Here is a 243793-nt window from a genome sequence, read left to right on the forward strand (position 1 = left end):
ATCCACCCTGGGACATGGGGAAGGCACGGAAAGAGGACGTATTCCAGGACTGCGGGGGCTGTGACCTAAAGAGTTCAAGCAGGGACACACTTAGAGGAGGTGCTTACACTGTGTTTTGGCTACTGAGTTCCAAATGGTTCCCTGTGGCCAGAAGACAGACGCGTTCCCGCTTTCCTGCACCCTGCGGGCACGACCCGCCCAAGTGAGCATCACCACCAAAGAACAGCAAGAGCCTCTGGGAGAGTGTGGACGGCCCAGCCCACAGGGTCACGAAGGTCAAGGGAGGACAGCATCGCCTGGTCCCCGTCAGCTTAAGAAGACAGCTCTGGGGGCCCGCCATCCAGATGGGCTGTCACAAGGCAAACATGTTCCAGGGAGTCCTGGCTCCTTGAGTCCTGACAGTGTTGCTACGTTTCCTCCAGGTCAAAGAGCTTAAATTCTTGCCTGGAACAGCACGGTTGGCGGCACGGAGCAGGGAGGGATGGACGGTTCCTGGACCTGCGCGGGAAGGGGTGGGCCCTCCACCCCCAGAGGCATCTCCACATGTTTCTCTACGCATCCCTCTCAACCACTCGCAGGCCTGGAAACGGCACATTGTCATCAAATCCCCGGTTTAGACAGAGGCCCCACAAAACACATTCTCCCAGCGCCCGGCTCACACTAAGTATAGCCCTGCTCTCCTCATCTGAAAAATGGGTGAGCAACACTCCTCCGAGTGTTGTGAGGATTGAGGAAGGAGGAATGCGATGCTGGTTAAAAAAAAAAAAAAAAGGCGTTCAATAAACTCTGTGATGGGGCATTCCTCCAGCTTCCCAAGACGGAGGCCCTGGGCGGGAGGGACACCCCCAGTACCAGTCAGAAAACTTCTGGGGAGTTCCCATCATGACTCAGTGGTTAACGAATCCGACTAGGAACCATGAGGTTGCGGGTTCGATCCCTGCCCTTGCTCAGGGGGTTAAGGATCTGGTGTTGCCGTGAGCTGTGGTGTAGGCTGCAGACTCGGCTCAGATCCCGCCTTGCTGTGGCTGTGGTGTAGGCTGGTGGCTACAGCTCTGATTAGACCCCTAGCCTGGGAATCTCCATATGCCGCAGGAGCGGCCCAAAGAAATAGCAAAAAAAGACAAAAAAGAAAAAAGAAAAGAAAACTTCTGGGAGTTCCCATCATGGCCCAGTGGAAATGAATCTGACTGGTAACCATGAGGACATGGGTTCGACCCCTGGCCTTGCACAGTGGGTTAAGGATCCAGCATTGCTATGAGCTAAGGTGTAGGATGCAGACACAGCTCAAATCTGGCTTTGTGGTGACTGTGGCGTGGGCCGGCAGCTACAGCTCCAGTTGGACCCCTAGCCTGGGAACCTCCATATTCCGCAGGTGCAGCCCTGAAAATAGAGAGAAAGAAAGAGAGAGAGAGAGGGAGGGAAGGAAAGAAGGAAGAAAGAGAATTTCCAAACATTGCGAATCAACTATACTTTAATAAAAATTAAAAAAAAAAAAAAAAAAAAACTTCTCACTCCCTCCGACCAATCAAGAGAACCTCATGCTCCCTCCAGTGAATCAGGAGACCTTCACACTCCCTTCAGCCAATCAGGAGAACCTCAACTTCCCTCCAGCCAATCAGGAAACTTTTCCCACCCTCCAGCCCATCCGGGGGACCTCACCCTCCCTCCCGCTGGTCAGGAGACTGCCCCACTTGCCACCTCCACACCTTTGCTCCTGCAGTTCCCCTTCCTAAGATGTCCTTGCTCATTCTTGGCCAAATTCTGCAGCTTTGTCAAGGCCTGGCTCAGCCATGCCCTCCTCTGGGAAGCTCTGTGTCACCCTGAAAGGAAGCGCACTAGCCATCTAGCACTCCCAAGGCCCAGTCAGGCCCCATCCCATGGTCCTTCAAGGTGCTGGCTTAGCCCCAACTGTGAGGCTGGACCTGGACTCAGAGCTCCTTGGCTGTGAGCTGGTGGGCCATCCCCTACCCCTTCTGGGCTCCAGCATCCTCGTGGACACAGAAAGATAAGACCTCTGCCCCCAGGGCTTTGAGAGCTTCAGAGATGAGGAAGTACAGTCTGTCCGCTTCTGAGGACAGGGCTCTTTTAGTGCTATTCTTTCTCTCAGCCCTGCTGTGTGCCAGGCCCAGGGCAGGCCTGAGAACAGCAATCAGACACAGCCCTCAGGTTACCCCTGGGATGAAAATCAACCAGACAATGACATGAAGCGTGAAAAACACGGGAGGCTTGGCAGAGGGCCTGTGGCAGCCAGGGAGGGCTTCCAGGAAGAAGTGACACCTGAGCTCTGTTTTCTTATAAATTAATATTTATCACCAGGACCAAGTGGGATTGATCCCAAGTTCACAAGGATGGTTCAACATATGCAAATCAATTCTTATAATACACAACGTAATAGTCAAAAAACACATGATCATCTCAAGAGATGCAGAAAATGCATTTGACAAAATTCAACATCCATTCATGACTTTAAAAACTCTTACCAAAGTGAGTATAGAAGAAGCATATCTCAACATAATAAAAGCCATTCATTACAAACCAACAGCCAATATAACACTCAGTGGAGAAAAGCTGAAAGCCCCCTGCTAAAATCTGGAAAAAGACAAGGATGCCCACTCTCACTACTTCTATTCAACATAGTATTAGAAGCCCTGGTCACAGCAATCAGACAAATTAAAAAAAGAAAAGAAAAAGAAATTAAAAGTATCCAAATTGGAAGAGAAGAGGTAAAATTGTCACTATATGAAAATGACATGATACTATATACAGAAAACTCTAAGGACGCCACACAGAAACTACATGATCTGATAAACAAATTCAGCAAAGTAGCAGGATACAAGATTAACATTCAGAAATCAGTTGCATTTCTGTATACTAATAATGAAATTTTAGAAAAGAAATATTTGGGGAATTCCCATCATGGCTCAGAGGAAACGAACTGACTAGTATCCATGAGGATGCAGGTTCAATCCCTGGCCTCACTCAGTGGGTTAAGGATCTGGCATTACCATGAGCTGTGGTATAGGTCGCAGACACAGTTCAGATCCATGTTGCTGTGGCTGTGGCGTAGGCCAGCAGCCGCAGCTCCAATTTGACCCCTAGCCTGGGAACTTCCATATGCTGCAGGAGCAGCCCTAAAAAGCATAAATAAGTCAATATAAATAAAATAAATCACACCCCAAACAAATAAGGTACCTAGGAATAGACCTGACCAAGGAGGTGAAAGATTTATATGCTGAGAACAATAAAACATTAACAAAGGGAATTAAAGAGGACTCAAAGAAGTGGAAGAATAGCACATGCTCCTGGGTTGGAAGAATTAATATTGTTAAAATGGCCACACGACCCAAAGCAATCTACAGATGTAATGCAGTCCCTATCAAATTACCCAGGACATTTTTCACAGAACTAGAATAATCCAAAAATTTATACACCACAGCTCACGGCAACGCCGGATCGTCAACCCACTGAGCAAGGGCAGGGACCGAACCCGCAACCTCATGGTTCCTAGTCGGATTCGTTAACCACTGAGCCACGACGGGAACTCCCAGGGTGTTTTCTTTGGAGAAATGTCTGGTTAGGTCTTCTGCCCGCTTTTAGATTGGATTTGTTTTTGAGCTGCATGTGTTGTTTGTATATTTTGGAGATTAAGTCCTTGTCAGTTGCAACATTTGCAACTATTTTCTCTCATTCCATAGGTTGTTTTTTTTGTTTTTGTTTTTTTGTTTGTTTTGTTTTTGGTTTTGATTTTGGTTTTAGGGCTACACCTGGGGCACATGGAAGTTCCCAGGCTAGGGGTCCAACTGGAGCCATAGCCGCTGGCCCACACCACAGCCACAGCAATGCTAGATTCAGGCTGCATATGCGAGCTACCCCACAGCTCCCGGGAATGCTGGATCCCTGACCCACTGAGTAAGGCCTCATGGATGCTAGTTGGGTTCTTAATCTTCTGGGCCACAATGGCAACTCCTTTTTTTTTTTGGTTTCTTTTGCTGTGAGAGCGTGTAAGTTTCAATAGGTCCTATTTGTTTATTTTGTTTTTATTTCTATTGCCTTGGGAGACAGACCTAAGAGAACATTTGGACAGTTGATGTCAGAGAGTGTTCGGCCTGTGTTCTCTTCTAGGAGTTTTGTGGTGCCACGTCTTATGCTTAAGTCTTCAAGTCATTTTGAGTTGACTTTTGTGCGTGGTGTGAGGATATGTTCCAGTTTCATTATTTACGTGCATCTGTCCAGTTTTCCCAGCACCACTTGCTGAAGAGACTGTCTCTTTCCCGTTTTATATTCCTGCTGCCTTTGTTGAAGATTAATTGACCGTAGGTGTCTGGGTTTATTTCTGGCTCTCTATTCTGTTCCATTGATCTGTATGTCTGTTTTTGTACCAGTAAGACAGTGTCTTAATTACTGTAGCTTTGTACTACTGTCTAAAGTCTGGGAGAGTTATGCAATCCCACCCCTGGGGTTATATCCAGACAAAACTATAATTCAAAAAGATACTCCATCAGAAATTGGCACAATGTTGTCAATCAACTATACTTGAATGGTTTTAATATTTTTTGGAAGATAGCATGCACCCCTATGTTCATTGTAGCACAATGTTTACAATAGCCGAGACATAGGAATAAGCTACATGTCCAGACAGATGAATGGATTAAGATGTGGTATATGTACAATGAAATACTACTCAGCCATAAAAAAGAGCAAAATAATGCCATTTGCAGCCACATGGACACAACTAGAGATTCTCATACTAAGTGAAGTAAGTCAGAAAGAGAGAGACAAGTACCATATGACAGCACTCATATATGGAATCTAAAACATGGCACAAATGAGCCTGTCTACAAAACAGAAACAGACTCACAGACGTGGAGAACAGACGTGGGGTTTCCAAGGGGGAGGGGGGAGGGAGGGGGATGGACGCGGAGTTTGGGGTTCGTAGATGCAAACTAGTACATTTAGAAAGAATACACATGAGGTCCTGCTGTACAGTACGGGGAACTGTATCTAGTCTCTCAGGATAGATCATGTTGGGGATAATACAAGAAAAAGAATGTGTGTGTGTGTGTGTGTGTGTGTGTGTGTGTTTATGTGTGTATGACTGGGTCACTTTGCTGTACAGCAGAAATTGGCACAACATTGTAAATTAACTATAACAACTTTTTTTTAAATTTTTAAATATTTATAAGGCACATGCGCCAGACACTGTATTACCCGAGCCGGGTGCATATGACCTCATTCATGCCTCCCCGCACCTGCGAGGCGGGTGCACTGATAATTACCCTCATGTTACAGGTGGGGAAGCTGGGGTTTGGGGAGGAGGAGTCCCTTGCTCCCATCACACAGACGGTGTGCTCTGAGCCAGGGAGCAGGTGGGAGGGAGTTCCAGGAGGAGGGAACAGCAGGTTGGAAGCAGGAAGAGGTTGCGTGTTTGTGGGGTGGGAGAGGAACTCCAGGAAATCTGGCCAGAGCATAAGTGGTTAAGGATCTGGCATTGCTGTGGCTGTGGTGTAGACTGGTAGCTACAGCTCTGATTCGACCCCTAGCCTGGGAACATCCATGTGCCGCAGGTGCGGCCCTAAAGAGACAAAAAAAAAAAAAAAAAGAAGAAGAAGATCACGGGCCCCCCAAGCCACAGCATCTGTCTCCGTCACAACACCGGATCCTTAACTCACTGAGCGAGGCCAGGGATAGAACCTGCATCCTCATGGATCCTAGTCAGGTTCGTTAACAACTGAGCCAGGAAAGGAACACCCCCAAGTATACTTTAATAAAAAATAATAAGTAAATAAAATCACTGCTCTGCTCAAAACCCACCAAGGATGTCCTGGTTACTCCAGCTTTGTCCACAGTCCTCACCCCATCGCTGAGCCAGATCCAGCCCCTGACCCTGCCCTGACCTCATCTCCTACCACTCTGCGCCCCGCCACTGGCCTCCTTGGTCTCCTCGGTGTTTCTCAAACTCCCTAAGCAGCACCTGCCCCGGGGCCTTTGCACTTGCTGTTCCTTGCCTGGAATGTCGTCTCCCGAGACAGCCATGGGACATGCCCGCTCTCCTTCTTCTGTTCAAATAGCGCCTCTGGGGCTCCTGTGGGACCTGCCTTCTCCTTATGCCCGGTCTTCCCAGGTATCAGGTGGTGATCTGTTTACCTGTCTGCCTCCCTCTTAGATTGTCAGCGCCCTGAGGTCATGCTCTGACCTTGTAATTCACTGCTGGAACCCCAGGGCCTAGAGCAGCCTGGCACCCAGGACAGCAGAACGTGTGCTGTCGAGTGAGTGAATGAAAATGATGATCGGAGTTGATGTTTCTGGTGCTTTTTTCCCATTCAGAGCTTTCTGTTTTTGTTTCCTTGGTTTTTTGTTTGTGTGTTTGTTTTTCCTTTTCAGGGCTGCACTCATGGCATATGGTTCCCAGGCTAGGGGTCACATCAGATCGGCAGCTGCCAGCCTACACCACAGTCACAGCAATGCCGGATCCAAGTCGCATCTGTGACCTACACCACAGCTCATGGCGACACTGGATTCTTAACCCACTGAGCGAGGCCAGGGATCGAACCCACAACCTCATGGGTGCTGGTCAGGCTCTTAGCCTGCTGAGCCACAGTGGGAACTCCCAGTTTTCTTTCGCCCCCACAGTTTCCCTGGATCACACTTAGGAACGGGAAGCTCGGAGGAGATGAGACACTTGTGCAAAGCCACCCAGCTCAGACTGTCCCTGAGTCTGTCTGGGTTTTCCAACCTCCCCTCATGGGCTCAGAGTATGTTTGGCAGATGCCAGTGCCTTTGGAGAAGCATCACCTCACACTGCAGGGAGGGAGGGAGGCCCCCACAGGCATGTTCAGACACGGGGCAGACACGGCTGGAAAAGGGCTAAGCTGGGGGGCCCACAGGCCTGAGTTAGTCACTGGGTCCCCAGGCAAGTGGTGCTTCTTCATCTGTAAAATGAACGTTCCAGCAATGAGAACGAGAGCACGCATGCATCACGTAGGGGCGAAAGCAGAGCTTCTGGTGTCAGGCTGCCTAGTTCAAGTTCCAGACCCCCAACTACTGGCTGTGTGACCCTGGGCAAGTTACATACTACTCTGTGGCTCAGTGGTCTCCTCTTTAAAGAGGGCACAGCAATTCCTACCCACCTGACAGGGCTGGTGGAGGGTTACCTGAATTGATACAGGACAGCATAATGCCTGGCCCATGCTTTTTAAAAATTCAGAAGGTATTCGTAGTAATGACAACAATAGCAACAATAACGGAGAGCTGGTGGCTCAGTGTGGACTGAACAAGCAGGAACCTGGCACCGACCCTGGTTAGTGCTCACTAACCCCTGGTTAGTTCTCACTAACCCTTCGAGACCCAAAAACAGCAAAAGCACACAAATGTCAGCCCAAGGGCTCGGCCTCCCATTCGCTCCCTGACCTGCCCCCTCATCCTCATTGTCCTGCTGGACTGACCTCCCAACCCACAGGTCAATTAGGGCCCGTCCCTCCATGGTTCAGAGTAGGAAGCAGAGTGAGGCACTAACCCAAGGGCACACAGAGAGTGCCAGGGTAGGGGCAGGATTCATCCTTCTCAGGAAGGGTCTCCTTGATCCCTGCCCAACTAGCTCTGGCTTCTCCAGCATCAGCAGCTACAACAGCCTGAGCCTCGCCTTACACATGAGTCACCACGTCTGTGGTCATTTCTTTAAGATCTGCCTTCCCTGCAAGAGTCAGAACTATTCATGCAAAATTCCCTGCACCTAGGCCTGAGTCAGACCCGGTTCTCAGCGAATATTTATTGGATGGATGGATGGATGGATGGATGAATGGATGGATGAGTGGATGGGTAGATGGATGAGTAGGCTAGTGGATAGATGGATGAATGGAAGGGTGGATAGGTGGGTTAGTGGGTGGGTGGGTGGATGGATGGATAGGTAAATGGATGGGTAGATGAATAGGTAGGCTAATGGATAGACGGCTGAGTAAGTGGGTGGATGGGTGGATAGATGGATGGATGGATGGATGGATGGATGGATGGATGGATGGATGGATGGATGGATAAGAGGATGGATAGGTGGATGGATAGATGGATGGGTGGGCTACTGCTTGCATGGATGGATGGATGGATAAGTGGACTGGTGGAGAGGTGAAGAGATGGACTTGAGAAAGTGCTCTCCCTGTCACGTCTCACAGAGTCTTTCTTCATCATCTGAAACACAAGGAGGCTTTAATGGCCGCTGAGATCTAAAAAGAGACTCTAAAATCTTATGAGCCAAATGCACTTGGCCTCCCTCCGTCTCTCCATATAGGAAATAGTGAGGACACGACCAGCCTGCCGGTGGATCCAGATCCCCAGGATCCGCCAGTGAAAGGACAAGTGTGGCAGCACCTTGAAAGTGATACGTGCTGGGAAGAGCTCGTCAGAAGATAATGTCAGCTTTGGCAAAGGTGCCAAGGGCGCGGCTGTGAAACGGGCCCTGCCAGGCCTGCCCGGGAGTGCGCATGGGTGTGCCCTGCTGGCAGGCACGCTGGCAGAGGGAGCCAGCAGCCTTCAAGACACCCGTGCTCTCTGACCCAGTAACTCCACTTCTAGGAATGGACCCTAAGGAGGTAATCAAGGGTTCCGACTGAGACTTGCGCACAAGGATGGCCACTCCAGCATCGGCGAAGGGCAAAGGGCCCCGCGATGATGGAATTCAGCCCACCAGCCTCCATGGCCGCATACTAGGCACTGGGCAAACGCAGACGTTTGGAGAACGACATCCACGGGGAGACGCTTGTAATAAACACTAGTGGGGAGTTCCTGCTGTGGCAGAGCAGTTAAGGATCGGCATTGTCTCTACGGCGGCACGGGTTCAAACCCCAGCTGGGCACAGCGGGTTAAGGATCCGGCACTTCCACGGCTGTGGCTTAGGTTGCAGCGGAAGTGCGGCTTTGATCCCCAGGCTGGGAGCTTCCATATGCTGCAGGTGCAGCAAAGAAAAGAAATGTTTGTGACAAAAATCAAGATGCGAAGGAACATGTGGAGCAAGACCTCAGGCCTGCAGGGGGAAGAGCATCTGTTTTCCAGCATTTGCACAGAAAAAAAACCCAGATGGATACACACCCAAACGCCTGGTGCTCTCTAGGTGGGGGGACTTCCAGATTAACCACACGGGCAGAGGGTGGGCCTCCATCTCTGACCTTCTTTTCCTGGAGGCCAAACAGGGAACCCCTGCCACCCTGCCCTCCCAGAAGCGGGTGGAGCCTAAGGTCAGGGGAGCAGGGGGAGAGGGGGCCCTCACTTCCCCCATTTAACTAGGCACCTGCCCTTTCAAACATCAGGGCACACACACCCCAGGCCCTACTGCGGCTTCTGGGGGGCGATTCCTGAGCCCGGCTTGCCCACTTTGCTGCGTTTGCTTTGCGCCAACCTTCCGCATTGTGCCACGAGCAAGAACAACTTTGCTGATTGGGGGAAAAGCAAAGCCCTCACGCAGCCAGCCAGGGGCGTTGGCTGGCTCTGGGTTTGTCCAGACCCCCACTGTCCTCACCCCCGCCTGCACAGGGCCTGCTCCAACCTGCGCCTCCTTCGGGGCAGAGGCAAGAACCAGTGCTGGAGCCAATAGAGGCGCGGAGCTGGCTCCCGGCTCAGTCTGGCAGCGGCTCCTCTCGCCAAGACTCGGCTCTCCGTGTGGGCCGTGAGGACTCTCCCAGCCCCAACTCTCAGCGGACAGTCCTGGAAGGAAGGGCCCAGCCAGGGGTGGGGAATGAACCAGGAAGAAGGGCCCAAAGCACCGGCGAGCAGGTGCTCAGCGGACAGATGCAGGCGAGAGGACAAAGGATCCCTACCTGCGGGATGCCAGGTAGCTAAGCAGCAACACCTCTGGGTCAGAGGCTTGGGGTCCCGGGGAGACCCACCCTGTACCCCCCTGAATGCCTGGGGTTGCAGAAGCCCCAAGAGCAGCTGGTTCACAGACAAAGGCGAGATCAGGACCCCGGATCAGAACATGGTCCGTGCGTGCGTCGCTGTAATTAACGCTCTGCTGTCTCAATTTATGAGAAAATGTATAAGACATGTAATTGCCTTTGTATTTTGGACCCTCATTAGGAGAATAATAAACGTTATTATTTATTAATATGGTAATGAATCTTTCAGTTTTTAAAATTAAACATTAAACCGCTCACAAATTAAATGTAAATTATTGGGCCCGGCGATGATGGAGAGGGCTCCCCGGGGAAGGGCCGCCCGGCGCGCTCTCCGCAGAAATGAGCCGCGTGGCCCTTTAATGAGGCGCGGGGGCTGGAGGCGGCGGGGTGACGCGAGGACACCGGCGGCTCGCGGGGACATCCTGCCCCCTGCCGGCCGCGCGAGGGGCTGCGGCGCGCCGCGGGAGCCTGCCCATCGGGGCGCCGGTCCTGTGGCTCTTTCCAGAAGCAGTTAATCCGCCCTGGGTGCCAGCCCCCTCGCCTGGCAGACGGCCCCCCGCGTCACGCATGAAGTCCGCGGCACAGATCTATCAGGAGCGGGATGCCTGGCCCTGGAACAGGCGGCGCCCCCAAGGGAAAAATCCAGCTCCCGCCTGAGTCAGGCTGGGGCAGGGCTCCTTGCTGGGCTCTCAGCACTAATCCCCGCTCTCAGCACCGCGGAGAGAAAGGCGCTTTTATCCCCACTTGACACCTGAGCAGAGTGAAACGCAGAGAAGAGATGCGAAGGGACTAGCCGAGGGGCTGAACTGCCAGCCAGCCTCTGTGCCTGCAGCCAAAGGCGGCTCGCATCTCCTCCTGCCGTGTGGCCTCAATGGCAGTTGGGTTCCCAGGTTGGCCCCCCGAGAGACTCTTCTGGGCACACAGACACCGACTAAGTAGGGAAGGGACATCCTTTCCTGAGGACTGACTCAGTGGCGGGCATCACGTCAGATACTGCCTCAGATGAAGCTGGCACAGTTTGCTGTGCTCATCCTGCAGATGAGAAAACCCAGGCACAGCTCAGCCACCAGGACGTGGGGGAAGGCGTTAGAAGCAAGTCTTGCCAAGTTCAGGGTCTGCACCCTTGACCACCCCCAGGCCAGCCCAGAAGAAGGAGGAAGGGCCCCATCCATGCCCAAAACCCAGGGCACAGGGTCAGTGGCTGCACCTTTGGCAGGCACCTGAGTTAAGGCAAGAAAGTGAATCATTGTTTGCTTAAGCAATGCGTGATGTGGGGTGGTGAGGCTGTTTCCAGCTCCCGCTGTGAGTAATGCTGCAGCGGGCATCTCTCTGGGTTTAGAACTCTTTCCCTAGGAGAGGTTCCCAGAAGTCAAGCCACTGAAACCAGAAGTTGGGACAGTTTTAGGTTTGGGATGATGTGGCTAAACTGCCCTCTAATAAGTGCGTCCCGACTTACACCTCCGCCCCCCCCGGCCCCAAACCATGCTGGGCAGCCCTGGAGAGAGAAGCTGAAGCCCCCACACACCCCCGGCCTGGAGAGCTGGGGGAACCCAGCTTGTCTGTGATTCACCTTCTCGGCCAGACGCCCCAGATCTGGGATCACAGGGCTCCCTGAACCAGCCCCGCCTTCCCCACTTCCTCAGAGCAGGAGGTGATCGGCGGCCGCCGGCAGTCCCGAGCCCCTGACTCTGTCTCGGCCTTGCTCCCCAGGTCATCCCGGCCCAATGCCAGGCGGCTCTCTGGTCTTTGAACACAGCCTCCCTCCCGGGGTCAGCTCTCCCCTGTGTTGGCCTCCCACGTGGCAAGGGCCCCCCCTCACCCATCAGACTCTGCCTCTCACTCAGATCATTGTCATAGCAACGGCCATCGAGGGCTCATTATTCCCCATCGAAGCCTTCATTCCCGTGATTATCCTAACACATTACAGGTGAGGAAGCTGCCAAGCTGCCGAGCTGTGATCTGCCCCCCGGGTCCCGGCTCTATCCACTTGGGTCCCCACTGTCCGCCCAGGCCCCAAACTCTGTCCACACAGCTCCCCAAACTCGCTCACAAGTATGTGTGTTGAAGAAGTGCATGCACACGTGAACACTGCGTTGTGAGTTATCGCCTTTCTCCCCCAACCCGCAGGGAGGCTCTTGAAGGCGTGAGGGGCTGGGTTCACGGCTGGATTCCCCCCTCCCCCGCAGAGGGTGGGAGCTGGGGCCAGGAGCTGCTGTGTGCCTGCAGGGGGTCTTCACTCTCTGGCCCAGCTGTGTCCAGACTCTGGGGCCTGTCCCAGCTTCTCCCCACATGGCTTTCTGCCCCCCGCCCGCCCCTGGGGGCCATCCCCAGTCCCCAGTCTTGTCTCAGGCCCCTTTTGCCCCAATATCTGGCTTGGGGAACACTTTTCCTCAGTCAGCTGTGACCCTGTTCGAGGCCCCACATCCCAGCCCTGCGACCGACTGACGGCCTGCCCGGGCCCCTGTCACAGGAGGGGGACAGACAGAATGTTCTGTGTTAGTGCCGTTATCTCCACACCACTCAGACACCAGCCAATTTGTTTCAATCTTGCCCCTCCCTTGCTGATCAATGCTTTAACCAGAGCATTGTGTTACTTGACTTGTTCCCATGACAACCATCAGATAAACGTGGGGATCTGATGTGTCTGTTTCCTGAGCCAGATTTCCTCCTAAGAGCTCGCAGGGAACAAATCTCCTTTCATATCCGCCGCTGTTTTCTAAAAGCTCGGGATATTGTTCAGAACAAGTCATTTTTTTAAAACAATATTAAAGAAAGAACTTAACTAGGTTTCCCAACAGATATGAAGTGGTTTCATAAGGTACATGATGCTTAAGAAACATAAACTCAGATTTCAAAAAAAAAAAACCTTTGACCAAGTGCATCTTTCTTCTGAGAGTCTCTCCTGAAATCCCCAAACAGCTCTCTGCATAAAGCTATCAGCCCCGTCACTTATAAAGAGAAAAACTGAAAAGAGTCTGAAAGTTCAACAACAGAAGAGTCCAATAAACTGTGGTTCACACTCTCGAGAGGATATTATTGAGACGTTTAAAATGTTACCTGGAAGAAAGACGCCTGTGTCAGATGAGTGAAGTGAAAGAAACAGGATAAAAACCGTATCTGCCCAGCAGATCATAATGAACATAAACAAACCTCAACTCTGTCAAACACTCAGAGAAAAACACATGCCAAAGCGCTGACAGAACTCCTCCTTGGTGGTGAACACATGCTCATCTTTCTCCTTATTCATTTGCTCAGCAGATTTTCATGGACCACCTGTTTGAGGCACTGGGAACACAGCCGTTATTGCCCCTTCCTATAGTTTCTTAAATGTGCTGAATGAGGATGCATTACTTTTTAATGGAAAAAAGTGTTTAAAAAAAAAAAAACAGGGGGTCTGCGTTTCATCTATCAGGTTGGCATCAAAATAAAGATGCTGTATTCCATCAGCGAGGAGAGGGTGGAAGGACACAGGCCCCCTGCTGGCCGAGGTGGAAACTACAGCTACCCAGTGGGAAAGCAATTAACCACCCCCACCCCAAAAGGCATCTCCCCTTGAAGGGTTCCATTCTCCACTGCCGGGAGCGTGGGGGTGAAGCGCCCCCGCCCCACGTTGACATCTACTCCTCCGCCAGCCGGAGCCCCAGTCAGTCCCGCTCTCTGCAGAGAAAACGCTGGAAACCAGGCACCTCCCATAAGGGATCCAGCACGGTCACCTCAAGGTGGGGCGGTGGGTTCTGGCAGGTTCCCATTCCAGTCCCGGGCACCTCGGTGGTGCTCCGGCGCTGGTCCCTGCGCCTTTCTGGCCTCAGCATCCTTATGTGCACAGCGAGGATGATGACACCTGCCTGGCAGGCTCCCTGGGAGGCTTCCAGAAGGTACCATCCCGTCACACAGGCACACCTTTTTTTTCTTTTCTTCTCTCTTTTCTTTTTCGTCTTCCTGGGATGGAACCAGCAATAAAAGTTGACACGAGATCACCAACAAACTCCTGCAAACCCCGAAGGCGTCTGTAAAAGGGCCCTTCCCGGAGGAGGACCCCGGCTCCAGATGAAGGGCTTTCCCTTCCAGGGGCTCCAGCTCCTGCCTACGACATACACAAAGCAGTTGTTGTCTGTGTGTGGTGTGGGGCTTTTGTGGGTTTTGTTGTTGTTGCTGCTGCTGCTGTTGTCTTTACAGCCAGCAAATACCCCTGCCTGGCAATTTTTTATTTTGATGTACAGAGGCTCAGGGAAAAAAATTTCCTTTTTAGGCCCAAGGCTGCTCCCCCCTTCCCCCCCCCCCAGTCTCAGATTCCCAGGCCCACCAGGTTCCACCCCAAGCCCCTGCCCCTCAAACCTGGCCAGCAGGGGCCACCCCAGGGCCCAGTGTCGTGCTAAGTTTGTTCAGCTGTTCCATAGTATTTGAAAACATATAAAATTTTTTCTTAAAAAAAAAAAAAGAAAAGAAGGACTCATCTTTAATGGAACTCCAATGTTTTCTTAATAGTTCTAACTCAGCAGCTGGAGGAATTTTCCAGATTTGGGAGAGAAAGAGAGAGAGGTTTTTTTTTTTTAAAAAAAAAAAAAAAAAAGATTACCTCTGGTTTCTGAAGGAACATGCATAATCCTGGCTGGATTCTAGATTTAGAGCGAGAGAGAAAGGGGGCAGGGAGAGAGATGCTGGCTCCTGTGCCAACGCTCCACCCTCGAATTTGGAGCCACCCTTGAATTTGGAGGAGAACTTGGCCCCTGGGGGTTCTGAGTCAGTGGGTGTGAGCCATAGGGGGGACCGGCGTGGGGGGCCCTGGGGGAAGGTGGGGGAGAGAGTGATTCTTTTCAAATTGTCCAGGTCTGGTCCTCGTCACCAAGGGCCCAGGACACACCCTGGGGCGGCTGGGAGATGCCAGGCGTGGACCTGACTCTGTGCTGGGGTGGAGAACTCCGGCGCCGCCCCCCGAAAGGCTTGAAACCTCGCACCCCCTTGCACTCAGCACCTCCACCTCAAGGAATTGACCTTGAGAAAGAAGTAGGACGGGCAGGCTGGCTTAGCGCCTCCGGGGCTCCTTGCTGCAAATGTAAACAGGTAAAGTAGATCCTACCGTTCACAGGAGGGGCTGAGTGGAGGAAACAGCAGCTCGCCCACATCCCAGGCTATGGAAAAAATCTTACTGTAGTTGAGACCTTGAAAGCGGTCTCGCCAACTGTCCAGTGAGAAAAACAAATGACCAAGTGTTACCGAAGGTCACCAACCGTGTTCCATAGGATAGCAGGGACATTTAGATGGGCATCTGTGGAGACGCCAAAATTCTCAACAAAATTTTAGCAAACCAAATCCAGCGACCCATGAAGAAGATCATACACCACGATAAATCCAAGTGGGATTTATCCCACGTTCACAAGGATGGTGCAACGTACACAAATTGATCAGTGTGCTACCCCAAATAAAGCAAAGAAATACTCCAAAATATTAATGGCAGTCATCTCTGAATGACTCCTCTTTATTTTTCTTTCTCTCTCTCTCTCTTTTTTTTTTTTTTTTTTTTTTTTTTAGGGCTGCACCTGCGGCCTATGGAGGTTCCCAAGCTAGGGAGATCTAATAGGAGCTACAGCCGCCAGCCACAGCCACAGCCACAGCAACACGGGATCCGAGCCGCGTCTGCAAGCTACACCACAGCTTACGGCAACGCTGGATCCTTAACCCACTGAGGGGGGCCAGGGGTCGAACCCACCACCTCATGGTTCCTAGTCGGATTCGTTTCCGCTACACCAGGACAGGAACTCCTGACTCGTCTTTTTTAATTCTCTGCATTTTCCCATATTTCCTACAATGGATAAATGCGTATTTTTTGTTTATTGCTCAGAATGGCCCTGAGAGACAGGCCGCCTGGTTCCAACCTTCCTGTGTGCCCTTGGGCAAGTTACTTAACCTCTCTGTGCTTCGGTTTGCCCTCCTCAACAGCCAGGACAGCATCTGCCTCCTGGGGTTGCTGAGGTTAACGCAAAATGCTTAGCTCACTGCCTAGATGATAATAAGTACCCCCAAATGTTGTTATTCGCTTGTTTTTCTGCATGTAAACATGTCACTGTGCTGGGTGCTGAGAAGTTAGCAGAGAGGGTCTGAACTCCAGTAGAGAACACACATTAAACCAACACACGCGATTAATTCCCTGCATTAGGAGCAATGATTAATTCATTACATCGAGGAGCAGTGCTGGAGCGGCACTTCCACGACTCGAGAGCACTTGCCAGGGGAACCTTCTTGAGGATTTTGATCATTATCTTAAGAGCAATGGGAAGCCTGAGAGCGAAAGGTTTCAGGCGAGGCTGCGAGATCAGAAGGGCATGGTTGAAAAAGCCCCTGTGTCTTGCCTTCTACCACAGGTGGCTCTGGGGGTGCGAACCAAGGAGAGGAAGCTTTGGGGATTCCGCTGGGGACCAGGGTAGAAGGGGCCCAGCCGACAGGCTCCGGTGCCCTTGAGGAGGTGGTGTCCAAAAAACCTGAACACAAGCCTTGAGTGATGCCTTGGGGGAAGGGGGTCCGGTGACCCCAGGCTTCTGGTCTGATGAACCTCGAGGATGGGTCCCAGATACAGGGGACACAGGGGGAGGGGCAGGTTTTGGGGCTGTGGCAAGTTGGGCTGGGGGTCCGCTGAGTTAAGAGGTGAGGGTGGCCAAGGAGAAAGGTCCTGGAGGCAGTTGCTTTGAACCTGGGACTCCCCAGGGGGCCAGGGGCAACCATCACGGCCAAAAGGAGAAACCCCGGGTTCTGGGGATTAACTCACCAGAAACTGGAGGACCGCGATCCCAGGCCAGATCACAGCCCTCCAGGGCAGGCGTGGTCGGGCGCAGGCACAGGGGGCGCCGCTCAGACGCGGCCAGGCTCCCGGGCGCGCAGATGCGGTGGCTCCCAGGGCTTCCCCAGCCCCTAAGCCCGGCAGATCACCAGGCAGCTCGACCCACGTGGGTCTCGGCAGGTCCGGCCCCATCAGAGGAGGAGGCTGCCTCCCTCTAAGGTGGGCATGTGGTCCTCATCCCACATGGCCCGCAAGGCTGTCTCCAAAGCCCCCATCCCCTGCGCCCCACCCACCCCCACGCACAGGGGCCGCTCGCTGCGCCCTCTCCACCCCCAGCCAGCTGCCTCCCACCGCCAAGCACATTCGCTCCTCAGGTCCTCTAGGCACGTCCTGCACAGGACGCTCTTCTCCCAGAGCTTCCTGTGGCTCCCTCCTGCCTTGTTCGGACCTCCCCAGAGGCTGCCTGTCCCTGTAGCCGGCTGCCCAGGAAGGCGGGGAGCCCAGGCTGCCCTGCGGAGGGGCGGTGCCGGGGTCGCAGCAGGTGCTCAGCAAATGCTGGGGAAACACACAGAACCTAGACGCCGGCGGAGGGAAACCGAGACCGAGAGAGAAGAAGCCGGAAAGAAGACAGACGCCCCCCCCCCCCCCCCCCCCCCCCCGCCACCCCGGGGTTCCGCTCTCCTTGCACCCGGCCGATGCGTGATTTCCTGTTCGAACCTACACGCTTCAGCACTTTCCAGATTTTCCACAGTAAACATTTCTGTGGGAGTGCAAAAAAAACCTTAATTTTTCTATCACGTTTTTTGAATGTGTGTTGAATACCACCTGGATACGGAGGGTGCGAGGGTGGGGGCAGCCCTAACTCCTGCGTGAGCGGGAACTGCCTGGGGGCCTTCCTTGGCTTAGGGTGTCTGCCGGCCCCTGGGGCTCCTGATCAGCCTCTGCCAAGGCACCCTCCCCACCTCTGGGAGGAATAAACAGGGCCCGGCAGGCACCTGATCCCAGGTGAGATGTGAGCACTTGTTTCGGCAACCTGGGCGCTCACTCCCTCTCTCCTCTTGACTTGATAGGTTTTGCTGTCCTTGTGGTGGATGTGCATGTCACACACACATACACACGGGAGGGACCGGCCTCGTGTCTCCTAGTTGCCCGTGGCAGGGCCTGATATCCCCTGGTGGGAAAGCAGCGTTGAGTGTAGCAAAAGGACCAGGGACTCTAAGTTTGCACTAAGGGCCAGTGACATCCAGCTTTGTCACAGAGACATCCAGGAAGACCCCTAACCTTCCAGGCCTTCTTTTCTTGAGACAGGACCCATCACCTACACCTCCCAGAGTGGTTATAAAACTTAAATATCAAGAGCCTAGCCCAGAGATCGCATCATGGCTCAGCAGGTTAAGGACCCAACATAGTGAAGATGCAGGTTTGAGCCCTGACCTTGTTCAGTGGGTTAAGGATCCAGCGTTGCTGCGAGCTGTGGCAGAGGTTGCAGATGCGGCTCGGATCCTGCATTCCTGTGGCTGTGGTGTAGGCCGGCAGCTGTGGCTCTGATTTGAGCCCTAGCCTGGGAACTTCCACATGCCACAGGTGCAGCCCTGAAAAGACCAAAAAAAAAAAAAAAAAGAGTCTGGCACGGTGCTGGAAGCCTGGCACAGGAAGCTCTCAGTGTGTGCTAGCTGGTTGCTCTGGGTAAAGGGCCAGGATAAAGTGAATGGAATTGCCGTAAGCGCTGGCCCCCTCTTCCACCAGATTCCTTGCTCTCGGGGCTTATGTGGCTTTGCATTTTGGCCTGGCCAGTTTGGAAGTCACTGAGGATCACATAGCTCCCGTGGAAGGACATGTGACAGGCTGAGACAGCTGTGACAAGTTAATGAATTCTGCCGTGGTTACCCAAGGCACACGGCGGGGCCACGTGGCCCGCCTGTCTGTGTGCTGACCTTTAAAGGTGAGCTTTTAATACCCTCCGATCATTCATGCGCTGATCGAATGTTCGGAAGATGAAACCTGTCTTGACAGAAGAGTGATCACTCATTCCCCTCCCGCCCCCACACCAAAACACTGCCACTCCTTTCTGAATCATAATAAAACTTTGCAGAACGGTTCCGTTCTCTCACCAGCTCTTGATGTGAAAATTGAGGCACCTTCTGACATTTCTGACTTCCTGACACTTTCTGCCACGTGACAGCCTGGCAGGGCTCCATCAGGCGCCAGGACCCACCCCAGCCACCCCACCCCACCCCATCCCACCCTACCCCGAGGGAGGGGGCTCCAGCCCTCACTCTGCACACACGGCCTGTACTTCAATCCCTTAAGCATCTTCTCCTCATTCAACGCCCCATCCATCTAGTGAACAAACACCCGCTGTGAGCACCTCCGCTGAGATGTCTTTGGCTGCAAGGAACAGAAAACACCCTGACTCAAGCTGAAACAATCATATAACCATCCAGGGGTTGAGTGGGTTTCAGGGTGGGTGATGCAGCAGCTCAGCCGCCCAGGTTCGGTCCCTTGCTCAGCTCTGTGTTCCCGTCTCTCCACCTCCGCGTTGGTTTTGTCTGCACACTGGATCCAAGGGGGCGGCGGCCACCCCGGTCATCATAGCAGCTTTCGGCTGCTCCTTCTCTTTAGGAGGAATCCAGGCTAGACTGAATCTAGCCTAACTTCCTCTTGGCTGCAGGTATTCTGGCACCCAAGATTGTACGCACAGCCCCTCCCCCAGAGGGCACCTTAGAGACACCCCCCCCCCCATGGCAAGATCCTGGTTTTCCCATCAGTCAGTCAGCAGGTCAGTTTGTGACTCTGGCCACCACTGTTTAGCAATGATTTTTTCTTTTTTTTTCTTTTTTTGCAAAGGTAGAAAAATATTTACTTTTCCTTCTGATTTCCTTTACATTTCCCAATTTTCTCTTCTGTCACTCGAGGTCTGTGTTATTTTTTTCTTGGTGATGAATCTGGGCACTAGAGATTTCCAAATTAAGTATAATTGGCTTTGCCGATTTTCCTGATTGCTACCTCATTTTTTTATTTTTTTAAAACAAACATTTATGATTAGCCAAAGTCTGAGTCTTAATGAAGTTTCATAATGAATTATTATTGGTTTTCGATATTAAGAAACAATGCTTACATGTTTAAAAAATGTAACTCCTACACTGAACACAAACCAACATTTTAATGCATCCCACTTTGTTCATCCCGTGCTTGAGTTTATTTTAATATTAATTTTTTTAAATGTTTACTAATACAGATAGCCTTTTAAAAAAAAAAAAAAAAAACCTTGGAAAATTGATTTTTAGAAGCTGCAAAGGCCTCAGGTCTGCTTAAGCATTTCGTATCTAAATGGATGTGCTTTTATATGTATTTCTATTCCCTCCATAATTGACAACTTTTTAATTAAAGCTGGAAAGTTATCACCGTCACAAGACAAAGTCGTTCCCCACCAAAAGTCCAAGTCATTAATTAGGTGACATAATGAGAGCCGCCGCACGCTGGGATCAGGGCGCCCCGACGGTTATCTCCCCCTCGGCCTGAACATCTTATTTGGCTGGAAGAATGAGCCAGCGAGGAAGAGAGCCAGGCAGACCTCGCCAGCCCCTTGCTGCACACCAGGCGTGTCGTGCAAAAAAAAAAAAGAAAGAAAGAAAGCTGTGACCTTTTCTCAGCATCCACAAGCCCGAATTAGGGAACAGAGTTCTCGGCCGAGATCGATTGCCCCAGGATCCGACGGAGCCCAAGGAGCTGGTTACAAGGTCGAGCAATTAAGAGCTAGAGCTGAAATGACTCACATAATTGCAGAATCGCTCATTTTAACAGCCTGATTGGAAATTGTCAACCCTGTGTCTGAGACTAATGAAGCAAAGGCAATGGAAAAGGTGACATTTTCGAATAATGTTATTAGTAAACGAATCGACGGCATGTCGGAAGACACAGACAACTCTGATCCAGGGTTTATTACGTCCGAAAACTTCTCACTGCCGACTGATGAACCCGTGTATTAATGCAACCCTAATTGGACTCCGTTCACGGTGTTAATTGAAATCCCTGAAGGAAAGAGACTAGAGCGACGGATTTGCTCTTTAAACAGTCCCCAAGCAAATTACTGGGAATGAAACAGCCAAACTGGTAAATTAACACTTGGAGGCGGAGAGCTCATTCTGGAGGCCCTGCTGGGCCGCTTGCAGATGTGCTGCACTCAGGGAAGGTGAAACAGCCCGGCACCAAGAGTTTGTTCTGGAAAAAGCCCTGAGATCCAAGCCATACGCGGCAGTCAAAAGTTTGCATGCAGCTCTGACTTCCCCCTCAAATGACATGATCACACGGGTGACTCATAAAATCCCAGCTGTGACAGAGCTGTCTGTTTCAGTGTTGTGTGGAGGGGGGGGAAATAGCATCAGAATACCAGGCTTGACTGTTCCATACCCAAGTGGCCGTCCAACGCATGAGATTTGTCAAGAGTTTCAGAGCTGAGAGAGGAGGTGGGGGCGGCAAAGTGTCAACGACGCGCTGAGCAGATCGCACTTGGCTTTGAAAAAACGGTGTACTTACCTTGACTTCATGGACACCTGAATGAACTTAATGGGAAATTGCTGAGATTATGGGGCCGCGCTGTCCTTCAGCCATCCAGGCGATGAAAAAGAGATTCAAATGGGCAAGAACCAGGGAATAGCACACCCCCGAGCCCTTCTCGGAGATTCTACTAGAACGCCGAGGGGCGGGCTGGGGGAGGCATTCAATAAGCTTAATTGCAGATCTGAGATGCACAGGAAGACAGAGACCAGAGAGGACAGATGACACACAAATGTGCGGACAAAGTACTAGGAATGCAACTGAAAGCAGGGACAGAAAGGGGGACCCACAATAATAGGGGGGACACAGGATGTCACTTGGCACCCACGAACCGAACAAGATTGCTTTGCACCGTCTGAAACGGCCAGTATCCGACCATTTCTGACCTACAGAAATGCCAGCTCTTTCTGACTCAAGCTAATTAAATATTAGAAAAGACACCAGAATACAGACAGCCAAGCAAACCAAAACACAGACTCCCCTAATACACAAAACGAGGTGCAAACCAGAAACATGCTGCCATGAGGCTAACCCTTGAGAAACACCCAGAGTGAAATAAGCAGACAGAAAAGCACATGTTCTGTATGATTCCACTTACGGGAGGCACCTGGAGTCGTCAGAGTCACAGAGACAGAAAACAGACGAGAGGTGACTGGGGACTGGAGGGGCAGGGAGGGGGGCAGCTGCTTAATGGACGGAATTTCTGTTTGGAGTCATGAAACATTTTGGACAAAGCTATTGGTGATGGCCGCTCAATATAGTAAGTGTCCTTCGTGCCACTGAATTGTACATTTCAAAATGGTTAAAATGGGGGTTCCCAGCGTGGCTCAGTGGAAACAAATCTGACTAGCATCCATGAGGATGCAGGTTCGATCCCTGGCCTTGCTCAGTGGGTTAAGGATCCAGCCATGAGCTGTGGTGTAGGTCGCAGACGTGGCTCGGATCTGACATTGCTGTGGCTGTGGCATAGGCCAGCGGTGACAGCTCCGATTCAACCCCTAGTCTGGGAACCTCTATATGCAGCAGGGGCGGCCCTGAAAAGCAAAAAATAAATAAATAATAAATTTCAAAAATAAATAAAATGGTTAAAATGAGAAGATGTATATCATATATTTACTCTAAGTTTTAAAAATTAATAATGTAATATACCAAAACCACTGAGCTGCACACCTTAAATGGATAAAGTATCTGTGAGATAGATCTTAATAAAGCTGTTTACAAGAGGGAAAACGCATGAGAATAAAGGATGTTGTGCTTTACAAAATGAGAACAAAGAAAACAGACCGCATAGAGAAAGAACTAGAATAAGCGTAATACCATAGACGCAGTAAATATTACACAGAATCACACGGCAGAGCGGAGACCAGCCCATCAGTCTTAGCAGTGAGTGTGAATAGGGTTAACCCGCCTATTATAAGAGAAAGATTTTCAAATCAGCTCACAGAGCTGCAAGCCATGATTCTAGACAGAGCGATTTCGAAAGACTGGAAATCACAGGATGGGCCCATAGGCACAATAAGTGGGGGGTTGATTCTGATGTTAGACCAGGGAGAATTCTGGCCAGAAAGCATTCACTGTGACAGAGGGGGTGTGTTATGACACCAGAGGGGACTGAGCAGGGATGCCTGTGCAGCACACGGCTCCACAGCCCCCGTTAAGAAAGAAAGCGACCGGAGAAGAAGGGGACAGAATCACAAGGCTGATAGGAAGCGGGATGTGTCGCCCTTGGTCAAGTGAACAAAACAACAGCAACGACAAAGAAAGGTTAGAAAAGTAACCGAGCACGAGTAAGATAGGGATGAGCTAAGTGTCTATGACGTCACGCCCACTAAGGGAGCCTACGCCTCCATCCCAAGCACACGTGCCCCAGTCACCACAACACACACCCGCCTTACCTCGCAATGCTTTGCACACGATAGAAATCATACAGTTGAACTTGGTTGCATGTCATGTCTTAAACGTGGAAAGTAAAAACAAATTTTAGGAATTCCCATTGTGGCTCAGTAGGTTAAGAACACAACATAGCGTCTGTGAAGTTGGGGGTTCCATCCCTGGCCTCGCTCCTTGGGTTACGGATCCAGAGCCCCCATGAGCGGTGGTGTTGGTCGCAGATGCAGCTCGGATCCGGTGCTACTGTGGCTGTGGTGTAGGCTGGAGGCTATAGCTCCGATTCGGCCCCTCGCCTGGGAACCTCCATATGCCACCGGCACAGTGGTAAAAAGGGAAAACAAACTTTTAAAAATGTCTGCCTGGGAGTTCCCGTCGTGGCCCAGTGGTTTGTGAATCCGACCAGGAACCATGAGGTTGTGGGTTCGATCCCTGGCCTCGCTCAGTGGGTTAAGGATCCGGCGTTGCCGTGAGCTGTGGTGTAGGTCGCAGATGTGGCTCAGATCTGGCATGGCTGTGGCTGTGCTGTAGGCTGGCAGTTACAGCTCCGATTCGACCCCTAGCCTGGGAACCTCCATATGCCGCAGGAAGCTGCCCTAGAAAAGGCAAAAAGACCAAAAAAAAAAAAAAAAGTCTGCCTGGAAATGTAACGTCTCTTTCACCTGACTTTCAGGTGAAATGCAAAACATAAACTGAAATTGCAGGGTTTCTTTAAAAATATATCATCATCTTCGGGGTAGTTTTAAGACCATTTTCCAAGGAAAAAATTCATAACTTCAAATACTTATATCAATAAAAATAATGAAAATAAGTGAACTAAACTCCCAACTCAAAAGAACTAGAAGATGAGCAACGAAGTAAAAAAAAAAAAAAACAATGTACAATCAGGAAATAATGGAGATAAACGTGCAGCAGTCTTGTAGGAATCAACAGTATTTCTTGCAATGAACAATCCAGAAGTGAAATTAAGAAAACAGTTCCCTTTGTTTTGTCCTTTCAGGGCCGCCCCTGCAGCATATGGAGGTTCCCAGGCTAGGGGTTGAATCGGAGCTGCAGCTGCTGGCCTACGCCAGAGCCACAGCAACGCAGGATCCAAGCTGCATCTGTGACCTACACCACAGCCACAGTAATGCGGGATCCTTAATCTGCTGAGCAGGGCCAGGGTTCGAACCTGCATCCTCACGGATGCTACTCAGATCGTTAACTGCTGAACCATGATGGGAACTCCACAACTGCTTTTACAATAGCATCCAAAATAATGAAATACTTGGAAGAAATCTGACCCCCAAAAGGACAAGATTTATACTCTGAGAGCTGGAAAACATTAAAGATGATCTAAATAAGTGTTGATGGATCAGAAGACTTAATGCTGTGAACATGGCAGTCATTCCCCAAACCCGTCTACAGACTCAGTGGAATCTCGTCCAGAATCTCAATGGGCTCCTTTGTAGAAATTAAGCTGATCCTAAATTTCACAGGAAATGCAAGGACCCCAGAATAGCCAGAACAATGGCTGTACATAGAATTATGAGTAAGCAGGTATTGCCTTTCAGCAATTTAAAGACGTCTTTCTATTACCTCTGGTTTCCATCGCTTTTGCAAAGAATTCACATGTCAGTGTGACTTTTGCCCTTCAGAGGTAGTCTGTCTTTTGTTCTCTGGCATCTCTTAATGTTTCTAACTTTATCCTCGGCTTTTGGAAGTCTTGCTACGATTGCCTAGGTAATTTTTTCCTCTTTAAGATCTGCAGAGCCTCTTCAATCTGTGAATTCTGTCTTTCCTCAGTTTTGGAAAAATTCTTAAGCAGTATCATTTCAAATATTGCTTCATTTCTGTTCTCTCTTCTGGGACTTCAGTTAAATTTAAACCTTTCATTCTCTCTCACGTGCCTCTCGTCCTCTTTCTGTATTTTCCTTTTTTTTTTTTTCCCCTCCCTCTGTGTGTTTCAATTTCAATGCATTCCATAGACCTGTTTTCTAATTCATCAATCGTGTCCTTTCCTTCACCTAATCCTTTGTTAAATCCTTCTAGTGAGTTCTTTTATTTCAAATACTGTATTGATTCTTTTTATGAACCCCCAGTTCTATCTGGAAACTCCCCCTTTTCATGGGTTTTTCTCCATCTTTTTTTCTGGTTTCCTGAGCAGATTGATAATGATTACTTTAAAGTCTGTACTGGCCAATTCCAGTTTCTAGATCAACTTCGATTCTTTTTTCTTCTTCTCTTTTTATGGCCACACCGGCAGCATATGGAGGTTCCCAGGCTAGAGGTCCAATCGGAGCTGCAGCCGCCCGCCACAGCCACAGCCATAGCCATAGCAACGCCAGATCCAAGCTGCATCCGCGACCTATACCCCGACTTGTGGCAACATCTGACCCTTAACCCACAGAGCAAGGCTAGGGATCGAACCCACATCCTCATGGACACTAAGTTGGGTTCTTAACCTGCCGAGCCACCACAGGAACTCCTCAGCTTTGATTCTTTTTTTACCCAGTTTTTGTCCTGGTTCCTATTTTAGAGCTGTTATAAATGTTTTCATCAATATATGTATAGAGGGGGTAATACGCTCTCCTCTTTCTGATTTAAGGTTGAAGCTAAGATCATTGACTCGAGACGTTCCTTCTTTTCTAATTTACATGTACCATCAGCTCCCCCCAAGCAGTGCTCTTACAGCACCCCACAAATCTATTATGTTTTCATATGCATTCAGTTCCCATTACTCTCTCTTTTCTGTTTTTGATTTCTTCTTTGATCTACGGATTATTTACAAGCTATTTAGTTTCTAATTATATGGGGATTTTCCAGGGATTTTTCTGTTACTGATTTCTAATTAAGTTCCATTCTCGTCAAAGAGCCTGTTTGATGACTTGAATCCTTTTAAACGTATTGGGATTTGTTTTATGGCTCACAATATGGTCCCCCTTGGTAAACATCCTGTGTGCATGTGAAAAAGATTTATATTCTCCTGTTGTTGGGTAGAGTATTCTATAAATGTCAATTAGGTCAAGTTAATTGATAGCCCTGTTCCAGTTTTCCATATCCACACTGATTTTGTCTAATTGCTTTCATAAATTATTGAGAAAGAGGTGTTGAAATCAGAGTTTCATTGTATCTATTTCTCTCTATCAGATTTTGCTGCACAGTATTTCAGAGCTCTGTTATTAGCTGGATAAATGCTTAGGCTTATGTCGTCTGGGTGAACTGAAACCTTTCTCATTATGAAATGAGCTTCTTTATCCGTGAAAGTATTCTTCCCTCTGAAATGCACTTTGTCTTCTGCTAATTTCGTGGCTCCAGCTTTTCTTTGATTAGCGTCAGGATCGCAGATTGCCTTCCATTCTTTTCCTTTTAGTCTACTTGTGCCATGATGTGTAAAGTGAGTTTTTTATGGACAGAGGATGGTCGTTCTCTTGCATTTTTACCCAACCTGACACCTCCGACCTTTCATTGGGTGTGTAGGTCACTAACTTCTACCGTGAACAGAGTTTTGACTCGGTCCCAGCTCATCTTGTGATTGGCTTTGTATGTATTCCCCCTGCCTTCGATTCTCCCTCCTCTCCTTTCCTGCCTTCGTTTGGATTACTTGAGTATTTTTTATAATTCCATCTTCCGCGGTTGCTTTAAATATCATAGAAACCCCTTTGACGCACCACAATCTGCCTTTAATGATAGACCATTTCATGTGCAAAATAAGAAACTTAGCCGTAGCATATTTCCATTGCTCTGCTCGTGACCTTTGCGCTCTTGGTGTCACATGTTTTTCCTTTTATGAAGGCAGAAAACCAACAACAGCTTGTTTTTTTAAGATTTAAATAATTTTTTTAATCTTACCTATTTCCCGACATCGTTATCGTTTCAGAGAGCGTGCATGCCTTCGGTAGGTTTGCATTTCTGTCTGGTACCATTTTACCTCTGGCATTTCCGTTAACATTTTCTGTAATACAAATGTGCACCTCATAAATGTTTTCAGCTTTTGTATTTCTGAAAAGGTCTTTATTTCACCCCCATTTTTGAGAGAGATTTCTCACTAGATATGGAATTCTAGGGCTTTTTTTTTTCTTCATACTTTAAAGATGTTACTCCACGGTCTTCTTGTTTGATTGCTTCTGATGAGAAATCTGCTCATGTTTGGCTTTGTTCCTCTGTACATAGCATGTCTTTTTTCTCTGGCTGATTTTCTCTTTACGACACTGGTTTTGAGCCATTTAATTATGATGTAGTTTAAGGAGGTTTTACTCAAGTTTCTTGTGCTTGGAGTTTGTCGAGTTTCTTGGGGGGGATGAGAGCTTATAGTTTTCATCAAATTTGAATACAATTTCTTCAACTATTTTTAATGTACCCCCCTCCTTCCAGAATTCCAACTAACCACATATTAGACCATCTGAAATTGTCCTACAGTTCACAAGAGCTTTTTCCATTTTTAAATCATCTTTTCTCAGAGTTCCCGGCATGGCCCAGCGGATAGGAATCTGACTAGTATCCATGAGGACGCAGGTTCAATCCCTGGCCTTGCTCCGTGGCTTAAAGACCCAGTGTTGCTGTGAGCTGTGGTGTGGGTCGCAGATGGTTGTGGTTTAGGCCGGCGGCTACAGCTCTGATTCCACCGCTAGCCTGGGAACCCCCACATGTTGCGGGTGCTGCCCTAAAAAGACAAAAAAAAAAAAATTCTCTTTTCTATGTCTTCAGGCTCCTCAATCTTTGCTTCTGCAGTGTCCAAACTTCTACGAATACCATTCAGTGTATTTTTCATCTCACAAATTGTTTCATCTATAGATGTTTGACTTGAGCCACTTAGGTCTTCTCTGTACTTAACTTTCGAGCAGACGGAATACAGTTATAATAGCTGCTTCAACGTCTCTGGTAATTCTAGCATCTGTGCCAGTTCTGGGTTGGTTTTAATTGACTTACTGTCTCTTCATTATGGGCTGTATTTTTCTGCTATTTTGCCTGCCTGATCATTTTTGCTCGAGTGACAGACATTGTGAATCTCAACTGGTTGAGTGTTGGATGTTCTTGGCGGGGGTGGGGGCGGGGGGGATTAGGGGACACGCCTCTGACATGAGGAGGTTCCTGGGCCAGGGATCAAACCTGCACTCCAGCAGTGACAGCACCAGATCCTTAACCACTAGGCCACCAGGGAACTCTGGGTGTTGGGTATTTTTATAGTCCTACAAACATCTGTTCTGGGATGCCGTTAAGGTTCTTAGAAATACTGTGGTCCTCTCGGGTCTTCCTTTAAAGACGTGTTAGGCTGACCAGGGCAGTGCTTGGTCTGCGGTTAACTCCGGTTCCGGAGGCGAAACCTGTCTATTTTCTTTACCCCACATGCGCCATGCGTCTCTGGGGTTTTCCAGGATGACTGCTTTGGGAAGCGTGACCTCTGTCCAGCGTGACCTCTGCCCAGCGTGATCCCTGTCCAGCGTGACCTCTGCCCAGCGTGATCCCTGTCCATCGTGATCCCTGTCCAGCGTGACCTCTGCCCAGCGTGACCTCTGCCCAGCGTGATCCCTGTCCAGCGTGACCTCTGCCCAGCGTGACCTCTGCCCAGCGTGATCTCTGTCCAGCGTGACCTCTGTCCAGCGTGATCCCTGTCCAGCGTGATCCCTGTCCAGCGTGACCTCTGCCCAGCGTGACCTCTGCCCAGCGTGATCTCTGTCCAGCGTGACCTCTGTCCAGCGTGATCCCTGTCCAGCGTGATCCCTGTCCAGCGTGATCCCTGTCCAGCGTGACCTCTGTCCAGCGTGATCCCTGTCCAGCGTGACCTCTGTCCAGCGTGACCTCTGCCCAGCGTGACCTCTGCCCAGCGTGACCTCTGTCCAGCGTGATCTCTGTCCAGCGTGATCCCTGTCCAGTGTGATCTCTGCCCAGCGTGACCTCTGCCCAGCGTGACCCCTGCCCAGCGTGATCCCTGTCCAGCGTGACCTCTGCCCAGCGTGATCCCTGTCCAGCGTGATCTCTGCCCAGCGTGATCCCTGCCCAGCGTGATCCCTGTCCTGCGTGATCTCTGCCCAGCGTGACCTCTGCCCAGCGTGATCTCTGCCCAGCGTGATCTCTGCCCAGCGTGACCTCTGCCCAGCGTGATCTCTGCCCAGCGTGACCTCTGCCCAGCGTGACCTCTGCCCAGCGTGATCCCTGTCCAGCGTGATCCCTGTCCAGCGTGATCTCTGTCCAGCGTGACCTCTGCCCAGCGTGATCCCTGTCCAGCGTGATCCCTGCCCAGCGTGATCTCTGCCCAGCGTGACCTCTGCCCAGCGTGACCTCTGCCCAGCGTGACCTCTGCCCAGCGTGATCTCTGTCCAGCGTGACCTCCGTCCAGCGTGACCTCCGTCCAGCGTGACCTCTGCCCAGCGTGATCTCTGCCCAGCGTGATCTCCGTCCAGCGTGACCTCTGTCCGAGGATGCTTTCCTCTGATCCCGGGGTGGTCCTTTGCCTGGACTCTGGTGCTTCGGCTGCACGCATGGATCACTGCGGAGCTGAACGCTCGGGGGGACCCTGCGCAGATCTCCAGGGTCCGTCTCTGGGCGGCTGGGTCCTCCCAGGTCTTCTGTCCTGCAAACCCTGGGGCCTCTCAGATCCTGCTCCTCCACCCAGGAGTCCACGAAGCCTGACCTCAGAAGCCCAGGAGAGCCTCGCCCACTGGTTTCTCATCTCTCGGGGATCGCTAAGCCTCCTGCCTGATTCTCTGTGTCTTGAAAACTCCCGTTTCAGATATTTTTGTCCCTTCTTTGGTTGATTCGGGTCACAGAGCCTATCTGATCCCTATTATCCTGTGTGGGTTAGAAGGAGAAATCTCTATTCATTCATACATAAGGTAATTATTGCTGTATCGGGGATTAAATATCCTAGTAATTACCGACACACTCAGGCTTCATCAGTTCTTTACACCTGATCTCTAGTCCTTTTTCTCTCTTTTACTATCTGCTTCAGGATGAATTATTTTTTATTATTCCATTTTTTTTTTTTTTTACTCTCTGAGCTTTGAAATTATGCCGTCTTTTATGTTCTTTCAGGAGCTACCCTGGAGAGTATAACGTGCTCCCTGAACTTATCAAAGTCTAATATTAAATGCTGTTTTTATGAACAATGCAAAAATCTTAGAATATTTAACTCCATCTGCCCTCTCACAAATTACAGGCCAATGTTGCCACACATTTTCATTCCATCCCTTTTCTTTTTTTTTTTTTTTTTTCTTCCCCCTCCGAGCCTGCAATGTTCTGAAGTTCCCGGGCCAAGAATCAAACCCACGCCACAGCCCTGACCCAAACCATAGCAATGATAACACCAGATCTTTAACCTGCTGAGCCACTGGGGAACTCCTGCACCCATATTTTTAACCCAAGATTTGACTGCTGTTTTGATCAACTCTCAGTTACAGTGCTTACATAGTTACTGTTTTGTTGCTTTTTGTACCTTCCTGTTGCCTGAAAAAATACCTTCGAGTATTTTCTTTATGCCAGACTCTTGTTTTTTTTGCCTGAAAATATCTTTATTTTTTTTTTACCTTCAATCTTTTTTTAATTGAACTATAATCAATATACAATATTGTGTTGGTTTCAGGTTACCTTTGGTCTTGAAGGATATTTTCTTTGCACAGAAAACTCTAGCTGAGCAGCTGTTTTTCTTACAGCATATTCAGCCTCTGACTTCCTATATTTCTGTTGAAAATTAGCCATAAGCTTAAGGGAAAGGGATGGGAGTCCAGAACCCACCAGAGGTAGAGTTCTGGGACATCGCCACCCCTGCCCTACCCGCCCCTCCTCCGTTTTTGGGAGGGGACATGCGGCTTGCAGTAAGGGTCACCCAGAAGCCTTCAGTCTTTTGGGTGGTGAGGAAATAAAATTCGCTTTTTCCGTCTCCCTCCCTAAAACTGTAGAGTTCTAGCGCCCCCTGGTGCCTAGAAGAGGCAAATCCCAATCATGCAGGAAGACTACCTCCTGTGCCTTCAAGTATTTCCATAATTGGGCAAATTCAAGGTCTGTCCCACAATAAACCAACAAAGACACAAGACAAAATGGGTGGGAAAACAAACCCCCTGGTACCCAGATACTGAAGTTATCATAAATTATCATACACAGATCTCGAAATAAATAGGCATTCTTTGTTGAAGGAGGTAAAAGACAAGACTGAGAATTTGGGTAGAGATGCGAAAATTATAAAAAGAAAAAGATAGGACTGGATTGCATGCCTCTCATGCCAGAGCAGACACTTGGCTTTACCTGTCCTGGAGCCACTGGCCACTCTTCGGCTTCAGCTGCTCTGGCCGGAACCAGTTCTAGGCGGGCCGTACCTGGCTCTGTGCAGGTGCAGCCGACAGCGCCGCACCTCAGGCCGCGCTGGAGCCGCGTGGCTCCTGCCCAGGTCTTCCTGGCACCTGCTGGGCACGGAAAGCCTGCCTCAGCACCCCCGTGTGGTGGCCACAAGAGCGTGGGGAATTGATGTGCCGAGGGGCGAACTACTGATGAACAGGATTTGGGAGCTGGCTGGTGAGCCGGTCCCGGAGCCTCTGCCGGAAAGATCTTGCTGACAGTCCCACCCTGGACAGCCTCCGGGAGACGCCGCCACCTCGAGAGCCGGGCACCGTGGCTCTCACCTCCAGCCCCACCTCTGCCCTGCCCTGTGTCACTCCACTTTTTCTCACTGCCGATGGCCTGGTTTCACTCCGCAACAAGACTGCACAGAGGCCCTGCTTTCCAGATGTGCTACTTTCCCGTGGCCACCATGACAAAGTACCACTTCAAACTGGGGGCCTTAAAACAACAGAAACCTATTGTCTCATCGTCTGGAGACCAAAAGACTGAGCTCGAGGTGTCAGCCAGGCTGTGCTCTCTCCAGAGCCTCTAGGGGAGAAAACTGCCTGGTGCCTTCCAGCATCTGGTCGCCTGATACAATCCTGGAGTCCCCTGGTGGCTCAGCAGGGTAAGGATCTGGCATTGTCACTGCTATGGCGCAGGTTTGATCCCTAACTGGGAACTTCTGCGTGCCCTGTGTGTGTGTGGGCGGGGGCGGGGTGCGGGGGGAGATTTTTTAAGGCTGCACCCACACCTGCAGCATAGGGAAGTTCCCAGGCCAGGAACTGAATCTGAGCCACTGCTTCAACCTGCGCCACTGCTGCGGCAACACCAGATCTTTCAACTCACTCTGCTGGGTCAGGAATCAAGCTCGTGCCTTAGGAGGGATCCAAGCCACTGGAGTCAGGTTCTTAACCCATTGCACCACAGTGGGAACTCTGAGATATGATCTTATAGAGAGTCAATCCTAAAGACTCTAACAAAAAATGTTAGAGCTGATAAAAGAATTCCGTAGATTTTCAGGTTAACAAAATCAGCATACAGAAATCAGTTGCGTTTCTCTGTCCTAACAATAAATATCCGAAATATAAAGAAAGCAATTCCATTTACAATGAACAATGCATCAAAAACAATACAACACTGAGAAATAAATTTAACCAGGGCAGTGAAAGGCCTGCGCAATAAAGAGCATAAAATTTTGATGAAAGAAATGGAAGAATAGTCTGTGTTCGTGGATGGAAAGGACCACTGGTGTTAAAAATGTCCATTTTACCCCAAGCAATACACACATTCGAGGCCGTTCTTACCAAAATTCGAACATTTCTTCACAGAAACAAAACAAACAATATTGAGATTTGTGTGGAATCCCAAAGGACCCTGAAAGGTGGAGGGGACCCTGAGAGAAGGAGAACAGGCTGGGAGTATCCTGCCCCTTGATGCCCAGCAGTATCATGAAGCGGCAGTAACCCAAACTGTGAAATGTGCACCGGAAGACAGGCACGCAGATCAGAGGAACACAACAGAGAGCCCAGAAAGGAACCCACACACACCTCGTCCGTTCAGGCACCACAAAGGCGCCAAGGATATGCGATAAGGGAAGGGAAGCAGTGTTCATGAAGTGTTACCAAAATGGTAAATGGCTGTGGCATTAAAAACAGACACACAGACCAAGGGAAGGGAACGGAGAGCCTAGAAATAAACCCGCACATACAGTCAGCTCATGTTTAACAAGGAAGCCAAGGATGCTCGGTGGGGAAGAATGGTCTCTTCCATAAGGGGCGCTGGGAAAGCAGGACAACCACATGCAGAATGAACTTGGACCGTAAATATCACAGCTCACAAAAATTACTGCAAAATGCATTAAAACTTAAACACAAGACTTAAAACCACAAAACTCCCGGAAGAAAAGCATAGATGAAAAACTCCTTGACATTGATCCTGGCAATGACTTTTTTTTTTTTTTTTTTTTTTTTTTGATATGGCAAAGGTACCTGCAACGAAAACAAAAATGAGACTACATCAAACCAAAAGGCTTCTGCACCACACACACACACAAAATCAATACAAGAAAAGGCAACCTGTAGGATGGAAGAAAATATTTGCAAGCTGTCTATCTAAAAAAGCGTTAATATCCAAAATAGATACAAGGAATTCATTCAACTCAGTAGCAAAACTGCAAACAATTCAGTTTTAAAATGGGTGGAGAACCCAAATAGGCATTTTTCTGAAACGTAAACACAGGTGGCCAATAGGTCCAGGAAAAAATGCTCCCCATTGCTTTTCACCAGGGAAACACGAGTCAAAACCACATGAAGTGCCACCTCGCACCTGTTAGAATGGCTACTACTGAAAAAAGAAGTAACAAATGTTGGCAAGGGTGTGGAGAAAAGAGAGCTTTCATGCACGGTTGAAAGGAGTGTAAATGGACGGCAAACGGTATTGAGGTTGTTCAAAAAATTAAAAACATAGCTACCGTGTGACCCAGCCACACCGCTCTGGGGTACCTATTCCAATGGCATGAACTCGAGATCTCAAAGAGATATCCACTCCCCCAAGTTCACTGCAGTGTAATTTACAGCAGCCAAGATATGGAAAGAACCTAAGTGTCCATTAATGGACAAATGGACAAAGGAGGTGAGAGACGTTAGGTAGGCAGATAGATAAGCGACACATGCATACATACCTATATACACACAGGCATGCATATATACACACATGCATATATACACGCATGCATGCATATATACACACATGCATACATGCATATATACATACATTTTTCAGCCATGAGAAAGAAGGAAATAAATACACTTTGATGGCATTATGGTAAGTGAAATAAATCAGGCAGAGACTACTATAGGATTTCACTTAAATGTGGCATCTAAAAGAAGATGAACCCGGAGTTGCCGTCATGGCTCAGTGGAAACGAATCTGACTAGTATCCATGAGGACACAGGTTCAATCCCAGGACTTGCTCAGTGGGTTAAGGATCTGGCGTTGCCGTGAGCTGTAGTGTAGGTCGCAGATGCGGCTCGGATCCCATGTGGCTGTGGCTGTGGTGTAGGCTTGGCACCCACAGCTCCGATTGGACCCCTAGCCTGGGAGCCTCCATCTGCCGTGGGTGTGGCCCTAAAAAGACAAAAAATAAAATAAAATAAAAATAAAGAAGATGAACTCCTAGAAAGGGAGAGGAAACCGGTGGCTGCCAGGCGGCGTGGAGGAAACGGGGAACTGTTAGCCAAACAGGACCGAGACAAATGGGGTCCAGGCGTCTAATTTCAGCCCGGGGACTATAGTCAACCATGTCGAATTACAGGCTTGAAAGTCGCCAAGAGACTAGAGCCGGCGTGGTCTCACCACAGAAGAAAATGGTGATGGTGTGAGGCGATGGAGGCGTTGATGAACCCTTTCGTATTCGTTACTTCCCAACCTGCGTGTGCATCCATGCATCCCGATGCACACCTTGAACTTGTCAGGGGTCAATTATAGCTCATAAAGCTGGAGGAAAAAAAGGTGTGTTAAGAGGAATTGAAGATAGGTTAAGACGGCTCCGTGTGTATGTCTATGTTCTTTCCATGTGAAAGAAAAACATGCGAAGAAGCAAAACGGAGGTTCAACAGCCCACAGTGATAGGGCAGAATAGTAATCGAAGAAATAACACCCAGGAGTTTACCCCACCAGATGAAAAGCATCAAGCACAGACTGAAGAAATTTTCAAAACCCAAGTAGGAAAAGTAAGAGGAAATGGACATTTAAATCAGTACTGCTTCTCGCGTTACTTTGCAGAACAAATTCTCTGAGGCATTGCTGATCTCACTGAAGACAGGAGAGAAAATAGCAAGACTTAGAACCTGGGCATCAGGCAACCAGGAGCAGCAGGAGGGCCCTGAGGACAGATGGCGGCAGTGCCCCCAGGGATGTGGGGTTGGCTGGTGACAAGGTCCAGGAGCTCAGCCTGGAAATCTGACCAGGATGGCAGAGCTTCAAGGGGGGGAATTAGTGATCCCAAATCGGTACCATCCTCTGATGACAGGCGAAAGATGAAACAAATCGTCTCTGGAGGAAGCGACCCCTAATTCAGGCTGGAGACTCCCCTAGAAGGAGACCAAACAATGAGTTCACAATCAAAGGTCACCAAACCTGGGACAAAGCCCACTGGTGAGAATAGAAGAAAAGGCAAGCAGCACATTCAGACTGTGCACATTCAAAAATATGTGCAAAACGTTTAACGGAATCAGGGGACCTCACAGCTAATTAAGTAGAAAATTGACAGAACACTGTAAACCAGCTATAATGGGAAAAAAAATAAAAATCATTAAATTAAAAAAAAGAATAATTGGGGAGGAGTTCCTGCTATGGCTCAGCCAGTTAAGAACTCGACACAGTGTCCGCGAGGATGTGGGATCCGTCCCTGGCCTCGCTCAGTGTGTTAAGGATCCAGAATTGCCACAAGCTGCAGCACAGGTCACGGGTGTGCTTGGATCTGATGTTGCTGTGGCTGTGGTGTAGGCTGGCAGCTGCAGCTCCGATCTGCCCCCTAGCCTGGGAACTTCCAAGTGCCACAGGTGCATCCCTAAAAAAGAAAAAGAAAAGAAAGAGAGAAAAATTGAGGAAATTAATTAACAAAAGGCCCAGAGAACGACTACAAGCAATGATACCCCGGTTACGAGGAACACACCAAGATCCAGATCTTGGCTGCTAAGTATCATCTCCGTCCAAAGGGCACCTCCTTCAAGCAGTAACTGACATGAGGTCAGGGGTAGGGAATGGCAAGATGAGGTCAAGGAAATGCTCAAAGATTATTAGACTCTTGGTAAAAGACACAGAAGCCAGCTTGCACGACCCTCAGTTAACATTTTGAGTAAATAAAAGTTTTCATGTCCACTTTGACACTCACAGAAAGAGAGAGGGAAAAATGGAAGGAACCTTCTTACAGAAGAAGGCCAGCCAATTTGCCTGGAAGAGATAATGGCTTGTGAAGTCACCACTTTGAAACCACCAATAACAGGTTCACAGCTGATTCATTCATTGAATTAGTAGCCCTGACGGCTAATTCAGGTGAGAGCCCTCAGTGAATAAAACCCCTAAGTGAAAGGTTGTTGGGTGATGCAAAACTCAGCATTGCCCATCCAACCACCCCGGACATGTGGCTTCCCCAAGTAACCTCCAAGTGCCGTTTCTGCCGCTCCAGCCCGGGGCTTTCTGCCCACAGAGGGGCCAGGCCACAAGGGCTGGTGCCTTGAGGTAGGCAGAATTCCCCAAAGGAGGAGAACCAGAGGCAACAGAAACAGATAGAGACACAGATGCAAACACAAAAGGAAGTTCATTGCAGGAACTGGATCACAGAATTATGAAGGCTGAGAAGTGCCGCAACCTACGGTCTGCAAGCTAGAGACCCAGTGGGGTAATTCGGTCCGGGACCAAAGGCACAAGAGCCTCGGGTGTAAATCCCGGGGGGAGGACAGGAAAAGATGAAGCAGGATGTCCCTCGAGGAGGGAGGCGGGACAAAAGGGGCGAATGCCTCTTCCTCCGTGTTTTGGTCACGTCTGGCCTCAGTTGACTGGAGGATGCCCACCCACGCCGGGAGCATGATCTGCTTTACTGAGCCCCCCCACCCCCGCCCAGTGCAAGTGCTCATCCAACCTGGAGACCCCTTCCCAGACACGCCCAGAACCATTTAATCTGGGCCCCCCCGTGGCCAGTCAACTTGAGCAGAAAACCAACCATCAACGGTAATAACAACCTTGGAGGAGTCCGCAGCCAATGACCAATGCAAGCTGGTGCACGAAGATTCACCCGCCCTTGGCCCCATCAAGGGAGACGTTCTAAGGTGCGCTGACACCACTTCCCAGAGCCCCCCAACAGTGCTGGGCTCTAGCTGCCATTGTGGTGGCCGATTGAACAAGGTAGCTGTCACTGGCCGTATCCGTTCCAGGGGTCGCTTCTCCACTCCCTTCCCAAATAAATTTCCTCCTCTCAAGACCTCATTTCAGGGTCCACGTTGGGAGGAGCGCAACCCAAGACAGTTGGTTTCAGAAGTCATCATGGGAAGCACATCTTCAGGTAGGATCCTGGAATCAGACCACCAGCCACAAGGATGCTGGCATACGTGGGTCGCCACCACCAGGGCATATGAACTAGGGGAAGGTTCAGGTAAAGGAGAATGTACTGACGGGTGAGATTCCTTTAGCACCAGAGAGATATGGTAGAAACGGGGGTTTTCAAGGGCAATGGAGTTGCTGGGTCCCTGTTACGTGCCTTTGGTGTGTCGCAAGGGGGGAGGAGAATGACAGGTTTAAGTCAGCCCACCACTGACTTGGGGTATGACATGGAAGACAGAGGTGCTCTGTGACAGCATCTAAATCGATCACCGTCCCCTGCAGGTGGAGGGAGGACCTGATGGGAGAATTCCAGAGAAGCCCAGGCAAATCCTCTTACACTGCATTCAGGGCTCTTCCAAGGGAGATGCGAGCTGGGAACCTGGAGCGAGACATCTGAGTGGGTTCTGGAAGGGACAAGCAATGGCTCCTCACCCAGAGCCTTGGGGGGGGGGTGTACCCCTGTGGACACCTTGGTTTTAGCCCAGGGACACTGATCTCATCTTCCTGTTCTCTGGACTGTGAGAAGAAAATATGTCTGTTGTTTTAAGCTCCCATGTTTGTGGTGGTTTGTTAACAGTGGCCACAGAAAACTGACACAGCCACCGAAACTGGCCTCATGACGAGCCACAGAAAAACCTGCCACACACGTCTGAGAACTGAAAACATTCAGGAAATGTTCTCTAGTCACAGCGACACTGAGCAAACTGGGGGTGGGGGGGGGGCATTATTTGCTATTTCATTTAATAAAAAGTTAACATTTGAAAATTTTTCAAGTAGACAATTGAAGGGCATTCAAATAACATTTCTGAAGAACTCATGAGGAAAAGAAAAAAAACTCTCACTTTTTGAGAAAGGAGCTATAAATATGGAAAGAGAGAAAATTGAGTTGTAGATTGAAATTGGCTGTATCAATGTGAACACATAGTTTTCAAAGTATTGTTATAGAAATACAGATAGCTGTAAATATATATTCATATACATGTGTGTGTATACACATATCATCATATGTACCTGTGTGTGTGTGTGTTTCTACTGAAAAAGCCTAGAAGTAATGACATCTCAAAAGCAATAAGTGTACTGGGTGCCAGATCATGGCTTCTAAGTATCATTTTCCAATGTTGGAGGAAACAATCCCTGGAGAAAAAGAATCCCGAGATGGAAACAGGGCAAGTACAAGATCAACCTGGAACATTCTCTTAGGCAGGAAGCCAGAAACCATTCCAAGAAAAACAGGGACATGTCAAGAGTTCACAGAAGTCCTGGGCTCCCACTGGCCAAATCAGGAAACATTTGAGCATCAAAATAAAAATAATAAAGGGCCCATCCATAGCGATACAAATAAACCCATTGAAAGTTTGATGAGGCTTGGAATAGTTACAGCTCCCCACAAAATATCACTAATGAGAGTGGGGGAAATAACTCCATTCTGGAATCACCTGGCAGCCCCACCTCAATCGAATGGTCCAGATGAACAGGTCGAGCTGCCACCAAGCGCTAGTTGACCGTATGCAACAAGAAAACCTCCGCATCTCTCCTGGGATTTGCCTGCCAAAGACACGTGACCTGAATGTACTCAGAGAGAAAAAGACAAACCCCCAGTGGGAGACAGTCTACAAAATGACCGGTTTTCGTTTGCAAAAGTATGGAGGTGGTGCTATGAAGGAAAAACAAAGGAATCTCTGCAGATCCAAAGAGACAAAAAAAAAAGACATGAAAACGAAATGTGACATGTGATTCTGGACCGGATCTTTCTGTTCTATCAGGAGAGTGTCAGATCGTTGAGCGGGGTTCAAGGATTCCAAGACAGCAATGCACCCGTGATAATTTCCTGGTTTTCATTGCTGCTCTGCGGTGATGCAGGAGGATGTCCTGGTTTGCAGGAAATGTGCACTCCAGCTCTAGGGTGATGGCACATTATGTCAGCAACTGACCCTCAAATGGTGCGGAAAACACCTAGAATGTTCACGCCACGCCATCAAGTGGGCGCTGAACCAGGGACTGTCTCTCTGCAGATGGTGAATTCATCAGTTATGTTCTAGTCACACTTCACAGCAAGGAGAAAGCACGAAATGTAATTCCACACACGGTACGGATGCCCCCCAAACCCGCGGTATGGAGAGAAGCCAGACCTAGAAGACTACATAGCAAATGATTCCGTTTAAGCAAAGTTCAAACAGACATGTCTAATCTGTAGGGTTCAACGTCTCCAGAGAGGTCACCTTTGGAGACGTGGTGGGTTAGTAACAGAAGAAGCCATAAGGAAAGCACTGGAAGGTTTGGTAAGGTTCTCTCTTTTTTGGGGGGTGGGGGGTTAGGGCCGCATCCATGGCACATGGAGGTTCCCAGACTAGGGGTCCAATCAGAGCTACAGCTGCTGGCCTACACCACAGCCACAGTCACATCAGATCCAAGCCGAATCTGCGACCTACACCGCAGCTCAAGGCAACACGGATCCTCAACCCACTGAGCCAGGCCAGAGATGGAACCCATGTCTTCCTAGATAGAGTCGGGCTCGTCACCCCTGAACCACGACGGGAACTCCTGGTCATGCTATCTTTTTGGATCCACATGCTGTTTACTGGTGAAAATTCATGAAGCTGGGAGCTGATGGCGTGTGTAGCATCACGTATGCAACATTTGCACACAAGCTTTTTTTTAATGACCTACATGATCTCCAGAGCACTTCTGTTGATGGGTAATGACCTCAAGAGAGGAGGCCTAACACAATGGTTAAGAGCACACACCACACAGACGGCCCATTTCAAAGCTTCAGTTCTGTCGATGTCCGGCCATGTGACCGTGGAAGAGAGTCTGAAACGCTGCAGGTATCCCATTTTTTTTTTTTTTTTTTTTTTTGGCTTTTTAGGATGGCACCCTTCGCATATGGAGGCTCCCAGGCTAGGGGTCCAATCAGAGCTGCAGCTGCCAGCCCACACCACAGTCACAGCAACGCCACATCCGAGCCGCATGTGTGACCTACACCGCAGCTCATGGCAGCCCTGGATCCTTAACCCACTGAGCGAGGCCAGAGATTGAATCCACCTCCTTATGAATACTAGTTGGGTTTATTTCTGCTGAGCCACGATGGGAACTCCTTTTTTTGGGGGGGGGGGGTTAGCCACCTCGAAGAGTTTCAAACATTAGCTTAGGTGTCCTGAATAATACCTGGCATGTGTTTATCTGTTTGCTACAATTTTATTTCGCCTATGACCAGTTTTGAAGATTCTCACTAGGAAAAAGGGGCCATTCTTGCTGACTGCTCAGCAGCTGATCCAGAAAATTATTCTCCATGAGTCCTCAGGCCATTTATTCCTTCACAAATTTTTTTTGATCATCTATTGTTTATCAGACACTGACTGGGTCTCGGAGATCCACAAGCCAAACACAGTAAAAGTTTTTAACATTTCTATTCATTTTTTTAAAACAATTGTAATGTGCTTCTGAAGAGCTTGCGGTTCTAAGAAATGATCATGAAAACCTTACAAACTAATAGTGAATTATAACACATGCTACATATCGAAATTTGCACAAAAAGCAGAAGAAAGAAATTTAAAGGTTTAAGTGTATATGTTAGTAACATAGAAAGACTGTTCATTAAGGAGCTAAAGCTAAGTGTCCAATTTAAGATGGTAAAGGGAAGCACAGAATAAACCAAATTAAAATAAGGGAAAATAATAAACATAAGAGATTAAATTTAAAAGAGGAGAAAAGTCAAAAATTGGTTCTTTGAACAGGTTAATAAATACGCTCTATGATGAAAACAATATGAAAGAGAAAAATGCACAAGTAAAAAAAAATGTTTAAAACGTAAAAAGGGCTAGCCAAACCAGGTAAAAATGAAATGCAACATATAAAAATGAGGGGAATATAGTTAATGCAGTGCTTAAAAAGAAAGTTCTAGCACTACATTCTTTTATTGGGAAAAAAGTCTCAAAGCATCTAAATCTCTACCTTAAGAAACAAGAGAAAGAAAAGCAAAAAAAAAAAAAAAAAAGTCAAAGCAAACAGAAGGAAGGAATAATAAATACAGGAGCAGAAATCCATTAAGTAGAAAACAGGAAGGAAAAAAAAAAAAAAAAAACAAAGGGAAAAACAAATCAATGAAACCAAAAGCTAGTTCTTGGAAAAGATCAATAAAGTTGATACACCACTAGGCAAACTAACAAGAATAAAAGACATAAAAGATACACGTTACCATATGAGACATGAAAGAAGGGAGGAGTTCCTGCTGTGGCTCAGAGGGTTAAGAACCCGACTAGCACCCATGAGGATGCAAGTTCAATCCCTGGCCTCAGTCTGTGGGTTAAGGATCCAGCATTGCCCGGAGCTGTGGTGTAGGTCACTGGTGTGGCTGCAACTCCTATTTGACCCCCTAGCCTGGGAAGTTCCCTATGAAAGAGGGTTTATTGCTGCCCTCCCCACAGACATGATAGGAATAATAAAAGAATATACAAACAACTCCAACCATTTAGATAAAAATAGACCAATTCCCTGAGTGACACAACTTACTAAAATTCACTTCATAGGAAAAAGATAACCAGAACACTCTTACATAGCTTAAAGAAATTGAATTTGCAGTTTAACGTGTTCCAGCAAAGAAAATATCAAGCCCTATGGTTTCACTGGAAAATTCAACCAAACATTTATTTCAAAAAATAGAGTTCTGCACAGTCTCTTCCAGAAATTGGAAAGGAAAGCAAGGCTGCCACACTCATAAGATGAGCCATTCCCTCAACACAAAAAAAAAGAAAAAGAGAAACAGACAAAGACGGTGTAAGAAAGGAAAATTATAAACCAAGAGCCCTCGTAAATATGGATACAAAAATCCGTAATGAAATAGTAGCAAATGGACTCCAGCAACATAAAAACAAATAAAACAAAACAAAGTATCACAACCAAGTCAATTTTATCCCAGAAGTAGGCTGGCTCAATAATTGGAAATCAGTCAATGTAATCTACCATTTTAACAGACTTACGAAGAAAAATAAGTTTCTAAGAACAGAAGTCATTCAGGCTATGTCCTCCAACCACAACAGACTGAAATTAGAAATAAAAGAGAATTAGAAAATCTCCAACCATAAATTAAATAATATGTTTCAAAATAATCCTTGGGTCAAAGAAGATATCAAAGTAGAAATTAGATAATGTGTTTAAACTAAATTATAATGAAGACAGTACATCTCAGAGTTCCCGTTGTGGCTCAGTGGGTTAAGAACCTGACTAGCATCCCTGGCCTCAGTCTGTGGGTTAAGGATCTGGCATCACCACAGGAATGGCTCCCCCCCCAAAAAAAGGACATTTCCAAATGTGAGGAATGTTAATTTGCATGCAATATTTAGAAATAAATTTATGGCTTAGTTGCATAAATTATTTTAATTGACTCAAAAGCCATTATTTAAGTTTTAATCTCCAGAAGCTGGAGAGAAGAAAACACACCCAAGGAAACTAGAAAATATGAGCAGAAATCAATGGAATAGAAAATTCACACGTAATCAATAAAACCGACGTTGATATTTTGGGAAAAAATGAATAAAAATGTAAACCCTAGCAAGAGTGATTTTAAAAAGGAGGGAAAAGTCAAGTTGTCAATAACGGTCATTAAAAGGGGACATCTACAGAGCCTACAAATGTCAAAAACGAAATGAATATTCTAAAGAGTATACAGATATATTTGACAAGTTATATTAAATATACAAATTCTTCAAACAATTCACCTTATCAGACTGATAGAAAAAGAAAATTAAAAATCTAAGTAATCCAAAAAAGAAATTGAATTTAACCTTCGAACAAAGAACATCCAGAAAGCGTGGCTTCACTTGTGAATTCTTCCAAATGGTTACAGAAAAACACACTAATTCTACTGATCTTATTCCGAGGAATAGAAAAGGAAGAAACGCTTCCCAATTCTTTATGAGGCCGGCATAATTTTGATAAAGATATTAGAGTAAATGTTTTATTTCTTTATTTATTTTTGTCTTTTTAGGCCTGCGCCTGCGGCATATGGAGGTTCCCAGTCTAGGGGTCCATTTGGAGCTGTAGCCGCCGGCCTACACCGCAGCCACAGCAACTCAGAATCCAAGCCGCATCTGTGACCTACACCACAGCTCACGGCAACGCCGGATCCTTAACCCAGTCCCCATGGATGCTAGTCAGTTCACTAACCGACTGAGCCACAACAGGAACTCCCCAGAAAATGTTTTAAATGTATATTATAGATCAATTATCTTCAATTATTTTCATGAGCAGAGGTGTAAAACTTTTCAACAAGACTTTGACAAATCGAATCCAGCAACATGTTTTTAAAGGGGTAAGGGATGGGTGGAGAAATGGATGAACGCAGTCAAAAGGTAAAAATAAATAATAATAACGTGATATAATAAAAAATTTTAAATTGGCAGAACACTGTAAGCCAAGTATAACAGAAAAAAATAAAAATCATTTTTAAAAAATTTAAAAACAGGAGTTCCCATCGTGGCGCAGTGGTTAACAAATCCGACTAGGAACCATGAGGTTTCGGGTTCGACCCCTGGCCTTGCTCAGTGGGTTAAGGATCTGGTGTTGCCGTGAGCTGTGGTGTATTACAAGGAGGCCAGATATTTGGTGGGACAGAGCTGCGGGCGTGTCTGGGAGGGTGCTTCTGGGTGAGATTAACACTCGAACTGGCAGACCACAAGGCAGACAGCCCTCCCCGACAGGGGTGGGCTCCCCCAGTCGGCTGAAGACCCAGAGAGACCAAAGGGCAGAACGCCAGGAAACTCCTCTCACCTGGTTGAGCTTCGACCTTGGTCTTTTCCTGCCTTCAGACTCCTACTGAACCTGGAGCCTTCTCAAGCCTTCTCGAGCCTTCGGACCCTGACAAGATCTCCACGTCACCTCTTCTGGGTCCCCAGCTTGCAAGTGGCAGAGATGTTGGGACTTCTCAGCCTCATAAACCATGAAAGTCAATTCTTTATAATAAATTTCTTTCTGCACATGCATTCTCTTGCTTCTGTTTCTGGAGAACCCTAATCCATCACCTTTAGTGAGGGGGCAGAAAGAAGAAAAAATTCTATGATCACCTCCATAGATGCAGGAAAAGTAGGTAACAAAACTAATGATAAAATGGAATTTCCATTGTGGCTCAGCGGAAACGAGACTGAAGCGTATCCATGAGGACGCAGGTTCCATCTCTGGCCTTGCTCAGCGGGTCAGGGATCCAGTGTTGCTGTAGACTGCAGTATAGATCGCAGATGAGGCTCGGATCCCGTGTTGCTGGGGCTGTGGTGTAGGCTGGCGGTGACGGTGACGGCTCTGATTCAACCCCTAGCCTGGGAACGTCCACATGCCGCAGGTGCGGCCCTAAAAAGCAAAATTAACTAATTAATTTTTTAAATAAACTAATTTAGAAAAAAACTCTTAGCAAACTAAAAATAGAATGAAACTTCCACAATCTGATAAAGAAATCTCTAGACACCATCACACAAAGTGGTCATATATTGAAAGTGTCCCCAAAGTTGGAGACGAGGTAGGGACATTCACCATCGCCACTTCGCTTCAACATGGCACCGGAGGTCTTATACCGTCAGTCAAGGAAAGATTAACAGTGTCCAGGAGTTCCCGCTGTGGCTCGGTGGTTAATGAACCCGACTAGGATCCATGAGGATGCAGGTTCCATCCCTGGCCTCGCTCAGCGGGTTAAGGATCCGGCATTGCCATGAGCTGTGGTGTAGGTCACAGGTGTGGCTCGGATCCTGCATTGCTGTGGCTGTGGGATAGGCCGGGGGCTACAGCTCCAATCGGACCCCTAGCCCGGGAACCTCCATGTAAAAACACGCACACACAAAATTTTGAAATAAGATTAAAGGTGTCCAGATTGAAAAGGAAATTATAAAACTATCATCATTTGCAGATAGCATAATTGTGAAAATCCAAGTGCATCTATAGAGAACCGATGTTCCATAGGAAGTGAATTGCTAGACACAAGGTCAACATACAAAAACCAATTGTATTTCTATATGCCAGCCACAAATAGAACATGAAATGTTAGAAATGAGACCTTTTTTTTAATTAAAAAACATTACCCCAGGACTTCTGCATTCTGCGGGCATGGCAAAAAAAATTTTTTTTAATTGAAAAGCACAAAAATCTAAGAACAAAACATAATGAAAGATATACCAGACTTCTACACTGAACGCTCCAAATGATCATCAAGAGAAATGCAAGACTGGAGTTCCCATTGTGGCTGAGTGCAAACGAACCCAGCTAGTATCCACGAGGACACAGGTTTGATCTCTGGCCCCGTTCTGTGGGTTAAGGATCTGGCCTTGTTGTGAGCCCTGGTGTAGGTCGCAGACGCAGCTTGGATCTGGCGTTGCTGTGGCTGGGGTGTAGGCCAGCAGCTATGGCTCCGATGATCTGACCCCTAGCCTGGGAACTTCCGTGTGCCGCACCTGTGGCCGTAAAAGAAAGAAAGAAGCGCAAGAGTTTAATAAGTAGAAGAAAATAATCCCTAATCGTTAAATACCATCGTTAAATATCATGTTTATCATTTGGAAGTCTCAATATTTTTAATGTCAATTCCCACCAAGATAATCTAAACATTTCACACAACCACATCAAAATCTCAGGAGGAATCAGTTTTGGTGGAAAATGATAATCAACTGGATTGCAGATCTAAATGTTAAACGGAAAATAATAAAGCTTTTTTTTTGTTTTTAGTTTTTTTAATTTTTTATGTTTTTATTTTTCTGTCATAGTTGAATAAATCTTTTTTTAAAAAAATAGACTCACTATTTATTTTCTGTTTTCAATTTAAGCGGTTTCTATATTTGCCTTTCTGATTTCCTTCTTTCTGTTTGCTTTGGATTTATTTTGCTCTTCTAGATCTGATTTCTTAACATAGAAGCTTAGATTATTTATTTGAGACCTGATTTGCTTTTAATAACATAGAATTTTAAGGCTCTACATGCTTAGAGGGAAATTTATAGGGGTAAAGTGTCACGTATCTACAAATTACTTTCAAAAGGTTCGGGGAAAAAACACGTGTATATATAGGATGAGTGAGAGAGAAACGCAGTACCATGTACAAGGGTTAACATTTACGAAGATGGGGGTTCCCGTCGTGGCTCAGTGGTTAACGAACCCGACTAGGAACCATGAGGTTTCGGGTTCGATCCCTGCCCTTGCTCCGTGCGTTAAGGATTCAGCATTGCGGTGAGCTGTGGCATAGGTCACAGGCACGGCTCGGATCCCATATTGCTGTGGCTGTGGTGTAGGCCAGAGGCTACAGCTCCCATTCAACCCCTAGCCTGGAAACCTCCATATGCCACAGGTGTGGCCCTAAAAAAGACAGAAAAAAAAAATTTACGAAGATTATGAGGAGTTCCCGTTGTGGCTCAGCAGGTTAAGAACCTGACTAGTTGGCGTTCCCCTTGGGGTTCTTGCGGAGAAGGAGGCTACAGCAGATTGGGAGGGATGGGGGAGAGGACAGACCGGAGAGGTGGTGTCTGGGCACCTGGGGAAGCTGTGAGTCTGGGAGCAGCAAGGATGTCCCCACGGGCTTGGCAATGTTTTGTGTTTTTTAGGGCCACACCCTCGGCATAGGAAAGTTCCCAGACTCGGGGTCAAATTGGAGCTACAGCTGCCGGCCTACACCACGGCCACAGCAACGAAGGATCAGAGCCGAGTCTGCAACCTACACCACAGCTCACGGCAACACCAGATCCTTAACCCACTGGGCGAGGCCAGGGATCAAACCCAAGCCCTCATGGATTCTAGTCAGGTTCTTAATGCGCTGAGCCACAGCGGGAACTCCCATGACTCAGCAAATGTTCACTGACAGCTCCTGGGCTGGTGCTGGGGATACAGTGGTGGAGGCGGAGGGACAGGGTGGAACACAGACTTTCCTTAGGTCAGAGGGCGCAGAGGAGGGCTGCCCTGTAGGAAGATCAAGGCGGTCATCCTGGAGGAGGTGGCGCCTGGTAGGATCTAGCAAGATGGGAGAGATTTGGTCATTATTACGATTATAGCTGCTGTTCACCAGACACCAGGGTTTCCCTGCTTTGCTGCGACCAGTCCTTCTGATGACACTTTAGGGGCTGGGTCACTGCCACATTGTGCCAAGGAGGGCAGTTGGGCCTGTGCAGGACCACAGGGCATGGAGGTGAGTGATGGACCAGGTTGTGGCTCCAGGTCCCAGAGTGGGTGAGGGTTTCGAGAATGATCGGCCCCCGGGCCCCCCCTGTGAGCAGTGGGGGGGAGTGGGGGGGGAGTGGTCTACAGAGAGTTTAAAAACAGTAACAAAACCAACGAAAAGTCCTTCTGAAACTGACAGCGCTAACGGCCTGAACCCGGCCAGAACACACATTGGGACTTGAACCCACAGTTTTAGTTAGTTAGTTAGCTAGGGCCGCTCCCGCATATGGAGGTTCCCAAGCTAGGGGTCCAATTGGAGCTGTGGCCTCCGGCCTACACCACAGCCGCAGCAACATGGGATCCGAGCCGCATCTGCAACCTACACCACAGCTCACAGCAACACCGGAGCCTTAACCCACTGAGCGAGGCCAGGGATTGAACCCCCAACCTCATGGTTCCTAGGCAGATTTATTTCCACCGCGCCACGACGGGAACTCCAAACCCACAGTTTTAAATCCAAATTACCCTGTGTCTGGACTCACTGAGGTTGAGGTTCACTCTGCACAGAAGGAATTCAGCAAAGAAACAGATTTAGTAGGATGGGAGCTTCTGAGAGATGCAGGCAGGCAGAGAAGGAGGCTCGGTCCCCAGGATCCGTCGGGCCACCGTTTTACCCTCCAAGGGGCGTGGGGGTGGGAAAGGCCCGCCTCTTCCTTCCTGGGATCGGTGGCTCCTCCTTAGTATCCGGTAAACTGCGAATTCAAATCAGCTAAAGGGCGGTCCTCAAACTCCCGCCCTGGGTCTGAATCTGAATGCAGGCCTCATCCCATCCCCACCCAACGGCCTGAGGCAATTATCGCACCGCACCTCCATGAGTCAAGCAAGCCTGCCTTGTTCGGCTGGCTTTCTTTTTTTTTTTTTTTTTTTTTTTTTGTACACCACAGTGAGCAAGGTCAGGGATCGAACCTGCAACCTCATGGCTCCCAGTCAGATGCGTTCGCCACTGCGCCACGACGGGAACTCCTCTGCTGGCCTTCTTGAACTTACAGTGGTCTCTCTCCCAGCACCGCCCACGTCTCCCTCTTCATCTATGATCCCCTGTTGGAACTGCCACAAGCACCTGGGCCTACTCCATCGCTGTCACTTGCAGATTCTAAACCCGAGAAAACACCCCTCCAGCCGGACTCCAGCCCCCAGGCCACCTTGGAGACAGACAGCAGAGCAGAAGCGGTATCTCCATCCCTGTTCCCCCACCCACCCGCCCCCCGCAGGGAGAACACTGGTTCTTCTTTCCCGTCTCCACCGAAACTTCCCTTCCAAAACACATGCTGAGGCCTCCAAGATTGGGAATCAGTTGAAGTGCAGCCTTCAGGAGGTCAGAGCCCAGAAGGCAGCCAGGGTCCCAGCGAAGGCCCACCGCCTGGGATGCACTTGACCTCTCTGGCCGACTCCCCCTCCGCAGAATCGGGGGGATGGTGGCGCCTGCAGGTCCTCAGGGCCTCTGGGGCCATCGTGAGCCTGGAGGAAGGCTCTGTGTGTGAGGCACTTGGACAAGAGCCGGGAGATGTGGGCTCTGGCTGCGGCGGCAGGGGACGTGGCACCAAGGGTACAGGCCCAGCGGACACGGAAAGGAGGAGTGGGACCCCTTCGCCCGCCACCTGGGGCCCCAACAGAGGGCCCCCACACCTGCGCCACCGCTCGGACCCCGTGGAAGGCCCAGCGCAGGGCAGAGACACAGGGAGTCACCATCCAGAGGGACACGCGGAGAGGCCCTGGCAGACCCCGCCCCCCAAGTTCCATCCCTCTCCCCCCAGAACCTAAGCCTCGCGTCCCCTGCTCGCGCTCTCCCCAGCACCCAGCACAGGGCCGGGCACACAGTGGGATGGGGACAGGAGGCAGGACACCCCCCCAGGGTTTCAGAACCACTGTGATGGCAACATCTGGGTTTAGAAAAACCCAGAATGAAGGCCACCCCTTATCACGAGAACTGGGTCTCCCTCTCTCTCTCTCTCTCTCCCACACACACACACACACACACATGTCAGGGACCCTCACACAAGGCCCCATGAGGCCCTTTAACCACCTGCAGGCCCAGCCCAGCTACGGCAGGGACCTGCTTTGTTAACCAGCCCCGGGAGGACCTCACCAAGGCATCAGGGACAGGAGTTAGTTCTGAAGACTCGAGGCCAGGGTGGGAGAGAAGAGAGGGACCTGCAGCGGCTGGTGGATCCTTCTGCCACGCAGGAAAAATCACCCATCTGTGCACAACCCGGGGTGTAATGACGGCCTTTGACCACCAGATGGCAGGCAACGATCATCTTTGCTTTTCGTACCCCAAAGATTATGGCATATTTATACAGCTGCAGCAAACACGAGAGGCTTATACTTATGGATCATTCGGCACGTGCAAGCCACTGTACAAATGCGTTTCTTCACTCAGTCTTCTCACCACCCTCTGCAGTATTGTTGCCATTTTACAGACGATGCATCCAAGACTCAGAGAGCTTAAGTACCCTGCCTGAAATCACACAGTGGTGACTCACAGAGGTGGGAGCAAACCCAGGCTTTGTCTCCGGAGTCTGCACTCTGCACCCACTATGCAGTTTCCCATTTTCCCTGAATACTTTCTCATGTATTCAAGTCCATGGCCCAGCAAATTCTCTCCCTAAGATGCCAAATTTGAACTTGAAATGTTAGGGGCAACACAGAGGAAGGTCCATTGTGCCAAGGGTTACACAAGTACCCTCTAAGTACAGTGTTTGCAGGTTCCTGGTTGCGGGAAGGAGAGATACGGAGGGCAGGGAAGAGAGGCAGTGTGGGTCAGGCAGAGGACAGCAGAGCAGACAGCAAGGTCCATTTGGGGTTTTCCCTGCAGCCATGGGGTGCTTGTCCCAGCTCTTGACAAGAGGTACTATTGCATTTTCAGGAATTTCAAAGACTGGTTGCTATGCATACGTTGGTAAAAAGTAAATTCTATAAACACAATTAAATTATATTTTGAGAAGGTAATGAGGAGTTCCCTGGTGGTCTGGTGGTTAGGGCTTTCACCACTTTCACTGCTGCAGCCGGGTTCGATCCCTGGTCTGGAAACTGAGATCCCACATCAAGCTGCTGCACAGGGAGGCCAAAAAACAAGCAAGCAAGCAAAGGTAGTAAATACTCAAAACATTGCCTCCTTATCCGATGACACTTTGCTGTGGTCTTTGCTCCAAAATTTACTTCTGTTGATCTGTTGATCATCACTTAACAAACAGCTCACACTGTGCGTCTCTTCCCATCCCAGTTGAGTGACTTCAGGTCCTTGGTTTGAAATTGGCCACGGTGGGTGTAGTTACACCAGGGAAAGTGGCCAAGGCTACAGATCAGGGCTTTTCACCCGGAGAGTTGACTGTTACAGCGCGCCCTGCAGGGAAGGGTAAAAGGGGGAGGAGCTGCACTTGACAAAGACCTTGAGGGCAGGAGAATGAGAAACAACGTTCAAACAAGGGATCCCAGCGAGCAAATGGTGCTCAGCCTAGCAGCAACTTGAAGTCGGAGCACTGCTATGAGAGCCACCGGCTGACGTCCAGACATGGAGACTGAGCCAACCTCTGGCTGGAACTGACAGTCGAGATAGTCGGGACAGCTGGTTCCAGCTTTAAACAGCCTGTGGAGGGCGCTCTGGGCACCCACAGGCAGCAGTGCAAGGGTCTGGGGAAAGGGCACCAAGGGCCCTGAACCCTTCCCTCTGCTGCCCAGGTGCGGGCAGCTGTGCTGGTCAGCTGTTCCAGGTGGAAGCCAAAGTCTCTGCTCACCAGCCTGGTGCCCACACACGGACTGGGTGAGACCTCAGCCAGGGCGGCCTGGAGCCGGGCAGAGGCTCAGGTGGGGTCACCTCCCCTGCCCCACTCCGCCTCCATCCCCCATCCCGCATCTCGCCTCTCGCCTCTCGGAGCGGGGTCGGGGGCAGGGGCGAGGGGAAAGGCTAGGCTCCCCCCCACACACCCCCTGCTTCCAGCTCCGCTTTTTCTGTGTCCTCCACCCCCACAAGGGCACAGCCTCCTCTGTTCTCAACACCCCCCACCTGAGTGGCACTTTTGTTGCAGCTAATGAACCTGCACCACCATGTCCTAATCACATCTTAATCACCCCAAATTCCTACCTAACATCAGGGCTCACTCTTGGCGGTTTGGAACATTTGTCATGATATGTATCCATCCTTATAACAGCATCCAGAATATTTTCACTGCCCTGAAGATCCCCTGTGCTCTGACTATTCATCCTTCTCTGCGACCCCAACACATGGCAACCACTGGTACTTTTACTCCCTCTATGGGTTCGCCTTTTCCAGGCTGTCCTACGGCTGGAATCATACATCACCTTTTCTCATCGACTTCTCTAAGTAAGACAAATTTAAGTGTCCTCCCTGTGTGTTCGTAGTTCTTTTCTGTTTAGCGCTGAATAATCTTCCCTTGTCTGGATGGACCCCGTTTATTTATCCATTCACCTCCCAAAGGCTGTCTTGGCTGCTTCCAAGTTTCGGCAGTCATGAATAAAGCTATTGTAAATATCCGGGTGTGGGTTTTTGTGTGCACGTGTTTTCAGCTCCTTTGGGTAAATAGCAAGGAGCACGATTGCTGGATTAAAGGACCAGGGTAGGTTTCATATTGTAAGAAACCAACAAACTGCCTTCCAAAGTGGCCGCTCCACTCTGCCCTCTCACCAGCAATGAACAAGAGCTCCTGTTTCTCCACAACCTGGCCAGCATTCAGCGTGGTCAGTGTTCTGGATTTTGGCCATTCTACTAGGTGTGTAGTGGTATCACAAAGAAGTTTAAATTTGCATTTCCTTGATGACAGATGATACAAAGCATCTTTTCATAAAATTTATTTGGCATCTGTGAGTCTTCTTTGGTGAGGTGTCTATAAGATACTTTGCCCATTTTTACCTGGGCTGTTTCCTTATTTTGAGTTTTAAGAGTTCTTCATATGTTTTGGATAATAGTCTTTCATCATATGAATCTTTTGTAAATGTTTTCTCCAGGTCTGTGACTTATCTTTTCATTCTCTTGGCAATGTCTTTTTTGGAGTTCCCTGGCGGCTCAGTGGGCTAAGGACCTAGCATTGTCACTGCCGTGGCTTGAGTCACAGCTGTAGTACAAGTTCTATGCCTGACCCGGGAACATCCACATGCTATGGGTGCAGCCAAACTACAAATAAACAAAACAAAAAATAAACAAAATGACAATATCTTTTTTTTTGAAGTCTAGTTGATTTAAAACATTATATTGGTTTCTGGTGTCTAGCATTGTGATTCAGTATTTTTACAGATCATGCTCCATTACAAGTTATTACAAGACTTGTTAATGATGGCCATTCCGACTGGTGTGAGTAGTACCTCATTGTAGTTTTAATTTGCATTTCTTTATAATGAGCGATGTTGAGCATCTTTTCATTACCTGTTGGCTGTTGTAATAAGACAATGGCTATAATTCCCTGTGCTATACAATATATCCTTGTTGCTTATCTATTTTATTTTATTGTTTCTGCTTTTCAGGGCCACAGCTGCAACATATGGAAGTTCCCAGGCTCGGGGTCAAATTGGAACTGTAGCCACTGGCCTACACTGCAGCTCACGGCAACGCCAGATCCTTAACCCACTAGGTGGGGCCAGGGATGGAATCTGAGCCCTTGTGGGTACTGGTCAGGTTCGTTACCACTGAGCCACGATGGGAACTCCTTGCTTATCTATTGTATACGTAGGCGTTTGTTTCTCTTAATCAAATACCTCTGATTTGCCGCTCCCCACTTCCCTCACCCCTTTGGGAACAAGCAATTTGTTTTCTTTCTTTTCTTTTTTTTAAATCGCCACACCCAAGATATGGAATTTCCTAGGCCAGGGATGGAATCCAAGCCACAGCTGCAATCTACGTATGGCACAGCTACAGCCACACTGGACTCCTTAACCCACTGTGCCAGGCTGGGGATCAAACCCATGCCTCTGTGACAGCCTGAGCCTCTGCAGTCAGATTCTTTTTTCTTTTCTTTTCTTTTTTTTTTTTTCTTTTCTTTTTTTGCTTCTAGGGCCACACTCGCAGCATATGGAGGTTCCTAGGCTAGGGGTCAAATCAGAACTACAGCTGCTGGCCTACGCCACAGCCACAGCAGCGAGGCCAGGGATCAAACCCGAAACCTCATGGATCCTAGTCGGATTCGTTTCCACTGTGCCACAATGGGAACTCCTGCGGTCAGATTCTTAACCCACTGCGCCACAGCAGGAACTCCAGTAGCTTGTCTTCTTTATCTGTGAGCCTGTTTCTATTTTGCGTATGCATTCATTTGTATTACTTCTCACATTCCATGTAGAAATGATACCACACAGTATCTGCCTCTCTCTGTCCGACTCATTTTACTAAGCACAATATTCTCTAGGTCCATCCTCATTGCTGCAAATGCAGAATTTTGGTCCTTTTTATGGCTGAGTAATATTCCATTGTATGTGTATATATATGTGTGTGTGTGTATATATATATATATATATATATTTACATATGTCACACACATATACACACATGTTCCCATCCTGGCTCACGGAAATAAATCTATCATCCATGAGAACACAGGTTCCATCCCTGGCCTTGCTCCGTGGGTTAAGGATCTGACGTTGCGGTGAGCTGTGGTGTAGGTCACAGACATGACTCAGATCCCGTGTTGCTGTGGCTGTGGTGTAGCCCGGCAGCTGCAGATCCAATTGGACCCCTAGTGTGGGAACCTCCATATGCTGTGGTGCTGCCCTAAAATGACCCAAAAAAAGAGTCACGCCCTCCCCACTGGTCCCCAAAGTGGCTAGGATGGTAAAAACAGGCACACCCCCCGGCCCAGAGCAGCCCATGGAAAGGCAGCATCTCCCCTCTGCCTACCCATCCCCCACCCACCCCCCCACCCCCATCAGAGCAGGGGAGGGACTAAGAGCAACCTGAGTGGCAACAGGAGGCCAGGAAGAGGGAACTCCTGGGGTCAGGGGCACCCAGAGCCCGTTGTCAGCTCACATCTTGAACTCAGAAGAAAATCTCCTACCAGGACACAAGCCATGGGCCTCTCTCCGCTCCACACATGCCCAGAGGAGCCTCCTTTGCACGGCTGCTTCTCCCAAAAAACGGGATGTGATGCATCCCTACTTCCCATCACACAAGGTGATACTTGGTACCCGGATTTATCTCTAGTCCTCTGGGTGAGGGGTCTGCGGCTTGGCACCCAGTGTCCATCCTGCCAGCCGTTGGACCCCACTTTCCCCGGAGGAAGCCACGCAGGGTCTCACCCCTCTGTTCCCATCTTTGCTTTGCGTGCAGGACCCATTCCAGTTTTTAAACTTAGACCAGGTCCCCAGAGTCCCGCAGAGGGCCAGTCCCCTGAGATGTCCCCTGTCCGAGCCCAACATGAAGATGAAGGGTCAAGGCGGTCTTTCCCCTTTACCCGTTCAGTGAACAGCCACCACGTGTTGAGAGTGAGCAGAGAGGGACAAACGCAGAGGGAGGGGCTGCTGCTCGGATCCAGGCAGACACCACGTCAGCAAGACTGCGTGGTGGCTGCAGAGCCAGTGAGCCGGGTCAGATTCTGGATCTATCTTGAGGATGGGTCTGGTGGGTTTTCTGGTGGCTGCCACATGGGATGTGAAGACAGAGCAAGGAGGCAGGCGTGGCTCGGGGTTTGGGCCAGAGCACTGGCCAGGTGGGCTTGCTCTCCATTGACCTTCATGGTCAGAGCAGAAGGGCCGCAGGAGGGACGGGGAGGCAGGGCCAGAAGATGAGAGCAGCGTGTGAGGCTGAGAAGAGCAGCAGCTGGGGGTGGGCAGGAGTGTAAATCTAGGCCTTGCTGGCGTACGGCTGAGATCTCCAGGGGGGAGAGGGTAGATAGACAGGGACCGAGGAGGGGGACAGAAGATGAGCTCCTGTGCTGGGGACACTGGTGGGAACAGAGGAAGGCCCCCCCCTAGGAAAAAAAAAAAACAACCCAGCTTGATCCCTGGCTGAAAACGTGCACCAAACAGAAGGAAAGACGTAGCTGGGGGAAGCCCATCTCATGCCATCTAGACTTAGATTCCAAAAGCCCCAGGCCTTCTGTTCTGGGTGCCACAGACCACAGTCCTGGGGGTAGGGGGCAGGGGTGTGGGGATAAAAACACAAGCCGTTGTGACCAAAAGTTCCACTCACCAAACAGCCCATACCTGAGCTCTGCCTTATTGAAGTGGGGTCTCCCCGACCCCATGGGCTGACACGAACCCCACTGACAGTCTCTGCCACCCTGGCGAACCAGGTGGGGCTACAGCAGAGGACTGAGAGGGTGATCTGTCCCACAGCTGACGGCTGACCCTGCCGGCCACCTAGGGCCTGGCTATAGCCCTTGCAGGGACAGCAGCCCAGGCGGAGCTGACACGTGGCAAAGACCAATTCAGGTCTGGGGACCTGCGCTGTTCCTCTGGTCCCGCAGTGCGAAGGGGCCGCTGACCACGCCCACCGACCACGCCCCCTGCGAACTGCGGCCAGCCACGCCCCTGACCACGCCCCTTGCGAACTGTGGGGCCACCAGCCACTCCCACGAACACAGGGCAACCTGGGTTCCTTCGCCCAAGGGAGGTAGGCTCAGAGCGAGCTGGGATCAAGAAGACCCAGCCCCCCACCTCCAAACACGGGACCCACACCCAAAAGAGACAGAAGCAGAGCCGCTCTGGCGGAAAGGGTGGGGGTCCCAGAGCCCACCTGCTCAGCCTTCCCCTCACTAGGACTAACGGGCATGCCCTGCCTGGGAGCCTCTCGATCCTTATAAAACCACCCTTTGAGGCCGGGGTCAGCGTGGTCCAGAGGAGGAGACCAAAGTTCAGAGAGGACACAGGGCCCTTGAGAAGCAGCCTTCAGTCTGGCCCCTGGGGCTTGTTCTTCCTGTGACTTTCCCGAGTGCTCCTCGCCGCCAGCGCTGGGCTGTCTGTCCGGGAGGCTCAGGCCTGATTTCATCTAATCATTTATCATTTTATGTTATATTTTAATTTTACATTACATTCTGTTTCATTTTATGCCTTGTTGTATTGCATTGTATTATTTTTAGCACCAAGAACCTGGAGCCACCTCCTGTGCCTAGCCGTGCTGGTCACTACGCAGCTTGGCACGCCAGAAGTGGGGCTGTGACGGTCCCCCCAGCAGGTCAGCTCTTCCTGCCCCGTAATAACTCAGCCAATCATTGGATGGAAAACACTGTCAGGACACGTCCCTGGGCCCCCAGGACAGGTGTAAAATAAAACCAGCTTTTTAAATGTGTATGCAGGGAGTTCCCGTTCTGGCACAGCAGGTCAAGGATCCAGCACTGCCCCAGCTGTTGCATAGGCTGAAACTGCAGCTTGCATTCAGTTCCTGGCTCAGGAACTTCCATATGCCACAGGCATGGCCAAAAAATTAAATAAAATAAAAATGAAAATAAATGTGTATGCAACCAATCAAAAAGATGTCAGCAACTCAAAGGAAAGAGGGCTTCTCTATCTCCCAGAAAGCAGGGCTGGAGGACAGTTGGCCTGGTGCTCTGGACATTCACTGACAAGGGTGGGAAAGCAGACTCCCATCGCCCAGGCAGTGTCCCAGTGGCTCTTGCTGGCTTCTTCACAAGCCACCTCAAAGGGGTGCCCAGAGGAGTTCCCGTCATGGCACAGTGGAAACAAATCTGACTAGGAACCATGAGGTTGCGGGTTCGATCCCTGGCCCCGCTCAGTTGGGTTAAGGATCCAGCATTGCCATGAGCTGTGATGTAGGTCGTAGATGCGGCTCGGATCTGGTGTTGTGGTGGCTGTGGTGTAGGCTGGCAGCTGTAGCTCTGATTGGACCCCTAGCCTGGGAACCTCCATATGCCGTGGGTGCAGCCCTAAAAAGACAAAAATAAAAGGGAGTACCCAGAGGCCCTGAGCTCCCTGGCTTCCGTTCTCTCCATGGATAGGCCTGGAATCCCGTAGATCTTGCTGGGGGGGGTGCTGCCCACCCATCGTCCTCTCAATCTCCGGGGAGGCCATGGAGAATTTGGAATCCCCTCCCCCACCCAGGCTTCACTCCCCACCTCCCCACCTCTGGCTAAATATCCCTCCAGGATACAACCTCTCTCCTTCCCCATGTTGCCTCCATCCCCTCCAGGCCCCTCTGAGAGTTTTCTGCCTGCTGAACCCCCCTGCCTTTGGGCCCCCACTTGTTATTTCCAGAAGGAAGAGAGGAAGGTGGGGGGGTGACGAATGGATGAAGGAACAGGTGGCACGAGCATGGTGTCTGGGGTCAGATGGGAGGCACATCTCTGTTTGGGGAAGGGTGGCAGCCAAGGGTTTCATGGGGGACCGGAAGCTGGGGCTCAGCCGGTGTTTGCCAGAAGCTTCCACCTCTTCTGGGGTGGCCCCTCCTGCCACCTAGAGGTGCAAGCAACATGGGAGACCCAGTGAGGGGACAGCTCCACTCAGCACCGCCCCGCACAGTCTCACACTGCTTTCCTTCCGGCCTCTTTGAACACGTCCTTGAGACGACGCTGGGATTCCCCAGGCACCACTTGCCACCCTGAGAAGGTCTGGTTTCGAGTCGGCCGCCTCCTGCCTCCTGGATGATCTTAGTAAGCCTCTGCCTCTCCCAGGACGGCCCCAAACTGCGCTGTCCTCTGGTGGCTCCTGAGCCAGTCTGAACTGAGCCAAGCTGTAAATGCAAAACACACCCTGGAAAGTAAAGACAGCAGAGAAAAAAAATAATAATAATGCATATCTGCTGTTTTACGCTGATTGTGTGTTGAAATGATGTTTCAGATGTGTTGGTTAAGTCGAATATTTATTAAAATTAGTGTCACCCATTTCTCCTTACCTTTTTCTTTTTTGTCTTTTCTTGAGCCACTCCCACGGCATACGGAGGTTCCCAGGCTAGGGGTCTCATCAGAGCTGTAGTCACTGGCCTACACCAGAGCCACAGCAACATGGGATCCGAGCCACGTCTGTGACCTACACCACAGCTCACGGCAGCACCACCGGATCCTCAACCCACTCAGCAAGGCCAGGGACCGAACCCGCAACCTCATGGTTCCTAGTCGGATTCGTTAACCACTGCGCCACGACGGGAACTCCTCTCCTTACCTTTTCAATGTGGCTACTAGAACATTTTAAATTACATATGTGGCTCTCATTGTTTCTATCAAAAGGCGCGGTTCTAGGCCTTTCAGTGTGAGTGTGATATAGGTGCTGCGAGAACCCCCACACATACACATGGCAAGGTGGATCTTGATCCTGCTTACTTGTTGATTGGGGAGTTAAGAAAGCGATAGGTAAAGTTGCAAAATACAAAATCAATACATAGAAATCTCTCGCATTCCTACACACTAATAATGAAAGATTAGGAAGAGAAATTAAAGAAACAATCCTATTTACTGTTGAATCAGAGAGTAAAATACCTGGGAATAAACCTACCTAAAGAGGCAAAGACCTGGACCCTGAACCCTGAACCCTGATGAAGGAAATCAAAGATGACCCGAACACAAAGACCTACCATGCTCTTGGATTGGAAGTATCAGTATTGGCAAAAATGACTCTAATACCATCAACAGTTTGCTTCAGTGCACTCCCTAGTGTATTACAAATGGCATTTTTCAAAGCACTAGAAGAAAAAACTTATAAAGTTGTATGGAACCACAAAAGACCCTGAATAGCCAAAGCAATCCCAAGAAAGAAAAACATAGCTGGAGGGAATCAGGCTCCCTGACTTCAGATTATACTAAAAGCTACAGTCATCAAAACAGTGTGGTACTGGCACAAAAACAAATATAGATCAGCAGAGCAGGATAGAAAGCCCATAAATAAATCCGTGCACATATGGTCAATTAATCCACAGCAGGAATTCCCACTATGGTCAAACTTCTGTCGTTATCTTTGCAGTGGCGCCGGTGAGATTCCCTGGCCTGGTACCGTGGGTTAAAAGAATTTGAGGAGTTCCTGTCGTGGCGCAGTGGTTAACGAATCCGACTAGGAACCATGAGGTTGCGGGTTCGGTCCCTGCCGTTGCTCAGTGGGTTAAGGATCCGGCGTTGCCGTGAGCTGTGGTGTAGGTCGCAGACGCGGCTCGGATCCCCCGTTGCTGTGGCTTTGGTGTAAGCCAGTGGCTACAGCTCCGATTCGACCCCTAGCCTTGGAACCTCCATATGCCGCGGGGGCGGCCCAAAGAAATAGCAAAAAAAAAAAAAAAAAAAAAAAGAATTTGATATTGCTGTGGCTGTGGCATAGGGGTCACAGCTACAGCTTGGATTCAATCCCTAACCTGGAAACTTCCATATGCCCCCCCCCGGGGGGGGGTAAAAATTATGACAAAGTAGGCAGGAATATCCAATGGAAAAAAGACATCTCTCCAATAAATGGTGCTGGGAAAACTGGACGGCTCCATGTCAAAGAATGAAATTAGAGCATTCTCCTACACCGTATAAAAAATAAACTCGAAATGGATTAAAGACCTTAAACACAAGACCAAATACTGTAAAACTCTTAGAGAAAAACGTAGGCGAAACACTCTTGACATAAATCACAGCAATATCTTTTTTGATCTGCCTCCTAGAGTAATGGAAATAAAAGCAAAAATAAACAAATGGAACCTAGTTAAACTTAAAAGCTTTTGCACAGCCAAGGAAATCATAAAAAGAAAAAAAAGACATCCACGGAATGGGAGAAAACCTTTGCAAATGAAGTGACTGACAATGGATTAATCTCCAAAATATACAAACATCTCATACAGCTTTATGCATTTTTTTAAAAACCCAATTTAAAAAAGAGTCAGAAGATCTAAATAGACATTTCTCCCAATATGATAGACAGATGGCCAAAAAGCACATTAAAATATGCTCAACATCACTAGTTATTAGAAAAATAGAAATCAAAACTGCAATGAGATATCACCTCACACAGTCAGAATAGCCATCATCAAACAGCCTACAAACAGGAGCTCTCTTGTGGTGAAGCAGGTTAGGGATCTGGCATCATCACTGAAGTGGCTCTGGTCGCTGCTATGGTGGGGTTCGATCCCCGGCCTGGGAACTTCCACATGCTGCAGGCATGGCCAAAAAAAAAAAAAAAGTCTACAAATAAAAATGCTGGAGAGGGTATGGAGAAAAGGAACTACACTATTGGTAGGAATGTACATCGGTGCAGCTGCTATGGAGAACAGTACTGAGAGTCCTTAAAAAACTAAATATAGAACTACCTTATGATCCAACAATCCCACACCTAGGCATATATCCAGAGAAAATCATGATTTGAAAAATACATGCACCCCAATGTTCACTACAGCACTCTTCACAACAGCCAAGACATGGAAGCAACGTAAATGTCCATCAACAGATGAATGGATAAAGAAGATGTGGTACATATATAAAAGGAATATTACTCAGCCATAAAAAAGCACAAAACAATGCCATTTGCCAGGACAAGGATGGACCTAGAAATTACCATGCTAAGTGAAGTATGTCAAACAGAGAAAGACATATGAAATCGCTAAGATGCAGACTCTAATAAAAATGATGCAAAAGAACTTATTCACAGAACAGAAACAGACTCAAAGATTTTGAAACCAAACTATGGTTGCGGAAGGGGAAACACAGGGGGCAGGAAGGGGTAAATTAGGAGGTTGGGATTAACACATGCACACTGCTATACATAAAATAGATGGGTAACAAGGACCCACTGTACAGCACAGAGAACTCCATCAATACTGTGTAATAACCTATATGGGAAAAGAATCTGAAAAAGAATGGATGTATGTGTATATATACGGTTAATTCAGTTTGCTATATGCCTGAAACTAACACAACTGTAAGTCAATTATACCCCAATAAAACTTAATTTAAAAAATAAGAGAATAAAATTCTCAGAATTTAAGAAAGAAAGGGAGACAAGGGGGGCAGACACCAGAAGTACGAGAGGCTACAACTCTATTATCTATAAAAAGGTCACCACACCAAAAACCAATAAAAATGAAAAGACAGAGAATTATAACTCAGATGAGGGAGAAAGGAAAAACCCCAGAAAATCAGCTTAGTGATGAGGAGATTCTCAGCCTCCAGGAAAAAGACCTTAGATTGTTAATGCTGAAGATGATGCAAGACATTGGAAATGAACTGGAGGCAAAGATGGATAACTTACAGGAAACACTGACCAAAGAGATACAAGATATAAAACTTAAGAAGAGATGCAAAATACAATAGCTGAAATAAAAAACTCACTAGAAGCAGCTAACAGCAGAATACAGGAGGCAGAAGAACGAATAAGTGAGGTGGAGGACAGATTAGTAGAAATTATGGATGCAGAACAAAAAAGAGAAAAAAGATGGAAAACAATTGAAGAGAGTCTCAGAGAACTCTGGGACAAGGTGAAACGCACCAACATCCGTATTACAGGGGTGCCAGAAGGAGAAGAGAGAGAGGGGGGACAGAAAAAATATTCCAAGAGATAATAGCCGAAAACTTCCCTAACATGGGGAAGGAATCACTCACACAAATCCAGGAAGCACAACGAGTACCATATAAAATAAACCCAAGGAGGAATACCCCGAGACACATGTTAATCAAACTGACCAAAATTAAAGACAAAGAGAAAATCTTGAAAGCAGCTAGGGAAAAGAAACAAGTAACATACAAGGGAACCCCAATAAGGTTATTGGCAGATTTTTCAGCAGAAACTCTGCAGGGCAGAAGGGAGTGGCATGATATACTTAACGTGATGAAAGGAAAAAACCTCCAACCAAGATGACTCTACCCAGCAAGGCTCTCGTTCAGATTTGAAGGAGAAATCAAAACCTTCACAGATAAGCAAAAGCTGAGAGAATTCAGCAGCACTAAACCAGCCTTACCACAAATACGAAAGGATCTTCTCCAGGCAGAAAAGACAAGACAGCAACAGGAAGCAAAAATTCCACAAATGACAAGGCTCACCAGTATGGGTCACAGAAAAGGGGTCAGGGAAGACAGTTGCCTGCAAGCCAGGAAGATAGGATCCACCAGAAACCAGCCCTGAGGACCCTTTGGTCTTGGGCTTCCAGCCTCTAGAACTGTGAGAAAATATATTTCTGTTGTTCGGGCCACCCAGTCCATAGTATTTCGCTATGGCAGCCTGAGCCGACTAATACACCAACTAATGTATAGCAAGAAAATGACAGAATTAGAAAATCACTATTTTAAAACCCACAATGTAAAAATCATCAGTGGATGCTCAAACCACTGGTTTTAAAGTTATCATCACACAGGCAAAAAAAAAAAAAAAAAAAAAAAAGAAAGAAAGGGAGTTCCCGTTGTGGCTCAGCAGAAAGGCATCCAACTAGTAACCATGTGGTGGCCGGTTCGATCCCCGGAGTGGAGGGAAGAGTCCAGTTCTCATTCCCAACAGCCCTCACTCTTCACACAGGGCTCAAATGACTTGACCGTCCGCAGGGAGGTCCCAAGGTCACTGCCTTCCTCCAGTTCCAGAGCTGGGACACTGCCGGCAACTCCAGGAATCGCGCCCTGTCCGACCCAAGTCCTGGCCAGAGCCAGCCTCACAGAGGCTGGACGTCACTGCCCGTGAGCCCCGGGGTTTCTCCTCCCAAAGGAGGCCGGTGCCTCAGCTTGATGGACGCATGTCCCCAAGGAGAATCTTCTCAGGACCCAGCCTCATGGCCACTCCTGGGGAGCCTCCCCCAGCGTCCAGAACGCCCCCCACCCCCGCTCCCGTCAGGAGAAGGCGCCCTTGGATGGCGCGGGCAGGGCCGCGGAGGAAGTGGGGGCTGGGTGTCGGCGGCAGTTTCCACACCACCTGCAGTCTGTTCTCCTCTTGTCCCACTTCCCTTTCAGACCGTGAGCTCTGCCGGGACACAGCCAGGTCCCCTGGGTGCTCCACCCGCGCTCCTCTTACGATGAAAGGCACAGCACCCAGGGGACGAAGCCGCAGGAATGCGGAGGCGCAGCACCTGCGCGTGGACCACTGGACAAGGTCTGGGTGTGGCCGGGTGAGGGGAGAAGCGCGGAAGGAAGGGGCCCGTGGCCGTGGGGGACAAGCGCCCCTCCGCCTGGAGACTCTGAGCGAGGGTGGGCCCCGGGAGGGCACTCCTGGGACTTGGCAGGGCTGGACCAGCCATTTACATACAGCTCAGTTCCAGCCAGTGTGAGCTTCCTGGAGCTGGGGTGACAAGTATCACAAACTGAGGGCTCTAGGGACCCTGCGGTGTCCCCTGGAGTTCCTATGGTGAAGCCTTCACCCCAGTAGCTCAGAAGGTGACCGTATTGGAGACAGGGCCTCTAAAGAGAGGATTGTGGGAGTTCCCGTTGTGGTGCAGGGGGACCCAACCTGACTAGTATGTGTGGGGATGCAGGTTTGATCCCTGGCTTTGCTCCACCGGTTAAGGATTCAGCCTTGCCATGAGCTGCAGCATAGGCTGCAGATGCAGCTCAGATCTGGCATGGCTGTGGCTGTGGTGTAGGCTGGCAGTTGCAGCTTTGATTCAGCCGCTAGCCTGGGAACTTCCATATGCCACGGGTGCAGCCCTAAAAAGACAAAAAATTAAAAAGAAGCGGTAAATTAATGAATAAGGAGATGCTTATGGTTAAATGAGCTTGGGTGGGCGGCCCTGATCCCTGAGCTTTGTGTCCTCATAACGAGAAGACTTGACCCATTTGACCAGGGATGCTTGAGGACAGAGGGGAGACGATGTGAAAACACAGAGAGAAGACAGCCATCCACGAGCCCAGGTGAGAGGCCTCAGGAGAACCCAGCCCTGCCAAGGCTTTGATCCCGCCTCCAGAACTGGGAGAAATAGGTATGTGCTTTGTGAGCCCCCCAGTCAATGACGTTTCGTTATGGGAGCCCCGGCAAACCACTGCTTAGGGTAGCAACGCGTTATCCACAGTTCTGGAGGTCAAAACTCTGAAAACCAGGCATCAGCAGGTCCAGGCCCCTCTCCCAGCTTCTGGTGCTTCCCTGGCCCATGGGAGAAGGACCCCCATTGTTTTTGGTTTTTGTTTTTTGGGGTGTTTTGGTTTTGGGTTTTTTTGCTTTTTTTTTAGGGCCATGCCTGCAGCATATGGAAGTTCCCAGGTTGGGCATCGAATTGGAGCTGCAGCTGCCGGCCTACACCACAGCCACAGCAACGCAGGATCCAAGCCACATCTGCGACCTATACCACAGTTCACGGCAACACCAGATTCCCCACCCACTGAGTGAGGCCAGGGATCAAAACCCACATCCTCATGGATACCAGTCAGGTTGGTTTCCACTGTGCGACAACGGGAACGCCCAGAAGGACCCCCACTGTTGACAAGGTGTGTGTCTGTACCCACACTTCCCCTTCTGCTAAAGATCCCGGTCATATCAGATTAGGGCTCAGCCTAATGACCTTATCTTTTTTTTTAGTTTTGTGGCCAGACCCGAGGTATATGGAAATTCCCAGGTCAGGGACTGAATCCGAGCCACTGCTGCAGCTGTAGCCATACCAGACCTTTAATTCCCTGAGCCAGGGCAGCGATTGAACCTGCACCTCCACAGTGACCCGAGACGCTGCAGTCAGGTTCTTAACCCACTGTGCCACAGTGGGAACTCCAGCCTCATCTTAATTACACCTGCAAAGACCTTGTTTCCCAGTAAGGTCAAGTCCTGAGGTGCTGGGGGCTAAGACTAAGCATAGGGATTTGGGGGGAGACATAATTCAGCCTGTTATGGACTGAATCGTGCCCCGCAAATTCATGGGCTGAATCCCTAGCCCCTAGTGTGACTATATTTGGAGTTAGGCTTTTAAGAAAGTAATTAAGGATATTTTTAAAAGGGGGGTCATGAGAGAGGGGTCCTAATGCTATAAGGCTGGTGTCCTCACATGAAAAGGAAGAGAGGAGTTCCCGTTGTGGCTCAGCAAAATGAATCCGACTAGTAGCCATGAGGATGTGGGTTCAATCCCTGGCCCCGCTCGGTGGGTTAAGGATCCGGTGTTGCTGTGGCTGTGGCATAGGCCAGCGGCTACAGCTCAGATTCAACCCCTAGCCTGGGAACTTCCATATGCAACAGGTGCAGTCCTAAAAAGGAAAAATAGGAAGGAAGGAAGGAAAAAGAAGAGATACTAGATCTCCCCCACCACACACACACACACACACACAGAAAAAGGCTCTGTGAGGACACAGCTAGAAGGCAGCATCTGCAAGCCCTGAAAAGAAGCCTCCCCAGACACCAGGCATGGTGGCATCTTGACCTTGGACTTCCAGCCTCTAGAACTGCGAAAAAATTAAATTTTGTTGCTTAAGCTGCCCAGTCTGTGGTATTTTTTTTATGGCAGCCTGAGCAGATTAAAATACAGCCTGTAACAAAGGCTTATCTATCACATCTTGTTACAAGGGGCAGAAACTCAAATTAAACCACTTTTTTTTTTTTGATCTTTTTGCTTTTTTATGGCTGCTCCCACAGCATATGGAGGTTCCCAGGCTAAGGGTCCAATCGGAGCTGCAGCCACCAGCCTATACCACAGCCACAGCAACGGAGGATCCAAGCTGCGTCTGGGACCTACACCACAGCTCACGGCAATGCTGGATCCCTAACCCACTGAGAAAGGGCAGGGATCAAACCCACAACCTCATGGTTCCTTGTTGGGTTCGTTAACCACTGCGCCATCACGGGAACTCCTAAACCACTTTAAACACAAAGAAAACGTCTTGGGTCAATGACTGGAGGGTCCAAGGTCTGGGTCCCCGGGGGTCCTCCGACTTTGCCTCCTGCCGCTGCCGCCCCAGCTCCTCCCGGTGGCTCTGCCCCTGCGTGACTCTCCTCCCCACACGGGGGCTGCCGCCACGTCAGGCGTCCCAGAGTCCCCCTCGACAACTTGCTTGGAAGGGATGCACCTCCCGCTGGTCAGGTCCCAGGGGCTAAGGGGTCAGAGGCCGAGGCAACACCAGGGTGGGGGGTGGGCAGGGCCACCCCCACCCCGCAACAGAAGGACTGAACAGAAAATGGGGACCCAGCGATGGGAACAAAGGGATCCGGGAGCCAATGGAAAGAGCTTGCAGCGGCCCAGGCTGGAACAAACACAGCAAGAGAATCAATAACCCAGAGCTGGATTAGAACCCGAAGGGGAACGTGAAGATCGGGAGTCCAAAGGGACATAAACACGTCGTTGACGGGCAGCGGAGATGAATCTGACTAGTATCCATAGGACCCAGGTTCCATCCCTGGCCTCGCTCAGTGGGTTAAGGATCCGGCGTTGCCCTGAGCTGTGGTGTAGCTCGCAGACGCGGCTTGGATCTGGCGTTGCTGTGGCTGTGGTGTAGGCCAGCAACTGAAGCTCCAATTGGACCCCTAGCCTGGGAACCTCCATAGGCCACAGGTGCATCCCTAAATAGACAAAATAAAAGCAATCGAGGGAGTTCCCATTGTGGCTCAGCAGGTTAAGAACCCAACATAGTGTCCGTGAGGATGCAGCTTCCATCCCGGGCCTCAATCCGTAGGTTAAGGATCCTTCACTGACGCAAGCTGAGGTGTAGGTTGCAGACGCGGCTCAGATCCCGAGTCGCTGTGGCTGTGATGTAGCTGCAGCTCCGATTCCGCCCATAGCCTGGGAACTTCCATGGGCCTCCGGTGAGGTCCTAAAAAGACAAACAAATGAAAAATGAATAAATAAATAAAGAAGTGGCTGAATAAACAAGTGTTAGTGGGAAAAGAGACACATCTCACATCTCCCACACAAATTCCAAATAATGGATGTAGCAGCCCCCCCTTCCTCAGCTGTCAGAGGCACAGCAACTTCCTCCCAAAGACGGAGGTCTGGGAAGGGGGAGGTGCCTTATTTTTTGCCTGGAGGAACCTACCAACATTATCTCGGCCAGATTATTAGCATCAACGATGATGCTAAAAGCGTGTACCCTCGACAGCACATGCCGGAAATGAACTCTCCCTTCTGTGGGTGTCCTCCCCCAATCCCGTAACTCCAGCATAATCATGAGCAAAACATCAGACAAGCTGAGGGACATCTTATGAAATACTCATCCAGTCATTCTCAAATATCAAGGTCATCAAAACAGGAGTTCCTGCTGTGGCCCAGGGGGCTAAGGAGCCAGCGTTGCTGCAGCTGCAGCGGAGGTCGTAGTTCCATCTCAGTTGGATTCTTGGCCCTGGAAACGTCCACATGCCACAGAGGTGGCGAAAAAAGAAAAAAAGAAGGAAAAAAAAAAGATGTCATTAAAGACAAGGAAACTCGAAGAAACTGCCACAGCCCAGAGGAGCCTAAGGAGCCATGACAAATAAAATGTGTCTGGAGAGGGATCTCGGAAGGCAAAAGCTCTATTAGGGAAAAATTAAGGGACTGAACAGAGTATGGGATTTGTTAATAATAATAATATGCCAATAATTGTGACAAATGTACCATGCTGATAGATGTTAAGAATAAGGAGCATCAGGAGTTCCCTTCGTGGCTCAGTGGTGATGAACCCAACTGGGATCCATGAGGATGCGGGTTTGATCCCTGGCCTCGCCCAGTGGGTGAAGGATCCGGCGTTGCCGTGAGCTGTGGTGTAGGTCCCAGACACGGCTCAGATTTGGTGTGGCTGTGGCTGTGGTGTAGGCCGGCGGGCTACAGCTCCAATTGGACCCCTAGCCTGGGAACCTCCATATGCCACAGATACGGCCCTAAAAAAAAAAAAAAAAAAGAATAAGGAACATCACGTGGAATACCCTAGATCCCCCTGTACGATCTTTATAATAATCCTGCAGCGGTAAAACTGTCCTCAAGTAGGAAGTTTATCTAAAAATTTAAAGAAAGTGGGGACCAGTCGGGTCCTGGGATGGTTCATTTTCACCTGTGTCACCTCCACCGGCCACATCGTCTCGGGTGTGTCTTCGAGTGTGTTTCTGGGCAGGATGACCCCTGGAATCCGTGGACCCGGTGAAGCAGATCCCCTGTCCCGATGTGGGCAGGCAGCACCCCTGCCGCAAAAATGACCTAAGGGCTTCCACGTGTGCCCGAAGGAGACCATTCTCGTCCAGAGCGGCTTGGCTGGGGTGCCGAAGACACCCCGTGGTGGCCCAATCACAGGGTAAACTCAGCTCCCGGCCTCAGAGGGCGCCTCCTGTTAGAGTGACGGCGCGGAGGGACCCTGATAACCCCGGGAACACCGAGCCCCCAAACGCTGATGAGTCTTCGTTCCCCCGGGAGCGGTCTCCACACCCCACGGGGTACAGGCCTGGCCAGGGTGGGGGCACCACAGGCTCCCCCTCCGTCGGAGAGGACTCACTCCGGTTGCCCAGGAAACGTGCCCGCTCCGCCGAGGCGGGTCTCCTGCAGCAGGGTGCTGACGGCCCTCAGGGCCCACGCCGTCCCCCTCTTTGCTTTGAGACCTGTAACTGGACTCTAGAGCCAGGAGGGCCCCGAAGGCGGGGTACAAAGCGTGCGTGGTGAGGGGGGAGCTGCAGTCAAGAGAACTTCCTGAGTTTCTCAGCTGTGGACAGAAACCAGGAGCACGTGGGAATCCATGCCAAGGATGCAGGATTCGGCGGAGGAACATAAGGCTGGTCAGGCTGACTGTTTTGATGAGGGGTCATCTCGCAAGAGTCCTGCATTTAATGTTGCAGCTCAGGAAGCTGGAACGGGCTCCGATGGCTGAAACATAGACCAAAAGGTGGCCCAGAGTGAGTGAATCAAACGAAAGAGGTTCAGGAGTTCCCGCTGTGGCTCAGTGGGTAAAGAACCCAACTAGTATCCATGAGGATGTGGGTCTCCTCCCTGGCCTCAATCAGTGGTTTAAGGATCCTGCGTTGCTGCAAGCTGCAGCTTGGGTCGTAGATGCGGCTCAGATCTCAGATTGCTGTTGCTGTGGTATAAGCCAGAAGCTACAGCTCTGATTCCACCCCTGGCCTGGAACGTCTATATGCCATGGGTGAGACCCTAAAAAGAAGAAAAAGAAAAAGAGGTATAGGAGTTCCTGTCATGGCTCAGTGGTTAAGGAACCCGACTAGCATCCATGAGGACAGGGGTTCAATTCCTGGCCTTGCTCAGTGGGTTAAGGAGCCGGCGTTGCTGTGAGCTGTGGTGTAGGTCGCAGACGCAGCTCAGATCCTGAGTTGCTGTGTCTGTGGTGTAGGCCGCAGCTACAGCTTCAATTGGACCCCTAGCCTGGGAACCTCCATATGCTGTGGCTGCCACTCTAAAAAGACAAAAGACCAAAGAAAAAGAAAGAAAAAAGGAAGAGGTTTAAGGCTTGGGGAGACTGGAAAGTTGAGAGTGGATTTATCATTAAAGATCTACTCACCCATGGTGGAGGGGCTGGAGGACACAAATGCCCCAGCATCCTTGCAGAACTCTGCGATTGTCCAGAGATTGTTCTCTGGAGACCAGGCCGCAGCGGGAACTGGACCCCAGTTCACTGAACTGGGAAATTAAATGCCCAGGAGTAACTGGACCCAGGGTTGCCAGGTTTACGGGTGGGTTCACACCATACGCGGGCACCGCCAGAAAGCAGGGAAGGTGCGGCCCCTGTCTAGACACCCCTGCAGGACACAGTGGTGCGCTTCCAGCAAGACGCCTGGTCTCACACTCGGCTTAGAAGGAGAAAGAGCCCGGTGTGGGTCACACACCTGTCACAGGCCATGGCCAGGGGCTTGGCTGACTGGTCAGCGATGTGGAAGGACAATGCCTGGAAAATTGGTGACAAATTCAGGGAGGAGGTGTAGATACAGCGAAAGGGCAAAACGCGGGAAGATGTGTGCCTCCTGCGACTCTCACCAAAGGATGACTCGGCAGAGGAGGGTTTTAACAAGCAAGCGGATGGAGTTTAACAATCACGCGATGACCTCTTTCCCAGCCTCCTCTGCCATCACCCACTGGGCTCAGGAACAAAGTGGCCGTGGTGGCAGAGATGGAGCTTACGTGGTCTTCCCTCGCCGAGGTGGCGGGACTGCAGCCTGGCAGCGTGCCCAGTCTGCCGGCAGCAAGACCAGCACTGAGCGCCTGCTGTGGCACCGTTTCCTGGTGATCGGCCAGCTGCTACCTGTGGCGGGTTGACTGCCCGGGAGCACTTTCCTCCTGGAAGGGGCCGTGTCTTGTTCTCCCTGGACTCTGCTCGCACTCTGGTTGTGGATTTGCCTCCTCTGCCTGCAGTGCTTCTGCCAGAACTATCAGCCACGGCCTCGCAGGCTGCCTCATCCACACAGCCTTGCTTCCGATCAAGGAGCTCACTCATAGCAAAGGAGGGCAGCCGTGGGCCCTTGCTCATAGGATTCACTGGTCTTCCCCTATTTCTCCGCCATCCTGCAGCAGCTGGCTTGACAGTAGGTGGCATGGCCTTTGAAGACTTGATGACAGGGCAGCTGGGGAGCAGTACTCTATCAAGCCAAAGTTCCGCCCGGGGTCCTCCAGAATCTGCATAGGCTCAGCATCAGCATCCAACATACAGAGCTGATGCTCCAACAGCCGGGGTCCGCAGGTCCAAGAACGAAGGTGCAGAAATGGCTGTGGCACCACCCTCTATGCCCTGAGGGACCCACTAGTGACGTGCTGTCTCCTGGTCCCTCAACCTGACAGTCTGCTGGCCAGGAGGTCTCACTGCCAGAACAGGGACCACTTCTGCCAGCAGATACAATAATGATGCCATCCAAGCAGAAGCAAAGACCCTGGCACAGACCATGGGCTCCTCCTGCCTCTGAACCAACGGGCAAAGAAGGGAGGTATGGGGCTGGCGGGGTGACTGATCCTGACCTCAAGGAGACATTGGACTCCTACCCCACAGTGGAGGGAGGCAGCAGGTGCCTGGACCACAGGAGATCCCGAAGGGTGCGACAGCCCCTTCCAGGCAGGACGGCCCACGACCCAGACCCTGGAGCAGGGGAAGGATGGGTCACCCCACCAGACAAAGAACCGAGACCAGCTAAGGGGTCTCCTGAGGGCAGAGAGACTATGGAGTGGGCAGGGGACGTACGTCATTCTAGCGACCAGCTGTGAGCCTGGGGCTGGTTGCAGAAACAAGGACTGTCATTGTCATGCGTGGTTCCTCCTTATTTTGCTGTAACTGTGTGTGTGTGTGCTTTCGTTCCCATGGTCTTATCATATCATATAAGACTATTGACTTTGTGTCGTACCGGTTAAGTATTGTTGATTTTAATCACGGTGTTTAGGTCATAAGACGTTGCGCAGGAGAGTAAACATCAGTCAAGGGCATCACCTCCTCTTCGGGGGCGGGGGTAGTGCCTCTTCTGTTGCGCCCGGGAGAGTGCTCTCGTGTTAGGCAGAACGATGGCCTCGGGGAGCTCCCGTTGTGGCTCAGTGGTCATGAACCTGACTGGTATCCATGAGGATGCAGGTTTGATCCCTGGCCTCGCTCAATGGGTTAAGGATCTGGCGTTGCCGTGAGCAGTGGTGTAGGTCACAGACGCGGCTCGGATCCTGCTGTAGCTGTGGTGTAGGCCGGCAGATGCAGCTCTGATTCGACCCCTAGCCTGGGAACTTCCATATGCTGCAGGTGCGGCCCTAAAAAGAAAAAAAAAAAAGAATTATGACCTCGTTATTGTGTATTTGGAGATAAAGCATGGTTTTGGAGGTTTATATGGTGCTAGGTTGACAAAGAATGGACTTTTGGTGGTTAATTCTGTGTCAATTTGACTGTTCATGGGGTGCCCAGACTAAAGTAACTTTCTTTCTTTCTTGTCCTTTTAGGGCCACACCCGCAGCATGTGGAAGTTCCTAGGCTAGCGGTCTGATTGGAGCTGCAGCTGCCAGCCTACACCACAACCACAGCAATGCCAGATCTGAGCTATGTCTGCGACTTAGGCTGCTGCTCTTGGCAACGCTGAGCAACCCACTGCAAGAGGCCAGGGATCAAACCCGCATCCTCATGGCTCCTAGTCAGTGAGCCCCAATAGGAACTCCATAAACATTATTTCTGAGGCTGCCTGGGTGGGTGTTTCTGGTGAGATTGGTATTTGAATCAGTGAATCTGGTAAGCCTGGGTGGGCATCAGCCAACCCACTGAGGCCCCAATCCAGCAAAAGATGAGGGAGAAGGAAGTGCTCCCTTTTTTCCTGCCCCAGTGTCAGGAGCGGGGACGTCTGCCCCCAGGCTGGGCTCTACACCACCAGCTCCCCACGTCTTGGGCCGTCAGACTCAGACGCAACTGCACCGCCAGCTTTCCTGGGTCTCCAGCAGGTTGTGGGATTTCCCAGCCTCCGAAACTGAGGGTCAACTGAGTCTTCCCAATAAATACACAAATATCCTATCGGTTCCATTTCTCTGGAGAACACTAATACAGCTCCTTAAAGGAAGGTTGGCCATGCAAAGACCAAGTGTCTACATAATCTTTTTTTTTTTTTTTTTTTTTTTTTTTTTTTGCTTTTTAGGGCCCCCCTCCAAGCTTACGGAAGTTCCCAGGCTAGGGGTCGAATCGGAGCTGCAGCTGCCAGCCTACACCACAGCCACAGTGACACCGGATCCCAGCTGTGTCTGCAACCTACACCACAGCTCACGGCAACGCCAGATCCTTAATCCACTGAGTAAGGCCAGGGATCAAAACCAAGTCCTCATGGATACTAGTCAGGTTCGTTAACCACTGAGCCACAGTGGGGACTCCCTGTCTACACATAACCTTAAACCTCACGTCAAAATAAATTCTGGGAGTTCCCATCATGGCTCAGTGATTAATGAATCTGACTAGAAACCATGAGGTTGCAGGTTCAATCCCTGGCCTTGCTCAGTGGGTTAAGGATCCGGCGTTGCCGTGAGTTGTGGTGTAGGTCGCAGACGCGGCTCGGATCCCGAGTTGCTGTGTCTGTGGTGTAGGCCAGAGGCTGCAGCTCTGATTGGACCCCTAGCCTGGAAACCTCCATATGCCGTGGGTGCAGCCCTAGAAAACAAAAACAAAAATGAAAAAAGCAAAATAAACAAATAAATAAATTCTGGATTCTAGATGGTGTAAGAGTCATATATATGCATATGTATATGGACACTAATGCTTCTACTAATAGAAAATGGTGGTAAATACTTATATCATCTTCCAAAAAAAAGTCTTTCCTGAATATCAGTCCCAAGGCAAAACCCATAAAAGATAGCTTTATAGCTTTTACTGCATAAACTCTAACAATCTCTGTGGGACCAATAAGAAAGAAATAATATAGATACTAATAAAAAAAGCAAATAATTATCTCATAGTTATTGTATTCCAGGCACCGTTATAAGTATTTTTAACTCCTTAAGTCCCCTCAATAAGCAAAAAGTATTACTATTATCCCCAATTAGGAGTTCCCGTCATGACTCAGTGATTAATGAATCTGACTAGGAACCATGAGGTTGCGGGTTCAATCCCTGGCCTTGCCCAATGAGTTAAGGATCCGGCATTGCCGTGAGCTGTGGTGCAGGTCGCAGATGTGGCTCGGATCCCACATGGCTGTGGCTCCAGTGTAGGCCGATGGCTACAGCTCCGATTAGACCCCTAGCCTAGGAACCTCCATATGCCGTGGATGAGGTCCTAGAAAAAAAAGAAAAAGACAAAAAAAAAATATTACCCCCAATTATAGATGGAAAAACAAAGGCTCTGGTAGGTTGCAGGAATGAACCCTGAGTTACACCCGTTAGGAAGTGGCAGGGCAATGCGACCAAGTCTGCACACTTAACCACAAAAGAAACACACACCACAGCCTGGGAAGCCTGAGAACACTTTGTGCAACACACACAAAAAGCAAAGATGAATATCTTTATGACAGCGATACACACAGGCCCTCTTACCACTAAGAAAAAGACAAACATCTTAATAGAAAAACAGGTAAAGGAAGTAGTTCAAAAAAGCAGTCCACAAAGGAGGTAATTCAGTCGATACCTATAAAAAAGATTCCACCCCACCAGTTATCAAAATGTCAACAAGGCTGCTTTCCACCCTCTCGAACGGGCTGAGCGTTGCAAGCTGGGTTCTCTGGGAAGCAGAGTCTGAGATGAGTTACTGACAATGGGGTCTTTATCAGGGACTGGCGCTGGGGTCACACCTGTGGACAGGAAGGGAGGGAAGCGCAGGGCAGAGGAGGAGGGAACCTGCGACGCAGACCCAGTGGCAGCTCCCACAGGGTGTGCCTGAGCCGGAACGGTCCCCAGAGAGCTGGCCTAAGTGGGTGGGGGTGGCTGACCTTCTAACGCCACACTGGTGTCCCTGCATGAGGCTGCCCTGGGAAGGGTCAGGACCCTGGGCGAGGTGACTCTGCAGCTGAGCAGTCCCTCAAGGCACTGAGCTGAGGGCACTCGCAGCAGCTGGGGTGAAGCGCCTTCCTGGAAGAGGGAGCTGGGTGACTCATTACAAAGATACAGTAACATGCATATTAAAAGTCGGTTAAAGATGTGACCCATTTCTCCAAACCGCAGGTCAGAGAGTTCTCCATCATTTTTTGCAAGACCGCTGTGCCTCCCTCCCCCGCCTCCAGCCCCTGCTCTCACATCTCTCCATGCTGCCTCGGCTTTGGAGACCGCCCAGACCTATCCTGGGTGCTTTGGAGACCGCATCTGGTGGTCTGCTGCTGAAACCGGCTTGTACTAGCTTGCAAGAGTTCAGTTTTCAGGCATTGTGCAAGCTGGCTGGTCAACCATCGGCAGCTTGAAATGAACCACAGTGAGAGTCTTTACACCACAGGAATGGGCAAAAGCTACAAATCAGACCAAAAGAGAGTGTTTTGACCCCTGTCCTCCACCAAAGAAGCCCAGGACTCTTGGGTCATCCCTTAGGGCCCTATTCCACGTAAGGCTCGGCTCACCTCCTTATCCCATCCCACCTTCCGTCCCTCCCCCTCTCCCTCCCTGTGCCCTCTGGAACTTAAGAGGACCATGAGCAAAAGCGCCTCCCTCCTGTAAGTTCTCCCCATCCTCTTGTTCTGTCTCCAGCTCTCCGTGGGCTCCTCCTTGTTCCTCACGTTTCTTCCAGATTAGCACCTTCCCAAGCCTCTCCTGCTCATGGTTGCCGGCACCTGCCAACCCCTGGTCCCTCTTACTTGCCTCCAAAAGTTTTTCACTCCCAGCTCACGGTCCCTCACTCCCACCCCCTCCTGTCCCAATTCTTGGTGATCTGTTTATCCATTCCTGGAGCTCCATGCCTCCAACCGTCTCGGTGTCCTCTCCTCCTCAACCACCCCCATCCACCAGCATTCCCTCTGTCCAACGCAGGGGCCACAGGCACCCGAAATGCTGCTGGTCCAAAATGAGAGGTGCCGTCCATGGGAAACACACATCAGGTTTCAAAGACAGCATGAAAAAATGTAAAATATCTCATTAATAATTTTCGAGGAGTTCCCGTTGTGGCGCAGTGGTTAACGAATCAGACTAGGAACCATGAGGTTGCGGGTTCGGTCCCTGCCCCTGCTCAGTGGGTTAATGATCCGGCGTTGCCGTGAGCTGTGGTGTAGGTCGCAGACGCGGCTCGGATCCCGCGTTGCTGTGGCTCTGGCATAGGCCGGTGGCTACAGCTCCGATTCGACCCCTAGCCTGGGAACCTCCATATGCCACGGGAGCGGCCCAAGAAATAGCAACAACAACAACAACAACAACAAAAAAGACAAAAAAAAAAAATTTCGAGGCCTCAGTCTCAGATTTTAAACTTTTTTGCCACCTTCACTTAAGTTTAATTGACAAATAAGAATTATATATATTTACAGCAGACAAAGTGACGTTCTGATGTATATTACACATGGTGAAATGGTTGCTATAGTCAACTTAACTAACCAGCCATCACCGCTCCTATTTTTTTGGTGGGTGTGTGTGTGTGTGTGTGTGTGTGTGTGTGTGTGTGTGATGAAAACATCTGAGATCTACTCTTTTAGCAGATTTCTAGTACAAGATACAGTCTTATTAACCACGTCGACCGCATTCATGACGTACAGCTGAAACTTTGTACCCTTTGACCAATAGCTCCCGACTTATCCCGTTCCACGGCCCCGATCACCACCGTTTATTCTCGGCTTCTGTGAGTCTGACTTTTTTAGGTTCTGCGAATAAGGGAAGTGTTGCAGTATTTGTCATTATACACCTGGCTTACTTCACTTAGCATGATATCCTCCAAATTGTCACAAATAACAGGATTTCCTTCTTTTTATGGATGAATTGTGTGATATATATATATAGAGAGAAAATTTGAGTTATATGTAATATGTAGAAATTCCCTGATGGCCTAGGAATTAGGGATCTGACATTGTTACTGCTGGGGCATGAGTTGGATCCCTGGCCCAGGAACTTAGTTATGCCACAGGCAAGGCCAAAAAAAAGTTATATATAACACATGCTATATTTTATATATACATTACAACTCACATTTTCTTTACCCATTCATCCTTTGATGGACACTTGGGTTGATTCCACTTCTTGGCTACTGTGACCAGTGCTGCAAGGTACATGGGCGTGCCCATATCTCTTTGAGATCCTGATTTCATTAACATCAAATGCATACCCAGAAGTGGGATTGCTGGATCATACGAGAGTTCTGTTTTAATTTTTTAATTTTTATTTATTTATTTTGTTTTTGTTTTTGTTTTTTAGCACCTCACCCGCGGCATATGGAAGTTCCCAGGCTAGGGGTCGCATTGAAGCTGCAGCTGCCAGCCTACACCACAGCCACAGCAACATGGGCCCCAACCCATGTCTGCAACCTACACCACAGCTCACAGCAACACTAGATCTTTACTCCACGGAGCAAGGCCAGGGATCAAACCCGTGTCCTCATGGATACTAGTGAGATTTGTTTCTGCTCCGCCACAATGGGAACTCCTGAGAGTTCTATAATTTATTTTATTTTTATTTAATTTTTTTCTCTTTAGGGCCGCACCCACAGCATATGGAAGTTCCCAGGCTAGGGGTCCACTTGGAGCTGCACCAACCTCCACCCCAGCCAGAGCAAGGCCTGATCCTTAACCCACTGAGGGAGGCCAGGGATGGAACCTGCATCCTCATGGACACTAGTTGGCTTCGTTTCCGCTGAGCCTCAATGGGAGGGCCTATTTTTCAGTTCTTGAGGAGGCTTCATCCCCGTTTTCCTGGGTGGCGGTGCCAGTTTACGCTCCTCCCCACCATGCCCGCCAACCACGTTCACATCCACTGATATCTACGCGTCGGTAGTCATCCTTCCTGCTTTTTAACTCCCCCCCCAACTCAGGCCCTCACTCCCCTTCCCCCCCAGCGAGGATTCCACGCCCACCCCACCGCCCCGGCTCCTGCGTGTCTCCAGCTCCCTCACTGCCTCTCACTTTATTTGCCCGTTGATATAACATCCTGCCAGCACCCGTTAGGTTGAGTGAGCGTGAAGGAAAGCTTGCAAAGCTGGGGACTGGTCTCGGTGTAATCCTCACGTGTGGCACTCGAGTCCCGAGGGCAGCTTGGCAATGCGCCCCGGTGTCCTCGAGACCCCAGCGCCTCCTTCCCACCCAGCACTTAGCTGATGAGCCTCTTTCCTATGTCACTGAGAAAGCGACACCATCCAAGGAGAACACCGCCGGGGGCCCCACCACCCCTGCCCTGCCACCTGCCCTGCCACCTGCCCTGCCATACCCTGGCTGCACCGCCAGCCAACCCCCCACTCACGCGCTAGCTCCTCACACTTCAGCAACTTTCCCACGCCTCGTTCCCTCTCCGCTGGAGAGCTCCGTTATTTCCCATTAAAACCAAACAAATGAAAACGTCTTAATTCCTCTTCTTTTTATTTTTTACTTAATTGATTCATTTATTATTACTCAATGAATTTTTATTTTTTACTTAATTTATTTATTACTCAATGATTTTTTTACATTCATAGTTTTACAACAATCATCACAACCAAATTTTATAGCATTTCCATCCAAAACCCCCAGGACATCCCCCAACCCCTCAACCTGTCTCCTTTGGAAACCATACGTTTTTTAAAGTCTGTGAGTCAGTGTCTGTTCTGCAAAGAAGTTCATGGTGTCCCTTTTTTAGATTCCACAGGTAAGGGAGGGCATGTGACATTTGTGTCTCACTGTCTGACTGACTTCATTTAGCATAATAATGTCTAAGTCCATCCATGTTGCTGCAAATGCCATTACTTCTTTCCTTTGAATGGCTGAGTAATATTCCACTGTGTGTATGGACCACATCTTCTTGATCCACTCCTCTGTCGATGGGCACTTAGGTTGTCTCCATGTTTTGGCTATTGTACATAGTGCTGCAATGAACACTGGAGTACATGTGTCTTTTCGAGTCATGGTTTTCTCTGGATAGATAGATGCCCAGGAGTGGGATTGCTGGATCAAATGGTAGTTCTATTTTTAGTTTTCTGAGCAATTTCCGTCCTGTTTTCCACAGTGGTTGCACCAATTTACAATCCCACCCACAGTGTAATCGGGTTCCCTTTTCTCCACACCCTCTCCGGCACTTGTTGTGTGTACACTTTTCGACCTCCTCTTTTTAGTAAGACTCTTTGAAGGTGTCAATGTTTACAGTGTCCAATTCCCCATCCCCATTTTCTCCGGAACTCATTTCAATTGGGCTTTTGACCCTTACCTCTCCAGGGACACCCCCCAATGCCTCCTGGTTTCACTTGGGATAAAAGCGAAAGTCCTTACCATGGCCCACCAGACCCTACATGAGCCTTATGTGAGCTGGCCTCCCTTGATCATTGTCCCTCACTGCCACCATTCCATGGAGCAGCCAGGCCAGCTATGTCACAGCCCAAATCAAGGAGAATCTGGAGAATATGTGTGGACCAGAGGACCCTCCTCCTGGCAACCAGAAGACCCAGAAATCCTACAGCCTTCCCCCGACCCCACGTACCAGGTCACATAGAGGAGTCAATGACGGGACGAGTAAGAAATCTGGTTGGCCAAGCACTTGAGCCCACGAATGAGTTTCTTAGAACTGTTTGTTTATTTATTGTCTTTTTAGGGCTGAACCTGCGACATATGGAAGTTCCCACGCTAGGGGTCCAATCAGAGCTGTAGCTGCCAACCTACACCAGAGCCACAGCAGCGACGGATCCAAGCTGCGCCTACACCACAGCTCACAGAAATGCCGGATCCTCAACCCACTGAGCAAAGCCAGGGATCAAACTTGCATCCTCATGGATACTGAGGTTCGTTACCACTGAGCCACAGCGGGAGCTCCAGAACTGTTTGCATTATCATGGGACCAAGGCTGTTAGAATGGACTCCTCTTTCCCCTTCTCATCTTCCAGCAGATGGTACCTCAGAAGAAAGATCAGATTAATGAAGTAGGAAAATAAAGAGGCGCTGTTTTCTTGGCACATCTGATGTCCTGTGAGTGGGTCTGTGACCCTGATATAGGCACACATATGCACAGAAAAGGATGACAGAATACAGACCAAAGTATTAGCAGTGACTTTGGACGAGTGGTGATGTTAAGAGCAATTTTTATTTTCCTCTCTATAGTTTTGTTATTTTCTGTTTTTTTTTTTTTTCCATGAGTGTGAACTCATTTTACATTTGGAAGACTATTTTCAATTTTTAAAATATAGAAACTTCCACTCCCAGGATGAAGTGAGTGGTATAACAGGATGGAGTGATAGACACCGGATTTACCCTCCTGCTTGAAACAACCAGAGTAAACTGGACCGGGAGTTCCCGACGTGGCGCAGCAGAAACAAATCCGACTGGGAGCCATGAGGTTGTGGGTTCGATCCCTGGCCTTGCTCAGTGGGTTAAGGACCCAGCATTGCCATGAGCTGTGGTATAGGTCGCAGACGCGGCTCAGATCCCACGTTGCTGTGGCTGTGGTGTAGGCCAGCAGCTACAGCTCCGATTCGACCCCTAGCCTGGGAACCTCCATATGCCATGGGTGTGGCCCTAAAAAAGAAGCCAAAAAAATAAAAAATAAAATAAACTTGACAAAATACAAGTGAGTTCTCAACTCACTGGATAATCCTTGCAAATGTGAAAAAAAATTGAACAGCACAACTCCAGACCCAGAAATCTTCACTGGCGAATTCTACCAAATATTTAAGAAAGAAATAATACTCATTCCATAAAAACTCTTCCAGAAGATTGAAAAAGAGTATTTCCCAGCTTATCTGAAACCAGCATTACCTTGATGCTAAAACCAAGATATAAAAAAAGAAAGAGGAGTTCCTGTTGTGGCGCAGTGGTTAACGAATCAGACTAGGAACCATGAGGTTGTGGGTTCGATCCCTGCCCTTGCTCAGTGGGTTAACGATCCGGCGTTGCCGTGAGCTGTGGTGTAGGTTGCAGGCACGGCTCGGATCCCGCGTTGCTGTGGCTCTGGTGTAGGGCGGTGGCTACAGCTCCGATTGGACCCCTAGCCTGGGAATCTCCTTGTGCCGAGGGAGTGGCCCAAGACCAAGAAATAGCAAAAAGACAAAAAAAAAAAAAAAAAAAAAAAAAAGATATGGTAGCCACTAGCCACATGTGACTCTTGAGTTGCCAAAATGTGACTAGTGAGTGGAGTTCCCGTCGTGGCGCAGTGGTTAACGAATCCGACTAGGAACCATGAGGTTGCGGGTTCAATCCCTGCCCTATGCTCAGATCCGGCGTTGCCGTGAGCTGTGGTGTAGGTTGCAGACGCGGCTCGGATCCCGTGTTGCTGTGGCTCTGGCGTAGGCCGGTGGCTACAGCTCCGATTCAACCCCTAGCCTGGGAACCTCCATACGCCGCGGGAGCGGCCCAAGAAATAGCAACAACAACAACAAAAAAGGCAAAAAAAGAAAGAAAGGAGAGTTCCTGTTATGGCTCAGAGGGCTAAGAACCTGACATAGTGTCCATGAAGATGCAGGTCCGATCCCTGGCCCTACTCAGTGCTTTAAGTATCCGCATTGCCGTGAGTTTTGGTGTAGGTCAAAGATACGGCTCGGGGGAGTTCCCGTTGTGGCGCAGCAGAAATGAATCCGACTAGTATCCATGAGGATGTGGGCTCGATCCATGGCCTCGCTCAGGGCATCCAGCATTGGTGCGAGCTGTGGTGTAGCGCAGATGAGGCTCGGACCGCATGTTGCTGTGGCTGTGGTGGAGGCTGGCAGCTATAGCCCGGATTCCACCCCTAGCCTGGGAACCTCCATATGCCGTGGGTGTGGCCCTAGAAAAAATAAATAATTTTTTCGAAGAAAGGAAGGAAGGAAAGGCGAGAAAAGAAGAAAACAACAGACCAGTATTTCTCACGCACGGAAACCCCCAAATTTCAGCAAAATTGTAGCGAATGGAATCCAGTGACATACAAACAGGGAAGTCCATCCTGACCAGGTGGCACTTATCCCAGGATACAATGTTCAGTTACTGATACACGTGGCATTACCGATTTGGGATGAGTCTCAAAGTCATGATACTGAGAGAAAAGAGCAGACATAAAAAGAGTGCACACTGCATGATTCGACTTGTATAAAATTCTAGAAATCCTGTGTGACATGTAGGAACAGAAAGCAGATGGGGTTCCGGCGGGGGGGGGGGGGCACAGGAGAAGCCGGAGGGGCGACTCCAAGCAGACACAGGAAACTTTGGGAGGGGCCGGTGTGTCTGTGTCTTCACCGGTGTGTTATGGTGAAGAGTTCACAGGTGTGTGTGCCTGTGTCGAAACAGATCAAATTGTATCCTTTAATTATGGGCAGCTTTCTTGCTTCGTTTTTGTTTTACGTGCAGCGTAGGATACCTCAGTGGATTAAACCCCAAAAAGCTGGTGTAAAAATAAAATGGCACAGCAGGTTAAGAATCAGCATTTTCTCCGTGGCAGCACAGGTTTGATCTCCTTCCTGACGTAATGGGTTAAGGATCTGGCATTACCACAGCTGCAGCTTAGGTCTCATCTCTGGCTCAGATCTGAACCCTGACACCAGAACTTGCATACGCCAACGGTGCGGCCAAAAAAGAAGATAATACTAAAAATTTTTTTTTAAATAAAATGAAGAATGCCATGAGAAGGGGCTCGTCTCTTGTCCCAAATGTGCTCTTGAAGTTTGAAGCACTAGACAAGCTGATGTTGAGACACCTACCCGCCCCCGCCTGGGGCTGCCTGCCCTCGGAAAAGCTCAGAGTTTCCGGGGGGCTGCGTGCTGGGGGCTGGGTGGGGGGGAATTGGGGCCTAGCTTCAATTCGGCTGAAAAAGCCAGAGTTACTTATTTCTAAGAGGCCTCAAGTGGGAGGCGCCTGTGGTTGGGGTCAAACCCTTTTGTCCTTGTCCGAGGACCTTCTGTTCTGGGGCTCCTGGTGGCTTTGTACTTCCTCCCAGACAGTGCTTTTGCTGTGAGTGCAAAAGGGCCCAAGCCTGGTCCTCGAGGCTCTGAGCCACGGTTCAGACCAGGGGTTAGCAAACTGTGGTGCGTCCCTGCACTGAAGGGATCAATTCGGAGCTGCAACTGCAGGCCACGGCCACGGCCCCACCGGGTCCAGGCCGCATCTGTGACCTACTCTGCAGCTTTGGCTTTGTTGGATTCTTAACCCACTGAGCGAGGCCAGGGATCGAACCCAAGTCCTCATGGATACTAACTGGGTTCTTAACCCACTGAGCCACAGTGGGAACTCCAGGAATTTATGTTTTAAATGAATCCCCCTAAGGATTCTAACCCCCACAAGTGTTTGCCGCCAAGCCCGGGTCCTGGGCGACCAAAGCAATGATTCCAGTGTTGCCCCTGCAGGCAACATGGAAATAGGCAGCTCTGTTTCCCTGAATTCTCCCTGTGGCTCAGAGGAGTCAGAAAGGATAATGCTCAAAAGAAGGAAGAATTTCCCTTTTTCTTTTTTTTTTTTTTTTTTTTTTGTCTGTTTTTGTCTTTTTAGGATATATGGACGTTGCCAGGCTAGGGGTCGAATCAGAGCTGTAGCTGCGGGCCTATGCCACAGCCACAGCCATGCCAGATGCTTAACCCAGTGAGCGAGGCCAAGGATCAAACCTGCGTTGCATGGTTACTTGTCAGATTCGTTTCTGCGGAGCCACGACAGGAACCCCCAAGAACTGCTTTGATGGAGACAGCTCAGGCACCAACGAGGGACCGGGGTGAGAATGGGGAACGCAAGGGAGGAAGACGGGCTTTTTCCGGCGCTCACGGTGCCAGGGGAAGACCAGGCAGCCTCTGCCAAAAGCCAGACGGAGCTGCTTTTCCTTTCAGAAGGAAGAGAAGGCCATCTGTCGAGAGCAGACCCATTTGGTTTTCTCTGCCTTCCTCCCTTAAATGCTTCTCAGGGGTGGCAGGAGGGCCCTAGAGCGGGAACCCCTACACTCGGCTCACCTGTGAAAGCCAAAGAGCAGCCTGGGACGGATATAAGGGGCGTAGGATGGAGCCACCCCCGAGGGGCAGTGACCTGCCAGAGGGGCCTCACGACGGGGCTCGTGGCCTCAAAATGCTGTGATGCTGGCAGCAGGTGGCCACCCTGCAGCGGGCACGCTGGGAGCCGAGAACAGTCCCCACTGCCCAGGCTGCGGACCCGCCTCCTGGGAAAGGGGCACCTCCGCTGTGCGGACTTGGCAAACCGCGCTCCATCCGACAGGAAGACTGTCAGGTCACAGAAATACTTCGGACTCTGCATCCGATGGACAGGTTCAAATTCTAGCGTCATCCTGCACAAGCTGGAAGGTGCATTTACTGGAGAGTGAAACAGCTTCCCCGCGAGGCCCCTGGCTCACATGGGCCCTGGCCCTCCCTTTATCTTCTGAGATAGATTCTTTCTTTCCACGAGCCACCCTCATTTAAAAGCTTTAGGCCTGGAGTTCCTGTTGTGGCGCAGTGGTTAACAAATCAGACTAGGAACCATGAGGTTGCGGGTTCGGTCCCTGCCCCTGCTCAGTGGGTTAACAATCCGGCGTTGCCGTGAACTGTGGTGTAGGTTGCAGATGTGGCTCGGATCCTACATTGCTGTGGCTCTGGCGTAGGCCAGTGGCTCCAGCTCCGATTCGACCCCTAGCCTGGGAACCTCCATACGCCGCGGGAGCGGCCCAAAGAAATAGCAAAAAGACAAAAAAAAAAAAAAAAAGCTTTAGGCCTCACAAAACTGGACCCACCTGTAAGAGGAGCCAGGATCTAAGGCACCAGGAGAATAAGGACCACTTTGGAGGGTTGTTTGGGGGAGGTAACGAAGCCTGGTATCGTTCCTGGAGCACGTGGCGTCACCCCTGACCACAAGGACCGAATGGCTTGGATTTCTCTGCAAAACTCAGGGCTCCGGAGAGCAAATCAGGCTGCCAGTACATCTTGGCAGCTTTTTGAAGCACAGCATTTCAATATTTAGACACCGTGGTTTTCCGATTGGTGCTGGGATCAAAACAATAAAAACTCAGCCTGCAAACAGAGAAGAATAGCAATCAGCAGATTTATTTTTTTCACAGACTGTTCCTCTCAGGTAAACACACCTACTCATTTCTGCTGAACTAGCCCACACTACATTGTCTTCGGGGGCTCAAGCTCCACGAATATTCGTATTTCTTTAGCACCCTACGCCCCCCACCCCATCGCAGAGAGCTTTGCTCATAATTAAGTGGCAGGTGTAATTTTGCCTCTAATAGGCGATATTGTGCACCCAGGTTCAAACACGTCATTCGTAAACAACAGGATGAAATCAGTTGTGTGTTGGTTTGGTTTTTGCCCCTGTAAACACCGTCTCCATCTCTTCCGGTTCCTTACTGCTGCCCAATGAACGACCCCAAAACTTAGTGGCTTAAGGCAACAATTAGCATTTTCAGTAAGTATTGTATTACCATTTCCCTGGGTTCTGGCGGCTGATTGGGCTCAGCCAGGCAGTTCTTGCTGGTGTGGTTGCAGCCAGCAGCTTGGGTTAGAGCCATCCAGCCCTGTGCTCCCTCACTCCACAGGTCTTGGTGCTGCCTGTTGGCTGGGATCTCGGCTGAAGGTCCTGCCGGGACACCCCCACAGCCTCCACGTGGGCACTGAGCTTCCCTCTCGCATGACAGCTGGGTTCTAACTACAAAGAGCTCGGAAGAAAGAAAGCCTGTTACGGCAAAATGAGGACTTAGGCCCGGGAGACAGCATCTCAGGTAGCCCTGAGAAACCACTCCAAGGAGCCGAGGGGGGAGCTCTGATAAACAGTTTTTGCAGCAAAGGGCAGATAGCAGGAGCAGAAGCAGTCTGGGTCACTGAAATCAGTCTTTCTTTGATCTGCACCTCAGCTATGGAGCTGGTATTCTGAGTATTCTTTTTATTTATTTGTTTGCTTTGGTTGTTTTTCTTTGTTTGTTTTTGCTTTTCAGGGCTGCCCCCACGGCACATGGAAGATCCCAGGCTAGGGGTCGGATCCGGGCTGTAGCTGCTGCCCTACGCCACAGCCACAGCAACATGGGATCTGAGCTGTGTCTGCAACCTACACCACAGCACAGCAACGCCAGATCCTTAACCCAAGCAGCGAGGCCAGGGATCGTGCCAGCAGCCTCACATTTACTCCTCAGATACGTTTCTGCTGAGCCAGAGCAGGACCTCCCTATCCTGCGTTTTCACAGCCTCGGCTCCGGCTCATCCTTGGAGGAGGCTGCATTTGCAGGGGACTGTGAAAACCCGCCCCAAAGAGGCAGGGGGATCATAGCGGCGGATGTGACACAGGGGAGGGGAGGGCAGGGGCGTGCAGGCAGGCGCACATTTTACTAAAGTTTGTGGCTGGTCTTGTGAAGGTGACTACTAATCACGAGGAGCCGGCATCACCATGAAGGATTTGGGTGTTTTTCTAGATATGAGGAGATGCAAAAATTGGGTGCATAAACCTTCTCCTAAAAATATCTAGCGGAAGACCTGTTCTTCCAGTTTTCCCAAAGCACAGATGCCTCACGCCTGGTTTCCACCCTGAGCTCTGCTCAGGGGCTGCGGCGGGTGGGCAGCTGCAGTGGCTCGAGATTTAATCCACGCAGAGGCCGATGACAAGTGCCGAACTCTAGTTCCCAGTGTTGACCCCACTGCTGGGCCTCCTCACCGCGAGGGTCCTGCTCCCCCCAGGGCATGGCTCTCCCTCCGCTCTGCGTTTCCTCGGCACTGACTGTCCCTCTATCTAGTCCGCGTGAAGGAGCCTCAGGAGACGGTGGGAAAATCAGGGGCCCCAAAGCAAAAGGCTCTGAGGTGGGCTCACCCTAGTCCTGCAACCCGGGCAGCTGTTAAGCCTCTCTGCTTCCCCCTCCCCCGTCACAGGGTCACTACTCCTGCTGTTCTAGGTTGAATTGTTTCACCCCCCAAAAAGCTATGTTGGAGTCCTAACCCCCAGTATGCGACCTTGTTTGGAAAGGTCATGGGGTTAAAGTGAGCCCATTAGGATGGGCCCTAGTTCCACAGATCCATGTCCTCAAGAAAAGGAAATTGGGGAGTTCCCTGGCGGCTCAGTGGGTTAAGGATGCGGGGTTGTCACTGCTGGCATGGGTTGGATCCTTGTCCCCAGGAACTTCCACATGCCGTGGTCCCAGCCATGAATAAAAACAAAGAAAGGAGAAACTGGGACATAGACACACAGGGATCATAGCATGAAGACACAGGGAGAAGACCCCCTTCTAGAAGCCGAGGAGAGAGGCCTGGCTCCCCCCCAAACAGCCTCAGCAGTGTTTGGACATCAAGTGACGTTGGGCAGAAGGGTTTTCAGCAAGACAAGGAGAATGCCATCGCTCTCAGAACAAAGCAAAGCTGCTGGCCCCTTAGTTTCAGCCTGGTGGCCTCCAGAACTGTCCTTTCAGCCTCAGGGTACGAGGTAGTCTTACACCTGCCGGCTTCACGTCCCCAAACGAGATAACCACAAGGAGGCGCTGTGCGAAGGGCGAGAGTCCCGGTTCATTCCCGCCTCGAGCAATCGCTGAGCGCCCCCAGAGTGCCCGGCCGTGCCTGGGTGCCCAGCCTCTGCATGGCCAAGTGTTGCACCGTCTTCATTTGCTTCCTTTATGTGAGCTTTATTGTCGCAGCCCCTTTTTAGCTGGAATCGGCTCAGACTCTGGCGGGCCTCACAGCTCCTAGTGAACCATCGAGTACACAGTAGGTGCTTCCGTAAACGATTGAGGAACTGATTCAGTAGGGGTTTTTAATAGCGGCAGATCGCTAATGTACAAGTCTGTGCGTGGGCGTGCTGAGTATTTTATAGTCTTCAGCAACATCCAGAAAAAGGAATCATCATTTAGGTCCAAAATAGCCTCATTTACTTCTTACCTCCACAGTCCTGTCTTGTTCTGGGGGGCGTGGGATCTGGGCCCGAAGTGAGGGCACCTCCTTGGCTTTCTGGCCTCATCCCACTTTGCATGGGTGCCCGTCATGGCTTGTGGCGTGGGAGGGGGGGGTGTTTTCAAAGCAAAGGAGGAAGGGAGGGAGGGAGGCAGGAAAGGGGGGAGGGAAGAAAGGAAGGAGGGAGGGAAGAAGGGGGCGGGGAGGGAGGGATAGAGGGGGGAGGTGAAAGGCAGGCGAGCAGCATATTTGGGGTGAAAACAGCCTCAGCAGTGTTTGGACATCAAGTGACATTGGGCAGAAGGGTTTTCAGCACGACAAGGAGAATGCCAAGTGCATAGATCAGAATGTCATTGATTACCCCGCAAACAGTGAATAATTACAGACGCCAGGTGTCTCAGAGAAGATCTGCTGGGTATATGGCCCCTTTTTGCCTCCTTGACACTTTTCTTTGGTCACCCAGGGTCCAAATGAAACCCAAACACCTCTGACTCAGCCAAATCCCAGACTGGGACTTGAACCCACGGGTTTTTGGGGGATTTGGGGGTGGGTTTTTTGTTTTTTTTTTGCTATTTAGGTCCACACCCTCGGCATATGGAGGTTCCCAGGCTAGTGGTCAAATCGGAGCTACAGCTGCCAGCCTACACCACAGGTACAGCAATGCCAGATCCGAGCTGCATCTGTGACCTACACCAGAGCTCAGGGCAATGCCAGATCCTTAACCCATGGAGCGAGACCAGGGATCAAACCCATAACCTCATGGTTCCCAGGTGGAGTCGTTTTCATGAGCCATGATGGGAACTCCTATTTAGCTCTTGTATCATGTAGCGATTGCCAGATGTGCTTTGTAACAAAAAATACCCCAAAGCTTAAAACATCTTTGCTTTTATTTAAAAAAATTTTTCTCTCTCTTTTAGGGTGGCACCTGAAGAATATGGAATTTCCTAGGCTAGGGGTTGAAGCAGAGCTGCAGCTGCCAGCCAACGCCACAGCCACAGCCACAGCCACACCAGATCCAAGCCACCTCTACGATCTACACCGCAACTCAATGCGGATCCTTAACCCATGAAGCAGGGCCAGGGATCAAACCCACATCCTCACAGACATTACGTTGGGTTCTTAACCCACTGAGCCACAACAGGAACTTCAGCAAACATCTCTTCATCTCACAGACCGTGGGTGATCTAAGGGTTACAGGAGGTCAGCTGATCCAGGCTGTGGCTGCCTAGGGGAGGCTCACGCAGGTGGAGTCCACGAGGATGGTCCTGCTCCAAGGACCAGAAGCTGGCCCGGGCACTCTTCCCGTGGCGAGGGCAGAAGCACAGACACTAAGGGGCACATTCACACCCGCTGAGACTTAGGCTTGGAACGGAAATGCCTTCACTTCCGCCTCCTCTCACAGGCAAGTGCAAATCCAGTGGCTGAGCCCAAAGTCACAAGCCAGGGAAGCATGCTCCACCCACAACGGGAGGGCCCTGCAGGGAGCGCGTGGTAGACAGTGTGGCTACGGGGAGGAGTGAAGAATCGGAGCCTGTAGTAGAACACCCTCGACTGGGTGCTCCAGCAGCAAATCCTTCTTTCTCACGGTTCTGGGAGCTACACCATCAAGGCCACAGCAGATCCAGTGTCTGGTGAGAGCCCGCCTCCTGGTTTACCGCGTCCTCACAAGGCAGAGATGGGAAGAGACAGGACGCGGGCTTTCCAGGAGCGCTCGTAAAGGCTCTAGTCCCAACCTAAGGGTTCCACGCTCAGGACCAACTCGCCTCTTGAAGGCCCCCGGCTCCAGACACCAGCATGTGGGGAACTAGAGTCTCAGCGCATGAACTTGGGGGTACCCATATTCAGGCAGAGCACAGCCATTGGGCCTTGTGGCTGCTGGGACAGAAACGCAATCCCTAAGAACAGTCCCCTGAAGGCTACACAGAGGACAGAATCGGGGGACCGCCAAGGTCAGAGGCTCTGATGGGGCCTGGCCTCTGGGACGAGGGCTAGAGGCAGCTCTGACCGCCACAACTCTGCCTGTTTCCAGCACGTCCGGGGGTCCCCAGCCCCTCCAGCAGCTGGCTTCCTTGACCTCTCATGTCTGGATCTTTCCTCTTGCTCTGTCCCTTATAAGTTCGGCTTGAGTGTGGTCAGCACGGCCTCCCCAGCTCGCCATGCTTCCTGATCCTTCGGTCGTAGCCCCTCTGACTTTCTGCCATAGTCTCTCCGAATTTCTTAGTTCAGCTGGTCCAGCAAACCTTCTCACACCAGGACACATCCCAAACCACTTCCCAGACCACGGATTGGCTCCCCTTGCATGAGTCCCCTACATCCAGGCCGATTCGCAGTAGCTGCAGGATTAATGTGGCGCCAAACGTCTCTGAGGACAAGGAGGGTGGGCCCAGCGCTCAGGAGTCAGCAAAGCCAAGGCTCGGCTGGTGCACTCATGAGGGGTGAAGCCACTCAGTTCAAAGGGCCAGAGTTTCCACTGTGATGCCATGGGATTGGCAGCATCTTGGAAGCACTGGACCCAAGTTCAATCCCTGGCCCTGCACAGTGGGTTAAGGATCCTACATTGCATCAGCTGGGGCTTAGGTCGCAACTGTAGCTCAGATCTGATCCCTGACCCGGGAACACCAAAAAGAAAAAGGGCTGAGACAGTGGCAGAGCATAAGCGCTGGGGTGTGCAGTTCTCTCATTTATCCCAAAACTTCTCCTATGGGGACCGCTCCTTCCCTAATTCCGTGTGACTTGGGCGGGGGGAGGGCGGGCAGGGCTGGGAGCTGGCTGTCAAACACAGCGCCCATTCTCCTGCCCCAACTCTCTAGAGTCTGAACCCCCCAAGCAGGAGGAGCTGGAGCCGAAGAGAGTGACCTACGCAAGACGCTGCCCAGGCCTCCCGCCGCGGGGACCCAGGCCCACCCTCGTTTCCTGTCTGCGTGCCCCAGGACCCTGCCAACCAAGCTCCGTATCTCACTCAGGTGGCGTGGAGGGGCTTCTATTAGTTGAAACCAAGAAACACTGGGCAATGCCTTGTGTGCCTGGGCGGAGCTCACTTGACCGGGGCAAAGCACAGAGAGTTTGAAGTGGTGGTATTTCTCTCTTGGCGTGAACAGTTAGAAATTCTTCTCAGAGATCCGCTTGGCATTAGGGCTACTTAGGGAGGAAAGAAAGGCACAGACAGGGATTAGCTTCCCCCCAAAGAAAACTTTCTCCTGCTGCCTAAGTTTGACTCGGGCCAGCACCTGCAGCCAATCTTTAAAAGCAGGAGGCACTGCTGGCTCCCAGGTTCTTAACTGGAGAAAGACCCAAGAATGCCTAACCTGAATCAAAACATCAGACAACAAAAATTAAGAATGTTGGCGTTCCCGTCGTGGCGCAGCGGAAACGAATCTAACTAGGAACCATGAGGTTGCAGGTTCGATCCCTGGCCTCACTCAGTGGATCAGGGATCCAGTGTGGCTGTGGCTGTGGTGTAGGCTGGCAGCTACAGCTCCGATGAGACCCCTGGCCTGGGAACCTCCATATGCCGCAGATGCGGCCCTAGAAAAGGCAAAAAAAAAAAAAACAAAAAAACAAAAAAAACAAAAAAAAAATTAGGAATGTTCTATTAAAAAGGGGTAGAGGGGGGAGTTCTCACTGTGGCTCAGAGGTAACAAACCCAACTAGCATCCATGAGGTCGCAGATTCGATCCCTGGCCTCACTCAGTGGGTTAAGGATCCTGCATTGTTGTGGCTGTGGTGTAGGCCGGCAGCCACATCTCTGATTCAGCCCCTAGTCTAGGAACTTCCTTATGCTGTGGTTGTAGCCCTAAAAAGACAAAAAACAGGGTTGGGGTGGGCTGTACTCTTTACAAGTGTCAATTATGAAAGAAAAAGGAAGGAAGGAAGGAAGGAAGGAAGGAAGGAAGGAAGGAAGGAAGGGGGAAAGCCTGCAGAAATATTCCAGATGGCGTATTCCAGACTGAAGTATGGACAATTCAGAGATAGGACAATTCAGTGCAATACCTGACCTTAGGTTGGATATTATAATGGAGGGAGAAAGATGCTCGAGAAAGCATAATTAGGTCAATGGAAAAATTGGAATCTGGGTTAATAGATGCAAACTATTGCCTTTGGAATGGATTAGCAATGAGACCCAGCTGTATAGCACTGGGAACGGTCTAGTCACTTAGGATGGAGCAGGATAATGTGCGAAAAAAGAATCTATACATGTATGTGTAACTGGGTCACCTTGCTGTATAGTAGAAAATTGACAGAACGCTGTAAACCAGCTATGACGGAAAAAATCAAAATCATTATAAATGAAAAAAAATTAAACACTTGGAATATGGAAAGGAGATTAAAGTACTGTATCCATATGTAAATTTATGCATTTATTGTGCTTCTGTAAGAGAATATCCCTCTTCTTAGGAAATACACACTCAAGTATCAGGGAGAAATACTGTAATATAAGCAACTTACTTTCAAATGGCTCAAAAAAATTATGTTTGTAGATAGATACATAGAGCAAACGGGGTAAAATGTTAACAATAGGAAGACTGAGTAAAAGGTACATGGATGCTCTTACACCATTTTCGTTTTTATAAAATTTTATAATTTAGAAAGGATTCCAGAGTTCCCGTTGTAGCTCAATGGAAACGAATCTGATTAGTATCCAGTGGGTTAAGGATCCAACATTGCTATGAGCTGTGGTGTAGGTCGTAGATGAGGCTCAGTTCTGTCATTGCTGTGGCTGTGGCATAGGCTAGTGGCTACAGTTCTGATTAGACCCCTAGCCTGGGAATCTCCGTATACCGTGGGTGTGGCCTTAAAAAGACCAAAAAAAAAAAGATTCCCAAATCCAAACTTAAAGGAAAAAGCTGATAGGATGGTTACAGAATGGCTTTGATGGATTAAAATATAACGAGTTTTTTTTTTTATTTTTTATTTTTAGGGCTGCACCCACCTCATAGCTTCTCAGGCTAAGGGTCAAATTGGATCTGTAGCCTCTGGCCTACACCACAGCCACAGGAACACAGGATCCAAGTCATGTCTATGACCTACACCACAACTATACAGCAGCCCCAGGTCCTTAACCCGCTGAGCGAGGCCATGGTTTGAACCTTCGTCCTCAGGGATGTTAGATTCTCCTCTGAGCCACAACGGGAACTCCCTCTTTTATTTACTTGTTTATTTTTTATTTTTATTTTTTGCTTTTTAGAGTCATACTCTGCGGAAGTTACCCGGGGAAGGGGTCAAATCGGAGCTGCCTGCCACAGCAACTTGAGATCTGAGCCACATCTGCGAACTACACCACAGCTCACCGCAATGCCAGATCCCTAACCCACTGAGCGAGGCCAGGGGTCAAACCCACATCCTTGTGGATACTAATTGGTTTCATAACCCAGTGAGCCACAATGGGAACTCCCTCAAAAACACTATTTAAAAATAAAAATAAAAAAGGAATTTATCATGAAACAGAATAAAATACTTTGGAATAAGTGTAATCAAGGAGGGAAAAGACTTGTTCACTAGAAACTATAACACATCTCTGAAAAAACAAAAGAAGGTAAAGATACATCAAAAGACAAACGGTGCAGAAGTTCCCACCGTGGCACAGTGGAAACAAATCTGACTAGGAACCATGTGGTTGCGGGTTCAATCCCTGGCCTCGCTTGTTGGGTTAAGGATCTGGTGTTGCCATGAGCTTGGGTGTAGGCCACATACAAAGCTTGGATCCTGCGCAGCTGTGGCACTGGCGAAGGCCGGCAGCTGTAGCTCTAATTTGACCCCTAGCCTGGGAATCTCCATATGCCGCAGGTGGGGCCCTAAAAGGCAAAAAGAAAAAAAAAAAAAAAGAAAGACAACTGTGCATGGAGTGGAATGCATAAAATTATTACGATGTCAAAATACCCAAAGCAATCTACAGATTTAATGCAATCCTTACCAAAACCCCAATGGCGTTTTCTGAAGAAATGGAAAAATCCATCTTAAAATTCCTATGGAATCTCAAGGTATCCTAAATAGACAAAGCAATCTTGAAAAAGAACAAAGTTGGAGGTCTCACACTTTCTAATTTCAAAGCGTATTACAAAGCTACAGTAATCAAAACAGTATGGTACTGGCATAAAAGTAGGTGTATAGAACAATGGACTAGAATAGAAAGCCCAGAGATAAACCCTCGGACATAGAGTCAAATGGTTTTTAAACAAGGGGGCCAACACCATTCATGCAGAAAGGATAGTTTCCTCAAGAAATGGTTGTGGGGAAGTTTCCATTGTGGCTCAGCAGATTAAGAACCTGACTAGTATCCACGAGTATGCAGGTACAATCCCTGGCCTTGCTCAGTGGATTAAGGATCCAGTGTTGCTGCAAGCTGTGGCGTAAGTTGCAGATGCAGCTCCGATTCAGCCCCTGGCCCAGGAACTTCTATGTGTCACAGGAGTGGCCCTTTAAAAAAAATGGTTGTGGAAAAACTGGATATCCACATGCAAAGGAATGAAGTTGGACTTACTTATGCCGTGTACAAAAATTAACTCAAAATGAATCAAAGATCTAAACATAAGAGCTAAAACTATAAAACTCTTGGATGAAACACAGAGGAAAAGCTTCACAACATTGGCTTTGGCAATGATTCTCTGGACTTGACACCAAAAGCACAGGCAACTACGATAACCAAAAAATGGATAAATGGGACGCCATCAAAATTTAAAATTTCTGTGCATCACAATCAACGAGTGAAAAGGTAACCTATGGAGCAGGAGAAAATATTGGCAAATCATATATCTGATAAGGGGTTCATATCCGGAATATATAAAGAACTCCTGCAACTCAACTACAAAAAACAAACGAGCTGATTGAAAAATATCCTTGATTATTTCTCCAAAGAGGATACAATAGCCAACAAGTATATGAGAAGATGCTCGACATCAGTAATAATTGGGGAAATTCCAATCATCTCATACCAGTCAGGTTGGCTACTATCAAAAACATTTTTTAAATAAGAGTTTCCTGGTGGCCTATCGGTGAAGGAGCTGGTGTTGTCATTGCTGTAGCACAGGTTCAATTCCTGGCCCAGGAACTTCCATATGCCAAGGGTACAACCAAAAAAAAAAAAAAAAAAAAAAAGGAAAAAAAAAGCAAGTGTTCATGAAGATGTGGGGACCCCTTGGTCATTGTTGTTGGGAGCAAAATGGCACAGCCTCTTTGGTAAAATACGACAGTTCCTCAAAAATTTAAAAACAGAATCACTTGGAGTTCCCATTGTGGCTCAGCAGTAACAAACCCAACTAGTATCCATGAGGTCATGGGTTTGATCCCTGGCCTCGCTGGGTGGGTTGATCCTGCATTGACACGAGCTGTGGTGTAGGCTGCAGATGCAGCTTGGATCTGGCATTGCTGTGGTTGTGGCTGTGGTATAGGCTGGCAGCTGCAAAAAAAAAAAAAAAAAGAAAAGAAAAAATTACCATATAATCGATCCTGCAAATCCACTTTCCGGTCTACATTCAAACATTCAAAAGAATTGAAAGCAGGAGCTAGAAGAAGTATTTACACATCCGTGTTCATAAGAGGTTTATTCATAATAGCCAAGAGGTGGAACCAACCCAAGTGTCCATCAAGGGATAAACCAATAGACCAAAATAAATAAATACAATGGACTGCTATTCAGCTTTCAGAAGGAAGATTGGGCACAATACGGATGAAACCTCCAGAACATTCTGCTGAGTAAAATCAGCCTGTCACAAAGAGACCCCTACTGCAGGATTCTGCCTGGCTGAGGCAACCCACAGTACCCAAATTCACAGAAACAGAGAGGGACCGGGGGAGGGAGGGAAAAACAAGAAGTTGTTACAGGTTTGAAAGGTGGATAAATTCTGGACGTGAATATGTGAGTATGGTTACAAAGACTGAACTGTACATTTTAAAAGGGGCAACAGAAAAATTCTTTTTTTTTTTTTTGCGGTATATGGAAGTTCCCAGGCTGGGGATCAAACAGGAGCTGCGGCTGAGGCTTACAACACAGGACCTGAGCCGCATCTGCGACCTACACTGCAGTGTGTGGCAACGCCGGATCCTTAACCCGGGAGAGAGGCCAGGGATCGAACCTGCATCCTCAGAGAGACAATGTTGGGTTCTTAACCCTCTGAGATACAAGAGGAACGCCAACAAATTTTATGTTATGTGTATTTTACCACAATTTTAAACCAAAAATTTTTGAAAGGCAGTCTCATATCCTCAGTTAAGACTCGGATGGTGGTTTTGAGGCGGTCTTTTCAGGTCCCCAAGGTGAAGTCGTTGCCTGGAAGGGAATTCTGCTCATGAGATAAGATACTGCTCTCATCTCTCTAAGGCACAGTGAGGTTTCCTCTTTCTGAACATAAAGGGCAGAAAGATGATGACAACACGTGTGTGTGTGTGTGCGTGCGTGTGTGTGTGTGTGTGTGTATGTGCACGCGTGTGTATACAGCAAAATGTTAGAGTTCTGTCCAGATGGAGATTTTCTTCTTTGCTGAAGTCTGTAGACACATTTTCAGCCCATTACGGTCCGTGGCGCTGACAGTAGCCACGGAGGGTGCAGGGCAGGTTGTAGCGTATCCATCACACGTGGGTTTAGACCGAGGTTTCTCCCTCTCGGCGGCACTGACACTGGGGGCAGGAGGAGTCTTCGTGGTGGGGGTGCCCTGTGCACTGGACGAAGCTCAGCAGCATCCCTTGGTTTCTAACCCCTTGATGCTAGAAGCAGCCCCCTCACCCAGTTGTGACAAGCAAAAATGTGTACAGATATTTCCAGATGTCCCCTGGGGTGGGGACAGAATCCCCCCACCTTGAGAACCATTGGCTGAGGGGGTCCGAGATCACGTGGATTCCACACATAACCCCGAGTCTTCTGCTTCCAGCTCTCCCACTTCTCCCTGGTACGGGTTGGTCTCCACTGAAGGCCCCCCCAGAGCCCACCCCCGGCCTTCCCTGCCCTGCTCCATGCGCTGCAGTGGGACATCCAAGGAACACATCGCTGGTTCCCTGGCCCTCTGGCTCCAGGCGGTTAAGCCTGCGGGAGGCACTGGGAAGAGGGAGGAGAGGAGAGAAGTTGAGGTTTTACCCCCCACTTCGGCTCCCCATACTCGGGGCTCTGAAAGTGACTCTGCCAGGCTCTGGGAGCACCAGTGCCCCCTCTGCCAGGTAGGTGCTGGCAGGTGGACAGCTCCCAGGCTGTCACCTTTGCTTGGCCCCTCTGTGCCTCTATACATGGTTCTTTCATTCTTTTTTGTCTTTCTTTTCTTTTTTTTTTCTTTCTGGCTGCCCCTCAGCACACGGAGCTCCCAGGTCAGGGATCAGATCCGAGCCACAGTCGCCACCTAAGCCACTGCTGTGGCCAAGTGGGATCCTTAACTGGCTGCATTGGGCTGGGGATGGAATCCACATTCCAGCGCTCCCAATCTTGCTGCGCCACAGCGGGAGCTCCTCATTCATCTTTTTTTTTTTTTTTTTTTTTTTGTCTTTTTGCCTTTTCTAGGGCCGCTCCTGCGGCATATGGAGGTTCCCAGGCTAGGGGTCGAATCGGAGCTGTAGCCACTGGCCTACACCAGAGTCACAGCAACACGGGATCCGAGCCGCGTCTGCGACCCACACCACAGCTCGCAGCAACGCCAGATCCTTAATCCACTGAGCAAGAGCAGGGATCGAACCCGCAACTTCATGGTTCCTAGTCGGATTCGTTCACCACTGCGCCACGACGGGAACTCCTCATTCATTTATTTCTAATTTGACCTTCTGGACTGGGCCATCTGTTTTCTGCCTGTTAAAGCGCCCAAACCCCAGACGTTGAACAAGAACTCAAATTCAGCACTCGCATGCCACAGCTGTTCACCAATACCTTCCCTTCCAGCAGGCCCTCTGCTGCCCGCCATCCTTCGAAAGGGCCTCCTCTCTCCGGACCCTCCTCCCCCCAGGTGTCGTCTAATGCTCTTGCCGTATTCTCTGCTCTCTGACTTGGGTTAGACTATTTCTGTCCTGTCTTATCTCCTCCACTGGATGTAGGGATTTGGAAGGAAAAAAGAAAGGATTTGCATTGACGTGACAATGAAATTCTGTGTGGTTGCCCATTTTTCTTCAATGCCCATTTTTCTTCTACAAAATCAATTTAAGTATTTTTAGAACTTTCACACATTGGTTTAGGGCAATCTATGAAACTTTAAGTTTTCAGAAACTTCATCAGTTTCTCCCCTTTTGGCTTGGGTAGGGAAAGCACTCCAGGCCTGCCCCGTGGAACTGAGTGGTGTTTATTCCCAGTGAGTGGGGACTGGCCCATAGAACTCCTTTTTTTTTTGGCTGCTCCACCCGCATGTGGAAGCTCCTGAGCAGGGATCGAACCTGAGCCACAGCAGTGACAAGGCCAAATCCTTAACTGTTAAGCCGCCAGGGAACTCCTAGCTCATGAAACCTATCAAAGCTCTATGGGGGCTAAGCGAGAGGCTCCTCTGAGTCTGACAGAGGGCTCTGGGTGCCCTTGGGCTTAAGTTGATAACTTGGGCGGGGGGGAGTTCCGTGGATCCTCAGAACTGAGGAGCACATTACATCAAATCATTGTCCACTTGGTGGCACCCAAACTCTCCGAGTGTTTGTGATGAGGCAGGCTCTCTGGTCAGCCTCTACAAGGATATTTCATTTTACTGTAATCTGACTAAAATTTATTCCCCACCCTCAACCCCAAAGCTGAGGCAAATTTGTAGCACGTGAATATAGATCCAAACTCAACGAGACATGAGTGTTTAATGACATTTCTGAGGAAACAAAGCGGGGAAACAGTAGAGGCAGTAAATGAGTTGAACTTCTCGGGTGGGGAAAGCCTCAGGGGTGGCCTCCAAGAAGCTACTGTTCAGTCCAGGCCGCTGACAGGTGGAGAGCAGGGGCTGGGAGCCTGGCGGTAGGCGTACCCCAGGCTGAGGGGGAGACCAGACAAAGAGAGGCAGCAGGAGGTCCCAGAACAGTCTGAGATGATGGGCCAAACCACAGAAGCGGGGGCTCAGTCTCTTCCATAAACACTCAGCACTGGGAAACACAGAATGCCTGGGCCATGAACCCGACCCCAGGAAGCTCAGCCGAAAATCCAAGGACGCAAGACCACCTCGATGCCCAGGAGCCCAGACGGGTGAGACGGCCATGAAGGAACTCAGGCTGGTGGCCAGAGCCCAGAGAGGGAGTTTGGGCTACAGCCCAGAGGGCGGGACTAAGTTGGGACCCGCCTCAGAGGGGATGGTGAGGGCGGGGCCTCTGCGTCACAGCATCTTTGAAGATAAGTCGGTGGGAAGACCTCCTGGGGGTGGACTAAGAAGGGATGCCATGGCTGATGCCAGGTCGAGAGCCATCGTCTCTCTGCCCGGCTCTCCTGCACCATCCTGCTCCCCAGAGTGAGGAGCAGGACTCTGGTCCGAGGGCTGACACCTGCAGCGCGGCCGGAGAGCCAAGTCCTCTGGGACCCTCTGAGCCCGAGACAGACTTCAGGGACTCCATGAAGCCATCCCCTCTGCCAGAAGCCAGCCAAGGACCGAGCACTCCGGGTTGCTAGGGGCCGCATCGGGGAAGCGTTCCAGCAGCGCAGGAGTCGGAAGGGGTTTCGGGTAACACAGGCCAGGCGGAAGGCGGGCATCTGGGAAGGGGTAACCCTCAGGCACACACGCGCTTGCGGAAGAAGACACTCCATCTCTGTGTCCCACTGACAGCCTATTTTGATTCTCTTCTTTGGGGAGTGGAAGCTCCATCTACCCTTAGCATTCCTGTAAATGCTGCAGCACCAGGATACTGTCCCAGTGCCCAGGGTCCCCTGAGAATGTTCTATAACGAACTGTTGGTGACACTGGCTGGCCCTGTCTAATGTGGGCAAATGAACACCAGTTCAAAGGCCACTGAAGACATAGGCCAGCTGATGGTACTGATTCCAATTTCTCTGGTTGCTCTGGCTTCCGAGTCACTGGGTGGTCACTGGGCAGCTCTTCTGCTATCTTGCCCCCTACTTTCCCTCAAACTCAAACTGGCCTGATAAATACCTACCCTAACGTGCACCGACCCTCTGAGGGTCCGATCTGCATCTCCACTGGCCGACTAAGACACCGCTATGGGCGTGTTGCAGATGTAGCGCAAACTCCACATGTCCCAAGGCTGAACTCACATGCCTTCCAAAGCCCGCTCTCCGCCCCTGTCCTCTTCTCATCACTGCGTCCCAAACTACAAAGGCGAGCACTCGCCTTTATCTTCAATTCTGGCTCTCTCCCACCCCGAGCAAGTCTGCCTCCTGGGTATGTGTGATCCTTCCTGCCGCAGAGATGCCCCATGAGCACAGGACTGGCCTGTAATGACATCCTGGTTGCTCCCTTTCTCCAACATTCTGACCACGGATGTTTTCCTAAAGCACAGATGTGAGCAAGTCACTCCCCAGTTTTGTACCCTTCAGTGACTCCTAACTGCATTCAAAAAGAAGCCCAGGCAGTTCCGGTTGTGGTGCGGCGGAAACAAATCTGACTAGAATCCATGAAGATGCAGGTTTGATCCCTGGCCTGGCTCAGTGGGTTAAGGATCCAGCGTTGCCGTGAGCTGTGGTGTAGGTCGAAGATGCGGCTCAGATCTGGTGTTGCTGTATTTGTGGTGTAGGCCAGCAGCTGAGAACTTCCACATGCCATGAGTGTGGCCTTAAAAAGCAAAAAAATAAAAAGGCCCAATTCCTTGCCAAGGCCTACTTGTCTCAGTTGGAAATCTCTGTTCCTTCACTCTCATCTCCAGCCATAACTCCTGTGTTCTTTCACGCTTCCAAGTCAGACCACTCTCACGGCAGTCCTTGCAAACTTGTTGCATGGCATGTCTTCAGATTGCTGGCTTTTTTGTGTCCACCCCAAGGATGTTCAGTGCTTGACCACAAAGGTAGTGCCTGGTTCACTTTGGAATCCCTTGCATGGTGCTTTGCCCACAGTGGGCATCCAACAAATGTTTGTTGAATGAATGAATGATGTGCAACACTGCATCAAGGGCTATGAAACAAAGATACTAGGCATAGACTTGCCTTGGGGACACCCTTCTGCACCCCAGCCCCAACTCCATGATCATAAGCTAACAGTTTCAGAATTAACCTTTTTGATATGGACTTACACTGTTTTTTCAAATTGTCAGCATATATTTTATTTTTCAAATGTTATTAACTAAGGCATTGCTTTATCCACCCCCAGCCCCAAAGTGATTTTTTTAAACTATTTGTTTTGGAGAAACTATTAACCTACTTAAAAGACCAATCAAAAAACGTTTCTTCTGTACAAATAGCTGCTTAAGGCTGTGCAGTTTACCTGCAGATGTTTGTCTAAAGGCACACTTTCAGACACCTGCGGACAGAACTTACTTTCGGGACCTCCCACGACACTCCTCACTTTAGATTTTTTTTCCCTCCTTCTGTCTTTTAGCTTTCCCGTGTAGAGCAGCACAGAACAACTGAAATTGCTTTGCATGGCAACTTTCAAGAGTGAAAACCGGGGCCGAAGAGAACACAGTGGCTTCTAAGCCCCAGTTAAGATTCAGCGCCAAATCATCGCGGGTTAAGACACGACGCTTCCCGCACAAGAAATCTGCTCGCACAGGAAATCTGCTGCCAGCCTTAATACCTAATGTATTTCTGCACTAACAGATTGTGGGAAGAGCATCAGAGTTAGCCTTCATTCCTTGGAAAAACTCATCTTCCCCCAGAGCTATTTGCGAGGTGAGAGAAATCACGTGATTCCTGGTCACACTGCAGTTTCCTCACAAGGCTTATGATCAAGCTAAATGAAATAATGAAGTCCCATTGGCGAAGCTGGGGCCCGAAAAGGGGCGGGGCCAGGTCTGGGGGCGGGGCCGACGCGACACGGGGCGGGGCGAGGCGGCCCTGTGGGCGGGGCCTAGCGGGACCGGCGAAACCGCTGCTCGCGTGGCTCCCGGCCCCGTCAGCCGCTACCGGGCGCCTTCGAGCTTGGCGAGCACCGCGGCGGGGAGAGGACGAGGCCAGCGGCCGCCGTTGGCGCCGGGCCGCGCCCCGCCGGCTGCTGAAGTTGTGCCTTTTCCACGTCTCACTTGCTCCCTGCTCTCTCCGTCCCGCGCCTCCACAGCAGTCGCCTGCCTGTCGCCTCAGTCGCAGCCCCATGCTTCCAACCCAGACGTGGCTCGGCTCGCCCAGCCGGCCTCTCGGCGCAGCCGCCGCCGCCGCCGCCGCCGCCGCCCCGCCTGAGACGGACGGGAGCCGGAGCGCGGCGGGGCAGAACGAGGCCGCGCGCAGGGGCGGGGATGCCGGCGAGCGTTGGAGCACGTGAGGGCGCCTCGGCCAATGGCCCGGCCGGCGCGGGGGCGGGGCTGGCGGCGCGGGGGCGGGGCTGGCGGCGCGGGGGCGGAGCTGGCGGCGCGGGGGCGGGGCGGGCCCGCGGGCTGGGGGAGGGGAGGGGCGGGCCGGGGCGGGCCGGGGGAGGGGCGGAGAGACGCCGCCGCTGCCTCTGCCGCCGCCGCTGCCGCCGCCGCCGCGGCTGCCGCAGCCTCTGGGAACCTGGAAAAGGGGAAGCGCGAGCGAACGAACGACTCAGTCCCCGGGCGGCGGCAGCGGCGGCGGCGGCGGCGGCGGCGGCGGCAGCGGCCGGGTGGAGGCGCGACGGCCGGGGCGGGGGCGCTGCTGCTGCGGGGGGCAGGCGGCGGGGGCGGCGGCGGCGGCGGCCCGCACCAGCCATGCCGAATAAAAACAAGAAGGAGAAAGTGAGTCGGGGCCCCGGCCGCCGGACGGGCCGGGCGGGAAGGGGAAGGGGCCGCGCGGAGGACGGCGGGGAACTGCCCGGGAGCGGGGTTCGGCGGGGCTCCGGGGTCCCGCGGGTGCCGGAGCGCCATCTGCCCGCTCCTGGGTGGGGGCGGGGGCAGCGGGTAGCGCTGGGGCCCCAGTGCCCAGGCCGGGACGGGGGTCCCCGATGGCAGGGCGGGCTGGGGGGCGCGGCCGGGGCGGGGGACCTCGTGGGCGTGAGGCGGCAGGTGGGGCCGCGGAGGTGGTGGACCCAGCCTCGCAGACGCCTGGACAGGGGCTTCGGGATGGGGGGCAGGGACCCCCGGCCGGGGAGAAAGGGAGCGAATGGACCCCGCTTCATGTTTGGGAGGAATTGTCTGCTCTCCAGAGGGACGCTCTGGGGCTCTGAAATACTATTATTATCCTGGGAGGCGGCGGCGATGGCTGGGAGTGCGCTGCGTTTGCATTTGGGGGGCGGGGGGGATGTTTCTGCTCCAGGTGGAGCTCTGTAGCTTCAGAATCACCCCAGAAATCCTCGCTCACGGGGTTTAGGGTGGGAAGGAAAAAAAGAGATGTGATGTGGATCTTTCAGTAGGCCCAGAGCACTGTATAAATGTGCGTTTACCTGCTTCTGCTTAAAGTTTTCACCGCGAAATAATGCAGGCGAGGAAAACACGGAGCGTCTGAATTTGGGTGGGGAGGTGGTGGGGGTGTCACAGCACAATATTGTTTCTCTAGCTAAACCATATGGTATGGATTAAAACTATCAAAAGTCATGGTTAAATTGTGTAAACAATTTAAAAACTGCATTTTGGTATATCTGATGTTTAGCAGTCTAAAATCGAGAAGCCTAATTGATTCTGCTTGATAATTCCCAGGAATCACCAAAAGCAGGGAAAAGTGGAAAAAGTTCAAAAGAAGGACAAGACATAATAGAATCAGAGGTAACTGTTCTTAAATATTCACTTACCTTTTTTTTTTTTTTTTCATGAATACCTTTTAACTTAGGGTAGAAAAAACTGAGGGAGTAAAAACCTAGGGTCTTTTAGTTATGTTTCCCTATATGAGATTTTTTTTTTCTTGTGTCTTTCATTAACCCACCATTTTAGGTATTTGGGTTTTAATTATTTGTCTTTGGGGAGCTCTGAATGTTTTCATGAAAGTTGTGCCTGTCTGTGCAGCTGGTATTGTTAAGTTCACACCCAGACCCCCCACTCCCCCCGCCCCCACCCCCTGCCTCAGATCTTAGCAGCCCTTCTTTGGAGAGTGGTTTCATGGGCTTGCTCAGAGTAAAGCTGTTTCCTTTGGCTTTCCTCTCCTCCCCCTTCCTTTGCAAGCAGCCAGGTCTTCTCTCAGTGGTGCCTCTTCTCCTGTCATCCATGCTTTCCTGGGTGCAGTCCTTGCTGCAGGCTCTTCTCTGTGGAGGTCTGATCACCTGAGCCTCCTTCCCCAGTAGTGTTGGTTTATCTTGTCTCCTTCTGGTATTTGCGGACAATCTTCTATCATGCTTTGCTTTTTTTTTTTTTCCTGTGTCTGCATCGGCCGGTTCTGACTTCCTGTGCGCCTTGGCTTTGTGCTGGTTGAGGAACGGTGGAAATGCTGGTATCTGCCTTGGGGGATTGTGCTTTGAGAGCATTTGCAGAGCCAGCACTTGGCTTTGCCTTTCCTTCCTTGGGCTCAGGGTCCAGGAGCTGCAGGGACCCAAGCAGAGCTAATAGGCCCCTTTGAATCACTGGTAGCAGAGAAGTTGCTTGATTTGGTGTCGTAGCTCTCCAGAGCTGGATTGTGAAGGTCCCTAGTCTTATCACAGATGACAGTAATTTGCAAGTGTCAGACCCTTTCCTGTAAGCCAAATTAGAATCAAGTTCAGCTCGGTCTGGGAAATACGTTAAAGGGCCATTATCTGCAGTAGGCGAGTTCTGTTTTTGTTTTATTTAAGGCCCAGGTTGTCATGTGGTATCCGTATCATTTGGTGCCTTCTAAGTCGCCCTCCTCTTGAGCAGGTGGTTTATGCCAGCAAATATGTTGCCCTCCCCCACGCAAAAAACCGAAATCCAAAAGGTTCCTTAAACATCCGTATGTTGTGTCAGTCTTTCCCTGTTCTTTCTTTATAGCAGACAGTCAAGTTTTACTGTGACATTCTTGCATTCGACTTGCTTGCTTCTGTGTCGATCTTTTGACCAAAAACTGGTTTAATTGAAATTTAGGGAGTTCCCGTCGTGGCGCATCAGAAATGAATTCGACTAGGAACCATGAGGTTGCGGGTTCAATCCCTGCCCTTGCTCAGTGGGTTAAGGATCCGGCGTTGCCATGAGCTGTGGTGTAGGTCGAAGATGTGGCTTGGATCCTGCGTGGCTGTGGCTGTGGTGTAGGCCGGCAGCTGTAGCTCCAGTTGGACCTGTAGCCTTGGACCCTCCATATGCCGAGGGTGTGGCCCGAAAAAAACAAAAAAGCAAGCAAGCAGTTTGGTCGCTGTGTAAGGGTGTGTCTGCTTTTTCTTTGCTGTGCTTTTGCTCTTACATTTAAAGGGCTGGGACTCCTGCTGCCCCGCACCGTTCTTGCTCACATACCTGTCGCTCATTTTTAGTGACACACACACACACCCCAATGAAAGAAACCCGGTTGTAAGGATGGCACATGTTCAGCTTGAACCTGAAAAAAATATCTTCCTTCCAGCAACTCGAAGGTAGCCAAGCCACTACAAAGGAAATGCGTGTCTGAGGTGGATCGGGTCTCAGACTGCCTGGAGCTGTGCCCTGCCGTGTCCAGGGCGATGCTCCAGTGGTCTTTCTGTATCTTTTCCAGCGCGGCTGTCTAAGAGCTGGAGCTAAAGGGCTTGAAATCCCCACTGCAAACTCCTGACACGCGGGGCCCTTCGTCCTTCCGCCTAAGGACCCCAGAGGCGGCAGGCGGCCTAAGCGACCTAAGCGTGACTCGCGGCGGATGGCGGTGCACGTCTTGCAGGAGCGCGCGGAGGCGCCTCCGGGCCTCCGAAGGCCAGTTGAGCGCTGCTTTTCCCAGGCCGCCGTCTCCCCCGAGTCTCCCTGCTTCGCTTCTAGTCCCGCCCACGTCCTGGCACGATTGCCTCAGCTTCCTCTCCCCTCTGCCCGTGTCACCCCGGACTGGGTAGGGCTGCCGTGCCCTCGCTGCCTTTCAGAGCTTCGCCGTCAGCCTGGGCTCGGGTTGCCTTGTGGATGCGCCACCCGTAGGACAGTGGGCCCCCGGGGGGTCGCGCGCCACCCCCCGCATCCCCGGAGAGTGCAGGGCAGGTGCTCCTCCGGGGCAGAGACGCCGTTCACCAGCTTGGCGTGGGCTTGACCGGAAACACCGCTTCGAGCGTGGGTGGCCAAGGCCCTTAGACACAAGTCCAGCCGACGACATCCTGGCCTCGCGGAAAACCGAGGAGCCGGCGGCCTACGCAGCAGACCCCTTTGTGGTTAGAACAAGGGGACCCTCGATAGCGTGGATTTTTAGCAGGAAGATGAGGTCCTGCAGTAAAGGTCGGAGTGGTTGGGGGACAGTGCTTCAGCCAGGGCTCAGTTAATAAAAATACTGACCCCCGTGGCTGTACCAACCTCCGTGGCCATATTCCCCCCTCTCCGGAATGACCTGGTGAGTTGCCCATTTGGCCATTTTTAACTGTATGGCATAGATGAGACAACTCTTGAAGTTTGCCGTTACGTCGGGTATACTGTTCCGTGTGAGAAAATGCCATTAAAGGTTGTCACTGCTGCGGTGTCACTCTTGCCTCTTAGTGGAAATTTCTACTCCTGGAACGATGTGTATCGATGCAGCCTCTTTTTTTCCTCTTTCAAATGGAATGTCTGACGTTGACCGGCTTACCCACCCGTGTCCTGGGAGTCAGAGTGTCTACCCAGTGCTTCCTGCTGGTTTAATTCATAGCCCAGGTCGAGGAGTGAGGCTGCAGGTGGGAAACTGGTGATTGGCAGAGGAAGCTCATCTCTGGGCAGCCGTTCTCAGTGCAGCGTTCAGATCTATCGAAACATAGGCTTGTTAGAATCTTAGTAAATGGCTCTGACGTCTAAAGCCCCTTTCGGAGGATGGGGCCACGCGACCCTGTTTTTTGTGGTTGTCGTTTGACTCTGTGTACTGTGTCCAGAGTTATGTTTTGAAAAGCGTTAATGCTTTTGTAGTTTAAGCGTGTTGGAGGTCATTTGAGTGGTGTCTTCCAGTCGTGTGTTTTACTCATCCTGCCTCAGCTTGGTTCTGTTTGAAAGTCCCTGCAGCACCTCTTACGTAAGTTCTGTTGCTGAAGGGAAAGCTGAACAATCAATCCCTCTCCAACCTGTTAGCTTTCGATGCCTTCCACTGTTAGGACTAGCTTTTCTTTCTGTGGGTAGTCTGTCCCTTTACTGTCCCCTGTCCCTCTCCCCTCTCCCCTGGTTCCAGACGCAGGGAACCAGGCTTGCTGGGGTCCCCTAGGTGTAGGTGGTGGCGTCCCGATTTAGAAGCTTAAACTGCAATTTTAGAAATATTTAGTAATTCGTGTAATAACAGCAGTAACACCCATTACGTGTTAACATGAATTGCACTTTTATGAAAGATACCTTTTCATGAAAATGTTTTGGACTTTCTCGTCCATTGACTATAGCAGGAGTTTTAAGCTGGGTGAGTTGGAGGAGGTCAGTGAACACGGTTCTGTTGTGTGTTTTCTGGGGAGGCAGCCGTGACGGTCACCTCCCGAGAGGAGCATTCCCAACTCCCGTCCCCCAGACACGGAAAGCCACTGTGTGAAGACTGGGCTCTGACCTCGGCTCTCACCGGGGCCAGCCGGGTTCTCTTCTCCACCGTTCTTTTCCCGACTCTTCCGGACACCCCATGCTGGTGTCCATTGCACTCACAGGACTCAGAGGAGTCGTGCTTTGACAACGTTCTGAAATTCCCGGGGAATCGCTAGGTAGGAAGTGGCCTTTCCTCCCATCAGTCGCTGCCCGCCCCCTCTGCTTAGAGCCCAGGGCTGGGGCGAGGTGCCAGCTCTGCACAGAGGCCAGCTGGCCACGCACAGGGGGCCGTGGAGGCAGGAGGTGCCTGCGCCCCCTGTCCTCAGGGGAGCGAGGGGGCAGCTGGCTCTCCCCTGAGCTGTCCCCTCTCCAGCGCCCACTCCATCCTATGCTTCAGGCTGGATGCTCGGTAGCCCCTGCGTGCCTCCCACTCAAGACCCACGGCACTGAGGCCATGTGGGCCCTGCGGTCCTGTGTGCTGCAGGGGCTTGGGCACCTTGGGCCTTGCGGCTAGATGCCAGTAGCTCCCACCCCTCCAGTGGTGACAGCCAGAGCACCTCCAGACATTGCCCAGTGTCTCCCAGTGTCTCCCAGGGCCCCGGATTGCGACCACTGCTCTAGAAACACCGCTCCCTGAAGCATGTACATGTGCTCGTGAACCACGCCTGGGCCATGTTGGCGAAAATAGCAGTTTTCAACCAAAAGGGACATCACGCCCCTTTGCCCTCGAAAATTCGTGAGGATCCTACGTTTTATTTAGGTGGGCTGTAGCTATCTGCTGTTCTTCATATGAGAAGCTAAAATTGAGAACTTTTTTGTTTTATTTTTTGTCTTTTTGTCTTTTTAGGGCTGCACCTGTGGCATATGGAGGTCCCCAGGCTAGGAGTCTAATCGGAGCTGTAGCTGCCGGCCTACACCACAGCCACAGCAACACGGGATCCGAGCCGGGTCTGTGACCTACACCACAGCTCATGACAACACCGGATCTTTAACCCAATGGGCAAGGCCAGGGATCCAGCCCGGCAACCTCATGGTTCCTAGTCGGATTTGTTTCCACTGCACCACGACGGGAACTCCTGAAATTGAGAGTTGTAAAATATTCATTAATTCATCTAATCATAACAGCACACCCATTATATGTTCACATGAATAGAATGTTTTTATGAGAAATAACTGTTTATGAAAGTTCACAGAGGAAAATGGCTTTTCTCGATGTTTTTGCAAATCCCTTTGATGTCAGGCTTAATGGAAGATAGCTGGTCCCCGGAGTCTGTGCCTGGAGTCAGTCTACCCTGACAGCGCGAGTCTATGCCTGTGAAAAGTCAGTGTCCCGATGGCTGTAAAGACAAGGCCGGTCTCAGTATCACAGAAATAGTAGACCCCCTGGAGTTCCCGTCATGGCGCAGCGGTAATGAACCCAGCTAGCATCCGTGAGGATGCAGGTTCGATCTCCGGCCTTGCTCAGTGGGTCGGGGATCTGGCGTTGCCGTGAGCTGTGGTGTAGGTCAGCAGCCGTAGCTCCAATTCGACCCCAGCCTGGGAACCCCCATTGCTGCACCATTTGGCCCTGAAAACAACAACAACAACAGCAAAAAGATCCCAGAAGGGGCCTGAGGGCCTCCACTTTGAGAACCATTGTAGAATTCTCTTCCCATCCTCTGGCCTGTTTAGGTGAATCCTCTCATCTTTTTGTTCAAGTTCATTTATTCTGAAATTCAGTGGAAGCCTTTCCTCACCATCTTGGTTCCTGCTAAAAAAAATTTTTGTCTCTTTGTCTTTTCTAGGGCCGCACTCGTGGCATGTGGAGGTTCCCAGGCTAGGGGTCGAATCGGAGCTGTAGCCATCGGCCTACACCAGAGCCACAGCAATGTGGGATCCGAGCCACATCTGTAACCTACACCACAGCTCACGGCAACCCCAGATCCTTAACCCACTGAGCGAGGTCAGGGATCAAACCTGCATCCTCATGGATCCTAGTCAGGTTCGTTAACCACTGCGCCACGACAGGAACTGCCTATCTTTCTTACTTTAAATTTATTTTTCAGAGTTCCCGTTGTGGCTCAGTGGGCTAAGAACCCGACTAGTTTCCATGAGGACGCCCAGTTGATCCCTGGGCTCGCTTGGTCGGTTAAGAATCCGGCATTGCCGCAAGCTGTGGTGTAGGTTGCAAATGCAGCTTGGTCTGGCATTGCTGTGGCTGTGACATAGGCCAGCGGCTGCAGCTCCAGTTCACCCCCTGGCCTGGGAACTTCCACATGCTGCAGGTGTGGTCCTAAAAAGAGAAAGAAATTATTTGGGGAGTATTTTTCGGAAGACACCTACATATTTTAAATATTTCCTAAGTTGTGCGTGTGTGTGTACAGAGAGAAGGAGAGAGCGAGCTTTGTTTTGAGCGTGGCTTTTGCTCCGAGCAGGCACCAGGGAGAGGATTGAGGGCTGTCGTCCTTGTTGTGAGCACTCAGCCCTGTGGTCTGTGAAGCGGCGCGCCTGAAGCTCCTGTTGCCCGGGAGTCACTTGTTCAGTCACACTCGCAGCCGTGAGTTGATGGGACAAGATGGGCAGCATTTTTGTAAAGAGCCACCTGGAGCTTTGGGTGAGGAAATCAGATGTTTTAAAGCATCTCAGCCAACACAGGCTCATCGTTCAGTCATGGGGCTCGCGGATGCATGTCGGTGGTGGGAATACGCCGCAGGGGATCCAGCAGATGACATCTGTCGGCACCCTCTCCCTCTTAAGTAAAAGCTCTGTCACGTGATACGTAATTCTAGAAAGAGTCCTTCACGTGGCGCACGTGAAATAGTCCCAGGTGTTCCGTTCATGACGTTCATGACGGCGGCTCCCAGTGAGTGCAGACCTGGAGCTCTGCCCGGTGGCGGCGGCGGCGGTGGCGGCGGCGGGGTCTCCGCCTGCGTGTGGGAAGTGAGTCACTCTGCACCAGCGTGGATCCGGGGATGCTTTCCTAAGTCACAGGGAAAATTCCTCTGAAAGGTTGCAACTCTCACAAGTCCTCAATGTTTCCGTAAACATTGGGAACCAGCCAAGGTCAGGGTGTGACTGATGCTGCTGGGCGGGGCCCAGCATTTTGGTAACAGCCTCGCATTTTTCTTGTCAGTATGTTGCGTTGAGCAAAGACTTCCCGGGTGCTTCTTTTTTCCTTTTTCTTTCTTTCTTTCTTTTTTTTTTTTTTTTTTTCCTCGAGTTTAGCTGAAGTAGAGTTGATTTGCAGTGTTGTGATAGTTGCTGTATAACAAAGGGATTCAGTTAGACAGGACCACACATCCGTTCTCTCTGCAGATTCTTTCCCACATAAATGGTCACGAATACTCGGTCGAGTTCCCTGTGCCAGACAGCAGGTCCCCGTTGGCCAGTCATCCCCTGTACCTCAGTGTGCAAATGCCATCCCCAGTCCATCCCCCGACCACCGCCCTTGGTCAGGTTTGAGAACTGCCCCTGCAGGGAAGGGCTGCTCCCCAAACCCCAACGACAGTGTCATCTTCGTTTTCTCCACCTGGGGGAGCGAGAGAGCGGGCCTAGAAATTACGCTTTCCGAGGGGCGAGGGGAAAGCGGCATTCATTTGAGGACTTTGTATTTTCCTTTATCTTGAATGGGCTTTTTGTTTTTTGTTTTTTCGGCCGCACCTGGGGGCATGTGGAAGTTCCTGGGCCAGGGATCGAACCTGAGCCACAGCAGCAGCCCGAGCCACAGCAGTGGCAATGCTGGATCCTTAACCTGTTAGGCCACCAGGGAACTCCTCACAAGTGTTTTTTTAAGTTGGGCTTTAGGGAGTTCCCTGGTGGCCTAGTAGGTTAAGAAACCGATGTTGTTGCTGCTGTGGCTCAGGTCACTGGACTGGTGCAGGTTCAATCCCAAGCCCGGGAGGGAACTTCCGCGTGCCCTGGGTGTGGCCAAAAAAATTAAAAAATCATAAAGATGAACTTTAGCACAGCTCTAAAGGGATGTTGGCTCTGACCTAAGGCCGTCTTTGCCCAGTGGGATATCAGTGCCCGGCGGCTCTGAGCTGCTGAACCTGTGCTGTCCTCCATGTTAGCCACTGGCCACATGAGTCTGTTTAGGATGAAATTAAAATTAAATTGGATTGAGAAATTCAGTTCCTCAGTCACACTGGGCACATTTCCAGTGCTCAGGGGCCACATGCGGCTAATGGCCCCCTGTTGGATAGCAGATGCAGAGCTTCCCCACGTGGCAGAAAGTTCTGTTGGCAGAGCTACCTTAGACCCTGGCAATATCTTTCAAAGTAATTCTAACACGAGCGCATTTAACTTAACTTTTTTAGCTATCACTCTTCTTAATGTGAAATATCAAATTTAAGATTAAATTTAAGAGGAAAGAAGACATATACATTGGCAAAAGAGGAAGAAATGGATAAAATTAGGGAAAAGAGAAAGGTGAGAAGAAAAGGGGCTTTGGTAGTCAGCTGGAGGTAGTGGCCACTCACCGCTTAGTCCAGGACCTGCCTGCCTTCCAAAGACCCACACCTAAAACTAGATTCAGCCATGCTCTTCCCCACGGGAGTGGGCCCTGAGTGACCACAAAAGAACATTTGGCGGGTAGAGGGGTTGGGGTTTAAAAAGTAAAACAGGGAGTTCCCGTCGTGGCGCAGCGGATATGAATCCGACTAGGAACCATGAGGTTGCGGGTTCGATCCCTGGCCTCGCTCAGTGGGTTAAGGATCTGGCGTTGCCGTGAGCTGTGGTGTAGGTCGCAGACACGCCTCAGATGCCGTGTTGCCGTGGCTGTGGTGTAGACCGGCAACTGTAGCTCCAATTTGACCCCTAGCCTGGGAACCTCCATATTTCATGGGTGCGGCCCTAAAAAGACAAAAAACAAACAAAAAAAAGTAAAACAGTACAAAAGTCTGTAGTTTCCCATTTTAGGTGATTTACTCTCAGCCCTGTGTCTCAGAGCAAACCTCTCTAGACTCTTGCGTTTTTGAGTTTTGTTTTTGTTTTGTTCTGTTTTAATGGCTGCGCCCGCAGCTGATGCAAGTTCCTGGGCCAGGGATTCAGTCTGAACCACAGCTTCGGTAGTGCCGGATCCTTTAACCCACTGTGCTGGGCCGGGGAGCAAACCCGCACCTCCGCAGTGACTGGAGCGGCTGCAGTTGGATTCCTACCCCACAGCGGGAGCTCTCTATTCTTTTTTTTTTTTTTTTAATTTTTTTTTTTGTCTTTTTGTCTTTTTTGTTGTTGTTGTTGCTATTTCTTGGGCCGCTCCCGCGGCATATGGAGGTTCCCAGGCTAGGGGTTGAATCGGAGCCGTAGCCACCAGCCTATGCCAGAGCCACAGCAACGCGGGATCCGAGCCGCATCTGCAACCTACACCACAGCTCACGGCAATGCCGGATCGTTAACCCACTGAGCAAGGGCAGGGACCGAACCCACAACCTCATGGTTCCTAGTCGGATTCGTTAACCACTGCGCCACGACGGGAACTCCTTAAATTTTTATTATTGGCGTATAGTTGGCTTACAGTGTTGTGTTAGTTTCAGGTGTACACCAGAGTGGTTCTGTTACACGTATGTATACACATCCGCCCCTTTTCAGGTTTGCTGCCGGAAGAGGTTGTTACGGAGCATTGAGCAGACTTGCCTGTTGTCTGGACTGCTTGATTCGCGCCGCAGTCCCCGTCTCCTGGGAGGCAGTTCTGAGCACTAGAGGGAAGAGGCCTTTCTGCTCGTGGAGTGAACTTTCTGTCTCGCAGGGTCACCTTCCCCCCTTTACCTGGCCCTCCCTTCCCAGTCACCCCACAGCTACGTTCCGAGAGCCTGCCTTGTGCTGAGCCCCTTCGCCGGTGCTGGGGGTTCAGCCTGGGACACGGCAGGACCCCCACCCTGGCGCAGTTTGCGTTCTCAGAGTGCCATGTGCACCCGTGTTTCTGAGGGGCACTGGTCGCCTTTGGCGTGAGACCGTCTCGCGCTTGGCAGAGCCGTGGCCCTGGTCATGTAGCACTGGTCATGGTGACACTGAAACTGCACTCGCACATTTCCAGACACCCCTGGGGGGACAGGACCACCTCCGGCAGCCCCTGTGCTGAGACCAGGAGGCTGCTTCGGGTGGTCAGGGACCGTCTCCGAGGAGAGGATGCTGCAGGAGCGACCTGAGTGCGAAGAAGGAGCCGGAGATGCAGAGATCTGGGGAGGGTGTTCCAGCCAGAGGAAGCATCTGCGCAGAGGCCCTGAGGCAGGCGTGAGCTTGGCGTGTCCACCGGCGGGAAGCCCACTTTGGCTGAAAGGAGTGAGGGCGGCGAGTGGGAGGGTGGAGTTGGAGAGGTGCACGCAGGCCAGGCCCGGGAGGTCTTAGCCGCCGTCAGCAAGGTTTTGGATGGAGTCTTATTTCTAAGGATGCTGGAAAGCCAGTGGGGTGAGCAGCAAAGTGAGAAGATCTGGCCTACATGTTTAAAGAGATCTCAGAGTTCCCCTTGTGGCGCAGCGGAAACGAATCTGACTGGTATCCATGAGGACAAAGGTTTGATCCCTGGCCTCACTCAGTGGGTCAGGGATCCAGCGTTGCCCTGAGCTGTGGTGTAGGTCACAGATGCAGCTTGGATCCCACGTGGCTGTGGCTGTGGTGTAGGCCGCAGCTGTAGCTCTGATTCGACCCTTAGCCTGGGAACCTCCATATGCAGCTTTGTTTTTGATTTGACCCCCGTTCACCATCTAGAAGCCATTGGGAGACCAGTCATTTGGCCCCTGCCCAGTTGAACAGTAAGGTTTTACATCTAGTTGTGATTTTTTTTGGGGGGGGGGTCTTACCCACAGTATATGGAAGTTCCTGGGCTAGGAATGGAACCTGTGCCACAGCAGCGACCCAAGCTGCTGCAGTAACAACACCGGATCCTCAACCCACAGAGCTGCAAGGGAACTCCTGGTTGGGAATTTTTGGAATTTCAGTGTTGGAATGGAGGAGAAGAGGTGTTTGTTTAGTACAGTGAGTGAGGCTTTGTCACAACTCCAGTTGTCTCTTTTGTTGTTTGAATGGAATATCTCAGAGTACAGAGAACCCAACAAACACCCATGTATCTGCTGACCAGATTTTTTTTTCCACTCCAATTTTGGGGTGCTGCCTGGCTGTATAGGAGGTTAGGGGTGTAGGGGCACCCATGGGCACAGAGACTCTCAGGCTTGACACACCTGGTGTTGGTTAGAAACGGCGCTTCTCCTGGGGGCTGCTGTGGAAGAACTGGGGTGGGGGCCTGAGCCCCTGGGTAGGCAGTGCCCTCTTCCTCCCCCGCTCCCTGGGGCGCTGCGGGGTATAGCGGCCCAGCCAGGGCAGCTCCAGAACCCCACTGCCCAGGCCTGGATGCTGCCGGCACCCCGTGGTGACAGACCCCAGCCCTCACCGAAGCCTCTGTAGCCCTCCTCCCATGAAGGGACCCTGGGAAGGGAAGGCACCTACCACCCACCTAGAAGTGCCGCTGCCTCTAGCTTGGGGGTGGGGTGGGGTGGGGGGTCCCCACGCCTGCTTAGAAACCTCTGGGGACTACTGACTTCCAGTGACTTCCAGCCAAAGGAAAAGGGCAGCCCTTTGGCTAAGTGATGCTGGGTTTGATGAATCCCATCACGGAGCTGAAATGAAGAGGCCGAAGAAAACCCAGGGGCACATCTCTCCTCACTGAGGAAGAGAGAAAAACAGAACTGCCCACAAGCTCCATTCCGAGAGTGCGGACGCAGGGAAGAGGTCAGCCTGTTTTAGCTCTAACCCAAGTCAAGTAACTAAACAGGACCATTGCTCTTGGCAAAAACGGCCTGTAATTCCAAGCAAGACAGGCCAGTTTTCATTTTGCAAGTAAGCGCCTAGGCCAAGGAAGCTCCCTATCGTTTGTCAGGCATGGTTCAGCCAGCATCGGTGCCTTCCGCGCCTGAGCACAAGCCAGCCCTGCGAGCCTGCGGCCCGGGCTGCCAGCGAGTCAGCCTGGAGGGACAAGGACCCTTTGGGACCCCTCGTGGGGTAAGTGGCTGTGGTGTGGATTTCTCTGTCCAACACTGGTTCCTCCCTTGCTTGCTTTGGTGCTGTCCTTGACATGAACTGGAGTTGGTTCATAGTTAAAAAAAAAAATGAGCTCTTTCAGGACCTTCTAGCTGTGACTCAGCAGGATTGGTGGTATCTCTAGCACCAGGCAGCAGGTTCGATGCCCGGCTCCGAACATTGGGTTAAGGATCTGGTGTTACTGCGGCGTAGGTTGCAACTGTGGCTGGGATCTGATTGATCCCGGGCCCAGGAACTCCATATGCTGTCTAGCAGCCAAAAAAAAGCAAGAAAAAACCCCCCAAAACAAGCTCTTTCAGAGAGCTACTAGTCTTCTCTTGGAGAGAGACCCACCTCCCATCGCCAGGCCCTATTTAGAGGTCAGTGGGGGTCACAGAAGAGGGAAGCTCCTGGTTCTGCCTGAGACGGGGTGGCGAGGGCAGGGGTTCCCTAAACAAGCTGAAGAGGAACAGATGAGACACGTTTTTATAGGTGGTAAAATAAACAACACGAAACTTAGTGTTAGGGGCATTCAGTAGGTTCACTGTGTTTTGTACGTGTCACCACTCTCCAGTTCCAGAACATTTTACTCACCCCAAAAGGAAACTCCCACACATTAAGTCCTCGCTTTTCATTTCTTCCTGCGCCTAGGCCCTGGCAGCCACTAATCTGCCATCTTTCTTTGTGGATTTTCCTGTTCTGGTTATTTCATACAAGAGATGGCCTTTTGTGGCTGGCTTCTTTCATTTTGCCTAATGTTTTCAAGGTCCATCAGTTGTCATAGCTTCTATCAAGATAACCATTCTTTTTTTTTTTTTTTTTTTTTTTTGCTTTTTAGGGCCACACCCATGGCATATGGAAGTTCCCAGGTTAGGAGTCGAATCTGAGCTGTAGCTGCCAGCCTACACCTACAGCACAGCGCAAGGCAGCACTAGATCCTTAACCCACTGAGCAAAGCCAGGGATTGAACCTGAAGCCTCATGGATTGCTCTTGGGTTTGTTTTCTCTGGGCCCCAGTAGGAACTCTTTTTTTTTTAATTATAGCCACCCTAGTGGGTGTGATTCAGCAAGTTGCTTGGTTTTCCCTTGCATTTCCCTGATGGCTAAAGACATTGCGCCTCTTTTCATTTGCTTATTGGCCATTTCTGTATCTTCAGAAAAATGTCTGTTGAAGTTCTTTGCCAGTTTTTTTATTCTAGTTTTTTTTTTTTTTTTTAAGTTTAGGTGATTTCTAGTGTGGTGTTGATTTCTGCTGTGTAGCAAAGTGATTCAGTTATACATATATACATTCTTTTTTATTTATTCATTTTGTCTTTTTGTCTTTTTAGGGCTGCGCCCATGACACATGGAGGTTCCCAGGCTAGGGGTCAATCGGAGCCACAGCAACGTAGGATCCGAGCCTCGTCTGCGACCTACACCACAGCTCACGGCAACGCTGGATCCTTAAACCACTGAGTGAAGCCAGGATGCTAGTCAGGTTCATTAACCGCTGAGTCATGATGGGAACTCCTATACATTCTTTTTTAAAATATTCTTTTCCAGAGTTCCCATCATGGCACAGAGGAAACGAATCCAACTAGGAACCATGAGGTTGCAGGTTTGACCCCTGGCCTCGCTCAGTGGGTTAAGGATCCGGCGTTGCGGTGAGCTGTGGTGTAGGTTGCAGACACGGCTCTGATCTGGCATTGCTGTGACTGTGGTGTAGGCCGGCAGCTGTAGCTCCGATTTGACCCCTAGTCTGGGAACCTCCATATGCCATGAGTGTGCCCCCCCCCAAAAAAAATATCTATGTATGTGTGTGTAAACATCTATAGTCTTTTCCATCATGGTTTATCGCGGGATGCTGAATATCGTTTCTTGGGCTATGCAGGAGGACCTTGTTTCTCCAGTCTGTGTATAATAGTTTGCATCTGCTAACCCCAGACTCTCACTCCATTCCCCACCTCCCCAAGCCACAGGTCCATTTTCTGTTTTTTTTTTTTATTATTTATATATTTTTTCTTTTTTTCTATTGCATTTATAGTTGTACAACGACCATCACAAACGAATTTTGTAGCATTTCCATCCAAACCCGCAGTGTATATCCCCCCACTCCCCAACCTGTCCCATTTGGAAAACGTAAGTTTTTCAAAGTCTGTGAGTCAGTATCTGTTCTGTAAAGAAGTTATTGTGTCCTTTTTTCAGAGTCCACATGTCGGTGGTAGCATTCGATGCTGGTGTCTCACCGTCTGCCTGACCTCACTTAGCAGGATCATTTCTAGGTCCATCCATGTGGCTGCAAATACCGTTGTTTCTTTCCTCTGAGTGGCTGAGTAATATTCCATTGTGTGTATGGACCACATCTTCTCGATCCGCTCCTCTGTCGAGGGCATTTCGGGAGTTTGCATGTCTTGGCTGTTGTATAGCGGGCTGCAGTGAGCACTGGAGTCCATGTGTCTTTGTGAGTCGTGGTTTTCTCTGGGTAGCTGCCCAGGAGCGCGGGTCCCTTTTCTCTATGTGTGAATCTCTGTTTCATAGACAAGATAATTTGTGTCACAATTTAGATTCTACATGTAAGTGATATCATTTGGTATTTTTCAGACTGACTTCACTTTGTATGAGAATCTCTAGTTGCATCCTTGTTGCTGCAGATGGCATGATTTCATTCTTTTTTAGGCTGGGTAATATTCCGTGGCATATGTATGGCGCGCCTTTATCCATTCATCTGTTGATGGACATGCAGGTTATTTCTGTGTTCTGGCTGTTGCGAATAGTGGTGCTGTGAACATAGGGGTGCGTATATATTTTGAGTTATAGTTTTGTCTGGATACATACCCAGGAATGGGATTGCTGGAGCAGATGTTTTTGCTGGCTTTTTAAATCTGTGTTTGTCTTTCTGTTGTTAGGGTTCTTAACACAGGCGTATTCACTTTATTGCACTTTGCAGATACTGGGTTTTTTAATAAATGGAAGGTTTGTAGCAACCCTGTGTTGTCAGAAGATAGTTGGCATTTTTTAGCAATAGCATATTTTTAATGAAGGTATGTACATTGTTTTTCTTAGGTGTAATATTATTGCACACTTAATGGTCAACAGTATAGTGTAAAGGTAACTTTTATATGCACCGGGAGACCAAAAACTTGGTCTGGCTTGCTTTATCGTGACATCTGCTTTAGTGCAGTGGTCTGGAGCAGAACCTGTAATAGCTTCAATACCCCTGAGGCTGTTGCCTGTTCTGGATACTAGACAGTATCAGATACATAACCTGCAGATGTTTTCTCCTGTTCTGTGGATTATATCTTCATTTTCCTAATAGTGGTTTTTTCCCCCCTTTTTAGGGTCGTACTTGTGGCATATGGAGGTTCCCAGGCTAGGGGTCGAATCGGAGTTACAGCTGCCGGCCTACACCACAGCCGCAGCAACACAGGATTGGAGCCGAGTCTTCGACCTACACCACAGCTCATGGCAAACGCTGGATCCTTAACCCACTGAGCAAGGCCAGGGATCAAATCAGCAACCGCATGGTTCCTAGTCGGATTCATTTCCCCTGTGTCACGACAGGAACTCCCTTAATAGTGTTCTTTGATACACAAAAGCTTTAAATTCTCACGAAGTCCAATTTATCTTTTTCCTTTTATCGCTTGCACTCTTGGTGTTACAGCTAGGAAACCACTGTCAAGTCCAAGATCACGAAGATTTACCTCTGTTTAAGAGTTGGATGGTTTTAGCTCTTGTATTTAGGTTTTGATCCGTTTGGGGTCAGTTTTATGTACCGTGAGGTGGGGAGCCAGCTTTTCTCTCCTGCAGGTCGTTGTCCAGGGGTCTCAGCACCGTTTGTTGGAGACACTTCTTTTCCCTTCAGTGATCTTGGCTCTTAATTCTATGCCATCGATCTCTCTGCACGGCGGTCCTTATGCCACTATCACACTACTCTGGCGGACACTCTTCTAAATATCCTAAAAGGCAGGCAGGCGGGGGTGTCAGCCGCTGGTTATCGTGTTGGAGAAATAAACCAGTCACGGGCTTGATGGGAGAGGCGGGAGCTCGGGCTCCTGGTGTGGTCCGCGTGGAGGTGGAGTCGCAGCCGTAGCTGAACCTACTTCTACCCGCTTCGCCTCCCACGCTGGCCAGGCGGGGCCGGGCAGCGCTCGGCTGCGGGCTCTCGCCTTGGCCCGGGTGCTGGAGCCACGCCAGCCCCTAGCCCCGGCCTGCGCGCGCTCTCAGGGCTGCGCGCGCCCGCGCACGGACCCGCATGCGCCTGCGCGCAGACGCAGCGCTCCTTTCCCGCGCGTCCTCGCACGTGCCCAGTGGGGCGCTCCGGGGGCTTCGCGGGCGCCCTGCCCTCTCGCGGCGGATGGTCCCCCAGCAGGGGAAGGCCACCCGGTCCCGGCAGAGACGCCTGGGGCCGAGGAGCGGGCCCGCAGGCCCCGCAGGCGCAGGGGGCTGGCGGCCCGAGCCCGTGGACCTTCGTAGACGGCCGCGAAGCTGGAGCGGCCGGTGGAGCCAGGCTCCCTCTCTAGCTGCTCTCTCCGCCCGCCCCGAGGAGAGCGCTCTCCGGGGAGGCCAGCGAGACCGCGGGGTCGGCGGGAGAGGCGGCAGGTCCTAGGGGTGACTCTGTGGTCTAGACCTCGGAGCCTTCCGCAGCGGGCTGCCTCCCGTGGAGTGGGTCTGTTTTGTGTGTCGGAGCACTCATCCCCGTGTTTTGTTGTGTGAGGTGCACAGTCCATCCTCCTGTCAGGGTAGGAGCAGCCGTGAGGCTGTTTTTGTTCATGTTTGTACCCAGTTATTTGTTGGGGTCATCACGTGTACAGCACTGGCTTCAGCTTTATAGAAAAATAAAAAGACACTTTCATCTCCTGGACACGTAACAACGTTTAAAACATCTCCTAGGAGGCGCCCTTCCAGACCAGAATTAACACTAGGGTTTTCTGGAAGCATTTAGAGAAAGCTGTGCAGGATGGTTTTACTTAACTTGGGGGATTCTCTGGAGAGTTAGGGATGGGATTTTTAAGGAAGAAAGTCCCATGTCACTTCAGGAAAGAGTGACATGTCAAGGTCAAAGCCCAAGAAAGCACATTTTGAGGAAGGAACAGTCGGTCCACTTTAGGAGAAAGGGGAACCCAGGCCCTGGCTCCCAGTTTAGAGTTCTGTCTGCGGGCAGTATGGCATCTCAGCAAACTTCCAAGTATGTTTAAGCACAGGATTAAAAATAATTCAGTTCTTACTTCTTTACGCTTACTTATTACTGTTACTTTATTAAAAATAAAGCAGCTCGGGAGTTCCCATCGTGGCGCAGTAGAAAAGAATCCGACGAGGAACCATGAGATTGCGGTTCAATCCCTGGCCTCGCTCAGTGGGTTAAGGATCTGGCGTTGCTGTGACCTGTGGTGTAGGTCGCAGACGTGGCTCGGATCTGCCGTTGCTGTGGCTGTGGTGTAGGCCGGCAGCTATAGCTCTGATTGGACCCCTGGCCTGGGAACCTCCATGTGCCTCGGGTGCGGCCCTAAAAAAAGCAGGAAAAAAAAGAGAGCATGGGTTCCCATGACTAGGAACCCAGCACAACTGAAAAAAATAAATAAATAGAGCAGCTGTTTCTTTTTAGTAAAAATCCCATTCAAGGAGGAGAGCAGATAACTGGGGGCTCGAGTTGGTGTGTCTCCTTGGCGTAATTGGAAGAGGCTTGGTGGGGTCGTGTTTTTATGACAAATTTAAAAAGCCTATGTGCAGATGCCAACTCCACTCTTGGGCCTGGGAGGAGTGAGTGTGTTGCACAAAGAATCTCAGTGGCGGACACTCACCTTTGCATCTGTCAGCTGTCACCACTGAGGCTGAGCACAGCTGAGCCCCCGGGGCTCCCAGGCGAGCTCGATCCCTTACGCCTGCAGGGTGGCAGGGGCTCCCAGCTCCCCTGTGCCCTCCACACTCAGACACCACCGCTGCTTGAGTGCTTGCAGTGCCCCTTCTCACCCCACGCGTCGACTGCATGTGGCCCCAGCTGTCACGATGCCGCCTGGAGGTGAGCGCGCTGAAGGTGGAGCCTGGAGACGATGCAGGGAGGGGCTCGAAAGAAGCCCGTTCCGGAGGCTCAGGAGGAAGGCGCTTTTACGTAGCCTTCACTGATCTTCAGGGCTGAGTCGTGAACCAGCAGGGAAAGCTGTCCTTTGTGAGGTGTTCAACGGTATTAGTTTCCCGTTGCTGCTGTGCAAATTGCCACAGACGTGGTGGCTTGAAGAAAGGACACCAGCTCATTATCTTACAGTTCTGGAGGTCAGACGTTTAAAACGGGGCCCTCTAGCACCTTCTGGAAGCTCCAGAGAACAGTTCCAGTGTTTTCCAGCTTCTGGGGGTGCCTGCACGCCTTGGCTCAGGGCCCCTTCCTCTGTGGTCAGAGCAGCATCTTCCAGTCTCCCTGCGACCTCGGCTTCGATGCCTCGTTGCCTGCTCTCGTCTTGCCAAGACCTGTGTGGTTCCCCGGGGCCCAGCCTGGCAACCCGGGGTCCTTAGCCCCATCACACCCCCAAAGTTCCTTTTGCCCAGTAAGGAAACACCCTCACAGGCTCCAGGATGAGGGTGTGAACATCTTTGAAGGGTCACTGTCAACCTGTCAGCACATCAGCCCAGGGTCAGAGCGTTGGAAGAAGACCCGCGCGGTTAGGGGCGTGTGCACGGTCTCTGGAAACCCAGCCTCGCTGGAGGTGGGTGGAGGCTCGGGAGAGGAAGGACGTTGTGTGCAGGACAGCGAAGGAGCCTGTCCCAGGGTGCGACTTTGGTTTGTGTGTGTGTTTTCCCCTGTTTCAACTGTGCTGTAAAATACAGCCGTTTGACATGTTCATCTGTTGTTGTCTTCACTTTTGGAAACAGATTTCCAGCAGGAAAAACAGCCTTGTTGCTGCCCCGTCTACGGTATCTAATAAAATAAAAGTGCCAGCCCCTCAGCCCATAGTGAAGAAAGACAAACGGCAAAATTCTTCCAGGTTTAGCGCCAGCAATAGCAGAGAACTTCAAAAGCTACCGTCTTTGAAAGGTAAGTTTTATGATTCATCTTTTAAACGTTAAAGTTTGCCCACTTGAGGGAAGGAGTAATGTTTCGGTAGTTTGCTAGCTTCTTATACCTTTGCTGTGTTTAAATTCTGTAAGGTTATTTTTTCTTCCTTAGTAAGTTTTTTGTTTTTGTTTTTTTTAGATTGAATGCCACTAACCCAACTAATCTTTCAAATTACAGAGCAATTTAATCAGGAGCATGTAAACACGCGTACTTCACAGATATAAAATACTGAAAAAAACAAAACCCACCAAGGAAAGGCTTTCAGTCTTTTCGTGTTGATTGTAATTAAGCTAGGCAGTTTTCTTTGCAGTAATTCTCTTTCATTCGTCTCAGAACTCCAGCAGCTCAGAAGGGGGTTACTGCAGGTAGAGGACTTGTAAAATCTGTGCCACCGCCACTTCGTTTGTGTGGTGGTGGAGCAGCGAGGGCGGGAACCAGTCCTCTCTGGACTTTCTCCTGGTGAGTCACGGGGGGGTTTCCTCTCCCCGGGGCTTCCTATGAGTTTGGTCAGGGAGCGGTGCTCTGGGCTCCCGATGTCCCCCCAAACGACAGAGCTACCCCTTTCCATCTGAGGGTGATCAGGCCCTAAAAGGGCTCCTCTGGGAGACTTTGAAAAGGTCGAAGCACGTAAGACCTTACTTATCAGGGGAAGTAGGGTCAGGCCCCCAAAGTCAGATGTGAACCCTCTGAAGACTTTTGTATTTACGAAGCTCTAAGACTAGTGTAATAAAACATGGGGCATTTTTCATTCCTTAAATTCAGAGCAGTGGGTCTGGTACAGTTAATTTTCACCCGAGTGAACTCGGGGCAGGAGGCTCGTCGTCTTGGCAGGTGCGCTCCTGCGCCTTCTGCCCGCAGGGTGGGGAGCCGGGAGCGGGAGCTCACGCAGATGCGCGGGCAGGGGGGAGGCTGGAGGGCCGGAGCAGTGGGTGGCGGAGGGAGGGACTTCATGGATGCCTTTGCAGCCCCTCACTGGCTCGGCCTCCAGGCCCTCCTCTCCCTGTGTGTGTCACGGGGCTTGTGTCTGGCTGCCGTTTGGTTTGGCTCTGTGGCAGGTAACGTGCATCCTAGGTCGGGTCTGGGGAGCCTTCCCCCCCCAGGCGGCCCGTCCTTCCTCCGTGTCATTCACTGTCAGACGCTGTGTGGAGCACCTGCAGACCCCCTGCGCCAGGTCCTGGGCGTCCCGCCTCAGGCAAAACCAGGGGCCTGCTCTGCTGGCGCCAGCATCCCACCCCACCAGGGGGAGGGGGCCCGCCAGGGAGGAAGGGGACGCCTGCTGCCCTGAGGAGGCCCAGCGGGAAAACTCAAACGTCGGGGCGGGGTGGGGGTGGGGGGGCCTCAAACGTCGGGGGTGGCGGGGAGGCTGCCGAGGCCCAGGCCCGGGGGCCCATCGCAGCTGGAGTGTGGGCCCTGCTCTCACGGCTCGGAGGACGGGTTCTCTGTTGCACACCCACGTGTCAGGCCGTGCCCCTCACTGCTGCCTCATTCAGCATGTCGTTCTTGGCTGTTGCAGAGTATCCGTGCCATAAATAACAATTTGTGCGTGTTAACTTTTGTCTGGTTCGGAAAAAACAGGAATTGATTCGGATTACATTGAAGTTATATTAACCGGGGGGAGATTATTATTTTTGTGATATTCTTTTCCCATCTAGGAAAATGGTAAATCACCTCCATTTTTTTTTTTTTTTTGAGTCTTATTTTCTGACTTTTTAAAAGATTTTACCATTTTCTTGGGAATCTTTACCTTTGCGTTAAATTTACTCCTAAGCACTTGATAGTTTTTGTCACTCTCAGGACAGAATTACATTTTTTTCATTTCTGCTTCTAATTAGTTCTTACTCACCTAACAAAAAGATGTTGGTTTTTAAATATTTTCTTATTCTGTCACCTTACCAAATTTTCTTATTAATCTCAGTAATTTTTTTTTTACTAGCGTCTGCATATACAGTCTTGTCATTTGTAAGTAGCTGCTTTTGTCTCTCTTCCAATATTTATAACAACATATGCTGGTTATTTTAATGTTATTACGCCATTAGCTAGGACCAGGCACACACAGATAACAGACCTGAGAGCAGGCCTCCCGTTATCTGCCATTTTGGTGGAAGGCTTCGGCGTTTCCTTTCTCGGGTGAAGGTAGCCCTGGCTTCCTGACGCCTGGCCTTTACCCACCGCTCGCAGGTGCTTGGTTCTTAGTACCACCAGTACCACCTGTCTCCTTGGTTTCGTGGTAGCGCTGCTGCTGAGTTTTACGGGACGCCTCGTGGTCTTTCTCCATAGGATGTTAATGTCGCTGTGTTGATAGCTTTTCTGCTTTTGAGCTCTCCTTGCATTACTGGGATAAACCTCAGTATTGTCCCAGTGTGACTTTTTACATGTGCTGGCTTCAGTGTATTAATTCTCCTTCGAGTCTCTGCTTCCATATTTCCTACATGAAGCTGGTCTGTAGTTTTCTCCCTTTTTTGTCCTACTGTATTTTATCAAATCTAAGACGCACTGATAGTGATCTTTCCTGAAGGTGAAAATGTTTTAGGCCACTCTCTCATGCTGCCATATGATGCCAGGGATGGTAAAATGCACCCGTTTCAGCAAAAGTCAAATACGGGAGTTCCCGTCGTGGCACAGTGGTTAATGAATCCAACTAGGAACCATGAGGTTGCGGGTTCGGTCCCTGCCCTTGCTCAGTGGGTTAACAATCCGGCGTTGCCGTGAGCTGTGGTGTAGGTTGCAGACGCGGCTCGGATCCAGCGTTGCTGTGGTTCTGGCGTAGGCTGGTGGCTACAGCTCCGATTCAACCCCTAGCCTGGGAACCTCCATATGCCGCAGGAGCGGCCGAAGAAATAGCAACAACAACAACAAAAAAAGACAAAAGACAAAAAAAAAAAAAAAAGACACAAAAAAGTCAAATACGGAATAACATACGCATCTTACAGGCCATGACATAGAACTCGGCTGGGCCTGCTCTTCGCTCAGTGATAAGTCTGCATGTTTCTTCCATGTTGGGTCATTTCTGAGCGGGTCCTGTATTAACTCATAGGTTCTTTAATGCATCGTTTAATTTCTTCTGCATCTGTGGAGGTGATCTCTCTTTAGGAGTTTGTTTATTCTTTTGATTATTTGTTTTAAATGTATGTCATTCCCACTTTTAGTTACTTATCCTGTTTTATTTTATTCTTTTCTCTTTTTGTTAAGTTAAATACAGAGTTCGCTTTATTTAAAGCTGTGTATTCCTGAGTGTAACTTGAGCTCTATCCATAGTATTTCTTTTTTTTTTTAAATCATACTTTTTTTTAGAATTTTATTAAAGCAGAAGTTACTTACTGTACAATTCACTCATTGGGAGCTCCCATTGTGGCGCAGCAGAAACGAATCCTACTGGTAACCATGAGGTTTTGGGTTTGATCCCTGGCTTTGCTCAGTGGGTTGAGGATCCAGCATTGCCATGAGCTATAGCACAGGTCACAGACGTGGCTTGAATCCTGCATTGCTGTGGCTGTGGCATAAGGCCGGCAGCTACAGCCTCTATTTGACCCGTAGCCTGGGAACCTCCATATGCTGTGGGTGTGGCTTTAAAAAGCAAAATAAAAAAAAATTCACTCATTGTATTTGGATATTTTGATTGTTTTCATAAACATGTAGAGTGGTGCACCCGTTATGACAATACAGTTTAATGACAATACATTCCTTAAAAAGTTGCTCTTATGCCCGCTGCCGTCACTCCCATCCCCCGCTCCAGACAACCACTGATCGACTTTCTGTCTCTGGATTGGCCTTTTCTGGACATTTCATTGATATAAATGAAAGTGGCGACACGGAGTCTTTTACATCTAATTCTTCTTATGATGTTTTTGCGATTCATCCGCCTTGGGGGTTTGTTCCTTTGGAATGCTGAGTCATGTTCTCTACTCGGTGAACTTGCCACATTTTATTTTTGCATGCCCCATTTGACGGGTATTTTAGCTATTATGAGTAAGGCTGCTCCAAGTCTTTGTTGGAACATGTATTTTCATCTCTCCTGGGGAGATACCCAGAAGTGGAACTTCTGGCTCGTATGTAAATGGAGCTGCTGTATGTTTAGCGTTTTAAAAAACTGCCGAACTGTTTCCCAGACCCTTTTAAGTTCCCACTGGCAGTCTACAAGGATTCCAGTGTATCCGCATTCTTGCCGATACCTGTCATTGTCTGTCTTTTTGACTAAAGTCTTTCTTACGAGTGCGTACTGGTGTCTCCTTATGGCTTTTATTTGCATTTCGCTGATGACTACAGATGTGAAGCATCTTTTCACGTACCTGTTAGCCATTTGTATATCTTCTTTGATGAAATGTCTATCAAATTTTTTGCCTATTTTTAAATTGGCTATCTTTTTATTGCTGAATTATAGCAATTTTTTATATAATCTGGATATGAGTCCTTTATCAGCTATATTATTGGCAAATATTTTTCTCTCAGTTTGTCTTGACTTACTTTTTTTTTTTTTGTCTCTTTTTTAGTGCTGCACCTGCAGCTTATGGAGGTCGAACCGGAGCTGGCCGACACCACAGCAGTGCCAGATCCGAGCCCTGTCTGTGACCTACACCACAGCTCACAGCAATGCTGGATCCTTAACCCACAGAGTGAGGCCAGGGACTGAACCTGCATCCTCATGGATGCTAGTCAGATTTGTTTCCTCTGAGCCGCACCGGGAGCTCTGTGTCTTGACTTTTTACTCTTAGTAATGTCTTTGAAGCCCAAAAGTTTGGAACTTTGATGAAGTCCGGTTTGTCACACTTTTCTTCTCTGGGTCTGCTTTCGGTGTTGTATCTAAGAACTCTGCCTAACTGACGGTCGCAAAGGTTTTTTTTCCCGTGTTTTCTTCTAGAAGTTTTATAGTTTTCTTATATTTAAGTCCACGATCCATCTCAAGTTCATTTTTTTGTGTCTTGAGGTAGAAGTATAAATTCACCTTTTTGCACACGAATGTCCAGTTGTCCCAGCACCATTTGTCCCAAATGCTCTTTTTTCACAGATGTCCTGGGATCCTTGTCAAAACCCAGCTGACCATAAACGTGGAGGTTAATTTCTGGACCCTCAGTTTTATCACATCCGTCTACATGCCTGCCCTGTGCCAGGACCACACTGTCTCACTGTGCTGTCTCGTGGTGGGATCTCACTGTTTTATTTTTTTATTTAAAACTTTTACTGGAATATAGTTAACTGAGGAAGTTGTGTTAATTTCAGGTGTACAGCAAAGTAAATCAGTTACGCATATGCATGGATCCCTTCCTTTTCAGGTTCTCTGCCCATGTAGGTTGTTACACGGCACCGAGTCAGTTTCCCCGTGCTGCACAGCAGGTCCTGTTACCATCTGCTTTATACCCTGTACTGTGCGCGTGTCGGTCCCAACCCCCTACCTTATCCCCCCACTGTTTTAATTTGTATTTCTATCACGAGGTCAGGGGGCTTTACAAAGCTTTACTGGCCCATTTCCATTGGACGAGTGACAGTTTCTTAATTTTTTTTAAAGAGGTCTTTATTCTGCTCTGTTACATGTTAACAAGACTTTTTTCCATTACAGTTTGTCTTTCATTTTAGCTGTTCTGCTGAGCCGGTTTCCGAGTTAACTGATGATGAAGTTAAACATCCCTTGGTAGGTTTATCACCTGCTCAGATGTATTCTTTTTTTTTTTTTTTTTTTACAGCTGCACTTGCGGCATATGAGGCTCCCAGGCGAGGGGTCGAATCAGAGCCGCATCTGTGACCTACACCACAGCTCACAGCCAACACTGAATCCTTAATCCACTGAGTGGGGCCAGGGATCGAACCTGCATCTTCATGAATACTAGTCAGTTTTGTTACTGCTGAGCCACAGCAGGAACTCCATGCTCAGATATATTCTTTTGTGAAGTGCCAATTTAAGTCTTTGGGCCCTCCTTTCTCTTGGGTTATAGGATTTTTTTAAAAAAACACATTTGGAAGATCTCATGGTGGCTCAGTGGCTAACAAACCCAGCTAGTATCCATGAGGACTCAGGTTCGATCCCTGGCCTTGCTCAGTGGGTTAAGGATCCAGTGTTGCTGTGAGCTGTGGTGTAGGTCACAGACGAGGCTCAGACCCAAAGTTGCTGTGGCTCTGGTGTAGGCCAGTAGCTGCAGCTCCAATTTGACCTCTCGCCTGGGAACCTCCATATGCCACGGGCGCAGCCCTAAAAAGACAAGCAATGGCAATAATGAAGCCCAGTGATTTGTGTCATTCTGGGTTGGCTTTCCCGCATGCGTGCTGTGTTCCTTCAGGACGTAGTACCAAGTCTCTTGTTCTGGGATTATTGTTTTGAGGATTTGTTCTGTTCCTTTGCTTTTGTTTGCTCCTATGCAGACTCCTCTTGTGTAAGTATTGAATCTTCTTTGCCTGTTTTTATATCTGTTGTCTCAGTGTTTCTGTCATTTCCCTTTTCAGTTTTTTTTTTTCGCTTTTGCAGGTACTCTTCCCTGTAAGGCATTTTATGTTGTGCTTATCTGCTCTTGTATTCTTTTCAGCTAGTCTTCACTTCTGAAATTATTTTTTTCTTTTCTTTTTAATTCTTTACAGAGTTATTACCTATTTCTGAGTTCTTCTATTAATATTCATGTAGTCCTTTGACACATTATGTTATTCCTTTAATGTCTCTTGTCTCATCCTGAAATATCAGGCTGTAGTTTTTAATGTCTTTGTGGGCTGTCTCTCTGTCATGCTTTTACTGCCGTGTAGGTGTCGTTCTGCTCCTTTTCACTTTTTCCTTGTGAGAGCTCTGTGTGGGTCTTGACTTTGACTCTCATGGTGCCTGTGCGTGTGTGTGCACGTGTGTGTGTGTGAACTTAGAGAAGGGGAGCTTGGGCTCTAGCACTCTAGCTGGGGTTCTTGTGAAATTTTCCAAAACTGTCTGGTGGCTCAGGCCCTGAGCGCCCCAGCTCGGTCCTCCGCCCCGGCTGACGCCCAGTCCTGCGCTCTCCATTTCCTCCCTCCCTCTCTGTTCCCTGTGGATTCTCTTCGCAGAAGTTTCTCCCCAGGGTGACTAGTTCTGGAAGGGAGCTGCAGCTTCTGAATTTTGAGGGTGCCCAGGGCCCCTCCATTGGCTGTGGACTCCATGCCCTCACCTGTGGGGGTGCAGACCTGTTCTGCTTTCGGCTGCCATCCCCCGCTGGGTTCATCTGGCTCTTGCTGGTTTCAGCGTTCCTGCTCCTGGGGACACCCGTTGCCATCTTCCTCCCGGGCTACCCCATATGCTCCCACATCCGTGGGGACACTTTTTCACCTGATTTTGTTGTAGGCGTTGGCCATGGGCATTGGGTGTTGCCATCTCAGTTGCTCTGTATGATTTTAGGTAGGAATTTGAAGTGGTTGGAAAACCATGGCACCCTTTTTTCATAACATCCAACCTTGGGAGCAGCCAAGATGCCCTTCAGTAGGAGTCTGGATAAGCAGGCGGCGGTGCATGCAGGCAGTGGGATGATATTCGGCAGGAGAAAGAAATGAGCCGCCCGGCCGTGAAGAGACAGGGAGGAATGTTCAGTGCATCTCACTGCGTGGAAGAAGCCAACTGGAAGGGCCGCATGCTCTGTGAGTCCAGCTGTAGGACGTTCTGGAAAATTCAAAACTGGAGACGGGAAAAGGATCAGTGGTCGGGAGGAGAGAGTGAGGAGTTGGAGATTTTTAGGACAGTGAGCCTCCTTGGTGTGGTACCGTCATGGTGAACGCTGGTCTTCAGTTCCTGCTGTATCATTGGTCCATCAGCTGTAAGAAATGTCCCACCTTATTGCAAGATGTTCGTACAGGAGAGGCTGGGGAGGGTGGGGAGGTACGTGAGAACGCGGCACTTTGCATTCAGTTTCTTTGTACACCTGATAACTATAGTATATTGATTTGTTGATTTAGTTGTCTTTTTAGGCCCATATCCGTGACATGTGGAGGTTCCCAGCTAGGGGTCAAATTGGAGCTGTAGCCACCGGCCTACACCAGAGACACAGCAATGTGGGATCTGAGCCACGTTTGCAGTCTACAACACAGCTCACGGCAGCGCCAGATCCTTAACCTGCTTAGTGAGGCCAGGGATCGAATCTGCAACCTCATGGATGCTGGTCAGGTTCATTACTGGGCCACAACGAGAACTCCAGTTTATTTATTTATTTATTTATTTATTTATTTTTTGTCTTTTTGCCATTTCTTGGGCTGCTCCTGTGGCATATGGAGGTTCCCAGGCTAGGGGTCGAATCGGAGCTGTAGCCCCCGGCCTACGCCAGATCCACAGCAACGCGGGATCCGAGCCGTGTCTGCAACCTACACCACGGTTCACGGCAACGCCGGATCCTTAGCCCACTGAGCAAGGCCAGGGATCGAACCCGCAACCTCATGGTTCCTAGTCGGATTCGTTAACCACTGCGCCACGACAGGAACTCCATCCAGTTTATTAATTTAAGAAGTGGTTGCCAGAGGCAGGAGGTGGGGAGGTAGGTGCCGTGGGTGGAGGACGTCGGCGGAACAGCCCTGCAGTTGGAAAGTAAACGGACCCTGGAGCTCAGGTGAGCAGCGTGACGACGACGGGGTCGATGACCCTGCACGGACTGTTGCAGAGTTGCCGGTAGAGATCTTTGGAGGTCTCAGCGCAAGAACAGCTTCTGTCTGTCTGGTGAGGGATGCTCACTAGACTTACGAGGATGTCGTGATGGAGGGAAATAGCGAGTCATTGTGTTGGACACGTGACTCTAATATGATGTTATATGTCAGTTATACCTCAAAACAGGAAAGCTGCTGCTGCCGTCTCTTCCGACTCCCCCGTTGTAGGCTGTCTGAGTCGCAGCCTTTTTAAATCCTCCTCGTATTTAGATGTTTCTGCTCATCTTTCATGTTATTCTTCATCCCTTTCTGCATCTCAGACGCTGCATCTGAGGTCAAATCCTTCTGCTTGAATACATCATTTAGAATTTTCTTTCATGAGGGTGTGCTGGTGGCCACTGTTTATCTGGAAAATGTCTTCATGTTGCCTTCGTTCTTGAAAGATGCTCACTGAGTGTCTGACTGTAGGTGGTTCTGTCCCTCCAGTGCACTGAAGATAAGCATTTCATTGCTGGAGTTCGTGTGGTGGCTCAGCGGGAGTGAACCCAACTGGAATCCATGAGGACACGGGTTCCATCCCTGGCTCGCTTGGTGGGTTAAGGACCCAGCGTTGCCATGAGCTGTGGTGTAGGATCTGGCATTGCTAGGGTCGAAACTCTGATTCAACTCCATATGCCACCGTTGCAGCCCGAAAAAGACCACCAAAAAAGAAAATTTTCATTGCCTTTTGACTTCTATTAATATTGAGAAGCCAGATCATTCTCTCTCTTCTTCTTCTTTTTTTTTTGGTCTTTTTAGGGCCGTACCCATGGCATGTGGGGGCTCCCAGGATAGGAGTCCAATCGGAGCTGCAGCTGCCGGCCGACACCACAGCCACAGGAACACGGGATCCTTAACCCACTGAGCAAAGCAAAGGATCGAACCTGCATCCTCCTGGATACTGGTCAGATTTGTTTCTGCCAAGCCACGACAGGAACTCCCAGATCATTCTTTTTGAAGGTATTGTTTCTGATTTTTGGCCACTTTCCTGATTTTTGACTATGACATTGATTTTTCAGTTGTTCCCTGCTAGCTGTCCAAGTATGGATTTCTTTTCCGTCTTTTTTGCAATTCGTTTTGAATTTGTGGATTGTTACATTTCCTCAGTTGTGAAAGGTTCTCAGCCATTATTTCTTCAGTTATTGTCTCTCTCTTTCTTTTTTTTTCTTTTTTTTTTTCCCCTTTTGACTCTAATCAAACACGTATTAGAATTGGAGTTCCCATTGTGGTGCAGCGGAAATGAATCCAACTAGGAACCGTGAGGTTGCAGGTTCGATCCCTGGCCTTGCTCAGTGGGTTAAGGATCCCACGTTGCCGTGAGCTGTGGTGTAGGTTGCAGACGCAGATCGGATCTGGTGTTGCTGTGGCTCTAGTGTAGGCCGGCAGCTTGTAGCTCCAATTCAACCCTTAGCCTGGAAACTTCCATATGCCATGAGTGCAGACCTAGAAAAGCAAAAAAAAAAAAAGAAAAGAAAAGAAAAGAAACATGTGTTGGAATCTTTTACTCACTGTCCCCCCGCACCTTCCCTTCCCAGGACCCGGCTGTGTAACCGCTTCGGGCCTTGTCCATCTTCCTGTTCTTGTTTGTTTAACAGGGAGGCTGAATGGAGAGTCCTCAGGCCCTGTTCATTCGAACGTTTCTCTGAATTAGCCTTTCTTTTAATATTTTTTGGTCTGGAAGGCAGAAATGTTCAATGAAGAGCAGATTTTTTTAGGTGACGAATGAATCACGGACTTTGTCTCTTGAGGCCTTTCGCTTTGTTTTAGAAAAGAAAGGCCCGAGGAGGCGTCGAAGTTAAAATGACACAACTAGGGCTTCATAGCAATTCACTGGCCACCCTTGGGCAAAAGTACAGAGTTGGTGATGAGCGGTAGGCCTTTTGGGAAAGAAATTGTTACATTGCTGTTGGGAGAACATACATTAAATTGTAAAACTCGGGTTTTGGAATGGCAGGTAAAATTTGTATTTCCTGCTGTCCTTTTGTGAAAATACAATACTTCAACCTTATTCAAAGCAGGTGATTTTTTGATGCAACAGAAAGTGCTGCCAGTCAAGTGGGCCGTCGTTTCCGCGTGAGGGAGGCTGAATTAGCACCTGGGTAGAGGAGCTTCCCTGGCGCCACTGGCCGAGGATGCAGATGGAGTTCGAGACGCTCCCGGAGCCCTCGCTCCGGGCTCCCGGCTCCCGAGCTCAGGAACTCGGCGCTCGTCAGTCTTGTCCTCTGCCGCGTGTTCAGATCTGTGTCTTCTCCTATCGCCCACAGTAATGGGAGGAGACAGCCTGGTGAGGCAGGTGACAGGTCGCAGCAAATACTTACTGACCAGCTGGGTTGTCCAGAGCGGTAGAAGATAGGACAGCGACGATGACCAGAGGTGGCCCTTGCTCTCTGGGAGGCGGTGGCCCCAGACCCACTGAGTTTTCCAGCTCCAGACCCTCGTTCTGCTCGTAGCGAGGCTGCCACGGAGGCTGCTCCTGTGAGTGGCTAAGAGCTGGTCTCAGCCAGCGGGAGCCCCGTCTGGCCCCTTAGGGTGGGTGCCCTCCCGTCCGCTCTTCCTCAGGGCACAGACGTGCTGCAGAGCCAGTCTCAGGCCTCTGCCGGTCAAATCCCGTGAGCCCCAGGGAGCTGGGTTCACCTGGCATCTGTGATCTCACATTTAATATTTAGCTCAGGCCTTCCCCAGGCCTTCTCCAGATTCCTTCTAGCCCCTTACATTCAGCTCCCAACACACACACACACACAGTCGCACACACACCCCTGCATGTTCCTGCGCTCTGTCCAGGCCTGGGTTTCCCCCAAGCCTTCCCTCCTCCAGTGTTTCCCGAGCCGACCCGACTCAGGCCAGCCTCATCTTTTTCTTAACTTGTGCTAAAATGTACCCAGTACCGTATCGATGGTTTCAGCCGTTCACGAGTGTGCCTTTCAGAGGTGTTAGAGAGACTCACACACGGGGGGCCGTCACCACTGTCTGCTCATCACCCCAGCAGAAGCCCCGGCCTCTCCCGTCTCCCTCTTCCCCTCCCCTGGCTCCCGGCACCCACTCTTCCTCCCGCCCTTGATCTGACTCCTCTGGGGCCTCCCATGAGTGCAGTCACACAGTTTGTGTCTGGCCGTTTGCGCTCTGTGAAGTGTTTTTAAGGTTTGCCCATAGGGGAACATGTGCTAAGATTCTCTCCCAACATTCTTTTCTTTCTTTTTTTGAGGGGGGGGGGTCTTTTTAGGGCCACACTCGCCATGTATGGAAGTTCCCAGGCTAGGGGTCCAGTCGGAGCTACAGCCGCCTGCCTACACCACAGCCACAGCAGCTCAGAATCTGAGCCACGTGTGCAACATACACTGCAGCTCATGGCAACATCGGATTCTTAACCCACCGAGGGGGGCCAGGGATCGAACCCACATCCTCATGGATATTGGTTGGGTTTATTTCCACTGAGCCACAGCGGGAACTCCTTTCCCACCTCGCAAGGCTGAATAACATTCCACCATGTGAATGGACCAGTGTTTACCAGCTCCTCGGGGAGGACCCCAGGGTCGTAGAACCCCACACACCGCTTCAGTGTGGCTGGGGGCAGAGGCTCTTTGCATCCAGCATCTGTGCAGATCCCCGAGGCACAGGTTTGCCGAAGGGACGGGACCGTCCGGCTGGTCAGCCTGTCCTTGCCGCACCCTCCTGTTTTCTGTAGGGCTGGAACCCGGCCCGGGATCCCCACTGCCTGCACCGTGCGTTCTTCTCGGTGAAACGAGGCTTGTTGCTAATCGTTGGCACAAAAGAGCTTTGACTTGTCATCTGTGTCCTGTACTTTGTGTGGGTTTCCTGCCTTCTTTGAACAAGGAAGGGGTGTGCGGACCTGCTGTGGCTTTCAAGATTTTCCAGCCCAGCTGTGGGAGAGCAGAGGTAAGGAGAGGCCTCTTAAGAGCTGCGCTGGGGCAGATCTTACTCGGTTGGCTCTGCCAGCCTCTGCTGGCCTCTCCTGGGATAAGCTCGCCCACCCTTTAACCGCTCGCAGGACTCGCTCAGATCAACAAGCAGCAGGTGCCTGTCGCTTTGCCCTTGCTGTTGGCGAGTGGAAGTGCCCTGGCAAGCTCTGAACACAGCTGAGTGTGAGGTGTCTTTGATTTGCCTAAGGAAAAAGTCTATTTTAAACCATAAGTGAAGCCAAATTTTTTTAAGTTAGAGCTCCCACCCAACAGAACATGCTTCACCTGTGCCCTCGTGGTTTCCAGCAAAGGGGGGGCTCTGCCGGCAGCACTGGTGCCTTGTAGTGATGATGCCACGGTTCTCTAGGCTCAAAACACAACCTTCTTTAAATGAAGGAAACTGTAAAACTCCTTCACTAAAATATGAGCATGTTTAACGTGCCTAAAATTGCTCAGGGAGATGAAAATTAAAGCCTTCAGCTGAATTTAGAAATGAAAATCTGAAAGTTTTATTCAACAGTGCTACCTACAAATGGGACGCATTTTAGGCAGTTTGTTTTTAAATAAATACCCAAACAAGGTGACAGAGGAAGCAGAAAATAAGGATTCACTCCTTTTCAACCCTTCATCGTTGTACAGTAGAGATGCGTATGTTTGTGGGCCTGGGTAGGCAGGCGCACTGAGAGCTGTGTTCGGGTCTGGAAGGAGCTCTGCCCTGCGCCCAGAGAGCACCTTTCCTCCGAGGTGGCTCTCGCCCTCCGGGCGGCTGCGGCAGCAGCGGGATGGGAGAGCAGCAGGCCGTCCTGGGAGAGCCCACAAGCGGGGCGGGAGGCCACCTCGGAGGCAGACAGGGCAGGGCCCAGACACGGTGATCCGAGCGTGTGGTGGGAGATGGACGGGGCTTGTGTTCCGGGGCTGGGACCTGGTCTCCAGGTCACTGGCTGGCGGGTCCCTCTTGTTACTGCTGCTGGGATAAGGTGGAAGGTAACGGGGTTTCGTAGGATCAGAATTGGGCGTCGTTCCCAGCGGATCCCCCAGTGCCTTGCTGCACCCTCACCTTGTAGCCCGGGGGCCACAGCTGCACCCTAACGCTGCAGCTCGGGGGTCGGGGCCGTGCTCCTCAAGTGCTCCAGCGTCCGCCGCGTCCAGCACCTCCCGAGGTCCCCGCTCCCGTGACCTTTGTGCCTCCTCACAACCCGGGAGGTGGGGAGACCAGCCCCCCCATCACAGAGGAGGAAAGCAGCAGCAGCCTGGGCTTATCCAGGGCAGCATCTCCGGAGCAGGCAGGAGATGAGGACTCGCCCAGGTGCTGCGGTGACACCCGTGGGAGCCCCTTGGGGGTGGGGGCGCTCGCTGAGGCCTTGCCTCCTCAGGAGGAGAGTGCTCTGGAGGCCGCGTGGACCACGGCTTAGATGTGCTTGGGATGCGTGCAGACCTGCCGTGAAAGTTGAAGGAGTCCCTGCCTGTTCTCGCGGCGGGGAGTCGACGTCCTCTCATTTGCTGGTCCGTTGGCCGTGCCTGGTTGAGGCTAATTTCTGGGTGTTTTTACCATAATTCTTCTGCATCGTGCTTCCCGGGTTCCCATCACTGCCCTTTCTCTGTTTTTAGCCGGAGCCTGAGAGGCACCATTCACTAAGGGGTTCTCTCTCTGCTGAAATTTAATCTATGTCTTTTTTAGCTGTTGCCTTCAATTTTCGTGAAAGCATTGTGTGCTTATTTTAGCAATACTGAAAAATATAGGGAAGTTTCAGAAGGAAGAACTACCCATAGCTCAAAGGTCACTTGTGTTGCCATTTTGAGTGGTTTTTTTATGATCATAATATTTTGGAAAATTTTTATGCTGCCCTTTTCACTTTTATTTTACAAATTTAAGTATTTTGATGGATGTGTAGTATTTCACTGTGGAGATAATCCCTTTGACATTAGAGTAGTTTCTGGTATTTTAGAATCATAAATAAAAATCTGATACCCTTGGAGTTCCCATTGTGGTTCAGCGAGTTAAGAACCCAGCTAGTACCCATGAGGATGCGGATTTGATCCCTGGCCTCCATCAGCGGACTAAGGATCTGGTGTTGTCACAAGTTGCAGTGTAGGTCGCTGATGCGGCTCAGATCCCACATTGTTGTGGCCTAATGTAGACCAGCAGCTATAGCTCCGATTCAGCCCCTAGCCCCGGGAACCTCCATGTGCCACAGGTGCGCCTTAAAAAGAAAAAAGAAGAAATCTGATACCCTCAAAAAGAATAAAATATTTGGAATTAGCAAGTGGGGGGTGAAAGACTTGCCTGCTGAAAATTACAAAACATTGCTGAAAGATATTAAAGATACCAATAAATGGGAAAATGTGTGATCACGAATTGGGAAGACTTAATGTTAAGACGCCAATACTGCCCAAAGAGATCTACAGATTCAGTGCACTCTCTATCAAAGTCCTAACAGTATTTTTTTTCAGAGCTAGAAAAATCTATCCTAAAATTCACTTAGAATCTTCAGGGACCCCAGATAACCGAAGTAATCTTAAAAAAGAAAAATAAGACGTTTGCACTGAGGCAAAGGAGGTTAGGGATCTGGCATTGTCTCTGCCATGGCACAGGTTCACTCCCTGGCCCAGCACAGGGGGTTAAGGACCTGGCGTTGCTGCTGCTGTGGTGTAGGTTGCAGCTGTGGCTCAGATTCGATCCTTGGCCCAGGAACTTCCATGTGTCACGGGGGCAGGCAAAAATGAAGAACAAAATTGCAAGTTGGAAGTCTTATATTTTCTTAGTTCAAAACTTACTGCAAAGCTACAGATGTGAAGACAGACTTACAGACCAATGGAGTAGATTAGAGAGCCCAGAAACAAGCCCTCGCGTACACGGGCAAGTGGTTTTTAACATGGGTGCCACCCACTCTGGGAAAGCGACAGTCTTTTCTACAAATGACACTGGAGAAGAATTGATATCCACACACACAAGAGTGAACCCGGGGCCTTATGTCAAACAAAAATTAACTCAAAGTGGACTGAAGACCTAAGTTTTCTCAGGGGAAAAGCTTCATGACATCAGATTTGTCAGTGATTTCTTAGGACACCAGAGCAAGGCAACAAAAGCTAAAGTGGATAAATTGGACTACTTCATAATGTAAGACTTCTGTTCAGCAAAGGACACCGTCAACAAAGTGAAAAGCCTCCCCCAAAGTGGGGAAGAATACTTGGAAGTCATTTATCTGAGGGAGGATTAGTATCCAGAATTTATAAAGAACTACAACTCCACAACGGGAAAACAGACAACCCAGTTAAAGAATATGCAGAGGACTAGATGTTTCTCCAGAGGAGATACGCAAATGGCCAATGAGCACATGGAAACCCGAGTGACATCACTGATCGTCAGGGAAACGCAAATCAAAACTGCGGGGAGGTGCCACTTAACACCCACTGGGGTGGCTACTGTCAGGAAAGCCCCGGAAGGAGTTACTGTCGTGGCTCAGCCGTGCGGAATCCGGCTAGGATCTATGAGGACTCAGGTTCGATCCCTCGTCTCACTCAGTGGGTTAAGGATCTCGCGTTGCTGTGAGCTGTGGCGTAGGTCACAGATGTGCCTCCCATCTGGCGTGGCTGTGGCCGTGGTGTGGGATGGCAGCTGCGGCTCCCTCCCCCAGCTGGGGAACTTCCATGTGCTGCAGACGCCGCCCTAAAAAGCAAAACAAAAAACCTCCCAGAAAAGAGCAAGTGTTGGGGGCATGTAGAGAAACTGGAACCCTGTTCGCTGCTGGTGGGAATGTAAAATGGTGCTGCCGCTCTGGAAAACAGCACGGCAGGTGTTCCCTCGTAACGTTAAAAACGAATCACTGTACTTGGCACTTTGGGTACATACCCCAAAGAATTGAAGGCAAGGCCTTCCCTAGGTATTTGTACACCTGTATTACAGCAGCAGTATTCACGACAGCCAAAGGCAGAAACGGCCCCGGTGTCTGTGGAGGGACACACAGGCCAGAGTGTGGTGTGTGCCCGTGGTAGAACTCCCTTCAGCCTTGACAAGGGAGGAGAGCTGACACGGGCTTCCCCGTGGCTGGGCCCTGAGGACCCGGCCCGAGTGGGGTAATCTGGTCACAGAAAGACAATCCGCGTGATTCCACTGACATGAGGGCCCCGGAGGAGTCACGTTCATGGAGACAGAGGGTAGGAGGGTAGGTGCCAGGGCTGGGGGGAGGGGGGGAGGAGGGAGGGTCTGGTGGGGGCAGGTGGTTTTGCAAGATGACGTGAGCTCTGGGGGTGGCGGAGGGGTGTGGCGGCACAGCGGTGTGAATGTGCTTACACCAGTGAGAGCGGAGCACCGAAGTGATTAAGGTGGTAAGTTGTGTGTGTGTGTGCACACTAGCACAGCTTTTAAAGTAAGTGTTTTAAAAATGGACGCACAGTCGTGGCTGTTATATTTCTGGAATGGATTCGCAGAAGTACAGTTACTTAAAGCATCTTGACATATTGCCAAATTATTTTCCAAAAGGATCAAAACAGTTTATAGATTTGTGGGCAAAGTTAGAACATGCCTTTACCAGTATTATAATTTTAAGAATTATTGCTGATTTGGTGGGTGGAGAAATAGTTTTTTCATATAGTTATTGATTAGTTACAGTTCTCTAAGCCGAATCATGTAAACACTGAGGTATCAGTTTTTATTAATTAATTACAGTATATTATTAACTTGTTGTAATTATACTGTTTATATTTCCTTTTGATTTTTTGTAGAGAACATACGGAAATTTGTTTTGTTTGTTTGTTTGTTTGTTTTGCTTTTTAGTGCCACACCCATAGCATATGGAGGTTCCCAGGCTAGGGGTCAAATCAGAGCTACAGCTGCCAGCCTGCGCCACAGCAACAGGGGAAACAAAGCCATGTCTGTGACCTACACCACAGCTCACCGCAACGCCAGATCCTTCACCCACTGAGCAAGGCCAGGGATCAAACCTGGGTCCTCATGGATGCTAGTCAGATTTGTTTCCACTGCGCTACAATGGGAACTCCGAAATTTGTAGATTTTTTAATGCAATGAATATCCTTTAAGGGTCTGTCTAGTGCATTTTATTTTTTATTTATTTTTGTCCTTTTGGGGCCACACCCGCAGCATATGGAGGTCCCCAGGCTAGGGGTCGAATCGGAGCTGTAGCTGCCGGCCTACGCCACAGCCACAGCAACGCGGGATCCAACGTACGTCTTCGACCTACACCACAGCTCACAGTGACGATGGATCCTTAACCCACTGAGTGAGGCCAGGGATCAAACCTGTGTCCTCATGGATGCTAGTCAGATTTGTTTCCGCTGAGCCACGACAGGAACTCCCTGTCCAGTGTTTTGTTTTTTTGTTTTTTTTTTTTAATTGTCTTTTTAGGGCCGAACCCACAGCACATGGAAGTTCCCAGGCTAGGGGTCCAATCAGAGCTGCAGCTGCCAGCCTGAGCCAGAACCACAGCCACAGCCATGCCAGATCCCAGCAGCATCTGTGATCACGGCAACACCGGATCCTTAACCCACTGAGCGAGGCCAGAACTCAAACCCACAACCTCATGGTCCCTAGTTGGATTTGTTTCTGCTGCGCCACAACGGGAACTCCTGTCCAGTGTATTTTTAAATGTCCTCTTCTGGCTGGAGAATTGATATTCACTTCCCTTTTTCTCTAAAAGCTGTGGGGAAGGGGTAATTTTTGATCTGATGAGAATTTAATTGTCTTTTTTTTTAACGTGACCCATGTCCAATTTTCTTTCGGCGTGTGGTGAAGACTCAAATTGGCTTTTCCCTGGGTACAGCCAACTGCTTATCTGAGTAATTCTCCCCTTTGCATGGACTTGAGCTTCCTTCTTTGTCGTGACACCACACCTGTGTAGCTTACACCCGCTGGTTTAGCGGCCGCTGCCCTCTGTCCCATGACCCGCCGCCTCAGCACACATCCCCCTGTCCTGAGTTCCTGAGCTTTATAGTTGGCAGGACCTGCCTCTCAGAAGAGGTGTTCTCATTCTGCTTCCTTTTTACCTTTCCAGGTAAGCTTTAGAATTATTCTGTCAACTATCCAGAAACATAAGGAGACTCCCCTGAATTTTGACTGGAATTGCTTTAAGAGTATAAATCAAAAAAAAAAAAAAAAGACTATAAATTAATTTGGGGAAATAGGAACATCAGCTTATTTGTAGTGTTGAGTGCCTCCAGTCCAGAAACACACTTTATTTGTTCCAGCCTTTTTTCTTTCTCATGTTATTTATCTGTTTACTGGCTTCCTTATATTTTAGAGTATGTTTCATCGGTGATTTTCTGATCACAGACTGCGAGCTCTTTAGGGAACTACTTTATATGCAGAAGGCTTCAGAAGAGCATGGAGGAAAATCACTAATAAAGTTGAGCCTCTTTGATGTGAGATCATTAGGAAAAATACATCAAGAAGTGTCTTCACTTTGACTTTAATCTGGAGTCCGGGAGTCTTTCCCCGTTATTTCAGCCTTCGGCTCCTCAGCACGGTCTTGGGACAGACCCTTCTCCGCCTCGTCTCCTATGAAATATTCAGTCATTTGCGAGCATCCAAGAGCTCTCTTTTAAAGTCGGGATCTGCAGCAGGCACCTGCTTCCCGACCCCGCCCCAGGCCCCCTGCCAGCCTCGTTCCTGACGGCTCTGCAGTCTAGTTCATCTGGCCTCACCCCCGGGGTGAGGAGGTGAAGGCGAATCTTGGACGGGAGGCCGTCCTCGCGCTTCAGAGGAGCCCAGTGGGTCAGCAGCCAGGATCCAAGTTCACTGCCCGACTCAGGGCAGGGGCCGTTGAGATGGCAGAGGAACCAGGCTCGCCTGACCCCTGCTCCCCATGCTTGCTGTCAGTAAATCACGGCGGCTTTGGGGTCTGGAAGCATCCGTCAGCTCTGTGGAGCGGGGAAGGGGGGATTTGGTTTGTTTTCTCTGTGATTATCTTTTAATGGCTGTCAGTCGATACCCATAGTAAAACCACATTCTTACCTGTGCGGCGTACTTAGTAAGCACCCCTGAACGCGTGTAGCCCTTCGTTCGCTCATTGAACTGTGTCGAGTGGCTGCCCACGGAGGGGCCTGCAAGCCCGGCCGCTTTCAGGTGTTTCCTATGGGGAATCATGTCTAGGAATTCTCATTCACAGGCCAGGAGTGGGGAGGGCAGGGGGAGGTGTGTGAAAATGACAGAAGACGACGACATGGTTTGGACGGACTGAGGGTGTGTGTGTGTGCGTGTGTGTGTGTGTGTGCGTGCGTGTGTGTGTGTGAGAAGGGAGGAACTTTTTTTTTCAGTTCTACCGGGCAGAGATCCCTCTCATAGCTTCTTCATTTTCCTCTGGAGCTAGTAGCAATAGCCCTTCGTGGGGCCTGGGCTCTGCCGCACACACACACACCTCCCCAGGTGGCTCCAGTTCCGAAATGACGCCCTTCTCTTTGGAATAGCTTTTTCCGTTAGCCTTCTTTGAAGATGGGAAGCTAAGATCTGAATAGTAGCTTATTAAGAGCTAGCTCCATAGGAGTTCCCGTCGTGGCTCAGCGGCTAATGAATCCGACGAGGAGCCATGAGGTTGCGGGTTCGATCCCTGTCCTTGCTCAGTGGGTTGGGGATCCAGCATTGCCATGAGCTGTTGTGGAGGTTGCAGATGCGGCTCAGATCCCGCGTTGCTGTGGCTGTGGCTGTGGATGTGGTGTAGGCCAGCAGCTACAGCTCCTATTCAACCTCTAGCCTAGGAACCTCCATATGCCGCGGGAGCGGCCCTAGAAATGGTTTAAAAAGACCAAAAAAAAAGGTAGTTTCATAAAAATAAGTGAAAATATTTTATTAAAATAAAATAGTTCCTTTCGTGGTTCAGCAGTTAACAGCCCTGAGTGGGATCCATGAGGATGCGGGTTCAATCCTTGGCCTTGCTCAGTGGGTTAAGGATCCAGCGCTGCTGTCAGCTGTGGTGTAGGTTGCAGACAAGGCTCAGATCCCCCACTGCTGTGGCTGTGGTGTAGGCCGGCAGCGGTTGCTTTGACTCGACCCCAAGCCTGGGAACTTCCATGTGCCTCGAATGAGGCCCTAAAAAGCAAAAAATAAATAAATGAAGTAGGAAGAATTAAAAGTAATATGTTGACATCTTTAGGGTATAAAAATAAACATTTGAATATTATTTTAACTTTCACAGTGTGTAGCACTTTCTAGCTATTAACTTTAAAGAAGCTTTTTTTATATAATTTTAAACTGAATTTTTCCAGTAAAAAATTAGACCCCAAGAAAAACCAGTGTTTGAGGATTAATTAGTTCATGACATGGTAGTAGGAGAGGTTGAACAAGAGTCCAAACTAATGACTTGGGATTGTGTAAAAAAAAAAAAAACTAGCTTGCCAAAATGCTAAAATGATGCAGCTATTAAAGTAATTAGAGCAGAAAATAGGAAGTGGCCAGGTGGGTATGTGGGGTACCAAATAGGGAAATGCTGAAATGTAAAGTTCACATAAACACATATGCACACTTTTTTTTTTTTTTGGCGGCTCTCTCAGAATCATTTGTTTACGGTCTGGCCGGGTTGTGGCCTCAGCCCTGCCTCTTAAGGGATGGGATCTTTGCCTGAAAGTTACTGAGAAACGAAGACTGCAGAACGCCAAAAAATGTCCAGGCTTTTCACGCACACTGACAGCCAAACAGAACGCTCTTTCCATTTGCAGTTTTTTTAGTGTCATTTTAAGTTGCAGCTTTCGGCCAATCGGCGCGCCCGGGCCTGCTGACGTCACGAAGCAGCCCGTTCCCTCCAGCTGCAGAGCTTCAGTTTGTCTTTTTTTTAAACTAAAATGGAGGCTGGTTTCTTGCCTTAAGGAGTACACTGCCTTTCCCGCTGGAGTCTAGATGTTGACATGTAATAAAGCGGGCAGCAGGATGGTGGTGGATGCGGCCAACTCCAACGGGCCCTTCCAGCCCGCGGCCCTTCTCCATATTCGAGGTAAGTTACTGTGTGTTTCACTGAAACGGAACCTTCTGTGGTTAGTTAACAAATGGCTATTGTGCTTCAGATAAGAGAAGCAGGAAGTCCTTTCTCGCAGAATTCACCCCGTTTCACGGCCCACCTAACCGAGGGAGGCTGGGTGTGTCACTGCAGTTTGGCATTTTACGAACTACTTACAGACATTTGAGTCTCGAGAGAGGCCTTGCATGCATAGTTCAAAGCTGGTTTTTCTGCTTTCTGCTCGCTCTCCCCTCCCCCTCTCCGAGCCGCTGAGGTCAGAGGATGTGAAGTCACTGCCGGGGGGGGGGGGGGGGGGGGGGGGGGGGGGGGGAAAGAGTGCTGGGCGGGGGTGGGAAGGAGAGGCGGGCGGCTTGCCTGGCAAGTTGTCTGTGTGGAGAGTTTCTCTTGCATCCGTGGTGTTTAACTCGGGGACACGTCTCTGAATTCAGGATGAATGGCAGTGGGAGAATGTGCAGACACGTTTGGAAGAGAGCTTGCTTTGAAAGGATTGCTTTCCTTCTTGCTTTGGAGCCCCAAAGAGAAACGTGCTCGTGCTTTGAAGCACCGAAATCCATTGTGGGTCGTAATTTCTGAGCTGTTAGGTTCTCATGGACGGGAAGGAAATGCTGTGTACTTGAGTAGGCTCCGTGTGGACGTTTGTCTTAGGAGTTTAAAACGGCAACAAGTTTTCAATGTGTTAATGGATCGTTTTTACTAATTACAGTTTCCTGCTTGTAGTTTCTACAAAAATTGGGTTCACGACTTAGATTAAAAATACAAACACCATAGCAGCTTATCATTATATTAAAATATAGGTATCAGGATAATCATATACCTAGCTTTTTAAAATATTTGTACAAAAACTTTGTTCATAATTGGTGACATAGAAAACGAATGTTAAGCTTCATCAAATCACTTTAAAATTTTTATTGCAGCTCTGCCCTAACGAAACAGTTTGAACTGTCAGAATCTCCTTTCAGGACCCATGTTAAGGAAGGGTGGGGGCAGGATTTCTAGGTGACTAAGAGTCTTTATGACTAAAATGCCAGACAGGATTTGTCAGGTCCTGGGGTGTACCCAGGGAAGATAAAACCACACGAGTGCCCGGTCGGGTTGAATAAAATGGGTGCTCCTTCTCTCTTTAATGAAGCTGGTGGGAGTTAATGTGCTCCATGACCAACCTGTTTTGGCGGGACCCAGGAAAGAGCAAATGTTGACCGCAGTTCGCATTTAGGTGGTTTAGTTGTGGGAGCCAAGTGGGCAAAAGCAAAATGTGATTGTTTCGATTTTAGTTCTCAAACACTGGCTAGTCAGCATGAGAGAGTGTTATTGCATATAAAATCTAATTTTTATGCTTCTGAGTTTTCTTGCAAATAAAAGATTTTTTTAGTTTGTGAGTTTTCTGATTTTTATTAGACACTTAATGTCCTAGTCATCTTTTGAACTGTGAATTTATTCTGAAATGGACTCATTGGATTTTCTATCTTAGACCACTTTTTGTTTTAATTCCAGGACTTACGACGAATTTGGATTTTTTTTGTTTTTTTGTTTTTTGCTGTTGGTTAAGTTGTGGGTTGTTTGCTGTCTAATTGTGGAGGGGAGAAGTAGTGAAGTGTATTCGTCTAAGAGAGACTTGGGGTTTTGAAGAAGGGGTACTTTTAGGGCCTTCAACTAACTTCTGGTTAAAACAGTGGGGGCAGTTTTAATTTTAAAACCGAAACAACGCTTCCTTTACCCATCATGACTTTTTAGAGCAAGCATGTTAATGTGCATTTAACGTGAATTTATGTTTTTTATGTTTATCGGGTTTCAGAGTCTCGATCAGTTCAGTATCCAGTTAGAAGCTCTGCTTTGTGATGGGCGCTGAGGACTCATTTTAGTGGAGGTGGGCACAGGGCCCTGGGGCAGGAGGGCCCCGGAAGAGCTGGCCCTGGGCAGGTGCTGGTCGAGGGGGCCGGCGTGATAGTGATGCCGTGGGAAGGGGAGGCGGCCGGGAGGCGCACTGAGGCTTGCATCCCTCTCCGGGGCTCGGTGCTTCTCACCGGGAGAGGAGGACCTTCCACTCGGAGGGAAAGAAACCAGCCCAGGGTCACACGGCCTGTAAGCGGTCGGGCCAAAACCCGACCCAGCAGCTTTTTGTTTTGTTTGGAATCTTTTGGCGGTGGGGGCACCTGCAGCATGTGGAGGTTCCCGGGCTAGGGGTCGCATCAGAGATGTGGCTGTCGGCTTACACCACAGCCACAGCCACAGCCACGCCAGATCCGAGCTGCGGCTGCAGCCTGCACCACAGCTCACGGCAATGCCGGATCTGAGCAAGGCCTGGGATCGAACCCGCGTCCTCATGGATACTACTTGGCTTCGTTACCACCGAGCCACAATGGGAACTCCCCCCCCCCTTTTTTCCATTTTAAAGTAGAAATTTTAGCTGTTTGTAAAGCCTTTCGCTGCAGGATTATGATAGTGGTTTTTCCCAGCACCTTGTCAGCGTCGTCTGTTGCAGTGGCCTCTCGTGTTTGACAGTCTTTGTGCCCAAGGTGCATTTCTTCATTCATCTTACAGATATCTGTCAAGTCCCTACCACCACGTGCCAGGCAGGTTCCTAGTCTGGGATATGAAGGGAATCCTCTGGACCCTCGCAGAGTTTGCCCCGCCCCCGCCCCCGCCCCCAAGGGGACAGTCAGGTAAACAATTAACATGCTTTGGTGACAAAGCGAGTGCTCCCCAAAGGTTTGAGCCTCCCTTCCTGTCACATAGCCTAGAATTTGCAGTTAATTTAGTGAATTATGTCCTGCAGGGACAGACTGGAAAGTCAGCCTGAACTTTTCTGTTTGGAGGAGGCGAACAGGTCACCTGGAACTCGATGGCTGTAAATTTAGCCCGATGACTTAAATCCTGTGCCTGCTTGTCCAAGAGAACTTGTCTGCCGAGGTGGGAACTCTCTGTGCCGTCCCCCTCGGTGGCGCTGGTCACGTGTGACTGTGGAACACTCAGAATGTGGCTCGTGCAACTGAGAAGCCAGATGTTACATTTTATTCCTTTTTAGCTACTTTAAATGTAAACAGACACGCTCAGGTGGCTGTAATGGACAGCGCAGCTGGAGACTGGAACCGACAGACTTTTTCAGGAAGGGCTGCAGAGTGAGTGGTCTTGGCTGTGAAAGCAGCCGCAGACAACAGGTCACTAAGTGGGCGTGACGTGTTCCAATAAAGCTTTATTTACAAAACAGCTGGCCAGATCTGGCCCTTTGGACATAGTTGGCTGACTCCTGTTCCAGACTCTTCCTTGACTTTTAATTGTCTGTGAAGTGTACCAAAATATATGTCACTTCCAGAGCCAGGCTAGAGGCAAGAGCAGCCAAGCCGAAAAGGCGTGAGTGGCCGGAGGGGAGGAAAGCGAGCCCCATCCTTTTCCAGCTGGCTTTTCCTCTGGCTCAGGAAAGTTGTTAACTGCCCGGCCTTGTGATGGGTAAACGCACGCGGCTGGCGAGTCCAGAAAACAGGAGGCGCCGGCGAGCAGGCTCTTCCTTCCCAGTGAACCCTCTTCTCCTGGGGAGTGGGAGTCTGATGGTGGAAAGGTGCGTTTTCTCGAGCGTGCTCCCAAGTCTGCGGTTTTCCGGAAGAACGGAGAGGAGAGCCCGCGGGGGGCTGGGCGGCGGGGCCCAGGCCTTCCTTTCCCGCCGCAGCCCATGCGATGCCAGCCTGGGTGCCGGCGCCCAGCGTGGGACTCCTGCTTGGTGGCGGCGGTAAGTGTGGAGGATGGAGAGCTGCCTCCCCTCCTTCCCCACAAGGAGTGAGGAAGAAGGGTTCATTGACGGCCCCAGTAAAAGGCCCCTCCAAGGTCAAAGCGGTGTTTCTCTGGGCTGGATGTTGGTGTTTCTCTGGATGGTGTAACAGCCCACCTAGCGTCTAGTGACGGGAGACTCTGTAAGCTGTGAGGGGACTTTGTAGGAGTCTTTAAAGCCACCTGCAGCGATCCTCTAGGGAAAGGTGTTTCTCTCGGGTCTCTGACAGCAGGAGGTACCTGGTAACAAATGGGGGGGGAATGTTTGTGTGAAGCTGCACACCTCTCCTGAATTAGTTCTCCCCAAACCGCCCCTGGCTCCTGCCTTGGAGCAGCAGCTAAACTCCTACAATTTTTTCATTAAAAGATGTTCATTACAGGGGTTCCCAGTGTGGCGAAGGGAAAATGAATCCGACTAGTATCCGTGAGGATGTGGGTTCAATCCCTGACCTCGCTCAGTGGGTCGGGGATCCAGCGTTGCCATGAGCTGTGGTGTAGGTTCCAGTTGTGACTCAGATCCCACGTTGCTGTGGCTGTGGTGTAGGCCGGCAGCTGCAGCTCAGATTCGACCCCTAGCCTGGGAACTTCCACATGCCACGGGTGCGGCCCTAAAAAGCAAAAAAGAAAAACACTTAATTGTGTAGCAGAGTGAGACAAAAATAAAGAGTTAAGGGAGTTCCCATTGTGGCCCATCGGTAATGAAGCCACCTAGTATCCGTGAGGACTGGATTCGATCCCTGGTCCCACTCAGAGGGTTAAGGCTCCCACGTCGCGGTGGTGTAGATGACGGACGCAGCTGGCACCTGGTGCGCCGTGGCCGTGGCCGTGGCCGGGCCGGCCTGACCGCTGCAGCTCCTGTTTGACCCCTAAGAAGATAAGGTCCGTGGTCGGGAAGAGTGTGGGCACTGAAATCCAGGGAAGGCCCAAGTCCTCGCAGGCCCAGTGCTTTGGGGCATCTACCCGGTTTCGGTACCAGGTGGCACCGCAGGGTGGTTCTCTTGCGGATCCAGCGAGCAGGACAGGACAAGCTTTGTGGGCACTGCCTGACCCCGCCCCCCCAGCATTCCTGCTGGCAGTGAGCAGGACGTGTCCTAGTCTCTCCTGCCCAAGGTCACCAGCCTGCAGGGCTGAGTCCAGGGCCCCTGCTCCCTGTGCCAGCTACCTGTCCCCAAGCCACTGCTGCTCTGTCCCAGGAGGCAAGGCAGCATTTACAGAGTGCCTTCAGCGTGGTCCAGGGCAGATCCCGCAGCACTTCTGGGAGAGGAGGAGAGCCGTGGGGACAGTGACACGGGAGTCTGAGCTCACTCGTGCCCCACACCAGGTCAGGGTGCCGGGAGGTGGCTGTGCGGCTTCCACATCAGGTGAACCTGTGACACGTGCGGTTGTGGAATGGGTTTGAGTATCTGGAGTTCAGTCTGCAGGCCCACTATCGGTGTGTGGGCGCATCGCTGACCCCTTCTCCGCTGCCCCATTTCAACTGCCGGGTTTGTCAGGCATCGACTGTGGGCTCCTTGTCAGACCTCCTCCTGCAGTCGGGAGCCCGCTGGGCAGGGTCACGGGCAGCCAGGCGCTTCTCACCACATCTAGCATCTAGCTCCCTGCAGTGTGAGCACGCGGTCACCATCGGTGGAGGGAAATGAAAGTATTTCTCTGAATGACGGCTCAGGTGATGGTTACGTGGTGTGTCCTCAGCTGACTACTGGATCGGCTCAGCAGCACTCGGGAGCAGCTGTGACTGGCGGAAAACGCACACACAGGTGACCACGCCGTGGGCCTTGCTTCAGACCCAGTCTCCTCTTCCTCTCGGGTGGGAAAAGTACCACCAGACTTGGGGAGGACTCCGAAAATTAGTTTCTCTCACTGATGGGCCTAAGGAAAAGTCTTTCTTATTAATCTTGCAAAGACGTTAGCTAAAATGCACAAGGACAAACTACTACAGCAAGAGAAATCTGATTTTGTCTAGGCTCGTGAATTATCCATAAGTCAAAAACCCTTCTAGTTAAAAAAAGAAAGAAACTAAAGAGATGCAGGAGTGAAATACGGTGAGTGAGTTTCTATCAGATCGTTGTTCTAAGAAAAAAACAAACAAACCCCAGATCAGACCTACAGAAGACGTTGCTATGGCTGTTGGGAAAGCTGAGTACAGAACGTGGGACACTGTGGAGTTACTGTTAGCTTTAAAGGTATTGTGACTTGTAGCAACTGGCCTTGTTCTTTTTTCTTTTGGGGCCGCACCTGCAGCATATGGAAGTTCCAGCCTAGGGGTCAAATCAGAGCTACAGTTGCCGGCCTACACCACAGCCACAGCAATGCCAGATCCCAGCCATGTCTGTGACCTACACCACCGGTCACGGTAGTGCTGGCTCCCCGACCCATTGAGCGAGGCCAGGGATCGAACCTGCATCCTCATGGATACTAGTCGGATTCGTTTCCGCTGTGCCACAGCGGGAACTCCCTATCCTCATTCTTAGGAGCTGCAGATGGAAATGTTTAGGGGTGAAGCATTATGATCTCTGCAGGTTACTTCAAATAACAGAGAGAAAAATAACCAGAGCAGATATGCTAATATGTGAACGTGGTTGATATAGGGAGTGGGCATATAGTATGCAATTATTCGGCTTCTGTGTAGGTTTAAACTTCGTAATGTTTGAGAGAAGTACCTTTAAAATGTTTTGCTTTAACAGAAAAAAAGACGTGCAAAGGAAATGTAATCACTTAGAAATTGTTTGCTAAATGGTCTTTTATGTTCCAGTTTTGAGTTTTCCTGTGTTTTTCCTCACATGTCATTGTTGACAAATCCGTGGCCGTCGGTGACATCAGCAGTCGGGGGCTTGGTCATCCTGGGTGGGATGAGGCTGAGGCCCTGCCAGACAGCAGTCCCCTCGCTGCTACTACCTCCTGGTGGCTGCACAGTCAGCCACACCATCTTACCAAGTGGTATTTGGAGGTGTGCACCTTTTTTTTTTTTTTTTTGGTGTTTATGGGCATTTCTAATGGCCTTTTAACGTGTAACAGCCTTTAAGGCCCACACTCAGGTGAGAACCTCAGCGCTGGGGTCTGATCCCTGCCCCGTTCCCCACCACACCACCTGTCCGCTGAGCCAGCCTGGGCAAGGAGCTCGCCCCTGTGCCTGGAGGTGGGATGAAGCGGGTATAAAATGACCTGCCTCTGTGCATTTTATGAGGGTGAAGCATTGAATACATAGAAAATGCTTAAAGTGTTTGTGAGGCTCTGGGAGTGGGGGGGTGGCCTGGCTAACGGTCCCTGTCGTGGCTGTTGTAATCCAGAGCCCAGCGTCTTCACCTCAGCCTGTCATATTTTTCGGCCACTGTGTTACCTACATTTGTTCCTCCTGCAGCTCGTCTGCCCTCTCCCTCCCGCCTCGCCGGCCCCTGGTGCACTTTGTCACTTCCCCGGGAAGACATCGGTCCTTGGGGATCGTGCGAGTGCTCTGCGTTCGGCTGGTGGGCGGTCCGTGGACGTTCCTGCTGAGACCTCTCTGTGCAGGGGCGACTCCCGATCTTCCTTCTCGGGGTCCAGTCTGTTACAGGAAATCGGCATTTAATACCTTCCTCTCCTCACCCCCTGTGTAGCTCTTTTGAAGAGAAGTGTTTTAGCCTGACATGCATAAGGAAAGTTATGTTCAGAAGATAGGGATTTTATCTGTGACCAGTCCCAAGTAAGGTGACTTCGCTTGTCATTTTCCCCTTCGTTGTTTTTAAATGCAGATGTTGCTTTCTGATGCGGCAACGGTTTGACTTCCAAAAATGTACTGTGTTATCCTCACGTCCCATTACGTTAAACGCCTCTGAATTCCTTTTTCGTCATGGGATTTTAAAATTCAGAGAGTGTTTGGGTCCAAACTAAAACCTTCTACCTTATCATTTGCAGTGTAATAGTGTGGGTTTTTAAAATTCTATTGAAATACAGTTGATTTACAGTGTTGTGTTTATTTCTTGTGCACAGCGCAGTGATTCAGTAGTAGCTGTATATGTGCTCTTTCATAGTCTTGTCCGTTATGGTTTGTCACAGGATATTGAATGCGGCGTCCCGTGCTGTGCAGTCAGACCTTGTTGTTTGTCCATCCTGCTAACCCCAACCTCCCCGTCCATCCCTCCCCCACTCCCCTCCCCCCAGCAACCGCACGTCTACTCTCCTTGCCTGTGAGTCTGTTTCTGTTTTGTAGATAAGTTAATTTGTGCCATGTTTTAGATTGCACACGTGAGTGGTATTGTATGGTGTTTGTCTTTCTCTTTCTGATTCACTTAGCATGAGAATCTCTAGGTCCATCGGTGTTACTGCAGGTGACGTTTCCATTCTTGATGCCTGAGTCGTAGTCTGTTGTGTATATATATAAAATACTGTATTTTTAGTACAACTTGAGCCATTAGGTTTCTCAGTCTGTTGTTGATGTACGTGAACTTCGTATACTAACCTTTCAGTTTTTGTTTGCTGGTTGTGTTATGAGACGTGTGTTCTCATTACGGTATTTTGACTTATAAAATTATGAGAATAGGGAACAAGCCTGGTTCTTCCTGAGCTGCTGGTCCTTTATTCCTGGCAGGCTTCAGGAAGGAAGACGTGGCGGGGGGGTGTCTGGGTAGATCTCTCAGTATGTATACAACGAGGAGTTATTTTTCTTTGCCTCCAGGTAGTGGGTGTTACTGCACCCCGTTATCCAGGGTGGCCTTTGATAGCCTTGTTTTCATAACTCTGAAGCCGCGACAGTGTCCTCAGCGTTTGCAGAGGGCAGTGTGTACGGGTGTGGTCAGTGGGCCCGTGGTGTCCCTGCGATGCTTTCAAGGGATCATCAGGGGCAAAACTGTCTTCTTAAGAAAACCAAGGCAGGAGTTCCTGCTGTGGCTCAGCAGGAAGGAGCCCAACTAGCATCCATGAGGACGTGGGTTCGATCCCTGGCCTCGCTCGGTGGGTTAGGGATCCGTCATTGTCATGAACTGTGGTGTAGGTCGAAGATGCGGCTGGAATCTTTTGTGCTGTGGCTGTGACGTAGACCAGCAGCTGTAGTTCCAATTCAACCCCTAGCCTGGGAACTTCTGTATGTTGCACCTGTGCTCCTAAAAAGACACCCCCCCCCCCAAAAAAAAGGAATGCCAAGGCCTTTTCTATGTGGCCATTTGCCCTGATGGTGCAGAGGCGGTGGGGGTAAAACGGCTCCTTTTGTGGGGCAGGCAGTGGTGTCCAGCTGGAGACCACCATGAGCTCCACCATGTCACCGCAGTCTGACCTGAGAAGGTCCTTGACGAAGCGCGAAATAAATGCTTGGTGTTATTAAGTCTCGGCCTCACGAGCACACCTTTAACACTCCGTGTGACGATGCACAGGGCGCACACAGAGCCTCTGGCACCTGCGGGACAGCGGCTGTCTCCAGGGACACTGTGCAGTACGCAGGGTGCGAGCTGAGCTGGCCACGTTTTTCAGGAACATCATTTTTACTTGAAAGACCAAAAGACAGATGGGGTTATGGAGACCTGAATAGTTGACAGATGCTTTCTCGAAAAGGAGCAAAGAAGCCCGTCAGTACAGGGGGAACAACAGTGACACTATCTGTTGCCCGTGATGAAATTCAAACTTGCAAGTGGAAACCTGCCTTTTGGAGAACTTGTGTCTGCCTGCAAGAGCGCAACAGCTCCCGATGCTGAGACGCCTGGCGATAGGACAGCGGGGCTTCTCGATGGGAAGAGGCGCACGGCCGCACACCTGCCCGGTCAGTGATGCTGCGGACACAGAGGGAGAGGCACTCACGGTGCCAGACACACACGCCTCAGGGCTTGGCGTTGCTGAAACTTCCGTCAGTGTGGTTTCAGACTCCAGTGCAAGCTCATCTTTAAGAAACTACCACTTGTTGACTGTTAGCATCGAGTCAAAGACAACCCACAGTTTTTGGAAAAGCCAGTGAAGGTACTCCCTTTTTTCAACTCAACAGGTCTGTTTGAGGCTGGGCTTCTTCTCATTTTCCTCCACCAGAACAGCTGACCGAGCACATTGAATGCGGAGGCAGAAATGCAGATCTGCCCGCTTTCTCTCAAGTCAGACGTGAAAGAGACGGGAGAATGGGAACGTGTCATTCCTGCTAATTCTCCTGAAGTTATTTGTGCTGTGATTCTTAAGTTAACAGGAAGTGGGCCTGTTCCTGTTATCCTATGTGAATTGCTAGGTAAAAATGTTTTAGACCTTCTCTAACTTGTCAGCATCACTGGATGGCACTCGCAGGATCTGAGCCCTTCAGGGTCTCCGGATGGTTGAGGACACCGTCCCGACACCTGCAAGTGGAAGACCCTTGGCCTGGGAAATCTCTCCAGCGTGAGCTGGGTGTGACCTGACCCTGTTTTTACCAAGCCTCTGTATTTTTTTCTCTTCTCCCCTCAAAAAAATCATTCCCAGATTAACTAGTCAGCTAATAACGTAAACTGGTCTGGGGGCCACAGTGGGAGGCAGTGACTGCAGCAGTGCTTGGTTGGTGGACTCACCCCAGGACTCTCTCTGCCTTTAGGCAGCTTCCTTTTATCTTTTTCTAAATTTAAAAAAATAAATAAATAAATAAAAATAAAAAAATCCATATGTGAATATAGCTACTTTTCAATTTTTTAAAAATTACAAGTAAAACTAAAATTCTCCATAACCTTATCCTCCAAATCAATCTCCTGCCTTTCCTGGCATCACCGAGCAAATTGTTTGGAGTTCGTGTGTATCATTCCACACCTCTGTCTATGCGAGCGTGTGGATGTAAATTCACAATAAGTGTGTGGTATTTGGGGAGGGGGTTATTTCTTTTTCTTTTGGGGGGGGGCTTTTTAGGGCCACACCCACAGTATATGGAAGTTCCCATTCAAGGGGTCGAATTGGAGCTGCAGCTGCCAGCCTACACCACAGCCACAGCTACACGGGATCTTTAACTCACTGAGCAGGGGCAGGGATCAAACCTGCATCTTCATGGATACTAGTGGGGTTCATTACCGCTGAGCCACGTCGGGAACTCCAGGGGGGTTATTTCTTAAGGAAAAAAATTGACACGGTAGCAGTTTTAGAAAACTGAATCTTTTGCAAGTTTTTAACATCTTGATGATACGTGATGCTCCGAGCTCGTGTTCCATCTCGTTATCCTGAATCGTGCTGTACATGCACACGCTGCACAGACGCTCCGCGTGGTCTCCCGCATCCTTCTGCTCATTTGGTGTGAACTCTGGGCCAGGTGGGTGTCTGGGCAGAGGCAGCAGCTGGGCAGCGCCTGCCCGTGCCCGGGCCCCACCCCAGGGCTGGTGCAGATGCCTCACGCCCCAACCCAGTGGGAAGGAAGCTCTGTGCTTGTTTTACAGGCGTCAGAAGTGGGTGTCGGCCAGCAGACTGGACCAGACAGTGTGACAGGGCTCGCGCTGTCAGACTGAGACACGGGCCACCTCTGCTCCCCACACTGCTGGAACCGTGGCCTGTTCTCTGTGCTCAGGCCTGTCCCGAGGGGGTGTCTTCCTTACGAGAGAACGCCAGCGACCCTCCTCTGCCAGCTCCGTAGAATAGTGTATGAGATGGGGAAACACCGGGGTCTTGTCGGCTTAGTAACCGCCCCTTCCCCACGCACGCCCTCCTAAGTCGGACCCCGTGACAGCAGAATCCAGAGCTGTCCATCCCAGGCGAAGGCCTGACAGCATCAGTGACGGGGCCAGTGGCGTCCGTGACTGTGGCCATAGCTTCCCATTCGAGTCTGCGAATACATTATGGTTAAAAATGCAGTTGATAAAGTGACTGGTTTTGATGGGAAGTGAAAGATGGGAGCCTGCATTTGACTTCCAGCCCCCTGCCCCTGGGGACAAAAGCCACGAGAAGAGCGAGCAGAAGAAGCAGCTCTGAGGCTTAATTGAGAGACGTTCTCTGCTGGTAGGAAAGCTGAGGGGCTGTCCAGTGAGTGAGGCCTTTTCAGAGACTTGCATAAATTCAGAAAAGGTTTTTCTTTGCGGTCACGTCACAGATGACGTTATATTGAAGAGTGTTGTGCACCTTAACCAAAGGTTGACTTAAGTTGACACTTGAACCCAAAGTTACACCTGTGCTGTCCTGAAACTTTTTGCTTATCTTCCTCTCGGCCTGCTTCCTCCCCTTAAGCGTGCCTTTCTTATTTTATCTCATTTATTTTCCAGATGAGACCTTCGCATACTGAAACTGACCTTTCTGAAGCGTTGGGGGAGGGTGGTTGGGTTTTCTTATGCAAATAGGACGATGTGAGTGGGTAGGAGCTCTGAATTTTTCACTTCTGAGTTATGCGCATCAGTTAAATGTAAACTTTTGAAATACTAATCCTGAGTTCTTTTGCTATGAGTTGCAACTGTCGGTATCCAATTAAATGAACGTAGATTGTCCCGCCTACATAAAGTGGGAAGATATCTTTTGGAGTGTGTGTGTGCTTATGTAAAGTCAAATATCAACTTATAAAAACCAGCTCGGTCTTTAGTCTTATGATGTAGTGTATGGGCTTCATCGTTTGCTTCTTTGCGCCTTTTCTCTGTTTTCAAAAAGGAGAGCCTTTAAGTGAAACGGAAGTTAAACTTGGAGCCCTAAACTACTCTTGAACGCTGTGAACATCGTGGGAGAAAATGTAGAGGGACGTTTAAGAAGCACCTTCCGTGTTGTCCGTCAGAAACAGGGGCTCAGCAGCCAGCGGCAGGCCTTAGCTGTGGCATCCGCCGTAACCGAACACGCTGCCCAGGTGAACGTTCGTGCCAGTTCAGAGTGTGCGGAGCCAAGGCCCAGCAGCCGCCTTCGCCGCCTGCTGTCTCGCCCTCTCTCTGGTGCGCCAAGTGTTCCGGACATGCAGAAGTTTCTTCCAGGGTTTCTCAGAATGGTGTGGCCGGAAGATAAAGCGTTCTGGAAGACCGCTTTTTTTTCAGAGCAGTTTGGGCCTCCCCGGCGGCCGAGTGGCTGACACCCGGACGAGGAGGGAGGCTGTTGTTGTTTGTCCTTCTTAGCACCCAGGCGCCCTCCTCACCCTCAGAGCTCCTTGCAAGTGTTCATTGACCGTCCTCTTGGCTACAAGGCAGCAGGCAGCATCATTGGTCCCGTTTTTACAGCTGTAGAAGCCAAAGCAGTGGGTTCCCGGGCTTGCCCGAGGTCAGCAGGACAAGCTCTTGGGCTTTCTGACTCACCACCCAGGGCTCACACCTCCCTGGCTGTGCCCAGGGCCGCTCGCCAAGGCTCCTCTGTCCCGGAGCTCTGTCTGCGCAGCACTTTCTGCTCAGTTTTTCTGCCCAGTTTTTCAGCAGAGCAGCCGAGACCAGGTTAGTTGATCTCATGGTGTCATCTAGAAAAACGAGAGATGCAGATTCTGGGTCACGAAGGTAAGGCTGTCCCTTGGGGGTTTGTGGGTCTGGATGAGATGATCTCAGCAGAACTGAAAGTGCACCCCTTGCCCCTGAGCGTAGCCTGGAAGCTCCTGCCAAGGAACAGGGGCCCCGGGACTGCTTTCCGCGTGTGTGAAGCGCCTTGCCCGGTGTGCAGGGCTCGCTTTGAAGCTGCGTGTTCAGTGCAGCTGACGCAGTGTCTCAGTCTAACATAAACTTCCTGCTGGTGAAGCTGCCTCGTGGCTGATTCTCAGAACCAGGACAGAGGGAGACCTGCCGTTCCCTTGCAAGTCCTACATTAGGGAGCTCTGGGCGCCAGGCAGAGAGGCGCTTTCTCTGAAAACGGGCTCTTGGGTACAGGCATTTGTCCAGGGCAAAACGGCGGTAAAGACGCTGCTTCCTGACGCCGTGTACCGTCCTCGAGGGGTGTTTACATTGTAGTTAAAAACAGCCGGTGAGCTCTAGTTGCTGGTGTCGGTAAAGCCCTGCGCTGTTTCCTTCCTCGCTCTGCCTTCTGGGCGCCCTGTGCACCTGCTCTTGTCGGCCCTGTCGGCCTCAGCGCTGGTGTCGCAGCCGCACTCCACCCTTTGTCGTGCCAGATAAGGTTAAAACGAGACTAAAAATGCTTAGTTAACTGAGCTTGTTTCAAAAGGAAGGAAAACTATGGAATATACCTAACAGAGAGGAGAAGAAAATTTAGTTTGGACCTTCTGCCATGTGGCCCCACCCGAAACTTTGTTTCATTCCTTGGACACGTATTTAGGAATCACCACCTGGCCGGGGCTGGTGGCATGGGGGCTGCACAGGAGAAGGCACACATGATGAGCTTGCTGGTGGGGAGTGTGTTGTGGACGGGGTGACTGTGAACCCACTAGAGAAGGGTTCACAGCAAGTGAGTAGCCTCTCTGTGTGGACAGGTGGGTGGAGAGGTGCGAGGGCAGGTGAGTGACCGGCGAGCCACAGCCCTGCCCTGGCCATTCCCAGGGAACCTCACAGACAGGTGGGGGGTGTCACTGTGTGTGTGTGTGACCCCTGTGACCATATGACAGTGATTCAGAAAAGCAAAGGGAAGGCCTTGCATGCAGAGCGGACGCGGGCACGTGTGACTCCTTATCTCACAGTCAGACCAGACTCCTCCTGTGTCTCGGAGGTTGTCACAGTGCTCTGAGGGGTTAACCGGCTAGAACCCGGCAGTGAGAGGCCACGGGCACGGGGGGATTTGAGGCGGGAGCGGGAGTGCGCTGGGGCCCTGGCGGCCCGGCCGAGCGGAGGCCACACTCTGGGCAGCCGGGCGCCTCCCGACTAGGCACATGGGCCCCTGGACCGACCGTGCGCTTCTGGCCGAACGGACCTCTCCTTGCTCTGTTTCACCTGAACCCGGTTGCTGTGTTGCGGGCCTTGTCACTGAGCGTCGGCTCCCTTCCTTCCTTCCTTGCGTGTGCAGGTAAGGCTGTCAAAACCAGATCTGCAGAGGGAGTTCTCAGACCTTTGCGGGGCAGGAGGGTGGATTTGAGGAGGAGGTTGGGGAAGGTGAGGCCAAATGGCTCTGGTTGTCCTGGCGGCACAAGAGGGGAGGCCCCTGCAGGGGACGGAGGCCGGGTGAGGGTGAGGGGCAGCACAGCTCTGCGGGCGGGTGGGCAGGCGGGCGGGTGGACCCCGAGCATCCGGGCTTGGAGGGCGCTGGGTCTCTGGCCTGTGTTTTCACTTTCTTGGTGTGTGGTTTGCAACACAGGAGCTTCTAACTTGGAGGAACTTCAGCTTACCTGAATCTGTCTTCTGTTGCTTGGTTCCCGGGTGGTTGTTACACCTTGATGCATGTGTTTTTTGGCCCGTGATGAGCAGCAGCTTTGATGTGGGATCTCAGTTCCCAGACCAGGGCCTGAGCCTGGGCCACAGTGGTGAGAGCAGCCTGTCCTAACTGCTAGACCACCAGGGAGCTGCCCGTGGCCAGTGTCATGCCTCAGAGATGGTTTCCCAACCCGGAGAGTTGCTCCTGTGTTTTCTTCTGCAAGTGTTACTCTCCCAGCGCTTACATCTGGTCTTTGATCCATTTTGAGTTCATTTCTGTCTGTGGTGGCAGGTAAGGGTCCACGTCCAGCCTCGTGGGTGTGGCTTTTCAGTTTTCCCGGCGCCTTTTGTTGGAAAGACTCCTTTCCCCACTGAAGGGCCTTGGCACGCCTGTCGAGGGTCAGTGGACGGTAGTTGTGGGGTTTATTTCTGGACTTCCTTCTGCTCCACCGGTCCGTGTGTCTGCACCTCAGCTTTGCTTACTGTGGCTCCGTCAGAAGCTCTGCCATCAGGAGGTGGGGGTCCCCCCACTTTGCTCTTCTTTCTCAAAGCCGTTTGCACTCAGGGTGCCTCGCGTTTCCGCGAAGGTCTTCGGCTCCTTGCCAGGGCTCCTGGCCTCTTGCCTCGCCCGGCTGGGGCCAGAACCTGTCCCCTGAGGGCGGTGCAGGGCACACTCCCTGCTCCCTGGCAGCTCCTCTGACCGAAGAGAGAACCCGCTCTTGCGGGGGGTCTGGGGCCGTGGGTTCTAGTCAGAACCCCCAAAACGTTTGTTTCAAAATCTCAGGCTTTGTCATGAAGAGCTATCTGACTTCTGTATTCTCTCTCGTTATTATTCCAGCGTCATGTGAAAACGTCGGACACGCTTTAATTGCTTTGTAAACGTGATGTTCCAGGAAGTGTGTCGTGTTCGTCCTGGGGCTTCAGGCCCTTCCTCTTCTCCCGCCCCCGCTCGGAGCGCGTGCCCTAGTTTAAAAGGCTGGGTTGGGGGAGACCCGCCCCAAGGTTAGAGCCCTTGTGTTTGTAAGGTTGTCTCTTGGACCGGCTGCCACCGAAGCTCTCAGACCCCGCGGGACCAAGCAGACCTGCCTGCTTGTCAGTGGGTTGGTGTTGGTGTCTCCTGCAAAGCTGCCGTCCTTTTCTGTCGATTCTTGAGATGGACAGAGACCTCGTCCGTCCTGGCCATCAGAAAGGTTCCCACAGGATGAGACCCGAGGCATTCCCTGAGTTGTGTCTTTTCGGAAGATCCCCTTCTTGGCCGGGGGTGCCTGCTCCGTTTGTCTGGGTTCGCGTGGCCGGAAGGCGACGGCCGGGGTCAGTCCTTCCCAGACGCCCGTGCGGCTCTGTGCAAGGCGTTTCTCTGTGCAGGCCGAGAGGAAGGTGATGTGGGGTGGCTTTCTCATAAAGCTCAGTTAGCGTAATCTGCAGGGCCCTCTTTCCTTCAGAGATGTCCTTTTGGAATAGGAACGTCTTCTGTGATTCTTGGGCGCTCGCTCGCTCTCGTCAGGGCGGTGAGCCCGTGTCGGTCTCTCGGCTTCCTGTGCGGTTTACTGGTCTGTGAAGCCCTGACTCCGGAGCACGTTTTAAGCCACCAGTCCCAGGTCGATAGGCCTTCCTCACCTTGGGAATTACCACAGTGTTTCAGACAATTTATGTAACTGAAAAGCCCACTTCTTACTTCCTTTCTATGAAACGTCCAGAACAGGCAAGCGCGTAGAGACAGCAGATGAGCGGTTGCCGGGCTGAGGGGGGTGTGGGGGCGGCTCCTTAAAGGGTGCCCGTGTTCGTCCTTCCAGGGGGATGGAAAGGTTTTGAGACTGGAGAGGGGGCGGTGGCGCCACATCGTGAGTGCACTAGATGCCACTGAAGTATACGGTTTAAAATTGTTAATTGTATGTTATGTGCATTTCACCTCGATTTTTTTTTTTAAAAGCCTATTTGATTCAGTGGTGTAATTATACATGAGGCCAGACGGTGGGAGGGGGGCGTGTCTTATCAGGTTATATGAATCCAGGTGAGCACAGGATATATGCTTACACTCACAGACATGTATTATTAATTTGTGTCTCTGAGCATGATCCTTAGAAGCTAATTAGACGGACAGCCTTTCAGCTCTGGGACAGCCGAAAGGTTTAACCCGCCACCGAAACTCTCTACTCTCTCCTGGCAAGCAGGGCGCGTCACCAGCTTTTCACAGCCTCTGACACTGCAGAGCGGAGGCTTTGAAATCACTTTCAGGAGCTCTCTGAACAAAGCTCCCCTTGCTGCTCGGTCTTGTGGCTCCGTCTTCGTGTCCCCGGGACGCCGGCCACCAGGCTGGAGGCTGTCAGCGGCCTTCTGTCCTGTAAACCCGGGGCAGGGGGTGGGGGGTGACGTGCAGTTGGCCCCCCAACCCCGGGAAGGCACAGAGGAGAAAGGGGGAGACCGTCTCTATGTTACCGTTAAGTGAGTAAGAGCCTTAATGCGATTCTGAGGGCAGTGTTGGGGTTTCTGGACGTTTTCTCCTTGTTGCTTCCGGAAGAAAACCCACGGAGTTAAATGTCAGGTTAGGGCCCTGCCTGGATGTGGGGTTCTGGGGTGACCTGCCCCCCCTGCTGTCCAGGCCCCTTGGTTTTCTGAGTGATTGAGCTCGTCGCCTCACCTTCATTGAAGGTGCCGGTGGCGCTTTGCTTTTAACGGCTTCAGGATCCCTCTTAAGGTCCTCGAGGGTGGATTTTTCGAGGCGGGCGATTTTCCCCTCTTGGACTCTGCGTTCGCACACGTGCTGCGCGTCGTCAGTGTCTCGATGGTTTTCCCGTGCGTCGGCCCTGGTCGCAGAGGGACGGTCCTGAGCACCCAGGTCTCGCGGGGGCTCCCAGCCCCCACCCTGTCACCCTGGAGTGGCGCCTTCCAGTGTGTTCCCTCTGGAGCTGCCGGCAGCGCAGCCCCACTCTGGTGGTGGTTGTCAGTGTTGTGTTCTGCTCTGCGGCGTTGCAGTTGGACTGGAAACGGAACGCCGGTTTAGTGTCCATAGTGACCAAAAAGGAAAGTTCCGCAGTCGTTTGTTTGGTCCTCTGCTGCCTCGGTCGCTCGGTCGCTCGGCGTTCTCGTCCCCGAGAGCCGGGACTGAAGTAGGGCCTGCGTGGTGTCGGCTGAGCCGCAGATTCACGACCGTCTCGTGAAGGGAGGCGGCTTGTGAAGAAACGTCTGCTTCGTTCAGGCCTGTGGTCAAGGCAGAGGCCCGGGATAGGGTGCGACTCAGAGGAACCTGAAGTTCATCCGTCAAGATGCCAGCCGCTCTGCCACCCGGCCTCCGAGACCCCCGGGGGCCGTCGGCCACAGGAGAGAGGATTTCCAGATCCATCACGTTCTCAATTCGCCTTTAACAGCCTGGAACATTCTGCCTCCAGGCCTGGGACCGTCCGCCAGAGTCGAGAACTGGCTGCCACGCTCCCGAAATAAGACGAGGGTTTCTCCTAAACCCGCCCAGGCCCGTCCACCTCGGAGCCCTAACAGCCTCCCTGGCGGCTTTGGGGTGCTGACCCACCCGGTCCTGCTTTGAGGCCGACGACCACGGAGGGCGGCCCGGATCAGTGTACATCAGACCCGCCGAGCCAGGGCTCCTGATGGGCCTGCCCGGGAGGGGGCTGCACAGGCTGGTGAACTGGTCGCTCCTAGCAGAGGGGGCTAAGGTCTAACAGAGCGCTCCTCTTCTGTTGAAGAGACGGGATTTCTGTCAAGTTGGGTCAATACTTGAGTTCAGAGGTTTAAGTGGATAATTCAGGCAGATCCGTGAAGCAGGGAGCTCAAAGGTGAGCAGAAGGGCCTCCCCTCAAGGAGCTTGCCGTCTGGCAAGGCCCCAGGAAACGGGCAGGAGAGGATGAAGAGATGCCGAGAGTCACGACGGGGCATCTGCCGCCACCTCCGGGCTCGTGGGGGTGGGTGGAGGGGCGCGGGGGGGTTGCAGCCGTGACAGGGCTTCTTTAATTGCGTTCCACCGGCACACAGTTCTGAGCACTGCCGTATCCTACCTGTCCACCAGGTGAAAACGACAAAGGCACATCTTCCAGGTACGAACAACAGCAGTGCCATGTGGCAGAGCCAGGGTGGCAGCTCTCCAGGTGTGAACAGCCCGCAGGAAGGGTGCCTTGCTGGGCTTTGCTGGAGTTCTTTGTTTTGCTGCAGATGAAATAGGAGCCTTCTTGTTGCTGTTTATGACAGTTCAGTGTATCAGACGTGCTGGCATATTTTACATTTTGGCTACTTTCAAAACAAGAATTTGATATGACCTAAAACATTGGAACAGTATATTAAAGAAAAAAAAATTATTAGAAGCCAGTTGGGAAGCCTTTGAATGGAACTTCAGCACAATTGAGGAAACAGTTCATGTTAATGGCCCAGTGGGCATAGCGTCTTTTTAAGCTTCCTTCTAGCTTGTGGTGCTAAAACCACTGCCGAACGCACAAAGGGAGGTGCTTCCCTGCCTCTGATTTGTAACGTGGACGCGCCACCCTCACCACTGTGTACTCTTTGAAGTAGAAGAGTTCATCTGATATTTACACTCGTCGAAGTTGAGTTTGGTTTGTCCAAAGACACCCTCATTTTAGCAGTGACAGTATGATGTAGATGTGAAGGCAGAACCTACAAGAACGAATGGCTGGAGGTCGATGGAGTTCCTCATGCTGGGTTCCTGAATGAGCTCTGGTTTGTAGAACCAGAGACCGGCCGGGGCCAGCAGCCTCAGTGAGAGAGGCAGGATGTCCTCCTGGGGCTGAAAGATCTGGTTTCTCCTTCAGGACGGTAGAGGAAGACCCCAGAGCCTTTTGGCTGCTGAGAGTCCATACAGAGAACTGGGAACGAGGTGAAGGTTCCTCGGTCTCTCGCGTCGTCCAGGCTGCCTCCCTGTGCGGCCCGCACACCCCAGAGGTGGTGTTCACTGAGGCAGAGTTGAACTTTTTTTTTGTCTTTTTTGTCTTTTTAGGGCCGCACCCGCAGCATGTAGAGGTTCCCAGGCTAGGGGGTCTAATCAGAGCTGCAGGTGCTGGCTTACACCACAGCCACAGCAACGCCAGATCTGTAACACACTGAGCAAAGCCAGGGATCAAACCTGCCACCTGATGGCTCCTAGTCAGATTTGTTTCCACTGCTCCATGACGGGAACTCCCAGTTGAGTATTATTTTAACAGTTTCGTGTTGATGAATATAAAAATAGGTAACTGGCAAGTCAAGTCCACACTCCTGGGGTTATTATTGCCCAGGACAGGGTTTTGTAAAAAGTGTGTCCATTTAAATAGAAGCGCCCAGTTATCAACAGGATGGCTGTGCACAGATGCGGCAGGAATCGCGGGGAGAGCCCAGGCCGGCGCGGTGCGTTCACTCCGAGCAGACTGTTGCAGAGAGCTCCTCCGTCTCCCACTTGGTTCTGGGCCCAGCAGCCCCGCTCGCAGCCGTCAGTCCACTTCCATCCCGCCCTGGCCTTGCTCACCCTCTCCGCCCGTCCCCAGCCTCCCTGGCACGGCCCTTGGTGCCCTCGTTCACCGGGTCATTTCTAGCCGTTGCCGCGTTTGCAGAGTGGGAATAGTGAGGCCTCCCCGTGGAGCAGCGGGGTGTTCAGTGCGATGAGGATGGGCTCCTGGCACGGGGTCGGGAGCACGCTGGAACCGGTCGCTCCCGAGTTCAGATCCCAGCGAGTGGAAGCTGATGAATGGAATGGGCCTTCAGTGTTCAGGAGAAAAGCTTTGACTTGGCCAAAACATTGCCCCAGATCAAGGTGTTGGGCTCGGCCAGGCTGCCCGGGAGTGGGGTCCGGGTGGCAGGGACCCTGGATCTGCCCCTCGGGCTGACCCGGGGCCTGTGAGGGCTCTTCCTCAGCCTCCCGCAGCCCGGAGTCGTGTGCCTGGAGCAGGTGTGTTAAGAAGGTGGGGTTGCCGCGGCCAGCGGGGAGATCCCAGACGCCGCCAGTTTGACGCAGTTGTTGCAGGATCAGAGTTGCCTGAAGTCACCAGTGTGAGCCGGGGGTACGATTTTTCACCGCCGTGGGTAACCGCTGCTAATTCTGCGTCCATTGCTGGCCCTGAGCACCGGCCCTGGAGCCTCGCGGCCTGGCGGGCTCTCCCAGGACGGGTTTCTCGTGTGGGTGTCAGAAACAGCAGGAGCTCCAAGTACGTTTTCATTTTATGTTTTCTCTCCTCTATGGCTCAGAGTGCTTTGGTTTCAACGTCCGTCTTCACTGAATCCGACGTAAGAATGGTCCGTTCCTCGAGTCGCCCTGATTCGGGCCACTCAGGCAGTCGCATCCCTCGCAACGGGTTACCTCGCGAGTCCGGGCAGAGCACAGCGAGCTGCCGTGGCCCCCAGAAGCCTGTCCGCGGGTCAGGAAGGCCCTGGTCTCCGCGCTCAGGCCGTGGGGGTTGTGTGCGCGAGGGTAGAAACCGTGTCGGCCACAGCGAGGGCCAGTTTCGGGGGAGTGGTCTTCTCATCTGGGCCCCAAAATAGTCTTCTCAGAACAGGAGAGAAGATGCTGACGTCAGGTGACCCCCAGATTAGGCCCCTGGAGCCTGGCTGTCAAAGTCCCACAGGCCACCAGTGATTCATCAGAGTAACTGTTTACCTCTCACGCTCAGGCGGTTGTTCCAGAAGAAATTCTCTTCCCAGACTTGGTGTCTTGTAGGTAAAATTTCAGAGCCCCATTGCCAGTCCTGGCACCCAGGTCTCGAACCTGGGAAGTCAGAATGCATACCTGATGCCCGGCGGCTGTCAGGTCGGGGCGTTGGTACAAAGGGTTTGTGCAGTAAGATGCCAACTTGGGGAGTTCCCATCATGGCTCAGCAATAACGAACCTGACTAGGCTCCGTAAGGATGTGGGTTCGACCCCTGGCCTGGCTCAATGGGCTAAGGATCCGGTGTTGCCAGGAGCTGTGGTGTAGGTCGCAGATTCGGCTCAGATCCCGTGTTGCTGTGGTTGTGCTGCAGGCCGGCAGCTACAGCTCCGATTGGACCCCTAGCCTGGGAGCCTCCATATGCCACGGCTGCAGCCCTAAAAAAAAAAGCAGAAAAAAGATGCCAACTTGGTCTTGTCGGGAATCTGGTTAGAGACTAGAGCAGCGTCTCTGTGTGATGTGCTGGGAAAATCATACCTTAGCCCGCTGACCGGTAGCACTCCTCTTTCCTCTGCCCAAGAGCTCACACGCCTCCTGAGAGCTCTGAGAAAAACTCCTCAAATCTTGGCAAGTCACTTTCTTAAAGACAGCTCACTTGTGAGCACATGATTTGAAAAGCCTCAGAGGAAAAAGGTCAGACGGCCTGGCAGGATCTTCTGTTCTGTTTCCCTCTCTCGCCAGATTCCCAGAGAAGCAGTTCACCCTTCGGAGTGTATTCGAAGCCCGTTCCCAATAAGGGGGCTGCAGCCTCTGTCTCCAGGGCTTGGGGTCTCGGGGGGCCCCAGCACTGTTGTGTTGCAGGGCGCAGAGCTCCTGGGCTGTGGCCCCCACGGGAGGCTGGCAGGTGCGGTGACAGCCGATGTCCCAGCGCCTGGAGCGTGTGGACAAGCTCAACTGGGGAACTGGGACTCTCTCCCCGGTGACTTGCAGCTGAGGGCACGCTTTGCAGTCGGCTGCGTTCACGCGAATCCAGTAGAAGGAAAGATGATGACTGAGATATTTAGTGTGTGGTAGTATCCTTAGGCTGCACGTGGAGCAAAACCCCAGACGTCTGTGGCGTGTTGAAAGGGTTCCTTTGTGCATCCCGTGCGTCCATCTAGGACACGCGCTGATGGGGAACTTGGCCCGTGTCCAAGTGGTTTGTATTAAGCACCACTGATCTTAATGCACAGATTTCTTTTTTTGGGGGGGGGGGAGTTTTTAAGTTCTCAGAAGTAACATTTTTCTATGGTGTTGTTAAGGTTTATAGAGTCGCAGGGGGGAGAGACACAGTCTTGAACCTGACCAGGTTGAGCAAGGCCGTGCTTCTCCCTGTAAGGAGCAGGCAGCACATGGGCACCAGCCTGGGAGGTTTGAAAGGGCTCCTGGCCAACCGTGGAAGCCAGAACTGTCCCCTCACAGGCCATGGACAGGCTCTGAAGCCACACTGCCTGTGCCCTGTCACGTCTGAGCTTCTGAACTTTGTCACCCTAATTTCTGAATGGATGTTTCCTTGTTTGTATAGCAGGATTTATGGGCTTAGATGAGTTAGAATAATACCTAGCACGCAGTAAGTGTGGAATAGTGGTGGGCTATTAGTATTCCTTAGAAGAGTCAGAAGTGAAGATAGCATGGAAAATTAGCAAGATAGATGCAGTAGGAAATTAGATTTTCAAAATTGTTTTATGGAAATTCTCTAGTCCCCAAGCAAAAGTAAATAAGATTAGACTTGTAGCAGAAAGTATCCAAAAGGCTCTACGTGGTTGAGGCCAGGAAGCTGGATGCGGCCTCACCTGAGCTGTGGATGAGGAGCTGGGGCTGGAAGTCCCCCGACCTGCCCCCTGGGAGAGAGCCGGCAGCCAGTGCAGCCACGGCCACGGGCAGGGACTTCCCTCCTGGGTCCCAGCCTGCCAGCTTGAGACCAGAATCCCAGCTTCTAGGGTCACACACATGTTTACAGCTAAGTTTATCGTTACTCTAAACAAGTCATTCTGTTATTTTGGAAAGTTCTGTTTCAGGGTTTATATCTCAAGGGTCTGAAGATAGTTCTTTTTCAAAAGCTATTTAAACTGAGTAAGTTTAATGTTTCAGTGTTAAATGCTTGACTGGGGTTTTGTATACATGTTTCTAGACTAGCAAAATTTAAGGATTCTTTCCATAATTTTTGAAGTTACATTTACCCTTAGATATATATACACTCTCATATGTAACAAATTAAATAAATGTGGGTCTAACTTCTGCTTTAAATTCTACCGTGAGCAAACTGTTCCATACAGAATGGATAAACAGTGCAGTCCTACTGTGCAGCACAGGGAACTGTGTCCGTTCTCTTGGGGTAGACCAGGATGGACGCTAGTGTGAGAAAAAGAATGCACGCACGCACGCACACACACACACACTCACACACTCACACAGAATGTATCATTTCTGCACCGCAGACATTGGCCCAGCATTGTAAATCAACTCTAATTTTTAAAAGTGCTTGAAAAAAGGTAATTCCGCAATATAGCAAACTTTATTTTCTGATTTCCTCAAAGAAAAGAAATCCTACATTGAGATGGGTGATAAAAGGGGATTAAAAAGAAGTAGAAAGTAAAGCTGTGTTAGGCAGTTGCAAACAACCCCAAGGGCTGTAAATTAGTAGCAGGCAAAGTTGAATCCAGGGCACGGTGAGAGTCCAGGAGGCGGGGTCACGTGTCCACACTCAGCACGGCCTCCGTAGGCCGGCAGAACTGCCTCGTGAACGTGGGCCGTCCACCCAGACGATTCTGTGTCCAGAACTAGAAGGACCACTAGACAAAACTGCTCATAAGGCTGGCGGGGTCAGGTGGGGGAGCACCTGGACGCCCTGCCCGCCCCGGATCAGGTGGTGACAGCCGGTCGTCACCGTGAACCAGGGAGACTTCAGAAGCACGTGCGCCCCGCGCTCTTGGGTTTGACAGGCGATCGTTGGCGGAGAGGAGCTCCGCAGATCCACGCGGCTGAACCCGGTGGGAACCGCACTCTGATCCTGCTGCGCTGAAAGCGGGGAGGAGGCCAGGGAGAGCCGGGGCCTCGCCCACTGTTCCTTAGCGCCCGCATTTCAGCCCAGGTGAACTGCAGGACAGGCCTCCCCGCCTCGCCCGCCCCCGCTCCAGGGTGTCTTCGTTCCTAAAATCCTTTTGTTTATGGGATGTGGGGCTTGGGGTTTACCTGCCCGTTGCCCCACGTGGGTAAAAGACCCTGTGGAAAGCTTTATCCTCCAGCGGGCCACCGGCGGGAATGGGAACAGCGGAACCGCGAGGACCGTGGAGGCGCCTCCCATCCGTCAGCATCCGCGCTCGATTCCCCGACCCAAGGTCCCCGTCCCGCCGTCCTGCTGCGAGGAGCGGGCGTGAGGACCATGAGGACCGTGAGGCCGGGGCTTGGCCGGGCTGCTGGCTTGGGCCTGGCTCTCCGCGCCGGAACCTCGAGGCCTGCAGTGAGGGAGGGAGGGAACACGCGGTGACTGCGCCGTGGTTGCTTCCCGAGGAGGCGCCGAAACCACTCCCACACTTGCAACGAAGGAAAAGGGCCGGCCTGCGTTACGGAGCTCCTGTGTTCTGCACGTCCCTGGGGGCTCAGAGGTTAAGGATCCACGCTGTCACTGCTGTGACACAGGTTCAATCCCTGGCCCTGGAACTGCTGCAGGCTGTGGGCGTGGCCAAAAAACCCAGAAAGAGTGACTGGATTCCATGAGGACAAAAGCAGAAACGAATGAATCAGGAAACTGGGTGGGGGGTGGCCCCGAAACAGGCCTGGTTCTGGCCGAGGGGCGGTGGCCAAAGGCAGCAGGGAAGGGGAGAGACGCCTCTGGCCAGCCCAGGGCGGGCGGGACCGGCCGCAGAGCGGGGTCTCCGCGACCTGAGGACCGAGTCTGGTAAAGTTCCACTTCGGTCCCCCTCTGTGGTGTCGTCCCCTTTGAACTTTCCGAAGTAATCTCTAATCTGTGGGAACATGAAGGTCGGCACAAAGGGTTTCCTTTCTTAGGCTCCACCCACTTGTCAGCCTGGGGCCTGTGCTCTGCCGCTGCCCCATGCGTATGTATTTACATTCCGGGAGCGTGGGGTCTCAGCAGCACCCCCTCCTTCCGGGCCCTGGCCCTGCTTTGCTTTGCTCCCCCCGGAGGCGACCCTGGTGTGGGCTCATCTCTCTGGGTTTCTGTTCTCGGTTCTCGCGGGTCCTGCGAATCCTCGCCATTTGGTGCATTCGTTCACTGATGCCCTTAAACAGAAGATAAAAAAAACACCATCTCAAGCTTTGCTGCTGCCACACGGGAGGTTGGCCCTACCTGCTCTGTGGTTTCCCGCGAAGCCAGCTCTGCAGAGGGAGAGCTGTGGTTTTTTCATCAGGGCAGAGGCGTCTTTGGAGGATGGCCGTGAGCACTGTTCTACCAGCTCCCGGTCTGCGCCCCTGCTCCATGGGGCCTGGGGCCTTGGGGGCCTCACCACGGGACCCCAGATTGCTGCTCCGCCACCTCACGGCCACCCCCGTCCTGCCTTCCCCCTCTCCCAGTTTTCCCCTAGCCACCCCCTCCGCCTGCTCTCCAGCCCAGCAGTCCCATTGCCTTGAAGGTTTAAGCCCTTCGCAAAATTCTCTGCCCCTTTCAGTGGGGTTTTGGAGTAGAACTAGACAAATATGGCCCATCTTTAATCATAAATCAAAGCATTTTGGGTAGTGTTATTTATTTTTAAAGCAATCAACTTCTTTTATTCATTTATTTATTTATTTTGCTTTTTAGGGCCGCACCCGCACCTGGTTCCCAGGCTAGGGGTCTAATCCGAGCTACAGCTGCCAGACCACACCACAGCCACAGCAATGCAGGATCCGAGCCACATCTGCAACCTACACCACAGCTCACGGCACCACCGGGTCCTTAACCCACTGAGTGAGGCCAGGGATCAAACCCGCAACCTCATGGTTCCTAGTTGGATTTGTTTCCGCTGTGCCACGACAGGAACTCCTGATAGTGTTACTTAAACACACACACACACACACACACACACACACACACACACACACACACCCCATGAGAAGGTTGGGTTTATTAGATTTTTGCTCCCAGGGACAGTGAAATTCCGAACAACTACCGATGCCGTTGGTCTGTTTGTGGCTCTTGGGGACATTGTCCGAGGGTTGAGTGAGATGAGCAGCAGGAGCAGCCGTGGGGTTGTCAGTAGCTCCTTCACACGCCTCTGCGCACCTGTGCACGGTGGACCCCTACCCACCCACCCCCGCCACTGCCATCCGAACGCCAGCAGTGCTTCCCTCTGGGTTTGCCTTTCTTAGGGTGCTTGCATTTCATCTATTTTACAGTCAGCATGGATTGTTTTTCTGAAAAGGTTTTTCAGAAATGCAGAATGCTTGTTGACTGCTGGTGAAGGCCTCACGTGCAAGTGCGAGCCCTTGGGTCTGGCGCTCCTCCGTGGGGTGCCCGCTTAGAAATTGCTCTCCTGGATCAAAACACCGCCCCGCTGCTCCGCCCCCACTTCTGTCCAGAGATTTGGTTGTGGTTTTACCGTCGCCCCTTTAGGAATTGCTGCTGGCACTCTGGCCTCAGAGAGGAGTGCTTTTGCACCTTCTCTGGAGCCAAAACCTTATCTGTCAGATGTGGACACTGTGGCCCAGCAATGTCAAGCCACCTGGCGCAGCCGGACGCAGCGGTGTCTCCTGCCGCCCTCGTCTGCTTGACGCTTTCCAGTTTCACTTACCTTCTTACACATGTGAGCTTCAAGCATCCCCACCCCACCCCCAAAAAAACCACCCAGCTCCACCATAATCCTTTAGAAACCTTTCAAACGCGAAGGGTATTTTTCTGCTCACGTCCCGTTCCGGCACAGGCGGACAGCCTCAAACACCTGTGAGCTCATCCGGCAGAGTGGCTCCTCCGTGAGCAGCAAGCACGTGTGTAAAAATTGGATTTGGGGTTCGCTCAGCCCCTCAGCCAGCATTTAAGTAGTTGCCCTTGCTCTGTGCCGTCCCGAGAACCAGAACAGCAGATCGCAGCCTGTGGCCTATTTGCCAGAACGTCCAAGTGAACTGTGTTACAGGCAAGCAGACCCCGTCAGCCTGGAAGGCCTCCTTTGTCCGGTGCAGATTCCGGGGCTGAGTGCGGTACATTCGCGGCCTCTGCTTGAAAATGCCTGGAGAGGAGGAGAAGCGTGGCTTCCGTAGCGGACGGTTTTGAAGGATGGGAGCCGAGGCCAGACTGCGAGGTAGCAGCTAAGCCACCGCTGCGTCTGATGGTGACAGGAGACGAGCCCCGTGACTGAGGACCTTCTCTGGCTTGGCCGTCACCCCAGCAGCTCACATCTGCTCTGCTCAGCCACCCCGCGAGGGTTCCCCCAGTTTCCCAGTTGAGGAAACCGGGGTCCGGAGAGATGAAGCATTCTGCAGAGGTCGCCAAGGGGAGCAGGTGGGGCTGGAGTTCCAGGCCCTCAAGCCTCTGCTCCCCTGCTGCCGCTGTCTCGGGGCTTAATCAGCGCCTGCTAGGTGAGGATGCAGAGTTAGAGAGACCTCAGGCTGCCCCGAGCAAACTTAGACCAAAAAGAACCCGTCTTTGGCAGTACTTTGTCCAGAAACGTGGGATTTAAAGGTTTCCCCAGATGGCACCAGCTCAGGTCACCCATTCTCACTATGGCCTCAGCTCTCAAGGACGGTGCCTGCCGCCCAAGCACCACGCCCTTGGGTCCCGTGAGCACACCCCCTGGGGGTACATAGGTGACGTTTTTAATAAAGTCCTTGTGGTTTCAGATGTAGGAAGCTATCAAGAGGAAAGGTTCCTCCAGGAGTCCCCGTCGTGCCTCCGTGGTTAGCGAGCCCAACTAGTATCCATGAGGACGTGGGTTTGATCCCTGGCCTTGCTCGGTGGGTTAAGGATCCAGCGTTGCCGTGAGCTGTGGTGTAGATTGCAGACACAGCTCGGATCCGGTGCTGCTGTGGTGTAGGCCACGGCTACAGCGCCAATTCAACCCCTAGCCTGGGAACCTCCATATGCCGTGGATGTGGCCCTTTAAAAAAGTTTCCTTGGGGGTGAGGGGCCTGCCAAGGGGGACCCAATGAGGCTGGCAGGCGGGCCACGGGGCTGGCGTCTCATCCCCTCCGGCCCATTTGTGCTCCTGGTGTGGTTCTGGGCATCTGCCCTGTGCCCTGCCCGCATTCAGGAACAGCTCGCCAGGTTCTCCCAAGCTCTCACCAGACCCTGCGCATCAAGGAAAGAGGAACCAAGTAGAAGCATGACTCAGTTTCCATGTAATTCGAGATCAAGTCCTTAGAAAAGGATCAGCTGAATGTCTCTCAACACGCACCAAACACAGTGTTTCTTGTTTTAACTAATAGTAAAGATGTCAGCTGTTTAGGTGCCGCGCTCTCTCCAAGGGCAGACAAACCTCTTGGTGAGCCCCTTGGATGCCGCGCTAAGCGTGTGAGGAGCGTGTGACTCGGGGAGCGGGCTGCCCTCAGCCCTGTGAGAAGCGTGAGTGATGGTGTGATCTGGGGCCTCCCTTTAAGGAGGAGAGAGAGCTGGCCCGGGGCTGCTGCGCCCAGCGGCCCCACGGAGTCACTGTTTGCTGGAGGAGTGGGAGGGAGCCTGGCCCTCGCCCTCTGGCCTGTGCTGTCCCTCCGGGAATCCACCTAGATGTGCCCTCTCGGTGTGACATCCCTGTGACCAGGTGGTTGCGGAGCCCTGTGTCACCACGACTCACCCCTGCCACCTTGCCCTAAAGGGGCCCGCGTCTGAGGGAGCCGGCGTGGTGCTGCGGGGCAGCCTCAGGCCTCACCGACCCAGCCGGACTTCCCACTGGCCCTTCGTCTCCCTGTGTGAAATCCCCCCGTCCTTGAGACAGTGGGGTGACAGGCTGGAGCAGCATTTGCCTTTAGCCCGTGCCACGGGGTTCCTTCCTCCCTCCACGCAGGGCAGCCCATGCGCCGGCCCCAGAGAACGCCCTGCCCGGGGTGTCCAGTCACTGGTCCTGAGCACCTGTGCTTCTGTCCTTGTCACACATCTGTTGAACACCTGTCACCTGCTGACGGCAGCAGAGGCAGAGGACGCCGTGCCCCCGATTTCCTTCCATGAGCCTCCCCAGGCGAGGCCGGGTGCCGCGTCAGACGTCAGAAAGCCCCCAGGGAGCGTGTCCCCGGCCGAGCAGACGGGAGCTGCCATCCTTTGCTGGCTGACGTCCTTCCGCCTGGCCTCTGAGCGGGGATTAGCTGGCGGGCAGGTAAGAGGCAGCCTGGAACCTTGCCAGGTACATGTTAACTAATACCAGCCTGCGGGGCGGGGCTGGGGGCACGAGGGGCACAAGGGGCGAGAGGCCAGCCCTGACCTTCACCTGCTTCGCCGCCCAGAGGGGCACACGGGTCCCGACTCCGGGGCTCTGCGGGCCCTCGAGGCTTACCTGACCGTGTCCTGCGCAGCTCCTTCCTGCCGCAGCTCTGGGCCGGACCCACGTGGGGAGCCCGGAATCCGTTGTGAGAGCGCGCGTCTGGAAAGAAGCGCTCAGCTCTGTCTGAGGCGCAGGGAGAGGGAATAGAGCACATCAAACAAAAACTGAAAAAACGTCGCGTTTGTATCCTGCTCACCGTTCTGCCCTGTCCTGTCTGCTGGTGAACATTCTGGAAGTTCCGCAGCCTTCCTTAGCTGGCTCTGACTTGCCAGACGTAGCAGGAGTCACTTTTCCTGCCATGACACCTGCCCCGTGCTCTAGATAAGAGCTGCCACGTTGCTGGAGCTGACGGTCAGTTTCATATTTCATCAGAAACGCCAGTGTGAGTGAAAGCTGGAGCCGCGTCGCCAGAAGTGTCAGAGACCTGCTCACCTGTACCGACTCCTTCCCCTCAGGCTGTCGGGAGCAGGTGCCGCGGCAGGACGTGCGGCCTCATCAGTGGATCCCGCCATTTGGGGATCTGGCTGGCTCCTTGCTCCTGGAGCTTGACTCAAGTCAAACGTTAAGACTGCTGTTGAGTTCCTCTTAAATGTTCCCGCAGCAGGAGGTGGGGACGCATCCCTGAGCAGACGTGTGTGTCCACCAGAGGCTTTCCCGTTTTCAGGACCCGGGGCTCAGGATCACGCCGTGGCCTCGCCGTGTTCTCACAACAGAGTCTGGGCTAGAAGTCATCCGTTTGTTTCTTCCCTGTGACTTCCTTCCCTGCAAAGTTCACTTGCCTTTTAATAAGAGCTTTTTTCTGGAAACCAGTCTCTACTGGCATTTATCTCATCTCGGTTCAGCTGCTCTCCTGGCCCTGCTCTCTGCCCACCTGGTCCCTGGTGAGGCTGCTGGTTCCTGGGTGCTAAAACAGGAGTGAATTGGACCTTGGCTTTTTCTGAAAGGAAAATACCTGCCTTATAAAATCATACTGAGGGAGTTCCCTGGTGGTGCAGTGGGTTAAGGACCTAGCATTGCCACTGCTGTGGTGTGGGTTCAATCCCTAGCCGGGAACTTCTGCATGCCATGGGTGCAGCCAAAAAGTAAAGATGAAGTTATGCTGGGCCTTCAGGGGGAGGACTGGTGGGCTCGGGGGGCGGCAGAGTGGTGAGGAAGGGGAGTACCCCCCCTTTCCCCGTGCAGAGAAAGGCAGGCTGAGAGGCAGAGAAACGCAGAGGGAGGGAGGAGCACCCGGGCTGGGGAGAAGCCCGTGGGCTCTGGGAGTCACACAGGATCACACGTCCGCCCCGGACTCAGCCCAAGAGGAACCACTCCTGATGGATTTCGAGCTACAGGTCGTCCCCAGCAAAACGTGTGTAAAGCACAAGCGATTTAGGGCAGTCCTGCGTCACCAAGCTGATGCCTGACTTAATGGAGCTGGCAGCACTTGGGTGTTGCCCGTGCCCTGGCCTCCACTCTGGAGGACTGGAGCAGGGTGCGTTTCGTACCCGGGGACCAGGGGGAGAGCTTGCTGCCTCTGTCAGAGCCCTGGATCTGCACCAGACAGAAGGTAGTTCAGGTAGCCAGGCCCAGGACTCTAGCCAGGTGAGCTCTCTGTCCCCTTTGCATTCCCAGGGGGCTCCTCAGCTCCTCGCGTTAGCAGTGTAGACGGCGTGAAGCAGGGGAGCGCTGGGGCCGAGTTTGAATGAAGTGACAGCCGCTGAGACACCTGACCAGGGAGAGGCACCTCCGTGGGGTGATTAAACCCCGACAGACCTAAGACGCCATTGACTGGGCCAAAGCTTGGCTCACGAGGTCCTTAGAGGCGCGCGGTTTCTTTGGTCGCAGCCAGCTGGTGACGTTGGGTTGCTCGCTGAGGTTCGCCGGGTCATGGTGCCATCCTGACTGGGAAGAGGACGCTCCTGGGAAACGAATGAGAAACCACCTCCTCCTGCTGTTCAAGCACAGGGGCCTGGTTCGCAAAGGGAAGAAAAGCAAAAGATAAAAATGGCTACATTCGTTCTCCGCCCGGCCGCAGCCGCCGACGGCAGTGATATCCTGCCGCGGATGGAGGAACTGGCTAAATACGAATACATGGAAGAACAAGTAGTATTGCCTGGAAAAGGTCCGCTAGAAGATGGTTTCAGAGGGCACCGCTTCCCCCACTGCCTGGTTGCAGAAGTGCCCAAGGAGCAGCTGACTCCGGAAGGTCACAGCATCGTTGGTTTGCCCGTGCACTGTTTTACTTATGACCCATGGATTGGCAAACTGTTGTATCTTGAGGACCCCTTTGTGAGGAGTGATTGAAGAGGCTTTGGCATAGGATCAGAAATCCTGAAGAATCTAAGCCAGGTTGCAATGAAATGTCACTGTAGCAGCATGCGCTTCTTGGGAGCTGAGTGGAAAGAAGCCTCTATCGACTTTACAAAAGAAGAGGTGCTTCCGATCTGTCCAGTGAAGAGGGATGGGGACGCTTCAGGATCAACAAGGAGCACCTGCTAAAAAAGGCAGCAGCGGAATGAGGAGTGCTGGTGTAGACCGTGACAGCTCCCATTCCATTTTAGAACAAATTCTCAACTTCCCTTGCTTTCTACCCTATTCGTAGTGGCATACTAGAATGAGCACCTATTCCAAAGCTCTATTACCAGTGGCGCTGTTGCATGTTTGAAATAAGGTCTCTGCAATGGCAATCTTGTATGCCAGTTGGAGTCAGGTTTCTCTCCAACATCTTTTGATGAACAACAAGGTGGTAGGATAATGTCTGTGAAAAATGAATGAAGTTTTCATTCTTGTGAGTCATTTAAATGTGTACAATGTACACACTGGTATTTAGAGTTTCTGTTTTGATTCTTTTTTAATAAACTGCCCTTTGATTTTTTTAAAAAACAAAAGAGTTACTTAGAGGGAGTTCCTGTCGTTCCTGCTGTGGCTAAGCGGGTTGAGAGCCCAGCTAGTATCCACGAGCATGTGGATTTGATCCCTGGCCTTGATCAGTGGGTTGAGGATCCAGTGCTTCTGTGAGCTGTGGTGTAGGTTGCAGAGGCAGGTCAGAACCCGGGTTGCTGCGGCTGTGGTGTAGGCCAGCAGCTGCACCTCTGATTCGACCCCTAGCCTGGGAACTTCCATATATCTCAGACGTGGCCCTAAAAAGACCAAAGAAGAAGGATTGCCAAGAAAGAAAGCAGAAACGGCAAGTGAAAGATGAACTTGAGGAGTTCCCTTCGTGGCGCAGTGGTTAATGAATCTGACTAGGAACCATGAGGTTGCTGGTTCGATCCCTGGCCTTGCTCAGTGGGTTAAGGATCCGGTGTTGCTGTGGTGTAGGCTGGTGGCTAGCTCCGATTCGACCCCTAGCCTGGGAACCTCCACATGCCGAGGGTGCAGCCCTAGAAGGCAACAACAACAACAATGGATGAACTTGAGTTGTGGGACATGAACATGGAAGAGGTAAGTATTAACACGGCGAAGTTGTGATACGTGCATTGTGACCTTGGAGAAAGGTTTATTGTGGCTTTGAAAACCACCAGCCACGTTAGAACCGTTTGAAAGGATCAACTCAGTTTTGAAATGACGTAGGTGCCAAGGCTCAGGGCGGCCGTCCGCTAATGAGTGTCGTCACGTCATCTGCGTGCAAGTATTTCACTCCGTGTGTTTACGGTGCTTTCAGGTTGTAGCGGTTTGGTGTGAGAGACCCCAGTGACCAAAAACGGCCGCTCCGGGCCAGCACCCGGCAGACCCGTGCTTGGCGCGGCCGCCACCATCGCCGTCACCGCGCGAGAAGAGGGGACGTTGGCTCGCAGGCTCCGAGGGTGCAGCCTCCTCCCCTGAGGCAGAGCTTCCTGCCTCTGGCGTCTTCTTCTCAGTCCCCTTGTGTCATTTCTGAAGAACTTCTTATCCCCAGGTCACGTTGTGACGCCCACCTGCCTGCGGGCCTCCCTCTGTGACCTGACCCCCTGCCCACAGCACGTCCCGGCTCTTCCAGCCGAAGGTGCCCAGGCGTCTGACACATGGGTCATTACTTGCATATAAATAGGGTTTAAATTATGGCACCACGTAGTTAAATTACCTGAATCTGTTTCCTTCCGGTCAGTTTTTTCATTCAACAGGTGTTCATGTGCCCGGCGGTTCTAGGTACTGGGAATAAAGTGCCGAACAAGACAGAGCTACTCCTCTGTGAAAATGCAGGGCTCAGCGTCCAGTGTAATTAATTTAGGGTTTGTAAAATGTAATCTACTGTCCTCACTTAAAGTTCTCTCTTTGGGAGAAAAACTGGTTTTCCAGGGGAATTTGTCATGTAACTTCAAAGTCCTCTGATTCGAGAAGGTGGACACCTGTGTATAAAGCCTGCCCGAGGAGCGTGGCCCCGGCCCTGCCACGGCCGAGCTCAAGAGCCCCCAGGACACCCCACTCTGCACCCACACCCCCAGCCCACCACCCCAGGGCCATCGCACCTCGCCGGTCATAGCACTTCTCACATGTTTTAATGGTTGCCTTCTAGGTCAAGTATCATGTTTTAGTTTATCTCTGTGTTGTCATGCCTGGTACAGTGCCTGGCATGTATATGTTGGGGACATTTCTAGACTAGTGCCTGATGATGCAGGCTCCACGTGCTCAGGGCTGGGGCCCACTCGAGATCTCAGTGTCCGTGTCTCCGTTGCTTCACACCAGGTGCTTTAGATCCAGTAAACAGGTCACATCACCATTTTTGTATTATGCTTCTGGAGTCGTAATTTCCTTGAGAGAGAGAAAGGGAGGAGTTCCGTTGTGGCTCAGCGGTAACGATGCCTGGCCTTGTTCAGTGGGTTAAGGATCCGGCGTTGCCGAGAGCTGTGGTCTAGGCCAGCGGCTACAGCTCTGGTTTGACCTCTAGCCTGGGAACCTCCACATTCTGCAGGTGTGGCCCTAAAAAGACAAAAAAAAAAAAAAAAAAAAAAAAAAAAGGAAAGGAGGGGGAGAAACTTTATATAATTAGAAAAAATTAGAGAGTGCTTCAAACTTCATCTCAGTTGGGAAATTTTTTTCAATTTAAAAAAAAAAAAGATATCCAGAGCTTAAATTCTTCAGCATCAATACTACTGTGTAGAGGGCCATGAGGAAGCGTTGGGCTCGGGCATGTGTGTGTGTGTGTGTCTGTGCGCTCGCACCAGTCCCGGGCAGATCGAGGTTGGTTTGCAGGTCGCCAGTGTTGATGCCTCTGACCGTCGTGGGAGAGACTCCGTGTGCGCCTCTGCGGGGCTGTGCGTGCTGGGTGGCTCTGGGGACACAGGCCCTGCGCCGTGGTACCTTTGGGAGGAGAGGCGGAGGCTCAGTCCGCTGTGTGTGTCGGTGCTTTGAGGGGTTATTCACGTGTTCTGTAGCCTTTTCAGTGTGTGATGAAACTCAGAGAAGCAGATACGAATACAAAGTATACGGAATAGATACAAAGCAGACATTCATGTAACCACCACCAGGTCCCCGGCCCGCACAGGTCCTGCCTGGGGCTTCGGGCTGCCTGTTCCCGGACTCTGAGCCAAACCATCTGGAGTCAGTCCTCTTTATCTCGCTTGTGGATCTCATTCATCTCTGGAGCCTGGGAGCACTGTGTCAGGTCCACCACAGGCGGGGCAGGGGACCTTGGGTTGTTTCGGGTCTGAGCTGTCAGCCCAGCTGTGCTGGTTCTTTCACACGGCTGTGGTGCCCGTGGGTCTGCCTTTCAGTGGGTCAGGTGCCAGGAGCTCAGTTCCCGGCTCATGGGCACGTTTGTCCACCTCCACGCTTGCGGCCCCCAGCCCAGCACGGCCCCCCGCCCTCGCCGTGTCGTCAGATGGGCCTGCTGATCCGTCGGGGGCCTGGCGGCATCTCTCTGTGGTTTTAACGCGCGCGAGCGGCAGTCCTTTCTCGAGCCGTTGGTGGATGTTCATGCCCCACTGAGCGAGGCCCAATGAAGACTCTTGCCTGCTTTTCTGTTGGTTCTCTGGGTGTTACTTACTGATCTGTTGGGAATGTTTACGTATTCTGGGCAGTGGTTAGTCGACTCTGTTTTCAAAGAGTTTCTCTACTCTGTGCCTGGTCTTTTCGCTTTTTGTGGTGTCTGAATGAAGAAAACGCTCTGAGGTCACGGTACAGCGCTGTGCTTAGGTCTTAAGAAGGTCTTCTCTGCGTGAGACGTTCTTGTGTGTTAGTTTCTGCAAGCACTGGAGCTGTGTCTTTGGATCAGGTCCTGGCCCTTGTGGGAACTTCCAGCGTCGTCTTCCTCCTTTCCTTCCCTCCTGTCCACGCACGCTTCCTTGTCCCAGTGCCACGAACTTAAAGCCTGTCCTGTCCCCGCTGCTGCGTAACCCGCTGTGTCCTAAGTCAGGCGCCTAAGTCCTGGGGGGCAGTGCAGGACCCGGCCCTTTCCCTTTTCCTTTTTTTTTTTTTTTTGCTTTTCAGGGCCACACCTGCGGCATATGGAAGTTCCCAGGCCAGGGGTCAGATCAGAGCTACAGCTGCCGGCCCATGCCACAGCCACAGCATCGGGGGACCCAAGCTGCATCTGCGACCTACACCACAGCTCACAGCAACGCCAGATCCTTAACCCACTGAGCGAGGCCAGGGATCGAACCCGCATCCTCATGGATCCTCGTCGGGCTTCTAGTGAGTGTCAATTTCTGAGCAGCAACTCCCCCCACCCCCCCACCACCATTGTTCTCCTCCCGGGGTCTTGTTAGTGTCGACCCTTTGTGTTTCCATGGATTTTTTTTTTTTTTTTTTTTTTTTTTTTGTCTTTTTGGCATTTCTTGGGCTGCTCCCGTGGCATATGGAGGTTCCCAGGCTAGAGGTCCAATCGGAGCTGTAGCCACCAGCCTATGCCAGAGCCACAGCAACGCAGGATCCGAGCCGCGTCTGCAACCTACACCACAGCTCACGGCAACGCCGGATTGTTAACCCACTGAGCAAGGGCAGGGACCAAACCCGCAACCTCATGGTTCCTAGTCGGATTCGTTAACCACTGCGCCACGACGGGAACTCCCTCCGTGGACCTTTAAATTCCCTTCCCTGCTCAGAGAAGTCTCTGGATATGGACTGGGATGGCACTGGGTCTGCAGGTCAGCCCCTTAGTCTGATAAGCATTGGCGAGTCCTAGCAAAGACCAGGCTGGACGGTAAACTGGTGGGAGCGTCCCCCTGAGATGGGAGGCAGCCCCCGCGCTCTCCTCTGGCTTCCCTGCAGCGTTGCTGAGGCAAGAGCCTCGCGGTGTTCCCGCGTGGACGGATGGCACACACGGAGAACCAAAGGGATTTGTGGGTAGGTCAGGAGAATTCCTAAGAGTGAAGGTTGCTGGATACAGAAGTCATAGCCCGGGTCTTTTTTTTCTATATCGCAGCAGCAGCTGGAAAATTCTCAAGTCTTTTTAAAGAGACTCTTCACAGTAGCGTCGGGACCTAACAAGCACCTAAGGGCAAGTCTGAAAAATGACGTGTGATGCACGTTCAGGAATAAATTGTAAAGTTTTATTGAAAGGCGTTTAAGGAAAAGAGTAATTGGAATAGTCCACATCCATGGGCCGGAAGATTCGGTGTTGCACAGACTGCACGCTCCCGCCATTGGTGTGGGGTGTTTACAGGGCCGCGTGTAGTCGAGACGTGAAGCAGAGCAGACGAGGGACTTGGTCTCCCAGATTCCGGGCGCTGGGACTCGTGGCATTGGTGCCAGAAGAGGCGACCGTGCAGCAGGAGGGCTCTGGGGTCTGCGGACACTTGATTAGCACCGAGGAGATGCAGGAGGCGGTGAGGGAAACGGTCCCTTCAGAAAACGGCCTGCGGGTTTTCTCTTTCAAAATCAGGGTCGCTGAACTTTTCTTGGGAGGGACTCGCCACCTGCTGACTGCCTCCTGTGGGAAATGGAGCCCAGTGAACCGCTGCATGTCAGCGACGAAGCCAGATTGACCCCACATTGTTGGCAGCTGGATTCAACTTCATGCCTCCTCGCTTTGCACTGAGAATAACTGTGTTAGAAAGACGAGCCCCTGCCTTCGGAGAGTCTGCTGGCTGGGCTCCGTCTGCTGCAGGGTCTCTTGGCCGGGGCTCGGGCCTGTGGGAGCCCAGGGCCCTCTGAGAGCCAGCCTGCCTCAGCAGCTCGAAGGGCCCTGGCGGCAGCTCTCCAAGTGTCACAGGTGACGTTGGCTGGGCCAGTGGTCGGTGCAGCTCCAGCTCTGGCTCTTTCTCCCCTCAGGGTTGTGTCTGTTTGGGAAGAGCCAGCACCTGTCATGCCGAAAGTTGGTCCTTTTTGTATCCTGGAGTGTTTCTCTTCGCCACCAAGACATGCCTGTGGAAGTGGGCTTGGCTTTTTCTCAGTAATTTTTCTACGCATGATCAGAGTTCCCGTGATGCTTCTTTGCCCAGTCAGCTCTATCTTGTCCTGTCCTAAAACTTGGTGGTTCAAGGGTGCTGTCGCGTCCGGCAGCCCCTTCCACCAACAAGGTGCACAGGTGATGCAATGGGTCATTTAGGACTCGCGTGGGAAAGCCTGCAGTGGCCCCTTGCTGCCCAGCAGTGGCCTCCCAAGCCTCCGTCATCCTTGCCTGGCAGGGAGCAGTCGCACGCACGCGCCTCCAATGTGCATTGGTTCCTGTGTTAAATGTTAGTGCATCTTATTTTTTCGTTGTAGAAGAAAATAGATGACCTATGGTTATCATCCTGGGTAACCCCCAGGGATCAGCCCCAGTTTGGAGGCCAGGGGTCAGTGCAAGGGTGTCCCCTCCTTAGAGCTCTCTCTGGGACCACTGCCCTCCTCACTGTGGGACAGAAACACCCCAGAGCTGGGCACGGGGGCTCCCGGCCCCACCCTAGTGGGAACCTTCATCAAGCACTCTTGTGTGGCCTTTCCCCACCCCAGGCCTCCCTTTACTAAATGCGTTTTCAGAAGAATAAAACAGTCTCATCTTCAGATGCCGGGGGTTAGTGTCTTTGCTCTGCTCGCTTCCCCCTGCAGATTTTGCGTGGCTCTGTCCACACAGTGTGCTCCCAGTGTCGCGAAATATTTACCTGGAGGGAGTTCCCTGGTGGCTCAGCATGTGAAGGACCCGGCATTGCAACTGCTGTGGCTCAGGTCACTGCTGTGGCACGGATTTGATCCCTAGCCCAGGAACTTCCACAGGCCTTGGGCAGGGCCAAAAAAAAAAAAAAAACCTTACCTTGAAATAATTGGAAAGTATCCCAAGTTCACAGTAACCAACCAGCGAAAGTACTTGGGAGGAAAGAGGGCGGGGAGATTTGTACAGACAGGAGGTGCCTGTGACAGTGTTGGTGCAGAAGAGTGTCAGGGCGCTTCACTTCAAAGAAGGACGGACGGAAGAATTGACGGCAGTCTCCTGCCAGAGCTGTGGTGACCCTCCCATGCTGCTCTCTCTCTGAGGTCAGCAGTTCCCGCTTTGTGGTGCTGCCTGGGCTCTTCCCAGGGAGCTGTCCTCCTCACACCCCTTTCTGGGTACAGAGCCCCGTCCCTGGGGGGTCCGGCAGCCCCAGAAGCTACAGCTTCGTCTTACATCCTACTGTTCCGTGGGCACTCCCGGCTGGGCTCTTAGTCTGTCCTGAAGCAGAGGGTACCAGTGTCATCACTCTGCCTACCATTCAGATTAACGTGAGCCCCCGTCAGTCATGGGCGGCGTCCAGAATCCCTTCTTTTTTTATTCTGCTTCCTAGAAGTACTTGTAAGACTTGGGTCCGATCCAGGGTCACGCCGTAACCGCGGAGGAGCCAGGCAGTCTGGAAGAGCACCCACAGCAGGGTGACGGCCCAACAGTGTCCGTCTCCGGGAGTTGTTAACGTTTGGATCACATGACACGGCAGTCGGAAGAGTAAGGCCAGCGGAGGTGTAGCCTGTCGTGCCTTTTTTCTTCCTTGAAGATTAGCTGTGCTAACTTAATAGTTTTTAAAGAGCTTGTTTGTTTGTTTATTTATTTACTGTCTTTTTAGGGCCGCACTGCGGCACATGGAGGTTCCCGGGCGAGGGGTCTAATCGGAGCTGTAGCTGCCCCACAGCCACAGCAACGCCAGATCCTCAACCCACTGAGGGAAGCCAGGGATCGAACCGGCATCCTCACTGATGCTAGTCAGATTCACTTCCCGCTGAGTGGGAACTCCAAAGAGCTTATTTTTAATTACAGAAATAGCTTACGCTGTTAAAGAATCGGAATACCTGGAGGTAACAAAGCGTAGTCTTTGACCACCTCCACTCGCTTTTATCCCCCAGGGGTGTGGTCCTGTTAACAGAAATAGCAGAAAATAGAGATTTTTTTTTTCTTTTTTTTTAATATGCTGGCCAGGGAGTTCCTGTTGTGGCGCAGCGGGAATGAACCCGACTAGGAACCATGAGGTTGTGAGTTCGATCCCTGGCCTTGCTCAGTGGGTTAAGGATCCGGCATTGCTGTGAGCTGGGGTGTAGGTCGCAGACGAGGCTCAGATCTGGCATTGCTGTGGCTGTGGTGTAGGCTGGCAGCTGTAGTTCTCTCATTGGACCCCTAGCCTGGGAAGCGCCATGTGCCACTAGTGCAGCCCTAAGAAGAAGAAAAAATGTTGATGAGGAGGTCCTGTTGTGGCTCAGCGGTTAATAAAACCCAACTAGTATCCATGAGGATGCGGGTTCAATCCCTGGCCTTGCTCAGTGGGTTAAGGATTAAGGATGCGGTGTTGCCGTGAGCTGTGGTGTAGGTCGCACACGTGGCTCTGATCCCATGTTGCTGTGGCTGTGGCGTAGGCCGGTGGCTACAGCTCTAATTGGACCCCTAGCCTGGGAACCTCCATGTGCTGAGAGTTCAGCTGTAAAGACAAAAAGAAAAAAATGCTGACCAATAAGATGGTAAATTAATTTGCATTCCAAAAAATACACAGAAGGAGTTCCCTGGTGGCCTAGTGGTTGAGGACTCGGCATTGTCACTGTTGTGGCTCAGGTTCAATCCCTGGCCCGGGAACTTCCATATGCCTTAAGAACAGGCGGGGGCGGGGGGTAGATTTCCCTCTGTTCATCCTTCTCACCATGATAGATTTGTCTCAGTGTCAGGGGTCACAGCTGAGTCGCCATGGGGTGCTCTGGGGGCAAACGCCAGCTTCTCGGTTCTCTCCAGATGGACAGGCTGTGACCACTCCAGGTGGTCCTGGCAAAGTGGAGGGTAGGCGGAGGTGTGGCTGGAGTCAGGCACGGAGATGATGCAGAAAATGAAAAGGCTTGCCGCTGCGAAGGCCTGGATGTTTGAATGTAAAGAGACCCACGAGTCGTGGGCTCAGAATGTTCCGGATCACAGTCTGACCCCGCGGTCACCCTTTGCCAGCTGTGCGCTGCTTTCCAGAGAGTGGGCCATGTGGGTGGCGGTGCTGAGTGCCTGCTGCGGGCCGTGGGGGCACAGAGAACCTGGGAGCAGTCGCCTGGCACCTGCCCTCAGAGCGGCAGGACGGGAAGACATGCTCAGCGAGGTGGCTGAGTGTCGGGCACAGGCGCTGAACGACCGCCTGGGGCGCGTCCTGTCTGAGCAGGGAGCCAGGGAGCCTGAGCAGGACCCCAGAGGGGAGGGGCAGTTAGGGGCGGGAAGGCGGGGGAGTGGCCTCTGATGTGGGGCCAGGCCAGGCCCGGCCCGGGAAGCAGGAAAGCCCACACCGTGGGGGCCCGCCGGGCACCGGCTGGTGTGGGGCCAGGGGCTCCCCGGAGCCTTCACCTTCCTAAAGATTGTGTGGGACCCTGAGAGCTTTTGTTTATATGGATTCAGCTACTGATACTGATCACCTGCAAAATTAAACCAGAGAAAAAAGTGTTTATTAATTCCTTAAAAATAATTTCCCTCTGTTCATCCTTCTCATTTTGTGAAAATAGCTGTATTTCCTAAAACAAAAAAAAACTAGTGTAGTGAGAGAGTGGCATCACTTTATAGTTTTGCAACTCTCTCTAACGTCTGACTGAATAAGAGATGGCTGGAGTCCTGCGGCTGCTGCGTTCAGCCTGTTCCATGTTTCGGTTGAAACAGTGAAGGGAGATGCGTGATTGGGCAAAGGAGCTGTATTTTAATGGACTTTTCAGGTGGTTGTGGACATTTTCTTTGATATTACACCAAAACTTAGTGAGAAGTTTCTTTCCTTTCTTTCTTCTTTTTTCCTCTTTTTTTTTTAAGGCTGTGCCCACGGCATATGGAGGTTCCCAGGCTAGGGGTCTAATCAGAGCTCCAGCTGCCGGCCTACACCACAGCCACAGCCACACGGGATCTGAGCTGTGTCTGCAACCTGCATCACAGCTCACGGCAACACCGGATCCTTAACCCGCTGAGCAAGGCCAGGGATCAAACCCACATCTTCACGGATACTAATCAGGTTCGTTACCTCTGAGCCATGATGGGCACTCCTAGTGAGAAGTTTCTTGAAGGAATCTGCAACGTGGCATCAGTAAGCGGTGTATCCATTTTATGATGTTAAAACCCAGCGGCTGTCTTGCCCTCGGAATGGCTCTTTCGCTCGACTGATATGTGGCACCGTTCATTGCTGTCGTGGGAAACGCTGGTTCACTGAGTCAGGCGCATCTTGGACGCGTCTCGGTCATCGCGTGTTAGTAGGTCAGTCCCACTTGTTAACGTCGCCACGGATCTCACCTTCACCCAAAAGGCTGCCCAGCTCCCACTGGCACACCGGAGTTTTTAAACGTCCCGGGATCCTGGGCAGCCGGGCAGCGCTCCAGTCACTTTGAGCTCCACGCTGACCCTGTCAGCCTGGGTCTTGTCTCTCTTGTACCACTGTAAAGATGACCTGAGAAGAATGCCTGTGAATACCTACAGTGCTTTTAGTCTGGCAGCTGGCCCAGGTGGGCACTCGCTCAGTAATGGTGATTGTGGTCGTTACCTGTGCTGTTGCTGCATTGTTGTCATCGTGTGTAATGTGTTGACCACACCCAGATTGAGGGCTGACGTGTGCTTTGTGGGGCACCAGGGTAGGGACCCTCACAGTTTGAGCAGGTGCCACACCGAGGCCCCCTGCTGGCTGCCAGGTAGCCAGTGCATGTCCCCCGGCCTCCCCTGTACGCTTAGAGCAACAGCTGACCTGAGGGAGGGAGCCCCCTTCCCGTGACCTTTCTCACCTCGCCTGTCATGTCCCTGTGGTGTGCCTGTGTACCTGTCCTGTACCTGTCATGTACCTGTGTACCTGTCGTGTGCCTGTCATGTACCTGTGTACCTGTGGTGCGCAGCCGTCCCTACACTGGCTGTGGTGTGTCTCTGTTCTCCTGCCCTACAGGTGCCGGCGTGTGAGAACTGGGGCTCGGTCACGTTTGTTGAGTGCACGCGCTTAGAAGGAACTGCCTTTGGACAGTACTCTGGACGTGGCTTCAGAGAGTTAAAAGCATAGAAACTTTATCATGCGAAGCATGTGATCAGAGCAGCAGCCAGCTGGGTCTTCTCCTTTTGTTTTCATTCAGGAGTGTTCAACCTCAATGCCCGCCCCACCTCTTACTTCTTGAGTCTTCTATCACTTCAGATAAAAACAGTAGAAAGTTTAAGAGTGTCTCACAGTAATTCTGGGTTAGGCGTTTTCACAATCAACATACTTTGCTTTTTTCTTTTCAGATGTTCCTCCTGCTGATCAAGAGAAGCTTTTTATCCAGAAGTTACGCCAGTGTTGTGTCCTCTTTGACTTTGTTTCTGATCCGCTGAGTGACCTAAAGTGGAAGGAAGTCAAACGAGCTGCTCTGAGTGAGATGGTGGAATACATCACCCACAGTCGCAATGTGATCACGGAGCCGATTTACCCAGAAGTAGTGCACATGGTAAGTGGGTGCCCTGCGGCCGCCGAGCCCCAAACGGACGCTGAGACGTTTGAGCCGAACACGACGCTTGCCACCAGAAAATCCTGTTCAAACACGTGTACTAGCGCAGGAGAAGGCCGACCTGCGTAGCATGTCCCGGATCGTGCATCAGGAGCGCGAGGGAGGTCGGGTGCCTTCCGGGGACCGGAGCGTCCTACGCGTGTTGCCGCGTTTCCTCCTCACACCGGTGAGGCAGAAGGTGTTAGAGCTTTGAGGTGTACCGTCACCTTGCCCTCTTTCGACTTTTTTAAAGCTCTCTAGCCCTAGTATGGGAGTGCCCTTACCTAATTTAGACGTGCAGGAGAATGCTGATGCTGGGAGGAGTTAAAATAGAGGAGGGACCCAGCTGGTGTCCGGACGGCCCACCCGATGGCTGCGACACACCCAGCCCTGTCTTGCTGCGTAGTCACTGCTGGTCTCTTTCAGCCCAGCCTCAGTCCTCTCCCATCTCACCCTGGCGTCCTGTTCCAGGTCCTTTGCAGGTCCCACTGTGACCCGGAAACATTTCAGGCTGTACCATTTTAAAACTCCTAGGCCCAACTCCGCTTTTGCATTTGTCTGAATTGTTGGTATTCTATCTGTCTTTAAAATAGTACTCCCTGGAGTTCCCATTGTGGCTCAGTGGAAGCGAATCCGACTAGGAACCATGAGGTTGCACGTTTGATCCCTGGCCTCGCTCAGTGGGTTAAGGATCCAGTGTTGCTGTGAGCTGTGGTGTAGGTCACAGACGAGGCTCAGATCTGGCACTGCTGTGGCCGTGGTGTAGGCCGGCAGCTGTAGCTCCAATTCGACCCCTAGCCTGGGAACCTGCATATGCCTGTGGGTGCGGCCCTAAAAAGACAAAAGACAAAAAAAAAGGAAAAAAAGAACTAGTACTCCTCTGTCGTTGGGAAACCCTTGTTGCTATGAAATTTTAAATCCTAATTTTCATTGAATTCCTTAAGTTCCTTAACTTTTTCCTCAAAGCTGTATATTTCAAAATTGACTAGACCTGTTGACCTAAAATGTTTATTTTTGACTTTACTCTGTTTGATTTGGAAAAAGAAATGAAAGTCTTGTTCTTTTCACAGTTTGCAGTCTGTTGTATCTGAAGTTGAGATCAGCTTGAGTATTACTGGTGACTTTCTTTTCAGAAAGGTAGAAATTTTGTTCTGCTTTTTAATTTTTTATTGAAGTACAGTTGATTTTCAATGCTGTGTTAGTTTCAGGTGTACAGCAAAGGGACTCAGTAATACATATATGCGTCTTTTTTTTTCCGGAGTCCTCCCCCTTTTCGCTTATTATAAAATACTCAGTTCCCCGTACTCTTGGCTGTCTGTTTCATACAGCGGCGCGTATAGTGACGGCTGTTGAAGTGTGGGACCCTCCAGCTCGCAGGCAGCCGAGGGCTGTGAGGGCCGTTGCTTCCTCCCCCAAAATCCCACCTGCAGAGGCCTCTCAGGGGTGTCCTGAGCAGTAAACACTAAAACCTCACCCATGCAGACCAAGGAAAAGTGGGGAATATCTCCTTTCTCTCCCCAGTTTCAACTCTCAGTTACTTTGGCAGGCTCCCAAGCCCCAGAATCACAGAGGGAAATCTCTAACGTTCTCTCCCAACACGTTCGTCCTTCTCTTGTTCACGATACATTTCGTAATCCTCCTGGAACTTTGTTTTTAGGGCTCAGGACAGGGTTGTGCCTTTGTCTTCTAAAATGATTGAAAAAGCTAGAGTTCTCATTATGGCTCAGCAGTAACCAACCCAACTAGCATCCATGAGGACACAGGTTCGATCCCTGGCCTTGCTCAGTGGGTTAAGGCTCCGGGGTTGCCATGAGCTGTGGTGTAGGTCACAGATGAGGCTTGGATCCTGTGTTGCTGTGGCTGTGGTGTAGGCCAGCGCCTACAGCTCTGATTCAACCCCTATCTTGGGAACTTCCGTGTGCCTCAGGTGCGGCCCTGAAAAAAGGACCAAAAAAAAAAAGATTGAAATCTTTAGTCCTTACGTCATTTAATTCAGAATTAAATGCATTGATGTATTTCCTTTTAAGTTTATAAACACATGCACTTATTCTGTACTAAATGACATTTCTGGCAGGTTTTCCACAGGGAACCGGGAGGGCGGGGTCTGCAGAGAACAGGGAGACTCGGGGTCCCGGGTGTGGATCAGACGCCCATGCTTTGCACCCCGGCTGGGGCTGCCCGCCTGGCTCCGGCCCTGCTGTGGTTTCTCAGGCCGCGCGCACGCCAGCACCACCGAGGCCCGAGCCCTCGAGACTGTTTTGGGTTGAGCGCTCGTTTCGCCTCATCTCCCTGTCAACCGGGTCCTCCCGCGGTCTTGGCTTGGTCCCCACCCTGAAATTCAAGCCACGTTCAGGTGCCAGGCATTCTGCCCCTGCAGCACACAGCGTGTCCTTTCTCAGTTGAGGAGGCAGAGCGGTGGCCTCTGCCCTCCCGAAGCTCCGACCGGTCACCTGTCACTCGGCTGATGACAGTGCAACTGGGCTGGAGGGAGCTGCAGGACCGCCACCTGCCCGCTTGTCCCGGGGAGCCACGGGCCTCTCCTTGTCGCTGCGCGAGAGGGCCGCTGGTGGCCTCTCTGCTCGGCTGGGGCTGGAGCGAGGCAGCAGGAAGCTCAGCCTCTCCCTGCCCGGCCCTCGGGTGTGAGTGCGGGGCGTGGGCGGGTAGGCCTCCTGTTTGATTTGCTGTCCTTTTGTTCTGTAGGCAGAGGACGGTGATGAAAGATAGAATGAGGGAAGCGCGGGCTAGGGATGGCACTTGGCAGTGGTTTCCGACCGTCTCAGGAGGAGAGGACCAGTGCAGAGTTAGAGCAGCTGGTGGGGGGTCTCAGCACACCCAGCGCCTGGACCCGCAGGGTTGGGGGGGCCAGGACGGCGCGGGCCCCTCGTAGTGTCACCTGCGTGCCACGGTGCGCCTGCCACCGCAGGGGCCCTCAGCCCACATGCTTGAAGGACTGCGCCTTGTTGGCGTGTGCGCCTGTGTGGTTTTTGTTTTGTGGTAGTTTTTTCAAAGACGTTACCTCCCCCTCTGAAGACTCCAGAGCTCTTAGCTGTTGCACCGCCTACGCCTGCTTCTTTTAAATAGGCTGCCTGTAGACTGGACTGCTGTGTGGTTTTCAACAGATTTATGGAGAGAGAATGCACATCTAAAATCCACCGCTTTAAAGGGGGTATGATATGTTTGGAGGACTGTGCAGCCGTCATCACATCTAATTTTATAACGTTTTCATCCCCCTGAAAGAAATCCCCTGCCCGCTAATCGTTACTGCTGCTCCCCCAGACCCCCTCCACTCGCCCCTGGCAGATGCTCATCTACTTTCTGTCTACAGCTTTGCCTCGCGTGCGTATTTCATAGAAATGCAATTCTGCGACATGTGACTTTCTTTCATTTAGCAAGATGTCTTCTGTCACTTTCTTTTGGGGGGGGCGGGGGGGAGTTGCACCCACGGCGTGTGGACGTTTCTGGGCCAGGGGTCAAACCCGCACCACAGCAGCAACACCCAAGCCGCTGCAGTGACAGCGCTGGATCCTCAACCCACAGGGGAGCTGCACGCATGGTGTTGTCAAGTTTCATCCGTGCTGTCGCGTGTGTCGGGGTTTCTTTTTGTCGCTGGATAATTCTGCATTATGTCAACATAACACCCCCATTTCTTTATCCGTTTGTCCATTGATGGGCCTCTGAGGAATCTCTGCTGCTTGGCAGCTATGAGTGATGCTGCCGTGAGCGCTGTGTGCCAGCTTTTGTGTGCACTTTCTCCTGGGCGTTGACCTGGTGGGGGGGGGATCGCTGGGTCACATGTTAACACCTCGAGTTTAGCGCTGGAAGAGCCAAAGAGCCGCGCTTCCCAAAGTGGCTGCGCGCTTGGCGTCCCCACCGGGAGGGAAGGGGGTTCCAGCCTCTCGCCTGGTCAGCATTGTTGTCCTGTCTTTGCGACACTGGCCGGAAGTGGGTGAGAGGTGGGATCTCGCTGTGCTTTCGACTCGCGTCTCCCTCGTAACAGGCGTGACATCGTTTCGTGTGTGCTGTGTGTTTCATACATCGTAGACTTCGGTCCTAGAGCTTGAGGGACCCCGTAGGTCATCCAGCCTGACGTATCTTCCAGGTGACGAAGACCTGGGTGCGGGATGAGGATGAAAAGCAGCGCCGCTCGGGAGGAGAGCGCCCGGCCTCGGCAGTCTCGGGCCCACATCGCATACACGCCGTGGTCTCCTAATGTCCGTCATTTAAAAAAGACGACCAGCTCTGTCTTGTTTTTCAATTGAGCTACCTAATTAATCTGTTTCTCAGGCGTTGGCATCTTTCTTAGCGTCAAACCCCGACAGCAAAACCAAGTTGCCGGTGCGGCCACTGCTTCCGACTAATGATCAGGCCGCTGCAGCCCGGAGGGTGCGGGGAGCGCTTCCTCACAGAGTGAGCAGAATGGCAGTGTCGCTTCAAGGGAAGTAACGGGCAGTGTGTGCTGTCCACGGCAGAGCGCGAGCTTCTGGGCAGAATTGTGAACGTGGGGGCATTTGACCCTGCCAGTGTGAGCTTCCGCTTGACGTCGGGGGTGGCGGGTACGCACGTGGTCTGCAGTGCCCGGGACCACATGAGGGGGACATGATGCCTGCGCGGTCCCGGGAGTGCACGAAAACCAGTCGGGCTCCGGAGTTCCCGCCACGGCACAGCCTGGCCTCCTGCCTCTTCGGCGGCGTGGGTTCAATCCCCAGCTCGACACAGTGGGTCAAAGGATCTGGTGTTGCCACAGCTTGGGATAGGTGGCACCTGCAGCTGGGATTTGATCTCTGGCCTGGAAACTTCTATATGCCACAGGTGCAGCCATAAAAAATTTTTTCAATAAAAAGATAAGGTTTATAATTCTGCAGAATAGCTAGCCTTGAGTAGACGACTACTTGGTAGGTGTTGGTGTCGTATCAACGTCCACAGTTGTCTAAAAGGGCTATTCATTGACCCTCCCTTTTCCAACTGCTTATCTGCCAGAGACAGATTTTTTTTTTCCTAGATTTCATACAAATCAACACTCTGAACGTAGAAGCAGATGTAAGAATCCAGCTGTTTCTTACTAAGCCAGACAGTAAAGAGATTTGCAAAAACGTGAAACAGTGCCACTCTTCACACTGAATGTTTTTGGGGAAATATTTTTATTTAATATGAGTTGTTTTTATGAAATAACTAACATTAGTTATGAAGAATTCATTATTTGTCTGGATGTCCCCATTGTGGCTCACCAGAAACAAACCAGACTGGTATCTATTAGGATGCAGTTCCATCCCTGGCTCTGCTTAGTGGGTTAAGGATCTGGTGTTGCTGTGAGCTGTGGTGTAGGTCGCAGACTCAGCTCAGATCCTACGGCTGTGGCTGGGGTGTAGGCGCAAGGCTACAGCTCTGATGTGACCCCTAGCCTGGGAACCTCCATATGCCATGGGTGCCGCCCTAAAAAGACAAAGAAAAAAAAGTTATTTTTTATGTTTATGTTATTTATATGGCATAATGTAATGGATTTATATTTTTATAGTAAATGAGTGTGTTTAAATCTCTCTGGTTTAATTTCTGATGCAGTCAGTGTCAATAGATAAAACTCTCATAAACAAAAGTTCTTTGGGATCCTCGATACTTTTTAGGAGTTTAAAGGGTCCCGAGGTCAAAAAGTGTGGGAAGCACCCGTCTCCACGGCTGCCACCCTGCTCTACCTGGTGCTGGTGCTTCGTGGCAGGTGTTCTCTGGGTTGTGCAGAGTGGCCCCCCTGCCTTGTCCGCGAGGTGAAACCTCAGTACTAGCGGTGACAGCTCTAACTCCCCTCTATTAGTTCCGGGAGAAAGACTTGGAAAATTTTTAAAATGCATGCTTATTTTATTTTGGTTTGCTGCTTTTTTTTCTTTTTTTTTTTTTTTTTTTTTCCTTGGCCAAAGTCACGGCATGTGGAAGTTCCTGGGCCAGGGATTCAAACCTGCTAAAATGTCAGGGAAGTAAATACAGAAACATAGAAGCTAATGTTCTTCCTCCCTCCACTGCTCCCTAGTCCTGCCTCAGCCCACTCCCACCTCACCCCAACCAACTTAGAGGCTACTAAGAAACTTTTGGAAATGACAGGTATGTTTATTATCCAGATTGTATGATGGTTTCACAGATGGATGCAAATTGTTTGTGTTTTGGGGTTTGTTTTGTCTTTTGTCTTTTTAGGGCCACACCTGCGGCCTATGGAGGCATATCCAACAAAGCCGGATCCTTAACCCGCTGAGCAAGGCCAAGGATTGAACCCGCGTCTTCGCAGATGCTAGTCGGGTTCGTTAGCCACTGAGCCACAACGGGAACGCTGCAGATGTTGAATATAGCAAATTGTACACTTTACAAACAGTTGCCTGAGTCAGTTATACCTCCCTGAAGCTGGGTTTTCTAAGCTCCTAAATTGGTGGGCCTTTCTTTTCATGAATATGTGTATTTGAAGAGAATCGATATCTTGAAACTATCAAGCCTGTCAAACTTTGAACACAGTGTATTTCCCATTTTGATCATCTTTGTGGTTTTCATGTATATGTTTCTGCATATATAGATTTTAGATCCATAAGCACTTCATTTTTTGGTGCTGTTGTAAGTAGGGCTTTAATTTTCTAGTTCTAATTGGTTATTGTCTCTTTCTTTTTCTCTTTTTATCTTTTTGCCTTTTCTCGGGCCTCTCCCTCGGCATGTGGAGGTTCCCAGGCTAGGGGTCGAGTTGGAGCTGTAGCCGCCAGCCTACACCAGAGCCACAGCAACACAGGATCCGAGCCGCATCTGCAGCCTATGCCGCAGCTCAGGGCAATGCCAGATCCTCAACCCACTGAGCAAGGCCAGGGGTCAAACCCGAAACCTCATGGTTCCTAGTCGGGTTTGTTAACCACTGAGCCACGACAGGAATTCCTGTTGTCTCTTTCTTACAGTTGTATCAAATGCTCCATGTTATTCGGTGCATAAATATTAGGGTTATTTATGAGTTGAATTGACTCCTTTATAACTATAAAATGATCCTTAAATCACTGGGCATAGTATTTTTCCAAAATGGATTTTGTGCGATGTTAATATAGCCGCTCCCAGCTGCCTTTCCACCAGTGTTGACTTGGCACACGTTTCTTTTCACTTTGGACCAGTTGGTAGCTTTACACAGATACAGATAGCATGCTGTCGGGGCTCTGCCTTTTCCTGGGGGTGTTCAGACCGTTTTATTTTCCCGTGAGTATTGGTATCTGCCGTCTTGCTGTATTTTCTCTGTGTACCCATCTGGTTTTTGTTTGAGGTCTCTCTTTTTCTGCTTTGTTCTCCCGGATCAATTGAATACTTCTTATGATTCCATCTTCTCTCTTTTCATTAGCGGCACATGGGAGCTCCTGGACTGGGGGTCGAATTCGAGTTGCAGCTGCCAGCCTACACCACAGCTATGGCAACACCAGATCCAAGCCACATCTTCAACCTACCCTGCAACTCACAGCCGTGCCGGATCCTTAACCCAATGGGCGAGGCCAGGGATTGAACCCGCGTCTTCATGGGTGCTAGTTGGGTTGATTACCACTGAGTCACAACAGCAACTCCCTTTGTTGGCTTTTTAACTCTCACTCTTTATTGTTTGATCTCACTTACTTACCTTTTCTGGATACGTCTTTAATCGAAGTTGACCTTCAAGTGACAATGCGCCATTTCACAGAGATTATAAGTTTACGACCCGCTTGCATGTCTTCTCTCCCAACTTTCTGCTCTTGTTGTCATTCATTTTATTTCTTCACGTGTTTCAAGCTCCACAATGTATTATTTTTAGAACACGTCTGTTTTAAAGAGATTTAAATAATTTTTTTGAAACCTTTTACACTTAACCTAGATAGTTACCATTTGCAGGTTCTTCATGCCAGGGGTGCATCTAACCATTTTCCTTCTCCTTGAAGGACTTTTTTTTTAATTTACTTTTATTTATTAAAATATAGTTGGTTTACAGTGTTGTGCCACTTTCTGCTGTACAGCAGAGTGACCCAAGCCGTGTGTGTGTGTGTGTGTGTTCCTTTTCTCTCTTCTCTGGTGATCTGTCCCAAGAGGCCAGTCTAGCTCCCCAGCTGTGCAGCGGGACCTCCTTGCTTATCCATTCTAAATAGAATACTTCACGTCTACTGACCCCAAACTCCCCGTCCATCCCACTTCCTCCTCCCTCCCCCTTGGCAACCACAAGTGTGTTTTCTAGGTCTGTGAATCTGTTCTGTAGATAGATTCATTTGTGCCATATTTTAGATTCTGCATATCAGTAATATCATATGGTATTTACCTTTCTGTTTTTGACTTAGTGTGAGAATCGCTGGTTGCCACCGTGTTGTTGCAAATGGCATTATTTTGTTCTTTTTTGTGGCTGAGGAGTAGTCCATTGTGTGTATCTACCACATCTTTTTAATCCATTCACCTGTGGATGGACATTTAGGTTGCTTCCATGTCTTGGATGTTGTGAATGGTGCTGCTGTGAACATAGGGCTGCATGTATCTTTTTGAATTATAGTTTTGTCTGATATATGTGCAGGAGTGGGATTGCTGGATCATATGGTAGTTCTTTTGTTTTTTTTTTTTTTTGTCTTTCTAGGGCCACACCCACGGCATATGGAGGTTCCCAGGCTAAGGGTCTAATTGGAGCTGTAGCCACCAGCCACAGCCACAGCCACACCAACACCAGATCTGAGCCACATCTGCAACCTACACTACAGCTGCTGAGCGAGGCCCAGGAACGAACCCTCAACCCCATGGTTCCTAGTCGGATTTGTTTCCACTGCGCCACCACAGGAACTCCCATGTGGTAGTTGTGTTTTCAGTATTCTGAGGAACCTCCACACTGTTCTCCGTAGTGGTTGTACCAGTGCACCTTCCCACCAGCAGTGTAGGAGGGTTCCCTTTTCTGCACACCCTCTCCAGCATTTGTTACTTGTAGACTTGTTCATGATGGCCCTTCCGACCAGTTTGAGCTGGTACCTCCTGTAGTTTTGATTTGCATTTCTCTAATAATTGGTGATGTTGAACACTTTTTCATGTGCCTACCTGGCTGTCTGTCTTCTTTGGAGCAATGTCCATTTTTTGATTGGGTTGTTGTTTTTCTGTTGTTGAGTTGTGTGAGTTGTTTGTATATTTTGGAGATGAAGCCCTTGTCAGGTGCATCGTTTGCAACTATTTTCTCCATTCCTTGAGTTGTCTGTGTGTGTTTATGGTTTCCTTTGCTGTGCAAAAGCTTGGGGGTTTTTGGGTACCGTTTGTTTATTTTTGTTTTTATTTCTGTTGCCTTGGGAGACGGACCTAAGAAAACATTTGGACAGTTGACATCAGAGAATGTTTGGCCTGTGTTCTAAGAGTTTTATGGTGTCATGTCTTATGTTTAAGTCTTTAAGCCATTTTGAGTTTGTTTTTGTACACAGTGTGAGGGTGTGTTGTAGTTTCATTGATTTACATGCATCTGTCCAGTTTTCCCAGCACCAGTTGCTAAAGAGACTGTCTCTTTCCCGTTTTATATGCTTGCCTCCTTTGTCGAAGATTAATTGACCATAGGCGTCTGGGTTTATTTCTGGTCTCTCTATTCTGTTCCATTGATCCATATGTCTGTTTTTGTACCAGTACCACACTGTTTTGATGACTGTGGCTTTGTGATATTGTTTGAAGTCTGGGAGGGTATGTCTCCTGCTTTGTTCTTTTTCCTCAGGATTGCTTTTGCAATTTGGGGTCTTTTATATTTCCATATGCATTTTTGGATTATTCTAGTTCTGTGAAAAATGTCATGGGTAATTTGATAGGGATTGTATTAAATCTGTAGATTTTGGGGGGTAGTATGGCCATTTTAATTGCTAATTTTTCCAACCCAAGAGCATGGGCTATCTTTCCATTTCTTTGAATCCTCTTTAATTTCCTTTATTAATGTTTTATCGTTCTCAGCCTTCTTGCAAGACTTTAGTATTTCTTGCAGCACAGGTCTACTGGTGATTAATTTTTCGAGCATCTGTTTGTCTGCAAATGCCTTTCTTTTGCATTTGATTTTGGAAGAGATACAGTCATACTTGTCATGCTTCACTTTACTGCACTTTGAATATGTTATGTTTTTCACAAATTGAAATTGGTGGCAGCCCTGCATCAAGAAAATCTATTGGCATCATTTTCCAAAAAAACATTGGCTCATTTCATGTCTCTGGGTCACATTTTGGTAATTCCTGAAATATTTCAACCCCCCACCCCCACCCCCACCCCCCAAGAGCAAAAAGGTTGGGACTTACTGAAGGGTTAGGTGGTGGTTAGCATTTTTATCAATGAGGTATTTTTAACGAAGGTATGTATGTTTTTAGACGAAATGCTATTGCACACTTAGAGTACAGTACAATGTAAACATAACTTTCACATGCGCTGGGAAGCCAAAAATTTCATGTGACTCAAGCTTTATCTTGACATTCTCTTTGTTTCAGTGGTCTGGGACTGAACCACGATACTGGTGGGTTTAGAACAACAGGTCATGGTTTAATCCTCTAAAATTTTTGCTCCACTGTCTTCTTGCTTGCATTGTTTCTGGTGAGAAATCTGCTGCCATTCCAGCCTCTGTTCTTCTAAACACACAGTTCCTCTGCCTACAGCTTGGAAGTTCCCAGGCTTGTTCTTTTTCTTTTTAGTCATTTTTTCCTTGTATGTTTCATTTGATGATTTCCTTTTCTGTCTTCAAATTCATTAATCTTTTCTTCAGTGTCTCATCTTTTGTTTTTTGTTTTTGTTTTGCTTTTTTTTTTTTTTTTTTTTTTTTTAAGGGCCACACCTGCTCCATATGGAAGCTAGGGGTCAAATCTGCTGGCCACAGCCACACCAACGTGGGATACGAGCCACGTCTGCAGCCTACACCACAGCTCATGGCAGTGCTGGATCCCTGACCCACTGAGCGAGGTCAGGGATTGAACCCAAATCCTCACGGATACTAGTCGGATTTGTTTCTGCTGCACCACAACAGGAACTCCCTGTCTCATCTTTTATTTCCCATCCAGTAAATTTTTCATCTCACGCATCGTAGTTTTCATCTCATGTAGTTTGTGTCTTTTCTATGTCTTCATATCTCTGCCTAACTTTTTGAATGTATAAAATATTGTTTTAGCCTTGTCTCTAATTCCGCTATTGGGTCAGTTCCAGGTCAGTTCAACTGATCGGTTTTCCTTCACAATATAAATATTCTTTAAGATTTTTGTTTTTTCTATTACAGTTGACTTACAATGTTCTATCAATTTTCACTGTACAGCAAAGTAACCCAGTCATTCATACACACACACACACGCACACACGCACATACATATACACACATGTATACACATATATTCTTTTTCTCGTATTATCCTCCATCATGTTCCATCACAGGTGACTAGATATATAGCTATACCTGTATATCTACACCCTGCGTGTATACCTGTGTGTGTGTGTGTGAGAGAGAGAGAGAGAGAGAGAGAGAGAGATCCTGCAGCAGGATCTCATTGCTTATCCACTCCAAATGCAATAGTTTGCATCTTGTAAACGATGTTTTCATGCCACTTTGGTAATTTTTTTTTGGATGCCTGGCACTGTGGATTTTGCCTTTATGAGTGTGGCATACTTCCCTATTTCTGTTAACGTTCTGGGGATTATTTGGGATGCAGTTCAGTTACTTACAAACAGTTTGGTCCTTTCAGTTCTTGCTTTCCAAGATGCGTTAGGAAGGACCGTGGGCATAACCTTTCGTGGCTAATTATCCCCCTACTGAGGCAGGCTGTTCTCGTGGTGAGCCCAGTGCTGCGTGAATTGATGGGTTTTTCCAGGCTGCTTGGTGGGAACAGGCATGCTCCCAGCCTTGGGTTAGTACCACCTCTCTCGGGTCTTCTCAGGTAGTTCTTTTTGCAGCCTCCAATAGTTTTCTTGCACAAATGTGCTGAACAGTCCTCAGCTGGATAGTCAAGGAGCCTCCGCACTCTCTGGAGTAATCTTTGTGCAGCTCCGTCCTCCCTGGGACTCTGCCTTGCAGGTTCTAGCCATCTGTCATCTGTGGGGCTTCCCTGGCTTCTTTCTCCCTGTGCTGCACCCTGGAAACTCTATCAAAGCAGAATGCTGGGCGTTCGTGTCCCACCCCTCAAATCTCTGTCTTTCCCTCTCTGAAACCCATGTCTTAAAATCGTAATTCTATGTGTTTTTCCTTCATTTTTTTGCTTGTTTCAGCAAGTAGGGGAACCCCATTCCGATTACTCTGTCTTGTTCAGAAGAGGAAATCTCTGCCTCATTTGTAGTGCTCAGTACATAACTCTGTTCACACAGGTGATCCAGCAGTGGCTCAGCAAAAACATGCTGATCAAAGGGTGTGCGTGTAATGTGTCATTCTGTTACCTGTGTGCACGTCGTCAGTGGAGGCGGCACGTAGCAAGCAAGCGGTCGGCTGTCCGAGTGTGGCCGGCAAGTAAGCACTTCCGCTCTGAAGCTTCCCCTCGCGGTGTACGCGTCACGTGGAATGCAGACCATATAGTTTTGCTCTTCTAAAGCCATCCTGAACTTTCTCAGTTTACTGAAAAAAAAAAATCAGTATTGTGATAAAGCAGATGCTTAAGAATATCAGTGGTAAACTAGTTAGTGGCTGCATGGTTATTCACTATCAAATTCAGCTATTTTGCATTGAGGCTTCTCGTAATGATACTGGGTTAAATCATTCAGAAACCGTGTAAAATTCACCTTTGGCCCAGACTAAACCACTTAAGAGAAACTCCCAAGAGTTCCCTGATGGCCTAACAGATTAAGGACTTGGCATGGTCACTGCTGTGGTGCAGGTTCGATCCCTGGCTCAGGAACTCTTCTGCATGCCACAGGCACAGCATAAACAAAAACAAAAGAAAACACACAGAGAAACTTCCATTTCCAGTGTTATTTTTAAATAACACTAATTGAGTTCCCATTGTGGCTCACTGGGTTAAGAACCCAGCTAGTATCCACAAGGATGTGGGCTTGATCCCTGGCCTTGTTCAGTGGGTTAAGGATCTGGCGTTGCTGTGAGCTGTGGTGTGGGTCGCAGACACAGCTCTGATCCCACGTGGCTGTGGCTGTGGCGTAGGCTGTCAGCTGCAGCTCCGATTGAACCCCTAGCCTAGAAACTTCCATGTGCTGCAGGTGCAGCCATGAAAAGACAAAGAAAAACCACAAATTGAATTGACTTCTAAGTATTACAGATTCGTGGTTATCTCATGTAGGTACGTTTCTGTTCCTCGTCGTTGTTGTTGTTGTTTGGCCATGATGTGCAGCGGCTCAAAGCAGGATCTCAGTTCCCCAACCAGGGATTGAACCTGGGCTGCAGCCAAATCCTAACAGGGAAACCCCTAAATTTTCTATTCTTAAGCTCAAAAATAAAAATTAGAAAATAAACTCATGCGTAATTATAAGTAACTGGCGTATTTTCACTTGAAGAAGATGGTATGATACTTCTAGTTGTGAAATAGTCATAAAACTGACATGTCCGTTGTTTGAAAAATTGAGAGTAAGTTCCCTTTATTAAGTATCCTGCAAACGTTTGTAGTTATGTATTTCCGTACCTTTAACTTGGTTTAAGAACATTTTTGCGTGACTGTAAAACAGCAAGCTGCTCAGAGTACAGCTTGTAGTGCTTTTCTTCCAGGATCTATTTGGAGGGAAAGCTGCGTTATTTGAAAACAGCTCTTACTTAAAGTAGCGATGTCGAGTCATGGAACAGGGGACCTGGCCCCACCCACCTGGCGTGTTCATTGCGGTGTGATGGGCCCTGGGGGGTGGCGCTGGCATAGAGGCATTGAACCAAGAACTACCCAACCATCCAGTTATATTTCACAGAGAAAATGGGCAGATGGCGTTCCTGCTGTGGCGCAGCAGAAATGAATCCGACTAGGATCCATGAAGATGCAGGTTCAATCCCTGGCCTCGATCAGTGGGTTGGGGAATCCACCGTTGCTGTGAGCTGGTTGCCGTGGTGTAGGTCACAGATGTGGCTGGGACCCCGCATTGCTGTGGCTGTGGTGTAGGCTGGCAGCTGTAGCTCCAATTCAGCCCCTAGCCTGGGAACCTCCATGTGCCAAGGGTGCAGCCCTAAAAAGCAAAAAGAAAGAGAGAGAGGAAGGAAGGAAATTGGCAGATGAAAGAAGAGCCTGAGATCAGGGACCCACCTGGTTCTGGGGTCAGGAAGGCTCTCCTGATGAAATTACATGGCAGCTGAGAGGTAAGGCTTAATTGGGAGGTTTGGGCAGTTGTCAGGTAATTAATTTGCATTGCTATTAATTAGGGGACTGGTGGGTGCTTTTCCCAAAGGACCTCCTTGCTCTCAGCAGGTCTTTGAGGACCGACTGGGTGCGGGCACCTGGGCAGGTGCTGGCGAGTCTGCAGTGAGTTCCCCAGGAGGACGCCTGGGTTCTGCTGTGAAACCCGAGTAAACTCACTTTACCCGTGAGCAAAGGGACTGGTTTTCCCTTTAAGGCTGCTACTAGCATTTTTATCATCTGAATTTTAAATTGGCTGATCGCGGTCATCAAGGACCGAATCCGAGTTATGTCCAGGGTGCTTGTGGGGACCCACGTCTGTGTGGCCTGGCGCACGTCACCCTCATCCGTGCGCTGTGATTCCCTGCCTTCCTGGGGCTGCCGGCTCCTAGGCCCTTAGTCGTTCTTGCGGCCACAACCCTGGGTCCTCCTGGCAGTTCTGTTTCCTGCTCGCCTGGCGTGGGTGGAGAGGGTGTTGCTCTTAGGTTGGCGTCTGGGGCTTTGGAGTCGGTGGCCCAGTTGTGATGGTCTGACTGTTGCCTCTGTTGGTTTTCCCGGCTCTGTTTTGTCATCAGTAACCAAATAACAGCTTTCTATTCGGAAGCAGAGCTTAGCAGGCAGTACGACCCCCAGAACCTGTTTCAGGAGGAAGAGCTGTAGTCTGGCCTCTGGTGGACTCCCCTTGACAAATCCCATTCACCTGAATAAAACAGTCCAAAACGTAGCAGAATGACCCTTGTGGTTTTCAACAGAGCCCTGAGTAAGCAGCCTTTCTCTCCTTGTCCCTGAAATGAGATTCTTCTCAGTGTTTCTCTGTGGAGGCCACCCCTTCCTGCCTTAACCTTTGCGTGTGCTGTGCTGCCGCACTGCAGTTGTGTCCCAGCATGAATATTCTCTTACCTCGCCCACTGGGGGTGAATATTACAGGTATAGGAAGGCTGCGTGTTATTGCCGAATTGTGAGAATTTTCCACAATGGCTTGCTTCTCAAGCCATTTGGGTTTGCGTTTATTCAGTAAATTTCGCAATTAGGAGAAAAACAGCTGCAGGGTGGTTTAGGTACAAAGAGTAGACGCACCGGGAGAGCTGTAGACGCAGGCAGGCCGTGCCCAGGCCGAGTGGGTCACAGCACCCACCGGCCGGCGTGGTGCCCTTCTCAAGGGCTTCCTCCTTTCCCACGTGCCCAATGCAAAGAAGGGGTTTGCCTCCCTCCGCGGGTGAGAAAACCAAAGCCCGAGCAGGTTTTTCTTTCCCGGGCCCTGCTCTGGGTGAGAGGAGGGCCTGGGAACTTCCGCGTCCCACGAGGCCGTGCCGCCTCCTGTGCAGACCGGGTCCCAGCTCCTGTCTGGGGATGGGCTCGCTCCAGGTCAGTGGATCTCAGCTGAGAGGGCGTCGTGGTCTGCGTGGCCCACATCGGATCCAGCACTTCCAGACCTGCAGTAGGAATGGATTCCTTCTGGCTTCCCTGGCACGATGTTGACGCCAATGGCCTTGGGAGGCTCGCAGACAGCACGCCGCCCGTCTGGATGGCGCCTGGGCGTCAGCTCCATGGTGTTCAACTGCCTGGAGCCCGAAGCTGCTGTGCTGAGAAATTCGGCAGGTTAGAAGCCCAGGAAGGCCTGCTCTTGGGCTCTGCTCTTTTGGGGTTTTGTTTTGTTTTTTTGTCTTTTTAGGGCCTCTCGTGCGGCATATGGAAGTTCTCAGGCTGGGGGTCAAATAGGAGCAGCAGCTGCCGGCCTACACCAGAGCCATAGCAACACAGGATCTGAGCCATGTCTGCAACCTACACCTCAGCTCACGGCAACACCGGATCCTTAACCCACTGAGCGAGGCCGGGGATCGAACCCGCAACCTCATGGTTCCCAGTCGGATTCGTTAACCACTGAGCCACGACGGGAACTCCTTGGGCGCTGCTCTTTTATCTACACGTTGGTTTTCGGTATCTTTAGTCTTCTCTAGAGATGGTAGGAAAGGAGAGTAGAAATTACGGTGTGAGGTATTTGTTGTGGGAAAGAAGTAACTTTTTATCAGAGCCAGACAGTCGTCAGACTTCCCGGCTCTTCCCAGGACACTTTGGCATTCAGAGCAAGTTGGCCTGGTCCCCTCGCAGGCCCCTAACTCAGCTCCTGGGCCTTGGTGAATGTGCAGGTGTCAGGGTCGGGCCGGAGCGGACCAGGCACCGGGCAGTGGGGCTTCTGGTCGAGGCTGAATCATCAGCTTCCCTGCAGCAATTTATGGAGCGTCCGAGCTGACCATGGACCAGTTGGAATTCTGGAGAAACGCAGCCGGTAGGATAGAGGCAGACCTGGGGCTGGGGACAGATTTTGGAGGAAGTGTCTGCTGCCATGTGCGGGCAGGTCCGGATGCCCCGGCCCCAGGGAAACCAGTGTTGCTCTGAGGAGACTTTTCACCTGATTGGAATCCGCCCCACACACTCCAGGGTCAGCTCCTCACCGAGAGGGGCCCCCCGGGTGTGACCACGGGGCCACGTGCCTTCATGAGGCACTAACTAGGTCGTTGGCAGAGTAGCAGGTGCTCTGGGACAAGCCAGCCCAGCGGGCGTGTTTTATTTTTTTCAAACGTGGCCTCTAACCGGGATCTGTTTTATGTCCCTTTGCTCCTGTTACAGCTGTCACGCCCTGAACGCCCCAACCCCAGACTCCCAACCTCACCCGCCTTCCCCTGTGGGCAGCCTGGCTAGGGAGGGACCCAACCTGACAGGGAAGGCGGGGGCTGGCCAAGCCCTGAGCAGATCTCTGCCCAGCGAGGAGGGGGCACGGGGCGGCGGCGGGGGGGCGTCCTCTGGAGGAGGGAAGACCCCTCCAAGCAGGGCAGCTGTCTGCCGGCGCCCCAGCCCCCAGCCCCTCTATGAGCAAGCTGACCGCTCCCTTGGAGTTCCTGGGGGCCCGCCACCCCTCTCCCCCAGCCTCTGTGTCCCTAACACGCAGCCCTGGGGACCTCGCAGGAGGCGACCCATGTGTGCCCTCTAGGTGTTCTGCACCCCGACATCACAGGCGCCCCAGCAAGCCTCCCAGAGAGGCAGCGCGGGTGTTGGCAAGACACCTCCACCCCAGCACGCGTGTGCAACTCCTTCCTCTAAGGCCCCCCCGTCTCTAGGCGACTCTCTTGGAGCCCCCTAATCACTGGCTTTGATGGAGAGGAGGGGAGCCCAGCTCAGGAAGCCCCCACCCCCCGCCCACAGGGCCTCAGGCTCTGTGCAGCCCAGGAAGGAGGGCGGCGCTGTGTCAGCTGGGCAGGTCCTGCTGCCCCACGCGTGCAGCCCAGGAGGGGACCAGGGGGCCGAAGGGTACAGCCTTTCCTTAGTGGGTGGGCTTTGGGATCGGGCCCTGGGGGCTGGCGACAGAGGACCTGCCCTGCTACCTGGTCACAGCTGTCCAGCCTCTGGTCCCCCATCTGGGGAGCCTCCTCTGGGGCCCTGTGCACACACCCCGTTCACAGCTGCCAGCCCTCTGCTTTCTACGTAATATCTCAGCGTTACTCTTCTCTTTTTGGCCACCCCACGGCATGCGGAGTTCCCGGGCCAGGGATTAGATCCGAGCTGCAGCAACACCAGATCTTTAACCCACGGTGTGGGGCCAGGGATGGAACCTGTGTCCCAGCGCTTCCAAGATTCTGTCGTGTCACAGCAGGAACTCCGCATTACTCATATTTTTACTAAGATTTTTGTCGTCACTTGTCCCAGCCATTCTTTGTTCCTTCTGTCCCCGGACTGTGTCTGCCCCCCTCATATGACGCAGGCAGCAAACACTTGATACCAAGCATTCCGGAGCCCACGGCCTGGGGAGGGTTTTTGTCCTGGAAAATGGTGCTACAGTGTGGGTTCCATGTCAGTAACAGAAGGACAAGATGAAACGAAACCGGTGCTGGGGAGTTTTAGCTTCTTTACAAGATTGATTTCTGAACAGCCAGATTCGCCCCAGATACTGCACGGAGCCCCGACTGTGGTTGTGGAGCCGGATTCTGCCTCGTGTGTCAGACCTTTGGATTCTGGGCTCGGGGGCCAGAGAGCTTTTTTGATCCCTGGAGCCCAGTTCTGTAACTGGCATGTGGTGGGCTCAGAGATTCAGGGAAGTAACAAACTATTTAAACTGACTGCGAGAGAAAAAGAAGTTACGAGTTGGCGATAGAGGAAAATTAAACTTTGGCATTTACCCCAGGCCCTTGTCAACGTGTGTCGTGCTTTATCCAATGTTAACCACGCGGGCAGAGAAGGCACCTGTGCTCCAAAGGAGTCTAGATTTTGTGTGGAAGACACATCTGCTGTAAAACACGCTGATGTTTATGGAGCTGAAACGAATGGGAGTGTGGGGCTACAGACAGCAGGGGTGGCGAGCAGAGCGGAGACCGGGAGTCCTGGGAGGGAGGAAGCTGAGCCCTCAGAGCCCCGTCGGTCCTGGGCTGCCGAGCCACGTCCTGTGATGTGACGCCGCCTCGCTCACCCGCATGCAGCCCTTTCTCTGGAAACGGTCTCCAGCCAGCCGCTCTCCAGAAGTCACTCTGTCTTGACAGTTGCTGCTCCGTCACTGTCACTGCAGAGGACTTTGGCAGCCACGCTCCGGAGCAGTGGGACCTCTGCCGTTTCTTTCATAACCTCACCCTTTTCTTTGAACATTCTCCCTGCCCTGCGCTCCCTGGTTATAACCCAGCTTTGGGAGCCACCCCCGCCCATCAGCAGGTGTCGAAGCTGCTCGCCTGAAAGGTCACCCGTCCACAGCCGTGGGTCAGGCTGCAGCTTTGACCCACACTGCTTCTCGGTGTTGAGAGAAGGAGGAGCCGGATAACCCCTGGAAGCAGCTATCGTTCAAATTACTTAAGGCGATTTTAAATGTTCTCTGTAAATGTTTCTAACGTCCTGATTATAATTACAAACGTGTGGATTTTAGTTTGCAGTTAACATGTTTCGAACCTTACCACCTTCCTCCAACCCTACGGGAGCAGAATTTGACCCAGAGGAAGATGAGCCAACGTTAGAAGCAGCCTGGCCTCACCTCCAGGTACTGGATCTGCGAGGGCGCAGAGGCCGGGGTGGGGGTGCCCTGGGCTCTTCTCCAGGGCAGGTGCGCTGGCCCCCGATGGGCCTCTGGGCCTTGGTGTCGGGCCCTTGCAAACCTGTGCGTGCGGAGAGAAGTATTGTAGCAGCAGAAAGAACATGTTTTTTATTTGTTTGGACACTTTGTACGAAGATACGGAATTGTCATGTGTTCTCAGTGGGAATGACCACTGAGTTGAGGTCAGAGGACCTGGGCAGACATTTCTTTTTTTTTTTTTTTTTTTTGTCTTTTTGCTATTTCTTTGGGCCGCTCCTGCGGCATATGGAGGTTCCCAGACTAGGGGTCGAATCGGAGCTGTAGCCGCTGGCCTACGCCAGAGCCACAGCAACGCGGGATCCGAGCCGCGTCTGCAACCCACACCACAGCTCACGGCCACGCCGGATCATTAACCCACTGAGCAAGGGCAGGGACCAAACCCGCAACCTCATGGTTCCTAGTCGGATTCATTAACCACTGCACTACAACGGGAACTCCTGGGCAGACATTTCTCACTTTGGTACTTAGATTTACGTATGTCTGCTGCATGCCCTGGGGCTCACCTGCCCACTGAGGCTTTTCTGTAGCACATGTGTTTTTTGGTTTGGTTTTTGGGTGGTTTTTTTTGTTTGTTTTTTTTGTTTGTTTGTTTTGATTTTTGCTGTTTTGGGCCACACCTGCAGCATATGGAAATTCCCAGGCTAAAGGTCTAATCAGAGATACAGCCACTGGCCTATGCCACAGCCACAGCAACGCGGGACCCGAGCTGTGTCTGCGACCCACACCACAGCTCACGGCAACGCCGGATCCTTAACCCACTGCTCAAGGCCAGGGATCAAACCCGTGTCCTCATGGTTACTAGTCAGATTCGTTTCCACTGCGCCCCAGTGGGAACTCCCTGTAGTGCATCTGTAAGGAGAAAGGTTGACTGGGCAGGATGCACACCCCTCAAGCTGGGCTTGGAGGTCTGGGCCAGCTGAGGGAGGGGAGGCAGGCAGGTGCAAAGCCTGGGAAGGAGCAGGCAGAAGGGCCCTCTCGGTAGCAGGACCTCCCCTCATGGTGTCTGTGATGCTGTGTAACCGTGACAGCCTGCGGCCCCCTCCTGAAGTGGGGAGGGGGCATCCCAGCCCTGGGTGACTCTGTGACCCACTTGCCCAGCAGTGCCCGCTTCCTGTCCACCTGGCCTTTCTGCCAGGACACGCAGAGGTGACAGGCTGCAAACCTCACCTGGAGTTTGGTCACAGCCTGGCTTGTGGCTGCTGTCACTGTGGTGTCTGAGCATTGGTGACAGCTGCCATGGAAAGCCGTTGTTTCGGTGCCATTTAAGGGCATGGTCCACAGTTGTTGGCCCAGGTAAACAATGACCACCTCAGGTACCATTCAGTTAAGCCACGAGATTCGGCATAAACTCTGTAGATACACGCCCCTTTTCTTTTAAGGGTAATATTTGCAAAGATGCGACTCACGGTGTATTTTTTTTATCTCCATTTAATAAATACCACGTTTTTTAACTCATTGTTTTTTTTTTTTTCCTTCTAGCTTGTTTATGAATTTTTCTTAAGATTTTTAGAGTCTCCAGATTTCCAGCCTAATATAGCGAAGAAATATATTGATCAGAAGTTTGTATTGCAGGTAAGGTGCGAATGAGCTGCACCTGCAGGCGCTCCGACACGCAGAGTGTTGAGTCACTGAGTGTCTTTTTCTTCTTGAAGCTTTTAGAGCTCTTCGACAGTGAAGACCCTCGAGAGAGAGATTTCCTCAAAACTACCCTTCACAGAATCTATGGAAAATTCTTAGGCTTAAGAGCTTACATCAGAAAACAGATAAATAATATATTTTATAGGTAAGTCTGTGCCTGGTGGCGTTTCCCTTTGTGCCTGACGTGTGGTTCGCATCACCACCCCCGCCCCAAACCTCGTCCCCTTTGGCAGAGGGACCGAGGAGTACGAGTGGCCCTTTCTGAGCAGCCAGCCTGTCAGGGCCCCGTCTGCTCATGTCTCCTCCCTGCTCGCCCGCCTCCCCACTCACACCCATGTCTGTTCCGCCCTTTTCCCCCCAGTCTGGTCCCTCTGGATGTGGGCGTCCGTCCGTCCAGAGCCAGCGTCTCCCCTGCACCTGGCGGTGCCCATTCTTCCTGCTGCGTCTCCGTGGGAGGAGGGAAGGAGGAGACATGAGCATCTTTGGGGGACCTGAGGGCTGGGCCGCGGGTGGGTGGGTGGGGACTTGCACTCTGCGCCTGCTGGTTTGGGGGGGCACAGCCCCAGGGTCCACGGGAGAACGCTCCCTGAGAGTCCAGTGTGGTGACCAGTGCAGCTTGACCCCTGGACCCCTCACACCCTCCCCAGCCCCATGTCTGAGCCCTGCCTGTGGTCCTAGCACATCCCAACTCCCTTCGTCTGCTGTGGCCTCCAGCTCCTCTGACAAGACCTCTGGATGAGCAGGTGCAGGTCCCAGGCGAGCCCTTGGACCCCCTGCCCAGACCTTGCGGCCTCTCTGATCCTCCCGGGATGGGGTGGTCTCATACTCTCTCCCGCCCGCCTGCCCTCTGGTCCCCCTCCCAGGCTTCCCGAGACCCCCAGCTTGGCGGACGGTCCAGTCGGGGTGGGGGGGCTGGCACATGGTGCCAGCAGCTTTATCGTAAACAGCCCCGGCCCCAGCTGCCTGCCTGGCTCCTGGCAGCACCAGGTAAATGCTAATGGATGAGCCCATCGGTGTAGTTTCTCCTCCATCCCTGGAAGCCCACTGAACGAGCAGTTACTCCGTCAGGCTGGCTCCTCGGGACGCGCCCCCCCCCCAGGGCCCTGCTCTGGGTGGAGCCAGAGCCCGGCCGAGGGCATCCCGCTGGGAGATGCTCAAGCGGACGGGTTTCCTGTCGTGCAGCTGCAGGGCCAGAGGGAGGGGAGGGTGCAGGCGCACCCTGGACGGGGGGACCCGGCAGCCCCGCCAGAGCACCCTGGAGAAGCCTGAGCGGGCGGGGAAAGACGAGGGCTGTTCGCAGTGCAGCCGTGTCGTGTCAGGTGAGGCAGGATTTCCCAGGTGTCAGCGTGAACTCTGCCGCCCTCTGCGGCTTCTTGCTCGGTCAGCGTTTTCATGTGTGGGTGAAACAGACGGGGTCAGAGGTGGCCCTGCGGTGGCAGACAGGCAGCAGGCTGCAGTTCTGCTGCGGCAGCGACAGCATGACTTCCCACGTTCCGCGACACCCCCCCCCGCCCGCCCTCGTGGGGCTCCGGGGACAGGTGTGCTCCACGCGGTCTCCCGGGCGGCCAGGGCTGCTCACGGAGTCGAAGGCAGCCCAGCCTCGGGGGCGGGGGTGGCCTCCACCTCTGCCTGTGAACCCCCCTCCGCGTCGCCTGGGAGGTGGCCCGTGCCTGCTCTGCCTGCGTCTTTAGGCCTCCCTCCCGTGCTGCACCCTCGGGAAGAGGACGAAGGGGAACTTCTCTCCCTTTCTCTCCTTTTTTTTTTTCCAATTTTTTTTCTCTCTTTTTTTTTTTTTTTTGGCTCTCCCACAGTATGTGGAGCTCCCAGGCCAGGGATCAGATCTGAGCTGCAGTTGCGATCTGAGCCGAACGCCAGATCTTTTAACCCACTGTGCCGGGTGGGTGTCAAACCTGTGTCCTGGTGCTGCAGAGACACTGCCGATGCCCCTGTGCCACAGAGGAACTCCTTACTTCCTCTTTCTTATACCTACTTCAAATCTATAAAATAATTAGGAGTTAAGAATTTCTCTTGGGAGTTCCCGTTGTAGCTCAGTGGGTTAAGAAGCAGACATAGGAGTTCCCGTCGTGGCGCAGTGGTTAACGAATCCGACTAGGAACCATGAGGTTGCGGGTTCGGTCCCTGCCCTTGCTCAGTGGGTTAAAGATCCGGCATTGCCGTGAGCTGTGGTGTAGGTTGCAGACGCGGCTCGGATCCCGCGTTGCTGTGGCTCTGGCGTAGGCCGGTGGCTACAGCTCCGATTCAACCCCTAGCCTGGGAACCTCCATATGCCGCGCCGCGGGAGCGGCCCAAGAAATAGCAACAACAACAACAACAACAACAAAAAAAGACAAAAGATAAAAAAAAAAAAAAAAAAAGAAGCAGACATAGCATCTATGAGGATGTGGGTTCGATCCCTGGCCTTGCTCAGTGGGTTAAGGATCTGGTGTTGCTGCAGGCTGTGGTGTAGTCGCAGATGTGGCTCGGATCTGGTGTTGCCGTGGCTGTGGTGTAGACCGAAGCTGCAGCTCTGATTCGACTCCTAGCCCAGTAACTTCGGTGTGCCACAGGTACAGCCTTAAAAAGAAAAGAATTTCTCACTGAGAACATAGTAACGTTGATTGAAGAGAGCAAAGTGGCTTATAGCAGAAGCCACCCCTGCTTAAACGTTGAGCAGGAGACAGGTCACAGTGACGCAGAGCTCAGCTGCCCGGTCTGTCCCAAGTGGAGTCGACCATGCAGGACTGCGGGAGCCACGCACGCCGACTGGCCAGGGTGCCCAGCCCTCCCAGTTACACGCAGAGGAGCAGGAAAACAAGTGCAATGAAGGGAGCCTCAGGTTGAGTTTCACAGACGGCAGCGCCTCCCAGTGTAGACGCCCACGGAGGTGGGACTCCCGTGGCGGGCTTTCCACTCCAGGGCAGGGCCAGCAGCCGGGATGACGCGTCCCAGGCTGGCTTTAAAATTGAGTGAGATGTCAACTCAGGTTGAAATGCAGCAAAAAAATGCCTAAAGGGATCGCTGGAGGGGACGTGTGTGTGTGTGTGTGTGTGTGTGTGTGTGTGTGTGTGTGAGAGATAACGCAAACAGCAGGGTGTTCCTTGTCAAATCTGGGTGGTGGAAATTCGGGCGCTTGTCGGGGCATCTGAACTCACCACACGCCCTGCCCTCCTCCCGTGTCTGCATCCAGGTCTTGAGTCTCTCTGGAAACGGCCAGCAGCCCCCAGGACGTTCCCGCAGTAGCTGTGCTTGTTACCCGGCTACGTGGTTTTCTCCCTAAAAGCATTGTTCTCTTATTCAAGAGGCTTTTAGTCTTTTCCAGCCATTGTTTCGGTGTCGAATTCTAAACAGCAAATTGCTTTTTCTAGATTTATTTATGAAACAGAGCATCACAATGGCATAGCAGAATTACTGGAAATATTGGGAAGGTAAGTGTCTCCGTGTTACTCGTAGCGAATGGCCTTGGGGGAATTTATGCCAGAAGGATCCAGTTCCTTGTGTTCCACCGCCCCCTCCCCAAAGCAAGGCACTTTAAACCGTTCTCCAAAAGATCTTAAATAAACCCCACCTCCCGCAGGGGCTGGCGAGGCCCCGGATCAGAACACATGAAATGACAGGCCTCTCCTGCTCCTGGGCTTCCACGTGTGACTACGGAAACACACTTCACTTATTTCCTCAAGAGCAGGGATAAAAGTAGTTACAACGAGAAGGTTTATATCTGACCCTGAGCAGCTAGGTCATTTATCATGCAGTTGGGGTGTTGAGCAAATGCTACTGTTTCACATTGCTTTGATTTTATAGATTTTTCATATGTAAACTGATACAATAACGTTTCAAAAACGTCATCATATTCCGAGTTCTTGCTTGCGATCTTTTTCTTAAATTTTTTTGAAAATTGATAACCTATCGGTTTTCGATCCGCCCTCCTGGCTCACTGATCCCCAGAGTTCCTCAGGTTCCACGGCCAGGGCAGCCTGGACAGGCTGGTGCCCTGGCACCTTGGTCGGGGTCTCGGCGTAGGTCAGCGCCTGAGGGTTCTGGGGAGTCCTGCGGGGGAACCGGGCTCTTGCTTGTCTCGTCTCGTGGTTCCCAGCACTGCTTGGGCGCATGGCTGTCACCTGGAAGATGTGTGGTGCGGTGCTTCCGGAAACAGCACTCCTTGCCGTTTCCGATCCGACGTCAGACAAATGTCAGTCCGAGGGCCTTGTGGCCACCTCTGCTCTGACGAGTGCCAGCAGGCGCCCTGTCCCTGTCCTGGCGGCAACCAGTGCCAGCTTGAGCAGGTGCTGTCCCCAGCGACCGGCCTGCTGACCGCTCCCGCCTTCCGCTGCCTCACCTGCGAGACGGGGAGAGAGTCACCCTCGGGTCCGAGGTGGTGGCGAGGCTAGGCTGAGCTGAGCCAAGGGGCCCTGTGGTCCCGCCCGTCCCCTCCTGGACGGCCCTTCAGCCTGGCGTGCGCCCGGGGCTCAGCGGCGAGGGGCAGGTTAGACGTCACCGTGACCGCCTCTGCGGCTCGCGGGAGCCGACCTCCCCGTAAAACCACACAGGCGGACGACTTGATGTCACAGAGAAAACCTGAGCTTGGAGGTGAAGAGAAGGGGCTCCCTTTCCTTGCAGAAGGGGCAACTTTCTTGCGGATTTTTGTTAATTTTTGTTTCTTGCTTTTTAGGGCCACGCCCACGGCATATGGAGGTTCCCAGACGAGGGGTCGAATCGGAGTGGCAGCCGCCAGCCTACGCCACGGCCACAGCCACGCCAGATCCTTAACTCACTGTTCGAGGCCAGGGATCGAACCCGCATCCTCATGGATGCCAGTGGGTTCGTCACTGCTGAGCCACGACGGGAACCCCTCTTGTTGGTTTTTAAACGACGCCTGTCCTGCACACGGACTCTGTCCCGCACGCCCTGGAAGAACGAGGCAGAACTTCCCCGGGAAAGTGTGAGTCCTGAGGGCGGGCGGGTCTGCGCGGCCCTGCCCGAGGAAGGAGGCTTCGCCCCGGACTCCCGGCCCGGGCGGCCCCCGGTCAGCGCAGGACGCACAGTTCCCTCGGCGCTGCGGAGCCAGAGCGGCCGTGCGTGCTCGACGGTGCTCGGACCTTTAGGTGTCTGTGCTCGTCCTCCCGCCTCCTTTCCGACACGTGATGTGCTTGCTGGTTCTCGAGCTAAAAACAAAAACTGAAAGAAAAGCAGCAAGATGCATTTTTAGTGTGGAGTTTGTAAACATGCGAATGGGAGTGCGTTCTGTCTTCACAGTATAATTAACGGGTTCGCCTTACCGCTGAAAGAGGAGCACAAGATCTTCCTACTGAAGGTGTTGCTGCCTCTGCACAAAGTGAAGTCTCTGAGCGTCTACCACCCTCAGGTGAGGCTCCTGCCCGGGACGCGACGCGACGAGGGCCGCGGGCGGGGGCTCTGCTCGGACCCGAGCCAGGCCGCCCCCGAAACCCCAGCCTCTCACCCGGGGGCGCGTCCTCTCTGCTGTCGCACCGGTGGCTTGGGCGTCAGAGTTCTCGTAGAGATCCCTCTTTAGAAAAGTCTGGAAAACCTCGGGAGTGGAGCATTCCAGAACTGACTTTACGCCTCGAGAAGGCGTGACGACCGGAGCTGAGGGAGGCGTCTCTGAGGAAGTCTCCTGGGGGGTGACCCCCTCAGAGACAACGTCTCCACGGCCACGGCCAGTAAAATGGCCTAAGAGAAAGTTGGGTGTTTTAAAGCTGGGGGGTTCCTTAAACTTTGTGGAAATACTCTTGCAGTTACACGGAGAAACGGGTCTGTAAGTGGCTTCTAACGGGGGGGTCGGCTGCGTTTACCAGGAAGTTTGTTCGTCCCTCACTCCTGTAAGTTCTGTGCGGGCAGGACTTACGCTGCAACACCCAAAGCTTTCGGGGAGATGCCTGCCTTCACTCAGGCCACGTGCGCCGCGCTTGTGGCTGGTCCCAGGCCAGGCCCCGAGCGGGCACATCTGGGAGCGGGGCAGCTCACCTCGTAGGGTCAGAAAAGGTGTTCTCAGGAGTTCCTCTTGTGGCGCAGTGAATACGAACCCCACCATAACCATGACGTTGTGGGTTCGATCCCTGGCCTTGCTCAGTGGGTTAAGGATCCGGTATTGCGTGAGCTGTGGTGTAGGTCGCAGACGCGGCTCAGATCCTGCATTGCTATGGCTCCAGCGTGGGACAGCAGCTGCAGCTCCGATTCGACCCATATGCCACCGTGCAGCCTTAGAAAAGACGGGGAAAAAAAAATGTTCTTCAGATGATTCTAATAATGACGCTGGCTTCCTGGGGAAAGTGGTTTTTTGTTGTTGTTTCTTTGGTTTTTTGATTTTTGCTTTTTAGGGCCGCACCCTCGGCATAATGGAGGTTCCCAGGCTAGGGATCAAATTGGAGCTACAGCTGCCGGCCTCCACCACAGCCACAGCAACGCCGGATCCTTAACCCACTGAGCGAGGCCAGGGATTGAAGCTGCGTCCTCAAAGAGACAGTGTCGGGTTCTTAACTGGCTGAGCCACAACAAGAACTCCCTGGGAAATCTTTCACTTAGAGTTTTTTCTCTGATTCCCACGAACTGATGGTATCTTTATATACAGCCAGTTTGTTATCATGTTAGCTATTCTATATTAAAAATTAGTAGTTTAGGGATTTAAGGTGGAAACAGATTTTGTTCTTCCCAGCAGTTAGATTACCTGTCCATTACGGTCTTCAAAAGACCACAAGAAAAACCCCACCAAACCTGGGCTCCCTTGTGCCCTGGCTGTTCACTGTTTTTTGTTTTTTGTTTTTTGTTTTTTTTCAGGGCCTCACCCACGGCATATGGAGGTTCCCAAGCTAGGGGTCAAATCGGAGCTGTAGCTGCCAGCCTACACCACAGCCATGCCAGATCCGAGCCTGCAACCTATGCCACAGCTCATGGCAATGCTGGATCCTAACCCACTGAGCAAAGCCAGGGATCGAACCTGTATCCTCGTGGTTACCAGTCAGGTTTGTAACCTGCTGGGCCACAGTGGGAACTCCTTGTTTAGCTTTCTGATGTTTCTCCTCCAGCTGATCTGCTACACGTTGGGCCTGGGGTCCCTCCCTGTGAGTCCCACACAGCACCTCCGGCAGGGCCTGTGGAGGGAGCCTACACCCAGCTGGGGGGCGGGGGGACCCCAGGGGGAGGGGCAGCACTGATCACGTCCATCCCTGTCTCCCCAGAGGAGGGAGTCTAATGATGAGGCAGCGTTTCCATGTTAATGTGAAATGTTAGGTGTTCCCGTCATGGCTCAGTGGTTAACGAATCCGACTAGGAACCATGAGGTTGCGGGTTCGATCCCTGGCCTTGCTCAATGGGTTGAAGATCCTCTGTGGCTGTGGCTGTGGCGTAGGCCGGCGGCCTCAGCTCTGATTAGACCCCTAGCCTGGGAACCTCCGTCTGCTGCTGGTGCGGCCCTAAAAAAGACAGAAAAACCAAAAAAATAAACAAATAAAGTGCAGCGTTAATACTTCTCCTCTCCCGCAGCTGGCGTACTGTGTGGTGCAGTTTTTAGAAAAGGACAGCACGCTCACCGAACCAGTAAGTTCGCCCTGCCTGGTCAGGGCCTTGCGGGGGCGGGGGGTGTGTGCGTGTGTCTGTCTGTCTGTCTGCCTGGTGAGGGCCTTGGAGGTGGGGGTGTGCGTGTGACTGTCTGCCTGGTCAGGGCCTTGCGGGGGGTGTGTGTGTCTGTCTGTCAGTCTGGTCAGGGCCTTGCGGGGGGTGTGTGTGTGTGCGTGTGTCTGTCTGTCTGGTCAGGGCCTTGCGGGGGGTGTGTGTGTCTGTCTGTCAGTCTGGTCAGGGCCTTGCGGGGGGTGTGTGTGTGTGCGTGTGTCTGTCTGTCTGGTCAGGGCCTTGCGGGGCGGGGGGTGTGTGTGTGTGCGTGTGTCTGACTGTCTGTCTGCCTGGTCAGGGCCTTGGTGGGGGTGTGTGTGTGCATGTGACTGTCTGTCTGTCTGGTCGGGGCCTTGGGGGGGCGGTGCGTGTCTGACTCGGTGTCAGTATCGTAGTCTGGCTGCTTGGCCAAGACAGCCTCTTCACCTTAAGTTCTAACACTGATGAACACAAACTGATTTCATTCATCTGTTACAAATTTTCAAACTGTAGTCATTTGAACTCCAAGTTCCCTTGTCGCAGAAGTTATCCTGTGATAAGGTGGCCATCTTATTCCTCGTTGCATTTTACTCCTCCAGCAGCTTGGCCGCCAAATCTCGCGCAATGTATTGCTTCCACGTCGTCTGCTTTTACTGCATCTTACTGACTCCAGTCGGGGGAATCGGAGTAAGGATTCAGAATGCTTGTTCTAAAGAGACTTTGAGGTCTCGAAAATTTTTCCCAAGTTAACGTGTAAATTTTTTTTTTTTTTTTTTTTTTTTTTTAGGGCCACACCTGTAGCATATGGAGGTTCCCAGGCTAGGGGTTGAGTTGGAGCTGCAGCTGCCAGCCTATGCCACAGCCATAGCAATGCACGATCTGAGCTGTGTCTGCAACCTACACCACAGCTCACGGCAAGGCCAGATCCTTAACCCACTGAGCGAGGCCAGGGATCGAACCCACATCCTCATGGATATTAGTCAGGTTCTTAATCCACTGAGCCACAATGGGAACTCCCACGTGTAACTATTTGATGACCATTGCATCATAAATGAGCGTTAGATTGCTACCAATCAGTGCTTAGATTCCTAAATTTCTCAACATTTTATCTGTATTGAGGAGTTCCCATCGTGGCTCAGTGGTTAACAAACCCACTAGCATCCATGAGGACCCAGGTCCCACCCCTTGCCTCGCTCAGTGGGTTAAGGATCCGGCTTTGCCAGGAGCTGTGGTGTAGGTCACAGATGCGCTCTGGATCTGACATTGCTGTGGCTGTGGTGTAGGCCGGCAGCTACAGCTCCAATTGGACCCCCAGCCTGGGAACCTCCATATAATGCGGGTGCAGCCGTAAAAAATAAAAAAAAATTAAAAAATTAAAAACACACAACAACACAGTTTTATTGAGATATAAGTCGTGCTATACAGCTCACCCACCTCAAATACACGATTCAATGGTATGGGGTATATTAAGTTAATTTTTCTCAATTGTGGTAAAATATACTATATAGCATACAATTTGCTGCTTTAAGTGTACAGTTTAGTGGCATCAATTACATCCCCTGCGTTGTGTAGCTGTCACCAGTGTTTCTAAATATTTGTCATCGCCCCAAACAGAAACTCTCTCTCCATTAAACAGTGACGCTCCCCTTACCCTCAGCCGTCCGCCGATAACCTCACATTTCTCTACCTTTGACGCATCTAGATTCGTTATTTCGCTGGGATCCTGCAGGATCTGACCTTTGAGACGGGCTTGTTTCGCTCGGCGTGGCATGCTCAGGTTTCGTCTGCTTCGTCGGGGTGCCAGCAGTTGGTTCCTTGTTACGGCTCAGCGGTGTTCCGTGGATGGATGGGCAGCGTCTTTGTCCATCCTGTCAGTGGACACTTGAGTTGTTGCACCTCCTGCACCCTCTAAACACGCGCAAATATCTCTTGGTCTCCTTGCTTCCAGTTCCTCTGGGTGTATACCCGGCGGCGGCGGAATTGCTGACTCGTGTGGTAATTCTGCATTCAGCGTTGGGAGGCGATGCCATACCTTTCTCCACAGAGGCCACAGCCTTTTGCACTCCCGCTGGCAGTGCCCAGGGGCTCCGCTTACCCCACCTCCTCACCAGCACTTGCTGTGTTCCCTTCTTCTTCGTATAAGCACCCTAGTGAGTGTGAGGTAGAATCCCATAGTGGGTTTTTTATATATATTTGATGATCTTTATTTTTTTCCACCACCACATGGTGGTGTGATTTGTGTTTCCCTGAGCGCTCATGACGCAGCGTCTTTATGCTCATGTGTCGGCCATTTCTCTTTCTCCTCTGGAGAAGTATCTTTAAATTCACTTCCCATTTTTTAACTGGGTTTTTTTTTTACTGTTGAGTAATAAAGCAGGAGGTATGAGATGTCAGTTTACGTGTTTGAACAGCCTTTTAAAAGTCACTTTGGAATAGAACAGGTAAAGACTGATTCCTGAGGCTTTCTGTCCCATTTAGCCATCTTTCACACTTGTGAAATTGTAATTATTTTACTCAACTTTTTAAAATTGAAAACAATTGAAATGTAGTTAATTTACAATGTGTTAATTCCTGCTGCACTGCAAAACTCAAACTATCTGATTGAGTTGTCGTGAAATATACGTATGCATACGCATTCTTTGTTAGCGCTTTCTCTTCCGTCATCTGGTTCGGCTCTTGAACACCGGGGCCCATGCTCTGCAGTGGGCCTGGGCTGCCCTCCTTCCGCATGTGGCGACTTACATCGGCTGTGACTCCAGCCTCCCCATCCCTCCCCTGGCAGCCACAGGTCTGCTCTCCACGTCTGTGGGTCTGTTTCCGCTCTGGAGACAGGTTCATCTGTGCCGCATCGTAGACGCCGCGTGTAAATGATGTCGTGTGGCGTTTGTCTTTCTTCTCTGACTTAACTTCACTCAGTACGAGAGTCTCTAGCGCCATCCATGCTGCTGCTGCAAATGGCATGATTTCACTCTTTCTTACGGCCGAGTGGTACTCCGTTGTGTGTATGGACCACATCTTCTCCATCCATCCATCCGTCAGTGGACACTTAGGTTGCTTCCATGTCTTGGCTACTGTGAATAGTGTTGCTGTGAACATGGGGCTGCATGTGTATTTTTGAGTTATAGTTTTGTCCAGATATATCCCCAGGAGTGGGATTGCTGGATCATATGGCAGTTCTATATGTAGTTTTCTGAGGAACCTCCACACAGCTTTCCACCATGGTTGTACCAATTTACCTTCCCACCAGCAGCGTGAGAGGGTCCCTTTTCTCCACACCCTCTCCAGCATTCATTATTTGTAGACGTTTTGTTTCTGACCAGTGTGGGGTGGTACCTCATTGTAGTTTGATTTGCATTTCTCTAATAATGAGTGATATAGAGCATCTTTTCATGTGCCTGTTGGCCACCTGTATGTCTTCGTTAGAGAAATGGCTGTTTAGGTCTTCTGGCTATTTTTTGATTGGGTTGTTTGGTTTTTTGTTGTTGAGTCGTAGGAGCTATTTGTATATTTTGGAGAGTAAGCCCTTGTTAGTCACATTGTCTGCAAATATTTTTCTCCCATTTTGTAGATTGTCTTTCATTTTGTTTATGGGAAATTGTAGTTTTTATGGTCAAAACAATAGAAATTCTTCATGCTGTACTCCTGAGTTAAACTGCTTCTGATCTCTCCTTTCTTTTTAAGCTTCTGAATTCTCTGTGTAGCATCCCCGTGTCACACACAAATTCAGGAAAAGCCCCCGTCGCATCCCTCAGCTGCACTCAGCCCCTTTCAGAGTGTCCCATCCCTGCACCCGTCCCCGGGTCTGGGCACACCCCTTCTCAGCTCTGTCCAGCGTTCTGGAAGCCCCCCAGGAAAGGTGCCAACACTTCCCAGACTGCGGTACCAAACACAAAGTATTGACTCCCGTTGAGGGTGCAGATGTAATTCTATCTTCCTGCCGAGCCGAAGACGTGTTTGGGTAAGGAAAGACAGGTGAGAAGGCAGCAGTCCTTTTTTAAAAGCCTTTTTAATGTCCTCCTTCAGTGGTGCCACATCCTCAGTCCTGCCTGTATTTGAAGACTGTCCCCACGCTAAAGGGCGAGGCCTTTTGCTGGAGGGGGTCCCGGGTGAAGACCTTCTGACACGCTCCCTGCCCTTTCCCCCCAAAACTAGGGAGAGGAAGAGCGTGCGCTCTCCGCTGAGATTTTCCTTTGTGCGTTTTTCTCATACTCTCTAGTGGCTAAAGAATTCACCGGATGTTACCCCAGGTTTAGCATGGACGGAGGCGGGCCCCACCGAGGCAAGCTGTGAGGCTGCGGGGACCCCCCTGCCCCCGTGCCTGTGGGAACCTCCTAATCCTGCTGCAGCAGGACTCAGTGAGAAGTCCCCACCCCCGCCTGAACGTAGCGTGAGGGCTGATGGAGTTTACAGGCTCCCACGGCTAAAGCTAGTGCCGCTTTGCAGGGGTGGGAGCGTCTCCTTGCAGCGTCTGAAAGACGCAGGAGGCGGGACGCTGGCTTCAGTGGGGTCCTTCCCCTCAAATAGGAGATAGGACGCCCCGGCTTGGCACAAGCACAAAGCCACTTCAAGCCCCCACACACCCGCTCCCCCATAGTTCCACCCAGAACCACTTCATTGCTTAATTTCCTGCGGCACGGATAATAAAATAGTAATCTCTTGATTAGAGCAGCTTAAGTTTCTGCACATGAAAAACGTTCAGCCCCTCTCATCAGGAAGTTTCTGCCTTTGAAATTCACGTATAATGACAAGACACAGGGCGTTTTGTCTTCCTTCAGCATCAGAAGCATGTGGCTGACAGAGGTGCAGAGTCCTGGGAAGGCCCTGGGAGGCCCTCGTGGGCATGCGTCTCACTGTCCTGCACCCGGGGTGCCCTGGGTCTGAGTGGGTCCAGGCTCAGGAACATCCAAAGTCTGATTCCTTTAAAAGACGTTTATGGACCCCTGTTGGCAGGGGTTTTTGGTTCTTTTTCTTTTTTTTTTTTAGGGCTGCACCTATGGCATATTGGAGCTGTAGTTCCCAGGCTGGGGGTCATATTGGAGCTGCAAGTGATTCCAGTACAGAGTATAGATGATAATAAATGTCTGTCAAATGATTTTGAGCAAAAAGTAGGAAAGGCATTAAATGATGTGGTGGGTTTTTTGGCTGCACCCACAGCATGTGGAAGCTCCCAGGCCAGGGAATGAACCCGAGCCACAGCAATGATGATGCAAGATCCTTAATCCACTGAGCCACAGGGGAACTCCCAAATGATGCATTTTTTAAAAAATAATTCCTTTTATTTATTTTTGTCTTTTTAGGGCTGCACCTGCGACATGTGGAGGTTCCCAGGCTAGGGGTCAAATTGCAGCTGTAGCCACCAGCCTACACCCCAGCTACAGCAGTGTCAGATCCCAGATCTGAGCCGTGTCTGCGACCTACACCACAGCTCACGGCAGCACTGGATCCTTAACCCACGGAGCAAGGCCAGGGATCAAACCCGCGTCCTCATGGATCCTAGTCAGGTTCTTAGTCCACTGAACCGCAGCAGGAGCTCCTATACAGAAGTGTTTGGGTTTTTGTACTTTTAGGCTTAGGGTAGCGATACTCTAGGGATTTTATTTATGTACATTCCGGATCTGATGTTTTGGGTGAACCGCTTTTACTGGTGTGATTGTGGTAGGAAATTTGGGGACCGCAGAACAAGGTAAAGAAAGAGCGCCTGGCAGAAACACTGTCCACTGATGGGCACAGAAGGGAACGCCCAACACCCCCCAACCAGGAAGCTGCAGCCGCCTGGCCGGCAGACCTGCTCTGGTGGGGTCCCAGCCAAGGCCGGGCGGCCACAGCCTGCTCACTGCGGCCCCACGGTGGGACCATGGGGCCCCCATCTCTGGTGAGGCCTCTGGGGTGTCCCGAGGTTACTAACAACGTCCGTGCTTGGTGTCTCTCGCTTTGGTGTGTTTTAGCACCACTGGAAATACTTGGGACCTGCACACCGTGTAGCATGTTTGTGTATAAACCTGCGTGAACAGTCACCTTGAGACAGAAGCAGGTGCTCCTGTGTGTGTGACTTCCACACCGAGGCACACACGTGAACTCCCGTGTTCCCCACTGGTCTCCTCTCTGAACTCACCCACTTGCCTGTTTTCTTGGATTGGTTTGTTGGTTTGGTTTGTTTTTCAGGAACCGCCTCTCACTGACATGTTGGTTTAAGCGAGGGTCACATAAATTAAAGTTGTGATTCTAAAGTATAAAATTTGGTGGGGTTCCCGTCGTGGCTCAGTGGTTAACGAATCTGACTAGGAACCCTGAGGTTGCGGGTTCGATCCCTGGCCTTGCTCAGTGGGTTAAGGGTCTGGCGTGGCTGTGAGCTGTAGTGTAGGTCAAAGATGTAGCTTGGATCCTACGTGGCTGAGGCTGTGGTGTAGACTGGCAGCCACAGCTCTGATTCCACCCCTAGCCTGGGAACCTCCGTATGCCTCGGGTGCGGCCCTGAAAAGACAAAAATAAATAAGTAAAAGTATATAAAATGTTTTCCTACCTCTCAAATTATTTTTAAAGACCCACGTTCTAGTTTACTGGAAAACTGCACCCTGTACGAGGGAAGAGGCACCGTGTCCCCTGTCGCTCCGCAGAGGAGACCCCCGAGCGAGGAGGCGGCCCCTCTCACCGCAGTCACGCGGCGTGTGGTCTCTTGGCAGGTGGTAATGGCCCTTCTCAAGTACTGGCCAAAGACCCACAGTCCGAAAGAGGTCATGTTTCTCAACGAGCTGGAGGAGATCCTGGACGTCATCGAGCCGTCCGAGTTCGTGAAGATCATGGAGCCGCTGTTCCGGCAGCTGGCCAAGTGCGTCTCCAGCCCCCACTTCCAGGTACGGCCGGCGGCGGCGGGCGGCGGGCAGCGGGCGGCGCGGAGGCGGCGCAGCTCTCCAGCCTCGGAGCCCCTCCCTCCGTCCGTTCTTCGTTTACGACACGCATGAGTTTGTACCCCTTAGACCTTTAGAAAATGCGTGGCCGTGGTTTGTGCCGCTCCCACGCGCCTGTCTGAGAGCAGCCTCAGGCGGGTCACTGCCCACTTCCCGCATCTCCAGCCCGTGGGCCTCCATTCAACACGCGGGGACCCGGCCTCCTGTGTCCTTGAGACGATACTTGCTGTGAACTCATCGCGAACAAGGGCGAAGTCCAGGCACAGGTTGAGCAAAACCTCATGGTCTGCAGGGCATCAGCAGCCTGGCATGAGAGGGCAGCCGTGGCAGCCCAGCCCACCTGGTATCTGGTCCACGCTGCCAGTGGCTTTGGAGCTGGCCACCGTGGTGGTCCCACGCCTCCCGAGGTGCCCACCGTGCTGCCCCCCTTCATCCTCAGCCACCATCCCCTGCCCCTCCCTGGGTCCCTCTGCAGGGACGCCCGCCAGCCCCCTGCCTGCCAGCTGCTGTTCCCCAGGGCCATCTCTTCTCCTGGGCAGGCCGTCTGCCCACTCTCTGTTCACGCATGTGGTGGAAGCTCCCCAGAGGCGAGATTCTGCCTCACCTGGGTCACTGCAGGGTCCTCCGTGCCCAGCAGCACTGCCCGTGGTGTAGACGCCTGATAGGCAGGTGGTGGACCGTGCAGTGGACTCATTTGACCTGCCCTTTCAGCGCCTGGCCCGTGTCCAGCAGGGATGTTTATTGAACTCGCGGGGAAACCAGGGACAGTGGTCTTGATGGACAGGAGACCGTCTGCCTCTTTGTCGAGGCTCCCAGGGCTGCAGCCTAGAGGGTCCACTGGGCGGAGGTAACAGCTCGCCGGTCCGGTGTCGTCCGCGTGCGGCGGACGTCTGTCGACTGTTTCAGTCGCCCCAGGAGCACCGTGCCCGTCTCTCTCGCAGGTGGCCGAGCGGGCGCTCTATTACTGGAACAACGAGTACATCATGAGTCTGATCAGCGACAACGCAGCCAAGATCCTGCCCATCATGTTCCCGTCCTTGTACCGCAACTCGAAGACCCACTGGAACAAGTAAGAGGACCGGCCGCCTCGCGTCCAGTCGTTTTTAAGCTTTGCAGGTTCTGCTGGTACTTGAAACCCATGACCGTTGAGTCCCAGTCTGAATATCAGTGACCAAACGAGAGGGCGACCCCGTGGTGGCTGTGCCCGCCGCCCCTCGCCCGCCCCGCACGTCGCCCCCTCGCGGCCCCGGCACCTTCCGGGCCGCCGCCGCCGCCACCGCCTCAGTTCCCTGCGGAGGCGGTGAGGGTCGGCGTGTCCCCCCGGGGTCTGACCTCTGCGTGTCCCCGGCCGGGGACTCAGGGCTCGCCTCCCCGACGCCACCGCTGCCGCCGCCTCGGGCAGCCCTCCAGTCAGAATTCACAGCTGCCAGAGCGCCATCTGTCACCTAGGCCGCCCCCCGTTTGCCGGAGGCCTGCGGGGCTGCCGCGGCCCTGCCGCACCCCCTCCTCGGCTCGCCCCGTCTCTGGCCGCTGCGGCCCGTCTGAGAACGTGGGCTCCCGCCTCGGGCCTTCGTGATGGGGAATCACAAACACACCACACGGCGGCCTTTGCTGTCGAGCAGCCTTGCTGTGGAGGCGGCGTAGGAGAAAGCGACCCTCTGTCGGGTCCCTGGCCCCTCAGCAGGGCTGGCCGTGGCGCCGCGAACAGGAGAAGGAAGGACAGCAGCCGGCGTCAGGGACACACTGGGCGAGTGGTCATCATGGTTCCTACGTCGCTTCCAAAACGACTTTCCTTTTTTTTGGTTGCTCCCCCCCGGCCTGGCCGAGGAACAGCATGCGGAGTTCCTCGGCCAGGCCGGGGGGTGAACCTGCACCACGGCAGCAACCCGGGCTCCCTCAGTGACCACACCAGATCCTTAACCTGCGGCACCACACGGGCACTCCTCAACCTTTTCTGTGTAATGTTTATTTTTCACTGAGCTCGGCAGAGGCTAACAAGCCCCCAGAGTTGAGCCACGGCCCCTGCGTGTGGTTTCGTGTGACGTCAGAGCCGGCGCTGACCTCTGACCAGGCTCCAGTCGCTGCCCGCTGCACAGAAAGAAAGGGCCTTTTAGGTGTTTTTCCAAATAGGATTTGGGTTTTAGGAAGGGAATTAAAAAGTACTTATGACTTGTTTTTGTCGTGGCTCCCAGTTCTGTGTCTTGACCAGGCTCTGCTGGGCAGTTTCTCTGCCCGTCTCTCTGCGGGCCCCTTCGTTGGGGGCTGCATCTGAGCGGAAGGAGCCAACACCCTCTCGCGGCGCCGCTGGATGTGGGGCGGCTCCCCTGCCCCCCGGCGTGTCAGAGCCTGAGAGAAGGGTTGAATAAGCTGTCCCATGCTGGTGTCACTGAAAGCTCTCCCAGCCCTGCTTTGGCATTATTACAGTTAACTTGTCTGTCCTCGGTGAGCTGACATTGGTAGCAAGCAGAGTCTGCATCATTGGCGTCTCTCTGATTAAGTTGGCCTGAACCATATATTTTTTTTTTTTTTTTGGTCTTTTTTGCTATTTCTTTGGGCCGCTCCCACGGCATGTGGAGGTTCCCAGGCTAGGGGTTGAATCGGAGCTGTAGCCGCTGGCCTACACCACAGCTCACAGCAACACCGGATCCTTAACCCACTGAGCAAGGGCAGGGACCGAACCCGCAACCTCATGGTTCCTAGTCGGATTCGTTAACCACTGCGCCACGACGGGAACTCCCTGAACCATATTTGTTGGAGTTTCAGCACGTTCAGACTCTTTCCACGCACGGTGGCTTTCGGCTGCCCTCAGCCGGGACAGCGAGCCCAAGGGCCCAGGCGCCCGAAGGCGGGTGGCGAGGGGGCTCTGCCTCGGATCCGGCGAGCGGCTCAGTCACAGGCTCGGCGCTTAGGCGACTGGGCAACGGGGCCGCGGGCCGTGCTGACCGGTCGGGGGCGGGCCGGCGGGAGGGAGTGGGCCGGGCTCCGGAGGTGAAGCCCCGGGGTTTCAGCTGGCAGCTCTCCTTGCAGGACGATACACGGCCTGATCTACAACGCGCTGAAGCTCTTCATGGAGATGAACCAGAAGCTGTTCGATGACTGCACCCAGCAGTTCAAAGCAGAGAAGCTCAAGTAAGTGCCCCTTGCCAGAGCCACTGGGTCCTGGTTAGAACTCCTTTTGAAGAACGTGTGTTTGAAGTTAGCTGTTCCCGCTGTCATGCTCCCGGTTTAATCATCTTCGCCAAAAGGGCACCTAGGCCACAAATGGAACTTTCAGAATGTTCACTGTTCTCAGAGGACGTCTGAGGCGAACTGGGCGGGAATGAGAGTTGCAGGCTCTGAGGTCGTGTGACAGGGCAGGACTCTTGGTCCAGCCTTGCTTTATTGTTCTAGTTTATTGATCTCCAGAAATGCAGTGTTTTCTGGAATCTGGCACCTAAGACCTTCCCACATCAGGGCCCTGCTCTCATGCTGAGGACTGCAGAGCCACATCTGTGCGGGGACAGTCACGGTGACCCTGTCCCTGGGCTGTGCCAACCGTGTGTTTCATTCTCAAAATCGCCTCTTGAGAGTCAAGTACGGGCTGCGGGCAGACGGGGTTCCCTGTCGCTGGAAGCTGGCCGAGGTCAAAGCCCTCCGAGGCACAGGCGTCACCTGCAGCACGTCCTGGCCAGGTGCCGTGTTCGTTCCTTAGACGTGGTGCGTTTCCGCAGGCCAGGCCCCGTTTGGGCTCCAGCAACACGGCGGTGAATGAAACCGAGACCCTGGCCTCGCGGAGTGGGTACCTGGGAAGGGCAGGAGGAGCGAGGCAGCGAGACCCAGATGAGCAAGAGGCCGGCTGCGGGGCTAGGACAGGCGGGCGGCGGGCCCTGCAGACCTTCGGACAGCCTGGCCGCTCCTCCCGCAGCCGAGCGTGGGGTTCAGGCGGGAGGGAGTGAACGCTGGGCCCTTGCGATGGCAGGTCGTCTCCCTGATGGAGCATCACAGCTCTCCAAGGGGCTCCGCCAGGACGCCGCGCCCTGGCTCTGCGGACCGGCGTGTGAGCTTCTCATCAGGGTCTTAGACGTCCTGCGGCCGGGCACCAAAACGGGGGCGAGGAAGGAGACGGGTGTGCCTGCACCTGGTTGCTAAGAGCGTGACTCTCAGACACGTTAAAGTTTCGGTATATGTGTATTTTTAACTCTTTTCCTCTAAGTCCTGTTTCATTTTTCTCCCGTTACGAGCTTTGCAGTCACCACAGTGACATCTGTGGAATGAGACAGTGACAGAGAAAAAAGAGGCCTTGTATTGCTGGCCCTGTATCCCCCTAAGGTTTTCTTGAATTTGATTCGTTTCTCTAACACCAGTGACATTTTACTATTTTTCAGAGAGAAGCTAAAAATGAAAGAACGAGAAGAAGCGTGGGTTAAAATAGAGAATCTAGCCAAAGCAAACCCCCAGGTACTAAAAAAGAGAGTAACGTGAAAACGGCTAGGGTGTGTCTTGAGTGTTTGTATGAGATAGGAATGTGGCTTCATCTGGGGGGAATCCGTTCCACTAACACTGTATATTAAAATATCTGCAATAAAAATACTTTTCAACTTTTGTATAAGTACTTATTTTGCCCCACCAAGTTTTTACCACAGAATTGACTTTTTTTCTTATTCTGCTTTTCAAATAAGATGAGAGCCTTATGAACATACTGTGGTAAAAAGAGCGGGACAGCACCTCCTCGCTTTGGGCCAAGGTTGCCATTTGCTTTCTCTCTCAAATGTCATAGATGCCGTAGCTCAGACCCTGTTTCCTGCTCTTTTCGATCGATTCTAAAGGAAAAGCAATTAGGTGTGAACTAGACCAAGGGTGGAGTCGATGTCCTCTTTCCGAAAATGAGGTTTCTACCGGCTGAGCCTTTATCGTTAGTCGGCCGTGTTCACGACTAAGCCCTGATGTGCCCTGGCGGTGGGCACAGGCGATGGGGCTTCTGGAGCCGTGGCTGGGAGGCCCGCTCCGCGTGGCGCCGACTCAGGTGACTCCCAGGTGGCCGGGGTCTGGGGGTTGCGCGTGACCTTCTGGTGGTGTCCCCACTGGTCCAGGTGATGGGGACTGTCCTGGCAGACCTTTCTTTTGTCTTTTTAGGGCCACCCCCATGGCATGTGGAAGTTCCCAGGCTAGGGGTCCAATCAGAACTGCAGCTGCTGGCCTCACCACAGCCACAGCATCGCAGCGTCCGAGCCACGTCTGCAACCTACACCACAGCTCACGGCAACGCCAGATCCTTAACCCACTGAGCAGGGCCAGGAATCGAACCCACATCCGCATGGATCCTGTCCGGGTTTGTTTCTGCTGAGCTCCAGCGGGAACCCCCTGGCAGACCTTCCTCCTGGTGCCACGTGCCCATCTGATCATCCCTGAAACATGCTGTGCGTGAATCTGCCGCACCAGGCGTTCCCAGGCTGTCCTCAACTCCCCAGGAAAGAGCTTGCTTTCTGAGGAGTACTGCTCAGCTGCCCCTGCAGTCCTAAAAGGTTCTACAAGGTGAGCCGGATTGTAAGCGGTCTGCGGGTTTTCCTTGGTGAGAGGGGCGTGTAAATCATTGTCATCTCAGTGCTGGGGGAGGGGGGTTCAGTCTCTCGGTGTCTAATAAAAAGCGTGTGTGAATATGAAGGTGAGAGTGTGCACTTTACCTGAATCATAACATACTGATTTGCATTCCCTTTGATGAAATTACAGTCAAGGAAAATTGAATGACTGCCTTAAGTGTATGTCTTAGATGCCACCGGAAACAAGTAACTGGCGTGCTTCTAACCATTTCTATTCCATGGTCTCACCCAGAAATGCTGTTTTAAGACGACCGTGAAACTGCGCAGTGGTTAATTTAGGTAGATGGCTGTGGATATACACTTTCAAGAATAGAATTTACATGGAATGTGAGATTAATGTACTGACATTGGTTGGAAAGCCACACAGCTGGGACGGGATCCAGCCCAGGGGCAGACGGGGTCCCCATCGGGCTTGCCAGGGACCCATCACACACCCTCCAAGGCCTGTAGACTACATGGAGATCACGTGGCCTGGTCGTATTTGCTTTCCCCGGGGTGTAGGCGCGGCCTCCTGGAAGAGCGCGCAGAGCTTTTCCGGACGAACCGGAGGAGCCGCTGGCAGTGTGAGCGCGCGGTTCCGCTGTTGTGCTGGGGCAGCTGCTGCTTCCTAAATGTGTGTGTCCTCATTTCGCGTGTTCTGAACTCTGTCTGCGCGTTCTTGCATCCCATTTCCATCCCTTTGGCCGCTCTGTTTAAAAATGCCTCAGGCAACAGCGTCCGGGCCGTGGGCTTTGCCTGCGCTCAGCCCTGCGCTGCGCTGCCCGGGCACGGCCGCCGCGTCTCTGCTGCCACCTTCGGTGACGGCCCCGCTCACGGCACAGGGTCTGAAACGGAGAATAGGGCGTGAGCTCTTATTTCAGAGCCGAAAGTTAGGGCCTTGGTACCTGCCGCTCCTTCTCTGGAGAGAAAATCTTTCCTCACTTGTAATCGCTGCTTCCCATTCATGACAGCAGCAAGTCAGCACGGCTGCGGATGGTAGGGTTTGCTCCCTGCCTCGGGAACGCGCCTACGCGGTTGCACAGGCGAAGCGGGTGCTGCCGTCCGCCCTGTGAGAGGTGGTTTCAGAGCACCTCACCGGAGGGCACGGGTTCTCACAAGCCAGGCTTTCATCCGCCCCGGGGATGCGAGGATGTCCCGGTCAGGCCCGCTGGGATTTGGAAAGGGGGGCCTTTCAGGATTTCACTCATGTCCTAGCAGTGGTAGAGCTTCGGTTGGGATTTTTTAATGTCAGGCATGATGTAATTTTTTAACATCATGAACTATTTAAGATTTCTAATATAGATGTGCTTTTCCTAATCCACCCAGGGGCTGGGTGACATTTTTACGCATCTCCCTTTTGTGGGGATCCCGTGAAATGAAAGCAAGGCTCCCCAGGGACTTTTATGTGTGGCTCTGGCTCAGGGTTCCTGTGCCTTTGCCGTGACAAGGAGGTGCCATAGGAGGCCCGGGGCCCGGAGTCTGGCCGCCCGTCTCTCTTTGGGGAGACGTACCTTCCTTACTGCACCTGTTGAGAACTTCTGCCTTGGGAAGGTTTTCGTTCCCGGGGAAAGCCCTCTGCTGCCCGAGCCTGCTGGAGGCCCTGCCAGTGACATGGGTTTACTGTGGGCAGGTTGTGGCTCCTCGTTCATACCCCCTTCTGCTCTGAGCCCAGCAGGGACCGAGCCCGCACTGCCCTGGGCACGGCCACCGGCAGCTGTCACGTAGAGCGCTGCTGGTCTCCTGCCGTGGCCGGAATCTGGGCTGTTGGTTAAAAATGATCCCTGCGCCACCTCGTGGTTTGTGCCCTGTGCGCTACCCGCACCGGCCGAGCCCCTGAGGACAAGGCACGTGCAGGCCCCCAGCTCCTCTCTTGGCAGATGGGGTGGCACCAGCCACGTGTCCCAAGTCGTGGAACTTGCCCAGGACAGAGATGAGAGCAGGCCACGGCCCCCAGTGTCAGGGAGCTGCTGGTGCACGAAGGGAGCCGGATAGCAGCAGAGAATTCTGTTCAGGGGTCAGACAGAGACACGCCTGAGGGGTGCACCAGCAGTGGTGGCCAGGTCCTTAGACACGTAAAGAAAGGCTGGGGTGTCCTCACAGCACCAGGACCGCAGCTGTGTAAGGGCGCCGGGCCCCTCGGGGGTGGGGCCGCCTCTTTAGGTCCCAACTGAGGGGCTCAGCCCATCAGGGGCTCGAGGCATATGGAGCATCAGCGTGGGGAGGGCTCGGAGAAGGGACAGGACGAGGGGATTTTGTCCCCAGAACCGCGTGCAGGTGCTACAGTGTCGTCCAGGGCAGAGCCTGGGCAGACTCGGGCTCCTCTGGGTACAGCGCAGACAGCAGCCTGGAAGGGCCCGCCCTCGGGGCTCCCATAGAAGCCTTTGGAAATGCTGCTGCCAGGCGGGGTTGATGGGAGTGGCGGGCAGAGGACACAGTGGGGAGCTGGCTACCCTCAGGGTTGAAGAAACGAAATGGAGCCAAGAACACGGCTTGTGCAAGTGAGCAGGCTGGCAACGGGGCTGGGCAGAGGCTGGGCGAGGCTCGGGACGGGGAGGCCTGATGCGCGTCCCATCGGAGGTCGAGCTGCTCTGCCTGGACGCTGGTGGGAGGCAGGGGTCGGGGGGTGAGGCAGGGGCTCAGCTGCGGGCCGGGAGAGGTGCAGGCCTGTGGCCCGTGAGCTTCAGGGCCAGGCCCCTCCTTGCCTCCGTCCTCCTGCCAGACAGACGGGACCATAGCACACATTTGAGAGGCTTGTACAAGAGGTGTGAGATGTTGGAGTACCCAGCTGAGGGAAGATGCCCAAGGGGGGGACAGTACATACCAGGGACAGTCACCCGTCAGAGGTACCTGAGCTCATGGTAAGCATCACGACCACCTCTGACTGGTCTCAGGCCCGCGTCACACTCACCAAAGTCAGAAGTGGGGTGCTGCTCACCCTGGAGCCCGGGGCCGCCCTGCGGACAGCAGGGGAGGGAGCCAACAGGACCCTCTGACGTGGCCACAGTGGCATCCCGGTGGCAGTGAGATGTGAGCAGTGGGGCTGCTGGAGGTTGTGCTGTCTGGGCAGAGCGCAGAGCACAATAGGATGAGGCCGGGGATGGAGTGAAGCAAGCTGGGGAGGGGCAGGTGGCCGCGGGAAGGCCTGGGGCCCGTCACACTGCTCCCTGGGAGTCAGGAGGCCGGAGGCCACGGCGGCCTGGACGGCAGGAGACGGCAGGGCCCAGGTGCTACAGCCGTAGGCCACGCTGCCTCGGCCTGGGCTCCCTTCCGGGGGGGGGGCATCGGTGGGGTGGTGCCGCCGGGACGAGGCCTGAGCCGAGCCCACACTGACCTCCAGTGACTCCGCGCTTTGCATTGCAGTGCGCAGTGTGTAGCCAGGCGGGCGCCCTGAGCATTCCGGTGGCAATGGAGACAGATGGGCCTTTATCGGAAGAGGCGCAGACGCTGGGAAAGACAGTGAACGAAGAGGCTCGCCAGGTAAAAGCGCGCCCCTTAGAGACGTGTTAAGACGTGCACGTGACCTTGGAGCTGTGACAGCAGCGCCTCCGGCATCAGCGGGAGCGAAAAAATGTCGGTGACCACATGGGAGACGGTCAGTCGACACCCGGAGTGACCAGGGCAGAAGGAGCCGTTCTCAGGGACGAAGTGCCCCTGAGCTGCGCCTCCGTCTGCTCTAACAGCAGCCCTCCTGACTCTGAACTCCAGTCTGATGTTAACTAGAGCAAAACCCCAAAGGTTTGCAGTAATAATAGCCTCTGTCTCTGCTCCTTCTGGCCCTCTCCGACTTCTGCCTTGGCCCAGAGGGCTCCCCTCTTACTTGTCCGCGGAGCTAGTCCCGGCCTCCAGGCCCCAGGACACCAAGCAGAGCCCTGGTCCTGCCAACGGCAAGGTCACCCTCCTGCACCAGGGCCAGGGCTCTGCCAGGACCTGTGCAACACCCACGCTTAGGTTGTGAAAACACATGTTTAGATGACCACCGAGCCAAAGAAAGATCCTGTCGCTAGACTGGGAACACACAGGATTTAGGTTTTAACGAGGGCAGTGTGTGGAGTTCCTGCCTGTGTGAGGGGCCTTGCAGTGGCTGTGAACCTCTGATCACGCCCCCTGTTCTCAGTCCACACAGACGAATACAGGGCTAACTGGATTTAGCCCTTTCTGACTCTGAAACTTTAACCCCTTTGAGCTGTGTAAGAATCCCTGAAGACAATGCTGCAGTTCTGAAAGGAAACAGGTTAGAGTATTAGCTGAAATACTGCAGACTAAGTAAATGAAGGTGGTTTATAGGTGCCAGAGTCGTTAGGAGCTCAGAGAGGGGTTTTGTGTGTGTGTGTGTGTGTGTGTGTGTGTGTGTCTTTTGTCTATTTAGGACCACACCCGCAGCATATGGAGGTTCCCAGGTTAGAGGTCTAATCAGAGCTGTAGCCACTGGCCTACACCACAGCCACAGCAACACCAGATCTGAGCTTCATCTGCAACCTACACCACAGCTCACAGCCACACCGAATCCTTAACCCCCTGAAAGAGGCCAGGGATTGAACCCACAACCTCAAGGCTGCTAGTCAGATTTGTTTCTCCTGCAGCACGACAGGAACTCCATTTTTTGTTTATTTGTTTGTTTTTTTCAAGTAAATTATATTCCCCCCTTGATGCAACAGGATCAGATGTTACCAAGAGCACACACAGCAGGCCATCAAGACTGCACTGCCGAGCACGGCAGCCCCAACGCCCCCGTGACCTGGGGCTGTCAGCCCTGCTCTGTCTACCCCGGCTGACACAGGGGCTCCCAAGCTCGGTGTGAAGAAAAGAACCTAGAAACATCTCATTCCTAGTTTCTGTTATTGATGCTACGTTGAAATGAGAATATTTTGGATACACTGGGTTAAATAAAAAAAGATTATTAAAAGATATGCCACCTGTTGCTTTTCGCTTTCAACGTGGCTATTAGAAGATTTGGAATTACGTGCATGGCTGGCATTGTTTTCCAGCCTGACAGCACTGTGGACCTGACATGCCTTTTTCATGTTGCTGCTGGGGTACAGTGCCCACACTGACCCATCTGAGCCTCTTCCTACCCAGTGAGCTCTTAGCCTCACTTTAAGATAGAGGCAGGTGGATGCAAAAACTAAAAACACAGTGGGAGGACTTCCTTCCACGGCGCAGCGGGTTGAGAAACCACCTGCAGCGGTTCAGGCTCGAGTTGCTGTGGAAGCACAGGTTCAATCCCTGGCACAACACTGTATGTTAACAAGAATCTGGCACTGGGAGTTCCCATCGTGGCTCAGTGGTTAACGAACCCTACTAGCATCCATGAGGACGCAGGTTCGATCCCTGGCCTTGCTCAGCGGGTTAAGGATCCAGTGTTGCCGTCAGCTGTGGTGTAGGTCACAGATGCAGCTTAGATCCTGAGATGCTGTGGCTGTGGTGCAGGCCGGCAGCTACAGCTCCGATTCGACTCCTAGTCTGGGAACCTCCATATGCCACGGGTGTGGCCCTAAAAGGACAAAAAAAAAAAGAATCTGGCATTGCCACAGCTGCAGCTCAGATGCAGTCCCTGGCCGGGAACTTCTATGTGCCACAGATGTAGCCATTAAAAAAAAAAAAAAAAAATAGCAGAAAAACATCAGGAGCTCATTTTTTACTTAATCCAGTTGGGTTCCAGAATTTTCTCACAGTATTCTTAGCAATGAATCAATTGAATAAAAACCATGCAAAGCCTTCTGTTTTTCTCTGTGCGGGTATTCATCTTCCTTCTCGACTTTTTCCTTCACTCGGAATCTGAGGTCAGCTCTTCGATCACCGTTTTCATTTTCCAGCTTCAGGTGGGCCGAGGACGTGCACACAGGCCTGCTGATGCGGACAGTCAGAGGGAGCCACGGCCAGCCTCCCCCGCCCAGCAGGCCTGTCTGCAGCTCTGTGACCACGTAGCCTTCAGGTCGCTCAGGACGCCCGGTGCCCATCGTGGGAAGGGCAATGGATGGCTTACAAGCCGTCTTTCCACGCTAGACGTTGCAGGGTTGGAGGATTCTTTCTGGTCCGTCCTTGGGCTTGAGAGTTAAACCTAAGAAAGGAACACACCACGCGGGGAATGTCGTGGACTTAGCACGTGATCACCCCATCTGTGGCCGTGGTTCTGGTGGAGGGCTTACCCCGTAGAAGACTGAGAAGCAAATCCGAATGGCCTTCTCCTCTTGAGACAAACGGACTTGGAAGCGGCAGTGGTGGCCACTGCCCAGGGGACCTCCCAGCTGGCTGACCGTCCAGGGGCCCGGGAGGAGGTGCACCTGCACAGGTGACAAGGAGAACGGTCCCCAGAGTTCTGAGTTGACAAGGAGAACGGTCCCCAGAGTTTTGAGTCACACTGTGCAGACAGGGTATTCCTTGGAGAGCTCAGAGCGTGTTTGTCTTGCTGGTTTGTTTTCATGACTCTTGAAATCAGACTGTGCGACTGAGTTTTCTGTGTAATTGACATTCTTGCAAGACCGACTCCCCTCCTTCCCCCTCGGCAGATGTCCCCGGATCTCGTTCCTGGGTTGAAAGACTGGGCTTCTAAGAGAGCAGTTCTCTACCAAGTTGACACAGGCCAGTCAGAACCCCAGCAGTACCTGTGTTTTTAAAAATTGAGTAGCTAAAATTCATGTGGAAACGCAGAGATCAAGAATAGCTGAAATACGAGTTCCCTTCGTGGCTCAGCAGTTAATGAACCTGACTAGTATCCATGAAGATGCGGGTTCAATTTCTGGCCTCACTCAGCAGGTTAAGGATCCAGCGTTGCTGTGAACTGTGGTGTAGGTCACAGACACAACTCAGATCCTGCATTGCTGTGGCTGTGGTGTAGGCCAGCAGCTGCAGCTCCGATTCGACCCTTGGCCTGGGAACCTCCATAGGCTGTGGGTGTGGCCCTAAAAAGCAAAAAAAAAAAAAAAAAAAACTGAAATAACTCTGGGAAAGACTAGCATGACCCATTTAAGACTTAGTGTAGCTTTCTGTGTGTCAGTGTGAGTATCAACCTATGTAATGGAAGCTGTTTCTTAAACCTAAGAGCGTGGTCTCAGGTGCAATACTTGGTATGACAGACTCTTAATTTGGAGTCACGTTCCCGGAATTCGCCAAAACACTGTGGTTAAAGCAAAAGTATCAGAGTTCCTGTCGTGGCGCAGTGGTTAGCGAATCTGACTAGGAACTGTGAGGTTGCGGGTTCAATCCCTGGCCTTGCTCAGTGGGTTGAGGATCCGGCGTTGCCGTGAGCTGTGGTGTAGGTCACAGAAGCAGCTCGGATCCTGCATGGCTGTGGCTGTGGTGTAGGCCGGCAGCTGTAGCTCCGATTCAACCCCTAGCCTGGGAACCTCCATATGCCACGGATGTGGCCCTAAAAAGACAAGAAGACAAAAAAAAAAAAAAGCAAAGGTACCAAGATGCAGGGGAAATTTATATCCATCATTTGGGGACCAAATTGACGTAAGACGTTATCAGAGTTCCAAAGTAGGTTTTTCAGTTTTTCTGTGTAGTAGTTTGAACATTTTCAATGCCCTGTTGAGTTCATTTTATTTTTCCAAAGTAATTTCTCATTTCTTTGAAATAATTTGAATGTGGGCTCAGGACGTGTGCGAGAGAAATGATGGAATTGTGCAAGAATCCAGGCCCTGATGCGGTTGGTTAGAACTTCATGGAGAAATTCTGCTGTATGTTTTCCTATCAGAACTATAATTTGAGGTTTTTCTTTGAAAAACTCCCGTAACCCTTTTATAGAACCTCCAAAGAAAACTGGTAAATTTCGTGTGAATGATATTTCTATCAGTCTTTTTTTTTTTTTTTTTTTTTTGGCTTTTTAGGGCCGCACCTGCAGCATAGGGAGGCTCCCAGACTAGTGGTCCAGTTGGAGCTGTAGCCGCTGGCCTACACCACAGCCACAGCAACGCGGGATCCAAGCCACGTCTGCCACCTACACCACAGCTCATGGCAACACCAGATCCTTAACCCACTGAGCGAGCCAGGGATCAAACCCACAACCTCATGGTTCCCAGTCAGGTTTGTTTCTGCTGTGCCACAACGGGAACTGTGACATTTACAATGTTCCCAGTCATCCTTTTTAGCAGAAGGTGGGGAGGAAAGCCGAGTCAGCCGTGCAGATCAGGAGGCGGGCAGTGAAGTTTATTCCTCCGTCGATGCGTGGGATGCCCGCGAGGCTTGTGCACGTAGGAGAAGAGCTGACCGTGGCGCGCGTGGTGCGTGGAAGGAAGTGTCTTCCCCTCCCCCCGCCATCCCAACCTGTGCTGGCGAAGCCAGAGATCTGGCCCCTTAGCAGACTTTGGTGAGTTCTGTCCTGAATTAAGCAGTGAGCCCTCTTCTGTACGGTTCTCACAGGCTCTGTAGGTGCAGCCTCCAGGGCTGCCGTTGTCACACCGCTGTTTGCCTCGAGCACCTCTGCAGAGCTGTGTGTGCCTGGTGTCGCGTGTCTTGTCGGCCCCACCAGGACAGCTTGCTGTGCAGCACAGCCTCCGCCCGGGGCATCTGCTCAGGGTGCCCGGCTGCGGGATGGCGCCCTCTTTTCCCACCTCCCCCTTGTGGTTTGTCACACTGCCCTCTGCTTTCTACACGGGCTTAGAATGGCTGTGCAGAAAGGCTCAAATGGGTCCCTCACACTCTGTGTCCTTCCGGAAGCTTCCAGGGTCCCATGGGCTTTCTGTTTGCATTTACCCGTTCCAGCGCCAAGGTTTTTATTATTGCCTTTCCATCAAAATGTGCCCTCTCTTCAGAATGCCTATCGCAGCAGTGATTAAATATCTCAGGCACCCGAAAAGCTTGGTTTCGTTTGGCTTCGCTTTGCTTTGTTTTACAGCTCGACACGGAGTGGCCATAAAATTGTTAGTCGTTCCCTGAGTTTCTCGTGGGTCTGAGGCCAACGTGTCCCCAGATGAGAGCACTTCTACAAGGACTGTGACCGAGACAAGCAGCCCTTCGGGGACGGGGGGGCCTCCACAGTCCTCTGACGTGGGTGGTGTGGTCCCGAAGCCACCTTGCACTAGTCCCCGGGGAAAGATGAGAATCCTTGCCTTTGCCATGAATGAACATTAATATTCAAATAGCATCTCTAGAAGTAACCCTGAAATGATGTCACACTAGAATCTTTCCGAGCCTTGCCATGCGTGTAGTTTTCATAGATAACGCTTGCAGAGAACCCTGGGAAGCCGTGGCTCTGCCAGTCCAGGCAGTCACCATGCGCGGCTCTAGCAGGTCCTTGGATATTTGGTTAAAGGGAAGAGAAGGACTTTGCCTATCATGCCAGCGATGCTGGCCGCCTGGACGCTGGGGGGAGCTGTCAGGGATGTGTTCTTGTTTTTTCTGGTAGCTGTCTGATCACCACCACAAAAGCAACTTCTTTAAATGTTGTCTCCCTTTCGCTGGAGATGCTGAAGAGAAGGGAAGATATGATGCTGGCTCGTGGTCCTCACGAGCTGGCAGCCCGCAGGTACCCAGGTCGGGTTAGGCGATTTCGACGGCTCGTGCTTAGGTTTCAGAGATTCTGGGAGTGATAGAGTGGTCCTGCCTCGGAAACCCAATACTCTTACTATTCATGGAAACAGACGCGTCGCTCTACAAACTCCCCATGTCGGGGCCCTTTCTTTGCGGACACAGTTCTGCAAGTCCTCATGCAGAAAGGGATTCATTTAACTTTTTTTTTTTTTTTGAAGTAAAGCCAAAATGCCCTAAGCTTCAGTAAGAAAATGGCAGTAACTTACCCTTCATCTTAGGAACTTTTATGTAAATAGTTACAGTGTTTCTCGCAGTTCTAGAGGATGGGATTTTAGGTAAATATACTGTTTCTAAGCTCCAGAGGATTCTCCCACACATTGAATACCTCTCATCTTAGGGATCTTTTTTCAGATTTGAAAGAAGTTTTAGACCTGTTTGTTTGTTGGGTTTTTGTTTGTCTTTGTAGGGCCACACCTGCAGCATATGGACGTTCCCAGGCTAGGGGTAGAATGGGAGCTAAGCTGCCGACCTACACCACAGCCACAGCGAGGCCGGATCCTTAACCCACTGAGTGAGGCCAGGGATCGAACCCGTGTCCTCATGGATGCTAGTCGGGTGCGTTAACCGCTGAGCCATGACGGGAATGCCAGTTTTAGACCTGGTATTGGCTTTGAATCCATTCATTCTCTTTATTTACAGAGGCTTGCTGAGATGCCTCTGTAGCGGACAGAGCCGTGAACGGCTCCGGTCACAGTTGATAAAATAGGAAGCCTTCTCCACTGAGGGGCTTAGTAGAGCCGGTCCCTGTGCCAAGTGCGCCCCCAAGAGCCCCCAGGGTCAGCGCTGCGCACGCCAACCTTCCCAGCAGTCGTTGGGTCCCGTTGAGTAGCTGCCCCTGGTCACTGTGGGTGGTGACGGTCCCCGCGGGCTCAGCACAGAGCACGCACGTCCGGGTCCCAGGTCTGCAGCCAACGCCGTGCGTTTTCATTCCAGGCGCAGAAGGACCTGAAGAAGGACCGGCCCGTGGTGCGCCGCAAGTCCGAGCTGCCCCAGGACCTGCACGCCAAGGGCGCCCTGGAGGCCCCCGGCCGGGCCGAGGAGCTGGCCCCCCAGGACGGGCGCTAGCCCCGCCGCGGCGCCACCCTGCAGCACCTGTAGAAGCCCGTGCTCTGTGTGCCATGCCCGTCAGTTACACTCAAGTGCAAGCGCCCTCCGACCCGACCCGACCCGACCCGACCCAGGCAGTCACGCCCTCCCGCCTCGGCTCGAGACCAGAGGTCAAGCAAGGGGGACCTCCTGGGTCCGACTGCAGGGCTGCGGGCGCTCACGGTGTCGCCCCCCCCCCCCCCCGCACCCCGTGGCCTCGCGCCCCCGGCAGGTCCCAGATCAGACAGTCTCCCAAAGTCAGAGCTAAGGCAGGCGCCCTGGTCGCCCGCGCCACCTTCTGCCCAGATGGGATTTGTGGCCATTCAAGGCAGCGGCCCTGAGGGGTCACGTCACTCTTTCGCATCAGAGCAGTTCTGCCAGAAGCCGCGACGTGGCGTTTTCAAGACTCCGCCGCCGTTGAGGTTGTTTCACATGATGGTCACGCCAGCGGTTGCTTTCGGGGGTGTTGGGCTGGTTGGGGTGGCAGGGGTGAGTTGTTTTCATTTCATCGAAGTGCTCCTTTGCTGTCCTTGTGACTGCACCCCCTGGGGAAGTGGCGGGACAGCCCTGGGCCCTGCGTTACCCCCTGCACCCCGGGTCCCGCCCCTCTTGGGGGCCGCTCCAGCCGGACAGCCGCGTCCGGGTCCGGCGCGGGACCTGGGAGACGCACGTGGGCTTTAAAGGGAGCTTCCTCTTGACTGGAACCAGAATCTCGACAATGACGTGTTCGTGTCTTACTTTGCAGATTTTTTTCGCCCCTGTTCCCACGTTGTTGCCCTGGCACAAGGCTCTCGGATCAGTGAAATGCTGCTCCCCGAGCCCGGCGCCTTCTGTAGGGAGTTAGGCCGAGAGCGCTTGGGGTGAGGCCGGTTCTCAGCCTGGGCGAGAGCTGCAGCTGCAGCCGCCGCCGCGCGGAAAGGAGCGGGGCCCGGCCGCGGCGGGGCTCCCACGCGTCTTTGTGAGCAAGCGCGCTCAGCCCTCGCCTCCGAAGGAAAACACAGCGTCTGGGGTTTCGTGGGTCTTCAATGCTGCTAACTATTTGAGACTTCCTTGCATGTACTGAGCTTTTTGTTTTCGATGGAACAGCACGAGGAGACAAATCTTTAAACTTAGTGCTTTGTCTGTTCTTTATTTCTCTCAGGGTGGCCAGTATTTTGACTTACTTGTCCCGCTTGAAAGCATTTGAGATGCGTGCTGCTGCTGCTCTAAACTAGTGGCTCTGGTTTCCTCTCTCTGGCGTAAGATGCTAGAGCTTAACGTCAAATGTCTCGATGCATCACAGGTAAAGTGTGGCTTCTTTCAGGATCTGTCTCGGAGTCGAGGCCTCAGGAATCCACTAAAACAATGTGAAGAGCAGCCCGGGGGCTGAACTTAGGTTGGTTGCACCTAAATCCTTGTCGTCAGAGGCAAGTCACGCGGGGGGAGGGACGCCTTGTGTTCGGAGCGAGCCCTGAATTAGGAGCTTCCCCAGCTGGAAGCAGAGACACCCGCTTTGGGAGAAGAAACACCTGAGAAACTTGACAAGTCCCCGCCCGCTTTACCATAATGACATTTATAGTTTTTAAAAAGTTTAGATGCCTTCTCCTTCTGAGGGAAAAAGGGTGCTTTTTATTGTATAAAGCAGCAGCGTCTTATGTATCCTGATATCCCATTGTTTGAACTTGCGTCTTTGGCTGATAGATTCTCAAGTATCCTTGACCTGGATGTTAGAATGTGTGTTCGAGAGGTTTCTGGGAAGCCTCTCCTTTTGCCCTCGGGGAAAAAGCAAAATAGCAACGTTTGGGCGATGGGCAGAGCGTGGCATACAGAAGCATCTTTTTGTCTAGGTTTTACTTCTGCTCTTTATTGAAGACAAACATTCACCACAAGGGAGGGGGAAACAAAAGTTTTGAGAGAAACTAATCTTCTTTGACAAGAGTTATTATTTAATATTTTGGCCTATTAAAGCTTTCCTGGTTAGAACTCAGACTCCCCGTGCCAGTTGTTCAACGGACATACTATCCCATACTGTTTTCCTCTGTGCCCAACTGATTTCAAAAGTACTGCATTGCAAATAAACTGGTGACTGTTTTTCTTCATAAAGTTCTGCATTTGGCATCTTCACTCTTTCCAAAATGTATCTGTACATCAGCAATGTCACTATTCCGAGTGTCTTTTTAGTGTGGCTGTAGTCTGGCTTCCTTTTACTATTGTACATACATTGTATCTTTGTTTTACGGTATCGAGTAATAAAAATGTAGACTTCATATTTTGTACAAAATGTCCTATGTACAGAATAAAAAAAGTTCATAGAAACAGCAAAACTAGGTAAGTGGCACAATTATTTTTCTTTAGGGAAGATCTGTAACTTTCTGCTTTAGTGAAATGTTTAGTGCCTACAACTTTTTTAACATTTTGTAATTCAGGACTTTTTGTTTCGACATTGTTTACGCAGAGAAACTTCATACACTTGCCATTTAATATGCTCTTTTCTCTAATTTAAAAAAAAAAAAAAACCTCTAAAAATGGTGTATTATATGGACTAAATAAAGAACATGTGAATTTTATTGCTCATCATGATGCTACATTTAGCCATGGTGTTGGGCAAGCTGGTTCTGAGTATCATCAGGTGACGGTGAGGGCAGGGCAGCCATCCAGGGGCACGGGCTGGAGGACGGGAGCGCCACCCTCGCCCAGCACGGGCTGGGCGCCGCTGTGCCGCCCACCACCGCCGGGCGGGTCTCGGCCGAGCCCCTGCGGGCTCCCTGTTTCGCTTCTCCGGCGGTGGCTTCTTTTTAGTGACCACCCCTTGTCTTGTGAGGAGGCAGAGGAACTCGGAATGCCACGCGTAGGAATGGAACTGTTTGAGCCCTGACCACGATGTTGAAAACTATTCTTGAAGAGACATTCAGGTCCCCAAAACAGGGCGGGATTTTGGGATCCTGGCCCCCCCGTCAAGCTCTTGCGAAGGGTCGCCTGGAGCGGGCCCAGACTGGAGTTGTTCCAGGTCCCGGCGATGAGCCCACCTCCTCAGCGCTGCTTCGGAGGCGTCCCAGCAGGTGCGTGCGGCCCAAGGCCCCCCCACCCCGCTCTCCTTATCGGCCAGGTGGCCCCTGTGACGCCCCCACCGTGACAGCAGCGCGGGGGTGGCCCTCGGAGCTCAGGGGCGGCGACGAGGCCAGAGCCCATCCCCGTGTCTCTGTGGCCTGAGCGTCCGGTGGTGGGCATGTTTCGGAGACACGGGTGCCCGCTGCCGAGCAGCAGGCACCCGGGGCTGAAGACACCTCCGCTCAGGTCCAGCTTCTTTGTCTCCCATCTCGCACACGGGGGCTGGGGGTGCGGGCCGCCGGGTCCGTGCTCAGGACGAGGATTCTGGAGAGAACGGATTGAGGAGAGGAGGCCGGCTTCGCGCTGTCCAGGTAGTGAGGGGCCGGAAAGCGGAGTTCCTGGCTCAGCAGAAACGAACCTGACCAGCTCCCACAAGGATGCAGGTTCGATCCCTGGCCTCGCCCAGCTGGTCAGGGATCTGGCGTTGCCGTGAGCTGTGGTGTAGGTCACAGACGCAGCTCTGATCCCGAGTTGCTGGGGCTGTGGTGTAGGCCGGAAGGTACAGCTCCGATCCAACCCCTAGCCTGGGAACCTCCATATGCCACGGGTTTGGCCCTAAAAAGACAGAAAATAATAATAATACAAAGAGGCTGGAAAGCACAATCCAAATGGCCTAGTGCCTCCTTCCCAGATAACCGGTCCGGAACCATCGCTGTCCCGGGACAGCAGCTGATTCTGGCCGCACCCCTGTGCCCGGGGCTGTGGTGGGTGCCCCCTCGTAGGTGTCAGTTTACTTAATTCTCACACCCGCCCCGGTTATACCTCCTGAAAAAGGAGGAGACCAAGGCTCTCCGAGGGTAAGTCGCCGCCCAAGGTCACGGCGGCGCGGAGGAGCCGGGCTTCTGCCCAGCAGGGGCCCTGGAGCACCAGCCCCTCCCCACTCCACTGCGCTGTGGGGACACCAGGACACGGCAGGGGCCGGGCTAGGGCCAGAACCTCAGGGGCCATCCAGGCCGGTGGCCTGCGCACACCTCAGAAGCTGTGGGTTTTATGTCCATTTAAATCTTGTAACATTTTATCTAAAAACATTCAAAGCGTGTTATTCCAAGTTGCAACACTTTGAAGGCCACCAACTCGTTAGTTTCTATTCTCACTAACTTTATTTGACTCATAGGAACCTCTCCGTTTGTCAAAACTTCAGCTCTTGCTGCGTATGTGTGGTTTCACGCTGGAGTTCACGGCAGCGGGATAGGTTCCAACTCCCAGAACGTTCGAAATCACTGAGGATAACATTTTCAGAGAAGGAAGTAGTTCCTGCAGGTGAAGACAAGTGGTTTTGATACTGGAAATTCGGTACCTGTCCCCCAGGCTGGATGAGAATAAAGAGGCAGGGTTTTGAGGAAACGAAACGAAGTGTCCAATGTGTCAGCGAATGAAGAGCGAATCAGACTAACGTCCCGAAAACGACCGTCTTGTTTTCTGGGGAGAAAACAGGAGGATTCATGGGGCTGGGGAGTTGCCTGGTGGCTCAGCAAGTTAAGAATCCAGCATTGACAGCACCATGTTCAGGTCACTGCTGTGGCACGGGTTCGATCCCTGGCCCGGGAACTTCCACGTGCTTCTAGCGCAGCCAAAACAAACAAAAAATTAAAATAAAGGGGCTGGGGCCCTGAGGCTGCGGGCTGATGCCGCATGAAGTTGGCGGTTCTGCTGAGACTAGGCGTCTCCTGACCATGATGTCAGCTCTGGCCGCCTCGGTCCTCTGCCCCCGGTCAAGATGCCTTATTCTCCGTGTTTTT

At 51.4% G+C, this 243793-nt stretch overlaps 1 protein-coding gene, 3 long non-coding RNA genes and 1 pseudogene across 5 annotated transcripts; 2 read left to right on the forward strand and 3 right to left on the reverse strand.

The window, feature by feature from the left end:
• The first annotated feature begins 49023 nt into the window (after positions 1-49023).
• Positions 49024-241513, forward strand: PPP2R5C (protein phosphatase 2 regulatory subunit B'gamma). The gene is made up of 22 exons (XM_021081604.2): positions 49024-49312; positions 51337-51418; positions 56064-56209; positions 101287-101358; positions 101586-101688; positions 101767-101940; positions 102161-102374; positions 103272-103337; positions 121962-122124; positions 187068-187267; positions 206450-206560; positions 208133-208225; positions 208306-208436; positions 211657-211716; positions 213542-213650; positions 215786-215839; positions 222571-222741; positions 223737-223864; positions 225823-225924; positions 227160-227232; positions 231711-231827; positions 238815-241513. Exons 1-22 carry the CDS (start codon positions 49024-49026, stop codon positions 238944-238946), a joined length of 2790 nt encoding a protein of 929 aa, XP_020937263.2. The 3' UTR covers positions 238947-241513.
• LOC146402091 (uncharacterized) lies at positions 145790-153955 on the reverse strand. The gene is made up of 2 exons (XR_014811435.1): positions 149799-153955; positions 145790-145950 (listed from the first exon to the last, which is right to left on the reverse strand). It is a non-coding gene; the product is annotated as an uncharacterized LOC146402091 (long non-coding RNA).
• On the reverse strand, positions 167628-178551 carry LOC146402092 (uncharacterized). The gene is made up of 2 exons (XR_014811436.1): positions 176618-178551; positions 167628-169904 (listed from the first exon to the last, which is right to left on the reverse strand). It is a non-coding gene; the product is annotated as an uncharacterized LOC146402092 (long non-coding RNA).
• LOC146402093 (diamine acetyltransferase 1 pseudogene) lies at positions 175400-176160 on the forward strand (annotated as a pseudogene). The gene has a single exon (XR_014811399.1). The product of XR_014811399.1 is annotated as a diamine acetyltransferase 1 pseudogene (transcript).
• Positions 193996-201381, reverse strand: LOC146402094 (uncharacterized). The gene is made up of 2 exons (XR_014811437.1): positions 198720-201381; positions 193996-196490 (listed from the first exon to the last, which is right to left on the reverse strand). It is a non-coding gene; the product is annotated as an uncharacterized LOC146402094 (long non-coding RNA).
• Positions 241514-243793: the final 2280 nt, after the last annotated feature.

This window comes from Sus scrofa, chromosome 7 (genome assembly GCF_054392235.1).
Source record: "Sus scrofa isolate SSC_HxYL_T2T_F1_AM1 chromosome 7, Sscrofa_HxYL_maternal_Yorkshire_Landrace_v2.0, whole genome shotgun sequence".
Classification (NCBI taxonomy): Eukaryota; Metazoa; Chordata; class Mammalia; order Artiodactyla; family Suidae; genus Sus; species Sus scrofa.

What these genes read in the sequence shown, in the direction of transcription:
- PPP2R5C (XM_021081604.2), top strand. Translation starts at nt 49,024, where the DNA reads ATGCACTTGACCTCTCTGGCCGACTCCCCCTCCGCAGAATCGGGGGGA. An exon ending in GGTGCCCACACACGGACTGG is followed by an intron (nt 51,419 to 56,063) that starts GTGAGACCTCAG and finishes CTGGTCCCGCAG; the next exon opens with TGCGAAGGGGCCGCTGACCA. An exon ending in CAGCCTGGCCTCACCTCCAG is followed by an intron (nt 206,561 to 208,132) that starts GTACTGGATCTG and finishes TTTTCCTTCTAG; the next exon opens with CTTGTTTATGAATTTTTCTT.